This window comes from Staurois parvus, unplaced genomic scaffold (genome assembly GCF_062004578.1).
Source record: "Staurois parvus isolate SC_StPar_1 unplaced genomic scaffold, SC_StPar_1.0 ptg000401l, whole genome shotgun sequence".
Taxonomy (NCBI): domain Eukaryota; kingdom Metazoa; phylum Chordata; class Amphibia; order Anura; family Ranidae; genus Staurois; species Staurois parvus.
Window position 1 is genome coordinate 2153356 of NW_028318197.1, and position 243014 is coordinate 2396369.

Here is a 243014-nt window from a genome sequence, read left to right on the forward strand (position 1 = left end):
CAGATTACGGGCCTCCTATAGCTGCTGCCAGGCCCCTAATCTGCCATAGGCCCCTATATACCGCCTCCTCATGCTGCTGCCAAGTCCAGAGTCTCTCATGGGTCCCTGTACGGCCTCCCATTGCTGCTGTCTCCATCGCCACACTCTGCCATGTGCCACTTTCAGGTCTCCTCACACACTGCTGTTGTGTTCAATTTTTTGACATAGGGTGCTGGCAGATTACGGGCCTCCCATAGCTGCTGCCAGGCCCCTAATCTGCCATGGGCCCCTATACCGCCTCCTCATGCTGCTGCCAGGTCCACAGTCTCTCATGCCATGTGCCACTTTCAGGTCTCCTCACACTGCTGGTGTGTTGAATTTTTTGACATAGGGTGCTGGCAGATTACGGGCCTCCCATAGCTGCTGCCAGGCCCCTAATCTGCCATGGGCCCCTATATACCGCCTCCTCATGCTGCTGCCAAGTCCAGAGTCTGTCATGGGTCCCTGTACGGCCTCCCATTGCTGCTGTCTCCATCGCCACACTCTGCCATGTGCCACTTTCAGGTCTCCTCACACACTGCTGGTGTGTTGAATTTTTTGACATAGGGTGCTGGCAGATTACGGGCCTCCTATAGCTGCTGCCAGGCCCCTAATCTGCCATAGGCCCCTATATACCGCCTCCTCATGCTGCTGCCAGGTCCAGAGTCTCTCATGGGTCCCTGTACGGCCTCCCATTGCTGCTGTCTCCATCGCCACACTCTGCCATGTGCCACTTTCAGGTCTCCTCACACACTGCTGGTGTGTTGAATTTTTTGACATAGGGTGCTGGCAGATTACGGGCCTCCCATAGCTGCTGCCAGGCCCCTAATCTGCCATGGGCCCCTATACCGCCTCCTCATGCTGCTGCCATGTCCAGGCGAACGTAGTCACACAGGGGAGGAACTTCTGAGTGTAATGAACAGAGAAATCGACAGATGGCTGTCTCCGCGCAAACTGAAAATCGGAACCATGTTGACCGACAACGGAAAGAACATGGTGTCTGCTCTGCGTCAAGTAAGGTTGTGCCATGCGCCATGCATGGCTCACGTGTTCAATCTGGTTGTCAAGCGGTTCCTAAAATCCACCATCCCACTGCAAGACATCCTTAAAATGTCACGTAAACTTTGCATGCATTTCAGCCATTCCTACACCGCAAAGCACACCCTCCTTGAGCTGCAGCGGCAGAACGGAATTCCACAGCATCGCCTGATCTGCGACGTTGCAACAAGGTGGAATTCAACCCTACACATGTTAGACCGCCTTTACGAACAGCGAAAGGCCATCACCGATTTCCTGATGTTAAAAGCGGATAAAGGTACTCCCCTGTGTAACTTCGATGTCAGCCATTGGCAGCTCATGCGTGACACCTGCCGCTTGCTCAGGCCCTTTGAGGAGGCCACGCTATTCGTGAGTCGGCAGGACTATGGGATGAACGACGTCATTCCTCTGTTGCACGTCCTGGAACAAATGCTGTTAACAATGGCTGGTCAGGGTGCGGTAGACGTGGCGCACAGATCTCAACGCCACATGACCCCTGTGGGGGCAGGACAGGAAGAAGAGGAGGAGGTAGAGGAGGACATTTGTGCTCAGGAATTATTGAGTGAAATGGGTGGTTTTTCCACTCAGCGGACAGGAGTGGAGGAGCAGGAGCATCTGGTAGAGGAGGAGGAGACAGAGGACCCAGACGCACCGTGGCAGTATGCTGTGGAGATGGAGGCAGGGAGTCCCTCGCATTCCTTGGCACAAATGGCCCATAGCATGCTCGGTTGCTTGTGTAGCGACAGCCGAATAATAACCATCAGACAGAGGGATGACTTTTGGCTGTCCACCTTGTTGGACCCTCGCTACCGTTCAAAAATGGTGGCCTTTTTCACACCTGTTGAGAGGGAGGCCAAAAAACGTACTATAAAAACCACCTATGTAGTCAGTTGGTCTCTGCCTTTCTGCGCCAATGTCCATCCTCAGACACTGTGGGCCCTGTGCGCTCGCGTTCCGCTGCCATGGCAGCAGGGGAGGGGTGGGGTGGTAGGAGCAGTGGCAGCTCCACCAGCAGCGGCTGCCTCAGTCTGCAGTCGATGATGAGTAGCTTTCTTCACCAGCGCAGTGAGGAAACTACTAACCAGCCGCAGCAGCAGCAGCATCAGGTGGACCTGGAGCAGGAGCTCAAACAACAGGCTTGGGCCTACTTGGACAGCACCCTGCCAACCGAGGTAGACAATCCCCTTGACTACTGGGCAACGAAACTTGACCTTTGGCCCCAACTAGCTGAATTTGCCCTTGAAAGGCTGTCATGCCCGGCCAGTAGCGTGGCATCGGAGCGCGTGTTTAGTGCGGCAGGAGGTATTGTAACTCCGCGGAGGACACGACTGTCCACCCAAAGTGTGGAGAGACTCACGTTTGTGAAAATGAATCAGGCGTGGATTAGTCTGGATTTCAAACCACCAGTTCCTGACACAACTGACTAAATCCGCCATGAATCATGCCCCAAACATGTGCCACTTTCAGGTCTCCTCACACTGCTGGTGTGTTCCATTTTTTGTCATAGGGTGCTGGCAGATTACGGGCCTCCTATAGCTGCTGCCAGGCCCCTAATCTGCCATGGGCCCCTATACCGCCTCCTCATGCTGCTGCCAGGTCCACAGTCTCTCATGCCATGTGCCACTTTCAGGTCTCCTCACACTGCTGGTGTGTTCAATTTTTTGACATAGGGTGCTGGCAGATTACGGGCCTCCCATAGCTGCTGCCAGGCCCCTAATCTGCCATGGGCCCCTATACCGCCTCCTCATGCTGCTGCCAAGTCCAGAGTCTCTCATGGGTCCCTGTACGGCCTCCCATTGCTGCTGTCTCCATCGCCACACTCTGCCATGTGCCACTTTCAGGTCTCCTCACACACTGCTGGTGTGTTGAATTTTTTGACATAGGGTGCTGGCAGATTACGAGCCTCCCATAGCTGCTGCCAGGCCCCTAATCTGCCATAGGCCCCTATATACCGCCTCCTCATGCTGCTGCCAGGTCCAGAGTCTGTCATGGGTCCCTGTACGGCCTCCCATTGCTGCTGTCTCCATCGCCACACTCTGCCATGTGCCACTTTCAGGTCTCCTCACACACTGCTGGTGTGTTCAATTTTTTGACATAGGGTGCTGGCAGATTACGGGCCTCCCATAGCTGCTGCCAGGCCCCTAATCTGCCATAGGCCCCTATATACCGCCTCCTCATGCTGCTGCCAAGTCCAGAGTCTGTCATGGGTCCCTGTACGGCCTCCCATTGCTGCTGTCTCCATCGCCACACTCTGCCATGTGCCACTTTCAGGTCTCCTCACACTGCTGGTGTGTTGAATTTTTTGACATAGGGTGCTGGCAGATTACGGGCCTCCTATAGCTGCTGCCAGGCCCCTAATCTGCCATAGGACCCTATATACCGCCTCCTCATGCTGCTGCCAAGTCCAGAGTCTGTCATGGGTCCCTGTACGGCCTCCCATTGCTGCTGTCTCCATCGCCACACTCTGCCATGTGCCACTTTCAGGTCTCTTCACACTGCTGGTGTGTTGAATTTTTTGACATAGGGTGCTGGCAGATTACGGGCCTCCTATAGCTGCTGCCAGGCCCCTAATCTGCCATAGGCCCCTATATACCGCCTCCTCATGCTGCTGCCAGGTCCAGAGTCTGTCATGGGTCCCTGTACGGCCTCCCATTGCTGCTGTCTCCATCGCCACACTCTGCCATGTGCCACTTTCAGGTCTCCTCACACACTGCTGGTGTGTTAAATTTTTTGACATAGGGTGCTGGCAGATTACGGGCCTCCCATAGCTGCTGCCAGGCCCCTAATCTGCCATGGGCCCCTGTACCGCCTCCTCATGCTGCTGCCAGGTCCACAGTGTCTCATGCCATGTGCCACTTTCAGGTCTCCTCACACTGCTGGTGTGTTGAATTTTTTGACATAGGGTGCTGGCAGATTACGGGCCTCCTATAGCTGCTGCCAGGCCCCTAATCTGCCATAGGCCCCTATATACCGCCTCCTCATGCTGCTGCCAGGTCCAGAGTCTGTCATGGGTCCCTGTACGGCCTCCCATTGCTGCTGTCTCCATCGCCACACTCTGCCATGTGCCACTTTCAGGTCTCCTCACACACTGCTGGTGTGTTAAATTTTTTGACATAGGGTGCTGGCAGATTACGGGCCTCCCATAGCTGCTGCCAGGCCCCTAATCTGCCATGGGCCCCTATACCGCCTCCTCATGCTGCTGCCAAGTCCAGAGTCTCTCATGGGTCCCTGTACGGCCTCCCATTGCTGCTGTCTCCATCGCCACACTCTGCCATGTGCCACTTTCAGGTCTCCTCACACACTGCTGGTGTGTTCAATTTTTTGACATAGGGTGCTGGCAGATTACGGGCCTCCTATAGCTGCTGCCAGGCCCCTAATCTGCCATGGGCCCCTGTACCGCCTCCTCATGCTGCTGCCAGGTCCACAGTGTCTCATGCCATGTGCCACTTTCAGGTCTCCTCACACTGCTGGTGTGTTGAATTTTTTGACATAGGGTGCTGGCAGATTACGGGCCTCCCATAGCTGCTGCCAGGCCCCTAATCTGCCATGGGCCCCTATACCGCCTCCTCATGCTGCTGCCAAGTCCAGAGTCTGTCATGGGTCCCTGTACGGCCTCCCATTGCTGCTGTCTCCATCGCCACACTCTGCCATGTGCCACTTTCAGGTCTCCTCACACTGCTGGTGTGTTGAATTTTTTGACATAGGGTGCTGGCAGATTACGGGCCTCCTATAGCTGCTGCCAGGCCCCTAATCTGCCATGGGCCCCTGTACCGCCTCCTCATGCTGCTGCCAGGTCCACAGTGTCTCATGCCATGTGCCACTTTCAGGTCTCCTCACACTGCTGGTGTGTTGAATTTTTTGACATAGGGTGCTGGCAGATTACGGGCCTCCCATAGCTGCTGCCAGGCCCCTAATCTGCCATGGGCCCCTATACCGCCTCCTCATGCTGCTGCCAAGTCCAGAGTCTCTCATGGGTCCCTGTACGGCCTCCCATTGCTGCTGTCTCCATCGCCACACTCTGCCATGTGCCACTTTCAGGTCTCCTCACACACTGCTGGTGTGTTGAATTTTTTGACATAGGGTGCTGGCAGATTACGGGCCTCCTATAGCTGCTGCCAGGCCCCTAATCTGCCATGGGCCCCTGTACCGCCTCCTCATGCTGCTGCCAGGTCCACAGTGTCTCATGCCATGTGCCACTTTCAGGTCTCCTCACACTGCTGGTGTGTTGAATTTTTTGACATAGGGTGCTGGCAGATTACGGGCCTCCCATAGCTGCTGCCAGGCCCCTAATCTGCCATGGGCCCCTATACCGCCTCCTCATGCTGCTGCCAAGTCCAGAGTCTCTCATGGGTCCCTGTATGGCCTCCCATTGCTGCTGTCTCCATCGCCACACTCTGCCATGTGCCACTTTCAGGTCTCCTCACACACTGCTGGTGTGTTGAATTTTTTGACATAGGGTGCTGGCAGATTACGGGCCTCCTATAGCTGCTGCCAGGCCCCTAATCTGCCATGGGCCCCTGTACCGCCTCCTCATGCTGCTGCCAGGTCCACAGTGTCTCATGCCATGTGCCACTTTCAGGTCTCCTCACACTGCTGGTGTGTTGAATTTTTTGACATAGGGTGCTGGCAGATTACGGGCCTCCCATAGCTGCTGCCAGGCCCCTAATCTGCCATGGGCCCCTATACCGCCTCCTCATGCTGCTGCCAAGTCCAGAGTCTCTCATGGGTCCCTGTATGGCCTCCCATTGCTGCTGTCTCCATCGCCACACTCTGCCATGTGCCACTTTCAGGTCTCCTCACACACTGCTGGTGTGTTGAATTTTTTGACATAGGGTGCTGGCAGATTACGGGCCTCCTATAGCTGCTGCCAGGCCCCTAATCTGCCATGGGCCCCTGTACCGCCTCCTCATGCTGCTGCCAGGTCCACAGTGTCTCATGCCATGTGCCACTTTCAGGTCTCCTCACACTGCTGGTGTGTTGAATTTTTTGACATAGGGTGCTGGCAGATTACGGGCCTCCCATAGCTGCTGCCAGGCCCCTAATCTGCCATGGGCCCCTATACCGCCTCCTCATGCTGCTGCCAAGTCCAGAGTCTCTCATGGGTCCCTGTATGGCCTCCCATTGCTGCTGTCTCCATCGCCACACTCTGCCATGTGCCACTTTCAGGTCTCCTCACACACTGCTGGTGTGTTGAATTTTTTGACATAGGGTGCTGGCAGATTACGGGCCTCCCATAGCTGCTGCCAGGCCCCTAATCTGCCATAGGCCCCTATATACCGCCTCCTCATGCTGCTGCCAGGTCCAGAGTCTGTCATGGGTCCCTGTACGGCCTCCCATTGCTGCTGTCTCCATCGCCACACTCTGCCATGTGCCACTTTCAGGTCTCCTCACACACTGCTGGTGTGTTCAATTTTTTGACATAGGGTGCTGGCAGATTACGGGCCTCCCATAGCTGCTGCCAGGCCCCTAATCTGCCATGGGCCCCTATATACCGCCTCCTCATGCTGCTGCCAAGTCCAGAGTCTGTCATGGGTCCCTGTACGGCCTCCCATTGCTGCTGTCTCCATCGCCACACTCTGCCATGTGCCACTTTCAGGTCTCCTCACACACTGCTGGTGTGTTGAATTTTTTGACATAGGGTGCTGGCAGATTACGGGCCTCCTATAGCTGCTGCCAGGCCCCTAATCTGCCATGGGCCCCTGTACCGCCTCCTCATGCTGCTGCCAGGTCCACAGTGTCTCATGCCATGTGCCACTTTCAGGTCTCCTCACACTGCTGGTGTGTTGAATTTTTTGACATAGGGTGCTGGCAGATTACGTGCCTCCCATTGCTGCTGCCAGGCCCGTAATCTGCCATGGGCCCCCGTACCGACTCCTCATGCTGTGACGTTGCAACAAGGTGGAATTCAACCCTACATATGTTAGACCGCCTTTACGAACAGCAAAAGGCCATCACAGATTTCCTGATGTTAAAAGCGGATAAAGGTACTCCCTGTGTAACTTAGATGTCAGCCATTGGCAGCTCATGCGTGACACCTGCGCTTGCTCAGGCCCTTTGAGGAGGCCACGCTATTCGTGAGTCGGCAGGACTATGGGATGAACGACGTCATTCCTCTGTTGCACGTCCTGGAACAAATGCTGTTAACAATGGCTGGTCAGGGTGCGGTAGACGTGGCGCACAGATCTCAACGCCACATGACCCCTGTGGGGGCAGGACAGGAAGAAGAGGAGGAGGTAGAGGAGGACATTGGTGCTCAGGAATTATTGAGTGAAATGGGTGGTTTTTCCACTCAGCGGACAGGAGTGGAGGAGCAGGAGCATCTGGTAGAGGAGGAGGAAGAGGAGACAGAGGACCCAGACGCACCGTGGCAGTATGCTGTGGAGATGGAGGCAGGGAGTCCCTCGCATTCCTTGGCACAAATGGCCCATAGCATGCTCGCTTGCTTGCGTACCGACAGCCGAATAATAACCATCAGACAGAGGGATGACTTTTGGCTGTCCACCTTGTTGGACCCTCGCTACCGTTCAAAAATGGTGGCCTTTTTCACACCTGCTGAGAGGGAGACCAAAATAACGTACTATAAAAACCACCTATGTAGTCAGCTGGTCTCTGCCTGTCTGCGCCAACGTCCATCCTCAGACACTGTGGGCCCTGTGCGCTCGCGTTCCGCTGCCATGGCAGCAGGGGAGGGGTGGGGTGGTAGGAGCAGTGGCAGCTCCACCAGCAGCAGCTGCCTCAGTCTGCAGTCGATGATGAGTAGCTTTCTTCACCAGCGCAGTGAGGAAACTACTAACCAGCCGCAGCAGCAGCAGCAGCAGCATCAGGTGGACCTGGAGCAGGACCTCAAACAACAGGCTTAGGCCTACTTGGACAGCACCCTGCCAACCGAGGTAGACAATCCCCTTGACTACTGGGCAACGAAACTTGACCTTTGGCCCCAACTAGCTGAATTTGCCCTTGAAAGGCTGTCATGCCCGGCCAGTAGCGTGGCATCGGAGCGCGTGTTTAGTGCGGCAGGAGGTATTGTAACTCCGCGGAGGACACGACTGTCCACCCAAAGTGTGGAGAGACTGACGTTTGTGAAAATGAATCAGGCGTGGATTAGTCTGGATTTCAAACCACCAGTTCCTGACACAACTGACTAAATCCGCCATGAATCATGCCCCAAACATGTGCCACTTTCAGGTCTCCTCACACTGCTGGTGTGTTCCATTTTTTGTCATAGGGTGCTGGCAGATTACGGGCCTCCCATAGCTGCTGCCAGGCCCCTAATCTGCCATGGTCCCCTATACCGCCTCCTCATGCTGCTGCCAAGTCCAGAGTCTCTCATGGGTCCCTGTACGGCCTCCCATTGCTGCTGTCTCCATCGCCACACTCTGCCATGTGCCACTTTCAGGTCTCCTCACACTGCTGGTGGGTTCCATTTTTTGTCATAGGGTGCTGGCAGATTACGGGCCTCCCATAGCTGCTGCCAGGCCCCTAATCTGCCATGGGCCCCTATACCGCCTCCTCATGCTGCTGCCAGGTCCAGAGTCTCTCATGGGTCCCTGTACGGCCTCCCATTGCTGCTGTCTCCATCGCCACACTCTGCCATGTGCCACTTTCAGGTCTCCTCACACTGCTGGTGGGTTCCATTTTTTGTCATAGGGTGCTGGCAGTTTACGGGCCTCCCATAGCTGCTGCCAGGCCCCTAATCTGCCATGGGCCCCCCTACCGACTCCTCATGCTGCTGCCAGGCCCGTAATCTGTCATGGGCCCCTGTTGTCGCTTGTTGGCATATTCCGCTCGTTCAGATGCTCCTTCTCCTGCTACTCCTCTTCACGGATTCCGTCAGCAGTCTTTCTTGGAATCCGTTTCCAAGAGACAACAGTTTGCGAGCACGCACCCGACGGTGCAGAAGCTGAACGTCCTCCTGTCCAAGTTGCTGCTGCCAGGCTCGTAATCTGTCATGCGCCCCTGTACCGCCTCCTCATGCTGCTGCCAGGTCCAGAGTGTGTCATGGGCCCCCGTACCTGTCAGGGCTCCCAGGTGTGACCAGAGGTGTGTGGCTGACGCAGGGAAACGCAGACTTCAGATATGTGATAAACAATATAATTTATTAACACTAACAATACAAACATAAACGCAGTGCAATACTAAACATAATACAGTGCAAACAAACCAAACCAACCACCCACAGATAACAGTACATACAAGCAAGCGTCGTCAGGCAGGCCGGGTCAATATCAATTGGGCAGGTAGGTACAGGGGGAGCAAGCGGAGATTGGTCGGGGTCACAGGCCAGGTTCAGCAGGTAGCTAGCAGCGTAGTACAGAGGGTCAGGCAGAGGGATGGTCAGGGTCACAAGCCAGGGATCAGAACAGGTAGCAGGCAGCGTAGTACAGAGGGTCAGGCAGAGGGATGGTCAGACAAGCCAGGGATCAGAGCAGGGTCAGCAGAGAATCAGACAGGAACAGAGAGCAGGAACAGGATACAGGGCCCAAGAGAAACACAACACCAAGGCAGAGTCTGCAAGTCTGGCCATCCCTTAAATACCCCAGCATAATCAGTTCCAGGTGTTAGCTGGCTGCAAAGTTGAGTCTCTGATTGCTGGGAGCACCCGCTGGCCAGCCCTGGTACTGCAGATCAAAAGGCAGGTGAGTCCCACCATTGCTGGCTAGTCCATTCCTGACAGTACCCCCCCCTCAAGGAGCGGCCTCAGGACGCTCCAAACAGTCCTAGCTGGGCAAAATGTTCCACCGCCCGGGTCTGGTAACTGGCGGGATATCAAAGACTGGCATACCGGGCAGGACTCCGGGCAGCGGCACACCGGGCAGGACTCAGGGCAGTGGCACACCGGGCAGGGGCACACCGGGCAGAGGCACATTGGGCAAGGGCACACCGGGCAGAGGCACATCGGGCAGGACTCCGGGCAGAGGCACATCGGGCTGGACTCCGGGCAGAGGCACATCGGGCTGGACTCCGGGCAGAGGCACATCGGGCTGGACTCCGGGCAGAGGCACATCGGGCTGGACTCCGGGCAGAGGCACATCGGGCTGGACTCCGGGCAGAGGCACATCGGATTACCAGGCGAAGCAGCAGGCAGCGGGCCACCAGGCGGAGCAGCAGGCACCGGGCCCCCGGGCGGGGCAGCAGGCACCGGGCCCCCGGGCGGAGCGGCAGGCACCGGGCCCCCGGGCGGAGCGGCAGGCACCGGGCCCCCGGGCGGGGCGACAGGCACCGGGCCCCCGGGCGGGGCGACAGGCACCGGGCCCCCGGGCGGGGCGACAGGCATCGGGCCCCCAGGCGGGGCGACAGGCATCGGGCCCCCAGGAGGGGCGACAGGCATCGGGCCCCCAGGCGGGGCGACAGGCATCGGGCCCCAGGCGGGGCGACAGGCATCGGGCCCCCAGGAGGGGCGACAGGCATCGGGCCCCCAGGCGGAGCGACAGGTCTCGGGCCCTCAGGCGGAGCGGCGGGCGCCGGACCCCCAGATGGAGTGACAGGTCTCGGGCCCCCAGGCGGAGCGACAGGTCTCGGGCCCTCAGGCGGAGCGGCGGGCGCCGGACCCCCAGATGGAGCGACAGGTCTCGGGCCCCCAGGCGGAGCGGCGGGCGCCGGACCCCCAAGTGGAGCGACAGGTCTCGGGCCCCCAGGGGGAGCGACAGGTCTCGGGCCCTCAGGCGGAGCGGTGGGCGCCGGACCCCCAGGCGGAGCGACAGGTCTCGGGCCCGCAGGCGGAGCGACAGGTCTTGGGCCCTCAGGCGGAGCGGCGGGCGCCGGACCCCCAGATGGAGCGACAGGTCTCTGGCCCTCAGGCGGAGCGGCGGGCGCCGGACCCCCAGATGGAGCGACAGGTCTCGGGCCCTCAGGCGGAGCGGCGGGCGCCGGACCCCCAGGTGGAGCAACAGGTCTCAGGCCCTCAGGCGGAGCGGCGGGCGCCGGACCCCCAGGTGGAGCGACAGGTCTCGGGCCCCCGGGCGGAGCAACAGGTCTCGGGCCCCCAGACGAAGCGGCGGGCACCGAGTCACCAGGCACGACAGTGGGCACCGAGTCGTCTGGCAAGACTGCGGGCACCGAGTCGTCTGGCAAGACTGCGGGCACCGAGTCGTCTGGCAAGACTGCGGGCACCGAGTCGTCTGGCAAGACTGCGGGCACCGAGTCAACTGGCGGAACAGCGGGCATCGAGTCAACTGGCGGAACTGCGGGCACCGAGTCGTCTGGCAAGACTGCGGGCACCGAGTCGTCTGGCAAGACTGCGGGCACCGAGTCGTCTGGCAAGACTGCGGGCACCGAGTCGTCTGGCAAGACTGCGGTCACCGAGTCGTCTGGCAAGACTGCGGGCACCGAGTCAACTGGCGGAACAGCGGGCATCGAGTCAACTGGCGGAACAGCGGGCATCGAGTCAACTGGCGGAACAGCGGGCATCGAGTCAACTGGCGGGACTGCGGGCACCGAGTCGTCTGGCAAGACTGCGGGCACCGAGTCGTCTGGCGGAACAGCGGGCATCGAGTCAACTGGCAAGACTGCGGGCACCGAGTCGTCTGGCAAGACTGCGGGCACCGAGTCGTCTGGCAAGACTGCGGGCACCGAGTCAACTGGCGGAACAGCGGGCATCGAGTCAACTGGCGGAACAGCGGGCATCGAGTCAACTGGCAAGACTGCGGGCACCGAGTCGTCTGGCAAGACTGCGGGCACCGAGTCGTCTGGCAAGACTGCGGGCACCGAGTCGTCTGGCAAGACTGCGGGCACCGAGTCGTCTGGCAAGACTGCGGGCACCGAGTCGTCTGGCAAGACTGCGGGCACCGAGTCGACTGGCGGAACAGCGGGCACCGAGTCATCAGGTATCGGATTGTCTGGCTCGACAGCGGGCATCGGGTCACCAGGTATGACAGCGGGCACTGGGTCACCAGGCATCAGGTCATTTGGCTTGCCAGCGGGCACCGCGTCATCTGGCAAGGCAGTGGGCACCGGGTCACCAGGTATGACAGCGGGCTCTGAGTCAATTGGCACGACAGCGGGCACTGGATCAGGTACCGGATCATCTGGATCAACAGCGGGCATCGAGTCAACTGGCCTAATAGGATCGTCGGGCTGGATCAGTTCATCATGCTGAGTAGCGGCATCAGGCTGAATGCAGGCATCAGGCCGAGTAGAGGCTTCAGGCTGAGTAGAGGCTTCAGGCTGAGTAGAGGCTTCAGGCTGAGTAGAGGCTTCAGGCTGAAGAGAGGCATCAGGCTGAAGAGAGGCATCAGGCTGAAGAGAGGCATCAGGCTGAAGAGAGGCATCCGGCTGAAGAGAGGCATCAGGCTGAAGAGAGGCATCAGGCTGAAGAGAGGCATCCGGCTGAGTGGAGGCTTCAGGCTGAACCACGGAAGGCAGGTTCACCGGTTTGGATACTGGCAGGATGGTATTGGTTGGAAAGAATTTTCGCTTTTTTCTGGTTTTAACTACTGGAGCACTGCAAGTAAACGCAGGTCTGCAAACGAATGGAGCAGCTGGAGACAGAGAAAAACTGGAGGATGGAACAGGAGAGGGAGCAGTTGCTACAGAGGGCTTTTTTACAGGGTTAAAGGCAGGATAGGTGCAGCGAGTGGGAACAGGGTACTGACATGCGGTAGATAGCCAAGTATACTGGGCTGTAACTGGAGGAGCTGGTGGGAATACAGGAGTAGAGTTAGAAGCAGGACTGGGTTTTTGTAAGCTGACTGAGGCTGGGTGCAACAAGTCTGTCCATGTCTGCAGTAGGGGTTGAACAAAGCTGAGCTTACACAAAGCCTGTCTGGTCAATGACTGCACTGCGTTTATACAATCTCTTAGTGTCTGTGGTGAACATGTGGAATAACGCTCCAGAAAGTAACCCACATCATCCTCTAATAACCATACCAGGGACTCTACCTGGTCTGCACTAAATGGTGGCAAAAATTCATCCCTGCATTCGGGGGAACCAGATGAAACCAACTCAGCACAAACCTCAATCAAAGGCTGCACCTCAGAGAACTCTGTGCCCTGATCTACTAGAACATGAGCGAGCCGTATACATTCTAGTAGTTGATCCCTGGGATACTCCTTCAGAGTTTGATAAGCATACTCCCTGTCATCAAACACTAGCAGAGATAAATACATAACCTCATCCAGATCCATCCTTCCCAGCAACAAACCAAGATGGCTTCCCTGTGCAGCCACTTCTGGTCAGGATTGGCCTTGGTGTAATGTCAGGGCTCCCAGGTGTGACCAGAGGTGTGTGGCTGACGCAGGGAAACGCAGACTTCAGATATGTGATAAACAATATAATTTATTAACACAAACAATACAAACATAAACGCAGTGCAATACTAAACATAATACAGTGCAAACAAACCAAACCAACCACCCACAGATAACAGTACATACAAGCAAGCGTCGTCAGGCAGGCCGGGTCAATATCAATTGGGCAGGTAGGTACAGGGGGAGCAAGCGGAGATTGGTCGGGGTCACAGGCCAGGTTCAGCAGGTAGCTAGCAGCGTAGTACAGAGGGTCAGGCAGAGGGATGGTCAGGGTCACAAGCCAGGGATCAGAACAGGTAGCAGGCAGCGTAGTACAGAGGGTCAGGCAGAGGGATGGTCAGACAAGCCAGGGATCAGAGCAGGGTCAGCAGAGAATCAGACAGGAACAGAGAGCAGGAACAGGATACAGGGCCCAAGAGAAACACAACACCAAGGCAGAGTCTGCAAGTCTGGCCATCCCTTAAATACCCCAGCATAATCAGTTCCAGGTGTTAGCTGGCTGCAAAGTTGAGTCTCTGATTGCTGGGAGCACCCGCTGGCCAGCCCTGGTACTGCAGATCAAAAGGCAGGTGAGTCCCACCATTGCTGGCTAGTCCATTCCTGACAGTACCGACTCCTCATGCTGCTGCCAGGCCCGTAATCTGTCATGGGCCCCTGTACCGCCTCCCCATGCTGCTGCCAGGTCCAGAGTGTGTCATGGGTCCCTGTACGGCCTCCCATTGCTGCTGCCAGGCCCGTAATCTGCCATGGGCCCCCGTACCGACTCCTCATGCTGCTGCCAGGCCCGTAATCTGTCATGGGCCCCTGTACCGCCTCCTCATGCTGCTGCCAGGTCCAGAGTGTGTCATGGGTCCCTGTATGGCCTCCCATTGCTGCTGTCTCTATCGCCACACTCTGCCATGTGCCACTTTCAGGTCTCCTCACACTGCTGGTGGTTTCCATTTTTGTCATAGGGTGCTGTATGGCCTCCCATTGCTGCTGCCTCCACCGCCACACTGTGGCTCCACACTCTGGTTTTGGCCCCGTGACTGCCCAAATGAGTGAAGTGTGCGGTGATTCTAAGATCGACGGCACTCATCTGCATGTCATACTGACTGTCAGTATTATTTCTCTTCCCCAGCAGGCTCCAAGGGCATTTAAATTAAAGGTACAGTGTTCTGCACTAATATAAAGGCTCTCTGAAGCCTAGAAACATCCTTTTATAAGTTAAATTCGCAGCGAATATATTCGACTCGAATCGAAATTTTTCCACGAATTCGCCGAATCAGTCGAATCGAATTTTTGAATACTTCGCTCATCTCTAGTTGTAGGCATTATAAAAATACTCCTGAAGAAGTCTAAAGAGGCAAAACATGTTGAGAAATATTACACCAGAAACACTCTTTTTGAACAATTACAACCAATATTTGGATATTGAAGTACATTATTTTTGTTTTTTATTTGATTCATCAATAAAATTGTAAATTTTATTTTCTGTGGTTGCTCTATCATTGTTTGGCACCCTAAAAATCCTGCTATCTCCACTTCATGTGGGGAGGTTTGTCTCCCCCCTCCTTCTTTATCCCTTCTTCTTTCCCCTTTTCCTCTTCTTCTTGCATTATATAAACAAAAAAACAATGAATATTAGAAAAAAAAAAAAACTTTTACTTTCTGCTATAAAACACATTCAATAAAGAAATTTAAAAAAATCATATTTCCTAATAAATTTAGGCCAAAATGTATTCTGCTATGTGTCTTTGGTAAAAACAAAATCACAATATGTGTGTATTGATTGGTTTGCGTGAAAGTTGTAGATTCCATAAGCTATGGTCTATATATTGGAATTTTTATTTATTGTAAAATAGTAATGGTGGCGATCAGCGACTTATAGTGGAACTGTGAGAATGCGGAGGGCAATCTGACACTAACAGACATTTTGTGGGAACTGCCACTGACATCTACAGTGACACTAATACAGTGATCAGTGCTAATAATATACACTGCCACTGTAATGACTCTAATGACACTGGCTAACACTGGCTGGAGGGGGGTTAACATCTAGGGGCAATCAAGGAGTTAATCATGTGCTTAACAATGTGTAATGCGACCGTTCCCTCCGTGTAGAGCACAGTGTTGTCAACACAGGGTTCTGTGGTGTAATTCGACACAGATGATCGGCAGGTCTCGGCCAGTCAGCAGCAACAGGAGTATGTTAGTCTAACAAGCCCACAGTCAGCTGTCAGATTTTACTGATTGTTGCTGGGGTAAGTGGCTGTGCAACCACCCAATCGTTCCATTCCCTACCCAGACTACCCCCCCAACCATGTATCGCAGGTCGTGTTATTACATCGGGGGACACAGGACTGGGTGCTGCTTGCTAGAAGGGAGGCAGATTAGTGAACATCCATTTGCTCATCTCTCCTTCCTACTAAGTGTTGGAAGTGATGTGCAAAATGTTGCTTCCAGGTTCTGGTGCTTCATTAAACAGCAGTTAAGCCATCAGTGGTCTGTTTGATATCTCATTAAATAGAACTTGTCACCAAAAAAGTATCCTGTAAGGGACTTATTGTCCCCTATGTGTTAAACAAAGTTTAGTGAAAAAAAAAATTTAAATGTTAAAGTTACAGCAAAGCACCTAAAATCCTCCCCAAAAAATGTTTGCATCCCAAATATAAGCATAAACATGTGTTGGGGAGGCCTACGGATGAAAACATCAATTGTGCTGCACGTTACACATCACCGTGCACACTGGAGTGAGAGCAATAATTGTAGGCTCATTATTCATAGTTAACTCGAACCTGATGACCTGTAGGGCCGTTTTTAAAGCATCGCCTATGGTAAATTTAGGGTACCGAAGTTTGCTGCCGTTTCACTGGAACATGCAATTTTAAGGTTTGACATGTCTGGTATCTATTTACTGTGATACCATATTACCCTCTTTTACCAAAATTGGGTAATATATTGCGTTTGTGTATAATTGCAGTGCTTGTGAACTACTATGGTGTATTAAAATTAATTTTGATTATGCTATAAACCAATAAATATTAATCATGTGGTTCGCTTACACTATACACATACCCATATTAATGTGCAGCTCTAATCAATAATATGTAAAATTGTGTCGCGCTCCACTGATACTCACATATAAGTGTATTGACCTTATGTGACCAAATACATTAATCATATTTCATATAGTGATTTTCCAAATACCAAATATTGATATGGAAAAAATTCCATGAACCATAAATCAAAGTGCAGTGTTAAAGTACTCTGATATATAATTATAAATTGAATATGGTGATCAAATTCAATTAAATAAAATTAAATATATTTAAGTTAAATTCATTTAATCAAAACAAATATAATCAAAAAGTCCACTTAGTGATGATTTTTCAAATAGTGCTCCTTCTCCTCTATGCGCTCACCTTATTTTTTGACCAAACTGTTAAGTAAGGCCAAAATAGCTTGTGTCACTTATATGGACTAGTGGGTTATTTTCAGACTGTATCTTTGTCCCAGATGGATAGATGAATGTAGTAATATGCTTTATCCACAGGGGGTCTTGTTGTCCTCCAAAGCCCTGTTTTGCTGGGTTAAGATGGATGGATTTCTCCCTCTCTCCTCTAGGGGTCTTTCCACTTCCTACTACTGCTCTCCTTATTTCTCTATGTATTGGTAACATGTAACCAAAAAATCAGATATAGTGCCTTATCTTCTTTAAAATATGTATTTAGGCTTCAAACATTAATGCACTCACATTTTAGAACATTTAAAATCACTTTGTGTTGTATTTTGGTATCCTCTGTGTGATCTCCACACTGCCTATATTCACCGTGTAATACTTCTTTAAGCGTTGTGATGTCAGAGCCCCTCCCCTACGCGTTACGCCACCGGGTCACGTGGCTTCATCAGCGGGATTCAATAGAGAAAGGAATAGAAGGGGGGGTTTGGGTTGGGGTGGCCTGGAAATGCTGCTGGGGTAACTGGGGGGGGGGGGTTGGGGTGGCCTGGGAATGCTGCTGGGGGAGCAGGGGGGGGGATTGGGGTGACCTGGGAATACTGCAGGGGAGCACAGAGAGGGGGATCGGTGCGGGGTGGGGGACAATTACAGAAAAATGTCCTGTGTCTGTGCCAGTATTGCCAACCCTTGATGACGTTTTTACTGACAACCTAAAAAATTACAGAACTCCCATTAAAAACTATGACAATCAATATTTAATCAGTATAAACACGATATGTAAACAATGACAATACCCATAACAAGTTTACACTTAAAAAGTCAATATGGTCAAAATATCAGCCCCAATGGGATACAGTTGAAAAACAAGTTCTGCTTTGCATGCCACAAAGAGATGGTCAGGGACTGCAGACCTAGTACAGGAGACAATCAGAGACTGCAGACCTGGTACAGGAGACGGTCAGAGACTGCAGACCTGGTACAGGAGACGGTCAGAGACTGCAGACCTGGTACGGGAGACGGTCAGAGACTGCAGACCTGGTACGGGAGACAGTCAGAGACTGCAGACCTGGTACAGGAGATGGTCAGAGCCTACAGACCTGGTACAGGAGAAGGTCAGAGATTGCAGACATACTACAGGGGATTGTCAGAGACTGCAGACATGATACAAGTATGTCCTAGCAGTGACCAGTGTTCTTCCATTGTGGAAAAACATTGATCTCTGTACTATGTGTAAACAGGGCCTAGGCCAAAAACATGATGTCATACATTCCCAGAGTCTTCATGGCATTTTTTTTTCCTTCATCTTGAGCAGGGAAGGATGGACTTTATCACTTAAGCACACCCTCCTGCCTGCATGCCTGAGCTAAAGGTGGATGGATTCCAGGAAGTAAATTCTACATGAATCATCTGCCCTTACTCAAAATGGCCATGGCCAGAAATGCTAGGGGGTATTTTTCAAAGTGACTTCTCAGCACAACAAAGCATGGAAAAGTGGATAGATGGGTGAGTTTGCTTTAAATATTAAAAAGGAATTAAATAGAATTGTTTGTTTGTGGTGCTCAGATGCAGTTTAGTTCCGCTTTAAGTAAATATCTGGCTCTAGAAAAATAATTGTATTAACATTAATATTCAAAATGACTAAGGTTTTTTTTTCATTTTTTTAAATAAAAATAGAGGTACCCTTTAATTACAGTTTTTTATGTAAGCACTGTATATGCTTTTTGTTGTTTTTTTTTTACATAGAATTTATTAATAGAATGATTTCCTATGCAATTCTGAACTTTGCTATGAGACCTTGCTATGTTTTATGAGCTCAGAAGTGTTTTATCGCTTCCTCATACTGAACTGCATCTCATTACACCAAATAAATAGGATAAACAAACATACAGGGACTTGAAGGCTACGTCTGCATTAATAACTGCTGCTTGATGCAGTTTTTAAATCGCCGGCAATGGTATTTAGGATGATACATTTGCATGTATTTTAGTTGATAACAAGCTTAATTAAATGTTATGCTGAAATTTTTGATAAGAGAAAAAATTGGAAAAAAGAGCAAATAAAGCAGCATGTGGCAATAAAGAGATAATAATCTCTAAATAATTTTGTGTAAATTGTGTCTAGTACAGGGGAATGTATTTACTGCAAACATTTCTATAGCATCTTTTTTGCAACATTTATACTCCAATGTTTATTTCACCTGACTTTATTAGGAAAATTATAATATGACTGGGTGAAAATGCTGAGTGCTTACAGAACACTAAAAAAAGGTGCAAGTGCTGCCTGTTTATTTTTGGGGAACCTGTTTAGTTAGTATCTCAAACAAACAGATGTTTTGTTTGTTTTATTATATGGACTAGCTGTACAAAGCCCTTCTGCACTGAAGACTGTGCTTGCTGGCTTGCTGAATGAAAATGCAGGATAAACCTGCTTGGACTGTCCTGGTGTGTACCTGTCTCATGCATGGTTTACTGCTGCCAATACCAGTTGAGTCTGTCCCCCTTACAACGTGGCGCTCAAATGCAGGCAGGGCCTTAAAGGGACAGACACCAATTACTGAACAAATTAAGTAGCTTGTAAAACAATTCATATTGGCAAATTCTAACCAACAGGAGGCGAAACGCTTAACCACCCAACAGGGGTAATTGCTGACTGACAGCAAAAAGTAAATCTGTCTTTAGGGCTTGTTCAAATCACAAAAACGCAATCTGAATACATTCTGAATACGTTTTTGCTTACAGTTCACACCACACTCTATTCTGGTGCAGTTTTGATGCAGTTTTCTAAGTCCCAGTATGGTTCTTTGCAGAAAAAATGCAACAAGTTCTACTTTTTTTTCAGCACTGGAAACTGACTGGAACTGACTACACAGGTGTGAACTAAGGCCTTTGGAATAGATGGAAAACACTGTGCATGCATTTTTGTTGCAGAAAAAAACGCACTGGCCAGCATCTAGTGTGAACTAGCCCTTACAGCAACAGCTGTGCAGAGGGCTTTATGGAAACTGCCCCTGGAGGGTGATGTTGAGGCTAGTTCACCATCTTTGAGAGAGTTGCTGAACAAGAATAGTTACCTGAGGAGCAGCAGGCTGATATGCATCTTTTTTTTTAATGATGAAGCCCCAAAAGGCCTTCTTTGATTTATAACCCAAGGGTGCCAAGGAGTAACCTAGAAGAGAAAACCTGTCCAGGCTATGAGTTACCATGGCCGTTCAAGCACAGCATGTGTTCACATTGTACAATATCACACTGAGAAGCCTGAGATGTCCCAGATGTAAGATTTGTTCCACCTCCAAAGAAGTAGTTGCAACCAGAGGTTCTCAAGCTTGCCTAGATGGTGGAATGAGCAGTCTGCAACTGTTGCCCCACAGCCTTGCCTGTTGAGGCAGAAAGTCCAGCATGAAACAAACAAAATATTTCCTGGTCCAAGCCACTAACTAAACCTATGCCAGTGCCTAACTAACTTGCCCTGCTTGCCCCCTAAACAAACAGCATTTGTACCTTTTTAGTATTCTGTCAGTAGTCAGCCTTTCACCCAATAGCAGGATCTTACATAGCAGAGAGAGTGAGAAGAGAGTCTTTGAGTCTCAGTCAGTTCACATCAATAAATGCTTGTGTAAGCTGACTAATAAGTGAGGTCTGGCTACTGGGTAAGACATAATGCACTCTACAATGGTATGACCTCCAGGAGAAAAGGGTCTTGGAGGCCAGTGGAGGAAAGGATGACCAGATGACATGGGAGTACGCTGTGCACTGCAGCAGCTCCTCAAGAGTGGAAGCAGACTCTAAAAGTAAGTAGCAAGGAAGGCACCTCTAAGTGCAGTATGCAGCAGTTTATTGAGTAATAATGGTTAACCACTTCCAGACCGGACACTTTTACCCCCTTCCTGACCAGGGCAATTTTCAGCTTTCAGCGCTATCACGCTTTGAATGACAATTGCGTGGTCATGCAACAATGTACCCAAATGAATTTTTTACCATTTTTTTAAGACAGATAAAGCTTTATTTTAGTGGTATTTATTCACCGCTGGGATTTTGATTTTTTTTTGCTATGTAAATGAAAACGTCCAAAAATTTTAAAAAAAAAGTGTTTTGCAAATAAATAATATTTTATCATAAATCTTTGCCAAAATTTATTCTGTTATCTTTTTAGTAAAAAAAAAATCCAAATAAGTTTATAACCAAAAATTATAATTTTTAAACATTTTTTTACTATTTTATTTTTTTATATTATTTTTTTTTTTTTTTTACATACTGTCACCCTAGCAGTACAGTGTCACCATGGTGACACTGTACTACTTATAGGGGGTGATGAAGATTTTTTTTTTTTTTGTTACACTGATTGCTTTTACACCCATATATGATGTAAAATCAATCATTTCTCTTTCTCTCTGTCTGCATTCTTGCACTCATTGAGAAGTACTGAGTGAGCTGTGATTGGTCCCAGCTTGTCACATGGTACAAGGCTGTTGTGAATAGCCTTGTACCATGTGACCTCTGTGATCATTCACAGATTTCACACGTAGTAAGCAATGATGTCACAAGTGACATCTTGCTTACTACTTTGCATGTGATCACTGATTGGCCAATCAGTGATCACATGATCAGGACCTCCTACAGAGGTCCCGTCCGATGATCAGTGTTTCACTGTGTCTGGAGGACACAGCGGGCACCAGATCGCGGTGCTGCACGCTCCCAGGGAGCGCGCACAAGCAGGGTGCAGGGATGCCGTTTATAAATGGCCACCCGACCCTGCACTGCCACCGTCCGGCTGTTTATATGCAACGGCCAGTCGGGAAGTGGTTAAAAGCACTTACAAGATAGCAGTCAGATAAAAGCTCCTGAGGTATAATGCCAGGGAGACACTCTGAGCCAACCAGCAGTAGTGAGTGTGGTGGAACACACAGGCAGGATGGCCGCCGTACTTCCAGGAGAGGCATGGAACACATACGTCAGAAGTGACATCAAGGGGGCGGTAACGCGTTTCAGAGTATGTGTAGACACTCCTTCCTCAGACCATAAACCCCTGTGATAGGAGGCACTACTTATAGTATGTAGGGGTGGGAACTGAAATAATTAACAAAGCGACCAATCAAAATGGATACATTGAAATGAATGGGTCTCAAAATAGTTGTCGCACCGACATCTAGAGGATTACATTGGCATTACAAGTAAAGAAAAAAAAAGGAGAATATATATACATTATACTGTATATATACAGTACAAACAGACTAAGTGAGGTAACAGGTAAGACGTTCACCCAGGACTTGAGGTTTTAACCCTGCCAATACCCTACAGAGTCTCTGGGCTTCAGAACTCAGACCAAAACTTATTAAGCTCTGAGAAAACAAAAGGTTTAACAGATACAAATCCTGGAGCCCTTCATTATGTGTAGGGGAGAAACCTAGCTGACACATTTTCATCATCCACAACCCTCTCAACCAGTCCTTGTGTACCCTCCTTCTCTGCCCAGACCTGTAGGAAGGAGCACACTTTGCCAACATACAGTTCAGCAACAATAGCAACAGCAGGTTTACTTCCCTACTTTTCTAAAGGTTTCCCTGTAAATTTTTGCAGATAAACTAACAGTAATGCAATTGGTTGAGATAAGCATTAAGAAAGGTGAACAATCAACATAACATATAATCTCATGGGGAACCTAATCTAATTTACCACATTTGCCCATTTGTGGTTTAGCAACTATCATCCTTTTATAAAACTGTGTTAGCATCAACAAGTGAGAGCTCTTTAAATGTCGTCCTCTCCAATTATCTAAAAACTGCTATTCTTTCACTGGAAGCAATATTTGATTTTGATGCTTAATGAAGAACACTGACACTGAAGAGCCATACCTCCCAACTTTAGAGCTAGAGTGACCTGCAACGCACTACATGTGTCACAGCACAGCATGTGGGCATTGGTTAAATTAAAGTGGCTAGTACAGAAATAATTTCTTCAGTGTTAGTGGTGTTACTTGGATTGCACCTTTGGGCACCCCAAGAAGAGTAGCACAAATTATTTCCCCATGTCCAGCACATATCCTTTGCCATTTTCTAGTATAAATCCCCCCAGCTCAATCCCTCCTCCCAGCATAAATGTATCCACCCTTCCAGCACAAATCCTCTTTTCCCCTCCCAGCCAATATCCTCCTCCACCCACCCAAATTTCCCCTCTCATGACAAACCTCCACCCTTCCCTTCCCTATCCAAACACAAATCCTCGCCCTAGCACAAATTTTCTTTCTCTCAACTCCCCCCCCAGCACAGATCCTCCTTTTCCTCAATCCAGCACAAATCCTATCTCCCCCCAAATTCCCCCTCCCAGCACAAACTCCCCCACTTCCAACACAAATCCTCTTTCATCCCAAAATCCCCCTTTCCACCACAACATCCTCTAGGCCTGCACAGATCCTCATCCTCCCCACTCCCCAATCGTCTCCTAAAATCTCCCCTGTACAAATCAAACCCCCCCCCCCAATTCCTCCTCCTGGAACCCCCTTCCAAATCCCTTTTATAGCACAAAAACTCTCAGCTCCCCACTGCTATGTTCTAAATCTTCCTTCTAGTACAAATCCCCTTTTCCCCCAAACTCCCCTTCTAGCATAAATCCTCTTCCCTCCCAAATTGCCCCCCCCCAGCACATATCCTTTCCCCCCTAAATCACTTCCCCAACACAAATCTTTCTAACCTGCCTACCCCCTGTTTACTGCCCCCCCCCCCCCAGTGTAATTTTCCATCCCAGACAAATTTTAATTGCCCCAGGGTAAATCTTCAGACCTCATATCAGTGCAGCTTCGGGTTCCTCCTCCTGTTTTTCATGATACATGTCAGAGCCACAAAACAGCCTAAGAGAAGCTTCCCTCAGCTTTGACATGCATCTTCGTAACAGGCAGCCAATGGGGAGAGATGCTGGATGACATAGAGTAGGTAATTGTGGTGTCTGGGACTGATGCCTTGGCACTAGTGCACTCCAAGAAATGAACTATTGAAGCAAAGTGCTGGACTGAAGGATACCAGGATTTTGATGAGATCCCTGGATGGACCTGCAGAATCCAGGATGGTTGGGAGATATGTAGAAGTGCTCTGAAAGTGATTTAGACCATAACTGCCCATACTTTCAATCATTAACATAAGAAGGTCTTACTGTTTATCTTTGAAGTGAACACAGGTTCACTCAGCAAGACTGAAAAGTACATGTTGAAGCACAGAAAACCTAACGGTTATTGCCCATGCCACAATGCTGTGTGCTGCAAGACGTGTTTTGGTGAGCCGAGACCCTCTGTATTAGACAGTCCATTCAGTTTTCATTGGTTGTCAATACACCTTAATTCCCCCCAAAAAGGGGGTCCTGCATAGTTTTTAAGAACCCAGTACACCACAATATATAACGTATGTTATAGCTTGTATTGTGGTGTAAAGGAGCCCTTTATGTGCCATCCACTACTAGCCTAAAATTTATGGTTGCCTTTTCAGTTCTGATGTAGCCCTTCCGCACCCCAGACTTATGGTTCACCATTAAACGATGCACTCCTCCATCTCAAAATATATGTGACCTCCCCCAAACCTAAGTGTTCCTCTAGACAAGCATTTCTTAGCCTTTTTTCAATTATGGCATTCCTTAACAGTATACAAAATCTAGAGGAGCCCCAGATAAATTATGCTTTTGGGGATTTTTTTTTTAAATGGTTGTGGTGTGATTTCCAGGGTGGGCTTCATACCATTAAGATCAATGGCACCCGCCTGTGGGTCCCACATTTTGTGTGTGGGTGGTTGTAACTATGGGACGAATGGGCTGCCATGCCTGTGCATACTCAGCATGCACAACATGCAAAGGTGTGAACCTAGGCTTACAGGGGACCCTGAAGTTGATTGCACCACAGCCTGTATTTGTGTTGGACACCTGGAGACAAGATCAGCAGTGAAGTGGAGATCTTCCAACTATTGTCCAGCCAGACTGGAATGCAGATTCTCACCCACAGAAGCCATTGTGTGGCACTGGAACTCAGAGTCAGCCTATCTACTCTGCATCTTAGTCCCTATTAGTTTTTAATCTGTCCTGCAACTGGACCTCTCACTACCAGAAAAGACTACCAGATGTCTAAAATGGCTCTAGCCTATGCTCGTTATTGAGCCCCAGGCTTAAACTAGCTATAGAATCCCAGACCAGAAGGGACAGGGTTAACTAAAACAAAAGGAGCTGTATATAAAATTAAAATACCAGTCACAATGTAAGAAAAAAAAATGCTCATCTAGTCAATAGTGACATCACATGTATAGGGCAAAGCCCTATCATCCTCCTCTCACCCTCCCTGGACTTCATTGACCCTCTAGACCAGGGGTATTAAATTAAAATTCACCAAGGTCCGGACAGTAAAATTTACATGCATCAGAGGTCCGAATCCCATGTTGGCCCCTGTGGTGCATTTTCACGTGCGCCAAACCACGTGTTGCTGCAGTGCAATTTATGAAAAAAAGGGTTCGGGGACTTCTTCAGGTTTCTAGCAGGTATTGCTGATCTATCCACAACGTGTGCACCAAATGCACATGTACAGATCAGAACCTGTTCTAACATCAGTGTCCTCAATCCCCACTATGCATCACAGTCCCCTCCTCATTCACAGAAAGATACCTCTTGAAGAGTGTCCGCAGCTCCCTCTTTACATCACCCCTTCCATCCCTTTCACAGTAGTGAACTCACACTTCCTTGACATCACCCCCCCCACCCCCAACAGTACTGTTCTCTGCCACTCTGCCAACTTCACTGAAGAGTACTCTGCCCCTTTTTAAATCATTCCCCAAAATTACTGTCCCCAGACCCCCCCCATGTTACTGTCCTCTGCCCCCCTCCATGTTACTCTCCTCAGCTCCCACAATACTGTCCTCAGCCCCTCCCACTTTAATGTCCTCAGCCCCCACACACCACAGTCCTTAGCCCCCCACATTACTGTCCTCAGTCCCCCCCACATTCAGTCCTTGGCCCCCCTTCGCACTAATGTCCTTAGCCCCTTTAACTTGCCCCCCCCGCCACTGTCCTACCTTACACAGACAGTGATTGATTGCTAGGAATGCCCTTCATCCTAGCAACCAATCACCTGCTTGTTAACCTCGGGCAACTCCCACCCTCCATCCAGAACTGTCCTGCCTCCCGCTGTCAGCTCTGTGAGGATGACTGTGAGACAGCTGGGGGAAGAAAAGGCTCTTAAATGGCAGGACTGCATGGGTCTGGATGGGACAGTGACTCGGTCCGCATCTGGACCCCGGTCCACCATTTAGTGATGCCTGTTCTAGACCATCACTTCCGGTTTCAGCCTCCTGGTTGCCACGTTTGCCACTCCCCAACATGTTTCATCCTGCCAACCTTCATACATATATATATATACATATATATATATATATACACACACACAGGGGCGGACTGACCATTTGGAAACTCGGGCACTGCCCGAGGCCCGGGGGCCCCATGAGTTGCCAGTCCGCCCCTTTATATATATATGTGTGTGTGTGTGTGATTTTGCCTAGCGTGCACCCTACCCACGCCGCCATTCACGGCCACGGCTGTCAATCACCAGGCCCCGGCCAGTGATTACTTGCTGGCGCTCAGCGATTGCCGAGGATCGCCGACAGGGAGTAAACAAAACAGTTCTCCTCCCTGTCAGCTTGTGCACACTGCTTTGCATGGCTGTGCGCAGTACAGCCATACAAAGCAGTGAGCTTACAGTGAAGCACAAACAAAAGGCCCCATAGTAAAACACTCCCATCACACAGTTAATCCTTTGATCGCCCCTCATGTTAACCCCTTCCTGCCCAATGCCATTACTACAGTGCCAGTTTAGCACTGATCACTGTATTGGTGTCACTGGGGATATCATTGACACCAAGTCAGTTCCCCCCAGTGTCAGAATGCCTGCCGCAGTCCCGCAGTCCTGCTATAAGTCGCTGATCGTCGCCATTGCTAGTAGAAAAAAAAATTCCAGTATCTATGCCGCCATTTGTAAATGCTTTAACTTTCACATAAATCAATTAACCACGCAATTGGCAGTTAAAGTAATGAAGCACCATAATTAAAAAATGGCTTGGTCAGGAAGGGGGGTGAATCCTCAGGAGGGCAAGTGTTTAAACTGTCAGAACATAGGAATACTTGCCTAATAATTTCTGCTTCTGGTCTGGGTGAAAATACCGCAAGACCTGTATGTGAGCATGTTGTCTCCAAACTCTATCTACTTCCTAACTCTGGGATTTTTAACCCAGCCTTCCAGAGACAGGAAGTGCTTACATAATAATATTATGAGCACAGGTATTCCCAAACACAGACAGTAGAGAGCAGCAGATCCCTACACCTGCGTATTCTAAAATACTTTTATGTATAAATACATTCGTCTTGTAAGGCTTTATAACTCTAATTTCAGTACGAACTGTACACTATAGATATTATTTCTCAGCTAGATCCATGTACGAGTTCAAAGGTACAACATTAAACATATGTACTGGACATTGAAGAAGAAATATTCAGATGGCATAACACTGTTTATTTTTTATGACTAATTTCTGTGTTCTGGAAACAGACCAAATGACATTATCACACCTTTGGAACTTCATGTAACAAGTTAGAATGTGGACTTAAATTATAATTTTTGCACATAACACCATAAATGAATAAAACATACAAAATATCCCTTTACCAAAAAATACTTTATTGGAAGAAATGATTTAAATGTGTTACTGTGCATTGTATTTCCAGACTATACATCTCTGACCCACAATTCCACAGCAAAGCACATCTACCATAAGCAGCGGAGTGTGCTTCAGTTGCTGTCACTCTCCCCAATGGCCTGACCTAATAAAAATAATGAGCAGAACAGTTCCTCCCAAAGGGTACATATTGTTGCTGCCTGGAGGCCTTTATGAACAACAAGAAAACATCTGTAATTTTAGTTTAAAAGTAACGCTAATTTCATAGCCATAGATAGGCATAAAGGGTACCCATGTGACAACAGAACACGTAAACTGCTTCTGTTCAACAATACAATTACAGCAATATGTGTTCTGCCAATAATATAATGGCATTAACAGACAGTTACTCTTCAGAAGTTTCTGAGCAAATGCATTTACTGGAATACATGCAAACGTGGAGTTGTGAAATAATCAGTTCAAAGGAAAACCTAACTCCAAAAATTAAGTTTTTTTTTTTCAAACCCTCCACCCTCTCCTCAAATGCATATGTCGAGGGCTGGGTTTTCTGTTCAAATATTTTTTTTCTGGCTCTGCCCCCATTGTGGCCTAGACCAGAATGACGTATCCCTGGTCCTGTAGCTTCCTGGAATACTCATGTCATCATCATCTCCTAGGAGGCTGCAGGACTAGGCACACAGAGCAGCCAAAAGGCAAGCCCAGCTACCTGAACCTAGAAGAGGCAGTCAACTAAAGAGGACCAAGGTGGTAGCACCATAAGCGGACTGACAACTCATGAGGTCTCCGGGCAATAGGGGATCATGGGGCCCCTGTGTCCTTGCCCACACTCAAAAAAGCCTATAAAAAGGTACCAGGGGGCATTTAATGGGGCCCCCTACTGACCCCGATCCCTCAGGCAAAGCCCGAGTGCTTGAATGATCAGTCCGCCCCTGGGTAGCACAGAACCCAAGCAACGTCACCTGAACAGGACAATGCTGGATCTGCTGTGTGGGTGAATATGTATTTTAAATATAACCCAACAATACAGGTAAGAGGGTGAAAAAAAAATAAAATATGTGGGGAGTGGAGTTAAGTAGGGCTTTAGGGCTCACCTCACACCTATGCATACTCATTCATGTGTGCACCACAAAGTGCAGTATATGTGTGTTGCAGTGCATTGCCATTCATTCTGAATAGCATCATAATGCTTGCATACTGTAAAAACCAAAGCACTGGGCTATCAGCTGTGCATTGTATTTCCCACAGGAAGTACAGGCACATTTACCTTGTGTTGAAGCTCATTAAAAAATTATTCAAAGTCAGCAGGCTACCCTATCATTATAACATTGCACAAAAAAATTTACAACTCTTACATAACGGTGAATGGTAACAATCAAAAATAAGTGCTGTGCTATTTCAAACAAAACTTGTGCAATTATAAAATAAATCAATATGCAAAATATTCATACTGTCCACTCCTTAATATATATGCATAAAATGCTTTCAATCTTCTTTTTTCCAGTGTAAAAATACCTGCATTACTCCAAATCACAACAGATAAACATTGCATATAAATAGAATTTTTTATATATATATATACACAGTATATATATATATATATACACATGCAGTATACATTGCTCTAATGAACACATATATGAAGTCCAATCCAGTACTTCAAATAGTGCCTACCCAGGTGATAATCTTTAAGAAACAAAAACTTCACAAAATATGTGACACCATCAATAAGTGTCCCCTTCTTTCACCTGGAGGTGGCGAGCTATTTATATTATTATTTTTGAAGGTGGTTGTACAGACAGGTATTCGGTTATTATATAGCTGTAAATGACGTCTAAAGTTGGCCATACACTTGACAATTATCAGTCCATTTCAACCACTTTCCATACACTAGAAGTAATCAAAATAAAAAAAGAAGCAATCTATCAAATCCACGAGTTAAGTCGATAGTAAAGTTGAAACCAATCAATCAAAATTGACAGCTTCAATAAAGTTTATTGAAAGATCAATTCCAAAATTGAAGAAAATTACAGCAATGTCTTTGACAGTGACTGGATTTTTCTGCTGCATTTGATAAGGACAGATCTGATCCCTTATCCTTGCAATTAATCAAAATCACTATTTTGTGTTTTGTTTTGCTATTTTGACAAATAATGGAATTAAAAGTTTGACTGCTCTATAAACCAATTATAGCCTTTCCTTCTTTTTCTATTTCACTCACAATATCCAACAATAGTATATTCTGTTAGAATAACTAAATAAATCTGTCTTATATCTTACTGTATACCTATATAGCAGGGGAGGACTGACCATTCGGGAACTCGGGCACTGCCCGAGGGCCCGGGGTCAGTAGGTGGCCCCATGAGATGCCCCTGGTACCTTTCATAGGCTTATTTGGGTGTGATTTGAGTGTGGGCGAGGACACAGGGGCCCCATGATCCCCTATTGCCCGGGGGCCCCATGAGTTGTCAGTCTGCCCCTGCTATGTGGCTTTTAGTTATGTAACGGCTGGACCTTTCTTTACAAAACCTTCCATAAATCAGCTCAAAGTTTGACACATAAAATGATAATGTGTTGTTGCATGCATGTGAAGTGAGTGGGTCCCAAATAAAGTGGTACTAATGGTTCAGACTTTTGCATAGAATGCATGAAGGGAAAAAAACTATCAGCCTTTATAACCACTTGAAATCAGCTGATTTTAGTAGTTGGCTACCATGCACAGCTGCACCAGATTTTGCACTCTCCAGTTTTAGTAAATCAACCCCATAGTGTTTTGATTTTTGTCTAAAATGTTAACTTATTTGCTGCACAAAAAGGTGTTCAACACCCAGGACTTCAAAAAGTGTATTCAATAAAAATAGTTTTTTTTTCTCATGAAATAGTAGTAGCACATTGTAAAATCTAAACAAAATGGTGATGCTTCAACAACTCTTTTTTTCAAGCCAAACAAGTACAAATACAGAACACCAGCCCATGTTTAAATGCCCCTCTAACCAATCACCCACTGCCACATCAAATTGTCACAAACCAATCAAACAACAGCAAGTGAGTCTCTGAGCAAAGGGCTCCATGATCCCTACAGTGTGCTGCTGGAGTCCTGATACAGAGAGGACTGTCTGCTCTTCGAGTCTGGAACCAGGACCACTCTGAATGAGTACTCACTGCCTCCTGTATCCTCTCCACAGTTTTTAACCATCTCCTGCATCTTTTTCGCAGCCTCAAACCATCTCCTGTATCCTCTCCACAGCCTCTTATGATCTCCTGCATCTTCTCCGCAGCCCCTAACCATCTCCTGAATCCTCTCTGCAGCCTCTAACCATCTCCTGTATCCTCTCCGCAGCCTCTAACCATCTCCTGCATCCTTTCCGCAGCCTCAACCCATCTCCTGTATCTTCTCCGCAGCCTCTAACCATCTCCTTTATCCTCTCAGCAGCCTCTAACCATCTCCTGCATCCTTCCCGCAGGCTTAAACCATCTCCTGTATCTCTCCATAGCCTCTTAGGATCTCCTGCATCTTCTCTGCAGCCTCTAACCATCTAATGAATCCTCTCCGCAGCCTCTAACCATCTCCTGTATCCTCTCCACAGCCTCTTACGATCTCCTGCATCTTCTCTGCAGCCTCTAACCATCTCCTGTATCCTCTCCGTAGCCTCTAACCATCTCCTGTATCCTCTCCGCAGCCTCTGACTATCTCCTGCATCCTCTCCGCAGCCTCAGTCTATCTCTTGTATCCTCTCCTCAGCCTCTTATGATCTCCTGCATCTTCTCCTCAGCCTCTAACCATCTCCTGTATCCTCTCCGCAGCCTCTAACCATCTCCTGTATCCTCTCCGCAGCCTCTAACCATCTCCTCTATCCTCTCCACAGCCTCTAACCCTCTCCTGTATCCTTTCCGCAGACTTCAACCATCTTCTGAATCCTCTCTGCAGCCTCTAACCATCTCCTGTATCCTCTCTGCTGCCTCTAACCATCTCCTGTATCCTCTCCACAGCCTCTAACCATCTCCTGAATCCTCTCTGCTGCCTCTAACCATCTCCTGCATCCTTTCCGCACCCGCAAACCATCTCCTGTATCTCTCCATAGCCTCTTACGATCTCCTAAATCTTCTCCGCAGCCTCTAACCATCTCCTAAATCCTCTCCGCAGCCTCTAACCATCTCCTGTATCCTCTCCGTAGCCTCTAACCATCTCCTGTATCCTCTCCACAGCCTCTAACCATCTCCTGCATCCTTTCCGCAGCCTCAAACCATCTCCTGTATCTCTCCATAGCCTCTTACGATCTCCTGCATCTTCTCTGCAGCCTCTAACCATCTCCTGAATCCTCTCCGCAGCCTCTAACCATCTCCTGTATCCTCTCCGTAGCCTCTAACCATCTCCTGTATCCTCTCCGCAGCCTCTGACTATCTCCTGCATTCTCTCCGCAGCCTCAGTCTATCTCTTGTATCCTCTCTTCAGCCTCTTATGATCTCCTGCATCTTCTCCTCAGCCTCTAACCATCTCCTGTATCCTCTCCGCAGCCTCTAACCATCTCCTCTATCCTCTCCACAGCCTCTAACCCTCTCCTGTATCCTTTCTGCAGACTTCAACCATCTTCTGAATCCTCTCTGCAGCCTCTAACCATCTCCTGTATCCTCTCTGCTGCCTCTAACCATCTCCTGTATCCTCTCCACAGCCTCTAACCATCTCCTGAATCCTCTCTGCTGCCTCTAACCATCTCCTGCATCCTTTCCGCACCCGCAAACCATCTCCTGTATCTCTCCATAGCCTCTTACGATCTCCTAAATCTTCTCCGCAGCCTCTAACCATCTCCTAAATCCTCTCCGCAGCCTCTAACCATCTCCTGTATCCTCTCCGTAGCCTCTAACCATCTCCTGTATCCTCTCCACAGCCTCTAACCATCTCCTGCATCCTTTCCGCAGCCTCAAACCATCTCCTGTATCTCTCCATAGCCTCTTACGATCTCCTGCATCTTCTCCGCAGCCTCTAACCATCTCCTGTATCCTCTCCGCAGCCTCTAACCCTCTCCTGTATCCTTTTCGCAGACTCCCATTTCCTAAATCCTCTCTGCAACCTCTTACCATCTTCTGTATCCTCTTCGCAACTTCTTACCTCTTCTGTATCCTCTCTGCAGCCTCTTACCATCTCCTGCATCATCTCCACAGCCTCTAACCATCTCCTCTATCCTCTCTGTAGCCCCTAACCATCTCCTGCACCTTCTGTGCAGCTTCTGCAACCATTTCCTGTATTGTCTCTGCAGCCTGTAACCATCTCCTGTATCCTCTCTGTAGCCTGTAACCATCTCCTGTATCCTCTCTGCAGCCTCTAACCATCTCCTGTCTCATGTCTGTAGCCTTTAACCATTTCTAGTATTAAGTCCACAACAGATAAGGATAACATAGAAAAGGTGAAAAATGAGCCTGGATCTCTGCCGTCAAGGTGAAAATTAAAATGCAGAACATGTATGGGCAATATTTCATATTTATATGACAAAAAATATACATACGGTATATAAAGTTTAAAAAAATATACAAAACCATTAAATTCCCTTTCAAAATATTAACCTGGAAACAGGGGCAGACTGACCATTTGGAAACTCGGGCAGTGCCCGAGGGCCCGGGGTCAGTAGGGGGCCCCATGAGATGCTCCTGGTACCTTTTTCATAGGCTTTTTTGAGTTTGGGCGAGGACACAAGGGCCCCATGATCCCCAATAGCCCAGGGGCCCCATGAGTTGTCAGTCCGCCCCTGCCTGGAAAGCATTCTTTTCAATTCACTGGGTTATGTGTGTGGGTTATGTGTGTGCCCATTAGGTGCTGTTTCAATATGACTGTACTATGGTATATGGAGAATGGTTGCACTGCATGGGTGGAGGTGAGCAGGCATTGCTGCCATTTGAGGATTTCTGTTCATTTTTCACTGGAGTGAAGATTACATCAGAACAGATTCACTTGCATGGACTTTATGTTCTCAATTAACACATATATAATTTGATTGGTTTGACGTTTGTATATACACAGTGTGTTTTTAGAGATATTGATAAATAGCACGGGAATTTTTTCTTCTTAAAGAATCACTTCACAATTATCTGTAGTTTGTCACATATTCAAGGTCATGTTTCACTTATACTTGTGAAAAGAGATATTTATTTGTTTGTAATTATTTGTCACTGAGCACTATTGTGTGTGCACGGCTAGTAATATATAATATTTATCTGTATTTAATAGATAGGATTTATAGCGCTTCACTATTTACAGTTACTTTATATCATCACTTATTGGTTTTAAATTAAGTGGCAGCAGCTATAGTTAGGTTTGCAACTGCCGCATTAAGCGCAAGAGGATACTTACTGTTATTTCTAGCACCTACCACAATTCCCTCTTGCAGCTAATATGGAGGTTTTCCAGTTTGTGGAAAATAGGTCTATCAATATAGAGGATATTTTCAATAAAACTAACAACACCCCCAATACTGATTTAGATACGTTATATAGGAAATTGGGGCATTTGATGGAGAAAAAGCTAGCCACATGGTGGGATATGACCACCTATGACAAATATCTTAAGGACAGATTAGTCCCCAGAAGGTTTAGATGGGACATACCCACCTGTGATGGATTGGTAGACGCCAAAGCAACTGAGGAGTGGTTTGACTTTTTCCATGAGAAAGGGCTTGAATTAGTCAGATTCCTATTGAAAAGGAAAGAAAGGTAAATGAGGAGTTTAGAATCCCAAATAGGAGAAATTAAGACTAAGATAGAGCCTATTAAAGATTCCACAGATATAGGAGCATACAATAAAAGGTTAAATAAAGATCTAGAAAAATTGGATCAAGAAATCAAATATAGAAAAAGTAAAAAATACCAAAGGGACCTTAATGATTTTAAAAAGGAGTAAGTGTTCAAATGGCAGAATTCCCCTTCAGAAACGGAAATAGTATCTAATAATACCACCCCCATTAAGGAAGTAAAGTTGGACATCGAGATGTCCCCTAATGCCATCTAAAGGTACATTTAGAAACACCCAAGAGAAGAGAGGACATCAATACTATCCTAATGGTCCATCTTACCATACTCCCTACAATGGATGGAAACCAAAAAATGGAAGTCCTTATCATAAAAAGAATAAAGGAAAAGGAGGTGGGAACGGATGGAGATCTAACCCACAATGGGTTAGACCCAGTAACTACCACAGACCAAATAATTATGGTCCACCTAGACCAGATTATTATAGACCTGCATACAATTATTACCAAGAAAGAAGCCTGAGACAATATCCACAAGATAATTGGTATCCACAATATGGAGAAGGAAGGAGTCCTGTAGAATCATATAATAAATATGAACCATTGAGGTATGATTCACCCCAGAGAGATTTTTTAGACAGAGACAGGAGCCGAGAGGGAGTAAGGTGGAAAAGTCCACTAAGAGGAGGGGGTGCAGGGCCGGGAGGAAACAACAAAAGAAAAAGAGAACATTAGGAGAAGAAGTTTTTAATTTTAGCAGATGTGATTTAACCAAAGAAGAAATTATGGCACTAGACAAAGGTCTTAAATATGCGCCACCTCAGGCGGCCAATAAGTTTGACATTTATATTGATGCTCAAAAATTCATCCGCAAATTAAATATTAAAAAATACTTTTTAGGATTACCAGGGGCTAAAACTAATATAGCCAATGGTTTTAGCGATCATATTGTACATAGTCATTTTAAAAATAAATCACTTTTTAATCCACAGTTGTCGAACAATAATCACATTGAGGTTTTTAAACGTATGGTAAATCAGGATTTGGAATAATTAAAGATTCCCAAGGTTTTAACCAATATTGGAGTTCAAACCGGTATCAAAAGACTCACCAAAAGAGATAATATTGTCATTAGACCTGCTAATAAGGGTGGTGGTATTGTGATTTTATCCACAGAGTATTATTCAAAAGAATTAGAGAAACAATTATCAGACACCACCACCTACAGAGTTATTCTGAAAGACCCGACATTATTATACAAAAAACAATTAACTAAGTTGGTCCAGAAAGGGGAAGATAAAAAATTCCTTAATAAGAAAGAGGCAAAGTATCTGGTTCCTGAAACTTGCCGGATACCTGTAATTTACACAGTGCCAAAAATACATAAAAATTTAGAAGAACCCCCAGGGAGACCAATTGTGAATGGGATCCAGTCAGTCCTAGCGAGATTGGGGCAATATGTAGATTTTTTTCTACAACCAATAGTTAAGCAAACTAAAGCTTATCTAAGAGACACTAAGCATTTAATACAATTGTTGGATACAATTGATGCTAACCCAGAAATGTTTTTAACCACTGCTGATGTATCCTCCCTATACACAATTATTGATCATAAAGGGGCTATGGAAGCAGTAGCGTGGGGCCTTAGAGAGTATAGTGACCTATCTTGGTCCCAAAGAAAGTATTTATTGAAGTGCTTGGAATTTTGTCTCCTGCATAATTATTTTTGGTATGATAAAGTTTTCTTTCAACAAATCAAAGGCAAATTAAATATTAAAAAATACTTTTGCCCCCAGTATTGATAATTTGTATATTGCCCATTGGGAAGAAGAGGCAATCTATCAACACCCCCCGGATGAACTTGTAATGTATAAAATATATATTGATGATGTAATCATCTTATGGAAGGGGAGTAGTGAATCCTTACTGGATTTCCTTAGTGGATTGAACAATAATTCCCGCAATATCCATCTTTCATGGACTTATGATAATGAACAAGTCAACTTCTTAGATCTTAGTATTATTAACCAACGAAGGATGATTATTACTAAGACTTATTTTAAAGAAGTTGACAGGAATGGATTTATACCAGCAGACAGTTGTCATTTTCCCCCTTGGATATTTAATATACCGAAGGGACAACTGGTTAGAGTGAAGAAGAATTGTTCCAATAAAGAGGATTAGAGGAAACAAGCAGAGTTCATTGGGAATAAATTTATAAAAAAGGGGTATTCTAAACATGATATTGAGAAAAGAATTATAGAAGTTGATAAATTAGAGAGGAAGTCACTGATAGTTGATAGATGTCAAAATAATACATTTGATAGCCAAATGGCCATTATTTTGGATTATAACATTCATTATAAAAAAAGTTGAGAAAATTTTTATTAAAAACTGGCCCATCCTTAAAGCCGACCCAATTCTAAATAAGGTACTGACGAACCATCCAAAATTTATTTATAGAAAGGCATCCATGAGGATGAAGCTGGTGAAAAATGTATTGGACCCACCGGGTAGGACAAATAAAATTACCTTTCTTGACCAGAAAGGTTTTTTTCCCATGCAAACATTGTTATGCATGTAGAGAAACTAAAGGTAATAACCAAAAACGGAAGACATTTAAGGCTAATTATGACGATACAGAATTTACAATAAGAGATTTTATATTGTGTCATACTGAAGGGGTTGTTTACGGTCTGGAATGCGAGTGTGGACTCCAATACGTAGGAAGGACCAAAAGGCCCCTGTGGAAACGCATAAGGGAACATGTCCAAAATATAAAGAAAGGATTCCCGAAATACAGTGTTTCCAAACATTTAAAAAAAAACACAATAAAGACCCTTCTGGTCTTAAATTTTGGGGCATAGAAAAATATGTTAAACACTGGAGAGGTAGTAACCTAATAAGATCCCTCAGCAAATTAGAATCAAGGAGGATATACATTATGCACACCCAGAAACCCCATGGCCTCAATGTAGAGTTTGACCTTAATTGTTTTATTAGTGATTTTTAATTTATAGGCACTATGGGTTCATATTTTTATGCTTTTAGGTTTTTATCACCATATAATGTGTAACTTACATTATATATATTGTTTACCCTGTATTTCTAATATAGGTATATATATATATACACATTGATTTGTTATATTTATTAATTTATATGTGAACCCAAGCTATAGGTGTAAGTGCATGGCATTATTTATTTATTCAATTATTGTCCTTTTTAAATTTCAGTTTTAGGTTATCGTTTAATATTTATATTATACATGTTATTATTTTATTATAATACATATTTATTTATAAATTTACATCTAGTCATATGGTAATCCTGAAGGTATTTATATAATCCTACTCTTATAATACATTTGTAAGTATTTTATCTGGTCCCTAGTTATGTATTCCTCATTAATTTTTAAATATTTATATATTAATAAAGTTTATTTTAGACTGTTAATTTTGTGCAATTTGAAGTTTCCAGCAATATAGACAAGTATAAGGATGTTTGGAAATAATAATTCAATTGGTATGTCACTCATTATATAGCATTCAGTGTGTCCATGTATTTTTATGTGCCAACTTTGGAGCCACATACTTTTTTCTTGTGTAAGATTATTCAGGGGATTGTATGATATTCCTTTCATGATGTGGATGACGGGCTCACGTAAAATGGCCACCGAGAGACCGCCCCTTCATTAGAACATCCCCTGACAGCTCCTATATATAAGCATCATGGTAGCAGTGGGTGTTAACCCTGATGAAGTCACGAGTCACCTGACGCAACGCGTCGGTACATCATTTCCGGTACGTGGTGACGCACTTCCGGCAGCGGCCATCTTGCTACACCCAGTATACCATGCAGTACACCCATAGTATGTGGTTAAAGGCAATTGTTACTGGGGATACATGTGCTTTACCAACTTTTATCTGCAATTTAAATAAAAAGATACTGCACCATGGAAGGTTTCTTGCTTTATACCCTATATATGTTACCTTGAGTGGAGGAGGAGTGAATAAGGTGCGCTGAGCAGAGGTCTTTTTCCTATCCCATGGTCCCTATGATGAGGAGGGGAGTGGAGAGGATCTGTTACTGTTTATTATAGCCCTGTGGCCCTGTGTGGGTCAATGTGTGGAGGTGAGCAGGCATTGCTGCCATTTGAGGATTTCTGTTCATTTTTCACTGGAGTGAAGATCATATCAGCACAGATTCACTTGCATGGACTTTATGTTCTCAATTAACACATATATAATTTGATTGGTTTGACGTTTGTATATACACAGTGTGTTTGTAGAGATATTGATAAACAGCATGGGAATTTTTCTTCTTAAAGAATCACTTCACAATTATCTGTAGTTTGTCATATATTCAAGGTCATGTTTCACTTATACTTGTGGAAAGAGATATTTATTTGTTTGTAATTATTTGTCACTGAGCACTATTGTGTGTGCACGGCTAGTAATATATAATATTTATCTGTATTTATTAGATAGGATTTATAGCGCTTCACTATTTACAGTTACTGCATGGGTATCATTAGTATACTAAGTTCAAGTATAATATGAAAATAAAAGGACAGAGCCTGGTATGTAAGATTGATTGTTTATTGGTTTTTTTTTCCTTTTTCATAAATGCTGAAATATATGGAGTGATTAAGTTTTGACAGCAGGAGGGTTGACACAATAGATAATTTATCTCCTTAAACATCTTCAGTTTATATTTACATGACAATTTTCCAAGATCAGTAGCACAATTCCAAGTGACAGATTAATTTGCAATCCTTAATACTAAACAACCTAATTGTAATAGATGACTGCTTGTATCCACCGCATATGGAAAAGTAGAGATGAGAAAAACAAACTCATTAGTTTATTCTAGTGTAAAATCAAAATCAATTATATTAGCTTACCCCCTATTAAAATATACAACAAAAGGAGTAAAGTCTGCCCATGACTTCTATGATCCTTCATAAACAACTTTTACGGTATTCTCAAATATTGCAAAAATAAATGGTAACATCGTGATGGGATGGTTACAAACAGCACAGGCCGAATTGAAATGATTCTGCTGTAAAACACATGAATGCAGCTTTATTAAAATTAATGTCAAATAGAAACCCCATACTTTTCAATGTGGCACGTTCACATCTAAGTTATATTTTCTGAAGGAAAACTGGATTCACGTTGTTCCGCATGTCTTGCAGTAAGTGTGGAAACACAAATTTATAACTGAATAAGACCATAAAGTTTCCCTTTGACCCCAAAATTGCATTGCATAGATGTGAACCAGCCCCTAGAAAATAATGGGAATTCTACTTGAAATGCATGCATATCGCTGCACGAAAACAGACAGGTGTGAATAGGTCATAATGGCACATTCAAATCTGTATCTGTCTGGGTATGACTAGGCCCTAATGGAAGGGCTAGTAAGTTTTTCTGGAGAAGATGCTGCCTGAAGCTCTCTTCAATGCTGCTGAAGGAGTGAATGAGCAGCCTTGAGAGATTATATGACCAAGTGCTTTGCCCTTCAAACAAATGGCTAGCTCTACAATAAGTCAGAAGTAGCAAGTATTTTGGCTTTTCTATTTCTCTTTTTTTATCTATCCCCTAAACACTGCTAACATAGCATTAACATTAAAGTGGAGTTCTACTCACCCTGTCAAAAAATAAAAGTCAGCAGCTACAAAAACTGTAGCTGCTGATTTTTAAAAAACAGCCACTACCTGTCCCTCGGTAAGGGACTCTGTGCCGCCAGTCAGTGTTGCCAGTCAGTGCCATCAGTTTGTGCTGCTGGTCAGTGCTGCCAGTCACTGCCCTTCAGTGCTGTCTATTAATGCCCATCAGTGCCACCTATCAGTGCCCGTCATTGCTGCCTATCAGTGTCCATCAGTGCTGCCTCATCAGTGCCTCCTCATCAATGCCTACCAGTGCCGCCTCATCAGTGTAGCCTATCAGTGCCCATCAGTGCTGCCTATCAGTGCCGCCTCATCAACGCACATCAGTGGAGAAAAAGTACCTGTTTGCAAAATGTTTAAAAGAAACAAAGAAAAAACTTCTCAAAGTTTTCGGTCTTTTTTCATTTATAGTGCAAAAAATAAAAACCCCAATGGTGATTAAACACCACCAAAAGAAAGCTATACAGTGAGGAACAGAAGTATTTGAACACCCTGCGATTTTGCACATTCTCCCACAAATCGTGGAGGGGTCTGAAATTCACATTGTAGGTGCATTCCCACTCTAAGAGACAGAATTTAAAAAAATTCAGGAAATCACATTGTATGATTTTTAAAGAATTTGTCTTGCACTGCTGAACATAAGTATTTGAACACCTGAGAAAATCCGTGTTAATATTTGGTACAGAAGCCTTTGTTTACAATTACAGAGGTAAAACGTTTCCTGTAGTTCTTGACCAGGTTTGCACACACTGCAACAGGGATTTTGGCCCACTCCTCCACACAGATCTCCTCTAGATCTGTCAGGTTTCGGGGCTGTCGCTGAGCAACATGGAGTTTCAGCTCCCTCCAAAGATGTTCTATTGGATTTAGGTCTGGAGACTGGCTAGGCCACTCCAGAACCTTGATATGCTTCTTACGGAGCCACTCCTTGGTTATCCTGGCTGTGTGCTTCGGGTCGTTGTCATGTTGGAAGACCCAGCCACGACCCATTTTCAATGCTCTGACTGAGGGAAGGAGGTTGTTTCTCAAAATCTCACAATAAATGGCCCCATTCATCCTCTACTTAATACAGTGCAGTCGTCCTGTCCCCTTCGCAGAAAAGCACCCCCAAGCATGATGTTACCACCCCCATGCTTCACAGTAGGGATGGTGTTCTTGGGATGCAACTCATCCTTCTTGTTCCTCCAAACACGACAAGTGAAGTTTAGACCAAAAAGTTCTACTTTGGTCTCATCTGACCACACGACTTTCTCCCATGCCTCCTCTGGATCATCCAGATGGTCATTGGCAAACTTCAGACGGGCCTGGACATGTGATGACTTGAGCAGGGGAACCTTCCGTGCAATGCATGATTTGAAGCCATGACGGCGTATCGTTCTACCGACAGTGACCTTTGAAACTGTGGTCCTAGCTCTCTTCATGTCATTGACCAGCTCCTCCCTTGTAGTTCTGGGCTGATTCCTCACCTTTCTTATCATCAGTGATACCCCACGAGGTGAGATCTTGCATGGAGCCCCAGTCCCAGGGAGACTGACAGTCGTCTTTAGCCTCTTCCATTTTCTAACAATTGTTCCAACAGTTGATCTATTTTCACCAAGCTCCTTGCCAATTGCCCGTAGCCCTTTCCAGCCTTTTCAACAAAGGCTTCTGTACCAAATATTAACACTGATTTTCTCAGGTGTTCAAATACTTATGTTCAGCAGTGCAAGACAAATAAATTCTTTAGAAATCATACAATGTGATTTCCTGAATTGTTTTTTTAATTCTGTCCCTCAGAGTGGGAATGCACCTACAATGTGAATTTCAGACCCCCCTCCATGATTTCTAAGTGGGAGAACTTGCAAAATCACAGGGTGTTCAAATACTTCTGTTCCTCACTGTATTTCTGAAAAAAATTATGATAATTTCATATGGGTACAGTGTTGCATGACCGCGCAATTGTCATTCATAGTACATCAGCACTGAAAGCTGAATAATGGCCTGGGCAGGAAGGGGTTAAAAATGGCCAGTGGGCAAGTGGTTAAAGGGGCCACATGTGGAAGTGGCTGCAAAGAGCCAGAGGATGATCCACAGAACGATATTCACCTAAGCGCTGTATGACCGATTTATTTTTTTTTTAGATGAGCAAGCACTGCACTTAGAGGTGGATATTTGCAGCACTGGGATTTGGAGCACTTATTCAAGCATGTTTATGTTATGTTTGGAGGACTGATCACATTGTATGGACACTTACATGGTAATAAGTATCTGGCATCACAGATCAAAGTATTCTGGGTAGAATGGACTTATATTTTTCATATGTTGTATGATTGTCACAATTGGTTGCAAGCATTTGTGCATTAATGTTTTTTTTAGATTAGCATTCTTTGTGCATATTTGATTTATTGATTTTTAGAGGAACAGTGTGACATTTTTGTCTATATATCGCAAGTAATATACATAATATTTCCATTTTTTTTATTTGTTATTGAAGGGTACTTGGATTATTCTATCAGGATTGTTCTATCCAGGGGCGGACTGACCATTTGGAAACTCGGGCACTGCCCGAGGGCCCAGGGTCAGTAGGGGGCCCCATGAGATGCCCCTGGTACCTTTTTCATAGGCTTTTTTGAGTTTGGGCAAGGACACAGGGTCCCCATGATCCCTATTGCCCGGGGGTCCCATGAGTTGTCAGTCCGCCCCTGGTTCTATCATAACCCAATCCTGAGTGGTGCCTTGTCAGAACTTCATCCCTGCTTGCTGATTGTTTGCTCAACCAACTACCAATGTTCCATAAGGGGATAGTGAAAATTCTCAGCTCTGCTACAAGTCGTAACTTGGAACTTACACCGGGCTTCCTTTTTTAGTTATCAGAAGCCAGAGTACTGGGACAGCAAAGGGAAGCGGCCAGAATTAAAGTGAACCTGTTGTTTTGCACTGTATGAGCAAAGTACAAGTTCACTTTAAGGGAAGCCTAGGCTGACAGAATTATGGACTAATCTAAATTGGCTAGAAAAAGTATGTGGCATGTGACTTTGCTGCAAAACCTGAACTCATCTCATCTCTGCATCGGCCTTTCATGACCTTTTAGCCCTAGACCAATGACAGAAATCATTTTCAAAGAGGAACTCCAGGAATTGCAGCACTTGTTCTTGCATGTAAGGGGTTAAGTCCAATGAGGTGTAACCCACCTCATGGAATCTCTTTTATTTACTATTTACATTTTTACTGAGTCCCAGGAGTACAGCTATTGTGATATTTCTGGAGCTCCAACACTGAAATGTCAGGTGTCCGATCCTGCAGCTGCAATCTTTCACAGCCGATCTGCCTGCTCCTCCTTTCCTTTTGCCGAGTTACAGGAGGCTATGTATTATGTGAGCCCATTCTGTGAATGGACAGCGGAGCGGAAGGGGCGGGCAGAGTGCATACTGTGTAGTAGAGCACTTCTTTTCTGTCAGTGCATCAGTATAGTATATAGGAGTATAGTGATAGCTTTTCCCCAGCAATCAGTAAAAATAGCTAGTAAATAACCTTGCATGACCTCCTGCTCTCTAGCTCCCTTGTCTCCTCCTCCCATGCTCATCTCCAGGACTTCCCCAGAGCCTCCCCCATCCTCTGGAACTCTCTACCCCAATCTATCAGACTATCGCCTACTCTGCCCAGTTTTAGGCGATCTCTGAAAACCTATCTCTTCAGGGAAGCCTATCCTGCCTTCAGCTAATAACAGAATCTTCTATTCCTCCTACCAACCCATCCCCCACAGTTATTACCTTTTGTACCACCAGCCCCTCCCTCTTAGATTGTAAGATCCAAGGAGCAGGGCCCTCCAAACCCTCTTATATTGAACTGTATTGTTGCTGTATTGTCTCCCTTTTATATTGTAAAGTGCTGAGCAGGGGCGGACTGACAACTTATGGGGCCCCCGGGCAATAGGAAATAATGGGGCCCGTGTCCTCTCCCACACTCACACCACACCCAAAAAAGCCTATGAAAGGTACCAGGGACATCTCATGGGGCCCCCTACTGACCCCGGGCCCACAGGCAGTGCCTAAGTGACTAAATGGTCAGTCCGCCCCTGGCGCTGAGCAAACTGTTGGTGCTATATAAATCCTGTATAACAATAATAATAATAAAATGAGTACACAAGGTGGCATACACCTTGTTGGACTTAGACCTGGTTCACACCAATGCGTTTTTTAGTGCTTCTTACAGAAACGCACTACAGCTTTTACAATTTTCCTTTTCGGTTTAATCAACTTCAATGGAGATGCTGCAGAAAACGCATGTAGTACATTTTTATGTGTTTTGCGTTTTTAATCTGCCCAGCATGTAAATTGGCCCACAAAAACGCATAAAAAATGCATCAAAAGGCACGTGAAATAACACACCACAAAATGCACTGCAAAATGCAAACTGCATTGGTGAGAAACCAGGCCTTAAAGCGGAGATCCACCCAAAATGGGAAGTTTTGCTTTAAACCGTTGTCCCCCACTCCCCATTAAAGTGTTACTAAACCCACAACAGTAAAAATCAGTCTGTATATGAAGTAAAGCATGCTTGCATGCTTGTTCTACTCACTGTGGAACCTAAGAGGTTAATCCTCTGCATTGTGTAAAAATGCTGTTGATCCTTTCTTCTCTGTCCCTCCTCTTGTTGAAATTTCCACCTGATACAGACTGAACCTATGGTTACATGCACAGTTTGGTGTGTACTGCTAGAGAGGTTTTTTTTTTTTTTCTTTTTCTTGAGAGGGTGCATGTGATCAGCACAGGGCCAATCAGCACTGTCCAGAGAGAGGGTCAGAGGTTTCACATCCTCCTAGAGCAGAACGAAAACTCCTCCTACAAGCTTTAACCAGTGCTCTGCTGAAGCCACAAGACTGCTATATACTAATGATGAGAAAAGGTATTTAGCAGTTTATATCTATTAAAATAATTGCATTTCCATGTTCTGTGTACTGTGGTAGACCAGATAGAGTGAATGCAGGGTCCTGGGTTTAGTATCACTTTAATGATTGACACCTTTGGGGAGCAGGGTGAGGGGAGCGGGTACCTGAATTTGACAGGTACCCACTCCCACTTCCGGTGTGATTGCCTAAGGCAATCGGAAGTTGTCCTCCCCCTCTCCCTCCCTGTAGTCTTTTGGGACACGGGACAGGTCTCAGAAGACTACGGGACCATTCACAAAGCACAGTGCTACTCGCGCATGCGCAGTGGACACCCGGCTGTGAAGCTGCAAGCTGTCACCGCCGGGTGCCCACACTGAAGGTGTCAGCACCAGGGAGAGAAGACGGCCGGTGAAACCAGCTGTATCTGTATTTTAAAAGTCAGCAGCCACAGTTTTTGTAGCTGCTGACTTTTATTATTTTTTTTATTCAACTGAAACACTGCTTTAACGCCATATAAACCAGCATTTTGTTAAAGTTCTGCAATTCTTGGAGTTCTTCTTGAGGAACTCCTGCTAAAATGTATTACCTACATCTACGGGTAAAGTAGCATGAGGTGGGTTGAAGTTATAGCACAGCTCCCAACTGTCCATGATTTCATGGGACTGTCCCTCATTCGGAACAAAGTCCCCTGTCCTGTAGTAGCGATTTTGGCAAACCAGAGAACTCCGAACACAGACTTGAGGAAAACAAATGATTTATTAAAAACAGCTCTGTTTTGACACAGCCGGGCACAAGCCTGCAAAGCTGAGTGAGTTATAGAAAACTTCTTACAACCGTATATCCCAACAATTACGTAACAATACATACATTCCTTCTTCCACTTCTATACACTCAAAAGTCTTCTTAAACTCTACAGAATAACCTTGGACAGCAGCTACAGATAAGGATCCCAGTTAAGAGCTGGTACACATTATTCACAGGAAATAAGGGAGGGGAAGATGAGCTGAAAACCTTGCTTTTACAAACACAGACTGCTAGAAGTGTTACAGTTTAAAGGGGTGCTACCATAGTCCCTCCTTTCACCTCACTTGTCCCTCATTTTGGTCTGATCTATATAGTTGTATATAAAAATGCGCTACTTGGCTATCAAATAGTATTTCCCAGTGCTCAACCTTTCATCCCGTTTCTAAATTGTTGCATTTGTAAGCTTAAAAAGCCAATAAAAAGGAATAGTAGTGGTAAAAATGCTCTTGTCGGTTTAACCTAACATTTATTTTGAAAAATTCTCCTTTAAGGGGGGGGTATCCTATGCCTATGTAAGCCGTGTACCGGGGTGGGCTCCCCAGGATACAGTAAAGTCACGAACGAGGAAAGCAACCTCAACACCAGCTTTTGCCACAACAGAATTTTACTTAGATGTGGCAAATAAACACAACCACAAATGCTGGAAACATACAATAAATTTACATACACCCAGCCCAAAGGCTGAGACCCTTGTGCTGCACAGCACGGCACCTTCTGATGGATGAAGGTAGACAGTGAAGTAATTTACCTACTGGCGAGCACAAATAAGCTGCCACACCTTACCTGTTATTACCCTAAAAGAGCAGGAATCAGTGTATGGGTGTACGGTATGGGCTAGACTGCGGTGCAGCATGACAGCTTACAATCTTACACAAATCTACAGTATTCCCCCTCCCATAACTGGTCCTGTAGCACGTGCCTGAGTATTCCTTCTGAGCAAAATGCCAGTCTGACTTGAGTTTGTAGGATTTTATCAGCTCTCCAATGTGAAATGTCACGTTAAGCTGTGGAGTCCTTCCAATAATCAGTAACAACACTTGTGGCCTGACACAAACAGAGACCCTAACTAACTAACTATAGGCCTGGATTCAGTCTAAAGGCGCCAACACTGAAATGAGGTGCGTGCACGATCTTACCAACCCGGGTCTGCTTTGCATCGGCTGGTGACTCTGAACAGAAAAAATGTCTCTCCAACAGACCTGCGATATTGTAGTGTATGCTGCGTTGTTCCTCGGCTCTCATCAGCTTCCTGGCAGCAATCTCATCAACTTCACCCAGCTGCAGCTCACAAGGCCCCTTCATTCGGCATTCTCCAGAACATGGCTCCTGCATTCAGCATCGTCCAAAACATGGCTGCAGTCTCCTCTTTCTGTTCACTACAAACCCCACCTCTTCATGAATATACAAATATCTAGGCAGTCTGAGCCTGTGTTAGAAAAACAGCAACATCTTGTGGCTAAACCACAGAATGTCAGTCAAAACATCAATTTACTCCACACCATAATTTACTGCACACAAACAGTGTTCAAACAATGAGAGCTGTTTCCCCATCTCACACCTATATACTTTTGTTAGTAGGTGTCCCTCAATCACATCTCAGAAAGTTGGGAGGTATGGTTATAGTAACAAATCAAAGAAAAAGGAATGAATTTCACATAGCACAGTGAACACTGGTTGGAAAACACTGTTCTTCATGTAAGCACAAAGGCGGTCTACAATCCATGTTTCTCCAGATATAATTCCCTTTAAGGGCTCATGTACACTGCAGCTGATAAACTGACGTTCAGGAGCTTTTCTGCATGTTTTTCAGCAGCCCCTGAACTCTCCCTAATGTTTTCCTATGTGTCCATGTACACATAGTCGTTTACAGGCAGTTGAGTTTACAGTCGTTTTTTTGAACGCACCAAACTTGCATTCAGGAGTAGATTTTATCAGCATTCCAAACGCTTGTAAACGCGGCTAACTGCGTTTATAAGCATTTGCGTTTAGAAGTGTTTTTTAACTGTTCCATATCCATCATCAAAAATGCATACAAAACATTTTCCATGTATTCAAATGGACTTGGTACACCAGTGCAGTCAGTTCCAGGTTTTGCGTGAAGGAAAAAATGGTAGAACGTGCCGCATTATGCTCATGATGGGATCCATAGTGAATACAACCAGGAAAGACAGGCAATCTCAACACATACTGATCTCTCTGCTTCTGCTCTATTTCTCTCAAAATGTCTGAAATAGTTAATTTTTACTGTTTTTCAGTGCATTCTGGGCATTTTGGAAGGTCTCCTGAGGTTGTCTTTAAAAATCACTTCTAAACGCAAACGCGCATAAACGCGGTATGCAAGCGCGGCTAAACAGATGTTTTTTAACCTATGTTTTCCAGCAGTCAGTTGCCATCGTTCAGAAGAGTTTTCTAAACGTCTCATGTACATGGAGCCTAAAAGTGTTTTATGATACGTTATCAAATCCTATCTGCTGTGATTACAAGTAGGAATATTCAGAACCAATTAGCACCCCTATTAATGAACAAGCTTTATTTTTTAACTACAAACACCGCGCCTTAACAAAAAAGGAACACAAAATTAGTGGGACGACTGAACTTGCCCTTTTTAAATATGGCCATGGTGAACGCTTGCCCTTCCTTCCTGATTGCCTCACGTTCTTGCGGCACTTTCGAACACGCTAGGGCACGCATGAATCTCACTGTCAAGAGCGCTAGGACGACTGAACTTGCCCTTTTTAAATATGGCCGCAGTGAACGCTTGCCCTTCCTGGTTACGTCACGTGTTTGCGGCACTTTCGAACACGCTAGTCCACGCTTGAATCTTGCTGTCAAGATCGCTGGGTCCTGACAAAATGAGGACCCCGGTTGTAGCTGTCTAAACTATTGCCGTTATTAAAACAGATACACAACTACATTATTTATACTTTTTTGTGCGTCTGTTACAGAATATTTAAAAATTGTATTGATGTAATCTCAGATTGGATAGCTGTTTTATATCTGGAAAAGACGGAACATTGTGGAGTCATAAGACAGGCTGAACTGTGGACCTCCCTGTGCAAAGATGGCGGCTGTGAGATGGTGTAGTGGTGTCCTCCGCTCTGTATATAGAGGTGAGAGCGGGCATTGATTGGGGAAGGTTGTGTGTACTGACAGCTGGCTGTCTTGCATCTGTATTGGCTCTGTGGAGATCGGTGTTTGCATTAGGATAGTATGTAGACTTCCATATCTCAGGACTAAGCAGTGCAGTTAAAATGCAGACATGTCTTCCTGTTACATAGATTCTGTTGCTTCTAAAAGAAAAAATCCAGAGAGGATTTACTGCCATAGAAGACTGTGGACCCTTCCCTCAATGGTGGATGATGAGTGTGACCTCCGCTGTGTATGGCGGTGGCATGTACCGCTGTGGTCCCCATGTCATGTCCGAGTCCTGCAACAACATAGGAGCCAACAGGAGGAACCATGGTGGTGTGTGAGGGGGAGCAGGCATCCGACACTCCAGGAAGTGTCAAATGTGATGATGCTGTCAGAGGCTGTAGTACTGAATCAGAGTTAAAGTGGAGCTCCACCCAAAAGGGGAAGTTCCGCTTTAAGGACTGCTCCCCCACACCCCATTAAGGACTGGCACCTTTGGGGGGCAGGACCCGATTTTGACAGGTACCCGTTTCCACTTCCGTTCCAATCGCCTAGGCGATCAGAAATGGAAGGTGTCCTCCCTCCCTGTAGACTTTTGGGACACGTGACAGGTCCCAGAAGACTACAGGACCATTCATGCAGTGCAGTGCTACTCGCGCATGCGCAGTGGGTACCCGACTGTGAGGCTGCAAGCTATCGCAGCCAGGTGCCCACACTGAAGATGCCAGCCTCCTGGATTACAGGACAGCCGGTGAAACGGGCTGCGAGGGACACACCAAGGGACAGGTAAATGGCTGTTTTTTAAAAATCAGCAGCTACAGTTTTTGTAGCTGCTGACTTTTATTTTTTGACAGGGTGAGTAGGACTCCACTTTAATGCTATGTTCACACTAGCTTTGTCAGAAGACGTCAGACAGGCACTTAGGAAGCGTTTTTAATGTTTCTCAAACGCCTATGAAAATTCCGCATGTAGCAGCACACAGTGCTGTTCACACGGAAGCGTTAGCGTCGCGTCGAGGCAAAACTGATGCCTCGGGTCTAGTCAGGAGGAGTTGAAGCCTCCCATTCAAGTCTATGGTGCCGCTCCGCAAACGCCTGGCAGGCGTTTGCAGAGCGGTTGCGAAGCGTTAATACCATTTAACTTCATTATAGGAGTTTGTGGTACGGTTTTAATGCTTGACAAATGCCTATCAACCGCCTCAAAACCGCGCATAGAGTGTTTTCGGAGTGTTTGAAGAGCGTTAAAAACGCTTCCCTAACGCCTGTTAAACGCTATAGGGGCGTTTGGCAAGAGTTAGAAATAAAGTGAAGTGTGAACGAGCCCTGAGACTCCTCACCCAGCAGACAGTCCTCTATAGCAGGGTCTGGGGATGCACTGATATCGGGATCACGGTTGTGTTCAGTCACATGGGTGTTTATGCAAGCTGGAATGAAGAATTGTGATCACTTGTTATACTCTTAGATTTTAAGCTCCCAGGATCAGGGCCCTCCTATCCCTCTTGTATTGAACTGTATTGTTTCTGTATTGTCTCCCGTTATATTATAAAATGCTGAGCAAACTGTTGGCGCTATATAAATCCTGTATAATAATAATAATAAAGGGAGTCTGTTCTCATCTCCTTCAAGGGACTTTCACACAATATTTTTGTTATTGGGGTTCACATTGGAGCACTTTATTGTCTATTTATTGTACACGGTTATACATATGTGAATTATTGAATTTTTTTTATTAATTTATCATTTTGATGAATTTATTTGATTATTTACACTCTTTATTTATGTCACTGTGATCGATTTATTTATTAGCCCAACACCAGATATTTATATGTATGTTGATGAGAGAGGATATCCTCCTTTTGTGTTTGCTGCTTTGTGTGAATTAATGCAATTTGCATGGTTTAATTTTATTTTGTAGTGAAATATAAGCCGTGCATGACTAGCGTTACATGGATTGTGCTAGGAGGCCCCTTGCTGTGAGTTTAAAGGTTAAGTTCACCTTTTAGACAAAAATAATAAATGCACGATTTTTTTTTTTTTTTGCAGGTAAAAAAATGTGCATTTATTATTTTTGGCCAAAGGAGCCTGGAAAGCATTGCACCAGTGAACAGTAGACCGCTGATGCCATGCAGGTCTCCTGCAGACCTGTCAGAATATCTGCTTGTTGTACGGGATGTACGAGTAAGCAGATATTCTGACAGGAAGCTTCAATGAACTACCACCGTGGCAGTTCATTGAAAACTACAAGCCCACAGCTGCAAAGGCTGCGGGAACTTGCAGTTCATTCATTCAGGGAAGTCCATGAATGAATGATGCTGCTGTGTGGGCGGAGCCCCGTACAGCCGCGCTGTCTTTAAATCTGACAGTATGGGGAGACTTCTCCCCATATTATTATCTGTCAGAGAGAGGGGGTGGCACGCACGGCTGTAGCTATGGGAACATGTTACATGGTCACCCTAAAAATGGGTGGACCATGTAACATGTTCCCAAAGGTGAACTTCTCCTTTAAAGCGGAGTTCCAGCCTTTTTTGTGTTTTATTAAAAGTCAGCTCAGCGGCTACAAAAACTGTAGCCGCTGACTTTTAATAAACACACTCACCTGTCCCAGGGTCCAGCAACGTGCTCACCCGTGCCGTCCCTTCTCCGCCCGGTGCCGGCATCTCAACTGTGGGCACCAGGCCATGACAGCTTGCTGCTTCACAGCAGGGTGCCCATTGTGCATGCGCAGGTTGCGTTGTGCATTCTGATTGGTCCAGCAGTCTTCTGCAAGCTGTGAAGGTTCCCAGGAGACTGCGGAAGGAAAGGGGGGGGGGGGGGCGCTGAACTTCCAGCTCAGTTCGCCACAGCGAAACCTGTCAAAATCAGGGATTTGGCCCCCCCCCCCCCAAAAGGTGACAAATATGGCAGTGGAGGGGGGGAGGAGGGGGCAAACAAGTGTAGCTTCCACTTTTGGGTGAAACTCTGCTTTAAGGTGCAGGCACTGCTTCTACATTTAGCTATAATGGAGACTGACTTCATTTTTATTTTCTGTATTATATAAGCCTTGGGTTGTATCGTATTCCAGAAAATGCTGGTGCTGTGTAAATCAATAATAATGTTCTGCTGCCATGCATTGACAAATGGGGTCCTACTGTGTTGCTAGATGAAGGGGTGCACTTTTTGAATAACCATTCAAATTAATTGACTTTGTAGTGTCAGGCATGAAAATTCAAATGAAACTCTGCATCTTCTCATGAGTACTGTAATTAACTATTTGTTGCCTTTTAGGCTGGGTTCACAATATTGCGTTTCAGCCTTGTGAATCCAGTGCCCTACATTGCATGGTAGTGTTTTACTGTGTGTTGCGGTGCACTGCAATGTACATCTGTTGGCAGGGTGTGCTAGGAGTTCTCTTGCACAGTTGATGATTTTACAGCTGCTGTTTTTGGCTTTTGACGTTTTTTCTACAGCCATTTAACCCCCCAACATGTTATCCTATGTGTCCATGCACACACAGACTGTAATCATTGTTATTTGGCTGGAAAAAAACCTCAGGACTAGTGGGTTTTTAGAGGAGTTTTTTAGCTGTAAAAATGTGGTAAAACACCGCAAACTGGCCTTTTTGGACTTTTTTTTTTACCCCCTACCCCCCCCCCATTTTTTTTTTTCTTTGCTCTTTGTCCATTCCATAGTATGGACTTCCAGTTATTTATCTGGAGGAAGTGTCCATGGACTACGACTGCAGTACTGTACTTGTATTCTATTGACACTACAAGTCTGTCTGTCACAGGTCTCTGTGAATGAATGACATGACTGTATGGATGAAGGCTTGCACAGCTGTACAAAAGTCAAATGTGAGAGCAGCCGCAGGGAATAAGAAACCCTGCATGCAATTGGAGGACAGTGGAGGGTCAGGTCGGCATGCATGTATGGTAAATGTTACCTTCTAAATATGAGGGAAACATGGTGTAAAAGATGGAGTTAACCTTTTAACTTTTTTTTTTTTTATTCCTGAACTTTTAACAGTCATACTCGCCTAGATGCCTGCACCACTAATCCCAGCTGCATCTGTCCCCCTGCCACCTCTAAGACCAAGAACTGAGTGATCAAACACTGCTGATTGCTTAGCTCTTGGTCTTCAGCCTGTCAGTCACCGGCTCTCCACTCTGCCACTCCAGCACTCACTGGAACGCCAGACTATGGAGGGGGGCAGGAGCGGCTGGCTTTAAAGTCAGGATCCTTCCAGAGCATGGACTGGCTGAGTGAGCTGAAAAAACAGATCACAGGAGTGCAGAACGAAGTGCTTTCCTGTGATCCATAGGAGCCAAATGAGATGTGGCCATACGTCTCCTGTAACCAAAAGACGGCTACAGCATGGTTGTCCAGTTCTGGGAGGGTGTCCATGGACATCCTCCCAGAATGCGACCCCCAGCGGCGTGCACCCGGCGCTGTCATTCATAGCTGTGTCGTGATGAGGTAAAAGGTCAATCAAAGTGGCCTTTTACCATGTGATCAGCTGTGTCCAATGACACAGCAGATCACAAAGTAAATTCAGTTGCCGGTTATCGGCAGCACTTTCCTTACGCTGTCACAGGTGTAAACTGTTACGAAAGGTGAACTTATCCTTTAATAGGGACCGTTACTGGAATACAAGTCCCTAGACGCTCAATTCATACTTATTGACCCAGTTCAGGTCATCCCCAGACAGTTTCTTTACTTCTTAATCTTGTATATATTTTTAGTGGTTTAGATCACAAAAGCAAGAGCTTGGAAAACCCCGTCTGTATCTCTATTTTTAACTAGAACCAAATTTTATTGGATTATGATGCATGGGGAAACTAGCCAGCTCATTAAAGATAAACAACACCAATTTGAGAGCTTCAGGGATCCCTGGATTAATTATGTTAAAACTCATTAGCCTCCTTGATTAATCTTCACCCCATATAAAGCTTTTCAACCAGTTGAATAAGAACACTTATTTCCTTTTCTATTTATATCTCTTTTACTTTTCATTCTCTTTCCTGTCTGTGTTTCCTATTGGATCATTTGCTGTACGGCTGTGATTTTGTCTTTTTTTTTTTTTTTTTAAACATTAAATTTTTTAGCTTCTAGTATCAGATCACGTTCTGTGTGAAAAGCTATTAGGCTTCCAATCTTTAGATAATGGATACTTCTGGATAACATGACCTAACTCTTATGTGTTACTACCTACTGTTACTACTTACACTCACCAGCCACTTTATTAGGTACACCTATTCAATTGCTTGGTAACACAAATTGCTAATCAGCCAATCACATGTCAGTAACTCAATGCATTTAGGCATCTAGATGTGAAGATGACTTGCTGAAGTTCAAACCGAGCATCAGAATGGGGAAGAAAGGGGATTTAAGTGACTTTGAACGTGGCATGGTTGTTGGTGCCAGACGAATTTCAAAAACTGCTGATCTACTGGGATTTTCACGCACAACCATCTCTAGGGTTTACAGAGAATGGTCCGAAAAAGAGAAAATACCCAGTAAGCATCAGTGGTGTGGATGAAAATGCCTTGTTGAATGTCAGAGGAGAATGGACAGACTAGTTTCAAGATAAGCAACAATAACTCATGTCAATATGGGCCAAAATCTCTGAGGAATGTTTCCAACACCTTGTTCAAACTATGCCACGAAGAATTAAGGTGTACCTAATAAAGGTAAGGTCGGTAAGTGTATATTGACAGAATAATAAAATTATTGAAAGTGAAAAATATTGTAGACTGTAGAGTCCTGAATTGTCTTACAGGAAGCCAACGTTCTCTTTTCATTGCTCTTCTCCTGCACTGTCATCATTAATGGAGATTCTTGCGCAGACACATTGGTAGTCTCTGCCAGGTCTATGGGAACTGGTAAAGACCCCTGTGGCATGTGAGCACATGTACCGGATCCCCTGTGCATATGCAGATGTGCCACAAGTCTCTGGCAGGTCCCTGGCAGAGGCCTCCAGCATGTGTCTACCATATTCAATCCCAGGAGGAAGTTTGGAAGAGTTTGCCATGAGCACACACGCTATGGGTCTTTACCAGAGACCTGGCAGAGATCTGCTGCGTTGTCATGTGGACCGGGGCCTGCAATGTCATCCTCATCCAGCTGAGGATTTAGCAAGAAAAAAAAATGTAATTAAAGTTTTTACTTTTAACCTTTATTTCTGCAAATGTATAAGAGGGAGGAGGGGGTAGGTGGCAGGAGAGAGGACTTTGCTAGAATGGGTGAAGGTCTGGTTTAAGCTATGGTTCACATTCTTGTTTGAGTCCATGGTGATAGTGTATGCCCAGCCTATTCCAGTGACAATGGTTTCATTACGCAGGAAGTGAGAAAATTAGTTACTGGGAAATAGACAGTATTAAAACGTTAACCATGGTTCTTGCTTTTCTCTACTCCAGGGTTAGACAACCTTTGAGTGGTGGAGATCTACCTAAACAACATGAGATCGAAGATCATTGGAGTTTGACATATTTACTGGCCTCTTCCACGCTCTCCATCCTGACACATCCCCTGCAGCGCCGCAGGGGAGTCCAATGGAGCATAAAGTGGCTGGGCAACAAAAAGAAGAGGAACCTGGAGTGGAGGGTGGCATTGAGTAGAACTGATGGGCTGTATTTTCCTCCCTGCTGCAGCTGAATGCTGGTGGGAGGGTGAGGAGGAAAAGCGGGCATTTCTGGCATGCAGCTGCTGCAGAGTGGAAAATCCAGCCCATCGGTTCCACTAAATGGTGCTCCTTCATCTCCAGGTTCTGGGGTCGGCAACCAAGGGACACGATCTACCCATCCCCTGTCTATCGACAGGTTGCCCCATGACCCCCCCTTCCCGCCTCTACTTAGTTAAAAATTAAATTAAAAAAAAGTCTGTTGGTGTTGCCATTGCCAAAACCGTTGTCATCAGGGCATTAAGATGTTGAATCTTTTGAATAAAGCCCCAATGAGCAGGAAAAACTTGATAGGGATTTTATTCCTTCCTGACACCATCCAAAAATAAAAAGACAAGTTGTAGCTGGACGTATACTTTAAATAGGGAGAATGCTGGAATAGGAGGGTTGCCATGGCTGTTGATAAAAATTTCTATGCGGTCAGGCAGCAAATTTAGTAAGTAGTGAAGTAAGGCTCAAATGAGGTCAGGCGAGGGTAGCTGCAGGAATTTTAATAATTCCTTTATCTGTAGTTTTCCTTTAGTTCTCATGTACAGTGGACATTTTACAGTGGCTGTTTTTGGCTTTTGATGTTTTTTTTTTCTACAGCCAGTAAACTCCCCAGCATGTTATTCTATATGTCCATGCACACAGACTGTAATCAGTGTTTTTTGGCAAGGGTGTTTTTTGGCTGGAAAAAAAGCCCAGAACTAGTGGGTTTCTAGAGGAGTTTTTTAGCTGAAAAAAGATCTAACACTGCAAAATGCGGTAGATCACGGCAAACCAGCGTTTTTGGACTTTTTTTGAACCAAAAAAAAATTTTTATTTTTTTTTTGTAAAAAAAAAAAAAACCTAAAAAAAAAAATACGGCTAAACGCTAATACAAAAACGTTGAAAAACTCACTTTTTTATTGTGACTTTACACAACTACTGTTACCAGCGTTCTTAAAACGTCCAGTGTGCATGGAGCCTTAGAAGTGATGCAGACAGAGACCAACTGAATCCAAATATAAACAAGGATGCAGATAAGGACTTGCAACATTACACTTTCTTTCCAGATCTGCATACTTATTCTAGGTCTGTGATGCATAGTATGGTGGCTATTTGGTTTATTTAAAGTATAAAGCTGATCATAGATGGATCAAAAATCAATTGGTTTAGAGGAGACCGGCTGAATTTCGATCCGCCTGAATTTCGATCCGCCTGTGATAATTCCCTCGAGAGAATTAGACCTAGTGATCAGCTCCTCTAAAAGAGGAATGTTGGAAAATTCTCCTTCAATCTGCACTGCAGCCAAGCTGCTGACATGTGTAACATATATTTGAGGTGTATTAAACTCTGTACCCCAAATGTTCTCTAAATTCCTCCCAGAAGTTCCGAATGTAGACTCATTGAAATGTTGAGGGATTCCTCTCCACCCCGGTCACATAATCTCTACCTCTCTTAGTAGACTGACCATGTAGATTCTGACCTGGGCAGAAACCCGGAATGTCCAAAACAACTTCTCAACAGGGGAGTTTCACTAGCCATAGCTCTGCAGCACAGATTTACTACCGTGCCAGCACCCAATTCTAAAAACATTGGCAACAGGTGAATACAAAAATTTTCTTTATTGCATAAAGGAGTAAAAATATTCCATGGCAAACTTGCGCTAACGCGTTTCAGTCTACAAATCCGATCTTATTCATAGCTATGCATAAGATCTGTTTTTAGACTGAAATGCATTAGAGTAAGTTTACCATGGAATATTTACTCCTTTATGCAATAAAGAATATTTTTGTATTCACCTGTTGCCAATAGTTTTGGAATTGGACTTGTACTTATATGCAGATGGAAACTGCTAGTCAGGCATGGTGAGCTTATATGCTTTAAGCCTAATACATTTGACAGGTAGTAGCAACCCACCCCTTTTTGAATTTGCAAGTGCCAGCACCCAAGGTTCCATATGGACTCCAAGCCAGGACTGCAGGAGCAAACCCCTTTGGAGTTAAATAGACTCTTGAACTGCAGTCTTCTTTCACTCGGCAGACATTTACTCGGAGGCAGGAGGCCCGACTAAATGCAGTCCTAGCTCTTTGCTATCAAATGAAGCTTGCCATTAAAGAGGACAGTTTAAGTTCTTGCAATCCAGACAAAAATGTCTCTCCCTTGTTACTTATTCTTTTGGATAGAATTAATATTCTCCATCCCAACTTCCATTGCATTGGAAGAGGGGCAAGGGTTAAGACAGGTTCACAGGCTGCAATTGTAGAAGGATATATCTCCTAAGGACAAGACTAACCCATAGAGTTATAAAATCATGTATAGTGTTGCGCTGCTCAAAAAAAATCATAAAGAATAAAAACACATAGTCCAAAAACCACCTAAGTGAAACTTAAATGTAAAAGTCCAAGGTAATAAGAAGAAATTACTCTTCAACCAATCTTGGAAAAGACCATATATCTACTGGAGAGTGAGCCTGCAATCCCGGTGCTGTAAGTCTTTGAGGTGTACACCACCACAGTGAACATATGGAACAGATGGACCCTCACCTTCATGTATGGACCCGTATGAGAAACAGGTCAATTGGGCATCTCCCCTCCTATTTGGGGGTAAAGTAACGATCTCTCTTCTGTGAATAATCCCCCCTCATATATGGCGACTGTGTCCTCCAACAAGTCCTCTGAGCGATAAGGCTGGCTCTATAAGTGGAACTCAACAACCACATAAAGCAACCATAGTGCAGCACGTATGTTAACTCATAAACGTTTATTGAAATACACTCACGTGGTAACAGTACAATAACCACAGTGTGTAAGTGGTAGTAAAGCTGAAAACTGTGTCTCCTACTATACTGACGGTGTTCCAGCTCTGATGTCACCTGGCTCCTCCCCACGCGTATCGTCACGCATCATGTAGCATGTTGCTTTGCAGAAATCCGAATTGACAGGTCTCAGAGCAGAAAAATCAAAAAGCCGTCAGAACAAGAACAAAGTTTGTGATGAGCACACATTCCACGTGTTTGCAGCAGCTTTTATTTATTTGAGTTTATTTATTGTCTCATTTGGCAGTGCACAATTGTTATATACATTTTTTTTTTTTAACCTATAAATTTACCACCAGAAGAGGCTGCAACCCTCAAGAAAGCAATCAGTCACCATGATTGAGTATACCTCTGAAGGACACAATGACAACTCCATGCATCTGGCTAATCTCATGAAGGCCACGTCAGCCAAATAGGTGATTCCTTACGGTAGAAAATCTCTTTCTTGTGAGTGCCAAATTTGACATCCTGCAGTGCATGTAGAAGTGTCCTGGTTGGGTCTGAACCGAGGAACCCAGCGTTGCAAGGTAGAAGTGCTGATCACTAGGGCACTCTACTGATGTGTCCTTTTGTTCAATTTTGCACCATGTTTCTAGCTTAGACATCATAGGGAAGAAATGCAGCACGCTTCTTTTGGAAATGCTAAAAATCCTTGCATTTCATGTACCAGTGCAGAATCTTACATTGTAAGCATCCTAACAGCCTTAAAAAAGGGAGGTACCAAAAAAACCCTGCATATACTGTAGATCATCCTCTACTTTTTAAGGAATTGTTTGCAGATGGTTAATTGGCAGGTGACTGGCCCTGGAAGGAAAACACTTGTCATTGTTAGAGTAGAGAATCCTTGCACAGGGAGAGCTGTAACAAACTCCTTTGATAGTGTATTGGCTACTTGTGACAACCTCTTGGCTCAAAACAGTAAGCATGTCTTGTCAAAAAATTGGCAGTAAGAAATGCAAGAAGGTAAGGAGTGTACAGCTTTAAGCCTGGGTTCACATATGTGCGGTGCGGAATATCACATATGATTCGCACAGGAACCGCACCGCATTCCTGTGCAAATCACATGCAATTTGTGTGCGGTGCGATTGGAGCACATTTTTCAAGGCTGTATTTGCACCGCACCCAAAAGGTGCAATACCCTTTTTTTGGGTCCGCACTAGATTCGGATCTCATGGGTAGTCACACCTATGTGATCCGATTCTGCACATTGCATTGTGTTTTGCGGACTGCTTTTGGGGTGTTAACATACACATCCGCAGCGGTTCGCACGAACGGGGTGCGATTCTGGTGCAGTGCGGAATTCGCACTGAAAACGCTGTGAATTCCGCACCGCATCAGTGTGAACCAGGGCTAAAAGTCCTGCAGAAGGACTAATAAACCAGATAAAGGTTTTAGCATGGAAGACAACGCCCCACTCCAGCTATAACCTGCACAGAGCAGTCAAAGCATAGATGGATTAGACTGCTGGCTGCACAAGGACCTGTCACAGTAAAAGAAACCAATCCCTGCCAAAGAGGGACCGTACACACGAGAATATCGGACGAACGATCTGCCATTTTTTTTCGCCTGCTAGTCTCACATCGAAAGTGAAAAGGTTACTAAAGATACGAAAATTCTCCTATGAAAGAAAATAATTTAGAAAGTGATGTCATGTATTGCATTGTATTTGTATTGTATTTTCAGACAACTACTGTACTGATTAAATGAAAATCGTACGATCTGGTATCGTACGAGAAACATTTTTGCGCTTGTCCCTTCGGATATTGATGTACGAATTGTCGTGATCGGCTCTCAAAAGCTCTCAAAAGCTGTGTACTAACGATCCGATTATCATACGATCGGTCCTTGTACGAAAATTTTCGTATAGTGTGTACGGGGCATAAGGGAGAACTCCACATTGTTAAGAAAAATATAATGTACAATTGCTGCTAGAGGCATGTAGCAATTTAAATATATCTTTCCCAAAAACTGAAGCTGCTGAAGACAATGTAATAGTTTGTTTGCTACGTGAGAAAAAACCCCTGAAGAGTTAACCATTGCTAAAGGAATACTGACACTGCAACTTCCCACATCAGAACACTGAGATTCTACCAGGTGGCTAATGAGTAAACCCTGCTATACAGAAAGCAAGTCATGCTGAAAAAAAACCGTTAACTGTTCAGGACAGAAAAAAAGAAAAAGGAAGGAAACTGTAGAAAACATTGATAAAATGCTGCAATGTACAGTGATTTCCCAGGGAGCATAGTCGTCTCCATATTTTTAGTTTTTTTTTTTTTTTATTCTCACAAGTGGAGGTCCCCTCCTTTAACAGCCCGCTCAGCTTCTGGCAAAGTGCCTTGTGCTGACCTCTAGCCACACATCCGTATCATAGACATGGTCTTCAGGGCAATCGATGTACCTGCTGGGTGGTCTGGATCCCAGAGGCAGGAACACAGCTCCTTTGTCCATGGTGGGAACACTTGGGCTCCATGTACACGGGACACTTCTGAACGATAGAAACTGACTGCTGGAAAACATAGGATAAAAAATGTCTGTTTAGCCGCGTTTGCATACGGCGTTTATGAGCGTTTGCGTTTAGAAGCGTTTTTAAAGATAATCTCAGGAGACCTTCCAAAATGCCCAGAATGCTCTAAAAAACAATAAAAAATTAACTATTTCAGACATTTTGAGAGAAATAGAGAGAGCAGAAGCAGAAAGAGCAGTATTTGTTGAGATTAGCGGTCTTTTTTTTTTTTTTTTTTTGTGTTCCATTTCTGTGAAGAAATTATTGCAGCAGTGTCTAACATATTTTCTTTCATGCAAAACCTCAAAGTACGGTGTACCAGGTCCATTTGAGTACCGGGAAAACGTTTTGCATGCATTTTTCATGATGAAAAAAGGCTCTGGACAGCATCTGGAAATGGAAGAGTTAAAAAAAAATTTCCAAACGCTTATAAACGCGGTTAGCCGCGTTTACAAGCACTTGGCGTGCTGATAAAATCTACTGTTTGAATGCAAGTTTGGTGCGTTCAAAAAAATGACTGTAAACTCAACTGCCTGTAAACGACATAGTGTACATGGACACATAGGAAAACATTAGGGAGAGTTCAGGGGCTGCTGAAAAAAACGCAGAAAAGCTCCTAAACGTGAGTTTATCAGCTGCAGTGTACATAGTACCTTAAAGGATAAGTTCACCTGTTAGACAAAAATACTAAATGCACATTTTTTTGCAGGTTAAAAAAATTTACATTTATTATTTTTGTCTACATGAGCTTGGAAAGCATTGCACCAGTGATCAACTTCTGGCTCAGTTCGAACCCAGGTACCCGTTAGCCCCCCCCCCCAAAAAAAGTGCCAAATGTTTCAGTGGAGGGTGCAAACAAGTGGAGCTTCCCCTTTTGGGTGGAGCTCCGCTTTAACTGCCACCTGCTGATAGTAGGGCATCCAGACAACACAGATGCCCACAGATGGCTGAGCCTAAATCCACACTCGAGTCATCCTGTTGAAGCTGGACGTTGCAGGACTCTTCATGTATCTGCACAGGTGTTTCCGCGAGATACTAGGTTGCTGACGCTTCAAAAACAGTAACAAAAAACTCCAAACATCAAGGGTCCTATGAGGAGGACAAAAAAGGAATGTGGCTTCTGGCTCAGCCTCAGAATTTATGGGAGTGGGGTAGGAGAAAAGGGGGAGCTACCCAAGCATATGCTACCATGGGGTTTGTCCGGAAAGCAGTTTGTCCCTCTTTACTTGTATTTTTTTTTTTTTCAACATTTTTATATAAGAAAAAAAAATGTTAAAAATAAATATACCCTGACAGGACCTTTGAGTGAAATGTATTTCCCCAGCACAAAAAACCGCCGTATTCTCAGTAAATTACTTGTATCAATCATTCCTATAGATTCAGCCTGGCGACTTCTCATACATACAAAACTCAAAATTGTGTTTAGAGGTCAAAGAGATGATCCAGCCATCATCTCTCTTCTACTCTTTCACTGCATCAGAAATTGTAGGACATAACAGCCTCGGTTATTTTAGTATTAAATGGCTGCCCTCAGTTTATTTCTTCCCCCATGACCTTGCACACCAGAAACGTAGATAAAAGCACGGCTCTCGCAGAAGCACTTGGAAATGCTACTAAAATTGTGGAAGCCTGATCTTATGTATTCATGAAGCTGCAAAAAGTGGTTTATGAGCACTCTATGAAAATGGAGAAATGAGTGGAGTGCTGCCAGGATAGACGAAGAGCATTTCAATGTGATCCTTTTAGGTTTAAAAGAGATGACACAATTTGTCAGTCTCCGGTGAAGGCTTGGTTATTGGATCAGTGATTGGTGTATTCCCGGGGGACAAGTGATTTTAACGATACACTGAAATATTGCATTGGATGGAAACTATGACCGTCTAATGGTTTTATAGATAAACATATGGATTTGGTCAGTCTAATGGACTTTTTCTTATCAGTTCTTTTTAGGGTTCATTTACACTTGCAGCGGTCTTTTGATCTATGGGATCTATGGTGGATCAGTTTTCAAAGAGTGGTATAGGAGTGGTTGATACTGATGCCTCCTGAATGCTTTTTTTTTTTTTTTTTTTTTTTTTCTTAACAGGCGTATGTTCAAGTGCTTGGATTGTAATTGCAGAACAGCCCCAATCACTTTAATGCAGGGGTGGGCAACTGCGTATCTCCAGCTGTTGGTGAACTACAAGTCCCATCATGCCTCTGCCTTTGGGAGTCATGCTTGTAACTGTCAGTTTTGCAATGCCTCATGGACCTTGTAGTTCTACAACAGCTGGAGGGCCACAGTTGCCCACCCCTGCTTTAATGGGTCACATTCAGTGACACTACTGCCTACCAAACGTGACAGGGTGTATAACGTTTTCCATTGCAAAAGCAGCATTGTGGCTGCAGTATGTGTACAACCCATTCCTTCTGTTATTGCAAGATGGTAAAACCATGGTGCAGCTGACTTTTTTTACCACCCCTTACCACAAGTTTCAATGAGCCCTTAAAAGCGAAACTCCATTCAAAAGGGGAAGTTCCACTTGTTGGGATCCTCCCCCCTCCACTGGCACATTTGGCAGTTTTTGGGGGGTTACCTGGATTTGACAGGTATCTGCTCTTGCTTCTTGCTGAGTTCGCTGTGGTGATTTCCGGCCCCTCCTCCTTATTTCCCCCCTGAAGCCTTCTGGGACACATCACAGGTCCCAGAAGACTGCGGGACCAACCACAAAGCACAGTGCCGCTCGGGCATGCATAGTAGCATAGTAGGAAACTGGCTGTAGCCGGAAAGGCTTTACTGAAGGTTTCCCTTTTGATAAGATGAAGGCGCCAGGACCCAAAGCTAATTAAGGAAATCGGCTTGGGTGCGGACATCGCCAGATACCTGTACATGTAAGTGTCCTTATATTAAAAGTCAGTATGTGTAACTGCTAACTTTTTTTTTTTTTTTTTGGAGACTGGAACTTCACTTTAATTTCTCTTGATGATGTTCAGTGGACGAAACATGTTGGGAGGATTCTATTCTTGCTGGCTGTAAGGCAGCCCATAGAATTATCTTCTTTTTTTTTTTTTTTTCTTTTTTTCTTCAACCATCGGATTGAAGTAAAACAAATGACTCGTTTTCCCCCATGCACACACTTGATGTGGATGGGGGAATCCTCCCTATTGAGCTATTGTATTCTGACAGCAGAGAGACTTCCCTGCCATCAGAATACACTGATCAGCACTGAAGGCCTGTGGTACTGATAGAGCAGGGAAAATCCGACAGCGCAGTTGTACAGAAGTTGATCTATCTCTGTACAACCTCCCTGCCCATACATGGATCAAAATTTGGCTGGTTCCTGCTGAACTGGCCAAATTTCAATCCATATATTGCCGCTTAAGTCAACCTAAGTGTATCGCTGTTCACCCTCTGGTGAAGTGTGGACATTGATTCATGCTGTTTTTTATATAATTAAAATGTGAGTGCAATTTGGTCGTTTTTACCCTTTTAATAAATGTTTTAAATGATGTTGCACTATTTGGAGAATACTGGTCATTGGGGAGTATTACTGTATGTGAAGAGACATATTTGAAAGGTTGGCTTGAGAAAGGACAAGTCATTAGAGACTTGGTTACACAGGCTAAAGGTTTACAATAAAACAGTGCAGGAAACTCGCAATCCCTGTTCGTTCCCAACGCCTTTCTTTAAAATGCACTACAGTTGCCATCTGCACCAGGTGTCAATGTTAGCTTAAAGATATTCCAAATACAGGTCGCAAACGCAGTGCGTTTGCCTGCACTGAATTGCATGGAATAAATGTATCGTGATCCAGTTGCAGTGTGTTTCCAAAAATAGTGCATGCATTCTTCTGACAGAGTCCGAGTTGTCACCAATAGCTCTAGATATCTTACTGATGATTGGGAGGCAGACAGACCCTCTCACCATCACATGATCGTCCTGAAAGCCTGTGATTGGCTGTCGGTGAACACTCAAATAAACCTGCCCCGTTCTGTTTCTGCCATTATTTCTGAAAGTCCTCAAAGTGATATTAAAAGTTTGTTTTAGTTGTGCACCGAAATGAAAATTCTTGGACCGAGATTGAAAATTCAGGATGCATTTGGCTGAAAGCTGAAACTGAAATAGTGTTTTGTTTTTTTTTTTTAAATCTATTTTATTTTTGTGTGTGTGTGTGTGTGTGTGTGTATATAAATAAAATTGTGTTCAACTTTTTGAATTTAAATGAATATGAGTTTATTTTCAGCACCTTTCGGCCAATAGTCTGCTTTCACACTGAGCAGTTCTTGCAGTGCTTTTGCATTAAAAAATTTGGTGTGTTTTTTTTAATTTGCCCAGCAACAAGTTGGACAAAAAAAAACCTATTAAAAAAAACGTAAAATGCATCAAAAAATGTCAAAAACACACATGCAAAACACTGTAAAATGGACAAAAAGTAACTGCATTGGTGTGAACCAGGCCTGAAATGTGTTTCTATCCTGCTCAGCAATAAGTTGGCCAAAAAAAAACCCCGCAAAACTCATAAAGTCAAAACGTGCATGGGAAAAATGCAAAATGGACAAAACGCAAACTGCATTGATGTGAACCAGACCTGAAATGCATTGAAAACCTATCAAAAACACACACGTGTTGCGTTTAGATGTGTTTTTTTGAGGCACATGACCTATGAAAAACGCACCCTAAACGTGGTAAAGTTGCAGCAAAATCACATGTTTTCGGTGACCATTATCGGCACCTTTTTTCCTATTAGCAAAATGCTGATAACACTTTTCGGCCGATACATCATTGCAGCTCTAGTTTGTTTAAACAAAAAAAAAGTCATACTTGCCTGCTCTGTGCAATAGTTTTGCACAGAGCAGTCCTGATCTTCTTCTAGGGTCCTTTGCTGGTGCTCCTGGCTCCTCCCCCTTGACCAGTGCACCCAATAACAAGCTGCTTGCTATGGGGGCACTGGTGCATGCTCGCTCCCGAGCATTGCTCTATGTATCCTTAAGACTCCTAGAGCAGCAGCTTGGCCCTGCTCTCTCCTCATTGGCTCACTGGCTTTGATTGACAGTAATGGGAGCCAGTGGCTCCTGAAGCTGTCTCCGCCAATGAGGAGTGTGAGACTCTAGGCTTGTGTGCACATCACTGGATCAAGAGGGGGCTCAGGGGAGTATTGGGGGGGATGTGGGGGGAGCAGCACTCAGAAGATTTTTTACCTTCATGCAAAGAATACATGAAAGTAAAAAAAACCCTCAGCCTTTCCAACCACTTTAAATACGGTGGCTGCATTAGTATTCTTTTTTAGGCTTTCTTCCTTTTATTTTTACCTGATGATTCGCCCGCAAACACTTCTCTCTTTGGGTGCCTCTACTGTAGATGAAGTAGTAAATGAGACACCTTTGGATAGAAACATTGTCAGTCTGGGGCAAGGGTACTGCTAGGTGCACTAACAGACTTAAATGGACTTGACTGACAAATTTAAATCCAAATTCCAGCTTACACTTTTTAAGCAGTTACAGCATCAGTTTTTTCTTCTGGTAATAAAGTATCAAATGTTTTTTATGAAAAACTCGTCAGATCGACAGGTGAAAAAAAAGAAAACTAATGCAGCCACCACATCTAAGAATTGGTATGCTGCAATATATTACATGTTTGTTTTTGGGTTAATTACCGTGGTAAGGTAACATGTTGATGATCTTAATAGTACAAGGACAGGGTCTCTTTAAATAAAATGAGACTAACACATTCTCTCCTATGGTGCACGCATGTAGAAAATCCGAATGCAACCATTGCTTAATTATGGGCAGCTCAGACTGAATTTTCCATTGTTTTCCTGCGTGTGCTCTGCGTAAATGAAAATAATTACCATACATGCAAATCATATTAGCCATTGGATCCTCTTGGGCTTTTATGTAAGGTTTAAATCTCTCAGAGTGTTTGTTTGTAGCTTTTGTTTTCCTTTTGAGTTGTATAATTAAAAAAGGAACGCAAACACTGTTGAATGAATCCAACCAGTTTTGTGACCAAGTCAATTTTGTGTTCGTTTCTGTATTCCAAAGAGACTTTTTGGGGCACAAGTCACTAACACACATCGTTTGAGAAAACTGTGCTCAGACTCCCCCCCCCCCCCCCCCCCCCAAGTGTTGAAAAATAAGCTGTACTTGACATTCAGATTAAACCATTAACCTCCCTAGCGGTCTGCTTATGTCCATATTTCTGTGCTCAAAGCGGTACATTTTTTTGCATGGAAATATGTAGTTTTTTATTGTACGCCTGTACTTTTTAGGAATAACTCACTGAAATCTGTCCGAACAAGAGTCTAGTAAACATCTTGGGTATGTTACAATTTGAAACACAAAATCATAAATTATAATTTAATAAATAATCATAAAAAATAATATAATAATAATAAATTTAATTCAATAATATAATCAAACCAAAAACACTGAAATTTGAAATATAGCGCCAAGTTCGCACATCACTGAACAAAGTCGCAAAATCGTTTTCAGTGTCTGATGATGAATTTCCCCACGAATCATTATCACTCAATTCTGCAAGTGGTTCTGATTTACTATCGCTGTTCTCTAGCTGGTCTAAAACCGCTTTTGACCTAAAGGGACGCTTTTTGGACGCCATGGACGTTTCTCAGTTTCCAGGCAGAAAGAACAGTAAACATGCAGGCAGGGCACAGGACAAAGCACTCGGGACAAAATGTATGTGAAATGGTTTGATACAGTAATGTTATACTATGTGATTTTAGTGTATTGAGTGAATGTCACTTTTTGTCATTTTCAAATTTCCCACCGTTCCTTCCCCCGCACGTCCCGACACTCGCAGAGGACGAAACCCAGAAGACAGATGCTGGCATCCGCTAGAGGACATTGCAGGGGACACTGCAGGAGGGACATCGCGGGAGCGCAGGACAAGGTAAGTGAAGAAGAGATCCCGGAGCAACGCCGCATGCTAAGCCCGAGTGTAGCTCGGGGTTACCGCTTGTGGTACTGAAACTTTACCCCGAGCTACACTCGGGAATACCGCCAGGGCAGCTACAAAGGTTATAAACATCAGACGTGCAAAAATGGAACAAAGTGTATCCCTTTTATAGTGTGCACTTGTCTCAATAAGGAGCAAAAAGTGTCATTTCTGTCTGCTGCTTAGTTCCTCTATCAGCATGAATACATTTTGACAAGTTTTCCTGACACCAAGAGAAAAAAGGTGACAGGGAAAGGACCTCCATCACATTGACAGCCTCAGCTCTGTTCCTGTGAGCTGTGTGGAAGGGGGTGTGTCTCCTCCCTCCAATCAGCTCTCAGAGTTTTCCTCAGTGAACTCTGTTGTGTGTAATTTCAGCTCTCTGCCCCGTTTTCTGAACTATCAGTCAAGTTTTATAAATTCAGCACTTTGGCTGTAGATACTGCAGATAAACAGGTACAACTTATGTAGGAGGATTTGTTTCATCTGGGTATCACCTGAGGCCAGTCACTTCACTGAGTATTTGTAAGGGTTTACAGCCACTTTAACATTTGAGGGTTCCTAAAAGAAGGCAAAGCAGAAAAATAAAGTAGCCATGTTCGGTACGGTCATGTCCGTTTGTGCTATAAAAAGGTGAGCATGTTGGCGGTGAGGGTTACCCCTAATACTATATATTGTGTTTGCAGTCCTCTCACAGCACTGGGGTCTTGTTGATTGCTTTTTCTTCAGTCTCTCTTGACACATCAGTAAATAGTTTTTATTGAAACAGCTGCTCCATGTTAACAATTGAAGGCTATATCGGTATTCTGTGAATCCACTAGGCTTTATTAAATGAACTTACAATGTATTTAGGACAAAAGATGCAATATATACAAAATTAGCTGCACCTAATTGGCCGATTACATTTGGATCAGGAATTGGACATCTGTAGGTGCTCTGTATACTCTGCCAATACATTCTTCTTTTTTCTTGCAAAGGCGCCAACAAATGTATCTACATTTGTATAATAAGGGTTTAACTCTTTGCTTTCCCTGCTGCCAGCAATGCAAGGGATATGGGCCACTTGTATCTGACTAGCTCAGTATCACCTACATCAGCTGAATTATCCATTCTACGGTAAGCTCATGGTTGATTCAGCAAACATGAGCTTATCAGAAGTGTATTTCTGACCCTAGGTTCACACCTAAGCATTATCCGAAATGGTTTTGCAGGAACGCACTACAGTCCATTTAACATGATTTCCTATGGGACAGGTTCACATCTCCGTGATTTTACCTGGTGCGTTTTTTGGAAAAGGTCAGGGACTTTTTTAAACGCAAAAAGGTGTATTTTTGGTTCTATAGACTTCAGTGGAAATGCTGCAGAAAAGCATGTAGTGCATTTTTGCCGCGTTTTTGATGCATTTTAAATCTGCCTAGCAACAAGAAAAAAAAAGCTGCAGAAACGGATCAAATGCAAACTGCATAGGTGTGAACCTAGCCTGACTCAGATTCCAAAGCCTCCTGAAAATATTGTAAAAAAATAAAAATTAAAGAATAAACAAAACAAACATGAAACAAAACAGAAAAAAAAGTGAAAACTGCAGAAATGGTCTGGCCACCCAAGTTTAAGGCCTCATGCACGCTGGAACTTTTTAATGTGCATCATCGATCTTGTCTCTAAATATCACCCAAACCGTACTCTCCGCTCCTCACAAGACCTCCTACTCTCTAGCTCCCTTGTCTCTTCCTCCCATGCTTGTCTCCAGGACTTCTCCAGAGCTTCCCCCATCCTCTGGAACTCTCTACCCAAATTTATCAGACTATCGCCTACTCTGCTCACTTTTAGGCGATCTCTGAAAACCTATGTCTTCAGGGAAGTCTATCCTTCCCTCAGCTAATACTGGAATCTTCTACTCTTCCAACCAATCCATCCCCCACAGTTACTACCTTTTTGTATCACTAGCCCCTCTCTCCTAGATTGTAACCTCCTAACCCTCTTGTATTGAACTGTATTGTTGCTGTATTGTCTCCCGTTATATTGTAAAGTGCTGAGCAAACTGTTGGCGCTATATAAATCCTGAATAATAATAATAATGTGGCTGTTGGCATCTGGTTTTTTTTGTGTTTGTTTTTTTGCTGCCTCTAAACATCCTTTCATGTTAGCCTATGTTTCCATGCACACATAGATGTTTAAATGCAGAAAAAAAAACACAGACATCCAGGAGCAGTGGCGTTTTGCCACAAAAAAATGCTTGATGCATATGAATGTGTCCAAACACGTTAAAGCTAGGTACATTTAGTGGTTGAGTGTTAATTCATTTCAGTGGCCAATGTAAATGATTATTCTGGCCACTTAAATTATAGACCGAGCGCTTAACGCGCCTAAACAAGTTACACGTGTTTACAAACATCAGGTGTTTTTTCTGCCAAAACGCTGCTGCCGAGAGAAAAGGTGTCTAGGAGAGTTAGAAAAATATCCAGTGTGCATGAGGCCTGAAGGCTGGTTCACACCATGAATCGCACAGGAACACGCTGTGCGTTCCTGTACGATTCACATGTGATCAGGGTGCAGTGCAATTTCAGCCCATTCATTTGAATGGACAGAAAACATGCTGGCCTGCAGCAAAAGTAATGCCTGCACTGCTTTACAAAATGCTGAACAACTGGATTGCATGGTTTTGATGACTGGTCATAAAAATTGAGTGCAGGTCCTAGAAGCGAGTTTTGCATTCCTAATATTTGTGACTGTTCTGTCTCTCCAATCTAAGCATTGAAAGTGTGATCTCTGTAACTTACAGTTGTAATGAGATAGCAATAACTCCAATCTTAGTTGAATATCACAGTCAGTGACTCAATACATAAAACATCTTGTGAAGTTTATTCTATAAATTGAGAGAATCTTACAACAATGTATAATGTACAGCGCTGAGCAAACTGTTGGCGCTATATAAATACTGCATATTAATAATAATAATAATAATGAACATCTGATAGGTCAAAAGATCATAATGTGAACTGCTTCATGACATGAGGCTAGAGCTGCAGTGCATTTCTGGGAAAAGGTGGGCTATCTATACAGCATTAACTAAACCAGAGGAAAGGGAGGAGCAGAGACAAAATATAGAAAACACTTAAAGGCATATGACAGTCATGTGAAACATGACAAATTAGCACTATTAGGCTTTTTTTTTTTAACCAATGTTTACCTTTTTGTTTTACCATATAAAATGTTTATTTATGTTCAAATCAAATGCCCTTGCCACACTCACCAATTTTCTTGGCAAGATGTTTTAAATCAATAATATTAGAACAGCAAATCTCTTGCACTTTGCCTCACAATTTACATGCTTTAAATGTAGAAACATATTAAGCCTTTTTCTCTGGTTTTGGGTGCTACAATTTCTAAATGTAAAAAGCTTTATCTAGTTGCTTTGAAAGAGAAACTGGGGCTGTTTACAATGAAAAGCAAAAATGAAAAAGCCTTTAGAAATGAGAACTATCCCAACAACTTCTGTGAAAACAGTAGAAAGGGTAGGATTTTGGCATAACTTCTTGGCTAACTTCAAAACCAAGCATAATATATACACAAGTCACATTATGAATTATTGAAATGAGTCATTGAAATGAAATGTATTTTTTTTTTTTTTTAATGGACTACAATGCGCAAAGGCAAAGCTGGTAAACAAGCTTAAATGTGTGGAGTGACGGCGGCAGGTAACAAGAGACCAAATTACCATAAATTAACGCAACGAAGACGAGAAGGGGCAGAGAATAAAACCTGCTGCAACCTTCTTATTTCTGTATACAGTACCTCGCCTATTATTGAGTACACAAAGCAAATTCTCTAAGTCCTTGTAACTGCTCTTACGGAAAATACACTGTGAGCCGATACAAGTCATTTTATAGGGCACTGTGGGCATAAATGACATGGCTGATTGAAGGCTCAAACAAAACGGCAGCTTTTATAGAGTAGGAAATTGTTTACTTGAAGTCAGCCTATGAGCACAGATATATGAGCTGCCATTTTCTGTTTTGGTTTAAGTTGCAAATTTCAGGGCTGTCATCCTGATTTTCTTTTTTTTTTTTACCTTCTAAAACTTTGTAAAGATCCTGTGTTTTACTTTTCAACAGATGACAGCCAAAAAGGTAAGTATATCTTTTGCTGCTTTTACAGCAGGGCTGTTGAGTAAAACTGATCCTGTGGTGACAGGGTCATTTTACAAGCAAACCCTCACTGACCTCTGTAGCTGCAGGCACTGTGGAGCTATACTACCCCACATTCATGTTGGAGCAGACCTCCCTTCCCATTAGAATTGTGCATTTTCAGCACTGTTGGGAAGTGCTGCAACATTAAAGTGGTTCTAAAGCCTCATGGTTTTTTTTACCTTAATGCATTTTATGCAATAAGGCAGAAAACCATCTGTGTCACAGACACGCCCCCTAAGCCCCTTTATACTTGAGCCCCATTGTGATCCAGTACTGTGCACGAGAGCTGCGGCTCTTCTAGCTTTGTCCCTCCTCACTGTGCAGATCGATAGCAGCGGGAGCCATTGGCTCCCTCTCTTGTCAATCAACTCCATTGATGGGGACAGGGCTGTCCGCATCAATGAACGCAGCAGTGGGACTCAGGAGCAAGCTCGCACGAATGCCCCCATGGGAATCTGCTCCCTATTGGGGGAATCAGCAAGAGGGGGGGACCCAAGAAGAAGAGGATGGGGGCTACTCTGTGCAATTCTGTTCAACAGAGCAGGTTAATATAGCCATGTTTATTACTTATTTCAGGTTGTAATGGGTTTTTTTTTGGTTTAAATAACAAAAGGGGATGGTTTTCTGGAATCCCACTATTTATTATACAATTATGTACTATTTGTCGGTTCCTATAATGAATTAGTAAATATGTAAGCTCTGACAATATTGAAGGACCTCATATACTGCTATATTAGCTATAATAACAAACACAATTCTCAAACAAGCAAGGTCTTATTTATTTACAAAGAAAGTAAAACACTAACCGAGAAATCTAAAGCAATGTTAGTGTACATGGGAATGATAGTAAAGATGATACGTTACGTAAGTTCGTCCTCAAATCTGAGTACCATTTTAGCTGGATTCCGGGTAGGATAAAATGGTCAAAAAGACCAAGCCTGGCCACAACTGTCTTTAAAAGCCCTCTCAAGCACCACCCAGACAGACACACCCTTGACCCGCCTGGTGTAGTTCTCCATCCAATGAGCAAACGTCCATAACTCATAAGGGGCTGTCCTTCCTATTCATTAGGAAGTGTAGAATTACCTCAGCCATCCTCCCGGAAGTATGTTGTCTCCACCAGGGGGCACTGCTATATTGCCAGCAATGCTTGGAATGCTTGGTCAATCACAGAAGGCTTCTCCCTTCTAGCTAGAAGTCATGTAATCTGTTCTTTTAATATTCGTGGCACCAGGGAGTCTGGGCTGAGGCTCTCTTATCTCCATGCCCTGCTGCTAGCGGGTATGCGCAAACTCCCAGTACAAGGATTTTGGCATGCAGCCTTTTGTTACACACATCCTGTCCTAAATACTTGCTTTTCTTGACACTCCAAGATAACATTCAATAGGCCAAATAGTTCTTTGACAACCAGGCAGTAAGAACCCATGAATGTCTGAAATAAAAAACATGTTGCCTTCCAACACAACCACTTTAGGGCCTCATGCACACTGGAATTTTTTTTTTTTCAGCCGCTCCGATTAGCATCTTTTTTTTCCTGCCTCTAAACGCCCCTATGTGTCACGTAGGCTTTTAGAGGAGTTTGGAGGCAGGAAAAAAAAAACCCACTGCCACTGTGTCCAGAAGCAGCAGAGTTTTGGCGAAAAAAAAACTTGACTCTTGTAATACGTCTAAACCAGGGCTTAAAATTTCAAGTCCTGAGCTACTAGCCAGGCCTTAAGAGTTACTCGCCACCAACAAACACACAAACAGAGACATCTGTACACACACACAGACATGTACATACACCCACACATACACACACAGAAACATGTACACACACGCACAGAGATACAAGTTGCAGTACTTCGTTGTTCACTCACAGATCCGGGTACTGCACTCTGGGGGAGGGAGAGAGCATAGCACACACTCCTTGCTTTGCTTTCATTATGCTCAGCTATTGAGCAGTCTGACGGCTCTAAATGCCAATGATAGATCTGGCCTGAGCTCTGAGCCTGCTCAGCAAGATGGCCCTGGGGGACACACTCGCCCCCACCATAATTTCCACTCGCCATTGGCGAGCAGACAAGTGGACATTTCAAGCCCTGGTCTAAACGCTCGTCAACACTAGGCGTGTTTAGCGCTTGAGTGTTAATTTCAATGGCAGGAATAAAGTATTATTCTGGCCAATTAAATGAATTCAAGTTCAAGAGCTTGATACCTGTAGATGTGTTTAAAAGCGTTTCACACTTTTACAAGAGTCAGCTGTTTTTATTTCTACCAAAACTCTGCTGCCGGGAGGAAGGCTTCTAGGAGAGTTTGCAAAACGTCTTGTGTGCATGAAGCCTTATAATACTCTGTGATGTTTGTCTGTATGACTTTAATTGTTATGTGATGCATACAAACCTGTCAGGATTTTCTGTCTCCTCAGGTGGGATCTCTGCACCAGTGATAAGGACCAGCTGCCAGTTCCACAGCCTGAGACTCGTACAGCCTACACAAGAAATGTGCTACTTATCGGCTTATCACAGTGTCTTTATTCAGCAAGCAAGATCGACAAGCAGCTTCTTTGGCAAATGTGAGTTATATGTATAGTCTTTTTTTTTTTCCTTCCTATTTTTCTACCTTTTGGTTTATTCAGGAAATTCTATTTAAAAGATTGATATCCTTTTGAAAAACGTGAATTCCCTCACCGTTATGCTGGCTTCAACACTAGTGGTTGATTTACTAAAACTGGAGAGTGCAAAATTTGGTGCAGCATATAAACCAATCAGCTGCCAGAATTTATTGTCAAAGTTTAATTGAACAAGCTGAAGTTAGAAGCTGATTGGCTACCATGGACAGCTGCACCAAATTTTGCACTCTCCAGTTTTACCCCCAGTTCACATATATGCGGCTGCGCGGGCCGCATTTTGCACGGGCACGAGAGCCCATTCAGTTGAATGGACTCCCGTGCCTGTGACATGCAGGGAAGAAGTCCCTTTCTCTTCTTTGGAAAATGCAGCCCGCACGGGAACCTTGGTTCCCAGTACAGTTGAGTTTTCCGGTGCGGGCAGCGTGCCATTAGAACTAATGGCAATCGTCCGCAGGTCCGCATTTCTCTGTGCGCGTGGTGGGGCTGCACGGATTTTCGTGCGGATCCACAGCGGCACCACCCGCACATATGTGAACCTAGGGTTAGTAAATCAACCACTAGGAGTTACCAACTATAAATAAGTAGATCAGGAACGTTAATGACTTGCTGTCCGGAGCAGTTAAAATTTTTCACATATATGTTAACATCAGCGTTTTTTTTTCTCTAGAAAATTACATAGAACCCCCCAAACAGATATTTTCTGAAAGCAAAGGCTCTGAAGAATAAAACAGTGGATGTTGTATTTTTTATGTCACACAATATTTACGCAGCCATTTACAGTTGTGTTCAAAATAATAGCAGTGTGTTGAAAAAAGTGAATAAAGCTCAAAATCCTTCTAATAGCTTTTATTTCCATACACACAAATGCATTGGGAACACTACACATTCTATTCCAAATCAAAACATGAAGAAAAATAGATCAAATTTGTGTTGTTCCTCTAAACAAAATTAAGAAAAGTGAATATTAGACTGTTCAAAAAAATCGCAGTGTTTTGTATTCTTCTTTACAAACTCAAACATTCACTATATAAACTGAAAAATGTTTGAAGATTTTGCTTTCCTTTGAATCACTTAATTAATATTTAGTTGTATAAGCACTGTTTCTGAGAACTGCTGTACATCTGTGTTGCATGGAGTCAACCAACTTCTGGCACCTGTGAACAGGTATTCCAGCCCAGGATGATTGGACTACATTCCACAGTTCTTCTCTATTTCTTGGTTTTGCCTCAGAAACTGCATTTTTGATTTCACCCCACAAGTTTTCTATTGGATTAAGATCCGGGGATTGGGCTGGCCACTCCATAACGTCAATCTTGTTGGTCTGGAACCAAGATGTTGCACGTTTACTGGTGTGTTTGGGGTCGTTGTCTTGTTGGAACACCCATTTCAAGGGCATTTCCTCTTCAGCATAAGGCAGCATGACCTCTTCAAGTATTCTGATGTATTCAAACTGATCCATGATCCCTGGTATGCGATAAATAGGCCCAACACCGTAGTATGAGAAACATCCCCATATCATGATGCTTGCGCAACCATGCTTCACTGTCTTCACAGTGTACTGTGGCTTGAATTCAGTGTTTGGGGGTCGTCTGACAAACTGTCTCCGGCCACTAGACCCAAAAAGAACAATCTTACTTTCATCAGTCCACAAAATGTTGCGCCATTTCTCTTTAGGCCAATCAATGTGCTCTTTGGCAAATTGTAACCTCTTCAGCACGTCTTTTTTTTCAACAGCGGGACTTTGCGGGGGCTTCTTGCAGATAGCTTGGCTTCACATAGGCGTCTTCTAATTGTAACAGTACTCACAGGTAACTTTAGACCTTCTTTGATCTTCCTGGAGCTGATTGTTGGCTGAGGCCTTGCCATTTTGGCTATTCTTCTATCCATTCAAATGGTATTTTTTTGCTTTCTTCCACGTCTTTCAGGTTTTGGTTGCCATTTAGGCATTTGCGTTCATTTTAGCTGAGCAGCCTATCATTTTCTGCACTTCTTTATATGTTTTCCCCTCTCCAATCAACTTTTTAATCAAGGTAAGCTGTTCTTCTGAACAATGTCTGGAACGACCCATTTTCCTCAGAATTTCAGAGAGAAATGCACTGTAACCAGCATGTACAACGTTTGCTGCCTTCCTTCCTTAAATAAGGGCAATAATTATCACCTGTTTTTCGAAGAATGAATGACCTCACTAATAGAACTCCACACTGCTATTATTTTGAACATGCCCCTTTCAATTAGTGATTCAATTACACAGAATCAGCATCATGCATGTCATGACTGTTGGGTCTGTTGGATTTCTATTACTCTACTACACCTGCTAGTAAAGTATTTGCCATGTAGAAATATAATTTCTACCAAAAACTGTGATTAATCAGGTTAGTGATGTCTGTCTGCTATTATTTTGAACACAACTGTATCTAACACACATTTCCAGGAAAAAATACACTTAAATGAATTTTACTGCACACAAGCACAATATAATACCTAATTGTTTGGTAAAATAGAAAAGATAATGTTACGTTGAGTAAGTATATACTAACCATGTCAAGATTTAACATTTTGCATGCCCCTGAAGTAGCGCCAAACTAAGGTTCCTAAACATCTCCACAGTCAACGCTTTAAAAACGTTTACAGGTTACTAGTTTAGAGTTAAAGTTAAGCTTTGGTGCTAGAAATCAGTTTGATTAGCTGCTTTCCTGGCTGGTACTGTCCAGGGAAACGGTGAACAAAACCAGAAATGACGGCTTCATTTGGCACAGTGGAGAGGACAGCTGACCCTGTTGGCAACTGACCCGACCCCTTGCAGCAGCTGCAGCCATGATCCTGGTATAACTACTTGCTTGCAGAGTTGTGTGTGTGTTATATATAATGTGTGTATGTATGTTCTCTGGACTGGAAGTGGTTAGAGAAAAGTCAGAAGTCCTTTCGTGCACTCTTGTTTAAGATTTAAAGTACTGAGGCAAAAGGATCTGTATTGCAACCGGGCAACTAACATTGTCAGAGAGTTCCGCAATGGCAGCCTCCATCCTTGGTGTGAGTATTGGATTTAGTATAGTACATGTACTCTATGTTGGGGGGAGGGTGAGTATTGGGCTTTAATATAATGACTGAAATCTATGTATCCGACATAATAAATGCCATTTTTGACCTCCTGAAAATACTATCTGCGTGACTTTTATCCTGGCCTTTTGGCTTTAGTACTTGGGGCCATCAACCCAGAAACGGTAATCAGATCAAGGATTTTGACTTTTCTGCTGAAATCTTGTCCTGGCTCAGTCCTTTTAGAGTGTTACTAATCCCACAACAGTAAAATCAGTCCGTATATGCAGTAAAGCATACTTGTTATCTTCATTGTGGAACCTAAGCAGTTAATCCTCCGCATTGTGTAAAAAGGCTGTCCTCTCTGATCCTCCCCTTCTTCTACTGTCCAGTGTCCCCCTCTTATCTTCTTATAAGACATATCAAGTGGAGACACTCTGCACATGCACATTTGGTGTGTATTGGCTGCAAGTGAACACTCTCTCAGGTTTAATTTGAAGGTATGTACATCCAAATTGGAGGAAAGGTTTAGGAATTACAGCTCTTAAGAGTAGCCATCCCCCTTTTTCAAGGGACCAAAAGTAATTCGATAATTAAATCAAAAGCTGTTTCATGGCCAGGTGTGAGCTACTCCATTATTGCTTCATCAATTAAACAGGTAAAAAGTCTGGAGTTAATTCTAAGTGTGGTATTTGCATTTGGAATCTATTACTGTGAACCTACATCATGAGTTCAAAGGAGCTGTCCATGCAAGTGAAACAGGCCATTGTAAAGCTTCAAAAACTAAAGAAATCCATCAGAGAGATAGCAGCAACATTAGCCCATATCCATTATATAACTATAGTCTGAATATGTATTGGTAAATAGCTGAAACTAAACTAAAATTGTGCCGGTGTCCAAATATATACGGACCTAACTGCATACAGAATGTTCAATAGTTTATAACGGAGGAGTGATAAATAGTGGGGTTGCATTACAAATAAAATGATTAATTTAAAAGTAAAGAAAAATAAATACTTTTTCTTTTTGAACTTCTAGTAAATGCTGCTGCTTTGGATAGGTTCGACAATAAGGTGGTGGGCATCTTAGTGTTTGTCTTTCCTCTTAAGCTGGTCATACATGGACTGAATTAGGCCAGCTAAGCAGGGACTAGCAGAATTTTGATCTATGTATGGCCACTGTGAAGAGAAGTCGTTCTACCAGTCGACTTCTGTTCACTGATCCTGTTGGATTTTAGCCTCTTGACCAGTACTGCAGGTTGTAGTCTGCAGCACTGATTTGTGACTTGTGACGGTGGAAAAGTCGGAACGTTCAGACAATCCTCCCTCGAGGGGCAGCTTTCTGGACTCTTCTCATGAGCCTAACACCTGCAAGTTTACAACAGGTAAGACTTTCCAGGTGCATCAATCTCAATAGTAGCTTCACTCACTATGTTTCATGTATATAAATACTAAATCATCAAAATTGTGTTGTGCTACCCACAAACATAAAGTGCATATACAAAAAATAAGTGAGAATAAACATAAAACGTTCATAGATGTGTTAAAAAAATTCTCAGTGCACAGTCCATAACCAAACGGAGAATCTAGTGTGCAAACAACCCAAAGGATCATGCTATTAAACAAAATCTTAACCACTTGTGTGTACCACCAATCACACCCTGCTCACCAGATTCTCAGACATCAAAAGAAATTGGGTCTGGCTACGCATTGAGGGAGAAAACCAATGTGGATGGATGGATCAAGCTGACATTGGTACTCCAATATTTATTGAACCAGATGAAAGGGGTCATTTGTTGGAGTTTCTCTATTCGTATAGTCAAGTGTCCTGGGATCAATTCTTAGCTGTGATGATTGTATTAGATTCATTTTCAAGGCTTTCTTTCTTCTATTTTCATCTGATTATCCAGCCAGCAAGTATGCTTTTCAAAAGCACATCCTTTTTTCATCACTCAGAGCAAATATGGGAACTCTGAGATCAATGAGGAGCTGCTGAAAAGTGAGCTGTACCTTGATCTGCCGCTAGATGAGTTCCGAGTGCTGCACAACAAGATGTAAGGAATTGGCAAGTTTGTAGCGTCTGCCAATGTGGATTCAAACCAGATTGAGGCTTTTCTGACAGCACAGACTAAAAAACATGGGGGAATCAAGACTTTCCAGGTGTATAGCGTTGGCGGCTGTGGTTTACCGATAGGCAAGGCTGTTGAACTTAAATTCTCATGAAAAAAGGAAAAAATACTACCTGTGGAACATGAATTCTTTCCTTATTTGTCAGAGACATTGTCCCTCTCTTCCATTTAGAGCTGAACTCTAGATCTGATCCTTATTGTATACAAACATTGTTTTAGCTTGGACCAATGTAAGTATACAGTACATATTTCATTCGTGACTGACTGATGGGGATGCTGAAAATCACTGGAGTAGTTTTTGCTACTTCAGAGAGCCACAATCTTCTGCGTCCTGGTCTGCCAGTCATAGAACGCTTTTTTGTATTTTTTAGTAATGAATGCAAGCTATTCTCTGATTGGATGAGGTAGATTGGAGGAGTGGGGATGTCACAATTCTTCAGGTAGTGTTGGTCCCTTAGCCATAGGAGTGAGGAGAGGGAAATCTAGTGGCAGGAGAGTGCTTCTATAGTTACCCATATGGGGGCTTGTTGTGCTGCATATAGTGAAATTAAGAGACTCCCAAACCTCCCTGTTTCCGGTGTGTGAGCATAGCATATTTCGTCATTCGAGATCTTTTATTGGCCCAAAATAAAGCGTAAAATGTGATTTTGAAAAGATTTCAGGGCGTAAGAGGGGATTGGGACAGGGAGAGTGCAAAATAGATGCAAAAGTTTAGGAAGAATTGTCATTTTTACTGCATTTATTCTGCCCATCCACGAGAAAGGTTGGCGTGACCAGGTTATAAGTAGGTTTTTGAGGGACCGAAAAGTTGAAATATAATTGACCATGTAGAGGGTATAGTATGAGTTTGTAAGGTTAAGCTCTAGGTATTCTAAGTACGCTTGGGGCCAGGTGAAGTTATTTTAGTTTTAGTAAATTAACTTCCACCATGGGAGGGGAAACATTAAGGGCCAAGGATTTGTCTTCATTTACTATGAGACCCGAAATGTTGGAAAATTTGGAGACCATGGAGAAGAAGGTAGGTAAAGAGGTGTGTGTTTGGGTCAGAGTCAAAAGAATGTCGTTAGCGAATGCGCTAACCTTAAAGGTCTGATGAGCAAACATGACTCGTTTGATGTCCAGATTAATTCTTATGAGCTGAAGTAAGGGTTCCCGGGCTAGAACAAAAAGTATTGGGGGTAGATGGCATCCCTGGAGTGTTCCTCTTTTGAATAGAGAAGGTGGTGGATTGTCTGGAAAGGTAACGAACCGTAGCAGGGGGTCCTCGGTAGAGAACCTTCACCCAGGATAGGAAGGTGGGTGAGCATAGTACATGTATTCCCAAGAAAGTGAGTTAAATGCTTTATGTATGTCTAGGCTCAGAATCATGCCAGGAGATTTGTGTTGTTGTAGCAGATGGATAACCTTATGGGTATTGTCTGAAGCCTGTCGGACTGGGATGAAGCCCCCTTGATCTTTGTGAATGAGATGATGTAAGAAGGAGTTAATTAGAGTGGCAAGAATTTTCACTAAGATTTTGATGTCAACATGGGAGTCTAGGAGTTTTTGGGATCATCACTATTTGAGCTGCCATAGATGACAGGTGAAGATCTGAATGGGAATGTAAATGGTTAAAAAAGTTAATCATAGTGGAAGCAAGAAGTCAGTGAATTTTACATACTAGAACGCTGAAAAACCATCAGGTCTAGGGCTTTTTGCGTCTTTGAGTGTTTTTATTGCAGCAAGGACCTGTGGGACAGTAATATCAGATTTTAGTTTGTCTAACATAGGGGTGGATATCCCGGAAGAAGTCGTCTGCCAATTCCTTATGGAGAGGTTGCGGGGACTGATATGATGTGGACAGGACTGTAGCAAAAGTGTCCACGATATTGGAGGGATTGACTGGTGGTTTTATTAGGGAGGCGTAACCTAATCAAACTGGTATTACGGGTGTGGGCTTTAAGAAGGTTAGCTAACATCGGGCTTGGTTTGTTGCTGCAAGTGTAGTATTTATGTCTTGATCATCTGAGTTTTTTTTTCAGCTTTGTTGTCCAGAAGGAGGTTTAGTTCCAATCTAGTGGCTTCTAGTTGTTTATGCAGGGAAGGGGAGTGGGATTGTTTGAATTGGGTTTCTATCTGTGTTAAACGGGAAGATAAGAGTGTCACTGACACTCTATCTCTCTTTGTGTGAGAGGTGATTTGTATTAGCTTCCCTCTAAGTGTGGCTTTGTGGGCTTCCCACAGAATTGTGGTAGTTGAAGCCGATGCAGTGTTGTCTGTAAAATAGTTGGAGATGGATTCACGTATGGTCCCCAACTTTGCATCAAAAGATAGAATGGAGTCACTAAGACACCAGGAGCAGTGTTGGGGAGTTGAAGCTAGTGAACTTCAACTGCGTGGTCAGACCACGATGCGGACAATATCTTAACGTTGAAGACATCAGGGAGGAAAGCTTAGGGGATGGGAAAATGATCTATGCATGTGTGACAGTTATGAGGTGCTGAGTAGTAGGTGAAATCCCGTGGTCGAGGGTTGAACTCTCTCCAAACATCCACCATTGTGTGTTCGGATAAAAGGTCTGTGAGTCTTTGTTTGTGAAGTCGCCTCAGTGGAATCTTGGTGAGGGCCAATTGTGGGGGGGGAGCAATCTAATTGTCTGTTCAGCACTAAATTGCTGTCACCCATCATGATCAAAGTGCCTTTCTTATGTCAGGAGATTACCCTCAATAAATGGGTGAAGAAGTCAGATTGATTAGCATTGGGAGCATAGAAATTGACTATAGTCACTTTGACTTCCATAATCGACCCCTATAACAATTAGTTGCAGACCCTATGAGTTGATATTTCAAGAGAACATGTAAACGGGGTGTTATTGTGAAATACCACAAAGACGTCTCTCCGTTTCTCCTCAAAAGTCTCCTGAAATACCGGAGTGTCATTTTTATGAAAATATTTCGGGTAGGAAGATGTGGAAAATCTGGTTTCTTGTAGCCCTATAATGTGGGCTCAAAGTGGAGCATAGTAAGTAAAGGCACACTATGCGTTTCCGAGGGGAGTTAAATCCCTGTGCGTTGTAGGATACAATAACAAACTTGGAAGTAGCCATCATGGTAGATAGCTGGTGAAGTAGCTAAAGAACTCAAGGGTAAGGTGTTGGGATTCAAATAGAATATGTATAGGCATCTCAATGTCCTGGGGAAAAAAAAAAAGGGAAAGTTAAGTGAACAGGTACAATAAGATGAAACGTAGGTTGGGGGTCGCTAGGGACCTCCCAGGCACACGTGGTGTTATAAAATCAGATAATATTGTGAGAGGAGCTAATGCTCAAATGCCTAACCATATAGAGAGAGAGAAGATTTAATAAAGGGGGGGGGGACGGGAGAGAAGAGAGAAATAGAAGAAAAAAAAAGGGGGGGGACCTCTTTCTTACAATCTAAGAGGCAAACATTAAAGTCAATATGTTTGAGTTCGAATATTTGGTGGAGCAGACTGTCAAGAGGCGTATCGGCTCTTGAATAGGAGGACCCTCTCAGGTGTATGATGCTCAAAAATAGGGATCATAGATATACAGGTGAAACTTGAAAAATTAGAATATCGTGCAAAAGTTCATTTATTTCAGTAATGCAACTTAAAAGGTGAAACTAATATATGAGATAGACTCATTACATGCAAAGCAAGATAGTTCAAGCCGTGATTTGTCATAATTGTGATGATTATGGCTTACAGCTCATGAAAACCCCAAATCCACCATCTCAGAAAATTAGAATATTACATGCAATCAATAAAACAAGGATTGTACATAGAACAATATCGGACCTCTGAAAAGTAGAAGCATGCATATGTACGCAGTACTTGGTTTGGGCCCCTTTTGCAGCAATTACTGCCTCAATGCGGCGTGGCATGGAAGCTATCAGCCTGTGGCACTGCTGAGGTGTTATGGAAGACCAGGATGCTTCAATAGCGGCCTTCAGCTCTTCTGCATTGTTCGGTCTCATGTCTCTCATCTTTCTCTTGGCAATGCCCCATAGATTCTCTATGGGATTCAGGTCAGGCGAGAATGAGTCTATCTCATATATTCGTTTCACCTTTTAAGTTGCATTACTGAACTAAATTAACTTTTGCACGATATTCTAATTTTTCGAGTTTCACCTGTATGTCAACATTGACTATTTTTAATCCTTATTCTGCTAGCATTAATAAATAGATAGGAAAATATGTCATATTTACTTGTTTTAAACTTTTTTTTTTTTTTAATTTTTTCAGTTACATCCTGGTTTCCAGGTCTAGGCAAATGTCATATATCTCAGGAATCTACAGGAGGGGAGGAGCGGTTTTCTCAGCACAAGTATGCAGGCAGGAGGGTGTGCTTAGCTAAGGGTAGATGAATTCCAGTAAGTAAATGGCACATGAATCATCTGCTCTTATTCAAGATGGCAATGGCTAGAAATGCCTGCCTCTGCACTAATGCCTACCTCGGTACTCACTGCCACTACACCAATGCCTGCCTCTTTATTCTACTACCTCTGCACCAATGCCTGCCTTGGTACTTACTGGCTCTGCACCAATGCCTGCCTTGGTACTTACTGGCTCTGCACCAATGCCTGCCTCTTTATTCCACTGGCTATGCACCAATGCCTTCCTTGGTACTCACTACCTCTGCACCAATGCCTGCCTCTGTACTCACTGCAACTGCACCAGCACATGCCACCATTGCACATTTCTATGATCCCCCACCACTGCAGTGACACAGTCTCCTATATTCAGCCCCTTTAACAGACACACTTCTGCTGGTAGCCTTTTAATTACAGGAAGTCTTAACAAATTTTGCTTCATTTAGTGATTCCATTAATGAAAAATACTGTAAGTGCTTACATTTTTATTCTTGTATATGTAAAACAGAGGCACATTCATAAAGGTGCATGTCATTATTCAGCTTTTTCTGTGATTGTTAACCCAACCTATTAAATAAAATAATTTACTTTTAGCTGCTTTTTTATAGCATGCATAATAGTAAAACCCTGGATGTTCCGCAGTATATTGGTGCCCCCTAGAGGGTCTTGTGGTAGAGACACTTGGCTGGGAGTTTTGTTTTTAAATGGGTAAGAAATAGAATTCCAGACATGTACAAAGTACATTATTAGAATGAAATCCCACCTTCCCTGTGTCATATTCATTTTTATGGCTACTTTCACATTGATCCACGTTTTGCCACTTTTTTTCAGCATTTGCTGTGTGTTTTTTTTTTTTTTTTAAAGGACATGTAACTCAAACCACACCAAAAATGCAACGCAGGTGTATATTTGATGCGTTTTTGCTGTATTTTTTTACCGCACCAAATCTGCACCAAAAATGCAGCAAGTAGGATTTTAAAAAAATGCACCGATCAGTGTGAAGAGTTCCTTAAGAATACATGGGCACACGGGTTTCTTCTGCTTTTTTTAATGCAAAAGCGAAAGAAAAATGGATCACTGTGAAAGCAGCCTAACATTAAAGTGGTTGTAAAGACTAAAGGTTTTTTTTTTTTTACGTTAATGCATTCTCTGTATTAAGGTAAAAACCTTACAACAGCAGTGCCACCTAGCTCTACTCCCTAATACTTCCAAGAATCTTGTATCCATCCATCACTGTGCCCAGCTTCAATTCTTCTCTCACAAGCTTAGCTGAGGGCAGTGGGAGCCATTGCTTCATGCTTCTGTCAGTCAAATCATGAGAGGTGGGGGGTGAGGCTGAGCCACGCTGTGTGTGTCAATAGAGACAAACAGCCCACTTCAGGATCAAGATTGCGTGTGTGCCCCCATAGCAAGCGTTCTTCTATGGGGCACATGGAGAAGAGGAGGAGCCAGGAGCATCAGTGGGGGAAATCAGAAGAGGAGGTTTGGGGCCTCTGTGCAAAACCATTGCACAGAGCAGGTAAGTTTTAACATGTTTATTTATTTATTTTTTAAAGCGTTTACAATAGTGTTAAAATGGTAATAAAGCTTACCGATTTTTACATGTGATGGCTTCATTCATTTTTCTTTTTTTGGACTGTCCTTCCTTTATTTTCATTTGGTGATCTGTCCAGTATGTCTTGTTTTTCAACAGTACAAGCTCTCCTGCAGATGTATCAGTTACAGGGATTTGACAAACCATTTACCACTGACAAGGGTGTCTAGAATGATCAGCTTTTATTTATTTATTTATGTAAAACCTTTATCCCAAAAGGAATACAATTGTTGCTGTGACTGCTTATGCATTGCTAGTTGGAGTTCATCTTCAGTTTGTTAGTGTATCTAAATTTGCTAGTACATCCAACTCTCCCCTCCACCTCAGACTGACAATGCTGCTGTCCAAAAGTGCCCCTGTGCTCCTTCATCCAGAGTGGGAGCACTAATACAGGAGGTGTTAATGGCAAGATCACTACATAAAAACAGAGCGGAAAAAAGCCTAAAACAAAATTAATGCAGCCATCACATTTAATGATTGGTAAGCAGCAATATATTACATTTTTGGTTTTATGTTTAATACTGATTTGATCATTTCTTGGAAAGGACAATTAGAAATAGAGTTCAATTTTCCTTTATCATTTTTTTTGCTTTTCAAAACATAGCTGACTAGAAGGAAGAATTGATGCAGTGAAAAGTTACACTGTTATTTTTTCTGTTTTTAACAATTATCAATTCACTCTGCACCAAGGTGTAGCATCTCTCTGGGCATAGATTTTTATATGAATATGCCCCTGGGCAAGAAAGCTTATGGATATGTATTTACAGTTTAGTTTTCACTTCAGGTTCCTTTTGAAGTAATTCTATCTGTTTTCACAGCATACTTGCAGATTATGGCAGATTCCTCTGTTTGCTCAACCAATCAGAACCAATTTCTGAATTGATCTGACTACATTAAAATTAAATCTGTCTGGCTGCTACGATGCTTCTGCTTTTGGTCCTTGAATTAAAGCAGAACTAAACTCTCCCAACAATAAAATGGAACCACATTGCATCTGAGCACCACAAACCTAAAATGCTATTTATTTTATTTTTAATATTCACAGCAAACTCCTCTATCCATTTATGTCTTCATTATTATTAATATACAGGATTTAAATAGTGCCAACAGTTGGCTCAGCGCTTTACAATATAATGGGAGACAATACAGCAACAATACAGTTCAATACAAGAGGGATAGGAGGGCCCTGCTCCTCAGAGCTTGCAATCTAGGAGATGCATGCTTTATTGTGTTAAAAAATACCCCCTGGCATGTCTAGCCACTGCCATCTGGAGTAAGTGCAGATAATTCATGTAGCATTCACTTCCTGGAATACATCTGCACAGGTATGCAGGCAGGAGGTTGTGCTTAGTTTAGAAATCCCCTCCTCCTGCAGTCTGTCATGATGTTTGACATAATTTGCCTAGGCTCGCAAACCAGGAAGTAACTGAACAAATGTTTAAAAAAAAAAGTAAAATCTATTTACTAAGGCTAGCTGCATAAGGATTAAAAATAGTTAAAGCAGAACTTCAATCTCCCAATCAACATTGACTATTTTTAATCCTTATGTTGCTAGTATTAGTAAATAGATAGGAAAGTATAGTACATATTCTTGTTTTTAACCACTTAAGGCCCACCCTATAGTTTAGTAGTTTTACTGCTCCTGTGAAAAATCACGTGTATGTATGTGTGTGTATATATATATATATATATATATATATATATATGTATGTGTATATATATGTATGTGTGTATATATATATATATATATATATATATATATATATATATATATGATTTTGTACTTCTGCCATAGGGGGTGCACGGACACTACCGGCGGATCGCTTCTGCTGTGAACACTCACAGTAGAAGCCGATCTGCGAGTGGCGGTGAACAGATGTCTGGCAGCACCCATCGATCATTGGGCAGGACACAGAACGGAGCTCTGCTTTGCTGTTAACAGCAAAGCTGGGAACACGATCCTTCACTTCACCTAGTAAAAGCACCACCTAATGTACACAAATCACAGAGCTAGGCACACAGATAACCCTTTGATCATCCTAGATGTTTAACCCCTCAGCAGAAGCCGTTCTGTGAGTGCCAGTGAACAGATGTCTGGCAGCACCCACAGATCATTAGGCAGGACACAGAAAAGAGCTCTGCTTTGCTGTTAACAAGTTAACAGCAAAGCTGGGAACACGATCCTTCACTTCACCTAGTAAAAGCACCACCTAGTGTACACATATCACAGAGCTAGGCACACCGACAACCCCTTGATCATCCTAGATGTTTAACCCCTTCCCAGCCACTGTCATTAGTACAGTGTCAGTGCATATTTTTAGCACTGTTCACTGTATTAGTGTCACTGGTTCCCACAATGTGTTGGATAGTGTAAAAATGTTTGTAGTATGCAATATCGCAGTCCCACTATAAGTCGCTGATCACCGCTATTTTCTAGTATTAAAAAATAAATAAAAATTCCAGTATATGTCCCATAGTTTGTAGACGATATAACTTTTGCTCAAACTAATCAATATATGCTTATTGGGATTTTTTTTACCGAAAATATGTAGCAGCATACATTTTTATTGGATATGTTTTATAGCAGAAAATAAGAAATATTGTTTTTGTTTGTTTTGTTTTTTTGGGTTTTTTTTTTATCAGTCTATTTTTGCTTATAACACAAAAAGCAAAAAACACACAGGTGTTCAAATACCACCAAAAGAAAGCTCAATTTGTGGGGAAAAAATTACATAAATTTAATTTATGTACAGCGTTGAATGACCATGCAATTGTCAAAGTAACGTAGCACTGTATCGCAAAAAATGGCCTGGTCAGGAAGGGGGTAACGCTTCTGGAGGTCAAGTGATAAACTTCCTTTTTTTTTTTTTTTTAATTTTACATTTATTCAGTTAGTTCCTGTAGTCTTCAAGAATCGAAAGGGAGGGGTTTTCTCAGCTAAGCACATCCTCCTGCCTGTGTGCCTGAGCTAAGAGTAGATAGATTCCAGAACGTAATTGCTACATGAATATTATGCCCTTACACAAGATGGCCAGAAATGCGATGGGGGTGTTTTTTCAAAGTGATTTCTCAGCAAAAAAAAAAAAACACGGAGACATGGATGGATGGGTGAGTTTGCTTTGAATATTAAAAATGAATTAAAGTTTTTGATTTGTGGTATTTAGATGTAGTGTAGTTACGATTTAATGTATAAAGTGTATGTAAGGTAAGTTTTTTTAAGAGAAAAGAAACATGTTATACTTGCCTGCCCTGAGCAGTGGTTTTGCACAGAGCAGCCCCAATCCTTCGCTTCTTTGGTGTTTCCGCCAGCGCTCCTGCATAGTGCCCCAAAGTGAGCAGCTTACTATGGTGACACCCAAGCAAGCTTGCTCCTGAGCTGCTGCTCTACGTATTCATTGACACACAGAGTCGTGGCTCGGCCCCACCTTCTTTCTCCTCATTGGCTCACTGGCAGTGATTGACAGCAGCATGAGCCAATGAGGAGAAAGAGTCCCTGGAGAGCCAGTGGTCTTGTGAACATTGATGGATCCAGAGGGGGCTCAAGTAAGTATGGGGCTGCGGGGGGAGCTGCACACAGAAATGTCTTACCTTCATGCATAGAATGCATGAAGGTAAGAAACCTAGTGCCTATACAATCACTTTTATTTCCACTTTAAATCAAGGGCTATTGCTGCTGTACGAAGTCTAGTATAGCATAGCTGCCAGACAGACTTGAGTGTAATGTAGTCAGATCAATTCAGGAGTCAGTTCTGATTGGTTGGTATGTATTGGTTGGTATGATGTCTTTGGATGTCATCTTTGCAGTGCTGTATTCAGTAAGCACAATAAATAATTTTATGTTTCTAGCTATATTATTGGTATGTGTTTTGTCTTTTTTTTTTTATATATATATATATATATATATATATATATATATATATATATATATATATAATATATTTTAATTGTGTTTTCTTATCACTAAGAGATTAAAGACTAAACTGTTAAGGTGCCGGGGTGAGATTTGTTATTTTCTGTGTTAAATAAATAAATAAAAGCATTAATAGCTGTCTCACAAACACATTTTTTGTATGTGTAAACAACATTAGTCTCTTGGAAACCCTGCTGTTACAATCTGTTACTTCAAGAGTTTAGCATCTGGAGATATTGGACTAAATTAGTTTTGCAAGTATAAAAATAGCTATTTTGCTTAGGATTGCAGCAATGCATTATTTCCCCATTTGACATTTTTTGGGGTTTTTTTCTGTATTTTAGATTCCTTTTATACATGTGCAGCTGTGAGGGGCAGCACTGTTTTCCACTTCAACCTCATACACGTCTGCATCAAATATAAGGATGAGGAGCCAATTTCCGCCTGCCAAAGAACCAGCTGATAGGACAGATGCAGTGCCGGAGGAGGCATGGCAAACTGAACATGCAGGCAGCTGTAAATACGTGAACCTGTTCTGTAATTTTAATCTAGCGTTTCATCAGTAGCTCCTAGGGGCAGTGCACAACATATCAGTTTTTTGCAGACAATTTTCATTAAAGTATAACTAATGGCAAAACCTTTTTTTTTTTTCTGTTACATTTTGAATAGAGTGGAAATGGAATTTATTGCTCTCTGTGCCCCCGATTCACCCTCTCTGGTTGTCATGTTTACCATTATCATCAAAGGTGAAAGTAAAGAAAACCCCACATTTTTGGGTTGTCCCCAGAAAAGTAATAGAGAAGAAATCTTCCAATGGGGGGACACTGGTTCTGGTGACCTGGGAATTCCCTTAACTTGCAGAGATTATTACTCCCTCTTCCTGTTTTGGCTATGGGACAGGAAGTGAAGGTAAATCTCCCCAATGGGACACAGATAGCAAAAAATAAACCACCATGGGTTATAACCCTCCTTTACTCCAAATCTGAAAAAAACAAAAAAAAACAAAAATGTTTTGCCTATCGTTCAGCTTTAACCCTTTCATAATGGAAGGTAAAAGGAATCTGATCTCCTGAAGACAATTTTGCAACTTTGACATGTCTTAGTAAAACTGTATATATCATCACAACTACTTGTACGGCTGTCTATGGCCTGTTTCAGTTGAATATTTATAGGGACAGTAAGATTTAAACAGTACTAGGTCAATAGATTGTAATACAAGTCAGACATTTTGCAATCTCACCGTACAATTTCCATTCGATGTACCAATAACTGGTTAGTGAATGGGAGTATTTGGTTGATTTTAAATTGATTTGATTGTTTATAACAGTAAATAAATCTAAGCAAGGTTAAACAAAGATTTTTGCAGACAAGTTGTAAGGCTCCTTTTACACTAGTGGTCTGATCAGGTCCTCCATTCTCTATGGAGCGGCAGATATACACAAACTTTTGTCCAATTGCACCCACCTACCTCCAGTTTGATTCAATCTGCTAAAAACAAACAGCAGAGGATTAGTTCCCCTCCGTCTGGGCAGTTGAGTGTAAATGGACAGCCGGTTAGTTTACATCAGACTGCCCTTAGAGCAGAGCGGGCTGTGTCTGTGTCCGCTCTGCATAAGTGGAGGGGACATGAACCTGCCATCCGCTCGCTCCACTCTGCTCAGCGTCAAAGGTGTCTAATGTGTGTGTCTAGTTTAAAAGCTACAGCAGTATTGTGCATATGTACAGTATTTCCTAATAATACATTTAAATGTTTAGTCTGAACTCTTGGTATGTCCTAATGCAATGGGATACTGACCATTGCATGGCCTTTTTTATTTCGGTTCTATAGAAGAATTTGGTTTCCTCAGCCTTTATCTTCTATTACAGCAGAAAGCTTGTTTTACAATCCTTTTTAACATTTCTCTTTGGTAAAAACCTGAAGAGCCCCCTGTGAAGATATATTCTCTGCTCTTTGCACAACACCCTGAACAGGCATTTGCAGATAGTGGAATGAAGGCAATGACTTGTAATCATGTACGAGAAAACCCTAGGCAGCATATTTAAAAGGTAGACATGAAAGGCAAAGAGTCTTTGAACCAGCCTTATGATACCTCAAACACTATCAATGTAGTTTTTAAAGAAGCAGAATTAAAGAAAATTAAACTTTGCTGTATTTGGAAGTTGGCAGTGCTTTTCCAAAAGTTGTCAACTCAGTTAAAAACATAGCAATAGAAGTGTGGTTTATTTAATGCCCCACCAGAAAAAATACCCTTGCGGTGCCCCCCTTTTACTTCATTCCGCTCTCCAGCAGGTTTTTTTCCATGCTGTGTTACTGGCCCACTCTAAGGTCATCACATATAAATCGAAGGACCAATAGACATTGAATGTGAGGATGGAAAGACTCTGCCCACAACCCGAATTGTCAACAAGAAGTGAGCGCTGGAAGCCTGCCCGAGCAAGGGATGAGAGGAGCATTATATCTCTTCTCTATACTCTTCTATCCCTTGCAATGAAGGGGGAAGGGGGTTTGGGTTCCCACTGCAAGAGTCTGTGTGCATTGTAATCTGCTTTGCAGCATATATCGACGGGCTTTTGTTAATGTCAGAACTGATTCTCTCTCAAAACAAATCAATGGGAATGCAAAAGCAGCTTGAAGCAGGTTAAATGCAGGTCAGAAAGACTTCATCTGCAGTTCAAATGAGCCATCTACGAATTCTGAGTGATGTCGGAAGCATCTCAAATTGATGTCAAGCTGGATTTGCCTATTGGCTCAGTGCCAAAGCTCTATGACACAGACCATGAATGGGGACAGAACATAACACCATGCACAGAATCATTGGATGCATTTGTAGTTTAAATCCCCAAATTGCAGATAACCTTATGGATAGGGACACGTGCTCTAGAAAAGGATGCAATAGAGCATATGTCTGAATTTTATTCTCCTACCAAACCTCCTTGTGTACAGATGGGATCCTAGATTCCAGATGTCTTTGAATAATTTCTGTATGTACAGGTAGGCTTTTTTTTATAGTATCCAATAGGAATGTAGTACTGATATTTAAGTCCAACACATTTTGTCAGCCACAGCTACATTATAGAATTGTATGGGGTACGTGGCACACTCGAGCTATAAATTAACTAGATCAAACCGCGCAAGTGCTTAAATAATAAAGTAGCAAGCAGTTTAAGTGGATATCACAAAAGTGAAAAAATATACCTGGTGTTGCACTAATAAAATAATCAAAGCGATCTCTTATAAATATTACATTAATATTTCATAAATATACAATTATGCAGTGAATGAAAGTGCTCTAAAATAGCCTAATAACCAAAGAATAAAGTGCAAAATGATCAAAGTGTAAAATAATAATTATATATGTGACAGTCCCAATGAAGGTATGAGACATTCTCCTTTTCCTTCATTCAATGAATATTCTCAAATCTTTGTTCCTGTTTGTGTGACCACTACATTACTGTGACAACAAATTGGAGGCTTACAAAATCCTTTTGACCCCTTATATATAGGAGGTCAACATGCACTTTGTTGAAAACTAACGATACACACTGCTATGCCTCTAACTGGACCACATGTGCCTTCCAAAACATCCGATCACACGGGGCTAGTTTACAACCATGCAAAACAAAAAAATGTCTCTCATAGTGCAGATAGTTTGCAAACCAATTATTAAAAAAGGAGGAATCACACTTACTGTTTAATCTTGAGTGCATAACAAAATCATCAAGCAGCAAAGATCAGCATAAATGGGAACTCTTACGCTATGAAACACATTTTCTTACCCATAATGAATAAAAATTAAACTGGACTGTTAACTCTACATCAGATGCTCTCTTTGTTCCTCCGGTCTTAGTACTGTCATTCTATTATCCTCCTTTTCAGATCCATCAGATATTGAAGGGCAGCCTGTTATCTAAAATCTAAATATCTTAACTAAAAGATCGAAATACACTATATTGCCAAAAGTATTGGGATACCTGCCTTTACACGCACATGAACTTTAATGGCATCCTAGTCTTAGTCTGTAGGGTTCAATACTGAGTTGGCCCCCCCTTTGCAGCTATAACAGCTTCAACTCTTCTGGGAAGGCTGTCCATAAGGTTTAGGAGTGTGTCTATGGGAATGTACAACCATTCTTCCCGAAGCACATTTGTGAGGTCAGGCACTGATGTTGGATGAGAAGGCCTGGCTCTCAGTCTCCGTATTCATTCATCCCAAAGGTGTTCTATCAGGTTGAGGTCAGGACTTTGTTCAGGCCAGTCAATTTCCTCCACCCCAAACTTGCTCATCCATGTCTTTATGGACCTTGCTTTGTGCACTGGTGTGCAAGCATGTTGGAACAGGAGGGGCCATCCTCAAACTGTTCCCACAAAGTTGGGAACATGAAATTGTCCAAAATGTTACCTTCAATGGAACTAAGGGGCAAAGCCCAACCCCTGAAAAACAACCTCCCACCATAATCCCCCTTCCACCAAACTTTACACTTGGCACAATGCAGACAGACAAGTACCGTTCTAGTTGCAACCACCTAACCCAGACACATCCATCAGATTGCCAGACAGAGAAGCATGATTCGTCACTTCAGAGAACATGTCTCCACTGCCCTAGAGTCCAGTGGCGGTCCAGTGTGTTTTACACCACTGCATCCGATGCTTTGCATTGCACTTGGTGATGTGATGTTTGGATGCAGCTGCTTGGCCATGGAAACCCATTCCATAAAGCTCTCTATGCACTGTTGTGCTAATCTGAAGGCCACGTGAAGTTTGGAGGTCTTTAGCTGTTGACTGCAGACAGATGGCGACTTCTGCGTACTTCAGCAAGCACTTACCCCGCTGTCATTTTATGTGGCCTACCACTTTGCAGCTGAGTTACTGCTGTTCCCAGCTGCTTTCACTTCGTTATAATAGCACTAACAGTTGACTGTGAAATATTTAGTAGCAAGGAAATTTCACGGATTTACTTATTGTACAGGTGGCAACCTATCACGGTACCACTCTTGAATTCACTAAGCTCCTGAGAGCGACCCATTCTTTCACAAATGTTTGTAGAAGCAGTCTGCATGCCTAGGTGCTTGATTTTATACACCTGTGGCCATGGAGGTGATTGAAACACCTGAATCCAATGATTTGGAGGGGTGTCTCAATACTTTTGGCAATATAGCGTATCTGCCAAAATCCTGATCCATCCTTCCACCAGTATATCTTAATTTTAAACTAGCAAATTGGATCTAAAATTCACATTCGACAGACCTTCTGTAAATTCAGAGAAAAAAAATGGCAGAGTACTATGATGGACGCCGCTTATGTTCCATAAAGTGTGAACTTTCTGTTTTTCTAATCATTGTTTATTAACTTTATGCATTATGATAAGCCTATATTGGCTTAAGTTTAAGGAAATTTAGAAAAATACATTATTCAACAATTTAGTTTAAGTGATAAATAATTCATGGTGCTCCTACTGAATAAAACTTGTACATTAAAATAAGTTGACTATATTTATTTTATCGTAATATTTAACTGTATAGGGCATATTCATATTTACTTTCTGATACAGACCATTAAAGTATTCTACAATTTTGTAAGAATGGGACAATAGATATCTGCGGTGTCTACATCTCTTTAGACGTATTTAAAGTGATATTACACCCTCTGTTTTTTTTAAGTACTTTCAGCAGCTGATTTAAAGTGGTTGCAAAGGCTTAAAGTTTTTTTTTTTTTACCTTGATTTATTCTCTGCATTAAGGTAAAAAACATTCTGTGATTAGGACCCCCCCCCCCCCCCCAGTTCCCCCTCATACCTACCTGAGCCTGATCTTGATTCAGCACTGTGTCCAAGAGCGGTGACTCTCCGCTCTCCCTGTCCTCACAGGGCAGAGAGGCAGCAGTAGCTATTGACTCCTGCTACTGTTTGTCGAATCCTGTGACAAGGTAGCAGGGCCAAGCCTCACTGTCTCTGTCTATGGATATTGGCAGTGTGGCTCAGGATTGAGTGCAGAGAAGCAGATTCCTATGGGAGCACTTTACGAAGAGAAGGAGCCTGGAGCGTCAGCGGAGGATGCTGCCAGAAGAGCAGTTCGGGACAGCTCTGTGTAAAACCATTGCACAGAGCAGGTAAGTATGACATATTTGTTATAGAAGAAAATAGCTTTAGAATCACTTTAATTACTGAATGAGTAAGCCATTTCTTTATGTTTCCCTTCTGCTCCCTGCACCTCCCGTTTTCCCTGCTTTTTCTATGTTCCCGTTTTGTATATAGTTAGTTGTGGTTGGCTTTTTGTTTAAGTGTATTGGTCAGGTATTCTGTAACTGAGTTTTTGATTTACTTGTAATTTTTATGTTTGCTATGTGCTAACTTTTGGATGGATTTTGTTTTACTGTAAATAAATCTCACTCAACTCAGAAACTGAGACTAGACTGTATATAAGTAAAGCCATGCAGATTGCTGCTGTTTTTTCTTGATGCTCACAGACTGACTGACAGATTGCATTGTCCACTGTTAACTCTTTCCTATGAAGACTAGAAGTTGAGGAAAGCAGCATTAAGAGAGCAGGAGCCAGCAACATTAAAAATTGTAAACTGCTGGTGCTGGGGTAAGACTATAACTAACAGTTTACTGCGGAATGTTTATTTTTTTGTGCTCCGTGTGTTAAGCTCTTCCCGCCAGAGATGCACATACATGTGGCCTCTTGGCGGATGGGCTGTAACACAGAGAGGTCGCATATATATGGCCCTATGTAAACACTTTTACACGTTACCGGCAGGAGCTTTCTGATACTGTTGCAGCCAATCACAGCGGTCACATGACCCAAATGCCTGCCTCTCAGCATTTAGAAGCTCTTAAAAGGATCGAAAGGCGCAGGAGGAATTGGTTAAGCTAAAATAATTGATGGTTTAACCACTTGCTGTCCAGCCGTTGTATATAAACGGCCGGACAGTGGCAGTCCAGGGGCGGGTTGCTGTTCATAAACAGCGCCCACCATTTTGGACTGTGTGCGCTCCCTGGGAGTGCGTAGCACCGTGTTCCGGTGCCCACTGTGTCCGGAGGACACAGTGGGCCCCGGAACACGGTGCTACGCACTCCCAGGGAGCGCACACAGTCCAAAATGGTGGGCGCTGTTTATGAGATCATATGAACTCCCCGGAGGACACAGTGGAACACCGATCGGTATACAGGACCTCTGTGCAAGGTCCCGATCATGTGATCACTGATTGGCCAATCAGTGATCACATGCAGAGTAGTAAGCAAGATGTCACGTCTGACATCATTGCTTACTATGTGTGAAATCTGAATGATCACAGAGATCACATGGTACAAGGCTATTCACAACAGCCTTGTACCATGTGACAAGCTGTGACCAATCACAGCTCACACAGTATTTCTCAATGGCTGCAAGAATGCAGCCAGAGAGAAGGAGAAATTGCTTTTACAGCCTTTATGGGTGTAAAAGCAATCAGTGTAAAAAAAAAAAAAAAAATCTTCATCACCCCCCACAAGTAGTACAGTGTCACCATGGTGAAACTGTACTGATAGGGTGACCATATGTAAAAAAAAAAAACCCCAAAAAAACCATAATATTAAAAAAATAAAATAAAAATGTAAAACATTTTTTTTTTTAAATTATAATATTTGGTTATAAACTAATTTGGGTTATTTATTTTTTTTTTTTTACGAAAAAGATAACTGAATAAATGTTGGTCAAGATTTATGATGAAATATTATTTATTTGCAAAATTTTATAAGAAAACACTTTTTTTCAAAATTTGTGGACTTTTTCATTTATATAGCAAAAAAAAATAAAAGACCCAGTGTTTAATAAATACCACCAAAATAAAGCTTAATCTGTCTCAAAAAAATGCTAAAAAAATTCATATGGGTACAGTGTTGCATGACCACACAATTGTCATTCAAAGTGTGATAGCGCTGAAAATTGGCCTGGAAAGAAAGGGGGTGAAAGTGTCCGTACTTGAAGTGGTTAATATCACGTAGAATGGCACTAGCATGAACAACCCCTAAGTCACTGACCTTGAATAAAAATAAAACCAGTAAAGCGCAAAAGTCAGAACCTGTGATCCGTAGATTTTTTTTTTTTTTTCTCCCCAGGTCAGCGATTGAAGCAAATCAATCTGTCAAGGTTTGCATATAGTCTGCATTTTTTGAAGGATAGGAGAACAGTGGAAACCTACATATTTATATCCTCCTAGTTTTACTTTGTAAAATTTCAGTGAATAGTCAGTTCAAGGGGCTTCATTTGGAGGCATTACTCAGGTTTATATATACAGTACTCGGCACTTTGAGATTTTAACCAATATCTAAATGAACACAAGAACAGTTTCCAAAATTTTGACAAAACTGAGTTTTATAGAACATTTGTTTAGCTCATTACATGAAAGTAAGGTTAATAAAATAACTTGGATTACAAAATCTTCAATTTTACTCAAATTAGTTGATGCAAAAAACAAATACACCCCACAAAAAAAACTACCACATCTAGTATTTTGTATGACCTCCATGATTTGTAAGGACAGCACAAAGGTTTTCTGACAAATCTGTTTGAGTGTACTTATTTATGCTGAGCACTGTATATATTGTGTTTTGGCTCACAAAAGAGCCATTTAGGCACTTGTGAAGGGCTAGAGCACATAGATTTCCATTGGCAATGGAGGAAATGACTGTAGAAACTACAGTATTTTTAAAGGAGGAGTACAGCCAAAGCTCTTTTGGCTGTACTTCTCCTGTGGATCACTAAAGTCCTCTGTCGGCTGAAGTCACTCGACCATCCAGGCTGGGTAAAAATCCCGACTTTAAAGTCAGGATCTACCCCAGAGCGATCTGCTGAGAGCCTGAGCTAGCAGCTGCTTCCCCCTCCACAGCCAAGCATTCCAGTGAGCGCTAGGGGGTAGACAGCGGTGACTGACAGTCACTGCTCTCAGCTCAGAGTGGCTTTGAGAACTCGGCAATCAGCGGTCATGTGATCGCTGAATTCTCACCCTTGGAGCCGGTGGAGGACAGATGCAGCATCGGACTGATGCAGCATCCACCTAGGAAGGTACACTATACTGCCAAAAGTATTGGGACATCCCTCCAAATCATTGGATTCAGGCGTTTCAATCACCTCCATGGCTACAGCTGTATAAAATCAAGCACCTAGGCATGCAGACTGCTTCTGCAAACATTTCTGAAAGAATGGGTTGTTCTCAGGAGCTCAGTGAATTGAAGTGTCGTACCGTGATAGGTTGCCACCTGTGCAGTAAATCCATCCGTGAAATTTTCTTGCTACTAAATATTCCATGGTCAACTGTTAGTGGTATTATAGCAATGTGGCAGCAGCTGGGAACAACAGCAACTCGGCCACAAAGTGGTAGGCCACATAAAATGACAAAGCGGGGTCAGCACCTACTGATGCGCACAGTGAGCAGAAGTCGCCATCTGTCTGCAGAGTCCACAGCTAAAGACCTCCAAATTTCATGTGGCCTTCAGATTAGCACAGTAGTGCGTAGAGCACTTCATGAAATGGGTTTCCATACCCAACTTGTCCGGCATCAGTGCCTGACCTCACAAATTTGCTTCTGGAAGAATGGTCGAACATTCCCATAGACACACTCCTAAACCTTGTGGGCAGCCTTCCCAGAAGAGTTAAAGCTGTTATAGCTGCAAAGGGTGGGCCAATACAATATTGCGTGGTGAGCGTGCATACAGGCCATGGCGGTTGAGTGCATTTCTTAATGTTTTCTATGAAACTTTTGTACCTGCTAATTCCAGGTCTTTCTGAAGCTCTCCACAAGTGGTCCTTGGCTCGTGGGCAACTTGTCTGATAACTCTTTTCACTCCTATGTCTGAAATTTTGAGAGGAGCACCTGGTTGTGGCCGGTTTATGGTGAAATGATATTCTCTCCACTTCCAGTTTATAGCCCCAACAGTGCTCACTGGAATATTCAGAAGTTTAGAAATCCTTTCTAATGTGTTCAATACTTTTTCCCTGTGTTATTCCATTTTATTACACACAACTTATTTTGTGAACTTTCTTGTTTTGGTTTCTTTGTACGTTTTGGATTGCATAGGTTGTTACCGACATGTGAACATTTCATGTCAATAGCACATTTAGAAATATGTTTACCTAGAAAAATGGTGGCGTGTTCAATACTTATTTTACCCGCTGTATCTATACACAGATGTTTTGCCTTTTATTTCTATTTTAAACTGACTGGGTGATTTTATAAGGTGAGGGTTTGCATATACTTTAAATTATGTAAGACCTATGTAGGCAAAGCGCAGGTTTACTTTGAGCACCATGTTATTTTTACATTTAAAAATTATACTATTGCTTCGGTTTATATCGCAGGGATACTGTATGCCAGGGCTTGAAATTTCCACTCGCCTGCTCGCATTGGCGAGTGGACATTATGGTGGGGGCAGGTGTGTCCCTAGGGCCGTCTTGCTGAGCAGGCTCGGAACTCAGAGCCGGATCTGTCACTCTCACTGGGAGCTGTCAGACTGCTCAATAGTTGAGCAAAATGAAAGCAAAGGAAGGAGTGTGTGCTGTGCTCTCTGCCTCCCCCTAGAGTGCAGTACCTGGCTCTGTGAGTGAAGGTAACGATATACTGCAAGTTTTTATAGGGCTGTGAGTGTATGTGTGTGTATTTTGTGTGTGTGTGTGTATTTGTGTGTGTGTGTATGTATGTACACGTATCTGTGTGTGTATGCACATGTGTGTATCTGTTCATGTGCCTGTGTGTGTGTGTGTGTGTGTGTGTGTGTGTGTGTATGTACATGTGTGTATTTCTGTGTGTGTGTGTGTGTGTGTGTGTGTGTGTGTGTGTATGTACATGTGTGTATTTCTGTGTATGTATGTGTATCTGTACATGTGTCTGTGCGTGTGTACATGTTTCTGTGTGTGTGTGTGTACATGTGTCTGTATGTAAACATACATGTATGGGTGGTTTGGTCAGGTTCAGAATGATGTGGTTATTATGGGTGGTAGAGTATGGGGCATTTGAGGTATTGCTGGGTTGGATAGTAGGTAGGATATGCTTGGTAGAGTTATGGTTTTGTGAGTGAAAGATTATGGGAGGCTATGGTTGTATGCGGTGCATGGTCGAAGTATGATGGAGTGTTTAGGGGGACATTGGAGGCCCTGATGTAATGTGGGGAGACTCTGGGGACCCTGATGTAATGTGGGTAACATTTAACAGTGTCATTTTATGAAATAATTTACGAGGGCGTGTTTAGGGGCGGAATTAGGGGTGTAGCGGGGTAGGGGTTGGGTGGGGCAACTGGTGGCGAGTAACTCTTAAGGCCTGGCTAGTAGCTCAGGACTTGAAATTTTAAGACCTGCTGTATGCTACTGACTAGATTCCTTAGGCAATACCCCATGCGAGTCCTTTCATATTGGGAGAAGGATTTAGGCCCGATCTTGGGCAACCAATGGGAGGAAGCATTTGCAGCTATTTCACCTTGCTTTCTCAATACGGCGCAGAGGCTTTCTCAATTGTATATTTTGCATCAGGTTCATTATACCCCGCAGAGACTGCATAAAATGGGTACCGACCCCTGCTGTATTAAGTGTTTACGTGACCATGGAGATCTTCTCTGTATTGGAAAGCGGTGCTTGACATTATTAATTTGGTTTTTCAATCCTTTGTCCCTTTTAGATCCCATATGTTGCCTGCTTAATGTTTTGGTGAAGCCATATATTTTTGGTTAAAATAAATAAATAAAATAACCCAAATTAATTTATAAAAAAAAATGTTTTAAAATTTATTTTTTTTAAATATTATTTATGTAATTATTTTTTTACATACTGTCACCCTAGCAGTACAGTGTCACCATAGTGACACTGTACTACTTGTGGGGGGTAATGAAGATTTTGTTTTTTTGTTTTTTTTTAACACTGATTGCTTTTACACCCATAAAGGCTGTAAAAGCAATAATTTCTCTTTCTCTCTGCCCCGCATTCCAGCAGCCATTGAGAAATACTGAGAACTGTGATTGGTCACAGCTTGTCACATGGTACAAGGCTGTTGTGAATAGCCTTGTACCATGTGACCTCTGTGATCATTCCCAGATTTCACAAGTAGTAAACAATGATTTCAGGAAGTGACATCTTGTTTACTACTGTTCATGTAATCACTGATTGGCCAATCTCATAGAGGTCCCATATAGCGATCTGTGTTCTGCTGTGTCCGGTGGACACAGTGGGCACAGATTGTGGCACTGCGCACTCCCAGGCAGCGCGCACAGACAACACTGTTCAACAGGTAAAAAGTTTTGGGCATAAAATTAGCTAATCTTACATAATTTTGGCGTGCTGAAAACGAAAATGACCCTAAAAAATGTTGATTGGCTCTAGTTTCCATGATATATTCACCCATCTAATGACGTAAGCCATTCAAAATTATGATGCAACTTCAGCTGCATATTGCGCAATTGATACTGGTGACCAATAGAAAATTGCATGTATACCGAGATGATGCAGTATTAGCCTTTAATTGCATCACTTCACTGCATAAAAGCTGCAGTATCTGTAGCTGATTGTAGTTCAACAGCGTCTTTACATTTCGTTTTATGCTTATATAGGCTACTCAGTAATGCCTCGAACTTGTGTGAATAAAGCAGATAATTTCTGCTATATCTGCGGTGAAATAACTTTTATCTCACAAAAAAGGAGGATAACAGGAATGATTAAGAAAGCCTACAACTTGTATTTTGGCTGCAAGATAGGAGACCAGGACAAGAGCTGGGCACCACATATATGCTGCAATTCTTGTGGGACGGCATTGGAGCAATGGTTGAATGGAAAAAAGGCATCTATGCCTTTCGCTGTGCCAATGATTTGGAGAGAGCCAACAGATCATGTTAGTAATTGTTACTTTTGTATGGTGCCTCCAATTGTAAAAGGGCTAAATAAGAAGAAAGTTATCTGTGCACTATCCAAATATTCCATCGGCAATACGTCCAGTTCCTCATGGAGAGGGGCTACCAATTCCTAAAGCACCAGAATCCTTCGTGGTTGAGTCAAGTGAGGAAGAACCTGAAGCGTGTAGTCACGTGCAGTTGTAAGAGATAGCCCTTTCCTCGAATACAAGAGAAAAGCCAAGAGAAGCAAAACCGACACAAACTGAAGACAAAACTAGTGAGAATCCTAAGTATTAAAATGATTCAACTTAGCTTATGGCTATAATTTTTCTTGGTAATCCTATGCAATATATTATGCCATTTAGGCTTTGTTATGTAGTCAATAACACTTGCTTTATATTTGTGGAAAGACATCTATCTATATAAGCATTGCTAACGCCTTTTAACCTTTTTAACACGGTAGAGATGCAAGAGCTGTGTCTGTAGATGTTGTATTCATCTCCCTTTCGGAGACAATATTCAATAAACCGCTTCTGATTTAAAAAAAAAAAAAATTATACTAAATAGACATTTAAAAAGCACGTTTTAATTCAAAGACTGGAAAAAAAATGAATGTTTATATAGAAAGCTCCAAAATTGATGCTCTGAGCAGAGACTGCAGGCTGCTAGTATTGTCATCGTGCTGTTTTGGAATCTCGTTTTTATTCTCCTACATTAGTGTACAAACCAGAAAATAATGGATTCCTCCAGTGTTTGTTCTGGCACTAACCTCGGCGTCTGGTATTATTGCCTCTTGTCACTCTTGCTTTCTGCTGTCTGTAACAAATTTTAACATATCGCTGAAACGTCCCTCTTTTGTCTCACATAACCTTGAGAAGATTGGTTTCTGTTTGCCATCCTAATGAACATTTTGTGACAGGATCTCAGATGACTGCATCTTGCATCAGAACAGCTTGAACAGTGCTTGTTCACCTCACCGCTTATCAGGAAAGTGTTCCATATGCTGCTCTTACTCTTTGGAAATTCTCTATACTGACAGCCATGCATGTACAAAAAGACACTGTACAAAAAGGAAAGGCTTTTGAAGCACTTCTAAAGGCTACGACTTACTTCTAATAACTTTTTTCCCATGCAGTTCTGTCTCTGCCTTGTTCCTTTGCTTTTACTCTAAAGGCTGGCTACATATTCCGAACCTCGATTTTTTTGCTTTGTATTGCTGGCCTCCTTACCATTGCCTGAACTCTGTGTGCTGCTTACAGAATGGAAGACAGTACACTTACAATACAATTCAAGACAAAAGGGTTGAGAGGGACCTGTTTATAAGAACTTGCAATATAAAGAGAAGCGCAAGAGATACAAAAGGTACAAAAAGGTGTGAAGATGAGTTGTTCAACAGTCTGTCAGACGTATTGCTGAACTAGCAGCTCTCTCTTGTTACATAGTTAGTGGCTGAAAAAAGACAAAAGTCCATCCAGTTCAACCATTAAAAAAAAAAAGTTATCCTACACCCACAGTTGATCCAGAGGAAAGCAAAAAAAAACCCAGCAAAGCATGATCCAATTTGCTCCTGCAGGGAAAAAAATTCCTTCCTGATCCCGAGAGTCAATCGGATATTCCTTGGATCAACTTTACCTATAAATGTTAGTATCCAGTTATATTCTGTGTATCTAAGAAAGAATCCAGACCTTTTTTTAAAGCAATCCACTGAGCTGGCCAGAACCAACTCTTGATGGAGTCTGTTCCACATTTTCACAACTCTCACTGTGAAGAAACCTTTCCGTGTTTGGAGATTAAATTTCTTTTCCTCCAGCTGTAAAGAGTGCCCCCTTGTCCTCTGTGATGATCTCAGGGTGAATGGCTCTACACCGAGTTCACTATATGAACCACTGATGTATTGTAAGGAGCCATTCCTGATCCCTCACAAAAACAAAGTAGTCTTGCCCCCAAGACCTACCCTTGTACGTATTGTTCCACCTTAATATAGTTATAGGCCTTCCCTTTACGTGCCCTGCTCCTATGCAATCCAAAGAGATTGCCCTTTATTAACTGGATGTCAGAGCTATCAGAGTTCTCTAAAACAGGTAGGCAACCTTAAAGAGGTGGAGATCTACCTGAACAACACGGGAGAAGTCAAAGATCACCGGGCAGTGTCACCTCCTCACACCTGATGTAAACCTCTAATTACTGTACTACCGTGTTGCAATCTCGTGCATTGCACGGCAAATCAGGTGGTGAGGAGAGAACATATCGCCTGCTCACCACCTGTAAAACACACTCGGATCGCTTTTCAGAGGAGCAGTGCCTGCTGCACTTATGAATGAGCCCTTGGCATTGTGGTAAAACTCTGCAGTTGAGTTGCAGTTTTACCACCCCCAATCCCTACCTGCTTAGCTGCAGGCAGCAGCCAAAGGTTTATACATGCCACAGCAGGAGTTAAACCCCCTGTTGCTTTTGGTGAATGCTACTGCCTGCCACTGCACCACTCTGGAGACAGCTAGCTTGGATAAGAGTTGGAGTGCAGTTGGTATCACTCCTCATGGGACAGGAACCAGCACTACAGAGGAGACATCGGCTTATGCAGCTCTTGCTGCAACTTTACAAGTAGTTCCTCTGTATTGCACTCTGTTTGAAGCTCTGGGATGGCGGGTCAGCAAGTCCAGACCATGATCTACTAGTCACCTGGCTGAGACCTACTGGTAGATCACGATCTACTGGTTGCTGACCCCCGATCTAAAAGCTTCTTTAAGAAAGACAGACTTCATCTTTTGTTTTATCAGGGCCTCACAAAGGACATTCTGATTCAAAATCAACTACTGCCAGGTGGATAAGGCAACTCATCTTAACAGCTTATGCAGGCCATAGACTGGTCGAAAATGGGCCGAAAAAAAAATAGGCCGATTTTTGACCGTTAGTGGGTTAATTGATCAGCCGTTTTTCGGGATTTTGGCACATTTTTTTAATCGGTGAAATTGGAAAAAAATCGCCCGATTTTGCAGATCGGCCGATTTTCCCGGCAATGATGGGCAAATCGGCCATCTTTTTACCGATAACAAATCTGCGCATGAGCCGTGACCTGCAAGAAGAAGAAAAAGAATAAGGAATTCCAGTCCGCTATTATATTTGACATGGAAAAAAGTATTGCGGTTGCAACAATGTATCTATTTGTATCCAAATAAAAACAGCTGTATCCGAAATGGATGCAAATAGATACATTGTTGCAACCGCAATACTTTTTTTTCATGTCAAATATAATAGCGGAGCTCTCTGCAGGGACAGAAGTAATTAAATGCCGGCCGTAGACGGGACGAAAATCGGCCATTTTTTTTACCGTTGGTGGTAACGTCGGCCTATTGAACTACCGATTTTTCGTTTTTTGCTTTTTTTTTAAAAAAAACAGCTGGTTTTTGACCTGTCTATGGCCTGCATAAGTATCTAAAGGATAATACACCACCTGCACTCTTATGTGCTCACTTCACTAGGTCAGTGGGTGTTTCCGGGGCATTCCTGACACCAAGCCTCTGTTGTCTAGCTTTGCAAGGCCGCGGCACCTGAGTGTGGTATGACGGTAGGGGGGCCCATTTGCACCATGTTACACCCTAAATATAAGCCTTTAAAGCCCTGGTTCACACTGAATGCTACTTTGAAATCATGCTACTAAACTTGAAGTAGCGCATTTTCAAAGCCGCAGATCAGTGCATTTTGTACCTCCCGATTTCACTGTTGCTTGCCAGTTCATTTAATAGAATTAAATGCAATTGAAAATGAAATCGGAAAAAAGTTGTGCAGGAACTATTTTTAAAATTGCGCTACTTCAAATTTTAGACCGCGTCACAGAAATACTTGAGATTCGACTTCTGTTGAGATTTGTAAATCTCATGTTGTACCGGTGTGAACCAGGAGTAAAGCAGCTTTTGATTGCAAGTGTAGCCAAACAAGTACTATCACTAAAACCTACTCCTACAGTTTATTTGAAATTGCCTAAATATTGTTCTGTTTGTGAGTGCAAAAAGGTATAAAGATAATCTAAAATAAAGATAAAGCAAAAGATAGACTTGCAAGTATGCATGCATGCACAATTTTTACCTGAAGTTTTGAAGTGTTTGTATTAACCACTTGCCATCCACCCTATAGCAGATTTACTGCTACAGGGTGGATGTTCTGTGCAAAATCACGTATATAATTGTGATTTAGCACTTCTGCTGTAGGGGGTGCGTGCTCACCACCAGAGTGTCGCTTCTGCTGTGATTTGGCACAGCAGAAGCCAATCAACAGGTGTCTGCCAGTGGATGAGCGCCTCCACCTGTTGATCATCAAGGAGAGTGACAGGACACAGCTCTGCCTATGTAAACAAGGCAGAGTTGTGCCCTGTCACCGTTGATGTGCTGGATTGTCGTTTCCTGCAAAGCACGGCATGCAATCCAGCACATCTGTTAGTAATAATAGCACACAGTAAAACACTGGTTAGGAATATATTTAACACTTTGCTTGCCCTAGATGTTAACCCCTTCACAGCCAGTGTCACTTAATATAGTGACAGTGTATATTTTTTTTAGCACTGATCACGGTATTAGTATCACTGGTTCCCACAAAGTGTCTGTTAGTGTCAAACTGTTCGCTGCAATATTGCAGCAGCCCTCCTGATCGTCACCCCTCCCAAAAAAAAAATCCAAAATCTGTATACCATAGTTGTAGATGCTATAACTTTTTTACACACCAATCAATATGCTCCTTGGGATTTTGTTACTAAAAATATGTAGCAGAATACATTTTGGCCTTTATGAAGAAATTTGATTTTTTTTTTATTAGATATGTTTTTTATAAGTAAAAATTTTTTTTTTTCTAAATTGTTGGTCTTTTTTGTTTATATGATGCAAAAAAAAAAAAATAGAGGTGAACAAATACCACCAAAAGAAAGCTCTATTTGTAATGACATAAATTTCATTGATGCACAGTGTTGCATGACCGCATAATTGTCAGTTAAACTAACGCAGCGCCGTATAGCAAAAAATGGCCTGGTCATGGGGGGGGTAAATCTTCAGGAGCTGAAGTGGTTAAAAAAGATACTTTAGCTCTGCTTTAAAGGACAAGCTTACCTTTTTTTAACCACTTCCCGTCCGGGCCATGTACATAAACGGACGGACGGGAGCAGTGCAGGAGCGGGTTGCTGTTCATAAATTGCGCCCGCATTTTCAACCTGTACAAAACCGTGATCCGGTGCCCAGGACACAGCGGAACACCGATCGCTGTACGGGATCTCTGTGTGAGGTCCCGATCATGTGATGACTGATTGGCCAATGGTCACATGGTACAAGACTAGTCACAACAGGCTTGTACCATGTGACAAGCTGTGACCAATCACAGCTCTCACAGTATTTCTCAATGGCTGCAAGAATGCAGCCAGAGAGAAGGAGAAATTATTGCTTTTACAGCCTTTATGGGTGTAAAAGCAATCAGTGTAAAAAAAAAAAAAATCTTCATCACCCCCCCACAAATAGTACAGTGTCACTTTGGGTTATTTTTTTTTTTATTTGCTAAAAAGATAACCGAATAAAATTTGGACGAGATATATGAAGAAAGATTATTTATTTGCAAAATGTTATAAGAAAAACACTTTTTTTTTTTTCAAAATTTTTGGACTTTTTCATTTATATAGCAAAATAAATAAAAATCCCAGTGGCGAATAAATACCACCAAAATAAAGTTTTATCTGTTTCTAAAAAATGCTAAAAAGTTCATATGGGTAAAGTGTTGCATGACCGCACAATTGTCATTCAAAGTGTGATAGCACTGAAAGCTAAAAATTGGCCTGGGCGGGAAAGGGGTAAAAGTGTCCGGACTTGAAGTGGTTAAAGTTGTCCTTTAACTCCCAACCTCCTGGGTGTAGTCCATGCGTGATAATAATTATCTTCCTCCTGAATTCAGCAATCTTCCTTCCGGAAAGGTCCTAGCTGACTCTTTGTACTGTGGCCCCATTCATTCTTATGGGCAAGTCATGCTCCACTGGAGGGACTATGTTGGAGGAAAGATCACTGGATGGGGGAACATACGTGTTAAAGGTGCCATTCTCTTTTAAATTGCATAGCCAACTTCTGTTTGAAAAGTAGCTAATTGGTTCTACTTGGACACAATTTATAACTATGAGCTCCAACCTTTTATAATTTCAGTGACAGCAGATGAGCTATGGAAAGGAGTGATTGCAGAGTCAGCGGGAGGTCGAAAGGGAAGAGGTAAAAGAACCAAGAGGAGGATTAAAGTTAATCTGAACACTGGACAGCATATTGGAAATGGTAAGGTCTTTACTTTGTCATCATCTTTAGAGTGAGTGATATAAAGGCCAACTTGCTAAATCTTGAAGAATAGGTAAACCCAACATTTCATATTCCTGATGTGTTCCTGCTGTACCATGTACTTGCATGAAAAAGTATCCCATTCTTTGTATTGCTTCCTTTGTGTGAAATCTCTGGTGTTCCTGCCAGTTCTTCCACTTTTGTATTAAAAACTGACCACACTAGGCATGAGAGCACAGCATGGTCAGTTCTTTAATTGTATAAATTTATTTATAGTGCCGCGCTCCTATTTTCAAATCCTTAATCATGAATTATCTCACGCTTATAAATACATTAATTAATGCCTAAATCGATACCTAAAATGATTTTTTATCAAATTAATTACTGTGACTTGTAAATAAATTAGAATAAATATAATCTAAATATTTATTATTCTAATTAAAAATTAAGTATTACTATAATATGATAATGGTAATAAAAGGATTTGATAAGGATTTTTAGAGATTTTAATCTTAATAAACATTGAAAATATTAGGTCTGATAGAAGATTATATGTATGGTGTCTATAATTGATGTAACTAATTTTATATGTATTTTTATTTTATTTCATAAAGATAAAATAGGGTAATAAAGATTGATTTAGTTTATAATGAAGTTAGCCGAGTAAGATAGGTTTATGGTACTGTGTAAAGATACCAAAGTTGATATATAGGAGATGGAATACAGCTGATCCGATTAGCAACGTCTGACAGACAGAAAGTTTATACTTGCGTGGATACACATGGATAAACACTGGGTTTAATTATAGATACTAAAAATCACTAAGAAAATGGCCGTGCCCATGTGGTCTTCAATAAAATGGCGGCCGAGGTATATATATTTACATAGGCGAGTCGTGATGTCCAATCATTTTTTTCCTGATGAAGTCACGTGACCCTGTGACGCAACGCGTAGGGGAGGGACTCTGACGTCACGACGTTGCATCGGAGAGGCTCGGCGATTCCAGCAGAAGCAGAGGCAGAAAGAGAGGCAGAGGCAGAGTACTATATACCCACTGCTGACCTATATATCCACTGCTGACCTGTATTACAAAAGTGCCATATACTGCTGTGTATTACCGCACCTGGCAGCAATAAATCACTTTTATACATAAGGATAAGGCACCATGGTCTTTCTTCTTTTTTTCATTTGATCTATACTCCCCACACTGGTGAAAGGAGGATACGAGGAAAAGGTGTCCCCAGGAGGGGAAATGAGAGATTCTCATAGAGCTTGTTAACACTCATTCATGAGCAGCTGCACATGGAGAAAGAGGAGAGCACAGGAGGATTTCAATAGATCTACATCTTACATATGAGCATTATCCCATCAATCCTGGAAGGATTAAAAGTTTATTTGCCTAAATATACTTAGGCAAATATTAAGGTGAGCGCATATTGAGACCACACGGCACCTGGAGAGAGGGAATAAGGAATTCACCTGCACATTGCACATATTTATAAAATACTTTATTTATGCACTTTATTGATTGTATTTGCACATCCATTAATGAATTTGCACAATATTGATTGATTGATTACATATGAAATGTATTAGCACAGATTATGGTTTTGATTTATTTATATTATATTTATTCTAATTTATTTACAAGTCAGTAATTAATTTGATAAAAAATCATTTTATGTATCGATTTAGGCATTAATTAATGTATTTATAAGCGTGAGATAATTCATGATTAAGGATTTGAAAATAGAAGCGCGGCACTATAAATAAATTTATACAATTGAATAATAGGAACACAATTAAGTGGGTTTGTGTAAGTGCCAGCGAACCTAGCACATTATACTAGTAGATAATTATTAATAGTTCACTGAATACCTCATTCATAATAGCTCACAAGTATTCACCCTTTATGGTCAGTTCTTTAGCTGTGCTGGCAACTCAGCCTGCTGTCCTCCCAATGGTCAGACATCTGCTGACATGCCCCCCCTGCACAGCCATTCACTGGGAAGATCAGTGGGCTGCTGTTTCTCCTCCCCTAGTTCCTTATGTAGCTCTGAACAGTTGGTATGTAATTACTTATAAAAAAGGGGAAAAAAAGTAATTTTTTTATGTATATGCACATTTGTTTTGAATTTCATTCTTATTTTAAACTGAATGTTTTTTATTTTTTTACAAGGTGAAGATTTACATATACTTTAACCACTTGCCGCCCAGTCACAGTGGATTTACTGTGCCCGGGCAGCAGCTGGAGGGCTCAGCAATGTAAATAAACATTGCCGGACTACATCCGGGCTTCTGCCGGGTTGCTTCTGTTGACCTGCGCTGTGGTTGGACACAGTGCGATTTTGTCAGCCAATGATTTATGGTTGAGATCTGCTGATCAGCTGTGTCTAATCACAGCACAGAGTCCTGTGTTTACAAACACGCACAGAGCACTGATCCGGCTGTTTCTTCTCCCTGCAAAGCAGCCAGATCTTAGTAAAAGCAGCATATTTTACACACACTGCACTTGTTAGGCACACAATTAACCCTTTGATTGCCCCTTGATGTTAACCCCTTCCCAGCCAGTGTCATTAGTACAGTGACAGTGTACAATATTGTATCTGATCACTGTATTAGTGTCACTATTGATGTCAGTGTTACACAGCTAGTGTACCTCCAAGTGAGATTCTGATAGCACCAGATTGCCAGTCCCGCTAGATGTTATCAGTATAGTGTCATAGCTGGGAAAATTCCAGTATACTATAGTTTGTAGACACTATAACTTTAATACAAACCAATTAATATACACTTAATGGGATATTTTTTTTTAACCAAAGACATGTAGCAGATTCCATTTTGGCCTAAATTTACAAAGAGTTTTTATATTTTTTTTAATTGGATATGTTTTATAACAGAAAGTATAAAATATTTGTATTTGTTTTTTTAAAATATGTTTTGTTTTGTTTTTTTTTTTTCTTTTTTTATAATAAAAAATATGAAACAAAAACCCAATGGTTATCAAATACCAACAAAAGAAAGTTCTATTTTTTGGAAAAAATGATATAAATTTAATCTGGGTCCAGTGTTGCATGACTGAGCAAGTGCCAGTTAGAGTAGCACGATGCTGAATAGCAAAAAATGCCCTGGTCATGGAAGGGGGGTAAAACCTTCTGGAGGTTAAGTATAAAGCACCTTTTTTTTACAGTGTGTATTTTCTCATTTTTACTCTTTTAATATTTCTCTAGATGTTCCCTATAACATAGCAAATCTTAATTTTTGAGTTCATATCCACTTTAGGTGTGCTTTTCCATGCGGTGTCTGTTAAAAAGAGTAGAATGTGGATTTATATTTGGTCAAGTTAAAATACCAATGAGAAAGGGCTTTCAATACACCTTTGCATTATTTTATATGCTTAACTGAACATTTTGTCTCTACAAGGATTAGTTCATGCTGCAAAAGTTATTACTAAAGTTATTAATACTGTTTGCTACTAGGGTTGCACCGATACCAGTATCGATACTAGGCATTTGCACGAATATCCGTACTCGTGCAAATGCATCAATACTAAAAACCAATACCTTCAGGTTCGGTTCTTTCAGCTGTCAACGGGAATCCCTGCTGACAGTTGAAATGTAAACAAAAGAATGCAGGCAATTATCGGTTGTTGCACCTCCCTGTGATCATGTAATCTGCGCACCAAAACTCATCAAATAAATAATATTCTAATTTTCAACAAATTTTCCTTAGAACAGTAACCACATATATAGTGTCCACAGTCCATGAATTGTGTGTATCTTCCTTCATGAAATGTGCCACTTTATTAGTTTCTGTGATCAACGTGCGCCACCTCCTAAATAGTTGTGAACAAACACACTGTGTATCTACCACCGTTCAAATACTGTGCTCACCTTCACTTTTTTTTTTTTTTTTTTAATCCAAACAACTTTTATTGTCAAGTTAATAGAGAAAATGGAACAGTACTTACAGAATCCTCAATGACAATACTGCAACAGCAGGACTACACATAAATAGAACAACTTGGATACACAGATCCCGTAATAAACAGAATAACAGAAATGGTAATCAAACAAAACAGAGACCACAAGGATCCAAAACTTTCTTGACAATATCTTGCTTTTTCCTTTTTTAAGACTTATTCCTTCCCAACCAGATGTAAACAGAAAGCAATAAAAAAAACCCCACATCAACAACAACCTCTGGTTCACCCGAGATGTCTCATCAAAAAGAATGGGAGATGCACATGAACTCCCCCAGGGGGAGGAGGGGAGCCACACACCTGATATAAAATATCACATCTGCAGAAGTCGGTCCATTATCAATTGAGGAGGGGCGAACCCAGGTGTATCCAGCCAACCCTGCCAAACCTGCTGGAACTTACGATAAACATTATGATGTTGGTACGTGAGTTTCTCCCGTGGGAGTAAAGAATTACCATAGTCTATCCATTGCTTACTAGTCGGAGGAGCCGATGATAACCAGTACCTTGCTATCAACTTCCTAGCTAGATATAAAAGTCTAGATACCATAATATACCCTCCTGGTTGGAACAGTTCTTGGTCCAGTGCCCCCAACAGACAATGCAAGGGATCCTGGGAAACAGCATATTGCGATACTAGAGAAATAAGTTGGAAAACCTCACTCCAATATCTATGTAACTTTGGGCAACGCCAGATCATATGAATTAAATCACCCTGTTGGACCCTACACCTCGGACAATCAGGTGAATCCCACCTGCCCCACCGATACAGTTGCACAGGGGTCCTATACGATTGATGGAGAATAAACAATTGAGACAATTTATGAGAGGGAGAAAGAGAAATTCCTGGAACAGATTCCAGGGCAGCATCCCAGACATCTCCAGCAAACTCTCCAATATCCCGGGACCACTGCGTCCTGCTCTGGAGACTAGCTTGAACCTGTACTGTGGACAATAGCTGGGAGTATACCTGAGAAATCATGCCCTTCTTATGGGTTGCCAGAGTGACATCCTTAAGAAAAGCTGAGTCTGTCAATGTGAGATTCGAGAGCGAAGACTGAACCTGCATCACGTGGTGTAGCTGAAGATAATAATAAGAATGCTTATGTGTAAATGTAAATTCCATTTGCAGTTGAGAAAAGGACTTTAGGATTGCCCCCGAATACATCTGATAAACAAATTTCTGGCCTCGATCCTTCCAGTCGTGAAAAACCTCCAATTTAGCCAATTCTACATATTGCGGATTATTCCACAAGGGAGTACAGGAAAGAAAGCCAGTAATATGAAAGGACGCATTTAACGTACTCCAGACGCACCTCAAGAGGCCCGCAGTTGGAGCCATGGATGGAAGGACCAGTAGAGCCATTTCAAGATGAGAGAGCTGAAATGGTGGGATCAGGAAGGGAAATCAAACTAATAATGGGATCAGTATTATCAGGCGAATCCCAGCCAACCAGTTGCTGCAGTGGGTCCACCAGAAAATAAAGTCTGGGCTCAGGAACCGCCAATCCCCCCCCCCCCCAACTCTTTGTCATATTTCAACGTGGACAATTCTATCCTAGCCACTTGTTTTTTCCAAATAAGACTGCTAAACTGGGTCTCTAAGTGATGAAACCATTACTTAGGAATCCATATGGGGGAGTTATGAAAAATAAATTGACCCTACCCACCACCGACAGAGTTTGCACCAACTGTTACACTTCCATTTCTGCTGATAGAGTAGAGGTAAAAGGTTAAGAGAAATATACTGCTTAGGATAAAGAGAGACTATCAGCCCCAAATACTTAAATGTAGACACTACTTGGATGTGTTGTGCACAGGCCCGGGTGGGGGAGTTCTACAGGATCCACGGGCATCAACACCGATTTATGCCAATGAATTTTAAAGCCGGAAAATACACCAAAGCGTTCAATAAGGGACATAACAGCATCTAAGGATGTGGAAGCATCGCATCTAAGGATGTGGAAGCATCGCCCAAATGTAACAGTGTGTCATCCGCATAAAGGGATTTCTTTTCCGAAAGAACACCCCTTGTAAAACTGACGATGTCCGAAGATTGTCGCACCAAAATCACTAAAGTTTCTAACGCCAAAGCAAACAAAAGGAGCGAGAGAGGACAACCCTGCCTCGCTCCCTCTACAGCCTGAAGGATTCTGACAAATCCCCGTTAACCCGGATTCGAGCACTAGGTGCTGCATAGAGAAGGCGCACCCAGCTAATGAACTTGGGACCAAAGCCGAATCTAGACAATACTTCCCATAGATAAAGCCATTCCACGCTATCAAATGCCTTGGCCGGATCCAAAGACAAAATTGCCCTCCATTGGAATTTGCTAATTCAAAGAAAGTCTATGAATGTTATTAGCCATCGCTCTAGAAGGAGTAAACTCCGACTGATCTTTATGTACGATATTACCAATACCGGAGATCTACTACTGGGGGTGCCTGCCAAAGCTTCAGATAACTCCTCAACAGTAATTGGCATCTCCAGTTCTCTCTGATCAGTCTCCGATAAAACAGGAAAAGAGCAGGTGTCTAGAAACTGCAAAAGCTCAGAATGGGTAGTTAGTTTTAAAAGCATACAGTTCATCATAAAAGTGATGAAAAAAACTCTCAGGATTTCCGCATGACTCGTGCAGATCACTCCATCAGCATCCTCAATCTTGTCTACAGTGAACACCCCTTGTTATGACTACGCCACAAGAGCAAGAAAGTGCCCTGTACTTTCCCCTTCCTCAAAATATTTTTATTGCAAAAAATATTGCTTATCTGCCACTTGAGTAAGCACTGATTCATAAAGGGCTTGCGCCTCTTTCCAGGAGGTGCAGTTACAGGGGCTTGGGTCTTTGATCATCTGAACCTCCCACTGTTGAACATCTAGCCGTACCTTTTCCTCCCACTCCCTGGATCTACGCTTAACCGCTGAAATCTCCTGGATAATCAAGCCACGCAGGAAGGCCTTCATCGCATCCCAAACCATTCCTGGCGGAGACGTGCCTTCATTCCGCTGCAGAAAGTCTGACAACTTCCCCGGAATCAACTCGGACTCCGGAAACAGTGCCAACCAAAATGGGTTCACCTTCCACAGAGGTCGAGAGCGGATATAGCTTCACCTCTAGCTTGAACCAGAAAGGGACATGGTCAGATAAAGCCCTGGGTTCATACGCAGCATCAAACACATATGGCAGGATAGTCATGTTCCCAAGGCCCAAATCTATGCGTGAAAGCCCATCATGAGTAGCAGAAAAATATGAATAACATTTTGCTGTTGGATACTTCATCCGCCACACATCTCGGAGGCCCAGTTCCACCAATAAATTAGCAAATGGGGTAGGCTGAGAGGATAATTGTCTGCCCCTACAAAGGCAATCTATCCAAGCTAGGGAGTAAGCAATTGTTATAATCACCCAACGCTAATAGGGGAACACCAGGATGATTGGCCATAAATTGAGCTAGGTGTTGAATGACCTATGAAGAGTAGGGCGGGGTACATACCGCAGCCACTATGCAGCGAAACCCATTCAAAGTACACAGTAGGAAAATATACCTGCCCTCTGCATCAATCCACTCCTGCACATGAACAAATTGAATAGAGTTAGAGATGAGGATACACACACCTCTAGAAAACGTAGAGTGGAAATGATATTGTATGGAAAATAAACGAGAGGGTACCGACAGTGTCAAGATTTCAAATGGGTTTCCTGCAAATATACTACAGATGATTTTAAATGTTTAAGTACATGGAAGACCGCACCCCGTTTTTAGTTTTATCTCCCAGGCCCCTTACATTCCGGGATAAACACATCAATTCTTTATGGGAGACAGACATAATATATATGGATAAAATGGGAAGGATAACTTATTCGTGGACAGATTTAAAGCCCCCCGAGGGGAGTAATGAGTGGATAGGCAGTAGGAGGGACCCAGATCACATGGGTCAGGGTGACCAGGAAGACAGCCACAGGAAGCAGGGAAGATAAACCCAGCAACATGCAGTCCACTAAACACAAACATCCCAGGTGAACCATAAATAAAACAAGGGGGAATACTGAAATTATTACTGACATGTAGGCCAACAGATCCATAAATATATTAACTGAAGACACTGGCAGGAGGCCAAAAGGTCCCTTCAGGATCAAAAACAGGTTGGGGTTTTCACAATGTCTCATGGTCAAGCACACAGCAGGTAAAGGTAAGGAAAGCCCAACAAGGGAGGAGCCCCAACTTAAGCGGGAGAAAAATACGATACAAGAAGGGAAGGAAATGTGAGAGCAATACCCCGCTGTTCTGCTAAGCTGAGTTTAAGGCACTAAGGATCAACCAGGTACCCAAGGTCAGGTTCCAGGGGAGTTTGCCAGGTGATGTTCCACTCCATCCAACCACTGCAAGGCTGCATTAGGATTATCAAAAAAGTGAGAAGCGTCATCCGCAAGCATGCAAAGTTTAGCCGGATATAGCATGGCATATTGAAGGCCTAATACCCGAAGACGTTTCTTGACATCCAGGAATTTTGCTCTTAGCTTTTGAACTTCCACGGAAAAATCTGGAAATAAGGATACTTGAACATTGTTAACTGACAGGTTACCCTTGCTTCTGGCCCTGGAGAGAATGGGATCTCTGTCCCGATTGAGGAGTCTGAACAAAAAGGGTCGAGGAGGCGCGCCGACTAGAGGAGCATGTGCTGGGACTCTGTGTGTACGTTCTACTGCAAACATGGGGAGAATGCGGCACTGCAAAAGGTAGAGGTCAGCCAAGCTACAATAAAGGCTACAGGATACCCACTGCGCGCACATTGTTGCAGCGTAACCAATTTTCCAAATCTTCCAATCTAGAGGCGTTAGTAGAAGCGATCGATTGCACATATCGCACATCCCTATGTAATGGTTGCCAATCATCTTCCAGGGTACTCTCTCCCCTCCGAGGCCACATTGCGGTCCCACATTTTCTGCATATCTTGACGCACCAGGGTCAATTCCATCCTCATCCTCTTCACCTCCCCAGTAAGAACCGCTACAGATGAGTTGCATGTAGTGACTGCGGAGAGAATCTCTCTAAGGGTGGGCTCAGGATGATCTGCCTGTCAATGCCCATCAGTGCCACCTATCAGTGCTGCCAATCAGTGCCACCTATCAGTGCTGCCTATCAGTGCGCATCAGTGCCACCTATCAGTGCCAGTCAGTGCTGCCTATCAGTGCCATGTATCAGTGCTGCCTTTCAGTGCCCATCAGTGATGCCTGTCAATGCCCATCAGTGCCACATACCAGTGCCCCCTCATCAGTGCCACCTATTTCATATGGGTACAGTGTTGCATGACCGCGCAATTGTCATTCAAAGTGTGACCGCTGAAAGCTGAAAATTGGCCTGGGGGGGGAGGAGTGGGTATAAGTGCCCTGTAGGCTAGGGGTTAAATGGTGTTGCCTCAGAAGGGGGGTAGTCTTATACGACGAGTATAGCTCAAAACAAATGTTTTAACTAGAAAATTAGGGGGTCGTCTTATACACCCAGTTGCCTTATACGCCGGAAAATACGGTATTTAGGAGGTGGCACACATTTATTATGGGAGAGAATAAAGCGGCACATTTCATGAAGGAAGATGCACACAATTTATGAACTGTGGACACTATATGATATGTGGATTCCGTTATAAGGAAAGGTTTGTTGAATTGTTGAAAATGATTTATTTGATGATGAGTTTGGTGAATGGATTACATGAGCTCAGGGCGGCGCAACATTTATATATTTGGGTTTTTTACAGTTATTGTGGGAACACTTTATTGTTTGCAGCCACTCCCAGGATAGGATTCAGTATTATTTATATTTTATTATACAGTGGTTTATTTAGTCACATATTTCACTTATAGGTGGCGCGGGATACACATATTTTTCAAATTATTGGTTGTTAAGGGTAAGTCACCGTGTCCTTAACAACTGATAACACAAACACCCTAGCCACTCCCACTTGTCATCCTCCGATGTGAATCTGGCCGGCTCGATGACTCTCCACATCCTCCTCCCTTCCCACTATGTGGGTGGCCCTGCCGTTCTCTCGCACTCACACACAGCTGTAGGTCCCTCTGTAGGCCCTGCCTCCAGAACGGCCCTGCTCAGTCAGTGAGGTTCTGTTGTGGACTATGGGATGTCTGACCGGAGGGAGGGCGCCAAGCAGAAGTACCGGCTGGTGGTGATGGAAGGAAATCCACTCTCATCATACAATTCATCCAGGTGAGACTGGCATGGGGCTTGGCTGGAATGAGTAAGGAGGGGACCTGGAGGCTACACAAGGACGGGCTGCATGTGTTATGCTATGGTTTAGGCAGCTTATGGTCTCACCCAGAGGCCACACCATTCTGCTCTTCTATATTGTGCAGGGGGAGGGGGGCCACATTCTGCTGCCTTCCTCCTTGAAAGTATGCTGGGGAACCAGCGATCACACTATGCTGCACTTATGTTCTGTGTCTTGGGCTCCTGCTACTTTCCTACATTGCATTCTGAGGCACCCAGGGGCTGCATTCTGCTGCTCTACTGTGTTGGGTTTTGGGGCCCAACACCATGCTGCTCCTCTGTGCATTGTCTGGGGGCCACACTAGCTGCTATCAGTATATGGGGTGACACTAGGTTGGTGTAAGAGGCCCCAAAATTTCTGATTGCTGCCCTGCTCTCATCTTACTGTGGCCACTCCTTGCTCATTCAGTTTATCCCCCGCCCCCTTTCCCCTGCACATTCTACAAACTACCCACAACTGTCAAACATTCCTGTCATCACCCCACTCTCCTGTCAGCTATCACTACCATCTATCCAACTCCTAGTTTAGTCACTGTTTTCCTTCCTTTGCTACCCCACTGTACAGCTTAAAGGTCCCGTTCTGCCACCTAGCAACTTTCACAACCCCCCCTCTTCCCCCAACCCCCCCTCCCTCCAACAGTCACATTAGCTTTCAGCCTTGTCTACCTATCCTACCGGTGGGCAACCTGCAGCTCTCCAGCTGTTGCAGGACTACAAGTTACATCATGCCTCTGCAAGTCATAGCTGTAACTGTCAGTTTGCAATGTCTCAAGGGACCTGTAGAGTCATGCTTGCAACTTCCGGTCTTTGCAATGCCTCATGGGAAATGTAGTTCCACAACACCTGGAGAGCCGCAGGTTGCCCACCCTTGACCTATCCCATCCCTTAACCACTCATCCTTTCTAAGGCAATAGGTATTGGTAACTGATATCGACAAGTACTTAAAAAAGTAAGTATCGGTACTCGTACTCAGTGTTTAAAAAAAAAAATTGGTATTGGTGCATCCCTATTTCTTAACTATACCAAAATATTTTGAGCAGATCTTCTTCCACCTGACACTGTTCAGATATACCACTTCACCTTTTCTATCATAGGAAAATCTGGATTTCTGTGGCTCGGTTTGAATTTACCTATATACACACACTCAAAGGAAAATGCCATTCAACAGCGGAACAAAGAGCAACAGGAAGAAGTGCAAGCTCAGATTTTTAAGCAGAGAGATGAGTGGCAGAAAAAAAGGAAGACCAGAGTTAAAAGACAAGAGCCAGGGTGGACTGGGCGAAACTGGGGTGGTGTCAGTATTGGACATCCCGATCCAGGTCCTAATGGAGGTAAGTAAGCAACTTAAGCAAATTTAAAGTTCAGGATATTGATTAGAAAATATACATTTTTTTTTTGTATTTAAACGGAAAGTGTCTTTACCTGTAGCATACAGTTAGATTATGCCTGCCATTTTTAAGTTTTCACCAAAGATTTTGGATACACTGGTGGCCTACTTTTTGGACAATGTGGATGTTAAAAATACATTGTGGTTGATTTACTAAAACTGGAGAGTGCAAAATCTGGTGCAGTGCTGCATAGGAACCAATCAGCTTCCAGGGTTTTTTATTGTCAAAGCTTAACTGAACAAGCTGAAGTTATTATTATTATTATACAGGATTTGTATAGCGCCAACAGTTTGCACAGCGCTTTACAATATAAGGGAGACAGTACAATTACAATACATTTCAGTTCAGAAGGAATAGGAGGGCCCTGCTCATGGGGCTTACAATCTAAAGTTAGAAGCTGAGTGGCCACCATGCACAGCTGCACCAGACTTTGCACTCCCGATTTTAGTATATCATCCGCATTGTCTGTAGAACTAGAAAATAAGGCCTACCTGCAAAGAAAAGAATTCCTACTTAACAGTCACGCTGCCCAGCCAACAATTTTCCAAGTCTTGAAAGACATATACTTATTGAAAAATATTTTGCATCCAACGCTTTTGCGAGTGTTAGATGCTTACTCCCCCTCTGAGCACTAGAGTAGAGACATGGGGGGCTTTGCAAGGAACTACAGTAGGGGAACCAGGCATCTGACGTGCCTGGAAGTGTTGCGGACAGCAGAGCATGTATTTTCTTTACAGGTAGACTTCTTAAAGTGGAACTTTAGGTAAAAAAAAAAATGGTGAACAGGCAGAACACCGCATCACTGGAACCGAGGTGATTATAGTTAAAGACATTATGTTTTTGGAACTCTGGTGTCATGATTCATGTATGATAAATAGCCCTGGTATATATTAGTCAGCAAAAAGAGGTTTGTTTAAGAGAACACTTAAAGTGATACTAAACCCAGGACCCTGCATTCACTATATCTGGTCTTCCACAGTACACAGAACATGGAAGTGCAATTGTTTTAGTAAATATAAACTGCTAAATACCGTTTCTCATCAGCAGTTAGAGCAGTCTTGTGACCTCTATCAGTGTCCTGCCGAGTACATGTTAAAGCCTGTAGTGGGAAAAAAACCCTCTCTAGCAATACACACCAAACTGAGCATGTGCAGAGTGTCTTCACATGATCTGTCTTATCAGGAGATAAGAGGGGGACATTGGGAGAAGGGGAGGATCAGGGAAGACAGGATCAAACAGTATTTTTAGACAATGCAGATTAACCCCTTATGTTCCACAGATATATAACCAGCATGCTTTACTGCATATACAGACTGATTTTACTGTTGTGGGTTTAGCAACACTTTAATCTATACATTTTTTTTTAATTTTAGCTTTTTTACAAGTTGTTTGCTTGATTTTGATGCTTTCAGCTGTGCTGCCATGGCATTGTTCTTTTGAAGTGTGCTTGATGTGTGGAGTATTTAACAGCAACACCATGAAAGTGCCTGTTGGACATTGCTTATTGTGAGTAGATCAAATAGATTGAGAAATACTGGACTGGAGTTTTTAGAGATAGACAGTTCTGGGTTTAAAGTTTAATACATTTGTTATTTTAAAATGGGCAGCTGTAAATGTCAACTGCAGATTTCTGAAGGTGATACATTTCTGACGGTCATTAAATTACATAAGGACAGTTAACACCCCTCCCCCAATTAAATTGTGGCGCTTCAAAGTTAAAGCCTGTTTCACATGGTCTTCAGCTTCTCTAACAGCAGTATGTACAGCAAGCTTTCACAAAGCATTTTAAGACCTTTCAGCAAGCTTTGTTGAAGCTTTTAACACATGATTCAGCTCCAGTTTGTAAATGTTGAACACAGATCCTAATAGGAGGCTTTTAACAAACTCCCATGTCTGCTAGTAGCTTGCTTAAAGTGGCAATCGGCACTCTCATTAGTGTGTTCAACAGTTACAAACTGGAGCAGAATAGTACATTAAACGCTTTAACAAAGCTTGCTGAAAGCTCTGCAAATGCTTTTTCAAAGCTTGCTGTTCACACTGCTCTTTTACAAGCTGAAATCTGTGTGAAACAGGCCACATGGGCTTTCACTTGTATAAGAGAAGTGTGAACAGCAAGCATTTGTGACATTTGTAGCAGGCTTTTGCAAAACTTTAGGTAAGCTTCAAGCAGTTTTCTCCAAGCCTTTAAAGTGCCCTTCATTTCCTGTTTGGAAATGTTATACACAAATCATAATGGAAGTGCTGATTGCCACTTTAACCAAACTGCAAGCAGGCTTCAGCAAGCATTCAACTATCTTCAAGTAGTGCTAAAGCCTGCTAGCAGCTTTTTTAAAGTGGCAATCAGCACTTCCATTAGAATCTGTGTTCAACATTTACAAACTGGTGTTGAATAGTGCTTTAAACACTTCAACAAAGCTTGCTGAAAGCTCTGCAAATGCTATCTAAAAGCTTGCTGTTCACACTGCTTTTCTACAAGCTGATGTTTGTGCAAAACAGAATTTTACCAAACCTTTATATTTGGTTCTCATTGTGTCCTGTGTGCCACTATGAAGATGGTTTGTAGTGCATTTACCTTTTGCAAATCTGTTGCTGGTCTGCTCACACAACATGTGAAAATATGTATAATAGTAAATAATCCCTATGCCTTCATTTGGCAACCAAATGAAACAGTTACTGGTATGTCAGAAATTGCAGCTACTCAGCTTTCTAACCCATGAATGCCATGCCTCCTGGCCCTTTAAGGGGTTTCCGATGCTGGGAGGCAAGGCGGGGCTTATAATCATGTGACTGCCGTGATTGGCTATCACGGCGGTCACATGATCGGAAAACTACCGATCACAAGTAGCAATCAGAAGCTTTCCATTAGGTTCCAGTCACTGTGCCAGGAGAACGCAAGGCGTGCACTCTCGGCCCATGTTTGTTTGCATTTGGGTATGTAAATATGCGTCCTCTTGGCGGCAAGACCCACCTGCCGAGAAGCCGCATATTTGCGTACTGTTAGCGCAAAGAGTTTAAAGCTGAACTCCAGGCAAGTGGCTAAGTACATAGACAAGGGACATATATGAAAGCTATGTTACCTGCCAATAGATTTGTATTTCTGACCATACAGTCCTGAAATTGATACAGTTCTACCATGACACAGCCCCTGTCAGGCAGGGCAGAAGACATGATTTTTCATACTCCAACGGTGGACTGTCCCTTGGTGTTCATGCCCACTGCAGGGCTATGGACTCTGCATCTTCCTTGATGACATCAGAGGACCTTAGACCTCTGGGGAATGGAGGAGAGGATGTGGGGACCGGTCTAGTAGCTTACAGGAGCCTGCAGATGTGGAAGGTTGGGTAAGTACTGTAGGGCTGGCCATAGACGGGCTGTTTATTGGCCGAATTGTCAGCCGATAAAGGAAAAATCGGCCGTTGCTGCCACCAATGCTTACGAAAAACAGCTGTTTTTTATGGATTTTTCCAGCATGACCCATAAAAAGAAATGAGAAGATCCATGAAAAAAAGAGCCGATGGCATTGCCCCACTAAGGGTGTGAATATCGGCCGATTTTTCGGTCGGACGAAAATTCGACGGATAAACGACCCGTCTATGGGCTGCATAGATCTGCTTTTCCAAATCCCCTAGACATAAACAAACTCTTAAAAGATAGGTTCATCTTTGGAACATGTTACAGGGTCCTCCTGTTGTCGGAAGTGACTCATGCTGATAGCAGAGAAACAAAGCAGCAGACAGAAATGACACTTATGCAGGCCATAGATGGGTCGAAAACCGGCCGTTTTTTTTAAAAAGAAAACGAAAAATTGATTGTTCAATAGGCCGACGTTACCACCAACGGTAAAAAAAATCGGTAGATTTTCGTCCCGTCTACGGCCGGCATTTAATTACTTCTTCCTGCAGAGAGCTCCGCTATTATGTTTGACATGAAAAAGTATTGTGGTTGCAACAATGTATCTATTTGTATCCATTTCGGATACAGATGTTTTATTTGGATACAAATAGATACATTGTTGCAACCGCAATACTTTTTCATGTCAAATATAATAGCGGACTAGAATGCTTTTTCTTCTTCTTTTTCTTCTTCTTCTTCTTGCAGGTCACGGCTCATGCGCAGATTTTTTTATTGGTAAAAAGATCGGCCGATTTGCCCATCATTCACTGATAAAAAGAATGTGCCAAAATCCCAAAAAACGGCCGACCAGTTAACACACTAACGGTGCGAAAATCAGCCGATTTTTTTTTTGTTCTCTTTTCACCCGAAAAATCGGCCGTTTTTCGCACCGTCCATGGCCTGCATTAGTGCCCTGGATTGAGACAAGTACACACTATAGAGAGATATGCTTTGCTCATATTTCATGTCTGAGGTTTATGACCATTTAAACTATATTGATACCTAAACTGATATATTAAATTATGTGCAAAAGCATTTCTGTATCTGTTATCCCTGCGGTTTATTTTATGCATACCAGTCTACTACATGTAAGTTTAAAGTGGTAAAGGAAAAAAATTATTTGGGATTAATCATATGGGAAATAAAGACCTTCAGCTAGTCAGCCGAATCACTTTGTAATGTAGTTCCTTTTCACTTGTCTACAGTGATAAGAAAACAATCTGTCAAGTTCTTTTCCCTTTGGATCTTTTTTGCTTTATGTTGTTGTTCACTGTCCTTCCCATTAAAGGTCAAAAAAAGAGAATGTTTACTTCAGTTCCATGACATTTAAGTTTTGTCTTTGTCTTTCTCAAGTTGGGGTAAAAGGCCACGTCCTCTGTGACTGGGTAATACCTATTGACCCCTACGAATGCAGTCAGATCCATTCTGATGTACGGGCTGTGCTGCATCTTCATCTATGTCCTGTTCAGAAGCTTTGAATGCAGTGTATTTAGTGTGATACAGACACAGCACCTTTATATAGAATCCTAAATAGCTGTGTATGCTTATGACTGCTTGCTTTCTAAAAGCCAATTTACCTTTGTGGTCTTTAGCACATGTGCACGTTTGTTGACATGAATCAGCCCTGAAAGACTGAATCATGTGTAATCAGGAAAATCATAGAGATGGGGTGCTGGTGGAGTTTGAGGAACCCCATTTGCAGTGGTTAGTAATGTCTCATGATTCACACTCTCAGCAATGCTTTTTTTTTTTGGACAAATAAAGTGTGTGAATATATATTTTTCCATCATGTCTCGTTGTATGCAGAGTTCCGAAACTTGAACTGCAAGCACAAAGACTTTTGGTGAAATAAAATCCCCAATAGTCACAAAGGATATTAATCCACTTTGTGTGCATCAGATGCCTTAGGAAACACAGATATTACTTTGTAAAAGTAGCTGTGACATCATCACTGTACTGTACATAGCCTGTGCAAAGAGTGTTCGGACCATGCTCACTCCTTTGTCAGGCTTGACAAAGGAGTGAGCATGCTTTGAACGTGCGCCATCTTGGAAACCCAGTCCATGCGGTGACATCATCCCTGTGAACCTCCCTGAGCCCCTCTGCTACTCCCCGAGCCCTGGACACCACCAGAGCAGTGGGAAAACACCCAGAGTGTGGCCAAAGGACCTGATGCTCCCACTGGACCTCCGTCACTTGACATGCCTACCTGTTACCTACCTATGTGAGTGGAATTTTACCATGAAATCTGCCTGTTTTTAACTGTCTACACTTAGAATGGCGCTGCTGTCTCTCTTCTCTACATGCATTAGGAGTATCTACAAGCTCTTATAGCCGGCTGCCTCCTCAGACAAGTCCATACTACTATAAGCCCCCCACTACAGATGGACTTGGACACCACCTCCACATGGACCTTTTACTAACCCCCATTGCTGATGGTCCATCTCCAAACGCACACAGGGTAGATGTGTCTTAGCGCTCCCTCCCCCCACTCACCTCTGCAGGCTGATAGTGCCAAGCCACTGCCTTGCAACTAGCAGCAGCATCATCAGCTTGCCATACAAGCTTTTTCAGCTAGCCTTAAGTGCCAATTCACACTGCACATCGCATGTGATTTGCACAGGAATCACACTGCAGTTCTTAGGTCGAGCCCTAGCACATAGGGGTAAGGGGACAATCCTGTGTATACTCTGACTAGGGGTGGACTGACAACTCATGGGGCCCCCGGGCAATAGGGGATCATGGGGCCCCTGTGTCCTTGCCCAAACTCAAAAAAGCCTATGAAAAGGTGCATCTCATGGGGCCGCTACTGACCCCGGGCCCTCGGGCAGTGCCTGAGTTTCCAAATGGTCAGTCCGCCCCTGACTCTGACCCAAATGACTTGGAGACTGTGCTGGGCTTCTTCTCTATGCTCCTGCGGGTGAACGGGGCAGCATAGATTAAATGGATTGTTACTGTGAGCAGCAAGGAACTGGCCAATTACATGAACCTGTTTCTTTGCACTGCATGGGCGAAGCACTCATTGATTTTTAGATTTATTTATTTTATTTATTTCAGGTACTTGCATAGCACTGTCAATTTCTGCAGCGCTTTAGATATATATTGTACATTCACCTTGGTCCCTAACTCTCAAAGAACGTACAATCTAAGGTCCCTAAATTCCATTCATACATACTCAACCTACCAGCATGTCTTTGGAGCGTGGGAGGAAACCAGAGTACCTAGAGGAAACACATGTAGGCACAGGGAGAATATGAAAACACCATGTAGGTAGTGCCATGGTTGAGATTCAAACCAGTGACCCCAGTGCTGCCAGTGGAAACCACTTAGCCACTGTGCCTTTTGTATACAGGTATAACATTTTTATTTTAAAGCGGAGTTCCACTCAAAAGTGGAAGCTCCGCTTATTTGCCCCCCCCCACTGCCAGTTCGCTGCGGCGAAGTGAGCCAGAAGTTTGGCCCCCTCCTCCCTCCTGCAGTCTCCTGGGAAATTTCACAGGTCCCAGAAGACTTCCGGACCAATTAGGAGGCACAGCGCAACTTGCGCATGCACAGTGGGCACCAGACTGTGAAGCTGCAAGCTGTCACAGCCTGCTGCCCACAGTTGAGATGCCGGCGCTGTGGAGGAGAGAAAGGGAGAAGGGATGGCGCAGGTGAAAACATCACTGGACTCCGGGACAGCTAAGCGTGTGTTTATTAAAAGTCAGCATCTACAAAATCTGTAGCTGCCGACTTTTAATAAACACAAAAATGATTGGAACTCTGCTTTGGCATATTAATCAGTAAAAACATCCATTTGGTTCCATAAATTTTGTCTTATTTTTATTATGATTTCAAGTGTGAAGGTGAACATTTAAATGACGATATATTTGTTCTCGTTTTTGTCTCAGCGTCATGTTTGAGTTTAAAAAATATCATGATGCATAGTGACAGGCATAGACCTTATTCTTCATATTTTTTTTATTGCAAGAAGCAGTAATTTTTCAATTCTTATTAAGAAATCTTTAATTTAATTTTTGCTGTTGTTGCTTTGAAAATATGCAGACTATTTTTTCTTTTCCCGACAGAAAAGTATGAAGATTTTCACTGCAAAGTGATTGAGGTGAGTTGTATTTCTTTGCTAGCAAGCTTCTAATGTAATAGCAAATTAAATGCAGCAGTGACATTCCATTCTGTTCATTTAATATATCAAGTTTATGGTGGAAGAATCGTGCTGTAAGAGAGCAGTCTAAAACAATGCACAGCAAGATAGAGTATTCTCTATGTTAATGGAGGACTTATCAGCTGAGTTACATAGATAATACCCCACCAAGACAGCCGCCGGTGACTTTGCAAAGGGCAAAATGAAGTTGGATAAAGTTTTGAGTTATTTCCAATAGTCTTTAACATTAACGTTAGTTGAAGTATTTCTCATATTAAACAGCCCATGGCCACTCTTTAATTTTAAGGATTTTTACTAATTTTGCTGTACTAGATTGTACCAAAAGGACTGCATTCCAAACATAGCCATCTTAATTGTAGATTTGCCTTAAAGGATAAATTCACCTTTTGGCCAAAAATAATAACTGCACATTTTTTTGCTGGTAAAAAAATGTGCATTTATTTTTTTTTTTGTCCAAAGAAGGCTGGAAAGAATTGCACCAGCGATCAGTAGATCACTGATGCCATGCAGGTCTCCTGCAGACCTGTCAGAATCTATGCTTGGCATACGGGATGTACGGTCAAGTGGAAATTCTGACGGGAAGCTTCAGTGAACTACCACGGCATTCCACAGTGCCGTGGTAGTTCACTGCAAACTACAAGCCCACAGCCACGGAGACTGTCAGGACATGCAGCTAATTCATTCACAGAAGTCCGTGAATGAATGACGCGACTGTGTGGGCGGAGCCCTGCACGGCTGCATTGTTTTCAAATCTGACAGTATGGGGAGACTTCTCCCTGTATTATCTCTTAGAGCGAGGACGGCGGTGGGCGAGGCTGCAGCTATGGGAACATGTTACATGTTACACCCTTAAATATTGTTGGAACATGTAACATGTTCTCAAAGGTGAACTTATCTTCTAAGATTTTGCTAAACCTCTGTGTATGATTACTGCTGGGACCTAGAAGAAGGGGGCAGAACCCCATAAGCTTGTCATGAGAAATTAACTGTTAGCTCAAATATAAAAGTATCATGGACAGTAATCAATAGTGTTGTTTAAATGTAAGAATATAGCCAAGAAGTGAAAGCATGATCTCTTTTGTACATATAGTATGACTCATGTATGTATTTTTAAAATCTGTACAAAATGTAGCGCTTAATCTCTCATAACCAACATAAACATTATAAATGAGAGGAAAGTCTTAAAGGAAAACAGTCCTTAGAATTGTGATGAAATCTTCCATATATCACATGGGAAAAAAAGTGATGAGTTGTCCCAAAGGGGGAGAGAAGAAATCCTCCACCAACACCATACGCAGCCTTTTACCAGAGGGTAAGACCACAGATCATGCGGTCATATACAGCATTTATAGACGATCAGATGGACCAAGAATCTTCTCCACCTGAAGGCACCTCCACGGCTCACTCCAGAAAGATAGTAACTCAAAATAGTGCTTTAAAAGCATAGGCATGGAAATATGGAACCTTAGAGCTTCTTCAGCAAAGGACAACTCTTCAGTTAGTACCATGAAGATTTACTCCATTAAACCATCTCAGGACAATAGCATGCAGCCAATGGGCTTCAGCACTGATCAGTGTATTCTGAAGGGGGTAGTCACACTGTCAGAATACAAAGACCCAACGGGGAGGATTTCCCCACCCATCTGGAATGTGTGGATGGGGGAATTTGCTCAGTTTTTTCATCTGAGCCATGCATGGCCATCTTAAGATAGTTTGCTGTGGGTATGGTGTGAAATAGGGTTGTCACTTTGGCTCCTGAGCTTCAGACCACCTCCTATTCCAGAGTAGGAAAAGGTAATGAACACAATATACATTATGCTGGCGTGACTGCATAGCTGCTGGACTTGGATGTGAGGGAGCACAAAGGAGTAGAATCTTACTGAACATGACACTTTCAGGCTCACACATTCAGCACAAACCACTTGATTATAAATCATTTGTCTTCTTCTATATTATTGCGGGGGATAATGACACAATTCTCTAATTTGAGGGTGGCTTCTGCCCAGTATGTGCCATATGACCAGAAAAAATCAGAGAGAACATGCAAACTCCAGGCAGATGGTGCAGTGGTTGGAATTCAAACTTGAACAGGAACCAACGACCTTTGGTGACAGGTCCTGTTCCTTAGAAATTGCTTCTGGGTAACCTTGTGCCACAAGTCCATTACTAATTTCCAAACGTCTATCTTTTCTATTGATTCATCCTGGACAGTCCGAGATACACACTGAAATTGGCTCCTCGAGATAGATTTAAATACCGAAGGTGGATGACAACTAGTAAACTTAAAGTGTTACTAAACCCAGGACCCTGCATTCACTTTATCTGGTCTCCCATAGTACACACAACATAGAAGTGCAATTGTTTTAGTAAATATAAACTGCTAAATACCTTTTCTCATCAGCAGTTAGAGCAGTCTTGTGACTTCTATCAGTGTCCAGCATAGCACATGTTAAAGCTTGTAGGAGGAGTTTTCATTCTCTTGTAGCAGGATGCAGGACCTCTGTCTGGAGAGTGCTGATTTGCCCTGTGCTGATCACATGCACTCTCCCAAGAAAAAAAAACAAAAAACTAATTGAGCATGTGCAGCTTGCCCCTGAGCCTCTGTTCTATCAGGAGACATGTTATGTGCAATTAAACCATGGCAACATCTAATGTTTGTGTAGTATTTTATGTTCAGCAGACTGTGTTCTTCTATTGTTGTGACTTAGATGACGTTCAGAGCACATTTTATGCCCAATTCATGCAAAACTCCACGTAATCTCAAGGGGTTCACATACTTTTTCTTGCAACTGTATGTGGTATCGCTGTGATCGTCAGGAGCAGGAGAAATTATTTTGGGTTGTTCTTTGGTGGTTGGTTATGGTAGTAGCAAGAAATATAAGAAACCTAAATGTAAAAAAAATGTTTGGGGTTTTTTTTTACTATTTCGGGTCAGTTTTCCTTTGATGAAAAAAAAAAGATTAGTATATACCCATTACCATTTACCACCAAATGAAAGCCCAATTTGTCCTGAAAAAAAACAAGGTAAAATCCACTTGGATGCACAAAGTAATTGTGATGATATGTACGGTTTTGCTAACACATGTCAAAGTTGCAAAATTTTGCTTAGGCTTTAAGATCTGTTTTACCCTTAGGCATGAAGGGGTTAGGCAACTGATTTTGGTCAGTGAGTTTAATGAAATAGTCACTCTAGAGGCATCCATCCTGCAAGTATACCCTGGTGTCCAGAAATGAGGTAGAAGATTGATCATGTATGATGTTAAAATTGAGGTTGAGAACCACCAAACTCAAATCCTGGTGAAAAAGTCACCCTGCCAGATAGCAAAAACATCATCCTGAAACCTCATCCATGTGAGACAATATTGTTTAAACAATGGATATTGATACACATATTTCCCTTCAACCCACATCACAAACACTTTGGCATAAGGTGGTGCAGCATGGGAACCCATCACCATGCCCCTTAGTTGCAAAAAACTAATTTTCAAACTTAAAGTAATTGTTATGCAAAATAATAAGCAATGGGTTGCTTCTGTGCTGGATTGAACTGTACTGACCTATCTAAAAGACTACTGCTTGCCAGAACCCCTAAATCATGTTCAAAAGATGTATATGAAGAGGTAATATCTCTCAACGTTAACAGGAAGTCATTGGTGTTATGGAGATAGGATGGGCCCATTGACACTAATGGGGACATGACCTTATCGAAAAGGAGAACACATAGAACCAATACAGAAAACTGTTGGTCCCCCCTTAGTAATTTATTGGGGTATTTGTGTACTTTTGGTACTAAATAGATTAGGTAGAACAGGGTGCTCAACCTGCACAAATATATCAACAAACTCTGAATAGCATTTTTCACAGCTTCAGCAATTCTTTTTTTAGAACAGAGAATACAGGGTTTAACCAATGATGTACGGTACACTTTTAGTATCAGTTAATTGTGAAAGAATTTCCTTTTGATAATCTGCAATATTCATAACCACCACGGTGCGCCCCCCCCCCCCCCTTTTCCATTGGTTTGATAATCTTTCCTAAGCAATAAACGTTATAATGCAGACTGTTGATTGGTAGTTAAATTATTTGGAATTTGCTCATGAAAAATTTTATCAGACAAAATTGCAGAGATATCAATATTAACATTCCTAATATACACCTCAAAGGGGGGTGAGGTGGTGTGTGGCATAATTTTACTTTTATTTCGCAAACCCAAATCTGACAAGGAAATAAGCCCATGGTCATGCACCCATGTCGCAGTTGGATTTAATGAGAAAAAAACCTTTTAAGTCCAAACAAAATCTATACAAATCCTGCTATAACACAAATACATCCATGGATCCTTTTGGGCAAAAACCCAAGCCCTGATTCAACACAAACCATTCAGTATCAGACACAATAACATATTATGTACAGTGTGTTCTTGGATGTTCTTTGATTGGTTCGTCGTGTCAGGCAATGCAACTCTGTATGGCTTGAGGAGGTGCCGCCTGCCTCCTTTCCTCCTACGCATTGTGTATCCCCCCAATGGGGTAAAAAAGCAGAAACAGAGTCAGATTAAGCTAAAGAACTGAAACCTGAATGTGACCAAGAGGTGCTCAACACCTTCTGATGTGATTGGATCTAGACTGTTCATGTGAGATAGAACTCCAATTATACTAAATTAACTTTGTCGAACACAGAGTCCAAAGATATTTTTAAAGACTCATGTAGTCATAATTCATCATTATGAGCAAAGATTGTAGGGACAATCCATACCCATGGGAAAGCATCAGGAGCATGCACTAGGAAGATTGTGGCCTCTGAGGGGCAGAGCGATTTATGTTGAAATATCTGTATGTCAATGGATCGTCTGTTCTTTTCCTGAAATACTTTGAAACTGTAAGACATCAAAGAGATTATTAAAAGCTCCAAATGTATAAAGGGTCACCTTGCACAAAACATGTTTGGACCATGTAAAGGAATGAATTTATTATTATTTTTGTGGTAACAGAGGAGGTCAGCACAAGATATTTATATATGGAGTACATGTGTTAAAAAAAAAAAACATCCTAATTAGAATGTCCCTTAATACACAGTTGAACTTTTTTTTAAACCTCTATGTAAGTGCCTCAAAGAAAAATATTTTCAAGCTGCGATAATCTTTTTGGCTTTCATTCGTACTGTATTGTCAGATTGCAGGTTGCAGCTGTATTCGATGTTTAAAAACTACAGGGGCTTCTCTTAATTTTGTTAAGTGCTTATGCAGCGTGACTTGAAGAGATGATGAAAATTGACTGTTATTTTAAAGTGAAGAATGTGTTTTGTACGGTACATTGTGTTGTGCATTTTAAGGTGATCTCAGTGATGGGGGGGGGGTTTAGAAACTCAGACATTTTCTGACTCTGATCTTTTATTCTATCACTTTCCTATGAACAACAAGTTATTTAAAAGTGGAAAGCTATTTGAAGTATTTTAAAGGATACTTCCTGTATTGTTTCTTTTCTGTTTGAGAGGTCTTTTGATGTTTTTAGACATAGACCTATTGCTACAGTCCTTTTTCCCCTGTTCAAAGTTTTTCTGCAGTTCTTAGCATAAAGTTGTAAAGCATCGACTGTATTTTGAGGCCTTTTTTTTCTATGTATAGGTTACTAAAGAAAGCGTTAGGAGCTTGGGTTTTCACAGCGCTACATGCCACCAACACTAGCAGTCTCTTGCTAAACTGACGGGGAAGGTGGAAGATGCAGATGACGCTAGATGGAGGAAACTTCCTCTCTTTTAGATTATCTATACAACTCCAGTACATGCACTTTATGTCCACTAATATTCATTATGTTGTAAGCCTTAAAGGCAAAGTATAGTGTATTTTCAGTAAGTGTTAAATGCACAGTTGAAATACATATGGCAAACTTTTCACATGTCAGAGGATTTAAATTTCTGTCAACCAAGATCTAAAGCTGACTTCCTCTAGACTTTAGTGGTGTCACCTGAGATTTAGGGCTTGTGTTGACTGCCTTTAGGCTTGTATAAATGGTATCACCTAAGATTTACGGGTTGTGTTGACTGGTTTTGGGCTTGTACTAGTGGTATCACCTGAGATTTAGGGCTTCTGTTTACAGTCTTTCGGCTTGCTTCAGTGGTATCACCTGAGATTTAGGGCCTGTGTTGACGGGCTTTGGGCATGTACCAATGGTATCACCTGAGATTTTAAGGCTTGTGCTGACTGTTGTTGGGTTTGTATCACTGGTATTATCTGAGGTTTAGGGCTTTGGTCTTGTATAAATGGTAGATCACCTGGGTTTTAGAGCTTGTGTTGACTGGCTTTGGGCTTGTATCAATAGTATCACCTGAAATTCAGGGCTTGTGTTTACTGCCTTTGGGCTTGTATCAGTGGTAACACCTGGGATTTAGGGCTTGTGTTGACTGCCTTTAGGCTTGTATCAGTGGTAACACCTGGGATTTAGGGCTTGTGTTGACTGCCTTTGGGCTTGTATCAAAGGTATAACACCTGGGATTTTAGGGCTTGTGTTGACTGCCTTTAGGCTTGTATCAATGATATCACCTGGGATTTTAGGGCTTGTGTTGACTGCCTTTGGGCTTGTATCAGTGGTAACACCTGGGATTTAGGGCTTGTGTTGACTGCCTTTAGGCTTGTATCAGTGGTAACACCTGGGATTTAGGGCTTGTGTTGACTGCCTTTGGGCTTGTATCAAAGGTATAACACCTGGGATTTTAGGGCTTGTGTTGACTGCCTTTAGGCTTGTATCAATGGTATATCACCTGAGATTTAGGGCATATGTTGACTGGCTTTGTGCTTGTATCAGTAGTATCACCTGTCATTTAGGGCTTGTCGATTGCCTTTGGGCTTGTATCAGTGATATATCACCTAGGATTTTAGGGCTTGTGTTGACTGGCTTTGGGCTTGCACCAGTGCCATCAGTTTGAGATGCTTCAGAGATTATTATACATTATTGTTATACAAGTTTATAAAGTGCCAACAGTTTGCTCTGTGCTTTACAAAAGACAGTACAGTTACAATACAAGAGAGATCAGAGGACCCAGTTTGTGAAAGCTTACAGTCTAAAAGGGTCAAGTGATACAGAAAGTAATAACTGTTAAGCAGCCGCCAATAGAGGAGTCATTTTTTTTATTTTGACCAACAGGTTCTGATCGAGTGGGGAGAACCCAACAGGGTGTGCCCATACATGGATCGAAATTTGGTAGACACATTCCAGATGAATTTCCATCCATGTATGACTGGTTTCAGGGATGAGCTGCAGGAAAATGTAACCGTACAGTGTGTTAGTCACAGGCAGGATAGGCCTTCATTAAAAAAACGTTTTTCAGGGACTGCCAAAAGTAGGACAAAGTAGGATACAATCAGACAGATTGAAATAAGGAGTTCCAGAGGATGGGAGAGGCTTTGGAGAAGTCCTGGAGGGGACCATCAGGAATGTTTTTTTTTTTTTGTTTTGTTTTTTTCAAATACATGCACAAGTACTGTTTTTTTGAGTTAGACAACACATAGATTTCTATTATGAGAAGCAGCAGTAAAGCACAACAACTGTGTAGTACTGGAGCCTGCACATGTAAGGTGCAAATATAGCTGCCCCCATGTACACATCTGATCACAAAGTATACATAGAATTACGGAAATCTTTTTCCCTTCCAGAGTTATGCTCGAAGAATTTTTTGCAGTGGACATTTTCACAACTAACTATATTAAAATGCTTCCTGTTATGACTTCCGTTTTCAGATTTCAAATAAAAATGTCAAACCTTTGCTCAAATTTAGTATTCGAAATTTACAACTATGATGAGATCCTCTGTATGTGAAGCAATATGCATTGCTTTGTCTTTACAAGCAAAAGTTAAATCGATGGTGTACTTTGTATTCAGTCAGGCACATCCTACAGTGAAATGCTAAGGTCAACTTCACACACGTATACTACAGCATACACCCGTGCGAAGGCTGTGTTTTCCCACATAGGGACGCACAGGTGCATCCGTGTGCAGGCAGGCCCATTCATGTCAGTTGGGACTCTTACAGTATGACAGCCATGCGGGTGTGAGTACACACTGCAATCAGGTCACAGCTGTCAAATTGAGGACAGCAGCTTTGTCTGTGCAGCTGCTGCATCTCAGTCTACATGAATGAGACTGCCAGCAAACATGGGGATGCACAAGACACCCGTGCATCCCTGTGTTAGGTAAACATGGCCTAATCATGAATTGCTAGTAGCAAACAGGAGGAGAGGACAAAGTGATAGATCCATTACTGTCCTGCCTCTTTCCTACACAAAACCAAGAACATAAGTGCCAGTTCATATATATGTGGCTTGGAGGCGGTTTGAACTGAATCCATTCCACATGGCATGTGAAAAAACATTGCTTTCTATGGTGCTTGTTCACATATGTCCTGTGCACTGGCGGTGCGGATTCAATGCGGTTTGAAAAAGAGTCACGTCCGATTTCTGAGCATTGCCTTCAGGTTCAGGCGCCGATTACAGGCTATTGACTTCTTTGAGAACCATTTCTAAACCACATATGTGCGAACAGGATACAATCCTGAGCTAATCCTGTCCTGAACCTGATGTAAACCTGATATGAACCGCTGAGCAACCACTGTATCAATTAGCTGTGAAACCGGAGCTTCAATCCGCACCGCACGTGTGTGAATCAGCTCAGCTTACTATGCAGAAGCCAAGATGTACATTATTACAACACTAAGGACTGGAATCTTAATCCAGGAAGTGGGTGCAGGTCCTGGACAATGTTGAACAAAGATGGTTCCAGCCTTATTGGTAGAAAGAAGGGGGGAAGCATTGTCAGTTGGAGTACTGAGATACCTCTGAGAGGTAACCAGTACCCGCAAGTGATGCATTGCACCTTATTTAGTATACGTACAGGTAACTTAACAATGTCTAATGCCAAGTCCACTTTAAAATACCTCTGTATTTGAGATCATAGTCACCCACTACGGCCATTTTATAACAATCGTATGTCTCCGGAAGTCTTACTCCTCCATACCAGTTGGCTAGGCACTTTTCAGTTTATATTGAAAGAGCCACATAAAACTGTTGCTGGGGTGGGAGGGGTCCATCTAAAACTTTTTTGCATTGCCAGTTCAACATTTCCCCCTTATTTTTTTTAATATTTCAAGTGCATGTAAACCCAAAAACAAATCATTAAAGCTGAATTCCAGGTATGGCAGTATTTACATTTTAGAAAAATGTAAGCATGCTTATGCCATATATGTGGGATCTACATGGAAGTTGGATATCACTGTAGTAGGCACCACTACTACAGTGATTGCCACTAGCTTCCAGGCCCCGTGCCAGGCAGCTGCACTGCTACGTACTGAAAGCGGAGTCGCTCGCTCAGTACGGGCTCCATTTGCTTCATTTTTGCAATGAATGCAAGTTTTTATCTGAATGGAGGAGATTGTGAAGTCACGGCCCTGCCTCTCCACCTCATCAAATTAGAGAAAGGTTTAGTTGAGAAAATTCAGAGCTTTCCTTCAATGGTGCCCTTGTTGTGCAAGCGACCTCCTGTGTTCACAATGTGGCAGGGTAAGCCACTCAGGACCTAGATACTGGTGGAGATCACTTTATCAGCGGTGTCTAATACAGTCATTTACAGCTTCCACGGGGATCCTACAAGTATGGCACATACTGTACATACTTACACTGGTCTATGCTGAACCAATATAACTATGAAAAAATTGTCTTAGCTGGAATTCATCTTTAATATATCGCAGCTTACTGCATTAGTTTTCTGTTTTGTTTTTTACTTTTCATACAAGCCAGTAACACACTTTCTGTCTTAGGGTGGCTCCTCTATCTAAGGAGAAGCAACGGACACACCTTTGAACAGCAGCAGTATCTAGAGAGGGTAGTGTTAGATGGACTCATAGATTTAAATAGACTTCACATAACTAACAAACATATTAAAGCCGAACTCATGCCAACACTTTTAGGCCTCATTTACACATGTGGCACCCTATGAAGAGCGATTCATGCTCAGATTGTTCTTCAAAAGGCATTTGACTGGTGGTGAAGAGGTGTTATATCACCCCTGCACCAGCATGTCACAATTTATAGATGGACTTGTATGCAACCAGCCTGCCCATACATGGATAGAAATTCGGCTGGTTCCTGCTGAACCGGATGTATATTGATTCATGTATGGCTGGCCTTAGGTAAGTGTCTGTATCTTTATATCCTCTTTAAAGGAAATTAAAAATAACAGCAGGATTAACGGCTTAAAAAATGAAGTTACTGTGAGACCACAGTGTATTAATGCTAGTGGCACACTGCATCATATATGTTATTTTTGAATTTGCCTTTTGTACCACTTTTAGTAACAGAACTCTCTAACTGCTAGCAGCTTGCTGTTCTAATTAAATACACAATTGTGTTTGTTCTTTTCACGCAGATAAATAAAGCTCCATTCAGTAAAGTCATAAGGGTGGTTGATATGATCATAAAAGTGCAATCTCGGACATCCACTGAGTTGTTAAATCTGATCTAGGGACAAGCTTGTTAATAATTGAGCAGATTTTTGCCGGTTCCTTTCCAGCTGAATTATTTATAAATTAATCATATCAAATTATGCTGAAAACAGGTAATTGTTATGAAAGCTTTGATCTAATGTAATGGATAAACATTGCTGCTGGTGCAAGGAAAATGTATCTTTCTTGCATGGATATCAGCTCTAACAATTAGTGTCGGTGCTTGTGAGGTTCTTTTGTGTGTGTGTGTGTGTGTGTGTGTGTGTGTGTGTGTGTGTGTGTGTTCTACCTTTTGTGATGTTTGGTATACCTTCTCTGTTATATATACAAAATGATTATAGTATTGTTTGAATACTATAGTATTGATAGACTGTTGTTTTCAATTTTACTTAAGTCAGCCATATATGGATCGAAATTCTGCTGGTTCAGCAGGGACTAGCCTATTTCCAATCCATGTAGGTTGTACACAAATCGGTCTATTGATTTTCTTCCGTGCAACCAGCCTGTTGGGTTTTTCCCCGAACGATCAGTGCCGCCAGCTATAGCCAGCAACACTGATCTTCGTATTCCCTCTTCTGTCCTCCCTACATGTTTCTTTTTGAGTTACTCAACATGAAGCTAAGCCCTCCTATTCTGCAATAAACCCGACTGAAGCTTTATTAACAAAATAGGGTGGGGTGAAACTATTAGGAAAAAACAGATAAGAAGTAACAGCATACAGAAAACACATTGAATAGTTCGGCTATAGAGGGCAGGCAGTTTAAGCCTACCAGCGATGCTGCCTTTTGAGGTTGTAAAGAGATGAAAGTCTTAGTCCAACATGTTCTCTGATAGCTGAATCCTTCTCTCTGTCACTAAGATGGAGGCTGAGCTCCCAAGATGCATCTCTTTCGTTTCTCTCAGAATTATGGGATTTTTTTTTTAACAACTCTTATCTAAACAATCTCTAGTTTCTGTAAAACAGTACATTTATTAACGTCTCCATCTAGTGGTGAAATTTGATTTTGCAGGCAGAACAGGCACAATATATTCCCATATTGGAGGCAGAACATTCCCATTGCCTTCCCCACTGGCAGAATACAATAGCTCAGCGAGAAGGCTGGGGGAATAGGCAACTTTTTTTGCTCAATCCACTGGTTATGTGTTGCGGACTCGGTGAATCTTTTGAATCTTTTTTCCCTAATCTATGCCTTCCCTCCACTTCAGCTTCTTCTTTGCCTTTTGCACAGGATAAAGGGCAAGGGTATTCCAATGGTCGTGTTTGCACCTGCTTAGCCAAGAAGAATGTAGTAGACTGCCTCAATTCCTTCTGTCTCCTCATGTAATCCCAGACAGATTTGATGTATTGAGATCAGGGCTCTGTGTGGGCCAAACCATCATTTCCAGACTTCTTGTTCTTTTTTTTATATTGAAGATAGTTCTTAATGACATTGGGTGCATATTTGGGGTCATTATCCTGCTGCATAAAAATAGTAGGGCCAATCACATGCCATGGCATGGCATGATGGATGAGTATCTGCCTGTATTTCTCAGCATTGAGAACACCATTGCTCCTGACCAAATCTCCAACTCCATTTGCAGAAATGCTTACAAGGAACCTCCAACTTGCTTCACTGTTGCCTGCAGACACTCATTATTGTACTGCTCTCCAGCCCTTCGGTGAACAATCTGCCATCTGCTACAGCCAAATATTGCAAATTGTGACTCATCAGTCCAGAGCACGTGCTGCCATTATTCTGCACCCCAGTTCCTATATTTTCTTGCATAGTTGAGTCACTTAGCCTTGTTTCCACGTTGGAGGTATAACTTTTTTGATGCAATTCTTCCATGAAGACCACTTCTGGCCAGGTTTCTCTGGACAGTAGATGGATGTACCTGGGTCTCACTTGTTTCTGACAGTTCTGTGGTGATGGGCATCTTCCGATGTTGAAGGGAAGTAAGCATGATGTGTTTTTTCACCTGCTGCATTAAGTTTTCTTGGCCGACCGCTGTGTCTATGGTCCTCATCTTTGCCTGTTTCTTTGTGCTTTTCCAAAGAGCTTGAACAGTACATCTTGAAACCCCAGTCTGCTTAGAAGTCTTTGCCTGGGGGAGACCTTGATAATGCAGTGTAACTACCTTGTGTCTTGTTGCTATGCTCTCATGGTATATGACCTGTGACATGAAACTGTTTTCCAGAACCTAACCTTAAATATATTACATCACTTCTGAATTTTCTTTCTGTTGTACAAGAATTTTTGTATCTTTAGTAACCTCTTCACTGTCAAAATAAGACTAGTATGCAAAAAAAACGGACGATCATTTGTCCAATATTTTTATCGTGTGTACAGGGTTTTAGTGGTTGAGTTTGGCTGTTCCTTATCCAGTTTTTAGCCTCCTGCACAACTGTTTCTGTTTCAGTTAATGATTGTGTTTCAACCAACATATGAAATTGATTATCATTAACACCTGCTAACACCACCTATAATTGGATAATCATACACCTGACTCTAATGCTACAAAATCCCTGACTTTGTGCATGTGTACAAAGTGTGCAAATGTCAGAATTGATGCTGGTTTGAAGCCAAAGGGTAGTCACACCAAATATTGATTTGAAGTAGGTTTGTCTTCTGTTCGCTTACTTTTCATTTTGTAAATTGATAAAAATAAACAATTAAAATATATATATTTTTGAAAGCATCTCTACTTTACAACATTTCTTCACATCTGCATAAAACTTTGCACAGTACTGTATATTACATAGTTGAAGAAATACAGTCTTGAAGTAAGTACAACTCCACTAGAGTCACAACACAAAAGAAACATTAATAATTTTTAGTATAAGGAAAACTGCTACTTAAAAAAAAAAAAAAAAAAAATACTCAGAAGCCCAGTGAACATACAGTACATACTCCTACAGTGTAGGCCAAACATTCATTAATACATATGTCTGCTCATGTAAAAAGGGCCTGTAGCAGGAATGATATAGTCTAACCCACAATTGCACTGATTTCAGATGAAAACTGTGCTGTTTGTAATCAAAACTTTTTAAGAATATTCTAGTTGGGAGTTTAGCCTAGACATAAAGGGAAATTATGCTTGCTTTGCATTTTCCTTTTCTTGCCTCAAGATAAACAAGGTCTGGTCATAACACAAGTCTCTGTGGACTCGCAGATGGATAATTTATTATAGAGAACATTGCACATAATCTATGTTCTTTCGCTTTCCTGAACTTTTTTTTTTTTTAAATGGTAGTCTCTAAAAAAGACAGTGGCCTATTTTTAGGCTAAGCATCACCATTCCACTGTTAAGAGCCTTGAAGAAAATGTTATATATAGGAAAATGATGTGGAAGAATATATTTTGGCACTTTCACAAGACAAACGAACGAGGTACAAACGATCACATGACATTGTTGCATGACATTTAAGATGTGTTGAGTGAACATGCTTCTGATTTGTTTCAATTGTGTATTTGGTCATTTGCCTTGAGTTCAGCTTTAAGTTGCCTTTCACACGAAGGGTCCGATCAGGTCCCCCTGTCACTTTTTCAGGTGGACCTGATTGGATGGTCCATTCACCCTTATGAACCAGTAAGTGTAAACAGATGGTGTTATGTAAAGCTATTTAATTTGTTAACATTTTAGAAAGGGATGCTTTCCAGGATTTTAAAGGGCGCCTTAACTGACAAAAGGTTGAGGAACACTGCTCATTTTACTTCTAATTGCAGTACAAATCTGGCCAAGGTTTTAACCTTTATCTGCTCAAGAACTAAGAAAACAGTTCTTACTTGACATACACTTTAATGACAAGGCATACATACATATTTGTTTTTCTCAACTCAAGTACCCCTTTTCGTGTCATGTTTGCAGGACTCAGTATGAACACTCGTAATTATTGATCTGTTGAAACTGATTTAAACCATATCTGCCGCAATCCTTCAGCAAGAAAATCCTGAAACATGACCTATTAGGGGTACTTGAGGACTTACTTTTTTAAAGACTTTGTTATATTGCTTAAAAAATAGCAAACCACTGATAAAAACATCTTAAAAGGGAAGTTTGTGGGGTTAATAAAATGGATTTTGTATAGGGAATGGTTTAACGTATGTGTTGCTATTTCCTTACTGTTCCATCTTTTGTGTGCATTGAAGCTTTTGTAAAATCATGTGGATCTGTTGGGATGACTTTGAGTACAATAGCATAAATTTTATTGAATAATAATGGACAAAGGTTTAATTGTATAGTATTGAAGGAGAAATGTTAGACATCATGTACCTCTCGAGTTCTCCTCTGCAGGTGATGTCTTTTGTATGATTCTTTTGTTGGATTTCTGTTAATCCACTTTTTGCAGCTTTACTATATTATTCTATATATTCTTTACGTAATAACTTCAAAGACACAGTCTCCTAGTAACATACCACCCACACTGATGAAAATGGGCACACAGTTGTTAATTTTATTGTGTGGTAAGGTTACAGACTTAACCTTGCTGTCTACATAAACTGTTATAGTCTGGCTTTGTCAGCTACTGATGTCCTAATAAGCATCTTAAAGCCTATGTAAAGGCAGCATTTTTTAAAATTTTGGGATAAAGTAGAAAAGAGCTAGACCTTCTGCTACGTTTCTTTTTATTGTCTGTGTCTCCTGTGGGGAGATACACCTCTTGATGTGTCCCTCTAACCATTGTCAACAAAACAAAGTAAACAGAAACCTACATTTTGGAGTTGTCACCAGAGCAAGAGGGAAGGGTAAACAGCGCCTCTGGGACATAGAATAAGGAGAAGTCTTTCAAGCACGACACAAACAGCAAGAAAATTATCTGATAAGGCTTTTAACTACCTCCCATCCGGCCATTGTATATAAACGGCCGGACGGTGGCAGTGCAGGGTCGGGTGGCCCGTTTATAAACTGGGAGCGCGCAGCACCGCGATCTGGTGCCCGCTATGTCCTCCGGACACAGTGGAACACTGATTGTTGGTCAGGACCTCTCTACGAGGTCCCGATCATGTGATCGCTGATTGGACAATCAGCGATCACATGCAAAGAATGATCACAGAGGTCACATGGTACAAGGCTATTCACAACAGCCTTGTACCATGTGACAAGCTGTGACCAATCAAAGCTCACTTAGTAGTTCTCAATGGCTACAAGAATACAGCTAGAGAGAAGGAAAAATTATTGCTTTTACTGTACATCCTTTATGGGTGTAAAAGCAATCCGTGTAAAAAAAAAAAAAAAAACTCTTCCTCACCCCCACAAGTAGTACAGTGTCACCACTGTACTGCTAGGGTGACAGTATGTAAAAAAAAATAATAATAATAAAAAATAATATAAAAAAGTAAAAAAAAATGTTTAAAAATTATAATTTTGGTTATAAACTAATTTGGGTTATTTATTTTTTTTTTTTACTAAAAATATAACGGAATACATTTTGGCCAAGATTTATGATGAAATACTATTTCTTTGCAAAATTTTATAAGAAAAACACTTTTTTTCAAAATTGTTTGACTTTTTAATTTACATAGCAAAAAAAATAAAAATCCCAGTGGTGAATAAATACCACCAAAATAAAGCTTTATGTGTCTCAAAAAATTGCTAAAAATTTCATATGGGTACAGTGTTGCATGACCGCGCAATTGTCATTCAAAGTGTGATAGCACTGAAAGCTGAAAATTGGCCTGGACAGGAAGGGGGTAAAAGTGTCCGGACTGGAAGTTAAGTCCTTTCTACTGTCCAAAGCTATAAAAAGGGTTGGCCTTTAAATTGCCCTTTAAATTTAAGGACTTGTGGATCATGAACACCAGATGTCATTCCATGCAGTTTGCGGCGGCACACTGTATGCTACCTTAAAAATCCAAATATTTTGGTGCTACATTTTTATGTGTCTAACCACAGCTTAGTATTAGCCAATGTGTCCATGCACATTGTGGCATTTATATTCGTATTTTAGAGCAGCATTTAGGGGCATAAAAAAAATGCACCAAACCTGCGCTCATAATCATACTGGCGTATTTTACACACATGCATGCATATACATGCATAAATACAGGCATAATTTCATCCTTATGGCTAGAACAAATACATATTCTAGCCAACAGAATAAAATGATGTGCATGCACCTTAATCTCATGAACACATGTCCATATGCACATCAGATCACGTAAATACATGTCAAAATAAGCATAAATTGGCATACTTTAACACTCCTCGTTATATTTTGTTCAGTTTCATTCAAGGCCACCTTGGATTCCTAAAAGTAATTTTACTCTTTACATTGTAATATCATAGCTTACAAATTATTGATTTAATAAAGAATTGCAGAACATTCATAAATCACCAGAGTGTAAAAGTCCGAAATAATAGCATTATTGCAGGTGTCCTACCTGCCAAGATTTAGGATTTCCAAACTAAAATTGGTGTCAGTGACTACACTATATAATATTTAGTAGGTCAAAGTATATTTAAGTTCATTGCTAACACTACAGAGAAAAGGCTGGGGTATAGTCCGTGTTTTGTTATAGCTTATTTTTTTTTTTTATCAGACAGCAGGCTGATTTGAAACATGGTTGAGTCCTCCTACAGTGCCATCCTATTCTGACAGCAAGACTCCTCCAATGTCAGATTATATTGATCAGTGGCCACAGTCACTGATCAGGAAAAGTTTTCCAACATTCCCATTTGACAGAAGTCAGTCGTTAGAAATTAATTTGTTTGCTTGGGGTGGTTGCCAGTTGTTTGTACTGTTGGTGAACTGGTGAGAGGATGCACTTTGCTGCCATTGTGGTATTGCTGGGTGTTCAGTGCATCCCTATACTTCTAAGGAAGGGTGGGCTTCCTCCAGGCATACCTCCTTTTAATCTATCCGTTATTATAAGGGCTCGTTCACACTTGACTGTTTTACCAACTCTTGCCAAATGCCCCTATAGCGTTTGGCAAGCGTTGGTCTGGCGTTTGCGGAGCATTTTTTAACGGTCCGCAAACGCCGCATGCGCGGTTCAGCGGTGGTTGCTAAGCGTTTGCCGAGCATTAAAAACACCCTACAAATGCCTATAATGAATTTTAAATGGTGTTACCGCTCCACAAACACCCAGCAACCACGTCGCAAACGCCGGCCGGGCATTTGCGGAGCAGCACCATGGGCTAGAATAGGAGGCTTCAACGCCTCCTGACTTGACCAGAGGCATCCGTTTTGCTGCGTCGCTAACGCTTCCGTTAGAACAGCACCATGTGCTGCAATGTGCAGAATTGTCCAAGGCGTTTGGGAAGCGGTAAAAATGCTTCCCAAGCGCCTTTCTGCCACCTGCACACAACGCTAGTGTGAACGTAGCCTAACTGTGCTCCAACTTTGCAGACTCTCAAAATGTATAAAGTTAGGGCGGCAGATATGCTGGGGTTCCGTGACGTGGCCTCTGCAGCTCACACATATATTTGCAAATGTGTGCAAAATTAACCCCTTGATTTAATATGAACTGTTGGACAGGGTAATTCGGTTTGTTGCAGGCTGGCTGGTTAGTGAACTGAGAATTTTTGTTTGTTGTTTTTCGAAATATGGCTGTTCCCTGCTGAACTGGCCAAATTTTGATCCATCCATGGTCAGCTTAAAAGGGACTGCCAGACAAAACTATTTACAGAGTTAGAATGTAACTTCATATTTAGTAGAGTTACACTTACTGAGCTCCTCTCCCTCCCTCATCCCCCCGGCAAGTCTCATATCTATCTGTTCACGATCCACAGAGTTTTGCTGCTTGGCTCAACACAGCGTTTTTTTCAAAAACTTCCTCTGTGTGCTGCAATCACCAATCAATCTTATGCACAGAACAGAGTGGAGAGAGTGGGACTTGACTGTGAAAAAATTTGAGAGGCTATGGGACAGTAAGCAAAGTGAAGACTCAAAATTCAGAATGGGAAAGAGTAAGTATGGGACTTGTAAGGGGGATGAGTGACCGTAACAGAGCCCAGTGTCCTCCATCCACACATTCAATGTAGACCTAGGAATCCTCCCCATTGTGTTTTCTTATTCTGACAGCAGAGACTCCTTCTGCTGTCAGAATATGCTGATCAAAGCTGCAGCCAATCAATCAATTAGCTGCAGTGTTGATCAAATACATATTTTCCAACAACACTGTTCATGAAAAGTCAGCCATTAGTTTTACTTCTCATGAACAGAAATGGCTATAGATGGATCGAAATTCAGATGGCCCCTGCTCAACCAGACAAATTTTGATCCATCTATGGCCAGCTTAACTCTCTCGCCTAAACATGCCCACTCCTCCCATCTATCCGCTTACAGAGCAGGCACTCCCACTGCAAGCCTGATTTTACTCTTAGTTGGCTTTTGACAGTGCACTAATCGATATTCACCAGAGCTCCTGTTGGTAGAGATGGGCTTTGCTGTGTGTTAGTACCAGGTCCCGGTCATCAGGATCTCACTAACCAAGGTCCAGTAGCAAATATAGCAGGGTTGGAATCAAGTAGAAATGTAGTTGAGGAACAAGCCAAGAGTTGGTGAGGAATGGTTGCAGGTTGGGATTGAGCAGAAACATAGTTGAGGAAAAGGCCAAGGCCGGTATGGAGGAGTAGTGAAGATATGGATGGCAGCAGGAGGGACAAGAGTAAGATACTGGCAGGAGAAGAGCACAATAATCTGGAAAACAGTGCAAAGGCATGGCTTAAATAAGAATGGGAGGAGCAAGGAGTTCAAGGGTCATCAGAAACCAGGCAGGATTGTCCACCGGATCAGACAGGGTGCTGTCCAAGATCTCAGGTGGCTCAGCAAGAAGAGCTACTGCTAGGAACAGCAAAAGGTGTGGGTTTAGATCCTGGTGCTGACATGTTTTTTGTGCTCTTAAAACCAATAAATATTTTGTGAGCTGAGCCTTCCTATTCTCAGCCTAGCAATTAGTATTTTTAATATATTCCATTTAAGATATAATTTTGAATTGTAGTTAAAAGGAAATGGTAAACATCCGACCATATGGTATGTCTGTTTACATGTCTTTCAGCAACTGTGCAGTTATTTGTAAGAATGTTTCTTTCCATAATTTGCCCATGTAACATGAGCTGGTTTGCCAGAGTCTTTGGCATTCCGCCTATGGAATAAAAGAGCAGTTTGATCAGCAAAGATAATTTATGACTTTAATATAGAGGCACTATTATAATGGACTCAAAGTATGTGTATTCAGGTTTACAGGCAGAAATGAAATAGTGTCATTTTTGTTTACTAAAGCACAAATGAACAATAAGTCCTCATGCACACTGGACGTTTTTACTGCTGCCGTTTTTTTCTACAGCTAGTAAACCCCCCAGCATGTTATCCTATGTGTCCATGCACACATAGGCTGTAATTTATGTTTTTTGGCAGGGATGTTTTTTGGCTGGAAAAAAAACCCAGGACTAGTGGGTTTCTAGAGGAGTTTTTATAGCTGTAAATACGCTCTAACACTGTTAAACACAGTAAAACGCCGCAAACCAGTGTTTTTGGACTTTTTTTTTACCAATAAAAAATTATTTTTTGGTAAAAAAATGTAAACGTGGCTAAACGCTAATGCAAAATCGCTAAAAAAAAGCATTGTCAAAGGGTTAAATATAGTTTTGATCTAATGCTGCAGAAAGCTATCAGAGACTGCAAATGATGGTCAGAAACTGCACACATGCTACAAGAGGTGCTTAGAGATTGCAGGAAATAGAGACTGCAGACAATTTACAGGAGATGGTCAGAGACTGCAATCAAGATATAAATGTTGTCGTAGATGGGAGACATACTGTGGGAGACATTCATAGACTGGACAGACATTACATGAGGCTGCTAGAGATCAGTGCTATTACAGCCCCTTTACAAATACCTCATACTTCCATATTTGTTCAACCTACTGCCCCCTTAAAAATCACTTGTGCCTCATTTAATATTTCTTTTAACAAGTTTTATTATACTAAAAAAGTGCTGGACAGCTCAGAAAAGGAAGGCTTGTAAGAAAGAAATAAACCAAACCATTTAACTACTGGAATCCAGTGTTATTTATTATTTTAATTATTTTTCTTTCACTGGCTTGAGTAATCCTATAGGTAATTAATACACAGACGTCTGTGTGCGGGGGCCCCAAGGGCCAACACAGTAAGAGTCAGGACCGCAGGTTGGGCACCTGGACTGTAGGCATAGGAAGTGCACTGCTACTTTTTCAGGAGCAGTCAAAATGTAAGTTTGTCTGGGTATTGCTTACACACAATTAACAGTTCCCTTTAACATAGCAAATCTTTACTTTTTGGGTTTGGTCCACTTCAACACAGCACTACTGGTAACTTGTAGGAAATCATAAACCCTATGCTTCTTTTATGCTCACAAACTATATGAAAATTAAATAATCTTTTATCCTTTAACCTAACTCTGGGTATAAAAGAAAAAAAACGTCAATGTCTTTCTTTCACTACAACCCCCCCCCCCCTCCTTCGAAGCCCAACCTGTCTTAATGCTGCCTGTTTTTCTGTTGGTCCTGCATTGTACGTACTGGTGTTGGTCAGAGGGATAACCCACATTCCAGTATTTAATGATAGAACAGACTTTCAGCTGACCTGGGGTGGTGTATTAAAGCTGAGCTGAGCTAAACTTGCCTTTCCTTCAATGGTTCCCATTCCTTGCCAGCATCTTTTGCTGTATGTTGGCCTTCGGCCGTCTTCATTAGCCAGCGCAAGATGATGTAGCCACCTGCGCATGCGCAAGAGTCATTTATCCCGGAACACAGACAGTGCAGGTGATAAAAGCTGAGCAGGTAGGTGTATTTTACTGCAGAAGAGGCATGACGTGTCTCTTCTGCAATAAAGAGCCTGCGTGCTCACAGTTTGTGTCGGTGGAATTTTAGTTCCGCTTTAAGGTAAATATTTCTCTGTATCAGATCATCCTCTGCTAAAGTGAGCATTATATTCTCCATCAGCTGCGAGGTGGGGGGCATTATTATTTTATTTATGCACTTGGCAGTTCTGCTATAAGCATTCAAATACAAGTATGTCTCCTCTATTTGGCTGAGAATTCAAATGTCTCCAACATTAATATTCATTTAAATGAATTGAATTATTAGAAAGCACTTCTGCATTTCAGAACAACCCTTGCAAGTTTTCAATAATTAGCAAATTGTCATTACTCAAAGAATAATTTATTTTGCATTTCATTTCTCTGGGTTTTTTGTTCTGCGTTTCATTTTATGAGAATTCATTTTGCTTAATTTCTTATTGATTTTTGTATCACTGCGGTTAACTGTTAACAGTTGACTTCTGTAAATGTAAGCAGGACATCAACTCGGTAATTAACAAGGTAGAAATGACACATTATTAAGGATGATCGTTTTAGAGCATTTCTTTTTCAAATCTGGCCTGGAGAGTTCAAGGTTTTTCAGTGTGTTAAACTGAAAAGCAAGTGCAGCTTCTTTCCTCCTTTTACCCCAGAGATCACACTACCATCTGCAGTTTTACCCGTTCATTTACACCTACAGTGTCGACTAATGTACTGGGCAGTAATCAACAGATGATCTTATCTAAAGTCAGATCTTCAGCTGTTCCTCCAGGGAATTGTGTACCAGCTGTTTTAATTAGCAGACATCCCTTTATTTATTTAATATTGCAGGTACTTGTATAGCGTCAACAGTTTACGCAGTTCTTAACAAGTATATTGTACATACACACACACACATATATATATATTTATATATATATATATATATATATATAGTGAATTCATACAGTATGTTGCAGCCTGATACTACAGTTGTTTGTGTTGTTCAGCCACAGTTTTATTTCCACGTAGATTTTATGTTTGTTTTCAATCCTAATAAAATATTACACCGTGTACCTCCAGTTTGGGCTCCGTGTACAGTACATCTCTTGATGGCTCCTAACCGGCCCCATAAGGAGGCGAACTGAATGGCTTGGAGTGTCATTTTTTTTTAAACTGATTTGATCTTGGTTCTGGTGAGTGCATATTGGTTAAGGAGTTCACGGATGTCTTTTCACAGTTGCATGTGGCTTCACTGTACCTTGGACTTTAGTTCAAATGGACTGTTTGCACAGTCACTACTTTCACTGTGCACTTGCTTTTTACAATTCATTTTTGCACTGACTCTGGAAGCTATTTATTTCAAGTGTACACAATATTTATGAATATTGATATCACTGACATAGGATCTAGAGATTATTTGTTATTTGCATTTTAAGGTAGACACATTTGTATAGATTGATTTATAGCACACCACTTTTTGATTTACAAGCATTTTAGAAATGTTTGCAAATGAAAAAGGAGAAACTGAAATATCGCATTGGCATACGTATTCAGACCGTTTACAACAATTTGAAATTTAGAGGTGCCTCCCATTTCTCTTGATTATACTTAAATGTTTCTACACCTTGATTGGAATCCACCTGTGGTAAATTAAATTGATTGGACATTATTTGGAAATGCACACACTTCTCTTCATACTGTATCAGAGCAAAAGCCGTGAGGTCAAAAGAACTGCCTGCAAAGATGAGAGACAGGATATTGCAGGGCACAGATTTGAGGAAGGCTACCCAAGAAAAAATTCTGATGCACTGAGGTTCTCAAGAGCACAGTGGCCACCATAATTATTCAATGGAAGAAGTTTGGCAGAACCAGGACTCTTCCAAGAGCCAAGCAGCAATTGGGGGAGAAGGACCTTAGTAAGAGAGGTGACCAAGAACCTAATGATCACTGAGCTCCAGAAATCCTGTGTGGAGATAGGACAAAGTTCCAGAAGGACAACCATCCCTGCAGCCCTCCACTGATCTGGGCTTTATGGCAGAGTGGCTAGATAGAAGCCTCTCCTCAGTGAAAAACACATGAAAGCCCACTTTGAGTGTCCAAAAAAGCATTTGCAAACTCCGAGAGGGCTTTCATGAACTCAAGGTGTAGAAAAATCTCAGCAACGATAAAGAGAAATGGAAGGCACCTGAGCTAAATCTCAGGTTTTGTTTCAGAGGGTCTGAATACTTATGCCAATATGATATTTTAGTTTTTCCTTTTTCATAAATGTGCAAACCTTTCTAATCCTTTAAAACAAGATGTAACAACTCAAAGCACTGCCCTACACAATTGGCATATATGCAGTGCCTGTGCAAAATCAAATCAAAATCAAAGTTCAGATAACTGTGCAGTCTATAGTGAAGTTGTGCAATATTCATCCCCATCAATGAGTGCCAGAATCACTGTACAGTGCTCTTCAGACTTGAAATCATCAAATGTGCTCCCTCAAATGTTCCCACGCTCACCAAGTGTTGTTGACCCCAACAAATGAATGTTAGAAGTCAGTTGCGCTTTAGATTGCAGACATCCTGTGCTTGCTGGGATTTACAATCCTCCTCTCTATGGTGTTTCCTGGGTTTTCTCCTCCAGGCATATAGGATTAAAGAAATCCCTGGTGCGTGTGTCCTTCACAGTGAAAACAAATTGAAACTTCTGGGCTTTGTAGTTTTTCACTGCTTGATCTCATCTCCTCATGGTTGAAGTTTAGATATAGAACAAATAGTAAGAAGGGCAGCCATAGTGTGACTCCATTTATTAAAAACTTTTTCAAAATTGGTTTACATTCATTTAAAAAGACATATTCAAAAGCTTGTGTACCTAACCGGAAGTACCGATGCAGGGTGATCTCCACCAGCTGGATGTGACTTCAGTAATGGTCTCTGGCTAACGCATTTTGCCCCTCCCACAGGGTGTCATCAGAGGCTTGAGCCATATCCCATTAGTGCAGTAACTCCTCCTACTACTCCCAACAATGCACTTCCTGCTCTCATGCTTGACATCACTAACTATAAGTCCTAAGAATCACTTCTTCCTGTTTCTGCCATCTTAAGACTCCAAAAATGGTGTACACGACTTCTGATATCCTTAACTTGATGCTACAGCCATCTTACTACACCCAAAAACACAAATACAATAAAAACATACAGTTATAACAGAAAATAAAAAGTATAAAATGTGTCTATACATTATACTACTAATACAGCTATAGATTTACAATAAAATAATGCTATCTGAGTCCTATATGAACGACAACATACTGCCCATTACACATATGCTCAGTGTTATCCTCATATTAACAAGTTATCAAAATTAAAAATTAAATTTTACCCATAATAAACTTCATTAACAAAACATTGATTTGAAGATTCTTGTACTCTATTTTCTACTTTTATGCCATGTTCTATGCACCATACATATGTAAACTCATGAAACACAGGCATACCTCCAAGCATGCATGACAGATATCTCTGTTACCTTTAGTAGTCAAAATTGCAATAAGTTAAGATCTGTTCAGTTATAGGATCCCTCAATATCATGGCATCATGGCAATAAAATACTAATAAAGAACACACTACCATTATATATACTCCATTTTTGCCGTACTGTGCTGCTGCTCATAGGCTTTGGGATCTTCATCCAAGAAGTTCCATCTGGCATATAGTAAATTCCCTGGTCTGCTTGGTGCTTATCTTTACACAGTAGTTGAGATCATCAAGTAACTACTTATATGCTGAAACGCTAAGCATTAGGGTAAGTGTGTGTGTGTGTGTGTATATGTACAGTTGTGTTCAAAATAATAGCAATGTGTTGAAAAAAGTGAACAAAGCTCAAAATCCTTCTAATAGGTTTTATTTCCATACACACAAATGCATTGGGAACACTACACATTCTATTCCAGATCAAAACATGAAGAAAAATATATCAAATTTGTGTTGTTCCTCTAAAAAATTGAAGAAAAGTGAATATTAGACTGTTCAAAAAAATAGCAGTGTTTGTATTCTTCTTTACAAACTCAAACATTCACTATATAAACTGAAAAATGTGAAATTTTGCTTTCCTTTGAATCACTTAATTAATATTTAGTTGTATAACCACTGTTTCTGAGAACTGCTGTACATCTGTGTTGGATGGATTCAACCACCTTCTGGCACCTGTGAACAGGTATTCCAGCCCAGGATAATTGGACTACATTCCACAGTTCTTCTCTATTTCTTGGTTTTGCCTCAGAAACTGCATTTTTGATGTCCCCCCACAAGTTTTCTATTGGATTAGGATCTGTGGATTGGGCTGGCCACTCCATAACATCAATCTCGATGGTCTGGAACCAAGATGTTGCACATTTACTGGTGTGTTTGGGGTCGTTGTCTTGTTGGAACACCCATTTCAAGGGCATTTCCTCTTCAGCATAAGGCAGCATGACCTCTTCAAGTATTCTGATATATTCAGGCTGATCCATGATCCCTGGTATGCGATAAATAGGCCCAACACCGTAGTATAAGAAACATCCCCATATCATGATGCTTGCGCAACCATGTTTCACTGTCTTCACAGTGTACTGTGGCTTGAATTCAGTGTTTGGGGGTCGTCTGACAAACTGTCTCCGGCCACTAGACCCAAAAAGAACAATCTTACTTTCATCAGTCCACAAAATGTTGCGCCATTTCTCTTTAGGCCAGTCAATGTGCTCTTTGCAAATTGTAACCTCTTCAGCACTTCTTTTTTTCAACAGTGGGACTTTGAAGGGGCTTCTTGCAGATAGCTTGGCTTCACATACTGTAGGCGTCTTCTAATTGTAGCAGTACTCACAGGTAACTTTAGACCTTCTTTGATCTTCCTGGAGCTGATTGTTGGCTGAGTCCTTGCCATTTTGGCTATTCTATACATTTGAATGGTAGTTTTTCGCTTTCTTCCACGTCTTTCAGGTTTTGGTTGCCATTTTAAAGCATTTGCGATCATTTTAGCTGAGCAGCCTATCATTTTCTGCACTTCTTTATATGTTTTCCCTCTCCAATCAACTTTTTAATCAAGGTACGCTGTTCTTCTGAACAATGTCTGGAACGACCCATTTTCCTCAGAATTTCAGAGAGAAATGCACTGTAACCAGCATGTACAACATTTTCTGCCTTCTTTCCTTAAATAAGGGCAATAATTGCCACCTGTTTTTCAAAGAATGAATGACCTCACTAATAGAACTCCACACTGGTATTATTTTGAACATGCCCCTTTCAATTAGTGATTCAATTACACAGAATCAGCAGCATGCATGTCATGACTGTTGGGTCTGTTGGATTTCTATTACTCTACTACACCTGCTAGTAAATTATTTGCCATGTAGAAATATCATTTCTACCAAAAACAGTGATTGATCAAGTTAGTGATGTCTGACTGCGATTATTTTGAACACAACTGTATGTATGTGTGTATATATATATATATATATATATATATATATATAATTATTATTATATATTTATATTAGTGGTGTACCAAAATGAAAAGGAGAGGAGCAGTGTATACAGACAGGCTCCCTTACTTGCCACCACTGAATGTCATTGCCCATTTTTAACCACTTTACAGCCGCACTATAGCTGAATGATGTTGACAGCACGGTTGTCCAGTTTGAGGAGGGCATCTTTTGACGTCCTCCCTGAACAAGCAGACCAGAGTGGGCTGAAAATAGGTAAATCTACATCTTTCTTACACAGGTTGATCAGCATAGGTTTTAAGAGAAGGGAGCTTTTTAAAACTAGTTAGGTTTATCGCGGAATTTATACTTTAAACTAGACCTCTCTGGCATTTTAAACTTTAGGAAGAAGTCCTGCCTAAGAGTTGGAAACACAAGGTACCTTGCTATTCCATTTTTGCCAGCATAGCTTGTCCACCAACTGGCCCCCTGTTCAAACAGAGCACCTCATATACTAATAAGGACATTCTTGTTTAAAAGGGGAATGGCTGATTGGGAAGGGGGGGGCATAGATCCTGGCTTTGCACACAAAGTCGAAACCTTTAGTAGTAAAGTAAATCAAGTAGGGCTTTTTTTTCATCAGGAACTTGGGGAACGCAGTTGCTGCACCTCCAGCACTAAATGTATGTAATGGCAAGATGTGCAGGGGTGTGCCAGAGGGTCTATTGATGCTGGCTACTTGGGGATCTATTGTCTCTGAGGGTCTGTTGTTGGGGATCTATTGTTGCTGGGAGAGATCTGCTGTTGAGGCAGGGGTCTATTGTTTCTGGCAGCTGGAGGGTCTATTGATGATGGCCCCTGGAAGCAGAGGCATCCCTAGGGTTGGTGTCACCCGGTGCGGTAACACTTGGTGACACCCCCTCCGATGATCCCCGCAGAATGGATCGGATCTGCGGATTGAGCATAATGGATCGGACTCCAATCCATTATGCTCAATCCGCAGATCTGAATCATCCTGCGGGGGGAACGTTGTTTTTTTTTACAGCTTACCTTTTCTTGGAGCGGGTCTGGTGTCACCCCGTATAGGTTGCATGCCGACAATCCCTGCAGGATTGTCGGCATGCAACCTATACAGGGTAACACCAGACACGCTCCAAGAAAAGGTAAGTTGTAAAGAAAGCCAACGAGCCCTGCAGGATGGATCGTCGGAATGCAACCTATACAGGGTAACACCGGACCCGCTCCAAGAAAAGGTAAGTTGTAAAGAAAGCTGAGCTCCAGAAATCCTGTGTGGAGACAGGACAAAGTCCCAGAAGCAAACCATCCCTGCAGCCCTCCACTGATCTGGGCTTTATGGCAGAGTGGCTAGATGGAAGCCTCTCCTCAGTGAAAAACACATGAAAGCCCACTTGGAGTGTGCAAAAAAGCATTTGCAAACTCCAAGAGGGCTTTCATGAGTTCAAGGTGTAGAAAAATCTCATCAACGATCAAAAGCAATGAAAGGCACCTGAGCTAAATTTAAAGTGTTGTTTTAGAGGGTCTGAATACTTATGGCATACCTCCAAGCATGCATGACAGATATCTCTGTTATCTTTAGTAGTCAAAATTGCAATAAGTTAAGATCTGTTCAGTTATAGGATCCCTCAATATCATGGCAATAAAATACTAATAAAGAACACACTACCATTATATATACTCCATTTTTGCCTTACTGTGCTGCTGCTCATAGGCTGTGGGATCTTCATCCAAGAAGTTCCATCTGGCATATAGTAAATTCCCTGGTCTGCTTGGTGCTTATCTTTACAAACACAGTAGTTGAGATCATCAAGTAACTACTTATATGCTGAAATGCTAAACATTAGGGTAAGTGTGTGTGTGTATATTATTATTATTTTTTATATATATATATATATATATATATGTTTATATTAGTGGTGTACCAAAATGAAAAGGAGAAGAGCAGTGTATACAGTGAGGGAGCAGTTTATACAGACAGGCTCTCTTACTTGCCACCACTGAATGTCATTGCCCATTTTTAACCACTTTACAGCCGCAATATAGCTGAATGATGGTGACAGCGCGGTTGTCCAGTTTGAGGAGGGCATCATATGACGTCCTCCCTGAACGAGCAGACCAGAGTGGGCTGAAAATAGGTAAATCTACATCTTTCTTACACAGGTTGATCAGCATAGGTTTTAAGAGAAGGGAGCTTTTTAAAACTAGTTAGGTTTATTGCGGAATTAATACTTTAAACTAGACCTCTCTGGCATTTTAAACTTTAGGAAGAAGTCCTGCCTAAGAGTTGGAAACACAAGGTACCTTGCTATTACATTTTTGCCAGAATAGTTTGTCCACCAACTGGCCCCCTGTTCAAACAGAGCACCTCATATACTAATAAGGACATTCTTGTTTAAAGGGAGAATGGCTGATTGGGAAGGGGGGGGGGCATAGATCCTGGCTTGGCACACAAAATTGAAGCCTTTAGTAGTAAAGTAAATCAAGTAGGGCTTTTTTTCATCAGGAACTTGTGGAACGCAGCTCCTGCACCTCCAGCACTAAATGTATATAATCGCAAGATGTGCAGGGGTGTGCCAGAGGGTCTATTGATGCTAGCTACTTGGGGATCTATTGTTTCTGAGGGTCTGTTGTTGGGGATCTATTGTTGCTGGGAGAGATCTGCTGTTGAGGCAGGGGTCTATTGTTTCTGGCAGCTGGAGGACCTATTTTTGATGGCCCCTGGAAGCAGAGGCATCCCTAGGGTTGGTGTCACCCGGTGCGGTAACACTTGGTGACACCCCCTATGACGATCCCCGCAGAGTGGATAGGATCTGCGGATTGAGCATAATGGATCGGACTCCGATCCATTATGCTCAATCCGCAGATCCGAATCATCCTGCGGAGATCGTTGGCTTTTTTTACAACTTACCTTATCTTGGAGCGGGTCCGGTGTCACCCCGTATAGGTTGCATGCCGACAATCCCCGCAGGATTGTCGGTATGCAACCTATATGGGGTGACACTGGACCCGCTCCAAGAAAAGGTAAGTTGTAAAGAAAGCCGACGAGCCCTGCAGGATGGATCGTCGGCATGCAACCTATACAGGGTAACACCGGACCCGCTCCAAGAAAAGGTAAGTTGTAAAGAAAGCTGACGAGCCCCGCAGGATGGATCGGATCCATCCTGCGGGGATCGTCGGCTTGCTTTACAACTTACCTTTTTGTGGAGCGGGTCCAGTGTCACCCCGTGCGGTCGGTGTCACCCCCCGCACCTGCCTCGAGGCACCACTGCCTGTAAGTTATTGTTGCTGGGGTGAATCTATTTCTGGGGGGGTCTGTTGTTGCAGGGGAGGATTTATTGTTGCTGGGGGTTTTCTCTTGGGGGGGGAGCCCTGAAAACAAGTACCCAAGAGGTGCATCCACCAAAGAATCTTTTCCGGCTAACCATGGTAGTAGCATAAACCCGGTTGACAGGCACACATTTAATAACTGGCTGAAACAGTTTGGCTGTTGAGTGATTTCAAAAGGAAGTTTCCCATTAGCAATTCACATCCATCATGTATAAAATGTGCCTATAGACATTTAGATATTATTTGTGTTTTAATCTCATACCATTTATGATATTAATCACTGTAACATCCTTGATTCATCATATTCCAGTGCTGCAGATGCTAGCCTGTATGGATTGAGTGGCAAGGAAAGGTCACAGACAAATCATGGAGTGCAGTTTGTACTGACCTTTTTTCCTTTTCAATGGCTGTCAGCGAACACAAACAGGCACTTTAGTTACAACACGCTAACATTACCGACATCAAAAATACATAGTTCTTAGCGGGTCTTTCCAAACATGTGTTTAGAGAACTGTGCCGCAACAACAGCAGAGCAAAGAAAAGAGCAGAAAAGGAAAGTAGGGACTGTTTTGTAGCACCAAAGAGACTTGCTGCAATAGTGTTGTTGTAAGAAAATGGATCAGATTTCTTCAAAAGTCATTTTAAAGTGTGTTTAAAGTCTTTTGGAAATATGTTGTGATACTGCCACCTGCTGGATGAATAATGAAAATGACAAACCTGGGACTGATGTGTAGATCTTTAGGTTTGTGCAGTGATCTAGTACAAAGAGCAGTGATGGTGTAAAGCAGATCTGGACAAATCGTCCCACAATGTAGTAGCCAGCTGCAAAAACATTCACAAAGTGGCTTTGATTTCACATCTCTAAATTCAACAGACTGCTATTTTATTGCAAATCTTTGCTACAGCAGCCTCAATGCGCAGTGCCTTATGAGTACACAATAAAGGGAGTGGTACTGAAGTTCTGAGAATACTGATGTATGAGCCATGACAGGGCAGCACAGTGGCTAAATGGTTAGCACTTCCACCTGGCAGCACTAGGGTTGTTGGTTCAAATCCCAACCATGGCACCACCTGCCTGGAGTTTGCATGTTCTCCCTGTGCCTACATGGGTTTCCTCCGGGTAGTCCAATTTCCACCCACATTCCAAAGACATGCTAGTAGGTGAATTGGCTCCTGTCTAAATTGGCCCTATAGTATGTGTATGTATGAATGTGCGTTAGGGACCTTAGATTGTACGCCCCTTGAGAGTTAGTGACTGATGTGAATGTACAATATATATGTAAAGCGCTGTGTAAATTGATGGCGCTATATAAGTACCTGAAATAAATAATAAATGACTGGATAATACTTTAACAGTGACGCACAGTATCCACACCTACACCCACCAGTGTCACCATTTAGGTACCATGCACACTAGCTTTTCAAAAAAATGATGGATAAAAATAGTGGTTTTTAGAAGCGTTTAAGAATGTTAGCGTTTTATTTGCGTTTTTACAGTACATGTAGGGAAAAAAAGCTGTTAGGAGCGTTTTTAGTAGCATTTAGGAGCTTAAAAAAAGATGGTAATAGTGGGTTTTAGCAGTGTTTTTTAGTAGCATTTTAGGAGCGCAGTACATGTAGGGGGAAAAAAACTGCTATGAGCATTTAGGAGCATGCAGCATTTTATTTCTGGAAAAACCATCCCCAAAACCTTTTTTTTCTACTCCTAAGCTCTGAAGCTTGAAAAATACTACTAGCCTAAAAAAAGGTGCATGGACACATAGGATAACACTATTAGCTTCTAGGAGCTTAAAAATACACTAGTGTGCATGGAGTCTTAAAGAAAAAAAATACAATACAAAAGCAAAATATATATAGCAAATAAAGTGAGTCATTATTATTATTATACAGTATTTATAAAGCGCCAATAGTTCACTCAGCGCTGTACATTACAAATTGAATACATATGATCAGTATAATGATGCTCGTGTCCTTATTTCCACTTGTTTTCCAATAACTGAATATTAAATAGCCATATCAGTACATACAGTCATGTTCATAAAACACCATACATTGTGCAATTCCGTCACCAATGTGCAGATGCTCTCACCTTCTGTATATGATCCAAGTATGTTTTAGCTCAAAATGCGCTTTCCCCTTTAACCAGGATTGGTATAGGCACAACTGGTTTCCTACTCAGCACCTCAACAGAAGTCAATCCAGATCCATTCACATCCCTTTTTAGGAATTTTTTCATCTGAGGCTCAAAAGAGATAAACCATCATAGCACTTTGTTTCCCGCCAATATTTTATTAAAGTTTAACAAAATACTACTCACAATCAAATGTGCATATATCTGGTGCACCACAGTAAAACCGCAGCTTTCCCCTTAAAGTGGTACTAAACCCAGGACCCTGCATTCACTATATCTGGTCTCCCAGAGTACACACAACATGGAAGTGCAATTATTTTAGTAAATATAAACTGCTAAATACCTTTTCTCATCAGCAGTATATAGCAGTCTTGTGAATTCAGCTGAGCACTGGTTAAAGTTTGTAGGAGGAGTTTTCTCTAGGAGGATGGCAATCCCCTGAACTCTGTCTGGACAGTGCTGATTGGCTGTATGCTGATCACATGCACTCTCCCAAGAAAAAAAAAAACCTCTCTAGCAATGCACTAAACTGAGCATGTGCAGAAGGCCATGGGTTCATCAGTGTGGGCATTTGAACAAGAGGAAGAGCAGAGAAGACAGGATCAAAAACATCCTTTTTACACAATGCAGAGGATTAACCCCTTAGGTTCCACAGTGAGTATAACAGGCATGCTTTACTGCATATACAGACTGATTTTACATTTGTGGGTTTAGTAACACTTTGAGAAAACTGTATGTGCTTGTTACTCACAAAATGGTGGCTCACTGCCAGTATTGCGACTTGACGTCATCGGCTTCTCCGTACGTGTTATGTCACATGACTTCATCAGGGTATCAGTCATGCCTGGATACTATAAAGTAGCACTAAGCACTGCCAAGTTGATAGGTACAAGCTTCAGACCAGTGTCATCACCAACAACTTTTGTATTTTTGCTGTTATTTACCATGCAAGTCCTATGAAGTTACAATGCATTTCCATTTGCCTATGAACCTTTACCAGGCTTCAAGAGAATTAATGATTCTTCTTCAGTAGTATTTTCAGAATGCAGTAAAAAATGACAGAGAATTTAACAAAAATATACATAATGTCTAATGCATTTTTCTGTGACTTGTATGAGCGACTGCAATTAATGCTGAGCTGTTTCATGTACTATAGCTGAAAGGTGTATTCAACATGACAGCCAAAGAGGGAAGGAAGAGAACTGTAAGCGCCTTAGTTGTGGTTGGCAATGGCAATGGAGCAGCAGGTGAGTAGTCATGTGTGAATTGGCTCTAAACTGTGCTTATTTCTGTAGTAACAGATGATTTTATCAGAACTGGACACATCTGAGGATCCTGGTAACAAATGCATATTGAAAAAAGGATGCACCAGATTTTTTTTGTTTCATAACTTGCAGTTAGCATGATGTGTCCCTTGTGTTGATTCTATTTTCAGGAAAAATCTTCTTTTGTCTCTGCCCCCAGAAGATCATGGCAGCAGAGGTTAGTAGGCCTATCAGTACCTCTTATCAAGAGAGCTTGACTATGCTCACCCTTACCTAACAGATCCACCATTAATGGAGACCATACTAAAGCTTCTATGAATGACTTAGGATTTCTGAATATTGGACAGGCAGATGATAGCTCCGCCCTCTCCATTAAGAGATCCTGTGTCATTCATAAAAGCAGGTAAGGGTGAGCATAGTCAAGTTCTCTTGATGAAAGCTCCTGACAGCCTTAAGATGTATTGACCTCCGCCACACTGGAAGATTCTGGATTTGGGTGGGGGGGGGGGGGTTGAAGGTGTCAGAGTGTCAGAGACAGAGGAAGATTATTCCTGAAAGAAGAAGAATCAACACAAGGGTCCCATCATACTAACGGTAAGTTATGTCCCGTGTGCTGATTTTAGCTAAAATTGGGCTTTAAAGAATATTTTCTAGCTCTTTAAAATGGGACTTCAGGCAAAACTAATAATCTTCATTATATGCCCCATGTACAATTCTGTAGGCATCCATTTCAACACCCTTCCCCTTAAAATCATTTGATTTGCTGCCATCCATGTGTGATTTAATGCCCTACCTGCTCACATGATCTTGCACACCTAGACAACCAACCAGTACTTAATCTCAAACCTATCTTGGGTGCTTTTTGGAATGAACAAGGGTGTATCAAAAAGCCTATTTTGATACTTTAAACTATTGAACTAAGCCCTAATTGTAAATCCTCATCTTTTTGGCAAATAACTAATCTATACTGGACAAGGGTGCGTTTGCCTGCACACCATCTGGCCAATTGATGAATCTATATAACCTTTATTCAAATATATAAAACATATATGCTCAGCTGTAATTAATGCCTATTGGAGTGAAATGTACTGCGCACAACAATATGACTGGATACCATTGCAGTTATTTACCTAACATCCAAATGGTTAATAACACCAGTCCAAATCAAATACCATACCGTTTTAGATGAAGTGACGGCATACAAAGAGGCGCTGTAGTTTGATCATAAGTCTATCAGGGTAACTCCGTTTCCTTAACAGAGATTATATATTCAAGCTGATTTATGATCAAACTACAGCGCCTCTTTGTATGCCGTCACTTCATCTAAAACGGTATGGTATTTGATTTGGACTGGTGTTATTAACCATTTGGATGTTAGGTAAATAACTGCAATGGTATCCAGTCATATTGTGCACAGTACATTCCACTCCAATAGGCATTCATTACAACTGAGCATCCTTTTTTTATATATTTTGATACTTTTGACAAATTATTGTATTTGGAGAACGTACGAGCCTTGCAACACCTTTGAAAAAAACATGTGGACCCTCAAGGGGACAAAGTAAATTTTTTTCAGGGCTTATAAATTGTATGTAGTAAATGTAAATGTAGTAAATCTCTGAATTTATAGGACCACACTCAAAAATGAGGCGGAAGTTACTTTTATGTTGTTTTGTGTCCGCCTCCGAATCAATGTCTATGGAATTCCTTCTTGCCCTCGTGGATAAAGCCGTATGTTGTATGACCTTGAAACAGTTCACGAGTTCATCTGAGTGTGGCTCTATTAAAAAAATATATAGATATATATAGATAGATAGATAGACAGATAGATATAGACAGATTTATATATATATATATATATATATATATATATAAACAAGGAAAGGCTGAAGCATAAAATTCCTCTCTAACTACTTCCCTACTAGGCCAATTATAACATTTTTCTCCTACATGTGAAAATCATATTTTTTTTTTTTGCTAGAAAATTACTTGGAAGCTCCAAACATTATGAGAGGCCCTAGAGAAAGTGATGGGCCTTGTAATTTTTTATGACGCGGTATTTGGGCAGTGATTTTTAAAACACATTTTTATAATGTGTATTTAAAAAAAATAAATTATGAATTTTAGTTCACACAAATACAATATAATACCCATGTTTTTGTAAACTCTAAAAGATGCTGTTATACCAATTAAAAAAATACTTAACATGTCAATCTTTAAAATTGCATACACCGATAAAACAAAGCCACACTATAGTACCTAAAAATCTTCATCACACTTTAAAAGCCTTTCACTATAACATTTGTGGTGATACGTCACATGTGTGTGCAAACCTACTTGTGTGTTTACCCTTGAACTCGAGCACAGAAGGATGAGGCGCTTTATTTTTTTATTTTTTTTCATTTTTACATTGTCACTTTTTTTTTAATCACATTTATTGCTATCACAATGAATGTATCCATCCCTTGTGATAGCAATAAGCAGTGACAGGTACTCTTTACTGAAGGAGCCGGGGTCTGTTAGACTCCAGATCTCTCCTCTGCCCTTAAAAACATCTGATCACTTCAAGGTCGTTGTGATCAGATGGCTTTGTTTACATCCAGCAACACCTGAAGTTACAATATACTCGTTGTCTCTAGTGTCTTATACCATAGAGATGATCTGAGATGTTCCAGTTCCCGTTCAGCTCTATGGAAAGCCAGCGGAAAAGCTGACTTCAGTCTTAGGCTCCCGGTGGGACATTAGAGCCGAGGAAGGCATTGGAGAGTGGTGGTAGGGGGGGAACCGCTCCCACCGCTTGTAAATGCAATCCAGCAGCTAATTAGCCACTAGGATTGCTTTTTAATAAAAATCCTAGGATTGATTTTTAATAAAAAATCATTGCTGGCAGAAAAAAGAGATACCAGTATGATGCCTGTGCAGGCATCATCCCGGTATCTCCACTCAAAGTCCAAGACCCGAAGTGGTTTATCAAAGAAATGCATTTTTGTTGCACGATTACATCCATTTTGTTGTAATTATGTGACATGTCTGTTTTCTTTGATTAGGCCTGCATTCACACCTGAACAGAGCAAATTCCTGGTGATTTTGAAACCTTTTTTTCAGGCCATTTCCAGGGATATTTGCACGTGTTTCAAGCTTCAGGAGTTTGTTTCTTGGTCTGGGCAAAGGGAGGAGAGCATTTCTATAGGAGGAGAGAAATACATGCACAAATACCACATAACAATCGTTTACAAGTGTCCCTATTGAAGTCTGAGTCCAAAAATGGCTGAATATGCGCAAGAAAAAGTTCATCAACTATTTTAAGTGTGTGTATGTGTGTATATATTATATATGTGTGTGTGTGTGAACAAGGAGAACTAAAAAGAATGGGATTCTATGAAGTCAGTCATAGGGAAACAAGCAGAAAAATACTCAAGTGTGAATGGGGCTAAAGAAGAGTTTTATACGGAAACCTTTCTCTGTCTTTATATGGACTGAGGGATTACCACTTACCAATTATCACTGCTGCAAGCACTACAATCGACTCATGTGTGCTTTCTACCCTTTATTATACTACTTTTTATTATATATGGCAATTTTTTTTAATGTGGCATAACCAGTCGGACGTGCAATGTATGTGCAATTCCTTACGCCAGGAAAAAAAAAAGCATATGATTGGCACCAACATAAATGCTCGTGCATTTTTTTTTTTCAAACGTCTTTTCCCTGATTTGAACATACTTTCCAATTCACTTCAATGTTTCTTCTTAAGATAAAGAATGAGAGTTTTATTATACTTCTTTCAAAACATTCTTGAAAAATGTGTCAGTTCGTTGAAGGAGAAATAACTTGAAAAAAAAATGCAATGGAGTTCATTTACTAAAACTGGAGAGTGCAAAATCTGGTCCAGCTGTGCGCATGGTAGCCAATCAGCTTCTAACTTGAGCTTGTCCAATTAAGCTTTATAAGGGCCAGTTCACACTTCATGCGTTTCAGCGTGCTTTTTTCTGCATCCAAAACGCACAGAAAGTAGGTTATATGGTTGTCAATGGCATAGTGCACATCAGTTCCTGCAGTTCCAGTGCGTTCCGGATGCAGAAAAAAAAAGTAGAACAGGCTGCATTTTTCTTGTATGGAGCTGTACTGGAACATGGTAAAACACACAGAAATGCACATGTCCCTATTTAAATTGAAGAAAAAGAGATGGGGAAAAAATTAACTGGAACACATCAAAAACACACCGAAACACGTCAAAACGCGCATGTAGAATTACATCCGGACTGCGTTTCTATAGCTTGAACCAACCCTAAAACCTGGAAGATATTTTGGCTACCATGCAGAGCAGCAACAGGTTTTGCACTCTCCAGTTTTAGTAACCTAACCCCAGAAAGTCGTCTTTTTTTTTTTTAACAAAATTCAGAAAATAAGTAGTATGTTTTAATTACACAACTTCTGTTGAAAATAATATTACGTAACTTGCTTTTTATTCACTTTCAACTGTCATGCTTTCTCCATACATTTGCAATGGCCAAAGCTAGCATAACTGTGTTAGAGAGCTCCAACTTGTGTACTTCGAATGTCCCCTGTAGAAGGGTAGCCTACATTAAAACCACTGTGTCCCCATAACAGAAAATGCCTATAGAGTTGATGTCTGAATGTCACATGTGCTGACAAGTTAATGGAGAGATAAGGTAATATGCGTGTCTGTACATCCCCTGCAGGAATGGCACTGCCAAGTAATTGCACACTTTGAAATATTCATTCTAAACTGAACATTTGCTCGGATTATTGCTAGCATGTAAATTGCATTAGGCCTTTTTGGACAATCCTCTTCCCAAATGACAGTGGATTATTACTTTTTCTATTAAAAATAAAATATTGAGCCATTCTCACTATCGCACCTTTTTCTGAAGGTTATGGATAAAAAAAAAAACTTGCTGAGCTCAGCCTTAGCAATGAATGAACTGACTTTGTTGTGATTTTAAAAGTAAAAAAGTATGCTTGGGCCTAGTAGTGAAAGGAAGGCAATTTGTAATGGAACAAAGTTTTCAATGTATCTAAGTCTGTTTTATTTTTTTATAGGTTTTTGATAAATTGATGAGTGGCTATAATCCCTGTCAGTTTTTCCAGTGCAGATAATTATTCTGGCATTGTATCTACGGGACTGAAACTAAGGATTTTTTTTTTTTTTACTGGGAAAACCCGGGATAGGGATTTTAAAGTGTATCTATAACCAAAAAAAATACCATATTGCAGCCTGCCAGTCCTTAGATGAAGTGGCTGCATTTTTTTCCTTTCACCTGATAAACCTGCTAATATCACAGCCCCTGTCCTAGGGTGATCGTACTCATTCCTCCACTGTGTCTGTGGAGCTAACCATGGCTGTCATCCAGGCTGGACTTCAAATATGGCTTCTTTTTTATTACATGAGGAGCCGAGGAATTAGTAGTTTGCATAAGGAGGATAACCTTGTTTGTACTTGCAGTTCAGATAACAGGAAATTACAAAAATGCTGCATTTTGGCAAGCTCAGCAATGAGAGCTGTGAAAATGTGGAATAGACTCCCTCAAGAGTTGGTTCTGGCCAGCTCAGTGGATTGCTTTAAAAAAGGCCTGGATTGTTTCTTAGATACACAGAATATAACTGGATACTAACATTTATAGGTAAAGTTGATCCAGGAAATATCTGATTGCCTCTCGGTGGATCAGGAAGGAATTTTTTTCCCAGCAGGAGCAAATTGGATCATACTTTGCTGGGTTTTTTTTTTTGCCTTCCTCTGGATCAACTGTGGGTATAGGATTATAAAAAAAATTTTTCTATGGTTGAACTGGGTGGACTTTTGTCTTTTTTCAGCCAGACTAACTATGTAACTATGTATTCTCAATCTGTACTTGTTAAAAAAAAAAAAAAAACATTTAAGCCTAAAAATTAAAGCCAATGCAGCCACCACATCTAAGGACTGGTAGGCTGCAGTATGGTCTTTTTTTTTTTCTTCTTTTGTTGGGTTTAGATATCCTTCAACTATTCCCTACGCTATCCAAAATGGAAAATAGGAGTTTTGTCTTTAGATGTATTTTACTCTCCCAGGCTGCAGTAGATTACGTCATCCATAGATTGATTACAAGAAAATGAACACCAAACAATGCCTTTTCCTCTCGCAGGAAGAGACAAATATAGACAATATTCAGAAAACAATGCATTTAAGTATACAGCTTTTTTGTGAATTGTGACAAGAGCATGTAGAAATGTAACATTTTGAACATCCTATTCGGAATTGGCAAAATGAAGTTTACAGGTTTATGAGCTAAAACAGATCCTAGACTAAGTCCAAAGCTAAGGTCAGTTCACAGTTTGGTGTTGGAGGCTTAAAGTTTTCTGTATTTGCTTTGTGAGGGAATATGGAAAATGGGGTTGTCCATATGTAAGATGTTTTTCTTGCAGGTAAAAGGTGGGGTAGCTACAGCATGTGAAGGAATGTGATTGTTGTATAATTAAAAGGGAAAGAAAGAAATAGTTAGGAACAGAAGGGGAAATTTAAAGTGTTACTAACCCAGGACCCAGCATTCACTCTATCCGGTCTCCCACAGTACACAGAACATGGAAGTGCAATTATTTTAGTAAATATAAACTGCCAAATTCCTTTTCTCATCAGCAGTCAGAGCAGTCTTGTGACTTCTATCAGTGTTCAGCAGAGCACTGGTTAAATGTTGTAGCAGGAGTTTTCATTCTGTAGGAGGATGCAAAACCCCTGACCTCTGTCTGGACAGTGCTGATTGGCCCTGTGCTGATCAAATGCACTCTCCCAAGAAAAAAAAAACAAACCTCTAGCAATACACACCAAACTGAGCAGGTGCAGAGGGACTCCACACAATATGTCTCATCAGGAGATAAGAGGGGGACAGTGGAGGAAGGAGAGGATCAGAGAAGTCAGAATCAAACAGCCTTTTTGCACAATGCACAGGATTAACCCCTTAGGTTCCACAGTGAGTATAACAAGCATCCTTTACTACATATACAGATTGATTTTACTGTTGTGGGTTTAGTAACTATTTAAGAAAAAATAAAGTGAGTAAAGAAAATGTCATCCCCTCCTGTTTTGCTTGCTTACTTTGTTCCAGCTTGGCACAATGTAAGTATGCATTGCTTCTACCTGATGGACTACTGGGGAAGCTGGAAATCACTGTAGTAAACGGTGCCACAATGATAGCCATGATCTGTCCTGCTTAGGTTCTATGCGTGTGGCTGCCCCACTGTACACTGACCTCAGGAAGTCGCTTGCTCTGCACCACCACCATTCATAGTATTTTTTTCAGTGTAAACAAGGTGTTCTATGATTGGATGAGGTGAAGAGGAGGGATGTGGGGTTGCCACTCTCACCTGAACAAGACCCAGAAGATTGTGACTATGACTGTAGTAACACCGAATGATACAGTGATTTCCAGTTTCGCTGGTGGTCAGGTATGAGTAATGCATACTTTAATTGTGCAAAGCTGGACCGATGTCAGCAAGCAAAACAATTCATGGAGTCAAAATTTAACTTGGTTTAGCATTCTATTTCCATTTGTGGATGGTCATATGTATGTAATTCAAGATTGCCATACACATACAGTTACATTTTGTTGCTTTGCAGTCTGAAATAAAGAGACACTTTTTTTTATCCAGCTGTATTTACTCTAACATCCTAGTGAAAGCTATAACCCCACATGTCATAAAAAAATAAAGAAATTCACAAACAGAATCACCGAGTTGAAAAAAGGATCACCCCCTTGTGTCAGTATTTTTTTGACCTAATTTTGCTTTAATTACAGCCTTTTAGTCTGTTGGGGTATGTCTCTACTAACTTTGCACATCTATACTTTGCAATATTTGCCCACTCTTTTTTGCAGAATTGCTCAAGTTCAGTTAAATTTGATGTTGACCATTTCTGGACTGCAGTCTTCACAGTCACAGATGTTCAATGGGGTTTAAGTCTGGGCTCCAACTAGGCCATGCAAGGAAATGTATATTATACTTTATTGTACATCACGGCACACAGAGCAGGCCATAATAATGACTATGTGGGTTATATGCCACCTATAGGTGAATGGACACTGGCTGACCAATCAAACAAGAAGTCCTCCCCAATATAACCCCTTCTACACAGGAAGTACTTTTATCGCCAGTGTTTGTAAGGTGGATGTTCTGCATGTGCTCTGTGAAGCATACTGGGAGGTCTGAATCGATTGTACTGAGAGTCAAGAGCCTCAATCTGAACCATTTGCATTGCCAAAATAGATGGTACCCAAGCCTCGCTGGAGACGGAGAAGAATCTTCGGGGTTTTGGCTTTAATGCCGCTTTACGGCGTTGGACCCTGTGTTTTTGGAACCATGTGCAGTTTGGTCTGACCAAGGCGCTTCCGGCAGGGTGCTATACAAGTCCAAGGTAGTTGCCCCCATTTTACAAGGGGGACCGAGTCCTTGAAGGTCTTTAGGACAAGGCTCGCTGTGATAGGTGAAGGTTGGTCCTTGACTAAAAGTTCAGAGGCCTGCGGCGGGATGGGTAAGTGTTCCTCTATATATGCGTATATGTGGAGGAGTCTGCTATGGATGACTGGGAAGACCACCAGGGGGAGTACTTCTTTTTTTTTGCCTATACCTGCCTGTAATATCTATTTTTTGCCACTTGAGGGAGTCTGTTGCAGTAGGGTGCACGTGGGTGCGCACGAGCGTACACGCAGTGGGAACACATGCGCAGTAGTTGCAGGAAGAGGAAGTCGGCCATATAGTTTACATAGGACGCTGCCTGTTACATGTGAGCTGCTGCAGCCGCCCCTGTCTCTTGCGCTACCACTACTGGACCCTGCAGGGATGACCAGGACACAGGGCAGGTTATTCTAAGGGCACATGACTACTTCCCTGGGAGGATCAGACAGTCAGGCAGGAGGGTTGTGTACATGCTACCCCCTCTTTTTCAGTGGACTGCATTGAAGTGTGTTGCTTCACTTTTAAGCAGGTCTATTGTGAATGCTGTGTTTTGATTAAATTCTTACACAGTTCTTGTAACACTAGTGGAGATAATTATCCAGAAAGCAGTGTGGGGAAGGCACAGCAGGAGAGTGTGCAAATGCACCACCGCCAGGTCTTCTGGAGCCTAGTTAAAGTTCCGCTGTGTTATCTTCTTCTAAAAGACCAGGGGCAACAGGTCAATCTGAGCCGCTGCATTTATCCAGCATTGTGGCTGCCACTGGTGCATCCGTGCGTAACTAAGGAGGATCTTGCACCAGCCTTAGCAGGGTTAGAAGACAAGATTGCTGGGATGGTTTCATCAGTGGCTCAGGGGGGTAAGAAGCGGGAAAGATCCCCATCTTTGGACCCATCTGTCCTTGAACAAGAGTGGGTGGAACCTGAGGATGAAGATGCGCTAGAGAATCTTGAAGAGGGTCAGGCAATTGATTCTCTGTCAGAGGAGTCACAGCCTAATGAAAAGCAGGGGGTTTCTGCTTCTCATTCACAGAGGTTATTAAGACCCTCACTGATTATGGTCTGTTCAGGTTTCAAGTTACCCCCAGTAGAAGCATCTGAGGTCTCTTATGCCTATTTGGCTCATTAAAGCCACCTCAAAGTATTCAGGCATTTCCTGTGCATTCTCTTTTGGAGCAAATTATGTATGCTTACTGGGAGCACCCAGACAGAGTGTTTGTTCCGCCTAAAAGATTCTCCCTTCTGTATCCTATGAAGGAGAAGTTTGTTAGAAAGTGGGGCATGCTGGAGGTAGACGCAGCTGTCTCTTACCTGAATAAGCATTTCACTTATCCTGCGGGTAATTCCCAGGTGTTTAGGCATCTGGCGGATGGGAAATTAGAATTGCTCCTCAAGGCTTCTCGTTCCCTGTTCCCGTGTTAAACAGGTGGTTAAAATACTATCTATCTTGGAGGAAGATGCAGCTGTGGATTTGGCAGATTTACCACAGGCCTTGTGTTTTGCAGTTGATGCCCTTAAGGATTCAATTCAGCAGATCTCTCACATGGCCCTTCTGTCGGTACACATGTGCAGGATCTTTTGGGTAAAGAGTTGGGCGGCGGAACTACCGTACAAAAGATTGTTGGTGAGGACCTAGACAAGTATATCCAGAAGATCTTAGGGGGAAAAAGTACGCTTTTACCCTGTACGAGAAAGTCCAAACGCCCAACCTTTAAGGGGCCAGGTACTTTGGTGGTTAGTGCTTCTTCCGGTAGACAAGCATTTCGCCATACACAGGGCTCTGCATCTACGGGAAAATTTCAGGGCCAGAAAAAACCCTGGGTGCAGAAGCCAGCCAGGTCAGATTCTAAGTCCACTTCATTATGAAGAGGCGCCCCCACTCATGCGGGAGGAGGGAAGACTTGGTTTTTGTGGAAATCTGGGAAGGGCTGATCCAGGACAAGTGGGTGACTGCTACTGTTGCTCAGGGGTACAAACTGAAGTTTCAGGGGATTCCTCCTCCTTTCTTAAGGTCCAATGTATCCGCGAATCCATTGAGAAGGAATTCTTTTTTTCAGGCTCTCAATCGGCTGTCCCAGGGCGTGATTGTGGCGGTTCCAGCGGATGGAAGGTTCCAGGGATTTTATTCAAACCTATTCACATTTCCAAAGCCGAATGGGATGTAAAGCCTACTCTAGACTTAAAGGGGCTGAACCGGTCCCTAAAGATTCATTCATTTCGGATGGAGTCAGTCTGGTCTCTAGTCACATCTTTACAAGAGGAAGACTTTCTACTGTCCGTAGATATCAAGGACGCATACCTGCATGTGCCAAAAATTCCCAGCTCATCAAAGGTCTCTGCGGTTTGCGATAGAAACTCAACATTTTCAGTTCATGGCACTACCTTTTGGGCTAGCCATGGCCCCTCAAGTGTTTACAAAGATTCTGGGGCTGCTCAGAACTCGGGAAGTATTGATTTTGGGCTATCTGGACGATCTACTTCTCAGGGGTCAGTCTGGTCCAAGCCTGAGAAAAATGTGGCCCTTGCAATTCATACTCTGGAACGCTTGGGCTGGGTGCTCATCTTCGAGAAGTTGACCCTGGAGCCAATACAGAGTCTGGAGTATTTCCTGTCTCCAGGAAAGGGCCACACCCTAAGAGATCAGAAAATTACAAGAAGTTCATAAGTGTCAAAGGCTTTTATTATCAATTACATTAAGTTTATGCAAAGAGTCAATATTTGTAGTGTTCACCGTTCTTTTTCAAGACCTCTGCAGTTCAACCTGGCATGCTGTCAATCAACTTCTGGGCCACATCCTGACTAATGGCAGCCCTCTTCTTGCATAGTCAATGCTTGGAGTTTGTCAGAATTTGTGAGGTTTTTTTTTTTGTTTTGTTTTTTTTGTTCACCCGCCTCTTGAGTATTGACCACAAGTTCTCAATGGGAATAAGGTCTGGGGAGTTTCCTGGCCATGGACCCAACATTTCAATGTTTTGTCCCCCAAGCCACTTAGTTATCACTTTTGCCTTATGGCAAGATGCTCCATCATGCTGGAAAAGATATTATTTGTCACCAAACTGTTCTTGGATGGTTGGGAGAAATTGCTCTTTGAGGATGTTTTTGTACCTGTCTTTATTCATGACTGTGTTCTTAGGCAAAATTGTGTGTGAGCCCACTCTCTTGGCTGAGAAGCAACCCCACACATGAATGGTCTCAAGATGCTTTACTGTTGGCATGACATGGGACTGATGGTAGTGCTCATCTTTTCTTCTCCGAACAAGGTTTTTATCGGATGCCCCAAACAAGCAGAAAGGGAATTCATCAAAATTACTTTACCCCGGTCCTCAGCAGTCCAATCCCTGTACCTTTTGCAGAATATCAGTCTGTCCCTGATGTTTTCCCTAGAGAGGAGTGGCTTCATTCTGCCCTTCTTGACACGAGGCCATCCTCCAAACGTCTTCACCTCACTGTGCGTGCAGATGCACTCACACCTGCCTGCTGCCATTCTTGAGCAAGCTCTGCACTGATGGTGCCCTGATCCCACAGCTGAATCAACTTTAGGAGATGGTCCTGGCGCTTGCTGGACTTTCTTGGGCGCCCTGAAGCCTTCTTCACAACAATTGAACCTCTCTCCTTCTTGATGATCCGATAAATGGTTGAATTAGGTGCAATCTTAGTAGCAGCAATATCCTTGCCTTGGAATCCTTTTTTGTGCAAAGCAATGATGACTGCATGTGTTTCCTTGCAGATAAATTATATCTGTGTCATTTTCAAAACTTTTGGCCAGGGCTTCATTGTGCATTGATAAAGCCTTTGAAATCTTTTTGCATCCATCTCCTGACTTATGCCTGTCCACAACTTTATCCTGGAGATCTAGTGACAGCCACCCATAGTTGATTGTTTGCCTCAGTTGCCCTATTAGGGGCTGAAATGCTCCAGGAAAACTCTTTTCATGCTGAGCTAATAAAAATGACCACAGCTGATCACAGTTGAAAGTCAAATGGCTTTGTGTGTCATTGTGAAGGTGATTAGCTACAACTGATTACATTTACAAGTCATTTCCAGGAGGGATCCTTTTTACAACTGAATGATTCTGTTTTTTAATTTGTTTTCTGACACGGTGTTATATCTTTCACTTGGATGTTATATGTTGAACTGAGTAAATACAGCTGGATAAAATAAAAACTGTCTGTCTTCATTTCAGGCTTCAAAGCAACAAGATGTATTTATTTTTTGTATGCACTTTTTTGTGTGAGTATCTCTGGGACCGTAAAGCTTGACCTCAGTGTTGGTAGGGCCATTATTGAGACAGCCTAAAAAGCATGAGGGGATTGCATGGGCGATTCTCGTAGGTACTGAGCACCAAAGCATTAAAACTTTGTAAGCCGATTACAGAATTAGCATGTTGAACATTTAGAGATAGCAGTCCACATGGTTTCCTACTCCTCTTGTGTCTTAAGTGGCCAAATCCATTTCCCGTTTGTGCACGTATTTGTTAGTTGAGGTGAGTATCTGATAAATTGAAGACACGATTCCTCAAGTTCTGGGAACTTGTACAAAGATATTCTTGAAGGGGGAAACTGTTGAAATTAGGTTTAATGAGTTCAGCTATGCAATGTTTCCATTGGAGGTATCTAAAGTTTTCCGTATTGGGTTTGTGGTATTTGTCTTTTAACTTCTGAAAGTTAAGGAAGCCTTTAGAGATGAGTAGTTGGTGTAGTTTTGGAACTGTGAGGTCCACCAGGAGTAGAAAGAGGAGAGGTAGTAGAGACCAGGGAGGAAGTGTGAATTTTGGGTGGAGATTAATTTATTGAAGAATTGTATTCTATCCAATATTTGTAACAAATGTTTCATTAAGAGGCTTAGTTAAGTGTGTCTGACAAGAGTGTCATGGTAAGCTCAAGAGTCTGGGGAGACAGTGTTTAATTTCTAAAGTCCACCATGGCATGTCTGTGGGTTCATGAATTTTAAATCAGCTGTGCTATTTGTGAGGGCTAGTCTTGGCAGTGTGTGGAGGGCATAGGAGGGGATAGGGACCCTGGGCACTTTAAAATGACATAACGTGAGGAGAAAGGGCTTTTTGATACCGTTAATACAGCTTATCCAAGATATTCTCTTTACAGGAATCAAGCATATTGTGAGAGATCATAATGAAGCAGGTAGTTTGCCACGTAGTGGGTATTGTAGGAAGAAATTGGGTTGATTCCCAACCAAGTATAGTATATAGAGGAGTGGTTCCACTGGAATGAAACATTGTCCTTCGTGGAAGATAGGAGCTGGGCAGAAAGTGAAATGTTTAGGGCAACAGATTTTTGCTTGTTAACTGTCAAGCCCATAATGCATGAGAATATAAGAAAGCCTATGAGGTTGGTTTCATCCCCAGATTAATTACCTACAACACAACTCTAGTCCTTTAAACAGCTATAATCTGATCTTCACAATATACCAAGCTGTAACCCCATTCTACCCTATCTGCAAAAAAAGAAGACCCTTGGCCATATGCAGAGAAGTGATTATAAGTTGCATGATGTTTTTTAGTTTTTGTGTACTCATGTAATACAATGTTTCTATTCTCTTCACAGGTTTTGCAATTGGAAAATCCAGTGACAGACTAGTAGCACTAAGAAAAGTATGATATTGTTGTCATTACATGCAAACAAGATTTATTTGTGATGCTTACCTTAATATATATTAGCCTATATGGTGTTAAAAGAGAAGTATAGTCTATGGGAGCAAAAAAAAAACATTCTACTTACCTAGTTGAATGCAGCATCAGTGTGATGCTGCATCTGTCCCCTGCTGGCTCTGCACGGAGAACTGAGTGATCAGACACCGCTGGTGGTAGCTGATTTTTCCCCTCCACTCTGAGCAGAGAGCTGGACTGTCTCACTGGAGCACTGGGCTGTGGAAGGGGGTGGGAAAGGTTGGTTCAGGCTCTCAGCGGCTCGCTGAGAGGCTGAGCCAGCTGCTGATCCAGGCTTCTGGATGGAACCCGAACATATGGTCAGGATCTTTTCAGAGCTTTGACCAGCTATGTGAGTCAGCAGACAGCGAGCTTTAGCCCGCTGTCAGTTGAAAGTGGGTCACAGGAGTGTGAAAGGAACTGCACTCCTGTGATCCATAGGAGAAGTACAGCCAAAAAGCTTTGGTTATACTTCTCTTTTAAACACAGTGATGTACCACTGTAAGGCTACTTCTATGACAAAATAGAGGTTTCTGGGTTTTTTCTTTTTTTTTAGAAGGCCCTGGGTCCAGTGGTAGGAAGAATGCCCCAGAGTCAGCGCTAGAAAGAATGCAGTGGTAGGAAGAATGCTCTGGAGGCACTGGTAGGAGGAATGCCCCCAGGGCAGTGTCGGAAGAAGGTGCCAGGGGCAGTAGGAAGGATACCACAATGTCATTAGGAGTAAACACAATGCCCCCAGCGGGAGACAGAATAGTCCCTTTTTGTTAATGTTGGTGGAGAAGTAGTATCCCATCCTCGTTGAAAAGATTAATATTTCCCCATTGTTGGTGTAATTGGGAGGAGGAATAGTTCCCAATTGTTGGTATCAGTTTGAGAAAGAGTAGTGTCTCATCATTGGTGTCAGTGGGAAGAGGAATAGTGGCCCATTGTTAGTGTCAGTGGGGAAATAGAACTACTAGATCACTGGTGTCTGGGGTGCTCCCCCCAACACTTGTGTTCAGTGGTTAGAGTCCCAGCACCCGCTGCCACTCTGCGCACAGAGACTTCAGCCTACACGGAGAAGGCCGTGCATGCGGGGATTTCTCATTCCAGGGTCCAGCAAACAGAAAGCAATGGGCCATAGTTGAAGGACCGTTTTACCAGAGCATGATGATGTGCACTTTTTTCAGTAAGCAAAAGAACTAATAAGTGCAGGAATCCTTGTCAACCAGTCAAAAGTAGCCATTGCTGTTTGTATCGCCTTATGCACAAAACAGCAGGTTATTGTAATATTGTGTCATTTCATACTGCTGATATTTTGCACTGCATGGAAATGCCTCTGCAGATTCCTCAATTCAGCATTGCTAGCTGGGATGCAGTACAGTAAATGCTTGCTAACGTCTCTGTTTAAAATGTATGTGTGCATTTTTATTCTAAACTTACACTTTCTTGACGCAGGCAAAAAACAGAGCCATCCATTATCTACATTACATAGAACGATACAACGATCATACCAGTAAGTTTAGCTCATGATGTTGGGAAGAATGTGTTTGTGTGGTGTTTTATGTATTTATGTTAATGTTACTTTTCCTTTTAGTATATCATTGTTAACATTAGTAAACAATTGTGTATTCTCAGGGGCAGACCTAGCCGGGGGTGGCGTGGCTTTTGCTCCCCAAGCAAACACCCTTCAATTTCTACAGGCTAGAGGTAGACCTCTATTACTGTGGGACCACATACATAACAGAAGCTTCTGCAGTAATTTGTGATCAGAATACGTTTCTATTTAATTTATTTGGGTTTCTGACCGAATATAGAGCTCTGCAAAAGAAGTGCATAGTAAAAACTTTCTTTACACCGATGGGGGAGATGAATAAAATCAGGAATGCAGGTACATTTACATGGAAATTTCAGCACCCAGCTTGTCTACCTTAGAGCAACATTCTGTATTATTCAGTTTCTTCCCCTAAGGCCCTGTATATCATATATTCCTTTACAGAATTTTTGATGTAGTGTTCAGAAATACAGTAGATAATATAATATCTAGAGCTAAAAGTTCCACATTACAATTCTGCATTGTTTAAAATGGTGTCATTCCATGTGTATCATTGACAGCGACGTAGAGAAACTTGTCAGCCCAGTAACCGCTACCTATCACAAAGTGAACACCTTCCCTGCCATTTATCCCCAGTCACTGACACTTGATCATAGCGCAGCTATTGATATTGGCAGGAGATGTCCTTTACAGCAAGTAAATAAGTAGGAGGCTTTGCTTCTTATTACACTCACAAGATGCCTTTCATTATTTATCTTATTCAGCTGATTGTATGTAGCAACAGTGAAGTAGCTGTCAGTCCTGCTTCAAAGCACTTTTTTTGTTCTTCCTTGCCTGAATGTGTCCATATGAAAACCTCTAAATCTTATTACCTATTAGCAGTTTTGTAAAAAGGAAGGAAGAAAAATTGCAGGTAGCAATGCTTACTGCTTACTCTTTTGAACATGTTCTGAAAATGATTCTGCCTGCTTTGGTTATATTATAGTAAAGCCAACTGCAGCTCACATAGTACGTGTTTTGGTTGGTTGCCAAAATTTTTGCTGTTGTGTAAAAATGTGCTGCTAGCCCATTCAAAATCTATGCGCCGCCACCGCATGAAAATAGGCCAGTTAATGCACATGAAATGTGAAGGGGTTCTTAAGGGTTGGTGCTCTTTTGGAGAACAAGGTTTTATTTGCCCACCTGCCTCTGCAAATAAGTAGGGAAATAGACCTCATATGTAAACTTTCTTGGCTATAAGTTCTTCAGCTTTCAGCAGTTAACAGAGGAGGGTGAGGGGTAGTCTGTAATCCTAAAGTGCACTTATTCTTTAAGCATATCTTCCTAGTAAGCGATTGCAAAAATTAAGACAATTTTCCCTTTTTTACATTAGACAAGGTAGACGTTAATAGACGAATGATTCTAATTGCTATACATTCCGCAGAAACTGGAATGGAACAGTTTTAAAAAAAATGCAGCACGAGAAAGGTCTCTCTATTGTTGATCATAGTCGACGGAATCAAATTCAAAATAGGCACTTTCTTCAAAACAGGGAAAATGGGGCTTTAGGGGTGAGAGTTATTGTATGGTTTTCTTTCTTTTTTTTTTTTTTGGATAGTTGACAACTTGAGTTGACCATAGAGGACAGTCAGACTTATATGCACAACCCAACTTCCCTCAGGCATCTTCATTTGTCAGTAATGCCATGCAGTAAATGTGAACGCATGGTGCATCTAAGCTTTTGTAGTGATGCCAAGTCAGAGTTGAGGAGAAGGCACTTGCAGACACCTCTATCATGGGGATACAAGAGATTGGATAAGATTACTGTTCCCCAAGAGATGTGTGGGGCAGATACTGTCTGCAGGTACTCTTAGATATGAAATTGTGGCTCAAAAACAGCAATACCAGGTAAGTGGCATTGCTTGTCTGTAGATACCTTAAAGTGGTTGTAAAGGCTGAAGGTTTTTTACCTTCATGTATTTTATGCATGAAAGTACAAAACCTTCTGTGCGCTACTCCCCCCTAAGCCCCCCTTATTCTTACCTGAGCCCAGATCTCCATCCAGCACTGTGCATGGGAGCAGTGCCTCTCCCAGCTCTCTCTCCTCATTGGCTCCCACTGCTGTCAATCACAGCCAGTGAGGAGAGAGAGGGGGAGTGGGGCTGAGCTGCGTTCTGTGTTTCCTTTAGACACACAGAGTGGGGCTCAGCAGAGGGCATACACAAGTGCCCCCATAGCACACAGCTTGCTATGGAGGCACTCAGCAGGGGGGAGGAGCCAGAATCACCAGCAAGGGGCCCGAGAAGAGGATTGGAGCTGTTCTGTACAAAATCATTACACAGAGCAGGTAACTTTGACATGTTTGTTATTTTATTTTAAAAAAGGCGTTATTATAACTTTAAATATATTGGATCTTCAAGTTTACAAAGGCATGTGAAATTTTATTTTAGAATATAATGTTTTACGCACTTCTTGTTGAAGTCATTGGGTTTGTTACAAGTGGATGCTGTCCTAAACTTTTCCTTTAGTATACTTCGTATGGTGGTAATAAGGTTAATAACATTTTCCTGTATGCTTTTTAGTATATCGTGACATCACAGCAAAATATAAGAGAACAACAATTAAATTGAAGAAACAAAACTCAGGTAAGTGATTTTTTATTTTTTTTTTATTTCATAGCTTTCTAATAATAATAATAATAATAATAATTTTGTTAAGCTCAATTTCTTATTTTTAAAGAAGGCTCACAGTCTTCAGTTTGTGTGAAAGTGTGAAAAAGCTGCCTTAACCAAAAGACCTAATACCTAAAGCAGGCATTTAATTTCTGTGTTAAGCTGGCCATAGACGGTTCGAATATTGGACGTTTCGAATAATGGCCAGTTCAGCAGGGAGCGGCTGAGATTCGAACCATGTATGGACAGACTAAATGTACCCAAGTTGATCAATCGATTAACTTGGATACAACCAGCCTGTCGGATTTTACATGCGATTATTACTAGCGACTTTTATAGCTGCTAGCAGTAATCACTGTGTTCTCCCAGCAGGGACCGCTTCCCTCACCCAGGGAGTGGCTTGGACACCCAAATAAGGACCTTTCCTCTTCTGCAAGGAAAAAACAAGAAGAAGGATTTTGAGTGTCATGTGACCACAGGATTAGGTAAGTATTTAGGGTAATTTTTTTCCAAACTAACTGTCAGGACCTGAATCACCTGCTGGTGGCCCTGTGGTTCCCTGGGTGGAAGGTTGTAGTTCTACTGTCCACCAGAAGGTGCCTCCCAGCATGTTCTAGTAATCAGTTTCTACCTGATGCTGGCTGCCTAGAGGGTACTAAAGTCCTTCTGCGGATACACCTTGCAGCTGTGATTTGGCTTGCTTGCTGTGCTAAGTTTGATACTGTTGCCATTTATCCTGCTTCTGCTCTTGATCTTGCCCTTGCCCTGCATCCTGCACCCTACTGCCTTTTATCTGCTCCTCTTTTCCCTGATCTCAGTCCTGATTTCCCCCTTCCTTGCATCTCTGGTTTTCCTTGTTACCCATGTTCCTTACTTTGTGCATGTGTATGTATGTATATATATGTGTGTGTTTGTGTATGTATGTATGTATAGTATCTCACAGAAGTGAGTACACCGCTCACATTTTTGTAAATATTTTATTATATCTTTTCATGTGACAACACTGAAGAAATGTCACTTTGCTACAATGTAAAGTAGTGAGGGTACAGCTTGTATAAAAGTGTAAATTTGCTGTCCCCTCAAAATAACGCAACACACAGCCATTAATGCCTAAACCGCTGGCAACAAAAGTGAGTACACCCCTAAGTGAAAATGTCCAAATTGGGCGCAAAGTGTCAATATTTTGTGTGGCCACCATTATTTTCCAGCACTGCCTTAACCCTCTTGGGGATGGAGTTCACCAGAGCTTCACAGGTTCCCACTTGAGTCCTTTTCCACACCTCCGTGACGACATCATGGAGCTGGTGGATGTTAGAGACCTTGCGCTCCTCCACCTTCCATTTAAGGATGTCCCACAGATGCTCAATAGGGTTTAAGTCTGGAGACATGCTTGGCCAGTCTATCACCTTTACCCTCAGCTTCTCTAGCAAGGCAGTGGTCATCTTAGAGGTGTGTTTGGGGTCGTTATCATGTTGGATACTGCCCTGCATCACAGTCTCCGAAGGGAGGGAATTATGCTCTGCTTCAGTATGTCACAGTACATGTTGGCATTCATGGTTCCCTCAATGAACTGTAGCTCCCCAGTTCCGGCAGCACTCATGCAGCCCCAGACCATGACACTCCCACCACCATGCTTGACTGTAGGCAAGACACACTTGTCTTTGTACTCCTCACCTGGTTGCTGCCACACACACTTGACACCATCTTTACCAAATAAGTTTATCTTGGTCTCATCAGACCACAGGACATGGTTTCAGTAATCCATGTCCGTAGTCTGCTTGTCTTCAGCAGACTGTTTGCGGGCTTTTTTGTGCATCATCTTTAGAAGCGGCTTCCTTCTGGGACAACAGCCATGCAGACCAATTTGATGCAGTGTGTGACGTATGGTCTGAGCACTGACAGGCTGACCCCCCACCCCTTCAACCTCACCAATGCTGTCAGCACTCACACATCTATTTCCCAAAGACAACCTCTGGATGTAACGCTGAGCTTTTGCACTCAACTTCATTGGTTGACCATGGCCAAGGCCTGTCTGAGTGGAACCTGTCCTGTTAAACCGCTGTATGGTCTTGGCCACGGTGCTGCAGCTCAATTTCAGGGTCTTATAGCCTAGGCCATCTTTATGTAGATTCTTTTTTTCAGATCCTCACAGAGTTCTTTGCCATGAGGTGCCATGTTGAACTTCCAGTGACCAGTATGACAGAGTGAGAGCGATAACACCAAATTTAACACACCTGCTCCCCATTCACACCTGAGACCTTGTAACACTAATGAGTCACATGACACTGGGAAGGGAAAATGGCTAATTGGGCCCAATTTGGACATTTTCACTTAGGAGTGTACTCACTTTTGTTGCCCGCAGTTTAGACATTAATGGCTGTGTGTTGACTTATTTTGAGGGGACAGCAAATTTACACTGTTATACAAGCTGTACACTCACTACGCACATTGTACCAAAGTGTTATTTCTTCAGTGTTGTCACATGAAAAGATAGAATAAAATATTTGCAAAAATGCAAGGGGTGTATTTGCTTCTGTGAGATACTGTGTGTGTGTTTGTGTGTATATACACATACATACATACACACGCACTTAGGTCCATAAATACTTGGACACGGGCACAGTTTTCATACTTTTGGCTCTGTATGCCACCAGAATAAATTATAATGACACAATCCAAATGAATTTGAAGTGCAAACTTTCAGCTTTAATTCAAGGGGTTATCAAGTACAAATTTTAGGAACTGCAACCATCTTTATACACAGTCCTTCCATTTTCAGGGGTTTAAATGTAATTGGACAAATGAATATAATCATAAATAAAATGTTCATTTTTTATTTTTTATTAGCAAGTTTTTACTGGCAATGACTGCCTGAAGTCTGGAACCCATAGACATTACCAAAGACTGGGTTTCCTCCTTCTGATGCTTTGCCAGGCTCTAACTGCAGCTGTCTTCAGTTGTTCTTTGTTTGTGAGTCTTACTGCCTTTAGTTTTGCCTTCAGCAAGTCAAATGCATGCTCAATGGGGTTGAGATCAGGTGATTGACTCGGCCATTGCAGAATATTAAACTTCTTTTCTTTCAGAAGCTCCTGGGTTGCTTTTGCAGTGTGTTTTGGATCATTGTCCATCTGTACTGTGAAGCTCTGTCTAAATAACTTTGCTGCATTTGACTGCATCTGGGCTGATAGTATATCTCTGAACACTGCAGAATTCATCCAGCTGCTTCTGTCTTCTGTCACATCATCAATAAACACCAATGACCCAGTGCCACTGGAAGCCATGCATTCCCATGCATTCACACTGCCTCCACCACGTTTTACAGATGACGTGTACTTTGGATCCTGAGCTGTTCCAAGCCTTCTCCACACTTTTTTCTTCCCGTCATTCCGGTGCAGATTAATCTTAGTTTCATCCATCCAAAGAATGCTTTTCCAGAACTGGTCTGGCTTTTTTAGATGTTTTTTTGGCAAAGTCTAATCTGGATTTTCTATTCAGGCCTAATAATGGTTTGCACCTTGTAGTGAACCCTCTGTATTTGCTCTCGTGAAGTCTTCTCTTGACTGTAGACTTTGACAATGATGCGCCCACCTCCTGAAGAGTGTCCTTCACTTGTCTGGAAGTTGTGAATGGGTTTTTCTTTACCATAGAGAGGATCCTGCAGTCATCCACCACTGTTGTCTTCTGTGGACGTCCATGCCTTTTTATGTTGCTGAGCTCACCAGGGCATTCTTCTTTCCTCAGAATGTACCAAACTGTTGTTTTTGCCACTCCTTATGTTGCTCCTATCTATCTGATGGATTTGTTTAGTTTTTGAAGCCTTACAATGGCCTGTTTCACTTGCGTGGACAGCTCCTGTGAGCACATGATGCAGGTTCACAGTAGTAGATTCCAAATGCAAATACCACACTTAGAACTCCAGCCCTTTTACCTGCTTAATTGATGAAGAAATAATGGAGTAGCCCACACCTGGCCATGAAACAGGTTTTGATTCAATTGTCCAATTACTTTTGGTCCCCTGAAAAAGGGGGGATGGTTACTCTTAAGAGCTGTAATTCCTTCCTCCGATTTGGATGTACATACCCTCAAATTAAACCTGAGAGTGTGCATTTTCAGCCCATACCCATTATAAACTATAGTTTGAATGTGTTTTGGTAAATACCTGAAAAAAAAACAAAAATTGTGCCTGCGTCCAAATATGTATGGACCTAACTGTATATATATGTTATTGTACATATTGTATTATAGTGTTAGGGTTCCTTTTACTTAGTTAGGCATTTTGGATATATGGTTATAGTTCAGTTGTATTTTCATGTTTGCTTGTTTCCTGTTTGCTGGTATGTGGAAGTCTTTTGTTATTAAATTTACTTGACTATATATAGTCTGGTCTCAGTTTCCAAGTGTAGCCACACAGATCTGGCCATCTTTGTTGATTCCTGACACTAACTGGGAATGGGAGAAGAGGTCAGCTTTAAAGGGAAAATCGGAATTCTAACTTTTTCCAACTAGTAATATCCAGTTTAATTTTATGCAACTGGTATACTGAGTAAATTTGTGTTGATCACAATATACTGATGGAGTAAAATGCTAATTTCTTGGGTGAAGAGCACCGGCCTGTAAAGCAATTCTATCTGTCGTAACAACGAAAAATTCTATTATAGCAGGGCATGCTATCCTGCACTAATATTCTTCTTTTTCTTCTAAACTATAATGGAAAAAAAAAAAACTAGGAGACCACGAGTCATTTTTACTGGTGAAGAATATATTGATTTCCTTGCTGCAGCACGAAGAATAAACTCTGTACACATTTTCATCTGAATGATCTTTAAAAAGCTATTCATCACACTTTAATTTACTAGATGGCTGAAATGTTTAATTTAGCTCACTGGACTCCAGTTTCCTTTCGGTAAATTGTTCCTGTAGTTTTTTTTTTTCTTTTTCTTTTTTTGGTGAGCTGTTGAGAACTCTGTGTTCTTGCAAATTGAACTATAATTTAATGCCAACATTGCTCTTCTAGACATAAAATCTGTAGGATTATTTGAGCTGCCACAGTGAAAAAGCAAGGGGCAGGCGTTCTCATTTACCCGGCACTGACCAGCGTTGCCTATTACAGGTTTAGTGACAAGCTATCAAATGCTGTAAAAGAACTGCAGACTGCTCTGGGTCCGTGTTTTGTTTTTGCTTTTTTTTTTTTCTTCTTTTTTTGCTGTAATAATATGTTATTTTAGAAAGCCACAAAATATCAAAGTAAATCACAGACATCAAAGCTGTTGAAATAACTGTTATTTCAGTGTGATAAGTCTCTTGTTCTTCTGGGTATAGTCATGTATATATCAGAATTGTTTGGTTACTAAAGGATGAGTGGTATTGATTCCACTGAAATTCATTTATAGAAAGCAGCGCAGAGAAAAATTGAGAAGTAACCCAAAGCCAATCAAATTTTAGCACCCAGAAAAACAAAAGCAGAACGTATGATAGCAGCAAGTGATGTGATTATAATAATTTTCCACTTTTCATATGGCCGTTTGTGAATTTCAGATTGAAACGAAACTGTTTTTTTGGTTTTGTTTTGGATAGAGTGAAGGAGGATTAGAACCCCTCTTGGGTTTTCAGTGCTATCTGTGACCAAATGTCACTTTCCCTACTAGTGTTAATGATTTTCCTAGACAAGATGTGAGGGAAAATCTGAAACTGGAAGAGAAATGGCAATGAAAAGCTGATGGGGGTTCTATCCTTCCTCTAGAGTTTATATGTGTTAGAGAGATTTCCCCTCACTCCATGTCCTGATTCAACCAGACAGGAAGAGACTGGATTCTTCAGAAACCACTAACAGAACCCTGAATAATGGTAAAATCACAACTTAGAAAATAAAACGTTTAGCGATGCTGGACATACTGTACGGTACTTTAAAATGGTTCTAAAGCCAGAAGGTTTTTTATCTTAATGCATTCTATGAATTGAAGTAAAAAAAACTGCATGTAGTTCCCCCCAGCCCACTCTTATGCTTACCTGAGCTCAATCTTAATCCAACAAGGCTCTCTCTGCTCTCTTCCTCGTCATTGGCTCAGAGACAGCAGTGGAAGCCATTGGCTCCTGTTGCGGTCAGTTACAGCCAATGAAAAGGAGGTGGGCTGAATCCCCCTGTTTGTGTAAAAAGACTCAGCTAGCGAGGCTTGGGAGCAAGCCTGCACAGGTGCCCCCATAGCAAGTAGCTTGCTATGGGGGCACTCAGTGGTGGGGGGGGTCCAGGAGCAATGGTGGGGGGACCAGAGAAGAGGAGGATCAGGGCTGCTCTGTGCAAATAAGTATAACATGTTTGTTATTTTAAAGCAAAAAAAATTTACATTAGAGCCGCTTAAATTTACTTAAGACACTCCCTGAACTACACAGTGAAAATTTTCAATTCGGATGTTAAACATTTTTGCGTTTAGGCTTTTATCACATTTATGGTGATAGGTCTCTTTTTCCTAGGATTCCTAGGATCACCTAACAATTTTAATGTTATTTATTTATGGTATGTCTCTACCTTTCAGATTTAAGAAAAAACTGCATCATGTTTGTGTATGTTTGTTTTTTTAGGTTATGGTCTCCATTGCCACAGAGCAATCATCACTATCTGCAAACTGATTGGCATCAAGGACATGTATGCCAAAGTGTCAGGTTCTGTTAATCTGCTTAACATTACAAGGGCACTCTTCCAGGGTCTGGCTGAGCAGGTATGTCACTATATCATAGTTACATAGATAGAAAAAGACATAAGTCAATCAAGCTATTGAAAAAAAATAGATTTCTTTTCTACATACTTACCTGTAAAATCCATTTCTTGGAGCACATCACAGGATTTTACAGGTAAGTATGTACAAAAAAAACAATTTTTGTACATCATGGGACACAGAGCAGGCTGTTCATGACTATGTGGGATGTCTCAAAGCAATGAAGAAATTTGAGGGAAGGATGACAACATGATAACCACCATTAATAATCCCTCAGGACCTACTCAGCCGCCTGTAAAACTCTGCGGCCAAAGGCAGAATCCTCTGAGGCTCTGACATCCACCTGGTAGAACCTTGTGAATGTGTGAACTGAAGACCACGTAGCGGCCTTGCAAACCTGAGCCACTGATCCCGGATTGCCCAAGATGCCCCCACACTCCTGGTAGAGTGTGCCTTCTCCTGAAAGGGTGGGACCTTACCTTTCAAACCATAGGCTTGAATGATCAATTGGCAGATCCAATGTGAAATAGTCGCCTTTTGATGCCGCGTGCCCCTTCCTAGGCTCCTCTGGCAGCATGAACAGAGCATCTGACCTCCTGACCTTGTAAGCCTTCCAAGTTCTGGCCGACATGGCAGGGACCATGGTCTGTCTACTGCCAGTTTCACTATCTCTGTGTACCAAGCCCTTCTGGGCCAGGCCAGAGCAATCAGTATGTCTGAAATAGGCTCCTCCTGAAACGTGTGTAAGAGACATGGCAGCAGCTGAATCAGAGGAAAGGCATAAATCGGTGAAAACTGGTTCCAAGGAATCCCTAAGGCATCTACCCCTGCCGTGCGAGAGTCCCTTACCGTGGACACAAAAAGACCGACCTTGCTGTTGAACCTGGATGCCAATAGATTCACATCCGGGCAAGCCCATAGCTGGCCGATTCCCTTGAAAACCTCAGATTCCCCTGGAATCAACTGCCTGTGACTGAGATAATCCTCCTGCCAATTTTCCACCCCCGGAATGAACACTGCTGACAAACTTGGAGCATATCTCTCTGCCCAGGTCAGAATGTAATTCACCTCCTCCTGAGCACCTCAACTCCTGGTACCACCTTTGTGGTTGATGTATGTCACTGCTGTGGCATTGTCGGACTGAATCCTTACAGGCTAACCCTGAAGCCTGGATGTCCTCAGAGCCAGTCTCACTGCCCGAAGTCCCAGGACATGGGTAGAACCCTTTCTCGTGGAAGCTACGTTCCCTGAATGTAGATCTCCTCCAGGACAGCACTCCAACCTGAGAGGCTGGCATCAGTGGTTACCAGTTTCCTCACCACTGGCCGAAAGGATCTCCCTCTCTCCAAATTGTGAATTGTCAACCACCAATTCAGGCTTCACAGTACCTCTGGAGCAGAGATATGCAGCAATCCAGGGCTGAAATCTTCTTGTTCCAAACAGTCAGAATGTACCTTTGCAGTGGTCTGGAGTGGAATTGGGCACAGGGAATAGCCTCGAATGAGAACACCATCTTCCCCAGCAACTTCATACAGAGGCGAATTGAAGAATACCTCTTGGCTTTTAAACTGCAAACCCTGTTCCTTAGGGGGCAACATTTCCCTGGAGGCAGAAATACTTTTGCCTGAACCGTGTCTAAGACCATCCCCAAGTACTCCAGGCTCTGCCCTGGTTCCAGGGCCGACTTCTTGAAGTTGAGCACCCAGCCCATCTGTTCCAGGATCTGCATCGTAAGGACCACATCCTGCTTCAGACCTGGCACCGACCGACCTCTGAGCAACAGATTATCTAGATAGCCTATGACCAACAATCCGCTCCCCCTTCCCCTCCCCAGCCTCCCGAGTTCTGAGCAGCCCCAACACCGGAGCAAGATTTTTTGTGAAAACTGTGGGAGCCGTGGCCAGCCCAAACGGTAGTGCTATTAACTGGAAATGAATATCGGCACATGTAAGTATGTGTTCTTGATGTCTATGGACGCTAAAAAATCTCCTTGCTATAAAGAGGCCACTACTGACCAACCTAATTCCATATGAAAAGACTGGACATTTAGCAACTGATTTAGCCCCTTGAGGTCCAAAATGGGACTTACCTCCCCATTTGGCTTTGGGACTGTGAACAGGTTTGAATAAAACCCCTGAAACCTTTTGTCTGCTGGAACCTCCGTGATTACCCCCTGAGACAATAGGCGATCGAGTGTCTGTAAAAAAAACTCTTCTCTTCTCTGGATTCATTGGTATATTTGATTTTGGAAACTGGGGAGGGGAAAGACCTGAAATTCTAGTCTGTATCCCAGAGAAGTAGTGGAAATGACCCACTTGTCTTGGATTAGAGCCATCCAGACAGCAACAAAATTCAAAAGCTTTCTCCCCCACCCGAACGAGTGGGGGTGCCCCTTCACAAGGAGACGAATTTTGAATCTGCCGTGGATTACTTCTGCATCCAGGGCCTCCTCAGGTTTTAAACCTGAGTTCTACCCCTGGAGGCTGGGACCTGTGTGCAGTGAAACGACTGCCTGGTAGATGAGGGGCCAGCAACCAAAGCCCCTGACACCTCAAAAGAAGGGTTTTTGGATTTCCTTTTAAAGGGTAGAATAGAACTCTTTCCCCTTGAACTCTTTTGGATATATTTATCCAAATCTTCCCCAAACAGCCCGTCTCCATGAAAGGAAAAACCTGCCAACAATTTTTTGCATGGCAGCTCTGCCGACTAACTTTTCATTCTCAAAATCCTACACGTGTACTGATAAGAGGGCCAAGCGAGAAATTTGCTGAATTGAATCCTTAAGAGCATCAACCGCAAAACATAAAGGATGTGGAACATCCTCCAAATCCATGGCCGAGTATTCCCCCTGCACCAACGGTCTTCCAAGCAGTCGTTTGACATGGTCAGAAAGACTCTGGCAAATGCCAGTAGCAGCCGCTGCTGGCTGTGCAGCAGAACATGCCAGAGAGGAGGAGACCCTAAGGAGAGACTCCAGCTTCTTATCTGCTGGATCATTGAAAACCTGGACATTATCCACAGGGCATGTTCAAGATTTATTCAGGGATGAAACGGCTGCATCCACTACAGGCATACCCCATTTCTTAAAAAAACTTCTCTTCCATGGGGCACAAAGAAGAAAACCTCTTTGGTGGAACAAAAACCCTGTCTGGGTGAACCCAGTTAGCATACATAACTTGCTCCAGAAGAGAATGCACCAGAAAGGCCTGAGTACTCTGTGGAGGCTTCAAAGAGCCCAGAGAAGAATAAGTAACCTCAGAGGTTACTATCGGAGGTAGCTTGAATCCCAGATCATACCATATCAGTGAGGTCCTGGACTAATAACCTATGAGATTGGGAGGCAGAGACCACCTGCTTCTCCTCAGGCTGTGACCCCCCAGATAGAGACTCTACAGCTTGACCTTCCTCCAGCTCTTCCTCATTCTCCTGTTCCAGGATCGAAGGTTCAAGTGATGGGGATCTCTCACGCTTCTTAGTCCCCTGAGAAACTGATGCAATCATCCCAGCGATCTTTTCCTCTAATTCCACTAAGGCTGAAGCCAGATCATCCTTGGTTACATATGCCGAGGCAGATACCCCAGTAGTAGCTGCAATGACAGATAAATGCAGTGACTCAGACTGCCCAGTCACTTCTGGCCTCTGAGGAGTGGATACTACAGTGGACATTCGACTAGGTTCCTTAAGACCTGGCGACGGCACATTAGTGACCCTTCGTGTTGTGCCTCCCCCACTCCGCTTTCTGTAAGACATTACTTCAGATAGCATAAAAACCTGTGCACCTCCACTAGTAAACACAGACCACAAGATACAGCTATGCAAGTAGTGTGCTGAAGAAAAACACTCAATACAAAATGCTGACCTTATGAGCCACCAAGGGTGGCTCCTGACTGACTGGCCAACACTTCCCCCTCAGAGGTGTACTCACATGTCCCACTGAATAGCCTGCTCTGTATCCCGGCCACAGGAATCCCTCAGTGGCAGCAACAGCAGCCCACGTGTGCCCAGGCCTCCTAGTATATAAATATGGCTGACTTCCTTTTACGGCCGCTACTGCGCATGCCCGCTGAATGCGCTCGCACCCCACCATGCACGCGCCTCATAGCCAATGGCCGGCTGCACTCCTGGGGATCACAATGCTCCCTCTAGTGGCTCTCAACAGAACACTAGGCAAGCATTCTGGGCAAAAAATGCCATGAGCACTCCCCCTGGTGGAAACGTCTGCCAAACAATATCTCTCCTTTTTCCCTCCAAGTTTGAGCTTAGTTTTTCTTTTTTTTTTCTCATAAAAAGAAAAAAGAGATATCTTACCAGTCCCATCGCAGGTCGCGGACTTCCACCAGGCACCAACCTTTACCCATTACTGCGGGCATTGTCATACAGACCTTCAAGGACCCAGTCCCCATAATGTGGGGCCACTGCCTCACACCCATATAGCACCTCTCTGAAAAGTGCCTTGGACAGATTTAAAAACTGCACAGGGTTACATCTATGTGGGGTCCAGCGCCATAAGGCTGCATTACAGGCAAAACCCAGAGGATTCTTCTCCGAATCCAGTGAGTCTGGGGTACCATCCATTTTAGCTCGCAGCTTTCTGAATGGATCCGACTAAAGTCCATGATTCTCAAAGGAACCATACTGAAACTTAAGTATGCTCCAGGAGCATAAGCATCCCTTTCAGTGACCATCCACCTTATAAACACTGGAGAAAAAACTGAAGTACTTCCTGTGTAGGAGGAGTTATATAGGAGTGGACTTCCTCTCTGATTGGTCGGCCAGTGTCCATTCACCTATAGGTTTCCTATAACCCACAAAGTCATGAATAGCCTGCTCTGTGTACGATAAAGAAACGGAATATATAAATGGAAATCCTACATATACAGAACTGTATACCCTCAGTTGATCAAGGAGAAGGTAGAAAACCCTTATAAAACATGGTCTACTTTGCCCAACAGGGGAAAAACTCATTCCTGATCCCTTAAGACAATCAGATATTTCCTGGATCAACAATCTCTGGTGTTATTACTTATAAATGTTAATATTCAGTTATATTCTGTGCATTTAGGAATGTTTTAAACAATAGCTGAGCTGGCTAGAACTAGTTCATGACAGAGTCTATTTCACATTTTCACACTTCTCACACTCATACATGTAGGTAACATTTCTCCAGAGGCAAAGAGCACTCTCTTTTCCTTTTCAATTACTTTAAAGTGAATACTTTTTCACTAAGTTCACCATATGAACAATGTATGTATTTATACATGGTGATCATATCCCCTTTAATCCTCTTCCTAAGGGTAAATTAACTAATTTCAGTCAACTTAACTTAAAGTGTTACTAAACCCACAACAGTAAAATCAGTTTGTATATGCAGTAAAGCATGCTTATTATACTTACTGTGAAACCTAAGGGGTTAATCCTCTGCATTGTGTAAAAACAGGCTTTGATCATGACCTCTCTGATCCTCCCCTTCTTCCAGTGCCCCCCCCCCCTCTTATCTCCTGATAAGACATATCGTGAGGAGTCACACATGCTCAGTTGTTGTGTATTGCTAGAAAAGTTTTATTTTTTCCTGGGAGGTTGCATGTGATCAGCACAGCGCCAATCAGCACTGTCCAGACAGAGGTCAGGGTCCTGCATCCTCCTAAAGCAAAATGAAAATTCCTCCTACAAGCTTTAACACGTGCTCTGCTGGGCACTGATAGAAGTCACAAGACTGCTATATACTGCTGATGAGAAAAGGTATGTAGCAGTTTATAGTTACTAAAATAATTGCACTTCCATTTTCTGTGTACTGTGGGAGAGCAGATATAGTGTGTGCAGGGTCCTGGGTTTAGTAACACTTTAATTTCTGAGGTCCTCCAAGCCTCTTTTCAGTTTGGTTGTCATTCTCTGTGCTCTCTCCAGTTCCCCAATATCTTTTTTGTGAGCTGGTGCCCGAAACTGAACTGCATATTCCAGATGAAGTCTTACTAATGCTTTGAAAAGGGAGAACATTGTGTCCCCCTGTCTCTGGACTCTATACCTCTTTTAATATGAGAAATTATTTCCTTGCTGTAGAAACTGCGGTTTGGCTATGCATGCTGGGCATGTTATTGGGTTCATGAATTACTTATACACCCAGATCCTCCTTAAGAACTTTATTCCACTACAAAGCTTGGTAAACATCTGCAAACACAAAAGTGGTACTTTTAATTCCAAAGTTGGTATAATTAATACATATGTTAACAAGTATGAGTTCACACTGAACTTACATTGGCAAGAACTACAGAGTAACATGATTTGGGAATACCTATGTGTGGTCAAGCAGCGGGAAAGCGAATATAATAATTGTGTGTATTTTTAGTGGGATCACCAGCAGGAAGAAGGATGTCCTGATTCCTCTATATAGAACTTTAGTGAGACCTCATTTAGAATATTGTGTCCAACAAAAATGGTGAAAGGTCCGGGGGATTAAACAAATCAGGAGAAACTTCAGACACTTAATCTTTGAGGAAATAAGGTATATGATTGAAGAGTTTAAATACATTAAGGGTGTGATTGAGGCTGGAGGAGGAGGGCATTATTTTCAATATGAAGCCAAAATCAAGAACACAGGGACATAACTTCAAACTAGTAGGAGGAACGTCCAAAACTAATCATAGAAAGTATTATTTTACTGAAAGATTAGTTGATGCTTGGAATAAACTTGCAGCAGAAATAGTCAGTCAACATTAAGTGGATTCAAACATACTTTGAATAAACATGGATTTATACAACAAAAAAGTTCTAAATACATTTTTAAAAAATTTTAAATGGCAGATTCGATGGACTATTTGGTCTTTGTCTGTCATCACTCTTTTTTTCCTATAATCTTTAAAAGAGAAGTTTGGGATTTAGCAAAAAAAAAAAAAAAAGATACTCACCTAGGTGGATGCAGCATCGTATCAATGGCTCTGCGCTAGGAATTGGGTGATAAGACTGCTAATTGACCAGTTCTCAGCACTCTATGAGCAGAGAGATGGGGACTGTCAGTTTCCAGCTCTCTGCTTTGCCCCTCCAGCACTCACTGGAATGCTGAGCTGTTGAGGGGAGCTGCTGGCTCGGGTTCTCAGCGGCTTGCTAAGAGGCTGAGCCAGCTGCCAGATCAGGGTTATGCGTGGATCCCGACCATATGGTCAGGATCTTTTCAGAGCCTGGACTGGGTTTGTGACGTCAACCGTTACTGGGCTTCAGCCCACTGTAGGATGGAAACAGGTCACAGAAGTAAATGCACTCCTTTGATCCATAGGAGAAATATAGCCAAAATAGCTTTAGTTATGCTTCTCTGTGTCAAACTGCGTCAAATGCTTACATCCCTCTAAAAGGAAAGCAGGTTGATTTGACAACTTGTGTACTTTGTGAGTCCATGCTGACTATTGCTTACAATATCGTTTCCTAACAAACATTCTTCTATGTGGTTCCTTATCCATCTCTCAAGCATCTTCCCGACTATAGATAGACTATACATCATGCCTTTTACTTTGCAAAACCCATTGCACCGCTGATATAAATCTTGGAGTCCGTTAAAGCATTGTACCCTGTCTTCCTATGGCAGAAGCTTTACTTCCTTAATAACCCAGAAAACAAGGTGTTTGTTTCAAGTAATAGGTTTTAATGGACACCATTTATTTTTGCTAAGATGCCAAACTTTGCAGCCGGAACTGTTAGTGCATGTCTAGCCAAAACATTTTTCTTCGTTTTTAGATGGAGAGGAGAAAGGTTCAAGGCTCTCTTAGGGCTCATGTACACTGCAGCTGATAAACTGACGTTCAGGAGCTGTTCAGTGTTTTTTTTTTCAGCAGCCCCTGTACTCTCCCTAATGTTTTCCTATGTGCCCATGTACATTATGTCGTTTACAGGCAGTTGAGTTTACAGTCGTTTTTTTTAACGCACCAAACTTGCGTTCAGGAGTAGATTTTACGTGCGTTTTAAATGGCAAATGCTTGTAAACGTGGTTAACCGCGTTTAGAAGCGTTTTTTAACTGTTCCATATCCAGATGCTGTCCAGAGCCTTTTTTCATTATCAGAAATGCATGCAAAGTGTTTTCCATGTATTCACATGGACCCAGTACACCAGCGCAGTCAGTTCCAGGTTTCGCACAAAGGAAAAAATGGTAGAACGTGCTGCATTATGCTCATGATGGGATCCATAGTGAATACAACCAGAAAAGACAGGTCATCTCAACAAATACTGCTCTCTCTGCTTCTGCTCTCTCTATTTCTCTCAAAATGTCTGAAATAGGTAATTATTTACTATTTTTCAGTGCATTCTGGGCATTTTGGAAGGTCTCCTGAGGTTATCTTAAAAAAACACTTCTAAACACAAACACGCATAAAGGTGGTATGCAAACGCAGCTAAACTTAAGTTTTTTAACCTACGTTCTCCAGCAGTCAGTTTCCATCGTTTAGAAGAGTTTTTCAAATGCCTCGTGTACATGAGCCCTTAGCAAGATTTCCCTTACTTCCTGTCCCACTGACAACCTTTTACCAGACAGTAAGGTGAACTTTCCAGCTGCCATACAGAGAGAGAAAACCAAATATTTTCTTTAGCAATGTAGGGGAAGACTAGAACACTTGTCAGATTTGTATTTCTGTATGTGTTCCTGTTGCAGATTTTCTCTCGCTTCCTGTCTGGTGTAACTGTTGCCAGCATAACAGGCATTCAGGAGAATTCTCTCTAACGGAGCATTAAAAACTGGAAATTAATTTTAATCCTTCCTTTATTTCTAAAAAAACCCCCCAAAAAACCTAAAAAACTGTTTTTGGTTTGATATATACTTTAATATATAGTGTAGCTCTATAACAATGTTACCATCTGTTTATCTTCCAGCTATTTAACCCTGTAAGGGATCAAAGGGAAAGTAGGCAGAGCAATTCACCCCTGTTTAGCTATGGACTAAAGCTATTAGGACAACCAACAAGAGTTGAGAGATTCAATCCTGCTGGCAAATTGTATATCCATCTCTTATAGATGGAAGTATCTAGCACAGCTTTTCTTAGGAAGCTTTCTGAATGGCACCTATTTAGGCTGCATTTGTTACCTTAACTTGCACTTGTCCATCAGCAGAAAGAAAATCAGCAGTTCTTAGGGACCCATACCCTGTGCCCTGCTATGAAGCGTAAACTAAATACAAATAAATGCACCTCTATGACAGTCTAAAAAAAGCACCACATCCAGGAACAATGTGATACGCAAGCCTCATAAAGTAAAATGTGGTGGGGATGGCCAAATTGTGCTAACAGAGGGAAGGGCTTAAAGTGGCATATTTAAATAAAACATAAGGCTTCTCACTATATACATGGCAAACATATGCCACAGTCCTTGTACCAAAAGTATGCTTTATTATTGTTTTACAGGTAAGAGTTTCACAGACACACATAAACCTTGGTACAAACAATTTTTTTTTTAAAATGGAAACACTTTATTCAGAAATATTTACTTTGCAGCATATTGTACATAGCGCAGTGGTCAGGAGTGTGTAAAACACAGTGAAGTGATCAGAAGTGTGTAACACGCAGTGCAGTGGTCAGGAGTGTGTACTACGCAGTGCAGTGGTCAGGAGTGTGTAACACACGCAGTGCAGTGGTCCGGAGTGTGTAACACACAGTGAAGTGGTCAGGAGTGTGTAACACACACAGTGAAGTGGTCAGGAGTGTGTAGCACACAGTGCAGTGGTCAGGAGTGTGTAGCACACAGTGCAGTGGTCAGGAGTGTGTAGCACACAGTGCAGTGGTCAGGAGTGTGTAGCACACAGTGCAGTGGTCAGGAGTGTGTAGCACACAGTGCAGTGGTCAGGAGTGTGTAGCACACAGTGCAGTGGTCAGGAGTGTGTAGCACACAGTGCAGTGGTCAGGAGTGTGTAACACACGCAGTGCAGTGGTCAGGAGTGTGTAACACACGCAGTGCAGTGGTCAGGAGTGTGTAACACACGCAGTGCAGTGGTCAGGAGTGTGTAACACACAGTGTGCAGGGGTTAGAAGTGTGTAACCTATTGTGAGCAGAGGTCAGTATGTATCAGGAGTATGCAACAAGGAAGAGTATTTAAAGTGTTAAACTATTTAAAGTGATACTAAACGTAAAAATGTTTACCTTAAGGCATTGCTTGCATTAAGGTAAAAAACATTTTCTATTTGTCTGTGCTCCCCCTTCCCTGTGTGAAGGGGAAGAGAGGGAAGAAAAGATCAGTACTGTGCACAGCTGCATCTCTTCTCCCCTCTCTTCCTGTTCACACAGGGTCTTGAACAGCAGTAGGAGCCATTGACTCTTGCTGCTGTCAAACAAATGTACCTAAGTGGAAGTTGGGGGCACTAAGTCACGCTGTGTACGTCTATAAAGCGCTGCTCTGTAGACACACAGGTCGGGAGTGTGCATGCAACATGTGTCCCCATAGCAAACAGCTTGTTATGGGGGACACAAAAAAAGAAGAGGAGGAGCCAAGATCGCCTGCGGGGGACCTGAGAAGAGGAGGATCGGAGCCGGTCTGTGCAATAGGGGGAGATTGTACCATGCAGAGTGCAGGGTTCAGAAGTACATAATGCACAGAGTGAAGATGTTGGAAGTACATAATCCACAGAGTGGAGGGGTCAGAAGTATATAATACACAGAGGGCAGGTGTCAGAATTCCATAATGCATAGGTAGCAGTGGTCCAGAAGTGAAATCCGTAGAGTGCAGTGGTTTGATATAAATAACGCACATAGTACAAGGGTTGGAATTATGTAGGGTACAGAGTATAACAGTCAGAATGATATAAAGCACAAAGTGCAGTGGTCAAGAGCGTGTAAAGTACAAAGTGCATACTATAGAGCAGTCAGGAATATGACACAACGTATGTGCAGGAGTCAGGAGCGTGTAACGCACCGAGTGCAGGGGTCAGGAGCATTTATCACACAGAGTATAGGGGCTAGGAGCGTGTAATGCACAGAGTGCAGCTGTCAGAAGCATGTATCTCACAGAGTGCAGGGGTATGTAATGCACAAAGTGCAGGGGTTAGGGGAGTGTGACACAAAGAACTTGGGGAACAAGAGCAGGTAATGCACAGATTTTAAAATAAATTTACTTTTAAGCCTCCTCCCCCAGAACAAATAAAAAAATAAACGTATACTAGACTGAAGGGGTCAGAACTATGTAAGGCACAGAATGCAGCAATCAGGAATGAGAAGCCCACAGAGTGCAGGAGTGTATAATGCACAAAATACATGGTCAGGAGTGTGTAATGCACTTGGAGGTGGAGCTTCGAGTTCTCTCACCTCTGCAATTGCCTCTGTATCTGAGCTCTGATAAGTAGCCAGTTGGCTAGCTGCTGAGTCAGTCTTCTAAGCTGTTAAATAATAAGACAATTGACAGTGGATGCAGTGCCAGAACCCTGGACAGCAAGCAATGCGGGGCATAATCCCCATGTGGCTGATGCCTATTCTTTAGTCATTGCCTTTTGCTCATAACTAATGCCAATGACATAGTATTACCAATAACCCATTAGCTTCATTTTAAACAAACCTGAAGTTTCATCACCATGAATCAGTAAAGCATCTCTGACATAAAACCCTTGACCTGATTTACTACTCACTTTTGTACTTTCGCTTTTCATGCCTTATTAACAGGATGCTGCAGAATACAGATCCTTCTCAGAATGCACTTCACAGTGCTAGACAGCCAATCAATAGAACCATTTTCCAACTTGAATACAGCTGTTAAGGTCTGGACTTGTTAACCATTATAAATGCCAAATATGGAAACTTTGGTTAGGAGTAGCCACACCTTACTAGCACTTATATTCTGCCAACTGTTTAATTATGGATCATTGGCAACATTTACTAGACTGTTTTTGTTCATTTTATGATATAAAAGAAGGTATAAAATCTTTGCACTTTCGTTTAAGGCTTTTTTGATAAATGTCTATTTTTTGTAAAAAATTAAGACTTATCAAAGAAACGATCATTTGCTTGTTCAAACAGGAAACTCATCAAGACCTAGCCAACAGAAAAGGTCTTCACGTTGTGGAGTTTAGAGAAGAATGTGGTCCCCTCCCTAGAATTGTAGCTGCACCTCATGGATCCCTTTCAACAGTTCCCGAACCTGAAGGAGATCTACAAGACACACCACTAGACTGGGATGATGTTAAAGTGACCCAGGGAATAAAACGCTCTGCCTGGTCAAATGTGAAGAGGACGGTTTTGTGAAGATCTAGAAAAAATGTGACTGACTGCAAGGGAAACATATCCAGCCTCTGTTATTCACTTTCTTTGTCTATGTGATTATTGTTAACTGACTCTTAGATGTGTGGCTCACATTACAAAAGGACACACTGCTGAAACATTATGACAAAGCTGCCACCATAAAGTCACGGCAAAGAAATATAAGGCCCATAACATGTCCTTCATATGAAAAAAATGTGTAAAGTGCTCAACATGTATGGTTTATATGTCCAAAGAATGTCACTAAAAAATAAAGCTAATTAATTTATACTTGGCATCTCTTTGTATAATTTGGTCATGGTTTATATATATTTACAAAATTGTACTATTTTTCATTACACAATTTTGCTTTCACCATTGTTGACTTGTCAGCAGTGCACATATACATGGTTGGCACACCACTGATGCATCACCATCTCAACTATAGACAGTACAAAAAAAATCTTACTTTTCAGAAACATAATATGAAGCACACTGTTTATATGGTAATGCAACGTACACATGATTGTACACATTATGCACTTGGTTGAGATTTCTAAAGCCCCTGTGCAGATTCTGACTTTTTAACAAATTTTAGGTTTAAACATGCCTTTTCAGTGCTCAGGACTGATGATAAGCACCAATGATGCATTGTAGGATGATGCCTACCTAATTTCCCTTACCTTGTAAATATTTCAAGGCAATCAGTGCGGTTAGTGAGATGAATTTACCAAGTTATTTATAATCTGCCACCTTATGGTGCCAGCTACCCAGTAATTAGTTTACACATTCTTTCCCATGTAGGCTCAACACCATGTCAGAGCATGGAGTAAATTTGCTGGATCTCTTAACTCAAGCTTGCTTCTCTGTTCAACTGCCAGGTACAAAGTAAAAACAAGAGACAGAGGGTGCATGAGCATAGCGCATTACCTCAATGGTGATTTTATTAATAATAAAAAGTGTAGATGTATACTCACAAACAACACAAGTAAAAGGCATATCATACTCCATAGTGAGCATGGAACACCTGGCAGACAGTCTCATGTTCATTATAGAGTATGATATAACTTTTGACTTGTGTTGTTTGTAAGTATACATCCACTCTTTTTATTATTAATAAAATCACCATGCGCTAGGCTGGTGCACCCTCTGTCTCTTGTTTTTGCAGTTCGTTTTATGAATTTCCCTGGCCTGTTGAGAGGGCAGCAAAGTCGGTGCTTTTGTTAGATCAGTTGAAGAGAACTCACTGTTTGCCTGTCAATGCACTTCTGTCAAGCGCAGGGGATTATTCTTTGTTCAACTAAGAGCAAAAAGTAGAACCAGATACAGTCATGGCCAAAAATATTGGCACCCCTGCACATCTGTCAGATAATGCACCACTTCGCTCAGAAAATTGTTGCAACTACAAATGTTTAGGCCTTCTCATGTTTATTTCTTTTGTTTGTTTTGGTATGACACAAAAAAGTGGAAAAAACATTCTGACACATTCCATGCAAAACTTCAATACTGGACAAAATTATTAGCACCCTCAATTTAATATTTGGCAGCACACCCCTTGGAAAACAAAACTGAAATCAATTACTTGCTGTAACCGTTAATGAGTTTTACACCTCTCTACTGGATTTTTGGACCACTCTTCTTTCGTCAACTGCTCCAGGTCTCTCAAATTGGAAGGGTTTCTTTTCCCAACTGCTGTTTTGAGATTTCTCCACAGGTGCTCTATGGGATTGAGATCTGAACTCATTGCTGGTCAGTTCAGTACTCTCCAGCACTTTGTCTGAAACCATTTCTGGGTGTTTTTTGATGGGTTCTTTGAGTCATTGTCCTGCTGTAATACCCATGACCTCTGTCAGAGACCCAACTTTCTGACACTGGGCCCTACATTGCACCCCAGAATTCTTTGGTAGTCTTCAGATTTTATAACGCCATGCACACGGTCAAGACATCTAGTGCCTGAAGCAGCAAAGCAACCCCAAAACATCAGTGAATTTCCACCATGTTTGACTGTAGGGACTGCATTCTTTTCTTCATTGCTTTTTCTGAAAACAGAATGATGGGCTTTACCAAAAAGCTGTAATTTTGTTTCATTTGTACACAGCACATTCCCCCAAAAGGGTTTTGGATTCCTCAGGTAAGTTTTGGCTCGCTCCCACCTGGGTTTTTTCTGTTTCTGTATCAGCAGTGGGGTCCTCCTGGGCCTTCTACCATAGTGTCCCTTTACATTCAGATGACAATGTAAAGGACAAGCTGACACAGTTGTACCTGTCAGAACTTTAGCTCTGAGAAAATAATCAGTATATAATTTATGAAAACAGATCTGCAATTAAGGAGATTCCCTACTGATTTTCACAAATCGACTGATAATCCAAGCTCTTTATTTGCGCTAATTTGAAGAAGAAATAAAAAGCAATAATGTGCAAAAATATATATTAATAAAATTCACTGCAAAATGGTAATGAAATATAATAGGTGATGATAAATAATAATTCACAATGGCAGTACAATGATCTGATCCAAAATAATGGTTAGAAATTCAAACCAGCAGTTACTTTTAAATATTAATGAATTAGAACCAACTGTCAAGAAATTGAAGCTCAACGAGTACCTTTGCCATGAATTGGTTTGGAATACCATACACAGGCCAATCCAAACAGCTTAGGATCTATCTGAGATCAATATCAACTGTTGTCTACTTTGTCATACTGTATATACCCAACTAAACCATTGACTAGAAGCTAAAATTAGCTTTGGGGATATTCGAAATAAAATCTTTCCCCACAGAGAATTGAAATGAAAATAGTTTATACTGCAGTTAAGATTATTTCACATCAACTCCCATGGTAAACATAACCGTTATCCGACTAAACAATTTAGCTGGAGATATAAGGCTAGTACAAGTTAGCTGAAGAAAATGAAAGTTATAGTTACCAATATGGACTCTATGGTGTCAGTGATGTCAGCTCACTTCAGGGTCTGTCTGTTGTCCCTTGTCTCCTGTCACCTTTTATGATTTGTTGTCCCTTTTTTTTGTGTCCGCTTTGTCTCCTACTTTTATCCCCACAAAAAACCTAGGTGGGCAAAGCTTATCTCGCCTAAAAATGAAGTCAGACTAGGTGTCAGTTTCTCTACTAATCGATTTCAATTACCTGAAGTGGTCAGTATAGGATTAGGAATGATTTGGGGGTTTTCTGACACCCCTTCTGTGTCATATCAAAAGTTGACCTTTAACCCACAGCTAGTAAGAAAACTCTAAATAATGAGATAATATTTCTTTTAACAGAATTGGTCAAACATGCTGGGACTAATGTCACTGAAAATAATGTATTATCTAAGTGATTCTGTAGAGAAAAAAAAATCTATACATCTTAGACATTTGTTGAGATAGTACTGAGGTTTCTTATTATCTCACACCTTCTGTAGAATTCAGACATTATACCATAATGAACTCAAACTTTATTATTTATAATGAAAACATAATATCCACATTATACCAATATATTAATTGTGGAAAAACAATTAATACAGATAAAATATATATGTATATGGAACTAGAATATAGTAATATAAAACCTGAATTACTTAAGTAAGCAAGTATTCACTTCATGCAATACTAATAATAATACAATTGACATTTTTGGTTAAAATATTCCTGTCAAATAATAATAACACCATATGCAATGTAAAGTGTAACATGCACTCTTTTTCCAGAGGTTCATGGAGAAATACATCATTGTGAACAATTCTTTTGAACTTTGTTCAATCTAGACATGGACTCATCCATTTATCTTTGAACTTGGTATCATGTCTAGTCTCTATCTTGTAGCTGTCTGATACCACCATACCTCCCCCCAAATGTATAACCTGGAAACATAAGCTGTAACGACTTTGGAATGTTTGCTCCTAAGGTTTGTGTTCAGACATCATGAAAATAGAATATGAAGAACAAAATGGCTTCCAGCATGCCCATGTAGAAATAATACATGGTTTAATTTCGTGAGGCCTTCTGGTTTAATTCCATGAGTCCAGAATATCCAACAACCCTGTGCCTGAAGGTCAGCTTGAATTTGTCTAGAAGTTGATCAAGGTTCTTTAGCCACCATTCGAACAATCCTTTGTTGCACTCTTTGATCAATTTTTCTCTTTTGTCCACATCCAGGGAGATTAGCTACAGTGCCGTGGACTGTAAACATCTTGACAATGTTGCACACAGTGGACACAGGAACATTCAGATCTCAGGAGATGGACTTGTAACCTTGAGATTTTCCATGTTTTTCCACAATTTTTGTTCTGAAATGCTCATACAATTCTTTGCTGCTTTTTCTCTTCTCCATGCTCCATGTGGCACACTAGAGACATGCAACAAAAAGGTTGTCAATTTTTCACCATTTAAACTGATTGCCGGTGTGATTTTTATATTGTCAGCACCTGTTAATTGATACAGGTCAATTTAATAACAAATTACAGGAGCATCACAAACTTGGAATGCAATTATTTGTTACAATTTTGAGGATGCCAATAATTTTGTCCAGTTCATTTTTGGCGTTTTACATAGAATGTGTCAGATTTGGCTTTTTATTTCTCCACTTTTTTTGTGTCATACCAATACAAACAAAAGAAATAAACATGAGAATGCCTAAACATTTGTAATTTGCAACAATTTTCTGGGCAAAATGCCGCATTATCTGGTATAAATGCAGGGGTGCCAATATTTTTGGCCATGACTGTATGTCCCACTGTGGGGAACATGTGATTCCCCTTCCCATTAGGCACACAGTGATATTAGAGGAGGACAGGACAGAGAGAGTCTTCATCCCTGTCGCTAAGTTTAAAGTGTTTCTAAAGGCTTGATCTTTTTTTTTTTTTAAATAATAAAACGCATTATACTTACCAGTCCTGATTCTCCTCTTCTTGGGTCCCCCACGGTGCTTCTGGCCCCTCCCCCTTGCTGAGTGCCCCCAGAGCAAGCTGCTGGCTCTGGGGGCACTTGTGCATGTTCGCTCCCAAGCCACCTATGAGACACACAGAAAGTAGCTCAGTCCCAGCCCCTGCTTTGTCCAAACCGGTAGTGATTGACAGCACTAATGGCTTCCACTGCTGTGTCTCAGCCAATGAGGTAAGAGTGACCCGGGAGAGCTCTGCTCTCATGCACATCGCAGAGTTGAGGCTCAGGTAAGTATTGGGGAGCTGCGGGGGGAGCTGCACTCTGAAGGTTTTTTACCTTTATGCATAGAATGCATGAAGGTAAAAACCTTCAGCCTTTAGAGCCTCTTTAGCTTTGGATGAAGCTTACACAGGGCTTCCTCTCTTCACTCCTGATGACAGAGTGATGGAGTATTGAAAGGAAAACAACCAAGGAAGAAAATCATAGGCATCTCATGGGACTGCTATTTAAGTCAACTTGTTGCTTTTCCTTCATATGAGGTTTTTATTTTTTTTTTTTCTTTCATTGGATAGAGCAAATCACATGTCTGTAAGCCATGCTTGTACTACTGTGACTGCATGTACCGTATTTTTCGCTCCATAAGACGCACTTTTTTCTCCCAAAAAAAGGGGGGAAAATGTCAGTGCGTCTTATGGAGCGAATATGGAGCGGTCGGTCCGGTATTTCCACTGCCGCCGTGTCAGAATACCGGGCCGGCCGCTCAGCTCTACAGCGGGACCTTATAGAGATGACTGCTACCTTTGGGGAGGGAGGGGGAGCGGGTACCTGAATTTGACAGGTACCCGCTCCCACTTCCGTGGAGTTGTTCTTTCATCTTACCCGTTCCTCTATCCAGCGGCGCGGTCTTCCAGGCTTCTGTAGTGTGGGCATGACAGCCGGGTGCCAAGTGCGCATGCGCAAGAAGTGGTGCTTTTTGTGAATGGTAAGGCGGCACCTGGGACACATGACAGATCCCAGAAGCCGCCGGACCAATCACAAAGCGCAAGTGCTTCTCACTCATGCGCACTGGGCACCCGGCTGTCACGCCGAGCGCCATTACAGAAGCCGGGAAGACAGCACGCGGCTGGATAGAGGAACAGGTAAGATGAAAGAACAACTCCGCGGAAGTGGGAGCGGGTACCTGTCAAATTCAGGTACCCGCTCCCCCCCCTCCCCAAAGGTCAGCAGTCATCTCCTGTACTATCCGCAGTCTCTGGTCATCCCTGTGCTGTCCGCAGTCTCTGGTCATCCCTGTGCTGTCCGCAGTCTCTGGTCATCCCTGTGCTGTGTCCGCAGTCTCTGGTCATCCCTGTACTGTGTCCGCAGTCTCTGGTCATCCCTGTACTGTGTCCGCAGTCTCTGGTCATCCCTGTACTGTGTCCGCAGTCTCTGGTCATCCCTGTACTGTGTCCGCAGTCTCTGGTCATCCCTGTACTGTGTCCGCAGTCTCTGGTCATCTCCTGTACTGTGTCCGCAGTCTCTGGTCATCTCCTGTACTGTGTCCGCAGTCTCTGGTCATCTCCTGTACTATGTCTGCAGTCCATTAGTTCAGAATTTTTTTTTCCTGTTTTCTGCCTCTAAAACCTAGGTGCGTCTTATGGTCAGGTGCGTCTTATGGAGCGAAAAATACAGTAATCTGTATGTCTGGTAAACCTAATGGCGCAGTCACTGGTTTTACCAGACATACAGATTACATGTTAGCCACTGGACACTTTGTAGTTTAGCAAGATTTACCTCCATTTTTCATTTTTGGTTGTAACATGACAAAATGTGGAAAATTTCAAGGAGTATAAATACTTTTTCAAGGCGCTGTACCAAAGATGGGGCATTGGTCACTCTCACTGACGCCAGGACATTTTCTGTTCCCATGAGTCACAGTCCTGCCTCACTAAAGTCTGAAGGACAGTAAACTGGTCCTTTGTTTAGAAAGTTTGGAGAACCCTGCAATAGGTACTACTTTAGTGTAAGCTATGTTGATTAATACAGGCATACACTATATTGTCAAATGTATTGGGACACCCCTCAAAATTATTTGATTTAGGTGTTCCAATCAGCTCCATAGCCACAGGTGTATAAAATCAAGCACCTAGGCATGCAGACTACCATAAGACAAACAAACGAAACCAGCTCTCAAATCTTCATGCAGACTATAGGAAATAGAGAATGCCAAGCGGAGAGGTGCTGCACTTCAAAGCTCGGGAAATCTGGACACTGGTGAACAAAAAGAGACAAGGGCGCACTTTCATTGTGCATTACCGTGGTGACGGCTCTGAGGAAGGGGGTTCATCTCCCGAAACGCGTCAGCTCATCCTTATCAAGGGCACAGCATTGCATCTGCTGTCATTGCAGACAACACTTTCTGCTTTTATTTCCGTTGGTTTGTGAGTATACATCCATTTGTTTATTCAATAAATACATGGGTCACCATGGTAATGCACGATGAGAGTGCGCCCTTGTCTGTTTTTGTTCATGCAGACTACCTTGATAGGTTGCCACCTGTGCAATAAGTCCATTCGTAAAATTTCCTTGCTACTAAATATTCCACGGTCAACTGTTAGTGGTGTTATAACAAAATGGAAGCTACTGGGAATAAAAGCAACTCACCCACGAAGTGGTAGGCCACCTAAAATGACAGAGCGGGGTGAGCACATGCTGAAGCACAGAAGTCGCCAACTGTCTGCAGAGTCAATAGCTAAAGACCTCCAAACTTCATGTGGCCTTCAGATTAGCACAACAACAGTACATAGAGAGCTTCATGGAATGGGTTTCCATGACCGAGCAGCTGCATCCAAGCCTTACATCACCAAGTGCAACGTAAAGTGTTGGATGCCGTGATGTAAGGTACACCGCCACTGGACTCTAGAGCAATGGAGACGTGTTCTCTGGAGTGACGAATCACGCTTCTCTGTCTGGCAATCCGATGGACGTGTCTGGGTTTGGCAGTTTCCAGAAGAATGCTACTTGCCTGACTACACTGTGCCAAGTATGTTTGGTGAAGGGGGGATTGTGGTGTGGGGTTGTTCTTCAGGGGTTGGACTTGGCCCCTTAGTTCTAGTGAAGGGAACCCTTAAGACATCAGCATACCAAGACATATTGGACAATTTCATTCTCCCAACTTTGTGGGAACAGTTTGGAGATGGTCCCTTCCTGTTCCAGCATGGCTGCGTGCCAGTGCACAAAGCAAGGTCTTTAAAGACCTGTACAACTGATAGAACACCTTTGGGATGAATTAGAGCGGAGACTGCGAGTCAGGCCTTCTCGTCTCACATCAGTGCCTGACCTCACAAATGCACTTCTGGAAGTATGGTCAAACATTCCCATAGACTCACTCCTGAACCTTATGGACAGCCTTCCCAGGAGACTTGAAGCTGTTCTAGCTGTAAAAGTTGGGCCAACTCAATATTGAACCCTACAGACTAGGGCTACTTTCACATTGAGTAGTTTTTGAAGCGTTTTTGCTTTAAAAGCACCTAAAAAGCTCAAGAAAAACGCTTCCCTGCGTATGTAAATGTATATCTATGAATGTTTTTACACAAAGGAGTTGCTCTTGCAGTGCAGTGTAAAAATTCCTGCTTGCGGCATCTTTGGGGCATGTTTGGTGAGTTAAAAAAAGCCCCAAAAACACCTCTTCCCATTGAAATCAATGGAAAACCCTGAAAAGCACCTAAAAGCTTCTGAAAAGCATTTTCAGTGCAGTTTTTAAGTCACGTGTCCTTTAAAAATGCTCAGAAAGCACGGTAGAAACGCCAATGCTTTTTTGCTGTGTTTTTGGGGCAGATCAGTGTGAAAGTAGCCTAAGACTGGGATGCCATGTGTGTGTGTAAAGGCAGGAGTACCTATACTTTTGGCTATATAATGTATATTGGGTCCAGAGTTGTAAACTAAGTCTATATGTGTAGGAAATTTTATTTCAGGTTTTATGACTTTTTAAACAAAGATATTAATAAAACATATGTTCTAACTAATAGCTTGAATTAGCTTTGACCCTAAGTAGAACCTGAAAAGTTCCAGTATTTTTTCTTGTGTATAGTACCGGTAATTAAAGTGGTTGTAAAGGCTCAAGGTTTTTTACTTCCATGCATTCTGTCTAGGTTCACACATCTGCGGTGCGGAACACTGCATGTCATTCACAAAGGAATCGCACCATATTCCTGTGTAAATCACATGCAATGTCTGTCCAGTGCGATTTGAGCCATACATTTTGTAAACATTCCCATGTCAGAAGTTTGTGTTAAAACCTGAGGCACACTGTATGGCACTGCACAGGTTAATGCATGACCTCTGTCTTTAGTCTTAGAAACAATATTTCCTGTAAAGAAATTATATATATCACACAATCCCTGGGTCTTTCAGTCTAGTGCTCTGCTGGTGATAGCTAAACAGTAATTTGATTTGCAACAGACACAAATGGGCAGAGCAATTAACAGGGAGCTCACCATGTTGGAAGAGATGAGTTTCATCACACTGGCACTCCCACATTCGTGATGCAACACAGAGGAAATGTCAAGGCATGCACTGGATGCTCTGTGGCCCAGAACCATATATTACCTGTTCCTGGGAACAAGCTAGGTTAATACATGAACATTGGGGAATCAGAACAGCCATGACACTACAAACTGCAGTCACAATATGTGAGCCCATCATTACACGGTAAGGCAAGCAAACAACACAGGGAATATAACTGCACTAATACTTATGCAATGAAAGCATTTGAAGGTGTACAATGTCTTTAGGCTGGAAACTCACTTATTGCAAAGTTTAAATCGGATGTGGAAGGCACACTTTCCTTTGTGTGAGTCTAAGAGCTTTCCCCAGCAGTTTCTTCACAGGGTGGAACCTGTTTTTTGTGGTTGGGTCTAGACCAACACTTCCTCTTACTGCTATCAAGGGTCAGATCTCTGCCTTTCTGTTTTATTTCTGAGACTGTTCCTACTTCCTAATTAAGGGCTTTTTGCAGGCAGTCTTCCATGTGGTTTCTGCCCCCCCCCCCCCCCAAATCCAACTCTCTTTGACAGTGCAGGATTTTAATCTAGTTTTTTTAGTTTTTCAGAAGTGCCCATTTTGAATCTATCAGAGTGATTCCTCTTTCTACTCTGTTCTCTGTGTTGTGTTTCTGGTAGCCACCCACCTGACTAGGCAACTGTTTGAGCTAGCAGCATTATCACCTAAGGAAGTCTTTCGGGTCTCATCCAGGACAGAAGCCAGGGTTTTTTCTATCCCAAGATAATCTCATTCTTACATTTTGACGAGGACATTATTCTTCTATCCCTCTTTCCGGCTACCCAAAAAAATAAATGTTCCTGCATGGTTTGCATGTGGTTCGGGCTATGCATGTCTATCTTATTTGCCACTGCTTCTTTCTGCGAAACTGATTCCTTTTTATTATACCAGATGGTCCCAGTAAGGTTCATGGTCCAAAGGATCATGTTCTCCCTTTTCTACTTGAGGCTCATGTCACTAAGTAGGGCAATGAGCATCTTTTGGACTTTTCAGCATCAGGGCTCTGTTTACCAGATTTGCAAAGTTTATTTTCACATTTCCAAAGTTCTACCAGGTGTACATTTCTGCCTTATCTGATGCACTTTAGCTATAAGGTCCTTCAGGGGGCTCTATGAGTTGCAGGTATTCCTCATCTCTTTGGTTTATGTTAGACTTCTTACCAGTTGTTTTTCTGTTTTGTCTACCCCTCTGGGATTGCTGTTGGACATCTGACAAGTTTAAGACTTGCTGTGTCCTTCAATGGAGGAGAAAGAAAATAGGATTTTTGTACAGTACTTTTTGTACTGAAAGTTTCTTTTCAGGGAGTCCATTTAGGGGACACAGGTATTGCCAATTTGTGTTTATGATCATGTTCTTGGTAGAGCTTTGCTACTAAACTGAGGGTATGCTGGTAGTGGAATGGCTGGCCTACAGCTTTATGTTTGCCAATGTCTAATCTTGCTGTGGGTGGCAGTATAATCCAAAGGTCTAAAATTTCCTGTGTCCCTCAATGGGTTCCAAGAAAAGGATCTTACGGTGATTACACAAAATCCTATTATTTATGCCCATTAGGTGTGCTGCCTTTTACCATAAGGTATCTTTAGTTTGCCTTCATCAAATCCTAGTTTTTGCAATAAGCAAGCTACCATGAATTTATATTGCTATGTATCTCATCTTCTGAATTTGTTTGCAAAAGAAAAACCCAAGGTTATCATTTTCTTTGTTAACAGAAGCCTGCACACCCTCCCTGAATCGATTCAAAAGCTGTAAATTAAAAACCACATCTTTTAAATTTTAAACTACTGATGAACAATCATGGCTTCTAAATTGCTTCTGCTGCACTTTCAATGCAGAAATGAATATTGTCGCATTATAAAAGTTAATGAGTCTGGAAAAAATGTTTCCACAGCCATAAATTAAAGTTGCTGGATGCTATGTGCTAGCGGTGTAATGCGGATGAAAAATTATTACTTATTGGCTATCATGACATCTGCTTTGCAGTACTTGGAGCAAAACTCAGAGGGAAGCACTGAGCTCTACTCGTAACTATGATTAATGGTGGACCTTCTGATATAGCTGGAAGGCGTTTTGATTAAATCAGCAAGTCTGCCTAATTGTTCTCACTACAGCGTTGAGATTTCTACTTGCACATGTATTGTAGAACACAGATTAGTCCTAGGCAAAGATATTTGCTTTCACCATTCATTTACAATCATTATATATTTATAAAGTATATCATAACGCCAAAATGTTAAGTTTTGTTTTAGATAGAGTCGGTTAGAAAGCCAGACCTCTACGTCTAGTAGAGGTCACATGATCCAAAGTCACTGAGGTCTTTGGTAGATTGGGAATATTGCTGTGAGAAGTCTCCCTGGAGTGAAATAAGAACACCTTGGACTTTCTGCCATATGGAGATTATTGAAGGTGGAGAAGCTACTTTTCATTCTGGAGGGGATCTCTATTGAGGATCGATTGCTGTATTGATGTTATATCACTGCGCATGTTGACCAACCTTTCTTTCAAATTGTCTGGTAAGAGGCCAATCTACTTTGGGTGTATGGTGACGGCTTTTTGGATCGACCGTTTTCCTTTATGCACCTGCTTCCATTCATTTGGGAACATACATGGATTTTATTGTATGTAAAGTGACATAAGATCATTATATAACTAGCGCTGCATTTATTAATTTACAATTATTTATTGTCACTGTGCCAATATGAAAATTATATATGATTTGTTGATGTTTCTGCATTAGTCAGGCTTTTACACAAATTACTATATGAATGTCCAGATATGGTTTGTTAGGTGCAAAGTCCTCAGATATGAGCATTGCGTGCATTAATTGTAAGCCAGGCAGGAGTTAAGGGAAGGCTCATAAAAAGTTTTGACTCTAATGCAAAGACATTTCTAAAAATAAAATTCACAAGCTTGGTTTAGATCCACACATCCTCTTTAAAGGAGAAGTATAGCCAAAGCTTTTTTTTTTTGTTATACTTCTCCTATGGATTATAGGAGTGCAGTTAGTTTTGCACATCTGTGGCCCGTTTTCAGCCTACAGCTGGCTGAAACCTACTGTTGGCTGACTTCATAGAGCTAGTTCGGGCTCTAGAAACAACCTGATCATATGGTCGGGATCCACCCAGGAGTGTGAACTGACAGCTGGCTCAGCCAGAGAGCTTGAGCCCGTCATTCCTGCCCCATCCACAGCCTATGGAGCACTGGAGGGGCAGATCAGGGAGCCAGGGACTGAGAGTCACGGCTCTCTGTTCAGAGTGGAAGGGGAGAACTGAGTCATGGTGTTTGATCATTCGGTTCTCAGTGCAGAGCTGGCGGGGGACAGATGCAGCATTGGATCGATGCTTCATCCACCTAGCTGAGTACGTTTCTGTTTTTGTTTTTTTTTCTCTTTTAAAGGAAACCTGTACTGAAAAAATATGTCAACTGTCATTGCTGACCTCTGCTATTGAAAATGCTAGCTGCCTGTTTGTCATGCTGATCCAAAGGCTTCAAGTATAACTGCAAATTTGTCCTCAAGAATGAAAAAAAATATTCTTCCAGTTCCTCCTTATCTTTCTGAAAGTAAACATGTCATCTAAATGACTTTAATTATTTCTTGCCAACACTCGCCCTTACAGAGAGACATTTTGATTGTTTCTCATGGCTTTTCATTATTTTGTCTATGCAGTAATTCATATTCTCTTAAGAAAAAGAAAAAAAAAGCTTGTTTTTTTTTGGCCATGACCATAAAAAATAATTTCAAACAATATATGCAAAACCAAGCTACATTCCCTTTAAAACTGTGGGGACCTTACGTAAATATTTTCATAATTAGGAAAAAAGAAATATCCCTTCCTTTTTGTAGCATCCAAAAATGATAGCTGTGTTTTAAATCTAAAATGTACATGCACATAGATCTACTCATACAGACATTCTGTACTGTCTTGTGTTACAAATGCATTTGTGTGTATGGAAATAAAAGCTATTAGAAGGATTTTGAGCTTTGTTGACTTTTTTTCAACACACTGCTATTATTTTGAACACAACGGTATATCCTAAACTCATTATTTCTATAGCCTACTGTTTTGAACAAGTTTAATATAGAGGTGTTAATAAAGAATTGTGTTCCTTGCATTATTATTCTATACTGTTGAAATATGTCTGAACCCAGAGTGTCAGAGGTGGCAGGGGGCTTGCAAGATCAGGGCAACCACTGGGGACAAGCATTAGCAAGCGGCCCCTGCGGGGATGTTATATAGACATATATATATATATAACATATATATATACACACACACAGTTTATATCTATTTATGGTAAGGGGGGCATGCTCAATTGGAATTGGCAGAGGTAAGCCATGCATGAGAGAGTGGCACCTGGGAGTCCACACGGGATAGTCTTGGGCTTGTTTTCAGCAATTCAGCAAACACATATAGGTGAAACTCGAAAAATTAGAATATGGTGCAAAAGTTCATTTATTTAAGTAATGCAACTTAAAAGGTGAAACTAATATATGAGATAGACTCATTACATGCAAAGCAAGATAGTTCAAGCCGTGATTTGTCATAATTGTGATGATTATGGCTTACAGCTCATGAAAACCCCAAATCCACAATCTCAGAAAATTAGAATATTACATGCAATCAATAAAACAAGGATTGTACATAGAACAATATCGGACCTCTGAAAAGTACAAGCATGCATATGTACTCAGTACTTGGTTTGGGCCCCTTTTGCAGCAATTACTGCCTCAATGCGGCGTGGCATGGAAGCTATCAGCCTGTGGCACTGCTGAGGTGTTATGGAAACCAGGATGCTTCAATAGCGGCCTTCAGCTCTTCTGCATTGTTCAGTCTCATGTCTCTCATCTTTCTCTTGGCAATGCCCCATAGATTCTCTATGGGGTTCAGATCAAGTGAGTTTGCTGGCCAATCAAGCACAGTAATCCCACAGTCATTGAACCAGGTTTTGGTGCTTTTGGCAGTGTGGGCAGGTACCAAGTCCTGCTGGAAAATGAAGTCCGCATCCCCATAAAGCTCGTCTGTGGAAGGAAGCATGAAGTGCTCCAAAATCTCCTGGTAGACGGCTGCGTTGACCCTGGACTTAATTAAGCACCAACACCAGCAGATGACATGGCTCCCCAAATCAACACAGACTGTGGAAACTTCACACTGGACTTCAAGCACCTTGCAGTGTGTGCCTCTCCATTCTTCCTCCATACTCTGGGTCCTTGGTTTCCAAATGAGATGGCCACTCCGCAACTTCCGGTCTACGTCCGACATCACGTCTGATGTCACTACTGACGCGTTTCGTCACTTCCAACTTCATCAAAGGATCAGGGTAACAAATGGGGAATGGATTAATTATCGTGCACAAAAAGAATCGAACAAAGAAGGATTTATTCATCACTTTGGGAGTTATTTGTTTAAAGACGCTGTGAGAGACTTTTTTTGTTTGAACTTTTGAGGAGAAAGTGGTACTTTGGTGTCTAGGGTTGATACAATTGCAGCTCTTAGGGGATACCGATTGTTTAGATTTATGCTGCCTACCACTGCTGCTGCTGGCAAGGCCAATCTCCGGCATGTGTAAAACCCAAACAATTTTTTGGCTTTGGATAGCGTAGGGAAAGGTTGAATGTTTCTTGTGCTATTTTTGGCTGTCTCTGTGCCACTGGAAAGATCTTCCTTCACTTCCTGTTCTAGATATCCAACAGGAAATGAGGGGAAATCTCTCAGAGTGAATGTAATCCCCATTTTAGGGATTTGTTCCGGGAAATTGTGTCTCCATAGGTTTCCCTTATTTTCTGCTCTGGTGACCATTCAACTTTTTTCAAAACGAATAAGAGAGCATCTCTCCAGGTGAGAAATCGCAATAAAAATGTTACTTTTCAACTTTCTCTAACTGTTCCCTAATTTATCTAAAACAAAAATGCCTCTGCGGTACTTAGACTTTAGAGAAAATCAGTTGATTAACTTTTACACTTGAATTAACATTGCCAGACGGAGCAGTTTATCTAAGCAAAGAATATTGCTCCAAAAATATAATCAGCAACCATGCTTGATTACTTTGACTTTCTTAATGTCATGTAGGAGCTAATCTGATTGGTTGTTAGGTGGGTTGATTTTTTTTTTACATAACATAATTTCTCTTTATATTTCCATATAGAAGCCTGTTTATGTGAAAAGACTGTGGTTACAAAGGCACTTTGGATTCTAAGTGATATATTGAAGTGTTTTGACATTTTATAAACAAGAACTTCAACTGTCAGAAAGTCATCTTGAAAATACCAGCTCACCAAGGGAATTGTGTTAATCTGACATTCATTCAAATGTATCAGGCCTATGACACATTCTAAAAGCTTTCAGCAATAATGAAGCATTGCACACAAAATAACATAAACAGACATAGGTGCAGTGCTTAAAACATGTATGAAAGGCTTTATTTAAAATGTATATGTCAAGCCAAAATGTTTTTCTGTGTTTTGGATAGAATAAGGAAAGGTTAGAACCCCTGTTTGATTTTTACTGTTCTCCGGGAGACTATCTGGGCCTCTGTTAGGGAGATTTCCCCTCATTTCCTGCCCTGCTGACAACATTTTACCAGACAAGAACTGAAGTGTTGAATTTGAAATTTTTTATAGAGTAGAGAAGGGCTAGAACCCTCCCTATTACAGATTTTTCTTCACATCCTGTTAAACCATTGCCACTGGGATAAAAATTAAGAGAAAATCTCTCCAACAGATTCCTTGAGAGCAGTAAAAATCAAATGAGGGTTTAATCCTACCCTATTATATCCAACATTTAAAAATAAGTTCTTAACTTGATAAAAGCTTTAGTAAGGCAATAGCTACATATTTATAGTTTAACCACTTGCCTACCGGGCACTTATACCCCCTTCCTGCCCCGGCCTATTTTCAGCTTTCAGCGCTGTCGCAATTTGAATGACAATTGCGTGGTCATGCAACACTACCCATATGAAAGTTTTATAATTTTTTTCACACAAATAGAACTTTCTTTTGGTGGTATTTAATCGTGGCTGGGTATTTTATTTTTTTGCTATAAACAAAAAAATAGCAGAAATTAAAAAAATAAAGTTTTTCTATTATAAAATTTTGCAAACAGGTAATTATTCTCCTTCACTGATGTGCGTTGATGAGGCTGCACTGATAGGCACTGATGAGGTGGCATAGATAGGCGGCACTGATAGGAAGCATTGATATGCAGCACTGATGAGCTGGCACTGATGATGCTGTACTGATAGATGGCACTGATGGGTGGCACTGGTGGGCAGCACTGATGAGTGGCACTGGTGGGCAGCACTGATAGGTGGCACTGCAGGGCACAGGTGGGTGGCACTGCTGGGTACAGGTGGTTGGCACTGCAGGGAAAAGGTGGGTGGCACTATTGGGCACAGGTGGGTGGCACTGCTAAGTGGAACAGGTGGGTGGCACTGAAGGACATGTGGGTGACGCTGATGGGCACAGGTGGGTGGCACTGCTAGGCACAGGTTGGTGGCACTGATGGGCAAAGGTGGGTGGCACTGATGGGTACAGGTGGGTGGCACTGCTGGGAAAAGGTGGACAGCACTGCTGGGCACTGATGATCAGTGCCCTGGTGATCAGTGCCGATCCCTTCGCTGACAACTGCCAGTTCTCAGCAATACTTTCCTAACGCTGTGACAGCATGAGGGAAGTGCAGCCGAGAACCGGCAATTGTATTTACTGGATGATCACTGTGTCATTGGACACAGGTGATCACGTGGTAAAAGGCCGCCGTGATCAGCTGTAGTACACAACGATCATCGGTGGCACCAGGTGCGCGCTGCTGGGGGTGCGCAGGGGGCGGCTTCTGGAATGACGTCCCTGGATGTCGTCCCAGGATTCCACAACCGCACTGTAGCTGTCCCTCATCTATAGCGCGGTTGGGAACTGGTTAATGTTTAACCACACTTAACCCTTTGGCGCTGACTGCCTCCTGGCCCTTGAAGGGTTCTAAAATCTGTGAGATGGAGGTGAGCCTTCACATCATGTGACTGCTGTAATTGGCTGTCACAGCAGTCAGATGATTGGAAAGCTCCCGATCGCAAGTATGCATCGGGAGCGTACCGATCACCGCCGGCTACACTGTTGGGAACATGCAGGGAGCATGCTCTCAGCACGGTAAATAGTTTTAACAGGGCTGCATATATGCAGCCGCCCAGCGTTAAGGCCCATCCATTGAGCGCCCCTCATATATGTATGGCTAGAGTCATAAGGTTAAACACCAGTGGTACTAAAAGGCCAGAGCTCCCAAGGTACATACCCCTTTTCCAGTGCTCTGTGTCTTTGCTCTTGCATATGGTGTGAGATATTCTAACAGGCAGTAATCATCCAGACCAGAAAAATACTTTCCTGGTGCCCACATAACTGCATATCTGTATTAGAGCTCCGCCTCTAACCACTCCCTCTCCAGTAAATAGTATAAAGCAAGAACAGATCCGGCCCTCAGTATTCTCCTCTATTTCCTCATATCTCATGCACCAGTGAAGATAGCAGCAATGTCCTAACTTCTGCCTCAGGCAGTTTTCCATCTGGGTTCAACCTCTCCCAGGTGTAGTCTGTTGACTAGCTTACGTATATTTGTTTGTGAATACACCCTATGAAGGAGGGTAGGCAGGACAGAACACACAGAGTAGATGGCAAACGCACAAAGCTTTATTGAGGCAAACAGATGACAGTCACTGAATAGGGGAGTTTGCAGGGAGGGTGAATATGCCAGTAAAGGGGTGACAAGGAGGGACCAACACACTTAAAGTCCAACACCGAGAGCCAAGAAAGAGTCTCTGTAGCAATTGTAATCCAACAGGGGGGTGGTGTGGGGTCAGCACAGGAACAGTTCAAGTGAAGCAGGGAGAGAGCATGTACTCATGGATCTCTGGTGGCTAGCAGGCAGTCATCCCCTGCTCTGAGGGGGGTCCTAGGCAGGCTTGGGTCTCTGCAGAGTCTGGCCACGAAGGTCCCTGCTGAAGCTCAGGCCCCTTCAGTGGCTGCACAGGCTCCAGCCTGTCCTAGGAATGCCTTTCATGTCTGCACCTCTCGTCCTGAGGCTCTGCTTCAAAGAGCCAAGCAGGGGGGTCTTAGGGAAAGGGTGAGGAACGACAGAGAGAGCAGGGGGCGAGAGGGGAAGCAGCTGTGACACACCCCAATCCTTGTAGGAGTATTTACATATATCCAGCTAGATATGAGAGTTCCTACACAAAAGAGGTAGTTCCATCTGCAATATACATTTATTGATAGAGGTACATAGTATATACAAATTACACGCTAAGCAGTATTTACAACACAATGTACAGTTTAAGTCTCTTGACTTATACGATATTTACAATTTACCCACAAAACCATGTTTAAAATACAATGTACAATACAAGTATGAAGTTAGTTTACCTCTCAACTTCAGGTTTAGTCATCATGCCTGCTGTGTGTCTCATCACAAAGAGACCCCCAGCTGGGTGACCAGGCCTTATATCCCCCCCCTCCTTTCTGTACTGTGGCTAATATAATGCTCACTAATTGGACACTGTACCTAGCCAATATATATTAGGCACAGCCTGATTGGAAGTTCAAAGAAGGCTGCTGTTTACCATTCACGTGAGATATGCTAAGGGGACAACAAAAGGCCAGAACTTGTATAGTGGAAAACTCTATATATATTTACACCAGTATGGAAGCTAGAAAGTTTGATGCTGCAAAACACTCAATGGTTTAAATACTGTATATTTCCATCTAACTAAAATATACTTGTAATTATAACATTATTTGCATCCATTAATGGAGATTTCACATAAACTCATTATCTAACAAGTCCCAGGTCTTAGACTGCTAAATGAGCTAAACAGTATGGGAGCCCTTTCTGTTTGTCTTTTTGGGCTTGTAGTTTTTTCTCATTAGGAATGAAATCTGCCTAATATAGAGTGTCTGCTGGGTTATAAGGCGGTGAGGCATAAGGTGACCAGTATTGCTCCTACTCATGTTCCTTTTCTGGGTTAAGACAGGTGCTCTTTTCTTATCTGGGTTTCATTATTCCCCTTCCTGATTCTGTTGCTTTCTTGTTCTGCCCCCAAACTTGTTTTTATCCTCTATTTTTCTTTTCCCTCCATTTGGGTTATTCTCCTGGGGTTCGTTTGAGGTTCTGGATGCATCTACTATAGTGCATCTGCTTAAGACCCTCTCTTGCATGCTAGGTAAGGGACCTACAATTTAGGTAAATGTTTTCTTCCAAAAAGAGTGCTGCTGATGCAAGTTGCTTTAATTGTACAGCTCTGTTCATTCAAGCTCTAAAAAGGTTCAAAATACCTGCAAATTGCTATGCACAACCAGGTGATGACAACCCTTCCTCTGAAGCCTCCAGGCCTCGCTCCACACACCATTCCCACTTGAGGAAAAAATCCAGAAAGAGGCGTCACTCTTCCTCTTCAGCAGAGTAATCTCACCACCCAGGAGGAAACCTTGCTGAACCTGTGGAGCATCCCCATGACAATAAGCTTTGTACAGAGGAAAAGCTTTGGCAAAATTAGAGGCTATATTTTATTGTCAGGCACAGTCTTCCCATGAGCTGCATGGTCATATATTTACAGTTAATTTATTGGATCAAAGTGTATATTCTTTATTGGTAACAGACAGCAAGATCCCCCCACTTAGATCATGCAGTATAGATCCCACCACTAGATCATCCACTTAGATCATCCACTATAGATCCCCCCACTTAGATCATCCACTTAGATCCTCCCACTTAGATCATCCACTTAGATCCCCCCACTTAGATCATTCACTTAGATCCCCCCACTTAGATCATTCACTTAGATCCTCCCACTTAGATCATCCACTTAGATCCCCCATCTCTTTAAGGCACAGGAGCTTGAAATGTCTGCTCTTCAACAAAGGCCTCAGTATTCATAGGGTGGCTCCCAAATGTAGGGTAACACACACCTTCGCTATTACTCCTAACTTCAGAAGTTGAGAAGGATGGACAAACTGGGGCAAAGACAATATTTGGTACATATAGTTGACTACCATGAAAATTGGGCATAGCTGCATTCCAATGAATATTGGGTAGGCTTAAAGGGGCATGCTTAAATAGAATATGACCCACTCTCGGTATTCACTGCACCCATATGCCATAATATCCGTGCTAACAAAATTCTTACTAATTACTGTGAGATATATAATATTCTTAGAGACACACATGAACTTCCATGAAATGAAACTTGAATTAAATTAAGTTTTATTAAATAAGATTTTTCTGTGCACAGAATAAAGACAGAGAGGAGAGCTTACATGTTTTTTTTTTTCTTTTTAAATGTGACGCTTTAAAAGAAGAGAGTAAAAACTTTACTACAGCTTGACCTGCTGAACACTGAGTCCTCCATTAAAAAATCTTCTGAAATCTACTGAGAAATCATTTCCAGGAGTGCCATTCCATTATATCTCCTGCTGCACTGACTGTATCTTCCCACAGACCTCCATGTGTCTACAGGAGCAGACAGATGCAGATGCCAGCACATCATTACAACAAAGAAACTGACACTCCTTTCCTGTCCAGCTCTGCAGTGCCTGGAGACTTATAGAAACAGGGAAAGGGTCACAGGCACACTGCACTAGGACTGCAGCCAGCCACCATTTGTTCTGGCTGATGGTTTCTTCCATCTGTAGATGTTTACAGATAGAAGAAATCAGCTCATGAAAATAGGAAATTGGCAACCCTGCTCAATAGTGGAGTGGAACTATGCATTAAATTGTCAATACATTAATCAGGAGACTGTCACTTTTGTCCACTAGATAAGGCCCCTTTCACATAGGAGTTCCGTCTTTTTCATCAGTTCAGTCACATTTTTTCCAAGAAAAAACGGATCAGTTCACATCAGTTTTTCAATAGTTTACGTCAGTTTTCAATCAGTTTACATCAGTTTAAATCCATTTTTTCATCTGCTTTTCATCCGTTTACATCCATTTTCAGCTGTTTTCATCCATTTACATCCATTTTTAGCCATTTTATGTCCGTTTACATCCGTTTTTCATCCATTTATATCTGTTTTTGTCCGTTTTGGGTTTTTGTTTAACAGAAGAAAAATAAGGTTTTTCCGTTCAAAAAAAAAAAAGATGTTAACCAGTTCCCAACCACTCTATAGCCAATCAGTTTACATCAGTTTAAATCCATTTTTTCATCTGCTTTTCATCCGTTTACATCCATTTTCAGCTGTTTTCATCCATTTACATCCATTTTTAGCCATTTTATGTCCGTTTACATCCGTTTTTCATCCATTTATATCTGTTTTTGTCCGTTTTGGGTTTTTGTTTAACAGAAGAAAAATAAGGTTTTTCCGTTCAAAAAAAAAAAAGATGTTAACCAGTTCCCAACCACTCTATAGCCAAAGGATGGCCACAGCGCGGTTGTATGGTTCTGGGGCGACGTTCATGGACATAATTTCAGAACACGCCCCCAGCGGCGCGCACCTGGCGCCGCTGGTGATCGCTGTGTTTTACGGACAAAGCTGATCACGTCATATGGTAAACGGCCAATCACGCCGGCCTTTTGCCATGTGATCAGCTGTGTTCAATAACACTTCAGATCACCAGGTAAACACAGTTGTCGGTTATCAGCTGCACTTCCCTCAAGCTGTCATAGAGTGAGAAAAGTACTGCCGAGAACCGGAAATTGTCAGCAAAGGGATCGGCACTGATCATCAGGGCACTGATGATCAGCGTCCAGCAGTGCCGCCCACCTGTACCCATCAGTGCCACCCATCTGTGCCCAGCAGTGCCGACAAGCAGTGTTGCCCATCAGTGCCAGCTCATTTGCGCTGCCTATCAATGCCGCCTATCATTGCAACCTCATCAGTGCCTCATCAACACACATCAGTGAAGGAGAAAAATTACCTGTTTGTAAAATTTTATAATAGAAACAAAGAAAAACTTTTTTTGTCACATTTTTTGCTCTTTATTTGTTTATAGCGCAAAAAATAAAACACTCAGCGGTGAGTAAATACCACCAAAAGAAAGCTCTATTTGTGTGACAAAAAATAATAAAACTTTCATATGGGTACAATGTTACATGACCGCGCAATTGTCATTCAAAGTGTGACAGTGCTGAAAGCTGAAAATTGGCCTGGGCTGGAAGGGGGTAGAAGTGCCCTGTAGGCAAGTGGTTAATGGATACGGACATTAAAGGTCATCCGTTTACATCTGATAGTCCATAGAAATATATGGGTGTTCATTTTTAATCCGTAAACGGACATACTGAACGTCCATGTGAAAGGGGCCTAAGAGTATTAGCAGCATCTGGAACGCCCGTTCGGTCTGCAATAAACTCATCTCTATCCACGACCTCTTCGTGTCCCACTCTCTTTACCTTCTTGCCCTCACCGAAACCTGGCTCCAAGCAGCTGACACTGCCTACCCCGCAGCACTCTCCTATGGAGGCCTCACCTTGACCCACTCACCCAGGCCCAGCGGTCGGAAAGGAGGCGGGTTAGTCTACTTCTGTCACCTGTAAGCACCTTTCAAGTCCTCCCTAACCCTCCCTTTCTATCCTTCTCTTCTTTCGAGACCCACTGCATCCGGCTGTTTTCTCCAACCTCCCTGAGGATTGCAGTGATCTACCGGCCTCCTGGTCCCGTGCCCCGCTTTCTCGACGATTTCGCCGCCTGGCTACCCTACTTTCTTTCCTCTGAGCTACCCACTATCATCCTCGGAGACTTCAACATCGCTATTAACGTCAATAACCCGGCTACATCCCAACTCCTCCACTTAACCTCTTCTTTTGAGCTAGCGCAGTGTATTCAGTCCTCCACTCATTCCAACGGAAATACCTTAGACCTTGTCTTTTCCCACCACTGTACTCCCTATAACCTCTCAAACATCCCATTTCCCCTCTCTGATCACAATCTCATCACCTTCACAGTCTTCTCTTCCTCAAAACACCTATCCCTCCAAACGTCAAACTATCACCAGCAAAAACCTCTGCAACTTGAACCCTGTCCCTTTCCACTCTGCTGCTGACCAACTTTACGACAGTATCCTTCCCCTGTCCTGTCCTGACCTGGCCACTGCTGTTTATAACAACTCGCTATCAGCCGCTCTAGTCGCTAGCACCCCCAACAACACGAAACATTAGACCCCAACCCCTACAACCCTGGCAGACTGACCATACCAAAAATCTCAAACGATGCAGTCGTGCGCTGCAGCGACTATGGTGCAAAACCAGATCCCAACAAGCGTTCACCGATATAAATCTACCTTCCTAACTACACTTCCTCCCTTCACGCTGCCAAGCAAGCATACTTTGTTACCCTTATTAATACCTTCTCCTCCAGTCCTCACCGGCTCTTCTCTACTTTTAACTCTCTACTTTCTCCGCCCCCACCTCCACCCAGTACCTCACTCACCGCCCACAAGATTGCTAACCACTTCAAAAACAAGATCGACGCAATTCATAGGGACATCGCCACTACTAAGACTTCCACCCCACCTAGCATCCCTCACGCTAAAACCCCCTCAACACTCTACTCCTTCGACCTCGCCACTGCCCAGACTCACACCCTACCTAGCATTCCTCACACTAAAACCCCCTCATCACTCCACTCCTTCGACCTCGCTACCACTGAAGAGGTCACTAAGGTCTTCTCTGAAGCCCGCCTCACCACCTGCCCTTTGACCCTGTCCCCTCACAACTCCTACGATCACCCTCTTCCTCCATCCTACGCTCCCTCACACACATCTTTAATCTTTCCCTCTCTACTGGCACATTCCCCTCCCCTCTAAAACACGCGCACATCACTTCCATACTTAAAAAACCCTCCCTGGATCCCACCGACCTGAACAACCTTAGACCCATCTCCCTGCTGCCATTTACATCCAAACTCCTAGAGCGCTTAGTCTATAATCACCTGAGTTCCCACCTCACCGACAACAACCTCCTTGATCACCTACAGTCTGGCTTCCGCCCCCTACACCCTACACTCCACCGAAACTGCCCTACTCAAACTCACCAATGACCTGCTCACTGCCAGAGCTAATGGCCACTATTCAGTGCTCCTACTCCTCAACCTCTCTGCGGCTTTCGACACGGTTGACCACCCCCTCCTACTCAAAAAACTACACTCTCTTGGCCTCAGAGACTCCACTCTCTCCTGGCTCTCTTCCTATCTATCACAGCACTCCTTCAGTGTTTTCTGCCACCTCCTCTTCACTCCCCCTCTCTGTTGGGGTCCCACAAGGATCTGTCCTCGGGCCCCTTCTCTTCTCCATCTACACCTCCTCCCTTGGCCAATTGATACACTCTCACGGCTTAAACTACCATCTCTATGCTGACGACACGCAAATCTATCTCTCTACCCCTCGCCTCACCCCTTCAGTCTCCACCCGTATCACAGGCCTACTGAACGACATATCGGATGGAATGTCACTCCACTTCCTCAAACTAAATCTTTCCAAAAGAAGTCACCCCCCCTGACTTCTCCATCAAGACCAACAACACCACCATCAATCCCTCCCCTCAAGCCAGAGTACTAGGTGTCATCCTAGACCAATCTGTCCTTCCAGCCCCAGGTCCATTCGCTGACAAACTCATGTAGACTTCACCTCCGCAACATCTCCAAAATACGTCCGTTCCTAACCCCAGAAACCACTAAGCAACTCATTCACTCCCTCATTATATCACGACTTGACTACTGTAACTCCCTCCTCATTGGCTAACCTCACCGCAGGCTATCCCCGCTTCAGTCTATCTTGAATGCTGCGGCCAGACTCATCCACCTTATTAACCGCTTTGTATCCACCACCCCTCTCTGCCAATCCCTCCACTGGCTTCCGATCGCCCAACGGATAAAATTTAAAATGCTAACATTGACGTATAAAGCTGTTTATAATACTGCCCCAAACTACATCACCGATCTGGTATCCAAATACCACCCAAACCGTACTCTCCAATCCTCACAAGACCTCCGACTCTCTAGTTCCCTGGTCTCCTCCTCCCATGCCCATCTCCAGGACTTCTCCAGGGCTTCCCCAATCCTCTGGAAATCCCTACACCCAATCCATCAGACTATCACCTACTCTCCTCACCTTTAGGCGCACTCTGAAAACCTATCTCTTCAGGGAAGCCTACCCCGCCCTCAGCTAATTACTGAACTCCTCCACTCTTCCTACCACTCCATCCCCCACAGCTATTTCCTCCTGTACCACTATCCCCTCCCTCCTAGATTGTAAGCTCCAAGGAGTAGGGCCCTCGAACCCCTCGTGTATTGAATCGTATTGTTACTGTACTGTCTCGTGTACTGTCTCCCATTATAATGTACAGCGCTGAGCAAACTGTTGGCGCTAAATAAATCCTGTATAATAATAATCTGTTTGTGGACCTATTTAGGGCTCTTGCACTTGGACATCAAAAAATCTGCATTTTTAAAAATTTTTTTACTGAACTATATGAAGCCTGTTGTTTTTAATGAGCGTGTACACACAGGCGCGCAAACTGGTGCTGTGCATATACCAGTACAAAAATGTTACAAAAATCTACATTGCTCATTATTTTACATGCGTACAGTAGATGTGTAAATATGCGCACATACATCAAATCTCCTTGCTGCAAAAGCAATTAGAAGAATTTTTACATGTGTATGTACACAAATGTACATTTACACGTGCACTTACACATGCTAGTACGCAATGCCAATACATGCATATACTATACAACTTATCTTCATGTTTTTACACAGGAACTATCTGCCAGCAATATCTGAAGTTCATACATCATGTGCAAGAACCCTTGGAAAGGATTCCATCCACATACGAATAGAAGGAGACAGAGTCCTGAGGACTGATGGGAACTGGTTTATGCAGTAGGGTTAACCTTTGTATTTTAGTACACAATCCATGCCCATCATGAGATTTTTGTGAGTCAGTTGGGTGTCAGCATGACAAAGCTTGTAATATTAAAAAAAGTCTATAAAATGTATTTTGTGCATCTATGCCAGTCTTTCTCAACCTTTTCAATGCAAAGGAACCCTTGACATAACTTTCTGGTCTCAGGGAACCCCTGCTAAAAATGACTATCTACAATTCATGATACATCAGTGTGATAGTCAGAGGTAAGAATGCTCCTTATACTTATGGTTATTGGGAAGAATTACCACCTTACAGATTGCTAAAATGATCAATGGTGTCAGTGGGAACTCACCTCAGAGGCAAAAATTGCTCATTGCTCAAGGAACCCCTGGCAAGCTCTGGAGGAACCCTGGTTGAGAAACCCTATAAGAACAAGGGAAAGCTCAGCTACTTGGTCCCTAGGTGGCAGCCTTGATCATACTATAACAATGACTTTACAATGCTTGCCATAAAAAAATTAAAGCTGTTATGGTTAATCAGTAATGCTATGGCATCCAGTGAAGTTGTTTGACTTGCCTGTTATCTGTGTATAAGAAGGTAATGTTTTACAATGAATTGCATTTACATTACAATGAGCATGTTATGCTTTGTTTGATGTAAATTGAGTCAATCTGCCTTGACATTATCACTTTGTGAACAGCACCAGCCATATGGCACCATCTATACAAAGTACTTGAAATGTAAAGTGAAGCACAAGAAGGGTTGTAGAGAGATTACACAACACTGTGTATGTAGAGATCTATCAATAGAGACGAGATGGCCGATAAAGTAGTCTGGTTTATCCTTATGACCATAGTAAAATAATGACAGTTTTGAAGGAAAGAAAATTGCTCGATTCCCCCATCAACACAACCAGTGTTGATGGGGGAATCCGTCTCGCAGTGCTATTATGTTCTTCAAGCGGGGAGCACAGGAAGACTCCCCCACTGGAAGAATGCAATGATCATTGCTGGTGGCTATAGGCACCAGCACTGATCGCAAGAAAAAACCTGACAGGCGGGTTGTACTGAAGTTTTTCATTAGATCAACTTCAGTACAACCAACCTGCCCATAGATGAATCAAAATTCAAATTTTAATCGGTCTATGGCTGGCTTAGGTTACATTTTGCTCCTTATTTACCTCAACCCAGTTCTCCATGGAGGTGCACTGTACAATTAAATGATATCATGCTTTAATATGGTAAAGTATGTGTAAACATATTTGCTAAATCACAGTGTATCATAATTACAATGTTTTAAAATAAAATATTGGTTTTAACTGTTTTCAACACCTTGTTTCATCTCATTGCTGTGGATTTTCCTGCATCTTCTTTGCAGGCACTTACTGCCACTTATTGCATATACTCCAATGATGGTTGCATGGCATTTCTCAGGGCTGGTTTTTTGATGGTGACAACACAGGATACCAGTGTGACATGGTGACAACACAGAAACACAATTGCAAGACACAGTGTTGTCACCACATACCATGAAATGCCTGAAAAAACACCTATATGGGAGAACCACTGGGTACTTTTGCAGTCATTTACTGTCACTTATTGTATATACAGTGCCTTGAAAGAGTATTCATACCCCTTGAAATTTTTCACATTTTGTCATGTTATTGTCATGTATTTTATTGGGATTTTATGTGATAGACCAACACAAAGTGGCACATAATTGTGAAGTGAAAGGAAAATGATCAATGGTTTTAAACATTTTTTATACAAATAAATATGTGTAAAGTGTGGCATGCAATTGTATTCAACCCCCTTTTACTCTGATACCCCTAACTAAAATCTAGTGGAACTAATTGCCTTCAGAAGTCACCTAATTAGTAAATAGAGTCCACCTGTGTATAATTTAATCTCAGTATGAATACAACTGTTCTGTGAAGCCCTCAGAGGTTTGTTAGAGAACATTAATGAACAAACCACATCATGAAGGCCAAGGACAACACCAGACAGGTCAGGGATAAAGTTGTGGAGAAGTTTAAAGCAGGGTTAGGTTACAAAAAAATATCCCAAGTTTTGAACATCTCACAGAGCACTGTTCAATCCATCATCCAAAAATGGAAAGAGTATGGCACAACTGCAAACCTGCCAAGATATGAGCATCTACCTAAACTGACAGGCCGGGCAAGGACAGTATTAATCAGAGAAGCAGCTGAGAGGTCCATGATAACTCTGGAGCAGCTGAAGAGATCTACAGTTAAGGTGGGAGAATCTGTCCATAGGACAACTATTAGTCATGCACTCCACAAATCTGGCCTTTATGGAAGAGTGACAAGAAGAAAGCCATTGTTGAAAGAAACCCATAAAAACTCCCATTTGTAGCTTGTGTGAAACCATGTGGGGGACACAGCAAATGTGGAAGAAGGTGCTCTGGTCAGATGAGACCAAAATTGAACTTTTTGGCCTAAAAGAATTTCGTTATGTATGGCAGAAAACTATCACTGCACATCACCCTGAACACACCATCCCCACTGTGAAACGTGGTGGAAGCATCATGTTGTAGGGATGCTTTTCTTCAGCAGGGACAGGGAAGCTGGTCAGAGTTGATGAGAAGATGAATGGAGCCAAATACAGGGCAATCCTAGACAAAAACCTATTAGACTTGAGACTGGGGTGGAGGTTCATCTTCCAGCAGGACAATAACCCTAAACATACAGCCAGAGCTACAATGGAATGGTTTAGATTAAAGTATATTTAAATGTCAGAATGGTCCAGTAGAAGTCCAGACCTAAATCCAATTGAGAATCTGTGGCAAGACTTGAAAATTTAACAAGTGGGCCCCCAGATCCCCCCCTCATGTGAATGAGTATGGGGTACATGGTACTGCTACTCATTCACAAAAAAAGTGTTGTGTAAAAAATGACAGTAGACTGTCTTTGAGAAGTCCTTTATTAAAAACAATAATTTTAAAATTGTCCCCCAAAGTAGATCCAACGTCACAGCCACCGCCTACTTGAAAAAAGGAAAAACAACCTGCTCCGCTCTCGATGCTGGCTCCCGCCGTCTGACAGCTGCAATGGGATGACAGTTTTTAAATAGTGTGATGATGTCACAAGGGTGATGTCACATGCGCTGTGATTGGCTTTACCTGTGGTTAGGTACATTGCTTTGGCCAATCACAATGCACTGTCAGGGCACAGTACATTGGGAACACGAACAGCCCTACACCCAACACACTAACGGCTGATGTTCGAGTTGAACTAATGCTCGACTCGAACATACAGCCCATCACTACTGGCATATACAGAGGTTGGACACAAATATGAAAACACTACATGATTTATAGGTGTGAAAATGAAGACATGTTTTGATTTGAATGTGGAAGTGATGTGTGCTTCAGCTGTGTGATGAGACACCTAAGTAACAGTAGCAGGAAATGTGGGTAGATGCGGGTAATGAAACTGTGTACAGCCCTATGGCCAGAGCGATCCTGTACCAGCTATAAGGAGCAGCGTTGTTCGGACAGGAGGAGGGGGCAGAGCACAGCACAGCCTGAACCTCTGGACTATAAATTGAGAGGATAGGGGTGGGGGAGCTTGCAGGTGAATTACACATAATGAAGGGGGAAGTGTGGGGGGGAAACAGTCATTTGTGCTTGGGATGAGAGGAGGCTATTTGTGCTGGAAAGGGTAATGGGGGTTGGGGGGATTTCTGCTAGGAGGAGGAATAGGGGGATTTAACCCAGGAAAGGACTTGGGGGGAATTTTTGTGCCTATTTGTGCTAAGAGGGGGCGAGGTATTTGGGATAAGAGGAGGTGGGGAATTAGGGCTAAGAGGGGGCAAGGGATTTGGGCTATAAGGGAGTGGAGGATTTGGCTATAAGGGGGAGCAGGATTTGAGCTAAGAGGAGGTGGGGATTTGGGCTAAAAGGGGGCAGGGGATTTGGGCTAAGAGGGGGAGGAGGATTTGGGCTAAGAAGAGGTGGGGGATTTGGGCTTAGAGGGGGCAGGAGATTTGTTCTTAGAGGGGGCAGGGGATTTGTGCTTAGAGGGGACAGGAGATTTGGGCTAAGAGGGGTGGGGGATATGGGATAAGAGGGGGCAAAGGATTTGCAAAGGGAGAGGATCTGTGCTGGGAAGGGTACTTTGAAGGGGGTTGTGCTAGAAGGAGGAATTTAGGGTAATTTTTCATAGGGAGAGGGATGTGTGCTAGGAGAGGGGAATAGCGGGGGGGGGATTTTTCTTAGAAGGGGGAATTGGGGGGATTTGTGCTAGAAGAGGGGATTGAGGGGAATTTGTGCTAAGAAGAAGTTTGGGGAGATTTGTGGTAGGACAGGAAATTTGAGGGGGAAGTGGATGTGTGCATAGAGGGGTGATTTTTTTGGGTGAGGGAGATTTATGCTAAGAGGGGGGAATTTTTCAATTGTTGTTTGGGGAGAACTTTGGCTTGCAGACAGAATTTATGCTTGGGGGGAGCGTGCTGATTAGTGCTTTTTTTTTTAGGGGGAGGGCTTTGTTTGTCATCTTCACCCTGGGAGCTAGATGATCTTGTCCTGGCACTGCCCGCACCACACACAGGACAGTCAATAGATCTCCTCCTCCCTTACAGACACAGCCTCAATCTGCACTGTATAGCTAGCTGCTATGTTGCAGTTCTGACCCCTGTCCTCTTCTCTTCTGACCCATGTCCTCTGCCCTGCTGACCCCCTTTTCTCTGCCCTGCTGACCCCCTTTATTCTGCCCTACAGGTCTGTCCTCTGCCCTACTGCCCTGTCTTTGCCCTGATAACCCCTGTTCTCCACCCTGCTAACCCCTGTCCTTTGCCCTGCTGACCTCTATCTTATGCCCTACTGAATCCCTGCATACTCCCCTACTGACTCTTGTACACTCCCCAGCTGACCACCCATCCTCTGTCCTGCTTACCCCTATCCTGTGCCCTACTGAACCCCTATATACTGTCCCACTGACTCTTGTGCACTCCCCTGGTGATCTCCCATCTTCTGCCCTGCTGGCCCCTATTTTGTGCCCTACTGACCGCCTGTACACTGCCCTACTGACTGTTGTACACTCCCCTGGTGACCTCTCATCCTCTGTCCTGCTGACCCCCTGTACACTGCCCTGCTAATCCTTGTACACTTCCTTGATAACCCTCTGTAAACTGCCCTACAAACTAATGGCCTCTGTACTCTGCCCTACAAATTGCTGACCCTATCTGCCCTGCTAGCCCCCCTGTACACTGCCCTACTGACTTCTATACACTTCTCTGTTGACCTTGCATCCTCTGCCCCCCTGACATTTTTTACTGCACCCCCACATCAAGCAGGCTTGGCTGCTAGTCATACGGAGTCATGTCAGAGCTTACTGAGCTTCAAAGAGGGCAAATTGTTGGTGCCTGCTTAGCTGGTGCCTCTGGGACTGAAGTTACCAATTTATTTGTGGTGTCACAAGGTACAGTATCAAAGATTATGATTACATGTACGGTTTCTGGTAAATCGTCGTCTGATAAGCATAAGAAACATGGTCAACTGACCAAAAGAGACAAAAGGACAATGTGCAGAATAAGAAAACAACTACTGCAAAAGTGACTGAAGAACTCAATCTCAGTCTTCTAAAGCCCATGTCCACAAAAACTGTGCACAGGGAACTCCATAAGCAAAACATTTATGAACGAGCTGCAATTGGCAAACCACTAGTGACAGTTATTAATGCTCAGAAGAAGAGAGAGTGGCTTAACACCCATAAATCATGAACTAGCTATCAATGGAAGACTATAAAATGGTCTGATGAATCGAGCTGCACACTGTTCCCAACCACCAGATGTGTTTACATGTGGCAAACATTATCCTGAGCTTACAAGCAGGACTCTTGTGCCAATGGTAAAGCATGGTGGTGGTGCAATCATGGTTTGGGCTGCCATATCTTGGTATTCTGCAGGCCCCATCCTCACCTTGAAAGGTAGAGCCACTGCCATAAACTATGTAAAAATTTTGGCCGACCATCTGCACCCCATGGTGCAGACATTTTTCCCCGAAGACGGCACCATTTACCAAGACGATGATGCTCCGATGCACACAGCTGGTGTTGTCAAATCGTGGTTTGACGAGCATGCAGATGAAGTCTCACACCTTCCCAGGACGCTGCAGTTGCCAGACCAGCCACTATGGTCAATTTGGAGAACACGTTTCAGGCTTGTCCACCACCTGTATGTGGGGGCATCACTGACATGAAAGTATATGTAGTGTTTTCTGGATGCACATGTTGTCAGCTACTTATTGCTGCTGTTCGCTGTATTGTTTTGTTTTACACACATATTTTCTTTAGCCAGCAGTCACACTAGTTTAGCATGATGCACAAAAAACATATGTTGTGATTGCTGTGCCATTTATTGTTAATGGCACTCCAAATGATCCAAACAAGAACTGTGGTTTTGTGCTTGAGAATATGCAGCACAACACGCAAAGCTCAAAAAGATATGTAAACTTCTTTGTACACTTGTCATACGTTGGAATATCAAAATGAATGAGCTCCCGTAGGAGTGAAGTGTTACAATGTCCAAAAAACATGCGTGTGCACAATACCTGGTGTCACACTACAGTAGTGAGAATGGGGGGTCCAAAGCAGACCTTGAACCGAAAAAGCAAGATCTGCCTTTTACGTGTGTACCCCTCTTGATCAAATGCTGAATATAACTGAAAGAGAAAGTCTGGGCTAATCTTAAACCTGCTCCCACCCCCTTCTAAGTCCTATACTAATTAGCTTGTGTAGGAAAGATGTCTATACTTACCTATTCTAAGGGTTCTCCAGTCTGATCACCTGATTGACTCCCAACACTGGCTTCAGGAGGAGAGGAGGAGAGGAGAAGCACGCTTCTAGTGAGTGCGCACTGTACTTATTCAGACACATCATCTGTCACCCCCGGATCAGATATCCATACACACGAATTGTGATCTTATAGAATCCTCACGTTTGCAGTTTTATTTGGGACATTTATTCACTATGATCACCACATGGTGATATTATATCTTGCACTTTATGTATACTAAGGATTTTATATATACATATATGGTTATCGTGTTTAATTTTTAATTATTTTATTCATTGCGCATTATGTTGCATATCATGTCTTAGCGCTGCACCCATCTATTGACATCTATCTTGGAAGGTTTTTTTTTTGGTTACCTTTTTGGTGTTCTAGCAGCTGTCTCTTTTATCAGGTAGCACTCGCTTGACATTCTTTTCCTTATAAGTTAATATAGGACTTAGAATGGAGGCGGGAGCAGTTGTAAGATTAGACTTAGGTTTAGCCAAGACTTCCACTTTAACCACTTCAACCGTCAACTCGCTTCGGTGGTGCTCCCGTCCGGCTGTATATAGACATGGGCCAGACAGGAGCACTACCAAAGTGGGTTGACGTTTCTAAACATCACCTACATTCACTGCCTGTGAATACTCCCTGGAAACACCAATCGCTGTACGGGACCTCTGTGTGAGGTCCCAATTCATGTAATCACTGATTGGCCAATCAGTGATCACATGAGCAGCAGTAAACAAGATGTCACATCTGACATCATTGCTTACTACTTGTGAAATTTGTGAATGATCACAGAGGTCACGTGGTACAATGCTATTTAAAACAGCTTTGCACCATGTGACAAGCTGTGACCAATCACAGCTCACACAGTATTTCTCAATGGCTGCAAGAATGCAGCCAGAGAGAAGGAGCAATGACTGCTTTTACAATCATTGTAAAAATAAAAAATAAAAAATCTTCATCAACCCCCACAAGTAGTACAGTGTCACTATGGTGACACTGTACTGCTACGGTGACAGTATGTTAAAAAAAAACAATAATATAAAAAAAAATAAAAATGTAAAACTTTTTTTTGCAAAATCATAATTTTTGGTTATAAACTAATTTAGGTTATTCTTTTTTTACATAAAATACAGCTGAATACATTTTGGCCAAGATTTATGAAGAAAGATTATTTATTTGCAAAATTTAAAAAATTCACCAAAATAAACTTTTATCTGTCTCAAAAAAGGCTAAAAAGTTCATATGGGTACAGTGTTGCATGACCGCGCAATTGTCATTCAATGTGTGATAGCATTGAAAGCTGAAAATTGACCTGGGCAGGAATTGGGTGAAAGTGTCCAGACTTGAAGTGGTTAAAGGAGATACATGTGTGGCAAAAAAGTTAATATACTGTTAGTGCTCTGCCAGGTCCAGCATTGGAACAACATTTATCATAGATCAGTTTATGATAACGAAAAAATGATAGCATGCGAGTTTTCAGTCTGTCTTTCATTCCACTAAGTTTGAAATTGCGGTTTTGCCCTAGTAACAATATTGATACATTTTCAGTTATCAAACACATACACCTTTTTGCAAGGAAACGTTCCCTCAAAGCTTTGCATTCTAAGCTGAACAAGGCACCATTTGGGTGTTTGGTCACAGATTGGTCAAAACCAACACATAGAGACTACAGATGTGTAAGGGACCTCGTGCACCTTTGGGAAGAGGGGAATTCAGAGGACTTACAGGAAATTTCAGACATGATTTTATATATATCTATATACTACCAAGGCTTTGAAAGCTTCATAAGTCAAGCAAGTTTCCTTCTTTGATATATAACCTGAATGTTTACATGTTTATAGAGGAGGTTGATAGGTTTACAGTCTCTGATAAAAGATACTGGGAATTGAGGACACAACACCGAGAGGCAATAAACCCCAATCAAGCACGTAGAGCCACTCCAGGCCACTGATTCAGCCACTGAATCAGTCAGCCTGTAATTTAGTCCCTGTCAGGTGCAGCCCTTTTCACCCACCTTGGACTTAAAATGTTACTATACCCACAACAGTACAATCAGTCTGTATATGCAGTAAAGCATGCTTGTTATACTTACTGTGGAACCTAAGGGGTTATTCCTCTGCATTGGGTAAAAGGCTTTGATCCTGACTTCTCTGTTTCTCCCTTTCTTCCAGTGCCCCCCTCTTATCTTCTGATAAGACAAATCAGATGGAGACACTGCACATGCTCAGATTGATGTGTATTGCTAGCGAGGTTTAATTGTTTTTTCTTGGGAGAGTGCATGTGATCAGCACAGGGCCAATCAGCACTATCCAGACAGAGTGTCAGGGGTTCTACATCCTTGTAGAGAAACATCCTACAAGCAAGCTTTAACCAGTGCTCTGCTGAACACTGATAGAAGTCACAAGACTGCTGTAACTGCTGATGAGAAAAGGTATTTAGCAGTTTATATTTACTAAAATAATTGCATTTCCATGTTCTGTGTACTGTGGGAGATCAGATATAGTGAATGCAGGGTCCTGGGTTTAGTATCACTTTAACTGTAGATCTCTACTATTAAGCACATGATGGGGGAAGCACGTTAGAGGGCTTCGTTCGGGATGGGATGGAGCTGAAACCTTCCTGTTATAAATTAAACTGACCAGCTTTCAGTGTGCACTTCAATCCCTCCTTTGTAAGTTTCTACCAAGTGGCAAAAAATACATGTAGGCAGCAGAAGAACCTAATAGTGAAACCCTCCAGCAAAGGGGGAAACATGATAAATTAATGGAGTATGCAGCGCTATAAAATGATATGGCAAATGAAATGATACAAGGATCAACTACACATCACTGAATCAGCATATAGTAATCCTTATAGTGAGACTCATATAATCAGCCAATCAAGCATAGACAATACTTATAGTGATATAAATAATATATATAAGAGAAGATAAATGCATAAAGTGATGACAGTATCAAATGGTGCTTGGTGTACTCCAAATCCAGTTTGACTTTTCGAAGAATCTAGTGCAATTATGCACTTACCACAAAAACATACAAACTGAGCATTGTATGTATATCATAATGTATAGCATCATCAGCGGACATCAGGGCCTGGTCAGCAGTTTAGGCAGCATCCGGTCACCATGGTAGACACTCGAGGATGACGAAACACACTCGGGGGTCACCTCAGGCTCACCGGCAGGTCCAACGAGGTCCAGACTCTTAATGGCACTCTTCCCAAAAAGCTCCACCTTGCGAGGCTCGTAAATAACGAGCCGGGGGGCAAAATGGTACTGATAGTGAAGTACATCTTTATTACATTAAAATCCAAAATGAACAATTATGAAACTCACATTTGAGCTCAAAATGGCCTCCAGGCCTTATTCCTAGGCTCCCTGGTGGCTAATGGCGTCAATTGGGGTGGACCCCCTAACATGTTTCGAGCAACGAGCGTGTTGCTCGAAACATGTTAGGGGATCCACCTAATTGACGCCATGAGCCACACATGCGTGATGAGAATGGGAGGACGTCATATGACGTCCTCCTAGAACGAGTGAACCACCTTGCACCCATCATTGGACTATATGGCGGGCGGGAGGTGGTTAAATTACAACCGTTTGAAGATGGCAACCGCTAGTGAAGTGAGCAAGTTGGAGCAGTTTGTTTTTAACCGCTCTTCTCTGCCCTTGCTGTAGAGTGAGTTGCCATAGGAACCCAGGTGTGTGAGCAGGCAGCAGAGTGACAAAAGCTAGAGTGTGAGCTATCAAGCTTGCCATGTGCTCTTTTTAAATTTGATCAATCAATTGGTTAGTGTAATGTTTACTATCTTTACTCACTCCAAACACTCCACATAGTTACTCTGCCCACTCCATAAAGTTACTCTGCCCAGTCCAACCTTTTCACAGTTACTCCAGCCACTCCAACCACACAACAATTACTCAAGCCATTCCACCCAGTTACTCCGCCCACTCCAGTTGTAGACTACTGGTGGAGGCAAGAACACAATTAACCCAGAAATTGTAGCTTTTCTAGCTTTAGATGCATTTCTATGGACAGGCGGATGTAAACAGACTTCTGTCTCTGAGTTGTTGGGTTGGAAACCCCAGAAGGAGGAAGTGTGGATAGAGAGAAAGTCTGAGACACGTGTGTCTGTATGTATGTATGTATGTATGTATATATATCTATATTGTCAAAAGGATTGGGACACACCTCCATATCATTGGATTCAGGTGTTCCAATCACCTCCATGGCCACAGGTGTATAAAATCAAGCATCTAGGCATGCAGACTGCTTCTACAAACATTTGTGAAAGACTGGGTCACTCTCAGCTCAGTGAATTCAAGTGTGGTACCATGATAGGTTGCAATCTGTCCATTCATGAAATTTCCTTGCTACTAAATATTCCATGGTCAACTGTTAGTATATTATAACAAAGTGGAAGAAACTGGGAACAACAACAACTCAGCCATGAAGTGGTAGGCCAAGTAAAATGACAGCGCGGGGTCAGCACATGCTGAAGCGCACAGTGAGCAGATGCTGCCAACTCTCTGCAGAGGCAACAGTTAAAGACCTCTGAACTTTGTGTGGCCTTCAGCTTAGCACAACAGTGCATAGAGAGCTTAATGGAATGAGTTTCCATGGCCGAGCAGCTGCATCCAAGCCTTACATCACCAAGTGCAATGCAAAGCGTAGGATGCAGTGGTGTAAAGAACACCACCATTGGACTCTAGAACAGTGGAGATGTGTTCTCTGGAGTGATGAATCACACTTCTCTTTCTTGCAATCCAATTGGAGTGTCTGGGTTTGGTGGTTGCCAGGAGAATGGTACTTGCCTAATTTCATTGTGCCCAGTGTAAAGTTTGGTGGAGGGGGGATTATGGTGTGGGCTTGTTTTTCAGGGGTTGGACTTGGCCCATTAGTTCCTGTGAAGGAAACTCTTAAGGCTTCAGCACACTGAGACATTTTAGACAATTTCATGCTCCCAGCTTTGTGAGAACAGTTTGGGGGATGTCTCCTTCCTGTTCCAACATGACTGAGCACCAGTGCACAAAGCAAGGTCCATAAAGACATAGATGAGCGAGTTTGCTATGGAGGAACTTGACTGGCCTGCACAGAATCCTGACCTCAACTCGATAGAACACCTTTGGGATGAATTAGAGTGGAAACTCCAAGCCAGGTCTTTTTGTTCTACATTCACGCCTGACCTAACAAATGCGCTTCTAGAAGAATGGTCAAACGTTCCCATAGACACACTCCTAAACCTTGTGGACAGCCTTCCCAGAAGAGTTGAAGCTGTTATAGCTACAAAGAGTTGGCCAACTCAATATTGAACCCTATGGACTAAGACTGGGATGCCATTAAAGTTCATGTGTGTGTAAAGGCAGGCGTCCCAATACTGTTGACAATATAGTGTATATATATACAGGCTGGTGACAGAAGTATATATATGTCCCCTTGTTGCTGCATGCTCTATACCTACTAACTCTGTGATACGGTGTGTGTAGTGGTCTCCTTGCTGTATGTTAGTAGGTTTACCTGTTTATCACAATAGAGTTTATATACAGCTCTTGCTATTTTAGTTAACCTTGTCCCTTCTGGTCTATGATTCTATAGCTAGTTTTAGCTCGAGGCTCAATAACCAGCATAGGCTAGCGCCAGATTAGGCATTCAATGGCCACTTGGTAGTTAAACTAGAAGCTACTAGGGACTAAGACACAGAGTAGATAGGTTGACTGTGAGTTCCACTGCCACACTAGGTTTCTGCTGGTGAAAAGCTGTGTTCCTGGCTGGCTGGACAACAGCTGGAGGGTCTCGCCATCATCACAGATCTTGTCTTCAAGGTTTCGGCATCAAGACAGATGTTGCATGATGGTGACACTCAGGGGCCCCTGAAAATGGACTTTGGAACATTTATCTATTGGTATCTTTAATAATGACTATAAATACCCAGGTATATGTGTAGAATTCCACCAGGACTCCTGTTAGGCCCTTGGCTGAGATTACCTGTTTGTACATTGGATGTACGGTATGTACTATTGTTAACATTTTACCATATACAGCTTGTATACTGGTCGTCCATACTGGTGGTGTGTTCTATGCAGTAGTTCCTCTGTGCAAAATTACTTTGATTAGGTTAATTTCCCAAGAAGGGAACCCCCCTCTGTTCACAGAGGCCTTGTCCTGGGTGGAGACACTGCCAACTTTATTATTAAACCCACTCTTCCACTTAGCAAAGGTTCTGGCTGTCTTATTTACCTACAAGTATAGAACAATATCCTTCATACCTATACTTAAATAATGTCATTCTGATTAGGCACACATTTTCCTTTATTTTGTAGAAGGAATTTTGCGTATAAACCATTTATCAGATAATATACTTGCCTTTCTCTTGGCTTCCACCTGTGGTGGCTAGGCGTAAGAAACATCATCCTACTTCTGAAGAGATCCTGGGAAATGTTGGATAGACCAAATCTTGCTGAGAAGGAGATCCTGCAGTGTGCTGCAGCATCTTCTCGTGGGAGTTAGAGTACTCAGCATTCCATTGGATCTTGTTGGCAGGATGATGACATCACCTCTGCACCATGTAACCAGAGGAAGGGGTTGTATAATATCTACCATTTTCCCCTAAAGGTGTACAGTTTTATTTATTATTTTAACAAGGGAGAGGTAGGGGGCACAATTAAAATACAGACATTGTAAGGAGCTTTACATTTAACAAACCATCCAGAGTTCTCAATATGCCAACAGTAAAGCAGTGGCCAGGTCAAAGGGAATGATTCATTTATATCTTCACTGTGCTCAACTTAAACAGCCTAACAAATGTTTGGAATGGTTCAGCTTATATTTCTGTATAAACAAAGAAAACATTGTATTCATTCTATATTTTACGCTATACCAACACATAGCAAGCTATACCCGCACACACTCTGTTAATTATCCACAGTATATAACCCTAACAGCAAAACAAGCTCGCCGCTATTCTAAGAAATTAAAGGTTTATTACAGTAAACACATTCAGTCATTTCTGATGACACAATCATTAATACAGCTTAGGGCTCCATGTACACTGCAGCTGATAAACTGACGTTCAGGAGCTGTTGAGTGTGTTTTTCAGCAGCCCCTGAATTCTCCGTTTTCCTATGTGTCCATGTACACAGTCATTTACAGTCGTTTACAGGCAGTTGAGTTTACAGTTGTTTTTGTTAATGCACCAAAGTTGCGTTCAGGAGTAGATTTTACCAGCATTTCAAATGCTTGAAAACGCGGTTAACCGCATTTATAAGCGTTTGCATTTAGAAGCGTTTTTTAACTATTCCATATCCAGATGCTGCCCAGAGCCTTTTTTTCATCATCAGAAATGCATGCAAAGCATTTTCCATGTATTCAAATGGACCCAGTACACCAGCGCAGTCAGTTCCAGGTTTCATGTGAAGGAAAAAAATGGAAGAACGTGCTGCATTATGCTCATGATGGGATCCATAGTGAATACAACCAGAAAAGACAGGTCATCTCAACACATACTGCTCTCTCTGCTTCTGCTCTTTCGATTCCTCTCAAAATGTCTGAAATAGTGAATTTTTTTACTGTTTCTCAGTGCATTCTGGGCATTTGGGAAGGTCTCTTGAGGTTATCTTTTAAAAACACTTCTAAACGCAAACGCGCATAAACGCGGTATGCAAACACGGCTAAACTGACGTTTTTTTAACCTACGTTTTCCAGCAGTCAGTTTCCATTGTTAAGAAGAGTTTTCCACATGAGCCCTTAGCAGTGAAAAGGAATGTTTGGAGAAAGTTTTGTGAAATATCCATTGTTCTAATTCAATAGCCCTGCTGATTGAACATAATCCATAGACAGTGTAACTCCAAAAGACACATAAATTGAATCCAACACACTCAGAGGACAGTACAGAGCTGCGTCATGAAAGGTGGAGACAGGTGGCTAAGGAGTGTGCAAGACACTTCTACCATGCAGTCCCTTAATTCTTGAATGAAAGCATCTGCCTATGCCCAGTGTCTCTAGTACATTTCAGTCTAGTCTCTCATTTAAACTGCACTGCCACTTGCCATATTGCTTTATCATCTGCGATATGTTCATTCTTGTAGAAAAATATCTGCCTGTGCCCTATGTCTAGTACATTGTGACTTGGTTTTTATTATGAAACCTGATCTGAAACTGGCAAGTTTTCACAATGCCTTACCATCTGCTGTCTCCTAAGTCTTACCACTTGCCCTCCAGAGGATTTATCCCCCTTCCTGACCAGGTACTTTTTTGCGATACGGAGCTGCATTATTTTAACTGACAATTGCTTGGTCATGCAGCGCTGCACCCAAATGAATTTACATCCTTTTTTTTCCCACAAACAGAGATTTCTTTCGGTAGTATTTGCGTTTTTTATTTATTATAAGACCAACAATTTTGAGAAGAAAACAATATTTTTGACTTTTTCTATTAAACAAACCCAGTAAAAAAATGTAAAAAAATTTAATTTTGTCATAAATTTAGGCCAAAATGTATTCTGCTACATGTCTTTGCTAAAAAAAATCCCAATACATGTAAATTAATTGATTTACGTGATTTACGTGAAAGTTATAGTGTTTACAAATGGTAGTATGTATACTGGAATTTTTTTTTTTTTAGTAGTAATGGCTGTGATCAGTGACTTATAGAAGGACTGCAGCGGGCATTCTGACACTGGGGAGAACTGACATGGTGTCACTGACATCCCCAGTGACACCAATACAGTGATCAGTGTTAATAAAAAGCACTGACACTGTACTAATGGCACTGGACAAGAAGAGGTTAACATGTGGGGCACTCAAAGGGTTAACTGTGTGCTGTTTCACTATATGCTGTGTGTGTGTGCTTTCCTCCGTAAGCAGTGTGCAGGAGCTGACAGGGGAGAGATCTGTGTTGTTTATACACAGGCCTCTCCCCCATCAGACAGACTTGGCACAGGGGCGGACTAACCATTCGAGCACTCGGGCACTGCCTGAGGGCCCGGGGTCAGTAGGGGGCCCCTGGTACCTTTTTATAGGCTTTTTTGAGTGTGGGCAAGGACACAGGAGCCCCATGATCCCCTATTGCCCGGGGGCCCCATGAGTTGTCAGTCTGCCCCTGAGTCTTGGCAATCAAAGAACCAGCAAACACAAATGCTCCTGCGCTTGGAGATGGACTCGATGCAGGCTACAACCACATTAGGAATGTCCTGGAACATGCACACCTTGCTGCCCTCAATAGACCGGGGGAATACAAATATACTGAATGAGGAAAGAACAAACAGAGGGCGCACAGGCCTAGTGCATTACCATAAAAACAAAGTAGGTGTTGTACTCACAAACGACAATAAAGTCAAGGCACGTCATAAAAGAACGGTTCTTTCTTCATACTTGGCAATCACCAGGTGCTGGCAAGAGATCACTGGCTGGGACCTGGTGATTGACAGCCGAGGCCATGAATGGCGCGCGTGTGCCCCCTACCCGGAACTGCTAAATCACATATATACAGTATATATGTGATTTTGTGCACCCATGCCGCCCTGTAGCAGTATTTCTGCTATAAGGCAGCATGGAAGCCGTTGAAGTGTATGCGAACCCTTCTCTTCTCTTATTTTCTCCCTTTGCTATTCAAAAAATACCATTCTCCTCTCTCTTTTTCTTTTATTTGCTCCCCTTTGGTCTGCAAAATTTACCAGTGAAAATGTTAGTTTTTATTTTTTCAATAAGTGCAAAACATGTCTCTTGATTTTTCCACACATATTGTAAGCTAATTCAAAGCCAAAAATATACTGGGGCAGATTTATTAAATCTGGTGCAGACAGCATCTGGAGCAGATGTGCATGGCAACCAATCAGCTTCTATCATCAGCTTGTTCAGTTAATCTTTGAAAATGAGAGATAGAAGCTGATTGGTTGCCATGCACAGCTGCTCCAGATTCTGGCTGCTCCACTTTTGATATGTTCCCATCACTGTGTTGTCATGTCAAAGAAAAAGGTAGATGCACACTGTATTCCTGACCAGGGGCGGACTGACCAACTTGAAACTCAGGCACTGCCCGAAGGCCCGGGGTCAGTAGGGGCCCCATGAGATGCCCCTGGTACCTTTTTCATAGGCTTTTTTGAGTTTGGGCAAGGACACAGGGACCCCATGATCCCCTATTGCCCGGGGGCCCCATAAGTTGTAAGTCCACCCCTGTTCCTGACATGTCAGCAGATACCTTTCTGTTTTGCAGCATGTTTAAAAGCATAAAACATGATGAAATTTACAAAATATGTTTTGTTTCATTTTACCTTAATATGAGAGTTTGATTAAAATTGACCTGTGGCAGGACAGTTTTGCAGCAGCCAAAAAAGGGACAGCCACAGAAAAACTACTGGTGAAATTATATCTGTCATCAAAGCAGGCCTATTGCCGCTTCATGAAAAAGCGTGTCACTTCTAAAACAACCCGAAAAAAAGGCTTCTACTCCACCTCTCTTGCTCCTGCCTGCTGAAGCCTATAGTTTGAAGATCGCATTCAGCTACACTAGGCGGTCAAAGGAAGCTCTGGCCATGTGCGCACCTACTGGATTGAGGTGCCACCCAGTCACCTATGCCACGTCCCGTCTCCTTCTCTGCTGTTATGGAGATATGCAGGACAGGGAGGGTTCTGTGTGCACTGCTGAGAGTAGAGCTGTCACTTGGCTCCCTTGTTTTCAGGTGACAGCAGTGAGCAGCAAGCACAGAGCCAGCGCCAGAGGTGGTGGAATGCCGTTCCACCATGTTACGGCAGAAAAAAAGCCCTGCTATCCTATCTGAGCATGGCAGCGAGTGATATTTGTATATCAATTTTTGAATGTGCTTACTTATTTTGTTAATAAAAAATGTATTGAAACTAAAACTTTTTTTTTGGGTTTTGAACTGAGTCGAGAGGGATTAGAACACCATCAAATTTTTTGTTGCTGTCTGGGCCCCATTAGGAGAGTCACCCTCTTTACTTACTGTTTACTGTGATCACCAAAAGTGAAAATAAAACCTCAAATATTCTACTGTCCCCAGAACCAGAGAGCAGAAATCTTCCAATGAGGACACGAATTCTGATGACAATCATGGATTTTCTCACTTTGGAGGGATTTCTTGCTATGGGACAGGGAGTGACGGGAAGTTTGCCCAAAGACACACAGATGGCAAAGAAAAACTTTGACAGGGGTTATAAGCCTCACTTACTTTATCCAAAAAAGGTTTGCCTTTAGTTTTTCTTTAAGTTTAGTTTTTCTTTTAAATCAGCACAAAGGATGGTAATTATCATTCAATGTAAGTACCATCGCTTGTGCTGATTATAAAAACTAATCTTAAACTTTAAAGGTCAGAATTGTCACTGCAGATGCTGTGAGTGTGTTTACTTGAAAACTCTTAGTGGTGGCTTTGTGGGTTTTTGTATTGGGAGTTAACCTCCCTCAACAATGATTATTCTCAGTCTGCTGGTGGTGGTGGATTGTTGTCCACAGAGCTGGAAAATATGCAGGGTGAGGCTATAAGAATAATTAAAACAAAGAATAAAAAAGTGAGCGCTTTCAGTAAACAAGCAGCTAAGGCACACAGGTTAACCAAAAAAATCCTCACATGAAAATAAAATAAAATTGCAGCGCTAGAAAATAAATGTGACACAGTAAAAATGATCAAAAAAAGTCCCAATGCACACTAACCAGAAGTGCACA

At 42.4% G+C, this 243014-nt stretch overlaps 1 protein-coding gene across 1 annotated transcript; it reads left to right on the top strand.

Annotated features, from left to right (window-relative positions):
• The first annotated feature begins 48459 nt into the window (after positions 1 to 48459).
• Positions 48460 to 198575, top strand: MRPS5 (mitochondrial ribosomal protein S5). The gene is made up of 11 exons (XM_089686502.1): positions 48460 to 48611; positions 74101 to 74247; positions 108354 to 108476; positions 119834 to 120070; positions 127588 to 127622; positions 160987 to 161077; positions 175099 to 175145; positions 176637 to 176694; positions 179295 to 179357; positions 185961 to 186097; positions 198066 to 198575. The coding sequence occupies exons 1-11, from the start codon at positions 48563 to 48565 to the stop codon at positions 198288 to 198290; spliced, it is 1212 nt and encodes a 403-aa protein (XP_089542628.1). The 5' UTR covers positions 48460 to 48562; the 3' UTR covers positions 198291 to 198575.
• The last annotated feature ends 44439 nt before the right edge of the window (positions 198576 to 243014 follow it).

Bases quoted from the DNA above. Each gene is read 5' to 3' on its own strand.
- MRPS5 (XM_089686502.1), top strand. From the start codon at position 48,563: ATGGCGGCTGTGAGATGGTGTAGTGGTGTCCTCCGCTCTGTATATAGA. The intron at 108,477-119,833 runs GTAAGGTCTTTA...TTTCTATCATAG, and splicing joins TGGACAGCATATTGGAAATG to GAAAATCTGGATTTCTGTGG. The intron at 161,078-175,098 runs GTGAGTAGTCAT...TTCTCTTCACAG, and splicing joins CAATGGCAATGGAGCAGCAG to GTTTTGCAATTGGAAAATCC.